The 258,005-nt window shown below is 43.1% G+C and overlaps 12 protein-coding genes, 2 long non-coding RNA genes and 1 other non-coding gene across 25 annotated transcripts; 4 read left to right on the top strand and 11 right to left on the bottom strand.

Annotated features, from left to right (window-relative positions):
- Positions 1 to 5,476: 5,476 nt before the first annotated feature.
- Positions 5,477 to 6,980, bottom strand: pou4f1 (POU class 4 homeobox 1). Its single transcript, XM_034528153.1, has 2 exons — positions 6,858 to 6,980; positions 5,477 to 6,451 (listed from the first exon to the last, which is right to left on the bottom strand). The coding sequence occupies exons 1-2, from the start codon at positions 6,978 to 6,980 to the stop codon at positions 5,477 to 5,479; spliced, it is 1,098 nt and encodes a 365-aa protein (XP_034384044.1).
- Positions 6,981 to 8,348: 1,368 nt separating this feature from the next.
- Positions 8,349 to 14,088, bottom strand: obi1 (ORC ubiquitin ligase 1). Of its 2 annotated transcripts, none has more exons than XM_034529336.1 (6): positions 13,890 to 14,088; positions 13,500 to 13,635; positions 12,403 to 12,494; positions 11,901 to 12,122; positions 10,892 to 10,980; positions 8,349 to 10,330 (listed from the first exon to the last, which is right to left on the bottom strand). In XM_034529336.1, exons 1-6 carry the CDS (start codon positions 13,959 to 13,961, stop codon positions 8,971 to 8,973), a joined length of 1,971 nt encoding a protein of 656 aa, XP_034385227.1. In that variant the 5' UTR covers positions 13,962 to 14,088; the 3' UTR covers positions 8,349 to 8,970. The 2 variants fall into 2 exon arrangements, with proteins under 2 accessions (XP_034385227.1, XP_034385228.1); XM_034529337.1 differs by having other exon boundaries at positions 11,904 to 12,122; positions 13,890 to 14,061.
- Positions 14,089 to 57,664: 43,576 nt separating this feature from the next.
- rbm26 (RNA binding motif protein 26) lies at positions 57,665 to 68,785 on the bottom strand. 4 transcript variants are annotated; one of them, XM_034560791.1, is made up of 22 exons: positions 68,283 to 68,785; positions 67,933 to 68,051; positions 67,689 to 67,807; positions 67,457 to 67,548; positions 67,107 to 67,378; positions 66,307 to 66,585; positions 65,820 to 66,056; positions 64,705 to 64,845; positions 64,456 to 64,596; positions 64,139 to 64,247; positions 63,862 to 64,018; positions 63,086 to 63,271; positions 62,572 to 62,673; positions 62,392 to 62,463; positions 62,188 to 62,286; positions 61,991 to 62,065; positions 60,731 to 60,898; positions 60,367 to 60,471; positions 60,018 to 60,221; positions 59,177 to 59,263; positions 58,809 to 58,922; positions 57,665 to 58,351 (listed from the first exon to the last, which is right to left on the bottom strand). In XM_034560791.1, exons 1-22 carry the CDS (start codon positions 68,339 to 68,341, stop codon positions 58,262 to 58,264), a joined length of 3,027 nt encoding a protein of 1,008 aa, XP_034416682.1. In that variant the 5' UTR covers positions 68,342 to 68,785; the 3' UTR covers positions 57,665 to 58,261. The 4 variants fall into 4 exon arrangements, with proteins under 4 accessions (XP_034416682.1, XP_034416686.1, XP_034416685.1 ...); XM_034560795.1 differs by having other exon boundaries at positions 62,392 to 62,460; positions 68,283 to 68,779; XM_034560794.1 differs by having other exon boundaries at positions 62,572 to 62,670; positions 68,283 to 68,779.
- A 671-nt stretch (positions 68,786 to 69,456) lies between these two features.
- On the bottom strand, positions 69,457 to 71,009 carry LOC117750005. The gene is made up of 3 exons (XR_004611759.1): positions 70,927 to 71,009; positions 69,743 to 69,859; positions 69,457 to 69,613 (listed from the first exon to the last, which is right to left on the bottom strand). It is a non-coding gene; the product is annotated as an uncharacterized LOC117750005 (long non-coding RNA).
- A 12-nt stretch (positions 71,010 to 71,021) lies between these two features.
- LOC117749994 (cytochrome P450 27C1) lies at positions 71,022 to 90,207 on the bottom strand. 4 transcript variants are annotated; one of them, XR_004611755.1, is made up of 18 exons: positions 89,808 to 90,207; positions 88,625 to 88,815; positions 88,079 to 88,278; positions 87,537 to 87,746; positions 86,516 to 86,679; positions 82,517 to 82,683; positions 79,048 to 79,126; positions 78,645 to 78,848; positions 77,547 to 77,828; positions 75,136 to 75,276; positions 73,899 to 73,988; positions 72,887 to 72,998; positions 72,584 to 72,620; positions 72,445 to 72,507; positions 72,139 to 72,320; positions 71,619 to 71,726; positions 71,284 to 71,383; positions 71,022 to 71,121 (listed from the first exon to the last, which is right to left on the bottom strand). XR_004611755.1 is itself a non-coding variant. In XM_034560817.1 (9 exons), exons 1-9 carry the CDS (start codon positions 90,096 to 90,098, stop codon positions 77,709 to 77,711), a joined length of 1,626 nt encoding a protein of 541 aa, XP_034416708.1. In that variant the 5' UTR covers positions 90,099 to 90,207; the 3' UTR covers positions 77,030 to 77,708. The 4 variants fall into 4 exon arrangements, 1 of the variants encoding a protein (XP_034416708.1); XR_004611757.1 differs by lacking the exon at positions 89,808 to 90,207 and adding an exon at positions 89,612 to 89,698; XR_004611756.1 differs by lacking the exons at positions 72,445 to 72,507; positions 72,584 to 72,620.
- A 1,328-nt stretch (positions 90,208 to 91,535) lies between these two features.
- ercc3 (excision repair cross-complementation group 3) lies at positions 91,536 to 99,479 on the bottom strand. The gene is made up of 15 exons (XM_034529502.1): positions 99,300 to 99,479; positions 98,521 to 98,720; positions 98,159 to 98,395; positions 97,969 to 98,018; positions 97,739 to 97,874; positions 97,044 to 97,214; positions 96,666 to 96,870; positions 96,104 to 96,418; positions 95,796 to 95,980; positions 95,306 to 95,508; positions 95,098 to 95,194; positions 94,667 to 94,784; positions 94,447 to 94,565; positions 91,962 to 92,111; positions 91,536 to 91,839 (listed from the first exon to the last, which is right to left on the bottom strand). Exons 1-15 carry the CDS (start codon positions 99,325 to 99,327, stop codon positions 91,711 to 91,713), a joined length of 2,343 nt encoding a protein of 780 aa, XP_034385393.1. The 5' UTR covers positions 99,328 to 99,479; the 3' UTR covers positions 91,536 to 91,710.
- Positions 99,480 to 99,869: 390 nt separating this feature from the next.
- Positions 99,870 to 101,992, top strand: gpalpp1 (GPALPP motifs containing 1). The gene is made up of 7 exons (XM_034563094.1): positions 99,870 to 100,097; positions 100,222 to 100,339; positions 100,420 to 100,515; positions 100,591 to 100,843; positions 100,997 to 101,161; positions 101,258 to 101,359; positions 101,480 to 101,992. Exons 1-7 carry the CDS (start codon positions 100,001 to 100,003, stop codon positions 101,696 to 101,698), a joined length of 1,050 nt encoding a protein of 349 aa, XP_034418985.1. The 5' UTR covers positions 99,870 to 100,000; the 3' UTR covers positions 101,699 to 101,992.
- Positions 101,993 to 102,354: 362 nt separating this feature from the next.
- Positions 102,355 to 108,124, top strand: LOC117728607 (general transcription factor IIF subunit 2-like). 2 transcript variants are annotated; one of them, XM_034529317.1, is made up of 9 exons: positions 102,355 to 102,498; positions 102,801 to 102,874; positions 103,165 to 103,189; positions 103,474 to 103,612; positions 104,875 to 104,934; positions 106,297 to 106,378; positions 106,731 to 106,830; positions 107,020 to 107,163; positions 107,468 to 108,124. In XM_034529317.1, the coding sequence occupies exons 1-9, from the start codon at positions 102,433 to 102,435 to the stop codon at positions 107,588 to 107,590; spliced, it is 813 nt and encodes a 270-aa protein (XP_034385208.1). In that variant the 5' UTR covers positions 102,355 to 102,432; the 3' UTR covers positions 107,591 to 108,124. The 2 variants fall into 2 exon arrangements, with proteins under 2 accessions (XP_034385208.1, XP_034385209.1); XM_034529318.1 differs by lacking the exon at positions 104,875 to 104,934.
- A 454-nt stretch (positions 108,125 to 108,578) lies between these two features.
- On the bottom strand, positions 108,579 to 110,450 carry LOC117725623. The gene is made up of 4 exons (XR_004608945.1): positions 110,324 to 110,450; positions 109,495 to 109,654; positions 109,176 to 109,244; positions 108,579 to 108,715 (listed from the first exon to the last, which is right to left on the bottom strand). It is a non-coding gene; the product is annotated as an uncharacterized LOC117725623 (long non-coding RNA).
- Positions 109,012 to 109,143, bottom strand: LOC117728921. Its single transcript, XR_004609283.1, has one exon. It is a non-coding gene; the product is annotated as a small nucleolar RNA SNORA31 (small nucleolar RNA).
- A 757-nt stretch (positions 110,451 to 111,207) lies between the features above and the next one.
- On the top strand, positions 111,208 to 140,582 carry tanc1a (tetratricopeptide repeat, ankyrin repeat and coiled-coil containing 1a). Its single transcript, XM_034560332.1, has 29 exons — positions 111,208 to 111,350; positions 111,556 to 111,660; positions 112,994 to 113,200; positions 114,867 to 114,959; positions 116,490 to 116,620; positions 118,404 to 118,528; positions 118,628 to 118,689; positions 119,383 to 119,664; positions 124,523 to 124,618; positions 124,797 to 125,087; positions 125,865 to 125,992; positions 128,147 to 128,378; positions 129,188 to 129,354; positions 130,486 to 130,794; positions 131,860 to 132,060; positions 132,258 to 132,361; positions 132,488 to 132,596; positions 132,975 to 133,097; positions 133,189 to 133,425; positions 133,692 to 133,901; positions 134,081 to 134,162; positions 135,490 to 135,623; positions 135,714 to 135,837; positions 135,928 to 136,103; positions 136,662 to 136,794; positions 137,327 to 137,418; positions 137,562 to 137,708; positions 138,665 to 138,765; positions 138,912 to 140,582. The coding sequence occupies exons 2-29, from the start codon at positions 111,585 to 111,587 to the stop codon at positions 140,278 to 140,280; spliced, it is 5,541 nt and encodes a 1,846-aa protein (XP_034416223.1). The 5' UTR covers positions 111,208 to 111,350; positions 111,556 to 111,584; the 3' UTR covers positions 140,281 to 140,582.
- Positions 140,583 to 140,883: 301 nt separating this feature from the next.
- Positions 140,884 to 150,376, bottom strand: wdsub1 (WD repeat, sterile alpha motif and U-box domain containing 1). Of its 3 annotated transcripts, none has more exons than XM_034560306.1 (13): positions 150,315 to 150,376; positions 149,114 to 149,525; positions 148,541 to 148,728; positions 147,775 to 147,861; positions 147,279 to 147,372; positions 146,678 to 146,711; positions 146,540 to 146,580; positions 144,777 to 144,883; positions 144,608 to 144,625; positions 144,467 to 144,493; positions 143,910 to 144,089; positions 142,664 to 142,798; positions 140,884 to 142,568 (listed from the first exon to the last, which is right to left on the bottom strand). In XM_034560306.1, exons 2-13 carry the CDS (start codon positions 149,509 to 149,511, stop codon positions 142,417 to 142,419), a joined length of 1,461 nt encoding a protein of 486 aa, XP_034416197.1. In that variant the 5' UTR covers positions 149,512 to 149,525; positions 150,315 to 150,376; the 3' UTR covers positions 140,884 to 142,416. The 3 variants fall into 3 exon arrangements, with proteins under 3 accessions (XP_034416197.1, XP_034416204.1, XP_034416212.1); XM_034560313.1 differs by lacking the exon at positions 140,884 to 142,568 and adding an exon at positions 143,327 to 143,393 and having other exon boundaries at positions 142,670 to 142,798; XM_034560321.1 differs by lacking the exons at positions 140,884 to 142,568; positions 142,664 to 142,798 and adding an exon at positions 142,822 to 143,393.
- Positions 150,377 to 151,796: 1,420 nt separating this feature from the next.
- Positions 151,797 to 202,875, bottom strand: baz2ba (bromodomain adjacent to zinc finger domain, 2Ba). The gene is made up of 40 exons (XM_034563244.1): positions 202,634 to 202,875; positions 202,393 to 202,435; positions 179,702 to 179,884; positions 175,918 to 176,106; positions 175,593 to 175,754; positions 174,768 to 174,952; positions 174,439 to 174,651; positions 173,721 to 174,287; positions 171,203 to 171,959; positions 170,550 to 170,819; positions 169,615 to 169,675; positions 169,377 to 169,485; positions 168,437 to 168,538; positions 167,642 to 167,864; positions 166,976 to 167,068; positions 166,045 to 166,106; positions 165,717 to 165,782; positions 164,941 to 165,006; positions 164,655 to 164,699; positions 164,311 to 164,337; positions 164,008 to 164,053; positions 163,809 to 163,868; positions 162,358 to 162,419; positions 161,919 to 162,059; positions 161,056 to 161,310; positions 160,518 to 160,741; positions 159,957 to 160,031; positions 159,644 to 159,875; positions 159,487 to 159,549; positions 158,800 to 158,944; positions 157,611 to 158,428; positions 157,211 to 157,463; positions 156,823 to 156,978; positions 156,358 to 156,518; positions 155,938 to 156,257; positions 155,194 to 155,329; positions 154,955 to 155,101; positions 153,967 to 154,268; positions 153,415 to 153,558; positions 151,797 to 153,252 (listed from the first exon to the last, which is right to left on the bottom strand). The coding sequence occupies exons 1-40, from the start codon at positions 202,667 to 202,669 to the stop codon at positions 153,096 to 153,098; spliced, it is 7,356 nt and encodes a 2,451-aa protein (XP_034419135.1). The 5' UTR covers positions 202,670 to 202,875; the 3' UTR covers positions 151,797 to 153,095.
- Positions 202,876 to 227,528: 24,653 nt separating this feature from the next.
- On the top strand, positions 227,529 to 235,256 carry march7 (membrane-associated ring finger (C3HC4) 7). The gene is made up of 12 exons (XM_034561984.1): positions 227,529 to 227,647; positions 229,266 to 229,458; positions 230,544 to 230,690; positions 230,844 to 231,012; positions 231,339 to 231,530; positions 231,618 to 232,340; positions 232,433 to 232,868; positions 233,358 to 233,527; positions 233,634 to 233,737; positions 234,065 to 234,169; positions 234,374 to 234,422; positions 234,587 to 235,256. Exons 2-12 carry the CDS (start codon positions 229,276 to 229,278, stop codon positions 234,676 to 234,678), a joined length of 2,370 nt encoding a protein of 789 aa, XP_034417875.1. The 5' UTR covers positions 227,529 to 227,647; positions 229,266 to 229,275; the 3' UTR covers positions 234,679 to 235,256.
- Positions 235,257 to 236,237: 981 nt separating this feature from the next.
- Positions 236,238 to 255,917, bottom strand: ly75 (lymphocyte antigen 75). The gene is given in 36 exon segments (XM_034558608.1): positions 236,238 to 237,661; positions 238,239 to 238,421; positions 239,102 to 239,218; positions 239,318 to 239,479; positions 239,649 to 239,856; positions 240,379 to 240,602; positions 240,722 to 240,907; positions 241,021 to 241,143; positions 241,242 to 241,406; positions 241,997 to 242,159; positions 242,252 to 242,472; positions 242,660 to 242,789; positions 243,073 to 243,233; positions 243,424 to 243,532; positions 243,978 to 244,114; positions 244,636 to 244,712; positions 244,816 to 244,883; positions 246,015 to 246,184; positions 246,290 to 246,325; positions 246,455 to 246,578; positions 247,020 to 247,091; positions 247,398 to 247,476; positions 247,625 to 247,767; positions 248,062 to 248,261; positions 248,629 to 248,798; positions 248,897 to 248,985; positions 249,270 to 249,377; positions 249,509 to 249,669; positions 249,799 to 250,002; positions 250,630 to 250,770; positions 251,364 to 251,406; positions 251,408 to 251,484; positions 252,652 to 252,813; positions 253,049 to 253,222; positions 254,454 to 254,825; positions 255,815 to 255,917. Coding segments are annotated over 36 exon segments (5,238 nt in total). The 3' UTR covers positions 236,238 to 237,485.
- Positions 255,918 to 258,005: the final 2,088 nt, after the last annotated feature.

Below are 258,005 nucleotides of genomic sequence, written 5' to 3'. Positions count from 1 at the left end.
CAGTTCCCTCCTAAGACATCCTCACTGGTTGAAGCGGTGCTTAATTGTTTAAATAATCCATTAGTTGGCACATGGGTGCTAACTGATGCCCCATAAAGATCACCTATAGGAGGAGTAAGTGTTTAGGTCATGCGCGGGGGTCAAAACAAAGCTGCAGAGTGGCAGCGTGCTGGCTTCCAGTTGTGTGTTCATAAAGTCTCGGTTGTAATTTAGAGTGGACAAAAGAAAAAAGAAAAAAAGATTCCAGTAACCTGAGAAAAAGGGATTTTAAAGTTCTGTGCCACATGCCAATTGCATATAAAAGAAGTTAAAGGGGAATTTCCAACAGAAGTGCAACATGAACGGCTTTATGGGTTTTGATTTCATAACTTTAAGTGGCTCACTACAGTTACTGCATGATTGAGCAGGCCCGACTTGTACTCTTATTAAAGCTGATACCATATAGGCCATCTTGTTTTGTTTGTTTCTAATCTCAAAGTACACGTGACACCTGTCCAAGCTGCTTAGCAATTAGACGTCCACTTCTTCCGTCCTGTGTTAGTTATCAAATCAAAGAAAGGACTTTGATGGTTGTCTCCTTAATTATCTTGATTTTAAAAAATACAACCACAGAATTGGGGCAAAATAATGACACCGATCTGCTCATAAAAATCTGCACACTTTTCTTTTCTTGCTTGCTCGATGCTGTTGATCGAAATGTTGCCTTGAAAAGAGGAACAGAGAAATAATCTATTTGTTTGGAGGATGAAAGGGTGTGCAGACCTATACTATTTGTGTGTATGTTTAGTATTTTTGGCCTATGCCTTCACTATCTCCATAGAATTGTGTTGTAAAAAATAATTCTATATATGTTTATATATTATATTTTAATAGTCACGTTTTGGATATCTGAATCGTTTCATCCTTCATTTCTCCTCTAGACTACACAGACAACTTTTTGGTTTTCCTCCGGCTCAAGCTTTTGGTTAACAAATGCTACAATAAGAGGATGTGTGCTGGCAAGCTTCGATCTGTTTGTTGTGTGTGTGCTCCATACAAATATGAATCTAAATTGGGATTTTGCAGACCTGCATATCGGTGAAGCATACATCCCCATTTTTTATCCGTCGGTAGCTACATGACAAGAGGTCAGCCCCTCAAGATCAAATATTTTTCTTACTAAATGACGGATTTATTAGACAAATAAGTTGTTCGTCTGACTCTGAACCCTCTGTGATTGAAATATACCCCTGTGTCAACAGCAGCGCCTCACAAACCGGGTCCGGGGCGATGGAGGGCTGCCACAGCGGATTACCGAGCAAATATAAGTGGGAAATGAGTGCAGATCTGGGGGATCTACCCATCCACATCCACGGTTTGACATTTCCGTCCAAAGGCCACCCTTCCTGCGCATTGTTAGATCAACGGAGCCTCTCCACGGGAGGTCTTTTTTTTGGGGGGTCTTTTTTTTTTTGTTCTGAGATACTGCAGAAGTAGAAGAACAATGTCAAAAGCAAGGACATGAACCAACGCAGTGCGCTCCCCATTTCCTTTTCCTTTAGCTTGTAGTCTTGTAATTATAATGATCTAATCCATCTTGACCTGGGCGCCTAACAGCTGCGATTAGGGTCGGCCCACTCCCTTCCGCTCAGAGCTATAGTAAAAAGTCGCGCGCTCGTAAATCTAAGCGCCTGCGTAACCATAACGTGCGGTGAAATCATTATTTGGCGACGTGGTGTCAGAGACTCTCTCATCTCGTCTGTCAGGAATCCAATTTCCCTTTATTTACATCCACGGTATAGATTAATTACTCCCGCGACTATAGCCTGGAGGAATTAAGTTATGAGATCCTCTGGTATAGGCTCCATGATGAATCCATCGCGGCCTTTATGCATGAAAGGAGGGAGGGAGGAGAGGAGGGGATTAATGCAGTCGAGGGTCGTAACCATTGTTACATAATAGCCTGGTCATAATAATAATGGTAATAATAATAATAACAATAAGTATACTGATAATAATACAAATAACACTTAATAAAATATGGGGGGGGGGGGTGTATTGCGAAAACGTGTTTTTATTTGATCTATTTGGAATAAAAGGTTGTTTTTAACAGGCGGGGGGGGGGGGTTAGGGGGGCTTTCAGGCCCAGGCAATAATAATACCTACGATCAGGTGATGCTGCGCGGCCCACTATTGATAGAGCTTTAAGGGTTATGATATCGGTGAAGACACCAATGAAATACCCCCCTGATTAATAGAGGACTCTGTCGTAACGGGCTGACATATGGAAGGCGAGGCAGCTGGGGACGGTACCTCAAGCATCCCCTCCGGCCATTAACATATTAGAGGCTATTGTGCAGGCAGACAGTCCGACTTCATCCAGAGCCCTTGTGCAGAGAGACAGCACCCCAGAGCTGTTTGATATAAGCTTTCAATAATGCATTACTCTTCAATCCAGCCAACGGAGCTGTTCGTGGTGCTGAAATTATTGCCATGTGGCGCGTGTGGTGGTGCGCGCGGATGGTGTTCAGTTCCAGCGGTGTTGTGTTCGATAGGAAAACTTTGAACTCACGAGATAAAAAAAAAAGAAGAAAAAAAATAGAAAATAGATGGATATCAAGGCTACACACACACACACACACACACACACACGCACGCACACACACACACACACGCACACACACACATAAACACACGTACTATTCTGATCAGGTGCTCCCTTAGCTGTGGGAATTAGCCCAACACGTCCGAATTGATTTAAAATGTGCGATATTAATAACATAAAAGAAACCAGCGACTACCTCAAGTAAGAGGTTTCTTTTCCAAAATAGTATCTCCCTGATCCGTCTGCATGCGATCAAAAAACGTGAGAAGAAAATCAAATAGAATATCTTTGCAAAATTCTTTTTTTCCCACGTTACTTCTAATAATCTTAAGATTACAATTGTAAACGTTTGACATTATTTCTTAAAACCTTTAAATATTATTTTTTTAAATACTTTTGACAAACTGTATTTTAAATGCTGAAGAAGAAATCCGACTAAAATATATTTTTGTACTCACGTTAATGAACCGCTCACTCCATGTAGCCAAAAGCTAAAGAAAGGCAATAAGGAGATTTCTCTGCTTTTAAAGCGGCTTCCTTCGTCTGCCTGCCTCCCCTCATAAACCCAGATAGCTGCCTGAAATATTGCATTTTATATCAGCGAATCGCGATTAATATTGCATTACCTTTTTTTTTTTTTTTAAATGCAGCGGAAAGTGAAGCCCATACTGGAAGGATAGAGTGAATATAAATATGTGTAGGGGGGTAGAGGTCACTTTGTGTTCCTCTTCAGATAAATAAATCTACTTTCTTCTTTTTTTAATCTCTCTCTCTCTCTCTCTCTCTCTCTCTCTCTCTCTCTCTCTCTCTCTCTGTCTGTCAAGACGAGCAGCGTTGGTGCTGCATGCTGTTAAGTTATTCTGACTCCGCTGTAAAACTTCATTAAATGTTGATTGTCAGGCCTGTTTCAACACAGCAAAACTTTGTCTTAGTTACGGCTTCCGGACGTACACATCAATGTTTCATTGAACAGCCTATTCTGTAATCCAGCTCGTGTGCAAACATTCAAAAAGATGGGCAACTAAAACAACCACATAATGTCCCATTGTAATCATTGATTATACTTCTAGGATCAAGTACTGTCTCTGTGTGCCATTTAGAAATGTGACATTCCTAAAATTAGCTCAAAGACTTTGACTTTGTGTTGTTATTATTATTATTAGTAGTATTATTATGTATTATAATTATTATTATTATTGTTATTATTGTTAGGTTGGTATTATCATTATTGATATGCATTCTTTTTTTGCATTTTGTTTACATTATCTCCTTTCATTTTAAATATGGCACAACATTTTTTATTAAAGAAGAAAAATCTATTTCAGTTTTAAGTTGTTCATCTGACTATGCTTCATGTGTATATGGTTTGTCTCCCATGTCATAAACCATCTATAAGACAATATTTAAAGCCACGCAGGCATTCGTTTTGATTAATGGACGCTTCCTCTTGATTGTAAAAATGCGAGAGAATTATATATCTTTTTTACATTAAGTGATTTAAAATCATAACAAAACTGACATGTACGATTATATTAAGTCTCAATTTACAGCGAGTGTGTGGCCACAATAACACGTTTAAGCACTCCACCATTATTTACATTAATACCTAACATAATTATGCTCAGCGTGGGCCCAATCACAACCAGAAAAGCATCGTTTTCTTTCTTCAATTTATTAGAAGATTGCTGGAACACACCTCCCTGTTGAATTTTGGCTTACAGGATGAATAGTACCAATGAAAGTAAGAGGACAACAGAGGAGAGTGGAGGAGTTGTGACAGAGGGAAGGAGACAGTGGGACATTTTCCATGATGCACAGGTCGCCCGCAGTTTTGTAAACATACTTGTGCACAAAGTAAAAATATTACTTACACAACGTTTCCGTAACAATTAACACGACAAACAACGTGGTGAGCTCGACGTGAAAACAAGCATTTAACAGTGACTTACACCACCCACAAAATGAGGTCTACCAGCAGACAGCTCGACTGTTTGCAGTGATTCTTTTTCCAATGCATAGAGTGTTTGCACTGCAAACTGAAACACATGATGGAAAACTTGGTGTTGTTGTTGTTGTTGTTGTTGTTGTTTTGTTCATCCTGGTGAAGGGGACACGAAGTTCGTGCTCTCTCTCTCCCTATTTAATTAATTTCTAAAACCTCTGATAAGTGGCAACGTGTCCGTATGTACAAAACCTTTTCGACACAACCGATCCATAAACCTAAAGGGTCTTTTTGTGCAAATTCCAAATAAATATATCTCTAGATGTGACAGCCTATCGAGGCCAACTTACTGCCCGTGAATTATAGGTTTTCATGCAGGCCTAAACATCATTATTATTTTATTTTTTCTTTCGCCATAAAAGTTTGCAACTAAATTTGAGTTCATAGCAGCCTCCGAATAAGAATAAATGAACACATAAATAAATTAAGAGATTCATGAATTATTCTATAACAACAAACGACAAAAAAAAATCAAACCCAACAAAAACACAGTTCAACAATCAATGAGGTAATTCGTAAATGGCTATACTTCAAATAATAGGCCTATTGAGAGAAAATAACTCGCTATAGTATCAAGCAAATTACCTCTTTCCACGTGTGTTAAAAGGCAATGTCGACGTCGCTTAACTTTCCCCTCGTGACAACGGAGCCACACTTGTGTAATCTGTTATTTGCATACTTCACATTCACCGATAACGTGAAAATAAACAAGATATATGAAGCCTCGTAAAATGGGTATCTAAAGCCCACAGTGCACCAACGTGTAAAATCGCCGGAGACAAAAGACTGAAAATGGTGTCTTAGTGTCCCTTGGTCCCCATATTCAGTCACACAACTTTTTTTTGTACTTTTTTTTTCTGTTTGTTTTTCCTTTTAATTTTCTTTGCCCATCAGTGAGCTGCGGAAAATTTCAACCGCTTCTGCTTCTGTCTTTGGTTGCAAAACCACACTCGCACCACATTTTTTTTCAGGTCCAACTTCTCAGCGATAGCTGCTATTTTCTCGGACGACGGTCGAGGCTGTACGGCGAAGTAAGCCTCCAAAGACCGCTTTTCCGGGGCCGCTATCGAGGTCCTCTTACGTTTCTTTTCCCCTCCATTGAAAATGTCTGGTTTGTTCATTTTCTCCCTCTGGGCCCCCTCGGCCTCCTCCAGCCAGGCCTGCAGGATGGGTTTGAGCGCAATCATGTTGTTGTGGGAGAGAGTTAACGACTCGAATCGACAAATTGTACTTTGGCTCAGTGATCCCACGCCGGGGATTTTGAGATTAGCCAGAGCGCCGCCCACGTCCGCCTGGGTCACCCCCAGCTTGATCCTCCGCTGCTTGAAGCGCTCCGCGAAAGCCTCCAGCTCCCTTGGGTCTGTGTCCGAGTCATTGATGGAGGGGAGTCCGGCGTTAGTGAGTCCTGGGCCGCATTGACCCCCTCCGTGATGGCCCGGTAAGAGCCCGTGGTGGGTGAGAGGCGAGTTCATGCTCATAGCCTGGTGGGAGAGGTGACTCAAGCCGTGCATGTGTGAGTGCGGATGGGCAGAGGAGGCGGAGATGAGCCCTCCGCCGCCACCGCCGCCTCCTCCGCCGGACCCGTCATGCGCACCGGACATAAGGGCTAGGGACGGCGAGGTGATGTGGTCCATGATGTCCTGGTGCTCCTGGTTCTGGTGGTGGTGGTGGTGATGGTGGTGGTGGTGGTGGGCCAGTGGAACAGTGGAGTTCGACGAGCATGGCACCGTGCTCATCGTGTGGTAGGTGGCGTCGGGCTTGAACGGGTGCGTCTTGCCCTGGGACACGGCGATGTCCACGGCCGCCAAAGCCTCCGCGCGAGCCAGCAGGGTCTCATCCAGGCTCGCAAATATGTTGTTTTGGAGCTGCAAGGGGCGGTAATCAAAGGGGAGATGAGGAGGGGGAATGGAGGGTTGCGAAATGGGCAACAAAATGGAAAAGACACGGAGAAAGAGGGAAGACGTCAGATAAGAGAAAAGAACATGAATAAATGTATCTGTACTTTTGGCGACACACCACTGGAGTATTCCTTACGAAGCCACAAGGCATCCAAATTATTATAAAAACAGTAACGACAGGCGAGAACATGCTTTTAAAAAAAGAAGACTCTTCCGAGCAATTGCCGCGGAACACACACACACAAAAAACAAAAACAAAAAAAACTTAAAGTGCGCGTCTTGGCTCAATGTGCCTGGGAGCATCCCTTGTTATTACGCGCTCAGCTACATGCAGCAAAAAGAACAAAGTCGAAGTTTTGCGGGTGTAATTTACCTGTGGAGTTTGTAGACAGGCTCTCCTTATAGCTTCCGAGCTGGAATGCAAAGTGGTGTACTTGTGCTCGGGTAAAGAGGGATGCATGGCGTAGTGCGGCTGTTTGCTGTTCATGGACATCATCTTGGCGAGCTTCTCCAATTAAAGTGCACGGGAAGAATGGGGGGGGGGGAACTGCTACAAGAGCAGGAAAATAGTCATAGATACACAGCGGTCCCTTTGCCTATCCAGTAATGATGCGGTGTAGTTCGCCGTGTAGTGCGCCGAGTGCAGCCTTGAGCCCGGAGATCACAGAGATGCCTGCAGTCTCTCAGACGCACTTATCTGTCTACTGTTTCCCACTGCTGGGGATGAGAGAGGCTCTTACACCTGAGCGCCTCAGATCTCGTCAAAGCCCGTGCTCGGCAGCTCTCGCGAGACATAAACGCTGCCAGAACACAGTGAGCAGGGCTGACGGATAAAAACTGCTCACAGGCCAGGCTGTACACATCTGGAGAATAGACGCGTTTTTTTAAGGGTTCACTCCATCCAGCCACCGTACTGCGCCGGTCCCAACGCCTTTAGCCTATTCTTTACCTGGAAACTTTTATTTTTAGCTGCCATGTACGCTTTAGAGTGGTGTTTATCCAGCTGATTTCAGGACGATTATAATATAATATAGAAGTATAGTTTTGGAAGCACTATATCATTAATATAATCTGAGATTGAGTTTGGAATCTCTACAACAATGCACGACAAGCAATGTTATGAGTCTAAAATACATCTGCATCTATTTCATATACTTTGAGTTGTTCACAACAATGGCACGTGTTTACATGCGCCAGTCTGTCTCTCACATCTTAACCCTTGGAAGTAATGAGACCGCCGTCTCCTCATTAAAGCGCGTCATCGCCAGATGAGCACTAAACAAATTGATTTAATACACCGGCGTAACCTTGTACAGTCTTTACCCAAATTAATTAATCCCAATGAATTAACACTTCATTTATTCGAACCACAACGGCTAGCCAATTAAAATTTCATGCAGCGATTAGAGGTATGTGAAATATACATGATATCGTTAAATGTGCATGATAAATAAGGCGCTTAGCACTATAATGGAATTACTTTGCGTGTGTGGTCTCTAATGTGTGTCGTTACAGGCTACAACATGCTCTTATCCGCGTTAACAGGCGACGCGTTTTCGCCTTTTAAGAGCAGTACATTAATAAACGTTACCGTTTAATGTGACGCAAATCATCAGGAAAAGGAGCGTAGAAAACCCACAAATGACAACCTACTAAATGTTGATCCCGAAATCAATTAGAAATCACAATATGGGGAAACACAAAATACCAGACCAACATATGAAGCCCATGAAAGGTCCCCAAAAAGGGAGTTATTGAGTTATGAGCTCAATCATGTGATCAAGGAGCTGCAAAAATATAAAAACCTAATAATAATAATAATAATGCAGAAAAACACAAAAGAAAAAAGTGGCATACATTGTTTCTCCTTGCATTACTACTTTATTTCCTAACAAACTCTTACACTGCAATGTTTATTTCAAAATACCAGTTTTCCATGTTGGTCTTCAGCATTGCATACAAAGCCATCTTAAAGAGATTATCTTGTGGACCGTGTTCACGTGATAACTTGGAGGGATAAACACATACAAGCGCACTATACAGCGTAACAAAGAACAGCACAGAAGTGTTTGTCAGATTACAGAAAGGCCTCAAGAGCATTGAACTACCAGAGACCTGTGAGTAGACTACGCACAAAAACTGTCATATTTTGTCTCAGTTCATACAATATCTTACACAGGACCATCACGCTCACAAATCTATTCTGGAGAAAGGTGAAGTTATTTTTTCGGCCCGTGTGTGATTTGTGAAGCCGTACCCAAAAACACACACACACACAAACAAACACACACACACACACACACACACACACACACACACACACACACACACACACACACACACACACACACACACACACACACACACACACACACACACACACACACACACACACACACACACACACACACACACACACACACACACACACACACACACACACACACACACACTACAGTGGACGGCAGGTTCTCATTTTAAAACCTTCACATGAGCTTTGAAAGTTTCGTGGGACTGTTTGTGTTAAAGGGACTGTGAGACTTCCTCTTTGTCGGCTGGCTGATGTTCAATGCTAGTCTGTCTCTTGGTGTGTTCACAGGTTTACCAGTGCAGCTGGGGGACGAGGCAGGAGGGGAGGAGTTAACATGATCGTGGTCCTGGCTTGCTGGACTGAGAGAGCCGGAGGGACCGGCCTTATTCTCTTCCAGTGAATCAAACAGCAAATCAAAGGACAGTTCGTCCGTCTGAGGGGGGCCACAGTCGGGGACACGGCTTCCGCTCTCACTACTCGACACCGGCTCACTTTCCTCTGGCGAGCCTTTCGGAGCCTCTTTATAACTAAAGGCGCCGCCCATGTTGTTAGGTGGCGAGTGCTTCTTCTGGTCACAATGTACAGCGGCTTCGTCACCGCGACTCGTCGAGACATCGGGGCATGTTTGTTTTTCTGGGACCAGAGCGCGGTCCAAGACTGCACGCGGGGAGGAAGCCAGGGAGAGCTGTGATCCGCGGCTACTTGAACTCTCTCCATCCAACATCATGGAGTCCAACTCTGAGATTTTGTCCCGGTAAGCTGCATCCATGGATGCCTCGCTGGACATCTGGAAACCACCGGACTCATCGCCTTCAAGGGCTGTGGCTTCAGCTTCTTTTACTGAGCCGTCTTCATTTAGATCCAGACAGGACTCGTCATTAGATGTAGAACTCTGCCAATCAACCCAGAAGACAGCCTTTGAGGGTTCCTCGTCATTATTTGCAGGCAAGCCATTGGGGAACTTGTCAAGGCTGCCGATTTGGTTCTCCGCGGTGGTGGTGATGCTGCTCTCATCAGGGCTAGGACATTCTTCAAAATCAAGCTTCCTCAGATAAGACGCTGGTTTAAATGCAACTTTCTTTTCACGGACGCCAGGGCTTCTCAGAGTCAGCGATCGGAAGGCAGAGGACGGCGTGGTGGGCAAAAGGTCGGACAGGGTGCTTTCCGAGTCCCCGTTTTTCTGGTCTCCAGTCAGATTCTTATTAGACTCTTTGGGATCCGCAGATGGCATGAGCATCAAACTGGGATTTCGACCTTCCACCATTGGATTGCTGAGGATCGACTCCCTCTCATTGTCACTCAGGCTTCTCATCATCATGTTGATTTTGTATTGCTGTGTGAGTGCTTCCGACTCGGCCTTGCCGTCCCTGCATGCTTCCTGCCCGTCAACGCCCCTCTTCTCAGACTTCCTGACCCGAGACTCCAGGTCTTCAATGTACTGGTCGCTGCGCTCCAGAGCCCTCGTCAAGTGGTCCACATCACGCTCATGCTGCTGGATTTTAGCTTCCAGCGCTGCCACTGTGCAACGACCAAACCTGGGGACAGATCATTGTGTCTTTAAGTTGTTCATGACAGAAAAGCCCAACAAAAATGTAGCTTCCACTTTTTTATATTTGTCATGCTCTTGACCGAGCATATGTACCATTTGAAAGATAGCACATTTGGAAAAAGAAATTAAAACTAAGATATAAATAATGTTTTTTGTCTTTTGGAATATCAATTTAGAAAAGGGTTTGTGACAAAGGGCACATGAAATCAGACAGAAATTGCCCATTTTAGCAGCAAGTTACTGCCTCCAACTTGAAACACTGAATTGACCCTTTGCCAAGTCCCACCCCCTCAAATGCAGATTGGGCAATCGTAGTGTAGCATTGGTCATCAACTGTCCGTCTCTCAGACATAATATCTCAAGTGGATTTGGGCCTGGTCACGTTTAAACGTGCAATAGTGAATAATGCCATCTGTAACAGTACATTTTGTCTTTACAGTTACCCGAGATGATGGCTCAGAAGTATGCGTTTCTTTCCAACTGAATGGGAGTATAAAATTATATTGAAATAAAAACAATCATGTCTTAAGAATTTAAAGATACTTACTTCTGAGGAGACCTGCTTGCCACCTCTGCTTTCAATCTCATATTCTCCTGTATAAGGTCGACATTTTGAGATCGTAACATCTTATTTGCCTGAGGATGGTAAAGTAACACATTTGCAGAACGTTACAAATGACGTACGTTACAATAGTAGTACATGATAATGACAGAAGCATCACATGAATTTGACTGCATTTCTATCTTAATTTGTTTTTTCTCTCCATGTTTATAACTGGAGCACATGACATAAGACACAATACACTCATCAACCATGGCCGACCACCCGGCAATCCCTGCCGGACAAACTGCAGCTAAAAGTGGAGTCGAGAGATGGGGAGCCACGTTGGAACCTAAGCTAACCCAGCGAGGACTCAAGGCTGTTCCTTCCACCACCCGGTTGGCTCCTGGTTGATGTCCTGGCTCTGGAAAATTCAAGCGAACCCAGCAACGGGAGGTCGGGGAGCGTTAAGTCCACATCGGCCCCTGGCTCCGTTGTTGCATCCCAGATCAAGCTGCACTTGACGGACTCCGGTGGGACGAGAGGAGGCGGAATCTGTTTACCTCAATGACGCTTTGTGCGCAAACAGTCAAAGTTGAGGAACAATGGTTCTCTGATGTTGATTTTTTTTTTTATGTTTAATACGTTGGCCATATTGCAGAGAGAATTGTTTGGTTTACATTCCTTCAGATGCAAAAAATACACTAGAATGCAATTTAGTTTGTGATGTTTTTCATGTGTAGCAAATGGGCTACAACTGCATTTGGTTGTGCAACCCTGTGTTGCATAATGGCAACAAATTGTCCTTGCATCCTCAAATTCAATAAGCGTATTAAGCTTCATCAGTGCAAGGATGTTAATAAAGTAACTGGGGAAAAAAAGAGCCCTATTCATTCATATAACATGAATCGGCATGACAACCATGTTATGCATTAGTATATTGTATTCTCCTTTGAGGATCAAATACAATAGAGCTAATATCAATAACATTTATTGATTAGCACAGGGTACATACCACCTTTAGCCTATCCGTGTCCTGCTTTACTTTGTCACAAACATCGGTGGCAGCCCGCAGCTTGTTCATCCATTCTTCCACAACACAGGGGTCAACGTGGTTGTCTTCCGTTTGCACTGCTTTCATGCTGCAGGGATCCAGAGCGGTCTTCAGCTGGGACTCCAGACTTTGATTTTTTGTTTTCAGATCCTCATTTTCCATGATGAACCCTTCAATTTCCTCCTGTCAGAGAGAAACAGTGTGAAAACCTAAAACACATTTTTAGGTCCATTCTTTGGCAACTCGAAAGCTGGACGCTGTAATCTAAAACAGTAATTAAATGTTTTCAGAAAACCTGTTGAGACATAAATAGATTGGCAAATCTGGATCAGTGGTTGGTGGCTGCAATCGAAAGTCCCACCAAGTGCCTAAGCCACGTTTTTGTGTTGGTAAACCTTGTGATACGTCTGCTGAAGAGCATCGACCGGCTCGTTATTGTTGTGAAAACAAGGTGAACCCATACCTCATACTCTCGCAAAAGCAGTTCTCCTCTGGTTTTTCTCAGGCATTTCCTTGTGGAAGGACTATCATGGTGATCACTCTCATTTGTGCCCCCTATAACAGAATCACATGAGCACAGCAGCAGTTCAACAGACTCTACAACAAAATACATATGAAAGTTATGTCACTCGGCTTTGAGTCGTTGCTTGTTACCTAGAACTGCTGCCCAAAAACAGAACGATGAAAGGCTGCTTTGAGAACCGGAGGGGTGAAACGATCTCAGAGTGCCAAACCCCCATGCAACTTGTTTGTCAGCGAGACACCAATATTTCAAAACAAGTCACATGGGTTTGCTCAGATTTTAAAGGGGGCAAAGAGAGCAGGACTTTTGGAGGTCACTAGGCCTGATCAGAAAAGTTGGGGGTCACACCGGTGTTGTAAATTGGCTCATATGTTGAAGCGTATACATCATCAACATTTTTTTTAAACCTGCCAAATAACCTCTGCAAGAAATATTCTAGTGAATGACTCCAATCACCCATGACTGAACCCCATTAGCCACGGCTGAGCATGTTTGCATATCAGTGTAGACCTGTATGATTGTGCAGTGTGATACCAAATGATCCAGCCAGCTAAACAAGGGAGAAATGAAACCATGGATTGTGTGATCAAGAATTTCATAATCCATCTAAAAAAAAAAAGTTAATGTGTGCCACAAGCAAACAAGCACTCAGACGTTATTAATATCTAGCTAACCTCCTCCCCAAGTCTCTGCCAATGTGGATGACATATTTCTTCATCTCCCAAAACTTAGATTGTAACTATTTGCAAAAAAGATTCTCTTACGTCAAATGTGCATTTCCAAACAACCTGGCTACCACTCCTCAGTCACAGTGCCTGGTCTCTATGGACTGTTTAGCGGAACCAGCACACCAGTTTCACTGGCCTAACATGAATGAATCTCAAGTGTGCTAAACTGAGACGACAGAGTCCACAACTTTACTATTTAACATGGTGTCACGACGACTCAACTGCGACGCCGCAGGCACACGGAGCCTCGCGTTACCGCTCCTCTCCTGCCTCGCGTCTCCGCGTCCCGGTTTGCACGGAGCTACTCACCGATGATTTCCCTGCAGGGGTTCTCCGCTGTGATGGGGACTCTGCAGGTGGGACACTGGCTCGTTTTTTTCAACCACATTTCCATGCAGGGTGAACAGAACACGTGGTGGTTGGCACAAATGACCGGCTGCCGGACCTGCATTGCGCGGAGAGAAACAAGCGACAGATGACGACTCAACCGGGGCGACGAGGCGCGTTACCGCCGGGGAACACAGTGTGGGTTACGGTAACTTAGCTAACGGCAGCTGCGTGACCGCCTATTGACGTGAAAGCGGGCACGTAACAACAGCACGGTTACTAAGGCAGCGGTCCGCGTCGTTCACAGGCGTCATTTTTGTTTCACTGTTTAAACAACAAACAACAAAAAAAAAAAAAGGGAACGGAAGTTACCTTTCCGAGACATATCTGGCACGAAATCGGCAAAGTCAGAGAAAGGGTGGATGTCTGGAAGTTGAGAGCCATGCTTTTTTTTGAGGAAATACACAGCGCGCGCACACACAACAAACTTCAACCCACCGTGAAAATACAAATTTCCCACCAGTCCCCGCTGCAACGCGCGCCGAGTCTCAAAACTACGGAAAGCCCAAACGGCCTAAAAGGCTGTGGCGGTTTCATTCGCCCACAATTTAAACCCGTAGTTCACAGTAGGCCTCTGCCACCTGTGAAAGACATAATGCACTTTTACGGAGAAGAAACAAATACGACCACTAAACTTGATGCTGAATTATTACCGTGTGAATAAAGATTACCAGGTTTTAGCAAAATATCGCATATTTAAACATTGACATGCAGCAACATTAGCATTCATTTGGGAGGCGTTTGTGTGGCCACCTGATGTAAGGCCACTGTTCACTCTTCCTTTTAGTTCTATTTTGGTCTCCACCAATTACTAGAAAAATATCTTTGCCTGTAAAATAATGTTACTCGGCTGTCTCCAGCTAACGTCAGGTTAAACTGCAACGTACATTTACAGGCCATGTAACCCAAACAATTAACTAAACAACTAAAATGAATTCAAGCTAAAGTTATAAGTAGTCATTTGAAGCCTATATACAAATATTGATAAGTGGAGCTGCTAATATGAAGGGAAATCAATTTGGTCTAGTTATTTTATGTGCTGTGCATTTGTGTTGGTCTGAGAAAGTAAAGACACTGTTAAGAAAACGATGAGACATTATTAAAAACTCACTTAAAGATGCAATGTTTAAGATCTGGACAGAACTTTAAAATATTTTTAAAAAGACCCAATGTGAAGAATAGGTAGAATACAGTGTTGAATTTGTTGCAGAGATATTTACTGAAAGGAGCGTGACAAACAACTAGCCCTGGTCCTTCACTGTAGCATCTAGTCTACCGTAAGTCCAACATAAAAGCGGCCCTAGGGGCTTGTCAGTCACCTTTTGAGGTACCTGATTGTTTACATTTTGATAGTTGGTTTATTTAATTAAATCCGAAGTGGCAGAAACAAGAAAACGACTCATATTTTCTCTGGAAACAGACCTGTAGTCAGCGGCCAGCTGCAGCAACTAACGTCAGCATTCCCAGTAAAAAGAGTCCCAGCCGGCTGCCGCTGGGGGGCAGTCCCCTGGGATCAGTCTCCAAGCGCTGGGGTTTTGGGCTGGCTGCATTGGAGTTGTTACGGCTACGCTGACTGAAGGTCAGACTCCAGGAGCTGCCATACGCTCTCCTCCTTGCAAAGTAGTCAGTTTGCTGGGTGGCCAGGAGGACCATACCAAAAACATGATATGTTTTCTCATTTCTGCCACTTTGGATTTATTATAAGATTTTATTATTATTTTAACCAGCTCTGAGTTCAATAGTTTAATTTAATTTGGTGTTTTCTTGCACTGCTGATATTTAGTTAACTGATGACTCAAAACTGCATAGACCCAGTAGGGGAGGGGCAATGCTTACCTCTATTTGTTCCGACCATGTTGCCAGATCCTACATACCATATTTTAACTGTAAGTCCAAGGTCTATAGACCTTTTTCACTGACAAAGGTTCAGTAGCTGACATGAAGTAATCTTTTCAGTATCAAGGAATAACATAAACGTTTGAAGTTTGGATTTATCTTCCACAACTGATGTTTTAATTATCCGACACTTTCAAATAGCAAATATTAACAAGAATTTACTCCGGGACACAAGAAGCGAAGCTAATGTAACCACGGATATTCTCAAGCACATCAAAGATGCACAATCAACATTTTAACCCGATTTATTTGTTATTATGGAGGTGTGATCTGAAAGTTGTACATCATATTCCATGCATCCAGAGCAAAAGTCAACTCATGGGTTTGATGACAAGACAGCTGTATTCCCCATAAATATCTGAAGCAAAGCGGGGATACTGGAATCGGGGTGTGATTTGCATGCCACAGATTATACTTGGAAAAAAATTAAACTGGGATAGGAAAGATATTCATGAAAGAGTTTAAGAAATAATAAAAATAGCATACTTGCAGATATACAGCAGCATACAGATGCCTTCTATTTTGGCTAAAATTAGCTTGTAAACCAATATATCTTTTATTCGAGTAAAATCCTTTGTATTATTTACAGTGAGGTTCTGGGAAAACTTAAAGCAGACATGGTTTGACTGAGTTGGTCTCACTTTTTAAAAAAACTAGGTTGCAATAGGTCAAAGTGCTCATATTGTAAATTGTGTTGCAGTATCAAATAGCAAAATGTCTTCTCCAGAAAATTGACATTACTGCAAAATGACAATTCATTACTTGGATGAGCTCATTCATTCATTTAAAGCATGCCCGTAATGAAGATTGCAATGTAATATTTAGCAAGCCTTCATCTCAGGTAAACGATCTAATTTCAACAATAAATAATGATACAGAGCGATGTAGTATTAACATAATTTCCACTACAGATATTTCAAATTACATCTCCACCACAGTTTAGCCCTCCAGAGCCATTACTCATATGTAAACTAACATGTCCTGTGCTTTATTGTATCTCAAACAAGAACATCTTCTCAGGATCTAATGTGATTAGAATTGACTGGCTGCAAAACGGCTTGTACACTGATCCCAGTTTAAAAACATCCCCGGTACTTGTTTGGTTGTTTTCAACGGAGTATTAAATGCATCACAGGCCACCACTTGTTCTCACTCGTTTGTCACAGCACCATTTGGTTTATGAGAACGTTATCATAAGTCAATATACATGATTAAAATGATTAGTTTAAGTGAAGAAACATTATTTGATGTTACTTTTTACTATGACTGTATAACGAGAATGTATTATACAGACCTCTAAAACAACTATATAAACAAGGAAATAATACAATATTTTCAGTAACCATTCTGATTGAACTAAAAAAAAAAAACCCTGCATGAATGTGTTTGCAGCACGAGCTTTCACTTAAGCTCATATTCGCCTCAACATCACAAATAACTTCAAAGAGCACCCGACACGCAAGATGCCCTTTCTAGTGTGCCATAGTAAACCTACAAATTATACATTGAAGTGATTCATGCATTTGTTACTGGGAAAACCCGCTCTAGAATTACCAATAACAGACTGAAATTAAACCGAAAAAAAACAATTTTGTCGACATGTTCCGTTGTCCCTCTAAGATTGCATTGCTTTGCAACAGGCCGGTCATTAATTGGTGACAGTCAATTAATCACAGCTGGTACAGACGGCTGCATCTATTGATCTTGTCTGAGCACTTATTTTTCATCCCTAAATGACACCGATTGGCAGATTTGACCAGCATGTGTAATGGACAGTGAAGAACCAATGACCCGAGTGTCAGCCTTACCACCGGCCGGGCTCTGGATCCCCTCCCCCCTCCTCCTGTCAAATAGCATCTTTACCATTTAGCTTGGAAAGGTTTAGACTGCCCTAAGAGCACAGCAGCGAAACAGTGCGCTCTGGTGCTCAGATGACCTTTTCTGTTTAAGGCTTAATCTCTGACAAATGCTTGCTTTAATTAGCCTGATACCCCCTGCCTAGACTGCCACCCCACCCAACTCCTCTCTATCTCTCTCCCTCACCCACTCACTCACTCACACTCTCTCTCCCCCTCTCTCCGTCACCATCTCTCTATCTCTACTTCTCTGTCTTCCCCAGTGTGCTTTTTAGAAATTCGCAAACACACATCAGTGTGATTTATAGGAATGAGATGACAGTCAGGTAGCCAGAGGTAGAACAAAATGGGGGGAAATCAGTTTGAAGCATTGCGTTTAAGGGAATGATAAGAAAAATACGGTGTCAAAAACGTACAATTCATTCAAACACGAGACAAAATCTTGTAACACTTTTTAGTATCGTGCTTAACAAGTTCCCATACTATTATAATTGCAGTGTATTACTCAAAAAGGCAACATCAGTCTAATTTAGAGAAAGTGATATTTTGAAACATGCTGTGTAAAATATTTGGACATAAACTGATATTTTCCATGATAATTAATAGATAATGAATATTCAATAGTATATTTGAAATGTAACAAAAGAGAACAGAACACAAAGAAAAAGGTAATGTTGGGGGGGGGGGGGGGAGTGAGTAAAAAGATTAGTCAGTGCACATTAGGAGGTTTAAGAAAACATGCAACCGCAACCTGCAAGCCTCATCTATTGATTAGCCACTATCAGACAATACATTGTGTGTATGCAAGTGTGTTCGTGTGAGAATGAAAGAATGGGCAGTTTACGCTGCAAACAAGTGCATGAACTGTGAAGTGTATGAATAATTTAGATTTCATCATAAACGTTAATGAAGCGATTCTGTAATATATGAAAATAAATAATAAAATATGTAAATGGAATTTCGATAAGATGCTGCAACAAAAAATGGACTGTCAACTCATGAATTGGGCAGATGTTTCTGATCACTTTCCTCCACCGCTGAAATGAAATCCTCTCAAAGCCTGCAGCTTCATCCAGAGACTGCAGCAGAGCATGCATCCCTCCCACTGCAGTAGCAAACACAAGTAAAATGCATGGCTACAAATCCTTGTTTTATTAGAAAGGGGCCTAATTATTAGGATGTAAGTCAGGCTGTGACTGGAGGGCCGTCTCCTTGATGCAGGCCTGGTTTATATTTATCCCCTTCTCTGCAGCTACAGCAGCATTGCCACCATCACTACCAGCAGTGTGTGGCGCTTTTATTATATTGCCCACAGGCAGGTTCAGCCCTGACACAGACACACACACACACACACACACACACACACACACACACAGCCTGCAGGACCGGCAGCCAGTTGAGTCCCCTCCACAGCAGAGTTACCCCACATCCCCATGCAGCCCCACATGGGCCCTTGGGACGGTGGAGGGAGGGAGCGGGTATTATGGTAATACTATAGCCTGCTGCTCCCGTCCCCTCTCCTGCAGCACAGCTGTGAAGGACCATCATTACAAGTATTGTAGCAATCTGTTTAAGAGGGACACATTGGAGAGCTTGGGTGACAGAGAGAGGATGAGTGCTGCATACATAGATCACATAAAATATGATTAAAATGTGTGTGAGGGGACCAGGAATAAAATGCAAAACTTGTTATGAACACCTTATATCAAGTCTACTGTCAAAATGGCCAGCTGTAAATCTCTATTTTCCCCTCTTTACTTTTTTATTTTATTAAAGGTTTCTTGTGTTGAGCTGGTCATATCTCAAGACATGTGGCCTGTGGCACATAAGGAATAAATAGGACATAAAGTACTTGAATCTCTAATGCCTCGTATAGCTTTACCAATCTATATTATAGTGTAAAATCCATTATAAAGTGGCCAAAATCAAATAGCCTTTCAATAGTGCAGCCACACTACTCATATGGTCAAATTACCCTGATTTCATGCAAAACTTTTCCAACCAATTATTTTTAGACACAAAAGACATCCGGGAGATATATCTATGAAGTCTTTATGGTAATTTATAAAAACTCCCACAACACATGTCTCAATGCTGCTTTAAACACCTGTTTTGCAGTAGATTAATGATTATATAAAGTCTGACGTATAAACAGCCTGCTCCACTATTCTGGTAGCAGATTAGGCCTTTGACAGGGCGGTCACTCACTCACTGTCTGATTAGGCTGCTCAAAGCCCTCCATCTACTTGTCTTGTTTTGGGGCAAAATAGAAGGCTGTGATTCAGAGCCTTCCTCAGACTCCATCATCCTCACAGTATTTTTAGGAAACAGAGATATCCATTACATCCTTTTTTTTTCTCCCCTCCCCGTGTCCCCGTTGTCATTCTATTTGCAGCTAAGTTGTGAACATAAACTTCCAGTGATGAAGCACAGAATCTATGAGCGCATGCACAGAAGGGTTATGAAGGGTTATGGAATATTATAAAGATGAACTATTAAAAATGCATATTATCTCATTATTCCTGATTCCAAATGACTGGAAACTATGTATGCCACGAGACATGGTCCTCGTCTTTTTCTTTTCTTCACCTGACAGAGGGCACGTGAAGAGAAGGGAGGGGGTCAGAGGAGAGTGGTCTTTTAGAAACTGCTTCAGTGCACTAATGTCCCTGCAACATGAGCCCTTATTAGATCTGAAGGGCATTACAAGCCATGGCATCCTCCACACCCTCTGTTTAAAGGTGAGGATTAAAGGTGAGTGTGCATGTATAACAACTGCAGTGTGTTTAACAACATGTCTGTGAAAACACAATGATGCGTATGAGGTTTTTTTTTTGGGGTGTAAAAACAACTACTAAAAGAGGGCTGGTGTGACTATCTATGTTCAACAACGACATTTGTCAGACCCCCTCCCTCCCCTCAACTCCTCAACCTTACCACACACACACACACACACACACACACACACACACACACACACCAGGAGGCCTTATTAATTATTTGTAGCCACTTGACTTCATATTGTGCTGCCAGTGGCTTGGTCAAAGATTATAATTACCACTTCCCTGTTTGTATCATTTTCCATCTCCTGTGCTTTTAGTGCAGTATTACGTCTCTTGTCCCTCTCTCTCTCTCCTCCTCCCTCTCTCCCGTATACACAAGACCAAAAGTGCAGGCACATCATTTATTGATAAGACAAAAAGAATGTAATGAAATTATCAATGTTCTTGAATTAATTATGAACATGATTAAGAAAAGCTAAAATCTCAGGAGCCGGTCTCTCATTACCCATTCACTCGTAGGGATTGCTTTCATTCAGGGAAGGAGAAGCGGAAAAGCCTCCGAGCAGAGCCCACTCCGGCTCAGCCCTTCTCCCCGTGAGCCCGTCCCCTCGTCTCTGCTGCCGGGCCGACTGACCGAGCCCTCCGACAGACCCGCTACCGGCTTGCCCGCACGGCTCCCTTGCACCCTTGCTCCCTTGCACCCTTGCACCCTTCGCTTGTCGCTGTGAGGTAGCCGCGCACCGCTAGCTGCCGCGTGGCCTCTGACGTTTGCGTGGAAAAGAGAGGATGAGCTCAACTTTCCGGTTTCGACACCTGCGTCCACGCTCTGGGTTCCTGACCCTCCCGAAGAGGAAACACTTGAGGTAAGTGACACTTCTCAGACTTCTGATTAGGCTGAAACTACTTGGCTGTGGTTAACTATGTGCCATTTGCAATTAGTCTTGAAAGATTTTCTCCACTTTAAATTGCCGAGATAGAAATGTTATTTTTAGTCATATTGTTATCTCTATGTAACATTTGTATTTATTGGACAAATAATAATCCGTTTAAGTTGTAGTTCTACAAACTGTAGATAATGAGATTCAATTGAATTTCCTCCTTGTGATGACAAACTGTTCTCTAGTTAAATCTTTTATATGTTAACTGACTATTTCTGTTGTAGAATTTATGGCAGATATTGAGTGGATTTATCTCAAAAGTTTCACACAAGTTTGACTGTCTTCTTTCTTTAAGATTAGTTTGACCAATTGTGTGAACAAAAACAATTTCATCATAAATTCAATTCTCTATATATTTTAAATAACATTACTCTGCAATGATCCATATTCCCATATTAAGATGTTTGATGAATGCTGAAACTGTCACCCCTGAACAATATATACAACGCCCATTTTGTTGCATGTAACACCATTGTTATATGAGAGCAGCAGTGCACGTTCAACTAATTTCAGTGACTATTTATCCATTTATATTCAGTGAGAGCCTGAGAAATGCTCTGCAAAAGCTACATGTCTTTGCTTCAGTCTATCTTTCTTCTGCTCAGTCACATGGGACAATATATGGGGCAATGCTCCCTAAAGTATTGGGAGTTTCAAACAAAGTCTCAAACCCACTCCTCCTTATTCCCACCATCTATCTTTATAACAATCTTTCTAGCTTTTTCCACACGTGCACACGCTCCAACACAAGCCAGCGTGCACGCACACATTCTTAATCATACTGTAGATACAGAAATACAAACCTATGCATTGTTTCACCTCCCAAAACAAACAGAACGTACACACGCCTGCACACGAACATACCGAAGTATATTCAAACTAACGTACACAGTTTTCTTTTCATGTTCACCTCGCCAAGCTTCATGTTATTTTGAAGATATTCTGAAGCAATCTAAGTAATTAACAATTCATGGTGAGATTCAAGACACCACAAATTCTGACCTATTACCGTTATTGAAAGTTTGAGAAATTCAAAGCGCTGTGGTGCTCTGCCCTCCTGTTGCAGAGTAATATACAGCAATGTTTCCTTCTGGAAAAGGATTTCATGATTTCTGCTGCAATATCAAAAGCAGGAGGGATTCACTAGAAGACAGAGAAAACAAGAGAGAGAGAGAGAGAGAGAGAGAGAGAGAGAGAGAGAGAGAGAGAGAGAGAGAGAGAGAGAGAGAGGGGGAGATCTCAGGGGTTAATGGCAATCCTCCTGTCCTAGGGATTGATCCAAGTATTGGATCGCACATAAAGCTGCAGTTACTGGATATTACCCTGCCGCTATCGGCCTGCAGTGATGGCCTGGATAAGAAGTGCTTACCAAAGAGGATGCTCCTTCAGGGCAGATACGGTTTCCCAGCCCTCTGGGAACAACAACCACATGCATGCTGCTTGGTCAGGAACTTTCTACCTCATCGAGTAAATCCAGGGGCCTTATCAAGTTACTGGTCTACTGAACTGCTTAAAAAAAAAATGTTTAAACAACCTCAGATTTTGAGCTACGTCAGGGCAGGGCAGTAATTAAATAGCACCTGCTTTTCAAAGATAAGAGTGTTGATTATTTGGCTTGTTTGGCTCGTGTTTTATGTCGCATGGAGTGGGGTTATCGCTGATTCAATTCTGAGCAGAATGTAATTTCATAGATTTTTGCTGAGTTTCAAGTCGCTGAGTTGTTCTTAACAGAGTCGTAAAGTTCAGTTTAAGGTTTTTGCTTCAGGCAGACCTCAGTGTACTGGTCTTGACTAATTATTGTAATTGCTTCAAGACACCGTCCTCAAACCAGTCCTGCCTTCCTTCCCTCTTGTGGTTTTACTTCAGATTCGTATACGGTTTAGCTGATTCCAGATCTGTGCCAAGGTGGGCAGCTCTACCCATGAGCATCTGCTGAATGTCTCTCTGTGGTATTACCCATGAAGCACCTGGCTCGTGCCACACGCCAGCAACCAGAGCCCAGATGGCAGCTAAACAGGCTAATTATTTCAACACAAAACTCTGATGTCCCGCACCAGCACTGGGGGGCCACTTTGGCATTCTCCATTCCTCTCTCTAGCTCTGCCGATGAGGATGTCTGCCATGCTGCTATAAAGATGTCAAGTGGGTAATCATGGTCACAGACAGGCCCCGGTACAGTGCTTGGTGTCCAGATGTAAAGCTACTCATATGTGGTCTCCTTTAGAGGAACAGAGGCATTTGGCAGAGTAGGATGGTGCATTGTCTTTGCCCTTGGTGCTCATTGATGCAGATGCATGCTCATTATATTCCAAAGTTGCCAATAACATAAGTTTCTCAGTGCATTGTTTTGGATCCTCAAATGAACATAACCACCACAAAAGTGCTGATTCAGAGTGAGGGCCAGATTTCATAGCAAGCAACTGTAACTGTTGTTTTCCCACACCCCTAGAACAAAATATGAAAAGCACCAAGTATATCTTTGATGAACAGGCAGGCGTTCACCTTCTCGTCAGTGTCATTAGACTCTGATTGACTGTTGGCTTAAGGTATTTGACTGCATGCTTTTGTGAAATGGTCAGCCTGGCTGTCCCCTGGTGGCCATGCACCGGTAGTGTGACGTCTCCAGGACCATTGGCTTGCCTCCTCTACAGCACCGCTGTAGGATTCATCCAAGGACACATACGGCCGAGCTCGTACAGTAAATCTCGCCTGTGCACGTCAGACAGGCTAAGCATTGTTGAATGAGTCTCTAAGAATGTCAGCTGACAGTTGCAAGCTCTTAACTACTCCACCAACGGTCCACTGCAGGCTTTAACCAAATTGTTCCTGGTGGTCCAGTAACCGAACAGCATCAACATCTTTATCTGACATCAGAGGCTGTAGTTTCTCTGTACATCTTCTCTGAGGTTGATGTAGTGTTGCCATTAGGGCCCATCTACTGCGTCCACAGCCACATCAGAGACAGAATTGGTTGTGCGTGATAAAGCTGGCACTTAGAACAAGGTGCAGGTCCCACAGCGATAACCTACTGACTCCAGCATTAAAGACTCCACCAATGGGAGGGCGGCCTACATCTTGATCTATTGCTTCTTGTCAGAGAAAAGTATTGCTGGCTCTAGCCTGTATGTTTTGTATTTGTGCAGCTCCATATATACCTCTGTGGATTGACATGGAAAGTGAAGATTTTCCCCTTAAATCTACTCAATATTGTGCAGTACGCTTTCTTTAACGTAATAGTTTTGAATGAATGTTCACTTTTAAATAATTTTACAACTCAACAACAATGAGCAATTCATTAATTGCCAACAACGTATTTATGAAAACTTATACAAATCCATCAACAGAACAAGTCAAACATAAGCACTGGTATAGATAATAACACAGCCGTTTGCACGCAGAGTAAGCTGAAACCTATTGTTGTGTGTTTGTAGACCAAACTCCAAGACAAATTAGCTGAAGAAAAGCAATAAAGACTCTAATTTGTCCCAGTGCAGTTCTACCCCATCCTCTCGCCCTCCTCCTCTTCTTCCCCTCTCCCTAAAGTGTATCCCATCTGCTTTGGGGACCTCTCCCCAGCATGCAGGAGCAGGATAAGCACACCATTTCCCTGTCAATACTTTGCTATTAGCCTCTGCAGATCTATATATCACTGAGCTGTAGGCCATGAGCTGCGTGTTCTTCTTATCTGAATGGCCGGGGCTGAGGTTCTCCTCTCTGCCCTGCACTTTGATTTATCCAACCAGTAGGTTAATGAGCGATGGAGCCTGCCCCTTTACTCTTAGCCCGAGGGGGTAAACATGCGTGCATGTAAAGGAGTGGAGGGAAGCGAGAAAGAGGCTACAGGATTAGCCCCAAAATGCCACTAAAAGGACTCCAGTTTTGGAGAGTTAACTATTTATTTTTGTTATTGCAGATGCTTAAAAGGTTGTTTAAGTATAGGCTTGAGGTTCATTAACTAGAGGAATACTTTGACATTTTATAAAATACACATATTCAGTTTCTTTCTAGATCAATTCCCCATATTTTTTCAGATTAATTTGAAGCTAAAGCCAGGAGACGGTTCATTTATCTTAGCAGCGCCTCTAAAGATCACTAATTTGTGTTATAATGTTATATTTGGTTTGTTTATTACGTAAAAATGGAATAGTAAAAAATGTGGGTGTATAGTGCCGGACTATATGCTGGGAGCAGTGCTAAGCTAAAAGGCCTCATGGTGGCTGTAGCTACATAATTAAAGGGGAAATTCGGCACCATTTATGTGGATGTACGAGCAGTGTTGATGGTAAATCCGGTCAATTGAAGTAATAAATTCCTCAGAAATATATTGACCCAGAAATCAGATTTCCCAGAGCCAATGGCGGTGCCTACATGTAACAGGAGGCATTGCACGCAAGCTTCTGTCCATCAGCGCCTCGATGCATCCTCAGTCATTACTCCACTCGGCGGCCGGTAAACAACACACAGGAAACTTCTGTGGGTCTTGAGGAGCTTCCGCATTTGTTTCTGCACAAACTGACAAATCTAATGTTCATTCACAAATGTCAAACTGTTCCTGTAAAACATTGCAGCTTCACTACAGTTTAAGTAAAGTAGAAATGTACACCACGGCATAGAAAGAGCATCAAACGTTTGTGTCATGGAACAAACACAATTGCCTTTTTTTTGCCGGTGGGAAGCCGGTGAGGGATCATGGCCTTGTAGCTCCATAGTACAGGGGCGTTGGAGATTTCAAGTCAAGGAAAAAACAGAGACCCAAACAGATGAAGGTAGTCTGTGATGGCAATGCCTTCACTGTGGCAGCCTACGCCTTTACTGGTATGCTGTGTTTCTTCGTATTCAGCCACAACATGTGACATGCGAAGAGTAAATGATGATACACGGCAGTCCTAAAACGAGATGTGTCGCCTTTGAACACTTCCCAAGATCAGTGAGTTTACGTTGCCCGTTACGTCAGTGAGTTTATGACCTGAAGATATTTGGCCTCAATCCAAAAAGAAACCGTCTAATGAGCATGCTGTGTCAGTGTCACCAGCAGCTCCCTCTCAGCAGTCTGCCTGTACAGTTTGCTCTGTGTGTGTGTTTGTGTGTGTGTGTGTGTGTGTGTGTGTGTGTGTGTGTGTGTGTGTGTGTGTGTGTGTGTGTGTGTGTGTGTGTGTGTGTTTGAAAGCAACAGAACTACTCTATGTTGAAGGCATTTAGCTGTGGGATAGATAGGAAGCTCTGCAACTCACACACCAGCACAACAGGGGAAGACAAACCACTGCCAGATAAATGTCCTACTTAGCTATTACACTGTAGTACATCTCTACAATAAGTCAGACCCCTCCCCCTGCTTGCTTTTTGCACACATACACAGGCAGACGCGCACACCTTCCTTGAAAATATCTAGCATATGGTTATATGCTTCTAGCTTGTGTCCCAAGGCCAGTTTCCCCAGCTGGTTCCCTGGGAGATAAGAGAGAAGGGGGAGAGAAACTGAGGAGCAGAAAGGATACGGGGAGAGAGAAAATAAAAGGAGAGAGGAGAGAGGGAAGAGAGAGAGAGAGAGAGAGAGATGGAGGTAAAGAAAAAAGAGAAAAAGAAGAGGAGATGAAGGAGGTGGCCATGTGCCTGCATGCCTCCTCCGCCTATGGCAGATAGGTCCGGACTGTTAAGAACCTGATAATTAGTTTGCCTGTGAGGCATCAGTCATTATGGTTCTGTAGTGACTAACAAGGCCCTATTGGGGACAACAGCTTCACTCTGTGATTTTCACGGGGTCTTTTAATGACAGAGCTACACCCACCCAGATATTTATTTATTTGATAGCCCTTTTTCCCTCTTTTTGAGTGATCCATGTTGTTGAGCTTTATCAGAATTGACCTTAGAAATAGTAGTTTAACCATAACATGTGGGTCATGAAGTGGGGCTGAGAGCACAGGAACATTTCCAGTCAGCGGGCCTTGGGCTAGTTTTTTTTTTTTTGCAAACCTCCACCATATATGTTTTGAAAACCTTTCTAGTCAACAGCTTGAATTGTTCTGTCTTTTAATTGATTAGTCCAGGCACTCATGGATCTCTCTCAAGGACATCTTCAGTCACAGCTTGTACAGACACTGTTAAGGACTGGCCTTGAGTCTGTCTATTGAGTGCCATCACACACACATACTGATTGGGGAAACATTTTATATCAAGTATTATTGTAATATTTTGTCTGCATCAAGGTGTTTTTTAATTTTTTTTATCTGTTCAACATCAAACAACTGAGACGATTGAAGTGGATAATACCATTATAATAAGAGAAAATAAGGGTCTTTAGATCCATTCAAGTTAATTATATACCCTCATCTCACCACTGACACTGTTGATGTGGACAAGGTCTGTTTTTTTGCAGGAAGCAGTAGATTGCATTTGTTTAGGAGATGTGTTGCAAAAGAACAACCTAATAATAAAGGAGATTTTATATTTATTGTTTTTTCATGAATCAATGGGCAGATGAGATTATACCCAAAGTACTGGAGAATATTTAAAAGGGTCATAAAGACAAAAAATACTAAGAATACGTCAGTTTTTCTAAGAAAAAAGATTTATAAAAAAGATTGCTTATTGAATACCACAGTGGGACATACAACACACAAAATCCTCAAGACAAGCATAATAATGTTCTTTTCAACCTCTGAGAATTAGTTTGGATTTTAATTTGACACAACTGGGAGCTGAAAGAAGCCATTTTACATGCAAATAACCCAATCGCCCTGCAGAGCCCTTCGTTATGGTGATTGCTGCTCTGCCTGTCTTTTAACAGTCAATAACTTGCAAAGCAACCCTGCGTTCTGTCTTGAAAGGGTTAACATGACTGTTCCATCGCCTCAGCATCCATCATGTTTCTCTGTAACCAGATCACAGCTTCAATCACAGGGAAGATTAGATAGTAGTCTATTAATCTCCCATATTAAGCAGATCCATTTGTGAATGCAAACGGCCCAGAGAGGCCACCCTTTCACTTGTTGTCCCTAAATCTGATTAGCAAGCATAATGACATGTTGCTGGGGGTCACAGGAGATATAGATTGGTCCTGCCTGCATCTCCACTCTCGGGGGCTGGGGTGTTGCAAGAATGAACAATGTTATGTTCAAGGACTCATGGGAATTTTCTGTTGTAGTCACCTAGTTTATTGAGCGGGCAAGATAATAGGAAGGTGGGTTCATTTGGATTTAATTTAATTTTTTTAAATGTGCAAAAAACTGCATTTCATTTTTTTTGGGTCAAATTTTAGCAGAGCCCCTTCACTCTGAACATTTTATGTAGGGGGGAAAAAAACAATAAATGTCATAACTCTTGTGCAAATACAGTTGGCATCTGCTCAGGTCTCAACACATGTTATTTTTGAGTAGAGTAAAGACATGTTTCATTAATAAACAAACAGGACACATTTGCACCATTGTTTGTGCAGCCTGGCTGGGCAGACTGGCGCTCCAGATGGAGGTCTAAATAAAATAGAAGAAGTCCGGTCTGCTGTGATGACGAATATGTCCGTACTTTCATAAATACCTGCTCCAGTGTGAGCTGTGGAGCGGTGGTGGAACGAGTATTTAGATCCTCTACTGAAGAAAAAGTGACAATACCACAGAGTAACAATACTGTAAAATATTAGCGGTAAGAGTCCTTCCATAGAAAGTAAGCTGAAGTAAAGTACAGAATAATAAATTAATAATAATTAATTTAAGTATCACTTATTGTGCTAATTTATTATGTGTAGAATTAGATAGTTTTTATTGATGTATTAACATGTGAGATCTTTTTAACTAGGGGATCATATTATCTAATTTGATCCAGTGTTCCGCAAAGTAACTACAGCTGATAAATGTAGTAGAAATCCACTGACGTACAGTACTTGAACTTGACTTGAGCCTAAAGTGCATATGTGTTGTGTATTATTGTGAAAAAGATATGCAAATATAATCTACTCACAATCCAAAAATGATCACCTGTTTCAGTAAAATGGCTTCGCAGCGGTTTTGATGAGTGGAAATGTTCAAAAACATAGAAAGTGGCTGTAGATTAACACGTTAACTTACGGTGATTTCCATGCGTAACTATTTAAATGCTCATCCGTGTCAACAACAATGTGTTAAAACATTTCAAAATCCAGTGAATTCAGTGTAAAATGAAAGGTCGTCACACACTACAAGCCAAACGGGCTTCTTCGTTTCGAAAAGTTGACAGGTTATGAATATTGTTTTCATAGTAGTGCGACAGTGGGTCATGTTGTGAGGAGACAGACGAGGTTTTTTTTACACGGAATCGCCGTCTGTCTGATCCGTGATCCATTCAGAGGTCATGATGTCAGTGACGAGGAGGAGGAGGATGAAGAACATGCAGATGATGTCATTGGTCTTTATTTAGCCTTCTTACCTCAACACACTGGAAGAGAGTTGGCAGCAACGTTCGGTCAGGTATCTGGTTCCTCTCTCTGACTTGGCTGGGACAAAGGAGGAGGAGGAGGAGGAGGAGGAGGAGGAGGAGTATCCCGTTACAGCAGGGAGCAGCGAGCATGGGGACGGATCTGTTTACTTGGGGAAGTTAATTGATTGGGAGGAAAGGTGGTGAGGGGAGAAAGGAAGAACAGTGGTGGAAGGGGCAAGGCGAGGAGGGTCGAGAGGGCATCGATCATGTGACTGCTCCTGCCATAACCATCGACGTGCTTCTGTGCTTTTATTGCACCGTAATGCCGAAAAAAGATTTGTTTATTGTAACAACAGCAGAGAAAAACAACATGTGCTCACCGAGAGGGCAAGTGGAGGCAAGGAATCGTTATGATCTGGCTCACTCATTAAGATCAATTTCTACCTTTTTCATTAACACCTTGGCCTCGACAAAGATTATGTCACTGAATATATTACTCTGTACTAAGTGGGCCTGTCAATGATAATTCAACAATACTTTTGATCCACAAAAGGTATTTATTGGAACAAATGCTTTTAGATGCAACATTGAAAAGAGATGTCAGATTATTGGGATGTTTTCCTCTAAGCTTTAATCAATCAACCTTGTGGAGATTGTCTATGCTCTTCTGCATGTGACAGTTGTCATTTATGTTGTCGGTATTTATTGTTGTAACAATGATTTAATTCTGTCGTCTTGGCCACGTCTCTCTTGAAATAGATATTTTTATATAGGAATCTTATATTTTAATCTGCAAAAAGAAGCACGACAGTGTGAGTGCATGTGAGCGTCTCGCCTCCGCTTTGGATGGTTGTATTATTATTATTAGCAGTAGTATTACGTCACCATGAACATGTCGTAAAGGCCGATTATTACAAACAAACACAAATAAGCCCAGTCATGCGCATTGTGTCTATCGGGGGAGATAGAGAATGAGATGGAGAGCAGGGGAGTGCCGTCTGCATGCCCTCCACTTTGTATTGGATAGACCGCATTAATTATTTACCGTCAGGGCTGCTAGCTATTATTACAGAAAAACAGTGGACTGCATCTGGACGCTTTCCCCATGTTTGTGTGTCAACACACACCTTGCCCTCGTGGGCTCACTGCACCTCCTGTGGAGCACGCATCTTAAAAACAGGGCCGCGGCGAACACGAGGCACGGCGCCCAACTCCTTCTGTGTGTCCAAGCGTCCAGTTAGCTGGCGACTCGGATGAGATGCAGTTTGTATTAATGAGAGAAAAAGGACACAAAGCACTCCATGGCCCGCCTGCACGGTTTGTCCCACCATTGTAAGTGTGTGCGTTGCGCTGGACGTGATGTTTATGTGTGTAAGAGAGAGAGAGAGAGAGACATAGCTGCACACAGATATAGCACAAAAGCAAAAAGCCTACTAGAAAGAACATGGAGGCTGGAGGTGAGGGGGAAGTGGTTGCTCAGATTTGTTTGCCGTGTCATTCTAAGTTCTCCTCTCCTCGGTGTCGCTCCTTCCTGCCTGGACGGACATTTCTCTGTAATTCACTCCGAGGTTATGGTTTTAGATTGAGGGCAAAGCCCGGAGCCTGCCGTTTGTTTTGAAGGAATCCACCGTCAATACAGACGCATGCAGTGCTCGGATTGTTTGCAGAGTTAATAGTAGTTTGATGATGTCATTCTCAGTGACCTGAAGAGAAATTGACCCCTGTTGTGTGAGTATTTCTAAAATGCCACCTGCACAATTATGTTTGGAGTGTCCCTGGGCTGTTGTATGAAGGGTTTGTTTTATCTGATGCAGTCGCGCTCGCACGCACACACACACACACGCGTGAACACACACGCACGCACGCACACACACACACACACACACACAACGTGTACTGCCACAGTTTAATTTGCTGACCCATACCTCCACGTCTTCTGAAAACATGTTCGTTGAATGTCAGTAGAAATTAGGTTCCCCACAGTGATGGTGACATAATTTATTCATCATGACTGACTTGGAGCATTTTACCAGGAACCTTTTACAGCTGTATATTAGTTATTTTATGCCACAGCAAAGAGAGAGCAATGCTCTAAAATATGACATTTTCAACAATGTCTTTTTTTACCTGAATGACCAAAAAAAAACTAGTTTTGCTTCCATTCACACATGCAGACACAGAAAAAAAAGATACTGTCGTTTTTCGGGCATGGAGGTATCCATGACAGCGTACAACTGCATTCATCAAACATCCGCTGTTACTCCTGCTCATATGTCTTTGATGCAGATCATTTCAAACCTTTTCGGCTGACTTTTATTTATTTTTTATGTATTAGTTGAACAATAAAATGATGATGCTGAAGAGGAAATAGAAAAATAGAAAAATAAAAAAAGATGGTAAGAGGCGGAAAGCAAAAAGAGCAAATCCTCAAGAGAGATGTATAATTCATGCGACATTCCAGGCTCTCTCTCTCTCCCTGTGTGTGTCTCAGAATAGTGCTTTATTCTGTAGGATAATCACTGTGTACTATTTGCTGAATCCCTGTCTCCATGTTTTTAGAGTTCAAGTAGCCAACAGATTGGATTTAGCCCGGCCGAGACCCGAGTCCGTCATGGTGGGATTCTTTCTTTCTTTCACAGGTGTGCAGTGATTTTGATCTCAGAGTCCACATATGTTCTTCTCCAGTGTGTGTTTCAGAACATGAATAATATAGAAACAAGAGAAGTGAAATATGTCACCCGGGGCCAGATTCACAAAATAAGACTCAATATTTTCATTAGATGCTTGTTTTTAATTATTGAAATTGTTAAAATTGTGCTGTCTAGTTTTCCTCAAGGTTTTTTATTTCCTTTTTGACTGGACTCTTACTTAAGTACAATTATTGGGTTACTTGATGAAGGTGTTATGTCAAAAAAAAATACTTCCTACTTCATCTTTTTTTGGCAGCATCTAATCAGTGTGCAGTTACATTCGTTGTTGAGATTTCTTGAACAACCCTCGACATTTGGTAATTTATACAGACGTTTTCCAATTCTAAATAATTATATTTTTACTATCACTACATACATTTAGATTTAGATATAGATATATAGATAGATATAATATGCATATACCACTATTATATATATAGTGCTATATATTGCTATCTATATATAAACATATATTATATTTTGCGATACTAGATTATTTTGTATATCAATACTGATATGATGCCAGATATTCCTATTTTTACAAAAATACACAATTTAAACATTTATGTCAAAGACATCTTCAATTTGGTTCATAACAATGTGTATGAAGCCAAACCTTTTAGTGTTGTAAAAAAAAAAACGGCAAGTCTGCTCCAAAACTATTCTCTTGTGCTCCTCGTACATTTCTGGAGTGTAGACATATACACCAACACCAATATCCTGCATTTACAATGAGCTAATAAGCACATTGTCTGTTATGCTTTAATTTTGTCCCAAGTCTTATGAAAAGAAGTCAGTAAAGTAAGCATTTACACTTAATAGTCGTTCAGCCTCCAGGTAGTGACCAACTTCATGGCCTTCTCCTACAGTGAGGTGCTTGTTGAAGTAAACACAAATAAAGTCCTGTTTTATGGCCAGAGCTGCATCGGGCTGCAGCTGGGGAAGGATAGGACTAATGTCAGGGAAGGTTAGATAATTGCACTTTGGAGCATCTGTAGTAACTTCTTCTTAGCGTTTCACAAATAACCTTTCAAGATCTTTCTCCACGCTACTTTGTGAGAATAGCGTCTGGTCCAAGGAGAACTTGAGTCTGTCCTATTGGTTGTCTAAAAAAAGTTTCATATTACAGTTCTGTTCCCCTTCAGCAAGAAATTGTGCCACTGTTGGGGGGAAATAAGTTAGAATTAACTTTTTTCAACTTTCCAAGACATTCATTTCTCTATTTCGGCATATGATGTTACATATAAGCTGACAGGACCCCGGCCTGAAGGAAGGAGACAAAGAACCTCAGACTATAGGTCAGTTTTACTAGTTTGTCGCTACAAATTCGTACAAATATAAAGTTTTAATCATTACAATCGACAAGTACAACACACACTTTCATTTTAACACTGTTAAGAATATGCTATGTTTACTGAGCTGAATGTTTTTTTTGAAAGCGTGTATGTACCAGCTGTATAACGTTGAGAGCAAACTGCAGGCCACGGGTTTCAGTCGTCACTGCATCATGAATTATAAAAAGAGAGGATTCCCGTGCGTGTGAAATGGCATTGTTCACAGTTTGTGTCACATCAGTGCATGTTTAACTAGGCAAAACAAAAGCTTTTCAATATTTTAGTGCTCAGGGACTGTCAGAGTCAGGAGACGCGGCTGCGCTGCCGTTCCGCCTCCTCCTGTCTTGTCCTCTCCGATCTGGTGTCCTGTCCTCTCCCGTCCACCGAAGTGCTCTCCTCTCCTCTTAGATTACATCGCCTCAAAAAACCCATTCTCCAACTCGGCATCTCCATGTTGGACCAATTTTTGCACCATGAAGCCAACAAGAATTGACTCGCAACCATCCCTCTTCCCCATTTATCACTTCTCCATCTGTCCTGTACACCAGGCTTCAGCGCACAACCCTTTTAAGCTCTCTCCACTGGTTTGAATGGGGTGTGCTAAAATGCAGTGTTAATCAAACTCCAAACAGGTACACCAGGGTCTGGGTCTCAGAGGTCCAGTAAAAAGGCAACACTGCAGAAATGATTAACAGGGGGGCTATTGAACAGATGTGGAATCAGAGACACAAGAGGAACACTCCAATTTAGAGAGAGGAGATTGTTTGAAGAGTAAGACGAAGTTTGGTCCTTCATATTATTACTTTTAAGTCTCATTTGTAGTTAAATATGCTCACATGCCATCGGGCCATCAGTTCATATTGTTCAGGGTTCATGCACTTGGTGATGTGACCGCAGCAGCACAGATGGGGTCTTCATCTGCTTTTAAGTCTTTGTCTTCCTCTGCTGAGTCAACCACGGGGAAGGTCTTAACCGCTCCCCACAATCCACTTTGTGCCCTCGCGCCGGGGACTTGTCTGATTAGGCGTTGGCTAATTAGGTCTGACTAGCCAGGCTTTTAAGTCACCCGCCGTCACGCATGAGGCCTTGTTAGGAGTCGATGGACGGGTGAGACATTAACTGTCGAGAAGCAGAAACACTGATGATATGAGTAGACGCCGTCTAGGGCAGCGGTTCCAAACCGTGGTGGGGTTGCACAATAAATAGGAGCAGCCCTGAGAGGATTAATGGGGTAACAGAGGCAAAAACGTACAATGATGTTTTTTTTCTTTTTTTTTAGATGCTTCTACAATCACTGCTATTTGAAAAAAAAAGTCTGTGATACTTGCATACCACAATACAGGAGAGAAAAGTAGATAGTGCTTTGTATTACGGGGAAACAAGTCAAAACACACATTTTTATGGTGAAACTAAATTAATGTTGAGGTCTTGATTACAGTGGTGTCCCCTTATTGCAGCCATATATATATGTGTTAGTGGTTATATAAACTAATACAAATCTGCTGTATTTAAATCAATCTGCTATGCTTTTATATACAATTGACAACGTGATGCCCAAATGAGGCACAACTGTGTTTACATCTGGACAGAAACATGTCATCAAAGCTCATATATTGTACAAAGCACCATAAAGCACACTCATCAAACCATCAGAGAGGGATTCTTCAGTTCTTCTGAATCATTTGGGGTCAAGTGACCGTTTAAAAAAAAAAACCTAATTCATTCCCCTTCACGCAACATAAAGAATATGAACATTTAGGAGAAACATTAAGAGACATTAATATAGTGTTACTCTATCAGTGGTACTCTCAGCACTACTAAGGATGTATTCAACAGAAGTCACCAGCGGGATAAGCAGCCAAAGCAGAAACACGGAATAGTGACAAAAAAAGCAGAGTTGTCAGATATTAATCGAGACATTTTAACTTTGTCATGAGAACATTTGCCAGCTGCAAGGCGCTCTGCTGATGTTTAGCCTGAGGCTGTGAAAGACAGGAGGGGATGTTATGCCATCACAGCGTTTGATCACGGGGCGTCACGGGAACACAGGTATCAGAGAGAGACTCGTATCTCTTGCATCTGTTCAAACTCTATCGTGGGGCTTGTTTAGATATTGGTGTGAATGGGATGAGGAATATTTAACTCTGAAGATGTCAGCCAAGCTCTCTTTCCTTCAAGCCCCCTTTCAAAAGCCACGTGCGGTTCATTCAGAGCCGTCCTTTGAAACGTGATAGGCGCTCCAGTCAAATAAACATGTACGAGTCAACAAGCAAAACATCACTCTCCAAAGCTGTGTAATTGTGTGTTAATAGGCATCGCAGTACAATTACTTGGCCGACCCATAATGGAAGTCTAATCAATGTATGGATCCTGCCCTCTACTGTCAATGATGAAAATGACATCTATAATCAATTAGTGGGTGTTCAGCGTTGAGGGGCTGCAGGATGACGACCATCAACAAAGAAATGCTTCTCTCATTTGCGTCCTGTTTTGGGGGGAGAGTTCGCCGTCCCGGCACCAAATAGCCGGGAGTTATGGCTCCGATATTACAACATATTTTGTTCCACGTGGGTTTTATTTGGACATGTTCAGTGTCTGTATATTCTGTTTAAGGAGTATAATGAGTGAGTCTACTTTCAATGGATCTTCAATTTTAGTTACAGTATTTAGTAATCAGTATTTTAATTGTTCATTTTCACTCTCTCTCTCTCTCTCTCTCTCTCTCTCTCTCTCTCTCTCTCCATCCTCCTTGTTGTATGCAGGGAACACAGCAACCTCTTCTGGACAAACGTGAAAGTAGCAGACAAGTCTCAATGAAGCCAACATAACAGAAGTGAGTAACACCTATCGGCACTGTGAGTCTCACAAAGCTCGGTTTTCATAAAACGCTCCAGGAAATTAAATGGCATTTTATTGCCATCACTGTATACCTGCTAAACAGTTATAGAGTTTGAAATCGAGCCATTGACTGACATCTCATAGGAAATGTTAACATCCCAAATGTCTAGCATCACTTCTGAACAGATAACTAACGAGTAATTTGACACGGGGGAAAACAAATCGTATTATTGCCTGGGGAAGCGTTAAAAAAGTATTTCATGATCAATGCATCTGATTAGTTTGCCTTGACGGTACACTGGTGAGCTAATCAGGCCAAAGGGATCAATGGAGCGGTTGTCACGCTGCCGTGCATTCCTTCCATCTTCGGATAACTACAATGTAAATGACTGGGTACTAAAGGAAACCCTACTGGGACGCATACTAAACTCTGCCTGTGCTGCATCGTGCACATGGGAACCTCCACAGACACTTAGCCAGTTCTTAATCAGTAGCGTGCGAAAAATAGGTCCCTATTACACAGCCCTCTCTGAGTCTCTTATCATCATATTTGTCAGAGCGGCTTTATTCATTTCCAGATCAGTTTCTTCCGACTGTAAACTTTACAGCCCCTTGTAGCAAATCCTTGTGGTGCGATCCTTATTGTTGCTGAATGGCTTTTCTTGCTCTGCCTCTCTTTCCCTCTCCCTCTCCCTCTCTCTCTCTCTCTCTCTCTCTCTCTCTCACTCTATCTCTCTGTCTCTCACTCAGTAAGAGCTACGAGGCCACCAGATGCTCTGCCAGCCTATTTGTCTTGTCCCTTTCACAGAAAAACTAATTGCTAAACAAAAGGTGCTGGCGTGTCCTGTCGAGTACCCTTGTAAATGCTTTACAGCCACAGTTCCATTCTGCTGGATAGTTAAGTGGCTAATTATAAAAGCATCACAAAAAGAGTCTGATTAGGGATGAAGGGGAGGAGGAGGAGGTCGTGGTCCTATAGCCTTTTCTGCACAGGGCAGCTCAACATAAATGAAGTGCCACTGATGAAACTTCCCATAGACATAAAGAGCACTCTAACTCTTTGTTATTGTTGACATAGCTGTGATGCTACCTGTTAAGTGTGGTGCTTGTATGAATTGAGTTGGAATGAGTGGACACACTTAGATAAAGCAGAGGAGGTCGGACCTCATTGAGATCCTTTTCCACCACATTAATGGAGACTATAGGGTTACAACTAATGATTAAACCCCTTTGTGATTAGTCTGCTGTTAATTTTCTTGATTAATTGAGTGGTCTATACAAAGTCAGAGAATAATGAAAAATGCCTATCACACTTTCCCAGAGCCCAAAGTGGTATCCTCAAAGTCAAATATATTTAATTTACTTTCACAGTGAAAGAACTTGTAATGCAGAAAAAGGACCCTGTGAATGTTGTACTGTGATTATTTTTATTACAAATACATTATTGTGTAAATAGTAACAGTTTTATGGTTTAATATTTACTACTTACATTTTTTTTTTATATATATATATATATATATATATATATATATATATATATATATATATATATATACAATATATTTTTATAAACGGGTGATTTCTTCTTTTTTTTTAGATGTAAAATCTTAATCTGAAGCCAAAAAAAAGCTATAGAATAAACTTGCCTCTAAACGGTTGTAGTAATATGAATAAGTATTTAGTAGCATACCTCAAAGTACCTCAATGTTGTACTCAAGTACATGCAGTTTGGTACGTTCCACCCCTGTAGAAGACAAAGAAAAGCATAAATTACACAAATTTGAGACACTACAACGAATTAATTTGATTTATTTTTGCAGTTAAAACAAACAAGTCAATTGATTATTAAAATAGTTTCCGATTTATTTCCTGTCCATCAAATAATCTATTTATTGACGACATGTGTCAGCCCCACCGAAGACACAATCAGGGGGAAGCGGGGAGGGTTGGAATATGTGCAATTTAATGCAATCCAATACTCCACCACAAACTATCACCTCCAGAATTAACAGAGTCGCATCAATGCTTCTTTGACAGCTTTTACAAAAACTGAACATGATGAGCTTCGCAAAGGTACCGTACGGTGTTGCTGTTGTTGCATGGCAACCCTTTACTTTTTGGAAACAACCGAGGCAGAGAAGGAAAGGTAGAAAAAGCTTCTTTTGAGTGTGTTTGTGTGTGTGTGTGTGTGTGCGTGCGTGTGCACGTGTGCACGTGTGTGTGTGTGCGCGTGTGTGTGTGTGTCTATGCCGACACCTGCCACTGCATCTGTGAAAATGTGTCCCATCACCTGCTGATGTGTGTGTGTGTGTGTGTGTGTGTGTGTGTGTGTGTGTGTGTGTGTGTGTGTGTGTGTGTGTGTGTGTGTACTTGTGAGCTTGTCTACGGGCCGAGAAAACAGAGACCCCTTGACTCCCTATCTTGACAAAGTTGGGTAATTAACGACAGAGCCTATTAAAGGGAGAATATTCAGCCAGTGATGAATGGCTTTAATAACATGGCCGTGTTCTCTCTAACAGAGACAGATCCTCCCGCCATCGTCTCCCTGCCCACCAGATAAAACTACCCAGACTCCCATCTCACCACCCTCTTCATCTTGCCTTTTCCCATCGGCAGTCTCGCTCCTTCTCTGTTTTCTGTCTTTGTGTTTTCATTTTCACTCTCTTCTAAAAATCCCGTGCTTTTCCCTCAAAGATTGTGTTGTGTTTGTAGATTCAAGATTCAAGATTTAGTCACATCGGACAGGCTCCAATTTTATTTTTGCGTAAAACAAAAAGCAGATACTGTGGAGTAACCCCAAGAACACAAACATGTATAATAAGTTCCATCTACCTGCATGCATATTTGTGGTTTTGTGGACATGTCTGTGCATGTTTGTCTTGTAAAACATCGTTAGCCTTTTTGTGCAGGGGCCATGCAAATTGGACAGTTAAGAAGCGCCAGGACCGATTTATGTTTGCATGCAGCACTTTAACAGGGGCTGTGCTCCTGCTTTATGTGTCCTGGTGGGGTTGGGGGCCAGGGCTTACCACAGGGGTCACATTCATCACAGCCCCGTATTGTGAGATTGGTCCAGATGTCTGTCCTCATTAAAACAGTCCGCTCTGAAAGTGAAAAACATTCAAATGGATGAGAGTTAAGCAGCCATTCACCCACGGAGGTGTCCTTGTGGCTGAGTGTTTAACACACATATACCAACAACACCGGCAGTTCATTTGTTACTCACAGCTCTCGATCTCTTCTGGTTTCCTGTCAGTCTCTGCTGAAGGGCAAGAGTATTCAACAGCAATATGAACGGAAACGTGTTCCCATTGGCTGGTGACACACCTCACTGTGGACATTTGGGTCAATCGCCCCTTTTAGCCCAATGTTCTGTCAGAGGTCCTGGAGACCCCAGACACTCGTTAACAGCCCAAAAGCATGCTTCATATTATTGTATCACCTTGATCTTCATGACCCGTTTAAACCTGTATAAAACATAAGAAAAACTAATTATGTTTCAGAAGTCTGCTACAGAAAAGTAGAATATGGTTAATGTATTCTTATAGTGGGATTGCCCCCTTCCCAAATCCCAAATAAGTGTATTAGGATTTCTGTTTTAGGAGTTTTGAAGAAACTATTTTATAGAGGCTGACAGAGAGTTCGACCTCTCTGATGTGAAACACGACACCGGCCATAAGAAACTAACAATATTTAGAATGGTACACTGTACATTTATACATATATACTGTATATGTGAAGGACTTCTTGGTAAAGAAAATAACAATACTGTACCATGAAGTATTTAGTCGTTTATTGTAATTGCTCACTTTCATTGAATTTGAAAGCCCAGTTTGTGGAAAGAGAAAGGATTCCCACTTAAATCATTTTGTTTTAAAGAAGTTCAGATTAACAGAAAAACAAGGAAAAAAAATGTATGTTGATTGAAAATAAAAGACATACATGTAAAGGAGACTGTGTAAAGGTACTTTTTTGTGTATAATTTACCGACTTTACAGGAAAGCCCAGGACCCCAAGAATGGACAAAGCCAGAAAAATGACCGAAAACATTGTTCTGCTTCAGTTTGGCTTCAGGTTGGTGCCCTGTTTAGCACACACACACACACACACACACACACACAGCCACGCATACACTCACACACACACAGACACACACACGTTACACATGTTATACACGCCAAGTTCCTCTCCGAAGTGACTCCCATGTGTGGAGGGACCTTCGTACAGAGGTTGGAGCATCAGGCGCTCTCTCACAGGACCAAAGGCAGCGAGTCCATTAAATACACATGAGAATCTAATTAGGGCCCCCCTCGTGCAGCGGGCTCGGAGGTAGAAGTCATTGGGGAACGACACTGCCGGGACCCTGACACTCGGAGAACACACTCTGCAAATTAATCGAGAATGACCAAGAAGTACCTCTGTGAGTGACGGAGACCTCTGCTTCCTTCGAGGCAAAAATGTTCAGTGCTGATTGGTCTCATTACATTTCTTATAGTGATATAATTATGAAAATATGTCTGGAAAATGGGTAGACTCTTGGTGTGTGGTTAGTTTGCATACAATGGTAAATTTGATATGAATGTTTAATATTTATATGGTTCATGTGACCTTTAAATGAGACCTGAGAGAACGTATTGTTGGCTATGTGTTTTAGTTTGTGGCCTCATTTTACCAAGTTCCTCTACTAATTCAGCACCGTTAAACATGTCTGTTGTGGTCTTTCAATGAATGATAGTCAACCTTCCTGAACTAAATTAGCATAACTGATCATTTTGCTAATTTGTTCTGAATTCAAGCAGGAAAAGAGACTTGGCTATATTTCCCATTATAATTAGGTTGATAATAACGTTGGGTGAATTATTGCATTTTTGTTATTCAGTTTTTCCTCTGCTGCGTGTCACTTGAGATATTAGTGCAGACATAATTCTTATTCTGGCAGCAGCACCGTGACTGATATGATTTAAATTACACCTCCTTGGGCAAAGTATTCGGAAATACTTTGCAGATGGGAATTCATCACAAAATGGTATTGAGGAAATGAGGGGCATCAGAGTTCGATTACGCTAGCAAAAATGTCTTTTCTTTTGCAGAGGGTAATGACTAATGTTAACAACAGTCTGAGGTGTACATTACTTTGAAACTTGGCCACATCATAGCTTTATATTCTGTATTTAGCACTTATGGTCATTTTATGTGATGTGAGATAGATAGATAGATAGATAGATATGATTGACAAATGAAAAATGACTGTATTAAGTAGCAGCGATTACAGCCTTAAATCTGTGTGAATAGGTCCCTTAACCTGCAGCTCCCATCAGCTTTACGGCACTTTATAGTCTTTGCTCATTGTTTAGCTCTCCGGCCCACAACTTTTCAGCCAAAAAGCTGAATAACAACTAGTGTACCTGCACAGCAGACTCTATTAGTGTCTAGTTGGTAGCCGTTTCTGGATGTTTGTGATGGTGTGCAGTGTCACATGGAATTTAGTCCGATGTCTCAAAAGATGCATGTTGGTCTCATCAGGCTATAGAACCTTCTTCCAGCCGGCTTCAGAGTTTCCCACAAGCCCTGTGGCTGAACCTGGTCTCACCCAGAAAGACGCAACTGGTGAAATGACCAGGAAACGGTTGTCGTATGCACATTTTCTCCAACCTCAACCATACCTGCGCAAACATGAATTCAGTATTTTAGGTTTGGATCACTTTGTCGAGATCTGTTTTCACTATGACATTAAAAAGCCACATTATTCCACTTGGATGCAGTATTAAAAAAACAAAGAGAGAGAGAGAGACCATTGTAACATGGCACCTCTATCAGTGATGTTGTGTAACTGAACTCCAGCAGCCTCCGACTCCTCTCTCCACCTCAGCGCTCCATTTTGCTTTCTCCTCTTTCCCCACTCCTCTTTCTCCTCTCCTCTTCCTCTCCTCTTTCTCCTCTCCTCTTTCTCCTCTTTCTCTACTCCTCTTTCTCCTCTCCTCTTTCTCCACTCCTCTTTCTCCTCTTTCTCTACTCCTCTTTCTCCTCTCCTCTTTCTTCACTCCTCTTTCTCCTCTCCTCTTCCTTCACTCCTCTTTCTCCTCTCTTCTTTCTCCTCTCCTCTTCCTCTCCTCTTTCTCCTCTCCTCTTCCTCTCCTCTTTCCCCACTCCTCTTTCTCCTGTCCTCTTCCTCTCCTCTTTCTCCTCTCCTCTTTCTCCTCTTTCTCCACTCCTCTTTCTCCACTCCTCTTTCTCCTCTTTCTCCACTCCTCTTTCTCCTCTCCTCTTTCTTTACTCCTCTTTCTCCTCTCCTCTTCCTTCACTCCTCTTTCTCCTCTCCTCTTTCTCCTCTCCTCTTCCTCTCCTCTTTCCCCACTCCTCTTTCTCCTATCCTCTTCCTCTCCTCTTTCTCCTCTCCTCTTTCTCCTCTTTCTCCACTCCTCTTTCTCCACTCCTCTTTCTCCTCTTTCTCCACTCCTCTTTCTCCTCTCCTCTTCCTTCCACTCCTCTTTCTCCTCTCCTCTTCCTCTCCTTTTTCTCCTCTCCTCTTCCTCTCCTCTTTCTCCTCTCCTCTTTCTCCTCTTTCTCCACTCTTTTTTCTCCACTCCTCTTTCTCCTCTTTCTCTACTCCTCTTTCTCCTCTCCTCTTTCTTCACTCCTCTTTCTCCACTCCTCTTTCTCATCTCCTCTTTCTCCTCTCCTCTTCCTCTCCTCTTTCCCCACTCCTCTTTCTCCTCTCCTCTTTCTCCACTCCTCTTTCTCCTCTTTCTCTACTCCTCTTTCTTCACTCCTCTTTCTCCACTCCTCTTTCTCCTCTCCTCTTCCTTCACTCCTCTTTCTCCTCTCCTCTTTCTCCTCTCCTCTTCCTCTCCTCTTTCTCCTCTCCTCTTTCTCCTCTTTCTCCTCTCCTCTTTCTCCACTCCTCTTTCTCCTCTCCTCTTTCTCCACTCCTCTGTCTCCTCTTTCTCTACTCCTCTTTCTTCACTCCTCTTTCTCCACTCCTCTTTCTCCTCTCCTCTTCCTTCACTCCTCTTTCTCCTCTCCTCTTTCTCCTCTCCTCTTCCTCTCCTCTTTCTCCTCTCCTCTTTCTCCACTCCTCTTTCTCCTCTCCTCTTTCTCCACTCCTCTTTCTCCACTCCTCTTTCTCTTCTCCTCTATCTCCTCTCCTCTGCTGTGACAGCGGTGGCCTTTACGCTCGGCACTGTTATCACCCGGGCCTCACATTTTAACAAGAGCGTCATTAATGTCATCATGCAGAGCGTTCTGTCGCAGTGACTGACAGCTGTTTGGACACACTCTACCTCGCAGTCTACACACATGCAGTGGTAGGGCTGACTTACAATATTGCGATACTAAAAATGTCAGCAGATCCATTTAACTATAGCGGTTTTAAAGGGATTTTTTATGGCCCGCTTTCTTAAATATGTTACAGTGAGATAGTGCTGTCTAAATTGTATTGTACGCCATGAACTTCTGTGAGTATCAGTGTCAGCAGCTACACAGGAAACGTGAAGCACGCTCATCAATGTCAATTCTTGTGCACATAATATACTTCTCCTCATTTGTGGACCACTGTATGCTCCCACAGATGGGCACCCACCATGTTGGCCAAATGGCCTTCTGTCTCAGACCCTTTCTGCCTTCCTTTGAAAATGGCAATATATCTGACAAGTGCCTCCTCTCAGCGGAGAGGCACTGCACATTAACTGAACTTTAACCCCACATTTCTGGCCAGCGGGCCAAACCATTCCACACCTTTTGGTTTCTAATACTGTTCTATTACTTTGTATTACTACACCATATGTGACATTACAATGTAATGTGGTGTGTTTAGTTTTTTAACATAAAGCTGCCATTCTCAGATGATTATAGCCACTTCTGAGGAAGGTTTATGTGTCTCGGTTGCCCGGCAGCTTTTGTAATAACTGTTTTCAATCTGCTCTCTCTGTTCGTTTATGCACTGTATGAGAGTCTGTAAGTCTATCTGATAATGCCCGCCAATGTATCAGCTGTCTTTCTACAGTATCTCATTAGTTTTGAACCAAAAGATATCAACCTAACGGTAACATAAGATTGACATTCCATAATTCCCCAAAACAGTCACAAATGCCACAAAGGCTTCATCCCATTTTCCAAGATAGTTAACATTTTACTGTGAAGAGAACTCAAATTCCCAAAGTACCCAAAACAAATTACATTGTGGATTATCATGTAATTATGGATCTTTCCAAAGTCTGATAGAGCAGGAAAATTGAGTTCTGAATATTTCATAATGTGCAGCACCATCTTTGTTGAGGAAATTATTTAGGGATAGCATGCTCATTTGCAGAATGGATAACGGTTCATTGCGAGGCACCAGAGTGCAGTAATTGGAAATTTCTAGCAATTCGAAGATGAGCATGTCTCCTCGATGCATTCAGTACACCATTAATCTTCCTCAGACACCAGGAAACTATCAACTGGCATCCAAACCTATCAAGATGTTGCTGTTTAGTTTATTTGTGTCACATGTAAATCAATTTAATACAAAAAATCCGACAAATGTTTTTTCCCTCTGCACTCCAGCCTCAGACACAGCCGAGAAATGGTAACTCACGCACACACTTATCTGGGATTTGGATTTTAAACGGAAAATTGCAGCATTTATTAAAACAAGCAAAGAATCGTTAGGACATGTGAGTAAAGATAACGTTCAGACAAGTACGAGTATCATACACTGATATCAGACAATGACAACAATGTTAGTGCATCCTGAAATACAATCGATATAACAAAGGAAAACAAAACAACGAAACAACTTAGGGTTGGACAAATTACACACTTATACGAACACTCTGACTGGGATGTAAAAGAATAATTTTGTCGCCTTTAGAAAACATATGAAGAAATGCCAGTTTTGAAAAATGTCATCTTTAAAAGGCAAATCTAAATGTCAGAGAGACAGATACTTTACACATAGAGAGCGCTGCCTTCTGGGCGTAACACGGAAAGGCGTGAGAATAATATTTTTTCCCAGTTGAAATGAACTGCAATTACCCGGCATCAAGCATACAAAGCAGTAGTACACTCACATCGCCTGGAGAGGAGTGTAGTCACTGTTCACAATATTACTGAGGAATTTAGAGAGTCGAAGCATAATGAAAGCAAAGGATGTTTTTTAATGTAACCGAGAATGATAGAGACTTTACGTTGTTACAATCTGCAATGGGCATTTAATTAAATGTAATGAAGCAAGTCTCAGATACAGTTAATCAACAGAAAATGTATCAAACACTATTTTCATTATTGATAGTTCCACATGACGGTCTACCTATTTAAAAGGAAAAAAAACTAAGTGCTGTGACCTTTGTGCAACTGTGATCAGTCGTATAAAAGAAAACAAGGTAACACTTTACTTTAAATCACTTGAATTCACAACTTAACATTCAACAGTTTTCTTGAATTAATTTGTGCATTAAAGCGTGTGTGTGTGAGAGTGAGTGTGCGCGCAATTTTCATTTTAGTATGCATGATATTTGTGTGTATGTCAGTTTGTGTGTGTGTGCGTGTGTGAGAGTTTGGCAAAGCTATCGGCATGGGGTCACAACTCTTGCCCAGAATAGACAGATAAAGCAAGAGGAGTAGCAATCACTGTTTAGCTCTACATGTTGCATGCTGGTCAATGTCAATCTCATGAATAAGCAAAGCAAGAATAAGGCCTTCCTTCCTTCCTTAGTATAGTTTGTGTGGCAAACCTCTAAGTGGGGATTATGAGCAGAGGCCTGAGTGGGTAGTTCAATTCCATGTCAATCATCTGTGGGGCTTCTGCAGGTAAGAGTACAAGTGGAGAACACCGAGGCGCGAGCTGAGATGAAGACAGGAAGAGAAGAGGTGACGACAGAGACAGCCGAGATTGAGTGTGCAGGGAAAGCGAGGTTAACGAGGCAAAGACTCGGACCCGTCTGCTCGCTGTTCCTGCTGTCCCAGGTCAGGCGTTTTTTGGAGGTCATGTTTCAGGTCAGGGATAGATGATCTGAACTACGTGGCTGGAGGGCACCTAAAACCTGCAGGGCATTTAGGTATCTCTTCAACCTAACTGAGAACCACCGGGCTCTTCTCTTAGCATGCAAATGAGACAGGAACAAATGTCCCGTCACTTCTGGGGCTCCATGTCCCAAAGTGCTTAACACTCTTCCTGTCAACGCCCCTCTCCAGCTGCTTCAAAAACCCCTCCTGCACCTCCCTCACTCTTATTTCCTCCCTCTTATGTTCTTTAAATGAGCTTTCCAACTCCACTTCTTTCTCGCAATTCAATTTTACAGGGCCATTATCCCGGGTGTAATGTGGAGGTTAAATATATCCGGGCAGACGTTATGTGAAAATAATTAGTGCTAATGAATAATGCACTCATTCAGCTGATGAAGGATGGTTGTCAGGGTAATGGGGTGCAAGGGAGGGGCCCCTCTGACAAATGAAATTAAAATATTTAAACACTGTTTTTTACGATATTACCAGGCCCTCACACCTTTCCTGTTACCTTCTCGCATGCAGCCGTCCGGCCTCTATGTGACATGAAAGCTGTGCCATTACTCATGCACAAGATTTGTCTCACTAAAGACAGCGCCCAGATACGAGGAGGAAATATCCTCCACATCACACTTTTACAGTACCTTACACCACAGCTAATCGTCCCTGCCACTGATAATCACTTTGAGGACATCAGCGACACCAATCCATATCGACAGCCCGTCTTTCTGCCAGGTTATATTTTGTTCCCTTTTATTTATTGCCACTACACTCATTCGTCCTACGATCTCATTCGGCGCCCATCATGTGATAATGAAGGATGTAGGTTTTAAATTGCCCAGTTTACAGCCCCCTTCCAGCCAATTGGCCCCCTGGAATCAATAATGGTGGAGCAAGTGCTCTGTGACTGATGAACGGTAAAGCATCAACACCATTTCATTAGACATGATGGTGAGAGGAGTAGAGGACAGTGACGGCATGGGACAGAAGGCTCATGAGCTAATAATTGCTCAGTAACTTATTCTCAAAACTTTCTATGCGGTTAAATGACACTTCGGATGCATCGGTTCAACCGGTTTCCTAAAAAACATCGACTTCCACTGACTTTAGCCATTCTAGTACTTTTGGTTTTGTTTTCCCAGGTTTTGAGATATATTTAAGATGTTTGCCACCAGTCCAATACAACAGAGCTAAAGATTACATTTAAACAAGACTAAAAGTCTACAGCTACGCTGGCAGCTCTGTGTGGGCGTACATTGAATTACATTAAATGCTAATGTCAGCATGCTCACAATGACACTGCTGACATGCCGATGCTAAAGCAAGGTTTACCGGATTCCCTGTCTTAGCTTGTGTTAGCATGCTAACATTTGCAATGAATACAATCTGATGCTGATGGCTCATGTTATTAGATGGATGTGAGGAACCAATATCATGGCAATCCAACCAAAGGTTGCTAAGTATGGACCAAAGAGGTGGGCCAACATACAGGCCAACATTGATATCCACATAGCAATGCAGCTAGCATGGATACAAGCTGTTGACGGCAAGGAGTATCTGGGACTTTGTTTCTGTTCATTTTATTTGTTATGTTTCAGTGTAGATGACATTTTTCCATCATTCTAGCCGATTGGAAACAGGAATCTAGACGGCTCAAACCCAGTCATGGAGATGCCTCTTAACTCTCTCCCCTAACTCATCCGAGACTGCACCGACCTTTCCATTTTCAAACCACAAATTTTAACCCACCTGTTCAGAACTGCTTTTAATGTGTGATTGTGTGCTCTACATTCTTATTGTTTCTATGTATTGTTTGTTATTGTAATTTTAGTTATTTTTATTGTATAGCTTCTAGGATGTTTGAGTACCTTGAAGCGCTATATAAATTAAATGCATTATTATTATTATTATTATTATTATTAAGGTAACATTATTTTTTTAGGGGGTTTTGTTGGCAATTTTTGTTTACCGACCTTTCAAAAAAGGCAAGAAAAAGGGCAAAAGCATGGTGGATGTGTCCTGTTGAACTAAAAAGGGAGAAATTAACTATTCTTTGTCAAAAAACTTCTAATTGCATCTCAGATTGTTACAAATCATGCAGGTCTTTAAGTCAAGGCTATATTCAGTTTTCACAGGACAATGGGTAGCTGTTATAAAAAAGGGCTGTAAGCAGTGAAGTGTGCTGCTCTTTCCCTGGGGCTTAGCCAGCACACTCATAGCAAGCCACATCTGACAACTTTCTTTTATTAATCCCATATTTTGCACATTGGCCCCATACACATTTGACTTGTAAAACAGACCTAATTACAAAGCCTGTAGCATGCAAGCCTCACATCAAACAGTAAGTTACAGTAAAAGCCTATGATCTCAGTCGCCTTCTCTCTCTTTTTTCTCCCCTCCCTTGCCTCCTTCGCACAGCAGAAACACTGATTATAACAAGAACATTAAAAGGGAATTACAGCGAAACAATTTACACTTAATGTAGCAGTCATATGAACAGGGAAGAAGGATGGACAAAGATATAGCATTATTAATAATACATGATTTAATTTAGCAGCTAGGCATGAATAGAGCAGGATTAAGGCACAGGGAAAGACAGACAATGAAAGAAGAGTGGTAGAGAAGGAGGAAGCAGTGAGAAAATGACCGCTGAAGGAGAAGAAGTGAGATGAGAGCTCCAATAAAATATAAAGTCTGTATAACAGAGTAGAGGGTAAAAAGTGGAGGAGGGAGGAGGATCAGAATATGGTGCTATGGGTTTTCTGCGCACTGTGATTAATTGGCAGTAAATATGCAAAGCCTGATGGCCATAAGGCAATCAGAGGAGCGACACTCATCTACATGTTGCACAGTGGGCTATAATCCATCTGAGGGGCAAGGAATAATGATACCAGCAAGCAAGAATAAGAGCAGGATCTGTTTATTACCTCAGACAGATCCATAATGCATACAAATGTGAGGGATGTAGGCAGCAGCCTCTGGCCACCAAACCCTATTGAAAGGTACTGATGGTAATATTGTTTTTAGTGTAATGAAAGACAATCTGATTTAAGCACCTATTAAGGCGTGTAAGTCTGCTGTCATATAAAGCTTTAAAACAAGTTCGAGAGCCGTAATGATCACTGACGGAGTGCGGAGAAAAGCTCAGATGGACACAAAGTAAGAGTTATCCTCAAAGGCAACAGTAAGGTCAACAATAAAGTGTATGCATATTGCAACAGGGATGTATAGTGTACAGTGAAACATAACTGTGGTCCAAATATACACATGAAAGACCGTGACTATCATTACCTGTATAGATAATGGCAATAAAACTGTAATTTCAATTCTTGGTGGCATGTGTTTTTCTTATTTGCAAAGACACACGTAAACATATGAACGCCTTCAAACACAAATACCTCACTTTTCTGTCTCCTCACTGAGGACATTACCACCAGGATCCTTTTAGTGCTAGAGTAAGTATAAATTGTGTTGAACATTGATAAACTAATGCAATTACCTGCAGGGCAAGCAAGTCAGCTAATTTAAAGATACCAGGTTTGTTCATGTGGTGGGAGGCTCCGAATAGGCCCCAAGGGTGGAAGATGGCACCTTTATTACATCTGAGAGGTCAGCCTGGTAGCACTGTATTAGGATTGATCTTTTGATCCCTGAATGGAACCCCCCATACTGTACCGACCCCATCTGGCTGAGAAAAAAACTGCTTATCTGGCGCAAAGGGTTAACTCCGCTAGCCAGGCAGCCTAATTGAGCACCACACATCTCAGCTACACAGCAGAAACAGGAACCTAGAGGGTCGTAACAAGCCAAGCATGACTTATTCACATAATAAACCAAGCAGATATCTAAATGAGCCATTGAGCTAGCCAGAGGGAGGGAGGCCATTAGACCTCGTGGACTACGGGTACATATTTGTATATCTACAATTGCCCTGTCATTTGCATATGTGGCTCGCTATAGAAATGTTAGTCTGTGTTCGTACCCAGGGGCCTAATGACCCAACAGAGCAACGTTGTACTCATTCACGGTACCATAAACAAGTCAGAGCCACATTCCCTTATTCAAAAAAAGAAAAGTGATGGCGTGAAGAATATTTAGGTTATAATGAAAACAAAGCGGCTGGAGGTCTGCTACATACCCACCGTTTATTCACTTGGGGGGGGGGAAACATTTGAGATATGATCAGTAAATGAAAGCGGAATAGTTTAACATTTTAGGAAATATGATTGTTTGCTTTCTTGCCGAGAATTAGATGGAAAGATTGATATATGCATCTGCCCGTGCCACCGCCGGCAGCCGGTTGGGTTAGTTTAGCATAAACACTGGAATCTGAGAAACGGCTGTGGCTCAGTCTGAAGGTTACAACATCCACCTACGAGCACCTCATTGAATGAGCTCTAAAATCGTCTATAAAAGTACTTTTAACACAGTGAAATGAGAGAAGTTCCATTTGTTTCTCTCTTTCTTTGTTGAATAAAGAACTTGTCACATGGTCAGAAGCCTTGCCGTCACTTTCTAACTTGCGGGGTAGCCCAGCGCAGCAAACATCATGGTTGGGCGTAAAATAAGTTTGTAAACTTCGTACAAACTTATATAAGGTAACGAACGTGACTTCAAAATAACTCAAAGTGTGGTTGATAGTGTTGTGTTTGACCAATCCACCAAACGTCCCCTGTGGTTTTTTTAGGGTCCTTATACTATGTCATCACACTCCCAGAGCATGTATAAATAAATACATATAAATACACAAAATGAATGGTGCAAATTGCCAAATATTATTGTTAATAAAAAATGTTTTTATATTAACACACATATTTACTAATAATGTACATAATTGTAAAGGTGAAATGTAAAAAGCAATGAACTGTGCAGAAACTGGAAATCAACCAACAAAAGCTTGGTATTATAGGATGCTTGGGATCCTTGGAATTTCATTTCAGAGACCCCAGAAAACAGCTGATCCTCCTATTGTGCACTCGTATTTGTCTGTTATGTTGTTCATTTGAAACAATAACACAAGGTTGCCACTAATCAGATGAGTCTTGTGGCAAATGGTAAAGGTCAGCCTTTAATGTGACCTCTGACACATAATTAAATTGCCATCTTTAACCTCTGTTACAACCTGTCACGGAGCATTGGATTACATGCTGCAAATCACTCCACCAATCAATGACAGGAGTGAGGGCAGAGGGGAGGGCCTGCTGGGTCCAGCGGTGTCTGCAGATTATCTTTAATGAAGTTGAACTGTACAATGATCATGTTAGGGTAATTCCAAATTAGATTTACACTGAGTAAAGGAGACTGCAGATAAGAGCCACATGCCTTCTTCCACTTTAGCTATTAGTCATGCAAATGCGGGGTTGATGTTGCATGGATATATTTGATGACGATGGCCATAACAAACATATTTTATGCAGTAAAATACAGCAAAAACTGATCAAAAGTGTCATCATATTGACTCATCCCATCGGCAAGTGCAAAATAAAGCAAAGAAATTAACAATGGAGCCAAAACAGATCAATTTACTTTACAGAAGCCAAATAAAATGTGTAAAACGGAATAACTATATCCACGGATTGCTCAGTACGCCCTGGGTATTGCCTTACAATACTATCTAAGCATAATCTATACATTATTTATCACACTCAAGATATTCTACTTATTATATTGGGTGCTGCCAAAACAGCACATATCTACTTGAGATGGGGTGGATGCCACGTTAATCAATGATCAGCATATGCTCAGTCAGCAACACAGCCTCTGATTTGTTCGCACTCAACTCGACCCAATGCATCATGGGATACATCTTGCCCACAGTGGGGTTCAGAAGACAATTATCGATGGATTTGTTAGTTTTATAAAACACGTCATTGGAAAGCCACAACGTTGACGGAGCGGAGGTTATTTAAATCGAGTTTCTAGACCACAGCGTTAGTAATGAGAGTACTTTGATGCCATATACGACATCTCTGACCTCGACAGATATGAATTTGTCACCCATATGTACCACGTCCTCTTGAACATTATTGCTTCATTCATACTTTCTAACATTACATGCAGTCCCTGCTCATCAATTGTCATGCCAAAAAGTGATTGTTTGCCAAAAGATTATTAAAAAGTGGGAGCATGCGCAGCTTTTTCTGAATTGCCCAGTTGACGTGCAAATGCACATAACTGTATGTCCGTGGTAATAAAGACACACAAAGGTGTGTGCGTCTTTGTGAAACCTTTCTTGGAACCATATAACCACAAATTATCAGTTTAGTAATGATAATAAAAAGTGAAGAAATGGCATACACAAAGTATATTGTATAGTATGTCAGAAGAAGGGCAAAAAAGTATGTTTACTTTAAAAAAAAAAAAAAGGCTTATTACAGAATAGCAACAAATGCAGGCAAATGGTGAATTTGATGCAAATTCCTGTCTCCTCCTTCTCTTCTCTTCTCCCCAGATGGATGCAGACCACAACTGGCTTTCTTCACGCTCTTCATCCACGTCTTCTTCGACTGTATGTCCATTGACATCAGGAGAGCAGAAACTGAAACTTCATCTGTTCTGACTGGACCGTTTATAAATATAAAACTGTCTCTGTCTCTTACTGTTGCTCAATGTAGCACTTAATCACTTAATCATTGATGATTACTGCAATTGTTAGATTGTATCCAGATTATTGGAAGTAGTTTTGGATAAGAGTGTCAGCTAAATTAATGTAATGTAATGGTAGTAGATTTGTTAAAATGTTGCTTGAGGAGAAACTTTGGAGTAAGACAAGTGCCAAAGAAACCAATATACATAAATGTATTGTCCTCATGATCTCATTTTCTCTCATTCATCAAAAATCATTCATGGGAAAAAAAGTTACAAAAATACAGACATCCAATTGATTTGTATAATAAGACAATGTGGGGCATCACTTCAGTTTCAGTGGAAGTAAAACTTTATAGTCACATGTCAACTTCAGCACCTCTAATTGGCGGTTCTATTTACTTTTTTGTTTTATTTTCAAATAGAACAGCCAATTAGAGGTGTTGAAGTTGACATGTGACAATAAAGCCTGCATATGGCAATACAAATATATACATAACATATAATTGAGAACACATTTCCTTGTGTATGTTAACAACTATAAAAGTATTTACATTTAAATGTACCCCCTGCGCTGTCCCCGCAGGCTTTAACATCATGTCTGTCGGGAAGTTTTCATTACCTGGATTACCATAAAACTTTAAAAGGTGAAATCAATAACTATATTCGCAGAGAGCAATGCATTCAGAGATTTTCAAAGTGAAATTCAAAAGCTGAGCTTTGGAGAGCCTGCTGGAGTAATTCACACATTTGATTCATTTTGGACCTATATTTTTGTGAACTATACTTTTATTCTTTATGACATACTATGTCTTATTGTTTTCATGGCATAACATGCTATGTTATTTGTATGGCATAAAATACAATTACTTTTTATGACATACCAAATATTTCTTCAGGTCACACAGTATATTCTTGAACACAGAGCATATGCTGCCTACATCCTGAACATAGCTAATACTGATGAGAACATTCCTGATACAGGAGAACATTCCTGCTACGGGAGAACATTCCTGCTACGGGAGAACATTCCTGCTACGGGAGAACATTCCTGATACGGGAGAACATTCCTGCTACGGGAGAACATTCCTGATACAGGAGAACATTCCTGATACAGGAGAACATTCCTGCTACGTGAGAACATTCCTGCTACGGGAGAACATTCCTGATACGGGAGAACATTCCTGCTACGGGAGAACATTCCTGCTACGGGAGAACATTCCTGATACGGGAGAACATTCCGGATACAGGAGAACATTCCTGCTACGTGAGAACATTCCTGATACGGGAGAACATTCCTGCTACGGGAGAACATTCCTGATACAGGAGAACATTCCTGATACAGGAGAACATTCCTGCTACGTGAGAACATTCCTGCTACGGGAGAACATTCCTGATACGGGAGAACATTCCTGCTACGGGAGAACATTCCTGCTACGGGAGAACATTCCTGATACGGGAGAACATTCCGGATACAGGAGAACATTCCTGCTACGTGAGAACATTCCTGATACGGGAGAACATTCCTGATACGGGAGAACATTCCTGATACAGGAGAACATTCCTGCCAACTGCTATACGACTATAAATCACCTCTGGCCAGATCCTCCTCAAATTGAACATCAATAAAACTTGCACCGCTGTCACTTTATACTTTAGATACACTGTATACACTTTCATTTTTATTTAATTATTTTTACATTTTTATTTCCTTTATTATTTTCATTTCCTTCAAATTCTTAAATGTAATATTCTCTGCTATTTTATTGTATTGTATATTTGTAAACATGTTATGCTGCTGCTTCACGGAATTTCCCCCTAGGGATGAATAAAGTAATATCTAATCTAATCTAAGTACAGTATATTAAAGAGGGACTAAAACCCCAAAGTACAATTTTAGGATATATTGGCTCCAAGCGTAGCCGTATCTTTAGTTTCAGTTTTAGTAAGCTGGAACTCTCTGGAGGAATTTGTTTGATCAGCAGGTTCAGGGCAGCCATGTTTTGATTCCTTGATGGCATTCCCCTGCTAGCAGACTGACCTGGGGTCTGTGGTCAGCAGACAAGATTAAAGGGCTTTGTTAAGGGCTCACGCAGCAGTATTTACAGACACACTGAGGATGACGGAGAAGCCATTGCTGCTGAGTAATAGCAAAAGATTTATTTTATAAAACACAAAATGTGTTTTAGTGGTGAGGTTTTACAACTGAGGCTGATTCCCAAACTGTCCCCAAACTCAAATGAACCTGAATGACTTTGCCGATTATGATTTAGGGGCTGCTAGTTTTATCTCAAACTGTGCCTTGCTTTGTGGCCGGGGGCCTTGTGTTGTTTAAAGGGTTGTCGGGGTATAAATACTAAATTAATCATGCTTTGGCTCAACTTGCTGGGGACTGAAATTTGCTTATGGAGGGCCATGATCACATAAAATATTAATGGCTTTACAGAGAACTGGCAATGTAGCAATGGGGGCAAGGCGTGTGAAAGCGTGGAGCAGTGTGTTGGGAGGGGTCACAGTTTATTTGAGATCAGAAGCACCTTCCTCATATCTTCACTTTAAATGGATAAACACACGGCAAGTGACCAAAACATTGTGTTCGCACATAATCCATCCATTAGGATGAATTTTGTACGTATTATTCTACAAAATTGTCAAAGTGGTAATTGGTATTAATTGACATGCAGCAATGTTTTCGTGTTGTGAAAATGCAAGGATGATATTCAAATGAATATGAATAAATACATTATAAGTGTGTAATGTTATGCATGTTCATCGTTGTTGCATTTGACCGACTTCTTGAGTCCCCGAGGGCTTCTAAAAGAAACTACAATCGTTTCCCCTGACAGACAGCAAGTCTCCAAGCAAACAAAAGTGATCCTTTCTTTCACAGTAAAACAAACTTTCCATTGCATCTTCCTACTCCACACACACACACACACGCGAGAAGAAGAAAAGAATCAACATCATCACAGCTCGTTCTAAAATGTCATGCCATTTGTCTCCTCGACACAAATCAGAACGCAAAGATTTAGATAATGGATGACACGGATGCTGTAAACTTGTTAGCCCATATTTTCAGAGGCTCACACAGAGCACATAAACATCGTATACCCGCTGAGACACAGACGGAGGCTGGGGGAGCTCTCAGACATCACCACTGAAGTGACACGAGACGACATGGGGCTAAGTCCTAAATCTTCTTTAACACAGTTATTGATGTAGCTGTTCCGCAAAGTGCTACTAAACAATTGAAAAGGGAATCTGGGTATGTGTGTACAGCTAACCAGTTTACATGACACATAAAAGCTACAGGTCTGTGACACAACTACAGAAATGTGCAGCTGCAACAGCTTGTTTGATCGCAAATGATGCTTTGGTGGCACCACAGTAGGTAAATGAGGCGGCAGAAGGGGGCATTTAATACTCCCCTACCGAGAGACAGAGGGAAAGTTGTCTGCTGGTGGCGTTGGGGGGAGAAAACGACTTAAATGATAAACAGCAGATATTCTAAGAGAACAAATCTGATTTTTCACAATTATCTCTGCAAGCCTGACAGGCACCAGGGGTGGCCATGGAACACCAAACTGGTGGAGACTGATTGGGTTATTTGTCCTCTCTTGTTCAAGGCTGAATGATTGTGGGAGCTGTCCTGTAGAGAGCCTCTCTGCAGGTGTATACCAACTCCTTACAAGAAGCACAATCCCTTTAACCTTAACACCCATATTCACGTGAGGTTTGAGGAAAGCTAAAGTTGCCACAGAGGGCATTTTGACATGTCACGGTAGGAAAAGCAACGGAGCAAAAAATGAAATGAATGGTGGCCGACTTCCATTTAGCCGCATCGGTTTCAGGGTTCTGGAAGTATGCACTACATAGAAGCAGAACATATCCAGTCCACTCGGCTTCTCTTTCCAACTGCACTCTTCAAAGTTTCCAAACACTGAGCTGAATGAGGCTTTCGTCCCATCAAGGATTATTGTCCCAAACAGCAGAAAAGCCTTGCAAGCTCCAAAGTAAACTGCCTGAAGAGTCACCATGAGCACATTGGCCAGACCCAGCATGCACCTGTTGGTGACATGACATCATGGGTGTGTTTGACTAAGCCGTCGGCCAGGAACAAGAATGCCAGCCATACTTCTTCATATGATGGTGTTACTTGCAATGGCAAAAGTACTATACTTGTGATAGAAAGTACTTTTTTCTATCACAAGTATAGTTTTCGAGGATGTTTTCAAACTTTGTCTTAATTGAGAAAATAATGTTCAATATCATAAAATATGTTTTACCCATGGAAACAAGATGGCAGCAAGGAAATTAGGCAAATAAAACTATACGGAAAAAACATTTATAAATATTTCTGAAATAAAAATAATTTCGATACATCAGGAAGACGAATAGTGTTACAGTAAATACTAAATGACATTCAAGACGCTGTGGCCTCTTGAAGAGTTGGAGCTGGATACTGCACACACACCTCCTGTAACAAAAAGAACACAAATGGTCTTAGTTCTTGTTGTATTTACATCTATTTTAGCCAAGTTATGCAAATTGTTTAGGCTACGCACCAAGAAATCTTCGCAAAAATATACATTTAGCAAATATATACTATCATGTTATACCATGTTCTTACCGTAGCACGGACAGTTTGAGATTACCTTACCGATCCAAAGCAAGAAAAAAGAAAAAAAGAAAAAAAAAGTGATAGAAGTAGGAATTTGAGGAAGTTTGCTCTTTAGGTGAAGAGGAAGTTTTTTTTGTTTTTTGAAATGGTCTTTGTTCAGCTCTTTTAGGAGTGTTGTTTTTTTTCACTGCCATATAATTTCTTCTTCTTTTTTTTGTGTTTTCATTTTTTTTGTGGCAGGATGTTTTCAGACCATTTCAATTCTTTATTTTTTGTACAATCCAAAGTTAAGCCAAGAACTGAGAAGCCAAGCTTTCATACAAATCATTTGAACCCAGACATAAAATATTTACACATGAGCATTTAAACCAGTCAACCTACCTAACCTTTCTGCAAAAGCTACAGTCATTCAATTACAACACAGGTTTTTTTTTTTTTCTTAAACTAAGAGTTCAACAACAGGTGTGATCAGCTGTCACATGTCCAGACTAATTCTACGTTTTGTGAAACGAAATAACAAAAACAAAAAATAATGTCTACATTAAGAGCATTAAAAAATTCACCATTGTGGCATCTGGTATACGCATTAAAAATAATCAAACTCGTACATGGTTCTTCTGCAAGTTACACATTTGAATGGAAAAAAAAAAAAAGTCTAGCCAAAGTAAAATGTGCCTTGTTTGTTTATGAACAGGCATTGAAATCTTTTTAATTTGCTGGAATGCTGCTCTTCTTCCAAACCAATGTATCCAGGGAAGAGCGTCCAACTGATCTTCATCTGCGCCAAGAGCGAGGCTCGTTGTCGTCTTCTTCCTCGTCATCATCCTGCAGCAATGCATCGTCACTCAGCGACCCCTCTGGGTACTGATGAGATGAAAGAAAGAATAAAAAAAAACACTTGAGTGACGTAAACTTATTTTGAGCATCAGCACTCACCTAGCACCATGTATTAAAAACGTCTTGGCAGGGACTAAATCCTCAGCATGAGCGCATCTCGTTGCAGACGCACCAAATGCTTAATGAAAGTATGAGTGGCAAGGAAAAAGCCACATAAACACAATCCTTGCTGAAATGTGTAATGGCTCCCTCTTGTGTTCTCAGAAAGTAACACAACAAGAAAGAGGTATTTATTAAGGTTTCCCCATATGTCCAAGCAGAGAACATCCAAAGATCTCCTTGAAAGTAAATATTTCTGTTCTAGAATCAATGGTAGCACGTGAAGTAGGAACACCGATCCTGCCTGATCCCTATATACTATAAAGAGAAACATAAATAGCATCTAGAAACATTAATATATGCAGAATGAGAAATGTCCTAAAACCTCATCTTCCTCTGGTTCAGCGTCATCAGCATCCGCAGCACTGAGAGTCTTGACCACTTTATGCCAGGCCAGACGCAAAGTCTGGTTGTTGAACCTCACTCCATGAAGCGCCGCCTACAGGTGGTCGAAACACAGGAGCGTGTGGTTAGAAGTTGTATATGATGTGAAAAATGGTACAACAACAACAACTGTGGTCAACAACCTGATCAAAACGGCAAGAAGACGGTGGCGCTCCATCGGGAGCAAAGTGCTCGATAATAAAAGTCAAAATACTGGAAAGTAGCTTTTACTGTTGGAATTCCAAGGGGCTCAATTAAAAAATAAATGAAAGAATATTCTAGCGCATGCATGCCAGACAGTCGACTCACCTGTTCTGCCTCTGCTCTGGTCTTGAAAGTGATGACTGCAGACAGGTTGTTTCCATCAATCTGGCAATCTTCAATCTCTCCAAATTGCTTCAAAATTAGGAAAACGCAACATTTTGGTCACTTTATAAACTAACTCATTCCTGTGTAAATGATTAAAAACTGATATGATGCATGTTCTTTTTACCAAAGCAATGTTGTGTTAAATTAAGTGGTTTTTCTACAAGTAGCTTTTAATATTGCTTTACCTCATTCCCACTCTACTCAAAACATACTGGGGGGCTGAGATGAATCAGTACACATTAGGAAACACATTAGCTTTCTTGCTGCATATCTGGATCACGTTGAGTCATATATATTAGTTTTTGCTTATTGAATATTCTTCTGGTGGTTGAGGAGTTAATAACTTGACCGTGTGAAATTGAGTTAGTATTTACTGGATGTACCCAACACCATTTTATTTGTATTTAGACAGACTGGACTGTCACTATGTTGCTGCTCCATAGGTGGTCAGTTGCACTGTGCAGGTGTAACCACCAGAGGACACTGTTGATTCTTTTGCCACACTGAGCAAAAGTAATAATAGTAATAGTCCCATTTCATTAATCGTAGAAAATATGTCATTTTTTGCCTTTGTTGATATTTAGACCATTTCTTTTTAACACACTACACACAGCCTTAATCCAAAGTAAGGATGTGAGAACAGTTGAACGCTACATTTGTCAGGCACTGAATGTCCACCGCCCTCAACAGTGCCCTTTAACACAGTCCTCAAACGCTCTGATTGGTTAACTGCAGATATTACATTTCCTTTTCTCAGTAATGTAGTTATCGGCTGACTTACAGCAAAGTGTGGCAGCAGGTCCACATGGTCTGCCTCAGTGAATCCAAAAATCTCCACCGCTCTCGGCCGATGGTCCACGACTGCATGCAGCGACACACCTCTTCCCCGTCCTCTGGAGCCCCGTCCCCGGGCCCTGAGAGCACCACGGCCCCGAGCGTGGACCCCCCGGCCTCTTCCGGGAGACAGGATCCCCCTTCTAGCCGCCTGGGTAAAAATGAAAAAAGGGGGATGGAAAGAACTCAAATAGAGCACAAATATCTGTCCAATATCATGAAAACACACAAGTTGAGTTGTCGAGAGGACACTCTAAAGTTTGAGGCAGAGTTTAGTCTTAAGATTAAGTCAATACCTCAATTTGCAGCTGCGTGTACTTTATTTTCAACAAAGCAATGTCCTCTCCGGCCTGGGTCTTCTTGTACAGGTCCAGCTCCGCGTCCAGCAGTTCCTTCTGTGCCTGAACACATTGCAATCAGGAAAGACAACTCTGCAAATCAGAAGTAATAAGTCAAAAGGCAACGGGATAAACTGAAAACCCCAGTTGATCTAATCCTTGAGAGCAAGGAAGCATATGCTGTGCTGTTATATTATTATATTCATACAGCAAGAGAGGTAAAATAAGTAGAAATGCAAACCCAATAACAAGAATAGCACAATCTAGTTTTAAGCCATCGTTTTCGTGTTGCATGGATGCACTAGTTGGGTGAAAGCCCTACCTGTGCCCTGGTCTTGGATGTGCGTAGCTGGTTGTTGCTGCCTGAGATTCCCTTTATCTCCTCTTGAAGTTTGGTGATGCTCTTGGTTAGCATGCCTAAAGTTTCCATGATCTTGGCTTTATCCTCTGCCTTCATTGTTTTGTTCTTCTCAAGTTTAGATATCAGGAGCTGCAGAGAACGTGGGCAGAAAAGCTGAATTCTTGCGGCGATTCTTGCGGCGATTCCAACAGAGTATTTGAATAATTACAAAACACAGAAAGCCACAAGTCACACAGGAGGGGAGAAAGGGTACGATTTTATATCGTTATGAAAATATGGATCATTTACTCTAAACATGTGGAACACCAGACCCACTGTTGCAAACGAATAGCCTATAAAGTATTTAAATTAATGCAAACACATTTATTATGGCTGTATACCTAAAGACATTTACAGCCCCATCCGTGCTACAAGACAGTTAAGACAAATGCACAATAATATTTTCCATAGACTAGGCACCCCTAGATAGTCATTAAATGTATGAATGTTTGACGCCATCACGCGACATGTCCAATGCAATGACAACGAATGTGAACAAAGTTGGTTTGAATCCAGAACAAACAAAAAAAAAAGCCACCAGCCAACCTTGATTATTGTAACCAATTATGAGATTATTTGGGCTATATATATATATATATATATATATATATATATATATATATATACATACATACACACACTTAATTCAGACCAAGATGTGTACGTATGAATCATTATGGGCCTTAATGTCTACTACATTACATTTGCTGTACCCTTTAAATAAACCGTCCAGGCCTGTTTAGATAAGATATGGCCTAGGACTACATTAATATATTTCTTCTCTTTAATTTCACTTTGAACTGCTCGGTTCATTTTGCAGTAAAGTTCACAACATGAAAAAAGTATTTAATTCACAAATGAATTAACAAAATAGGCTTTACATGTGGCTTACTTATATAGACCATATCATTATATAATTAGCAGAAAAGATACTATATTGTGATATATATTGCCGTCTGTCCTAAATCGGGACAGAAGCGTTAGGCCGAGCGCTACCAGACACATTGTTATCCATTTTCAAATATAAAACTCTAAGCCCTGATCTTCAACCCTTCATCCCACACTACGCTCCCAAACACTGCTTTGGTTTGTTTGTGTAGATTTCCCAACGCAGTCGCTGACTTGGGGACGCTGTGACACTTAATGTACAAGCCATTGATCGAGACTCAAGAGTCATCTTACCTTCTGTGTCTCAATGTGCTTCTCCAATATTTCCTGCTTCTTTTTTCTTACATCCTGCTGTAGTCTTAGAGCTTCCTGTTAAAGAAATGATGGGAATGATTAGGCGCTGCCTTCTGCATTAGTATGAGAATCCAAGGTGTTTGTGGCCTTGATTCTAAATCTCTCCACTCCCCATTTCCCACCATTCCTCTTCTCACCTGTTTATTTTTCAGGGCTTCCTCTGAGTTTTTCTGGGCTGCCTTCAGGGCATCAGGATTGTATACAGTCTTTGTGAGGCCCATCGATGTAGAAAACACCTTAAAAAAGAAAAGAAAAGGGGGGCGGGGGACATAATATTTAGACAATTTTAGAGGAGAAATTCCAAAACAGAATGAGTAATGATGAACAGTGTGAACGCTCACTTTTTCAATAGGAGCTGCTGGTTTGGCAGAGAACCCCAAACGGTCCTTCACCGACACCTTTGAGGGATTCTGCTGCAAATCGGGGAAAACATCGATAACATTTATAAACACAATCTGAAGACTTTTGCAGAGAATATGTGACAAAAACTCAACCAACCACACACACACACACACACACACCTGAGAGGCGACACTGGAATCTTGTGATGGCTCAGAGTTTGCATTGAGCAGGGGTCCAAGGCGATCTTTGACAGACTGCTTAAGAAACACGTCTGAGGCCTGCTGAATGACAACAGAGTTGTTAGTCACATTATGTCTGGATCCATGCGTTAGTGCATTTTAATATAGCCACCAGTGTCAGATAACAATTCAGAATTTTCCTATCGTGCTGAACTTGAGGGGCCTCTGTAAAATCTACTTTATTTACCACCAGCTTCATTGCAAATACTCATTAAAACTGCAGGACTTATGCATAAAGAACTAATTTAGTCTCTTAAAATTATATTTTTCTTGTAACAACTCAAAAACAATCTCAAATACAAATTAACGTATTTTAGGAATAACATGGAATTGACTTGGTCATTCACAAGTGCACCATATTTTAAAAAGACATGTACTCTTTGTGGTGCCGTTAAGACAGAACATTTTACAACAACCACATGTTATGAGCGACAGATGTAAAATGAACTTATACCATGTCCGTCTGTTGCTGAGGGTGCTGCTGTGAGATAGACTGGCCATCAGTCCCATCATCACGAAACCAGTGCACCCTGATGAAGCGGTTGTTGAGAACAGCCTCTGTGCTTTGCATAGCCTGCTTGGCCTCGTGTGGGGAGGCAAACTGGATCAGTGCCCCTTCTGGGTCATTCTGGAAGGCCACCTGTCCAAAAAGACATTTGAAATGGAACTGTGAGGCTGTGGAGCCGGAAGGTGACTGAACTTAACCTCAACATTGAAAGGTTATGAACCGAAGAGCAACGGAGTGGTGCGATTTTCACCAGACCAAACCAACGGTGTATATTACTCGTTTGTGTCTGCCGTGCTTAACTGCAATACAAAAGTGCATGAAAGATGTGATGTTCATTTCAAATAAGGCTTTTAGTAACTCAGACGTTTTTTTTAAAGACGTTCAGTTTGTTCTGTAATCTTTGCTGGTTACGCCACAACTGTTGAAAATAATGCAACTGGCTACTTGTTTACCAGATGGGTTGAAAAAGCATAATATGAAACATACAAGCTATGTTTAAAAAACAAACAAACATCAATACAGTTTTTATTTTATGGTTTAACCTTTGATAACAGATTTACTCAAAGACATTGTTCACATATTAGTTACCTATTGTACTACACGGTAATTACATATTGTTTGAAATTATATTATTGTTACAAATAATCAAATTATTATTTACCCATCATTTATTGGCTACTAACAATCAAAGCTGTGATCTATTGCACCACATAACGACTGACCTGTAGGTTGACAATGGTGCCAAACTTGCTGAAATGGTCATTGAGTTTGCTGATGTTGTTGAGCTCGGGAGGAATTTGACGAACCAGCAGCTTGGTGTTTGGGGAGAATGGGACTCTTGTGTGGTAGCCCTGGTGGTTGGGTTTGTTAAAGTTGGGCCTGTGCAGAAGAGAATAGTTGAACAATTCAATGAGGGCGGTATTAAACAAACCTGTCAACGGTGATCAACCACAGGGTTTAGAGGCAGCACAATTTTAATATGACAAATTAATGTCTTACTTGTCAAACCAAGGTTTTTTCAAGGGAAGGCCTCCATCATGAGAGACGGGTGGTCTCTTCCTCAAATCCGATTCCATAACGATCCTCATGCTGTTGTTCGGGACCTTGTCTGGTGGGAAACAAACCCTGGGAGGTCAGTTTTCAGACTACAGAGCACATCACTAAAAAAAGAGGGCAAGACGTTTAAACACAAATACAGGAGTATGTACCGAATGCTGGTCAAAGTGCTGAGCATGCTAATGGTGGGAGGGAAAGTGCATGCATGATTAAAGACAATCTATTCAAAACTCAAATGGTCCAGTTCATGTGAACAATACCTCTTGGTGGCTGGTCCACTTCTCCCATTGTGAGGCCAATCAGGTTAGGTCTCTGGGCACTGACCCGATGGCGGTAGATTGGCCTGGAGGTATTGGTGATGCTGGGAGCCTCAGGATTATACACATCTGTCTCATAGTGGTCTAGTCAGCAGAGAGAGGATACGTTTAATTCGGAAAACAGCAAGTTAAGGCAGAAGTCATTTATAAATATAAAATGAAATGTGTAACTTCAAAAAACACAATCATTACCAGAGGTGAAGCGGGGCACTGGGGCCTGGGGAAGTGAGGAGCGCATCCCAGAGGTGACAATGGTGGGAACAGAGCTGGTCATGGAATTGGGAGGAGCATCCATCCCTGACGGTTGCAGAGGAGGAAGTGGAGGAGGAGGACCTGCGTTAGATGGAATGAAACAAAATTAAATAATAATCTGACCTGAACTGTTCCTCAGGCAGGTTACTCTATTTCTTGCTACCTGTTTTTAAGACAGTCTTCAGTTATATAGACAATTAAATAGTTTAAAACATAAGCATTATATGTGGGTTTATTTCCTTTTCCCTAATGGCAATAGCTGAAAAGATAGGCTTGGACCCAAGTTGTTGCACAACAACGCACATTTGAAGAGTCTATAGATGCAGCTGTCGATCCCTGAAAACTAGGTGCTTGGGAACACTTGTGCACCGCAATAACGCTGCTTTCGCTTTTGAGCGCACAAATCGGTGCAACTTCATTGACAACAACGGCTTTAGGGTGCAAAAATGTATTTATTGACTAAGAGGGGGCAGCCCTACTTTCTACCATCTCAACAGCCTGATCATTGATAACTAAGGGCTGAATCGTTTTTGCAAAACACAGATGTTTTCTGATAATGGACACCTACTTATTTATCTGAATTCGACAGGTAATTAATTCATTCATTCATTCATTAATTAGCTGGCTACATCAAATTAAATCAATTCAAATTATATGTACCGTTTGCCAACCGTACCCAGTGTTATTGACTTTGACTCTTGGTAGCATAATGTTAGCTTTCTGGCTTGTAGCTGAGCCAAAGAGTCCTATAAAATATCTCCCTTTGCCAAGTCAAACCGCCGGTTAGTCCAATTTACTGGAGATGGGGAAATTGTTTCAATTGCAAACGAACCTTGTGGGATGGTAATGAATGTTTCAGAGATTAGCAAACCCTCTGGATTACCAGGGAAAATAAATTATGTCACATTTTGGTTGCAAAATCCCGTATTTTGCAATACCTCGTCGGACATTTACTCACAAATTGTGAAAAACATGTAGACGCTTGACATTCCATGCTAACAAATATCTCAAAAGTGTTGCTGTTAGGAACTTCACAATTCAGTCAGAATTCCTACCTGCAACAGGTGGAAGGCTGGGTGGGAGGGAACCTGGTGGGAGTCCAGGGGGCCGCAGGTTCACGGGTGGGGGGTTCATAAGAGGTGGTGGGGGGCCTGGGGGCGGTGGTGCGTCGCCACCTGGGATTGGTGGAGGTTGGAAGGGCAGCATGTTGGGCAAATTGACATCCTCCACGACAACTGGGTCACTTCCATGGTCGAAAGGACACATGTCCCCTCTCATGCAGAAGCCCTTTTCTGGAACAGATGGCAAACACACGTAGAACATCAATCTCACAGAAGCAGACAGCCGCGGTAGTGCTGCTTTTTTTCACAATCAAAATCTTAATTGTCATGTTAAAATATCTTTTTTCTTTTTATTCTCTCACTATATATTAAAATGGTGAATAACCAATGTCAGCTTTAACAGGTAATATAAACACTATATCGTCAACACAATATTGAACAATGTTTTCGAACTTTAGATTTTCTTCAAATCATAGTTTACCATCATAGTCACGGCATCGCTTCCTCTGTTGAGGGGGGGGTCCTCTATTAAAAAGGCCACGATCCACAGGTTGCCCAGGGCGGAAGTCTGACCAACTCTCAGGGGTATTGTTGCTATGATGATGTGTGGGGGCAATGACTGTAATGGTGCTGCTCAGTGTTGGCACAGGGAAATGTGAAGTGGTTGCAGTGGGGACTAGAGCTGCTGGGGTAAAGCAATCAGCATTCTCTGGCCTGTCCACTCGATCGTGATCAAACTTCAACTTTCCAGAATCTCGTTCTGCAAACAGACAAAAAAAGCAATGTTTCTCCATATCCAGTCATTGTTGCTCTATGTTGTCTACATATGATCAGTTGTCTGAGCTGGTAGCACTACTGGTATGTGTCAAAAGGCATAGGTCAGTGATTTGTCATAGTTTACAGTAACAATATCCTAAAATGAAATTAATTCTGAAAAGAAAACAAAAAAAAACAAAAAAAAACACGAATATTAAATTTGACAAGTCTTTTGAAAACCACGAGATAATCTTTGTTTTTAGAAGCTTCTTAGGCAGCTGTACTCTGACTGGGAACACTTTGCAAGGTCACGGACACACAGACAGACAGACAGACAGACAGACAGACAGACAGACAGACAGACAGACAGACAGATAGAGAGAGAGAGAGAGAAAGAGAAAGAGAGAAGAATGGCGTTTCACAATCCAGTCATTGCTCCCTCCACAGGAAGACAATGGTTTCAACTGGCACAATGTGAAACCCTATTGATTATGTGTCTTTTAGATCCATCGATCAGGTTCTTACCTCTACTCCTGCTTCCAGACCGAGTTCTGCTGTGTGACCGGCTCCTGCTGCGATCTCGATCCCTGTCCCGGTCCCTGTCCCTGTCTCTATCCCTATCCCTTTCTCGGTCGCGTTCTCGGATGTGATCTTTGCTCCAACTGCGGCTGCGGCTACGACTGTAACTGCGGCCTCTCCTGCGGTTGAAGCGATCGCGGTACGAGTCCCTCCGTGGTGGAATGCGGTCATATTCCCTCTTTCTAGAGCGGTCGTCTCTCTTACGATCATCTCCTCTCCTAAAAGTTGGGAACAACAAAATCATGGCAATTAGTTCAAAGTAAATACTAAGTAATAATACAAGCAGGTGCACTCACCTGATATCTCTGCTGTAACGAGAACTTGATTGGGGTGGACTGTGATTCACCCTCCGAGGAAACTTCTTCTCCCGTTCGTCTTCGCGGTTTGTCTGGACAAAGAAAATAAGTAACTTAAATGTGTTCCATCTTAGATGGCAACTGACATGAATGGGGCTCCATATTGTTTGCTACCGTAAAGTACACATCCGATGGAACAAAACTACTCTCTAAATTGCTCCCCCTTCATTACCTCATCTTTTTTCGGCTCATCCTTCTCAACTTTGATCAGAGAGGATGGTTGATCTGGCGGCGGGAGGTAGTTTTTGTTGTTAATGGCTTCAAACAGCTTATCCACAAATGGCTGGGTCTCTGAAATAAGACAATAGTGCAAATAAAGAGTATGTATGAATCCACAAATAAATAGTAACACACCTGTCAAATGAAAAAAAAAGGCTTGCCAAGTACAACTCTCATGAAGCAGGGGGATTAAATACCTTTCTGGAGAAATACATCCAACTGGTCTATACATAGGGCTTTAAGTTCCTTCTCAGTTTTGTCTTTCTTCACCAGAGCAACAACATACTTAGCCAGGGCAGAGGGGTCTGCATCACAGCTGGAAATGTTCAGAGAGAAAACGTGCATAAGAAAAACAAACATCACCAACAAAATACTATATGCATGACAAATAGCCAATAAATTAGTAACGTTATCGGTCACTTATGACACCTTCACGTTAGCGTGCACCGTGTGTTTCTCACATGAGGTGGTGTAACTCAGACTGAACTAGAAGGGCTGAAGCTGAGTGGAGGAAACAGCTGAGTTGCTAATAGCTGACGTTACTTACATGGGCTCGAGGGTTTCAGACAGCCATGTTTTCAAGGCATCAAGGTTTTCAATGATCATTTTAGATCCAGCCGAACTTTCCCTCCACCACGGCCAGAGTTAACGCCAGCTGGGGTTGACACTGCTTATCTGTTTGATAGGACAGCCGACATCAGCTGGGGAAACGAACCACTTCAGTGGTCTTCGGCTCGGCTGTGGTGCTACAAAACGCCGTTAGCCGAACAGCCGCGTTAACGGTGGCTAACTGAGCTACGCTAGCATGCGTCTTTCCAGGCCTCGAACGTGCCGAACGGTCACTCGACTCTCGTGTTGTATTTTAATGGAGATGCAGACGTGGTGAGTCTTTTATTTACCAACATCCAACCAACTAAACCTGAAGGTTGTAAATGTTTCTTCTCCGTTAAACTTAATGGAGCACCCACGCTTAACTTGCTACTTTATCCCCTCTCACTAGCTAACACGCCATGGCGACTATTTACTTCCGCTGGTGTTCTCGTTGGCAAGATATCGCGAGAGGACCTCGCAGTACCAGAGACAGTTGTTCTTTAGAGAAGCTCTCGAGCAGTTTCTCTGTAACTGTAACTCCAAGCCACTCCGAGACAGATTGAACGTTTGTAACCAGATGTACCAAAATACAATTGTCTAGTTATTTACAACAAATACAAGACCTACACGTTGCATAATGAACAATGTGAGTTTAGGGCAGTGGTTCCCAACCTTTTTCTGTCAAGCCCCCGTTTGATGATATAGGAACATTGTATAGTAACTGCTTATCTGACTATACTGATTTGGTATACTGTACTATGACTGTTTTCAAAATATTTGTTGACATATAATCTTTTACTTTTTTATTTGCACAATTCAAGCCTCCACCTATTGTACAAAATTACAAACATAAAATGCATAAAATAAATAATATGATTTGTATGATCATAAAAACTTATTTTAGACAAAATACTGAAATAAATCCAGTTCAGTTTAATTACATCAATTCAATAACTACAGTACATCTGTTGCATCAATACAATTCAAATTGAGTTTGTACAATTCAGTTCCGCTCAATTAAATGCTATTAACTAGATCAATAAAATATATTCTACATTTATTTTCAATTTATTCGGTACATCAATTACTACATTTTACACGCGCATTGGGCAATCTCAAGACCAGAGCTTTGGTCTGGTCCTCGTCCTGCCAGCGCTCCTCTCATGACTGTATTAGAATGATTGTTTTTTTGTCGGGCAGTGGAGGGTGTCATCATCAGAGGCCTGGCGGCTGAAATGGACCTCGATCTCATCTTGACTGTGGGCTTAAGCATCACTGCCATGCATCCTAGCCAGGCAAAGCACAACATAATCATCAATGGTGTGATGAGATCGGCCTATTAGACAGCCTAACAGCTGGGTTGAATAAACTGGGTTGAAATAAGAATAATACACATGAGACCATCAAGACTTGTACCTTTCCATTTCCTGTTCCTGCTCCTCGATGTCTTCCAGATCTCCTTTTGACAATTGTTGAATAAGTGCCACGCCTATGCAGTCTCCCATGACATTTATAACTGTGTTGCAGCGGTCTCTGAAAGGCACAGACAACATCAGACAATGAAAGTAGAGGATATATGCAGCTTTAAACTGATTTTTTGTCTTTATTATATTATATAACTTTGCACTTTTAAAATTGCGATTAGCTATTGTGTAGCTGACATGTACATTAGCTTGCACATTTATGATAAATTTAGCATAAATACATAATAACACAGAATAAAAAAAGGAAGAAATACTTATCTGACGTGACCCTCGAAATGCTGTTAATAGGTTTGATTTTAACTGTTTAAATTACATTGAACAACAATTACACAATATACCTCAAATTAAAAAAACGTATGTTCATATTGAATGAAGAAATAACATCAGCTAACATGGGTTAGCATAGTCTATCCCATAATTTCCCACTCACGAATACTACTAACTGTGAAACAGTTACTATATAAAAAGTATTTTTTTTAAACAAAGTGACAACTACATTTATGAAGGATTGGCTAATAAGGCCTCCTACAACTGTTATGTTTGAAAGTGTGATGCTACAGGGACTTCCAGATTACACTGTTCAATGCTTTTGATTGGGCGGGGCTTCACGTTTCCTTGCAACCTTAACTTTCCTTAGCTCAGATGTTTTTTAGGTTTAAATGGAGTAACCCAATTTGGTAAGCCACTAGTTTAGAACTAGATAATAGAGGTCAGGATGGACTTTACACCAAACTTAGTAACACGTGTGAATAGCTGACACAGAAAATGCAGCTGTAGAAATCGATTGATCACATTTTGAACTGCAGCTTAGACCTGCATGAGACACTGTATCACCACTAGAAGGCAGGCTTCATTTGCAGGTAAATCAACCGCAGACAAAACAAAAAAAGTGGTCACTGCTCCTCGAGCTGCGATCCCAGTGGCTCTTATGCTCGTCACTGCTGATGTCAAACTGCAGATCAAACACACATACTGTCCTCAGGAAACTGTAACATGCTTCTTCTTTGTTAAAGTCTCCTCCTCTTAAAGACCTCAAAATAAACACTTTATAGCAATATCAACTTTGTCTATGATGATGATGCTAAGATTTCCTAAAGAACAGGAAGAGCAGCTTACGCGATGATAATCAACTTGTTCAAGTCCAGATCGATGTGGTTGATTTGGGCAACGAAAACTACTGCGACCACTTCATAAAGGACCGTTCCATCCATTTTGATGTTGGTCCAGATGGGCAGAATGAGGCGACTGATTCTTTTGTCGATCTTGAGTCTCTCCTCACAACATTGGAAAGTTAGTGGCAGTGTGGCAGATCTTGGAGAAACACAAGGCATCCTTTGTTTGTGCATTTCTCATATGGAAACATTAGAAATGTGAAGATCTCAAATATGTTACTTGTCTTGCTTAGCTCTGATGATGACTGTACAAATAAGCAGTGATCATGAACTCACAGATCTCTGTGTTACATCATCTTACCTGGAAGAGACAATGAGTGCAGTCTTTAAGGCAGGAAAAACCTCCTTGATGACAGCATAGGGGTTACATCTCGCAAACAGGAAATAGATCAGGGGTAAGGCTGAAACACACAATGAATGCATAATCAATACTGATTGTAAAATGATGGGATAATGCTAATGCAACGACATAGTGCAGCAGTAGCACAAGAGTCAGCACAATGTCCATTATAGGACGATATATACCCAGACTTTGATAACATTAGCTAATTAGGTTCATTAGTTTTATTGATGAATTCAACTTCATTTGTCAGAGTGACGTCATTTCAGTGATAAAAACGTAAAAGGTGAACATACCCAAAAACTACTACTCCCATGAACTTTCCGAGTTTGATGGCTATTTCCCAGTCGTCAGCCTCAATGACAATGCCTATGACCATGAAGACCATTCCAAATGGCAAGAAGCTGGAAAGAAAACCATGAAATGGAAAAAATGAAGGCAAGACTAACTGACTGAGCAAACGCAGATGTTGTCTGAATCGCATTAATATATGAATATATTTTTTTTATATTATATATAGTTTCTTATATACTAAAGAAAGAATCAAAGATGTTCTCATTTCAGTAAGTGAAAGAACTTTAAAACTGACCTGAAACTCTATAATGCAAGTAATATTTAACAGGGGTAGAAGAGTGAAAGATGCTGCTATGTTTTGTCAGAAATAAAATGTCACTATTTCTAATAATACTGTGAACAAAAAAGACACCACATTCAGCGTTTTAACATAAATACTTACAACTGTTGGATATGTACTGTATTTCTATATTTGTTGGAGAAAGTCAATCATATATTTAATGGTATGTTGTATCACCTTACCCCAGAATCCAGTGGACCACACATTGTGCTGCCTCGTCGAACACAGTATATAACTCTAATAGGACATCTTCACGTTCTCCTATCCTGATGATGCCCAGGCCAATCAGATAAGACCAGAACATCAGGCCCAACATGTTGGTGCCTTCAACATAATGTCTCACAATTTGCACATGTGTTGCATTCTGTAACCAGACCAGAAACTCATTATGAATAATAGTCTGAGAGCAACTTTATGTATGAAAGATTATCTCTACAAATGCTATCTCCACAAAATGATCTTCTTAGTGACAAGGGAAAAATATGTACCTGCTCCAAAGTCAAATGTTGCTCATCCGCCTCAATTATAGACTCAAACCTCTCAGTCTTGTACTATAATAGAAATAAATAGTGTTCAAATCATAAATATTAGAAGAAATGAATCATATGCCCCTATTGAAAAGCACACCTGTCGGGATTAATCCAGGTTTTCTGGAAAAATGTTCCTGTAAAAAACATGCAAAAGTCACATTCATTGGTGGGCTTGAAAATGTTGGCAAATCACTCAAGAAATGCGGCTTTACCAACGACATGATTTGCTGGAACACCTGAAATACCAAATTATTTCTGCTTAAGAAAAACATTAATGAATGTGAATTCTATTGTTTGACGTTCCAGCACTTTCTGAAGTGATGTCACTGACCCTAAAACCTGCTGAAGTGGATGTGCAGAGAAACCAGAAATGATGTCAAAATATACACTTTCTTCTCACCAGACTAGATCCACCAAGACGTCGACAATAGAGATCTTCTTATCTTCTGTATCTTCTGTATCTTCTTTTCTCATGGCATCCACTGGCTCGATGGACAGAGCCAGGATCAACCCTACAACACAGAATCCACAGTGTCTGCTGTAGTTCTCTCATATGGAGTCAGAGCACAAGACTACACAGCAGATCGATTTAAATGGGCTGACTAGGGACCACGACTGTAAAACATAAAAGTGTTTTACTTGGTATAAAACAGTGAAAAGCAAGAAAAAAATGATCAACATAATTATATAAAACAAACTGTCATTCACATTTTGATCAAGGGTGTTTAAACACCATACTGTGCATGACTGATATAGTTTCAAGGAAAACGCTTAATGTTCACAACTGTGAACATTAAGCGTTTTCAAAGGGTCTCCACTAGGGGCAGACTCTTTTATTGCAGAACAGCTAATTAATCCATAATACAAGCTCACTATAAAATGACTTCCGTTGCAACTGTATTGATGTGGGAGAAGATACACATTCATCATTCCTATTGGTCCATTAAGTTTGCTGATATCACATAATTTAATTCAGCCTCGCTCTCCTTCTGCCCTCTCCATGAGCAGCAGCCTAATTAGCCACCAAGGGAAAGCTGCACTCTGGATTTCTTTACCCCAAATAAACTCACTACTACTTTGTATATTAATAGCCCTCGCTAACAGCAGTCATTGTGACTATTAATATTAATAACATCTCCATGTTTGACACGTCAAAATGTCTGCGGTGAGAAAGGTTTAATAAAATATAGAACACATTCCGGAAGATCATCATGGAAAAAAAATAGTAAATGTGTCACCTGGTTGAAATAGCTGTATTCCCATGTTGACAGAGGATAGTGAATGAGTTTTAAATAGCACATTTACAAGCTCAAGTCAAAAAAAAAGAAAAAAGGAAGTGTTCAAATGCCATATGTGTTTATCAATAAAATGATATATTTCTGAATAAAAACATTGTACAATATTTCTATTACCCAAAGTCACAGACAGAAGAGTCGTTGAGGCAAAATATGCTGACGCCAGTGCAGTGATTTTTCCTGAAGTTCCAAATAGACGAGCAACACCTAGAAAAGACAACATAAGTTACGGTCTGCAGACTGCAGGTTGGAGAGTGAGTTAGATCATACAGTATACAAGTGTAACATTAAAGGTAATGTAATGGCAAGTGAGGGGAACACAGTTACATCATAAGGGCGACTGTGGGTCACAGTTTACGTAAAAGTCCAACAAGTTAAAAGCATCAACAAACATATCAATACAATAAATACAAATTCAATAGAAACATTATAAAGAATGTCAGCAGTAAAATGACGAGATCACCGAAAAGAGGTGATTTTAAAGTGATCACTGATTTTGGAAGCCTTTTATCTCCTCAGGGAGGTCGATACAAAGCCGAGGGGCCCTGATAGCAAAAGCACGGTCACCTTTAGCTTTGACTTTGGAACAGCCAGAAGGACCCCACCCAAGTATCTAAGGCTGCGAGCTGGCTCACGGACTCAGCGTTCTGCTATATAGCTTGCAGCCAGGCCTAGAGGTGCTTTAAAAGTGGAGCCAGTGGAGAGAAGCCAGGATTGGGGGGGATGTGAAGTTCTTAGTTAAAACTAGTGAAAAGCCTAGCTGCTGAATTATGAACTAGCGACGGGACTCATAATGTTCGGGGGACTGAACAATATGATTTTTTTTATTTTGAGATATCAAGTTGAAGAAAATGTTGTGCCATCCAACAATTGACATCACTAAGACAGTTTAAAACAGCAGCTAGACTTCTTGGGTCATAAGGTCTCACAGCGAGGCATATCTGTGTGTCGCATGAATAGCAATAATTGGAGGATTTGACTCATTTTCAACAGGTGGTTAGACGAGTTGATAGACAGATGGATAATGGACTAAGGACCGATATAAACATTCTGAACCTGGACTCAAACCCCTTTAATTTTAAGATTAGCTGACGGCGGCTGAAGTTAGCTAATGTTAGCAAACTTTAGGTAGGTATTTCTATGTAAGTGGCATGACTGAGTTAGTTTATTGCCTTCATCACTCTTCTATTTGTGTAGCATTTACCATTATCATGTACTTGTGACTGGTGTCCACGGTGGCTGGTGTTCATCTGGTTATTCCCTTGGAGGTGATTTAGTTTTAGCTTCAACTTGCCAAACCACCAGTATGTTCTTTATAAAAGCTGTGTGCACAGCCTGTTGTACTGGGGCTTACCTGTCGTCACACTTGTGATGAGGAAAGGAGTGGTAACCACATGCAAAGTATGCAATATAAACTCTCCTGGTAAACTGATGTAGAATTTGCCTTGTTCGGACGGAGTGACAGAGAACTTGATGATCAAGCCCAGGACAATACCTGTGAGACAATAACAAAGACATGTGCATTGCTGTCACTGCTTCTTTAACACTCAGTTTATAAACCTAATACATCTAATAATTCAATCCAAAAAAAGTTGTATGTTTTGGATGCAATTGTTGGTGTAAAGCTAGGTTAATGAACTACAACTCTTAATCATGCAGTTGCATCCTGGTAAATAGACCTCTTTACCATTTCCTAAAAGTATCTTATAACTTAGTGACTTAGCTGATTCATTTTGTCAAATAGGTTTTACATTTGAATACTTGGTTTTCAATAAGATTGAATTCCAATTGCAGTTTCTTAATATCCCTGACTAAAAAAAAAAAAAAAAAATCTTAAATGATTAAATTAGGTTAACTGTGTGCTAAACAAGCCAGGTCTGAGGATACAGACCAGATCATCATCCAGCTCCTCGTCTGCTGGGCCCACGACATCCACCGGTAGTCTACTTAATCTTAACTTTCTTTGTATGCAAGCCCAGGAAAATCATTCTTTAATTAAAAGTAAAAAACAAAATTCTGTTAATAGGTCACACTCCTGAAGACATGGAGACACCAGTTTGGGTGTGTGGCCGGTGCAGGGAACCTGACCTCCCCAAGAGCTCGGAGAGATTGGTGTTGTGGGTCCATTGTGACGAGGAGCTGGATTTTGAAGATTGAAGAAGATTATTATTTTAAATTCTATTTGTGTCCTGATTTTGTACTTAAATATTTAAATGTTTGCATCATCTTTTCAAGAATTTGCACAAGTCATTTGTCTTTTGCTTTACCAATGTAGCTTTTCAATCATGAATACTTGTGTTTTAGTTTTAATATAACTATTACTCTGCACTGTGTGTTATGATAGTAATTGTTATATAAAACATGTGTGCATACTTGTTCAATTGTTTTGCAAGTGATTGACATGAGAAGAGTTTAACAAAACATCCAGCAGGTGTTAATTAAATGGAAATTAAGGAGATTTTATTGCGTAGTTTAGACTTGTTGACGCGTGATATCTTATTGTGAAGGACAGAACTACGGTCCCGGACGTGTTGACAGCATTGATGTACATTTTGATGACCCTGGAACAAGTTAATGGTCGTTTCTCAATCCAAAGTACGCTGAGTACAGACTTGGGTGCGGTACATATGTTTATTGTGCGGTTGCAATAGATGATGTAATGAACTCAATATGGATTCATTTTGTTTTATACAGGCCAAAAAATGATCCTGCAAAGACATTTTTATTTAGTTTAGTTTATTTGGTGCGAACAGTAAAATAACTTAAAGGATCTTACGTCGGACAGCTTACTGGCATTATTGTCATATCAGAGTCAGCAATAAAGTCAAAGTTCAATGTAAATCAACTCTTTCTACAGTCTGATTAGCCTGAAACATTCACCCAAATAATTTAAGAAGGCTTCAGTTCAATAAATAGTAGTCTTCATGAATTTGAACAAACCTTAGGGACACTGGATTTAGTCACTGGAATCATGAAGCTATTGATTACAGTGCATCAGTGTGAATGCACATCAACTCATGCACATAAAAACATAACAAAAAAACTACAGAGGACAGATTTATTTTCTTTATTCTCCCCAAATTTCCTTCCATTGCTCGGTGTTTGTAGTAAAAAAAAAATGCATCCGGTATCGTTTTGTTAACCTTGAGCTGTGTTGCACATGGTGAAACTGACATAAAACATATTGTGGACTTAAAGGCCTGAACAAAGGACAACACAGTTTACAATAATGTTTATGGTTTCCCAGTTTCACTGGAACTACAGTGTAAAAGGATACAGAAAGATACAAGAGTAGATCATTACAAAAGATGTAAAAGTTCCATTTTCTTCCCTTCAAAACTAATAATAATAATAATAATAATAATAATAATAAGTGTGATCCTTCACAAAAGCACAATCCAACAACTCATCTCTTGCAAAAACTGTTCAGTAACATACATTATCCCTCAATAAAAATGTCTTAAAATAAAGCTCATTATATACATACTGTACCTCTTAAAATAGATGATTTTCAGTACATTCATACTCTTAAACAGTCTCACACTTCGGAAGGAAACAATGCAATTATGGATTTAATTTGTGTGCACACATTACAGACACATATGCACATTATTATAATCAAATTACAGTTTGAGTATAAAGATTATAGTTCCTTTTTCCACTCACTATTTTGAATAGAATACATGGAAGCAGTAACAGGCCAAACTGCAGTTCATTTCACTACATACAAATAATATAATTAAAACAGCTCCTATCTTTACATACCTGGTCCAGTACTGGTTTTGTGTGCTCCTCACTAACCAACAGGTTGTGTCTGAGACTGAGGTTTCTCGAAGGCAATGCGTCACAATGTCATCCAACAACAGGAGGTGTACTAAAAAGCAGAAAGAAATAAATAAAAGCTACAGTAGAACAAGTGGGCTCAGTCTAGTTTTCCCGGTCGATGAACTGCAGGTGGATGGGGGCAGCAGGGCACAGCAGGCCGTGGGTTTTGGCTTTGACATCAGCGGTGAGCGGAGACATGCAAATGCGGAACCTTTGAATGAGCTGCACAGGAGGAGAAGACACAGAAGTCAGTCAGAGTACATGACTCGTTGCCTGAGAGTACATTTACATGCGTTTCTCTTGAAGCCAAACATCTTTAGTAGCACCGCTGGGAACTTAAACACTTCCTCTGGCCATTGAGGTTGACGGTTTCATAAATATGCAAAGATTGTGCGGCGACTATGGGTCAGTGGTTAGCATGCCCGTCTTTCAATTAAGGAGTTGGCAGTTCAATCCCTGCCCTAGTTGATGTGTCCTTGAGCAAGACACTTAACCCTGCATTGCTCCCCGTAGCTGTGTCTACGGTGTATAATGTAAAGTGTCTTTGAGTATCTTGAAAAGCACTATATAAATTAAATGGATTATTATTATTATTATTATTTTCAAAGACTAGTATAGTTAAAATATGTCCATTTTCCATGAAATGACTCAACAAAACGCTGAAGTCTTGTTTCAATTTGGTTTGGTTTAAGCTTGCAAACTTCTCAAAAGCCCGATGTAAAAAAAAGGCAGGATAGACCTTTAATTAGCATTTACACTGATTATTCAGTATTATAAAGTAAATGTTTTCATCAGTGATTTGTGTAGTCGACAATGAAGCCCTGAAGATCTGATCGAGAAACTTGCTTGAGTCGTCTCTGGATCTGGCTTATATATATATATTGGATCTTATCTCTGGATCTGGCTTATATATTTTACGGTGTCTTGCAGAGCTGGGCACTGTTGTATGCATTACGTAATATAAGACCTTCATTCATACAAGTGGCTATTTCTGGAGGTGTTTGAAGACACATTGTGCATGGTCAAGTATTCCCTTACCCTTGTGAGAGCTAGATGCATCTCTAACTCGGCTACTCTCTTGCCAATGCAGCTCCTGATGCCGTAGCCAAAGGGAATTGAGCCGAAGTTGTCGACGCGATCCGTGGAATCTTTCCTTATCCAGCGATCCGGTCGAAAGTCTGAAGCATCGGCAAAGTTCTCTTCGTCGAAAGATGTGGAGTAGTGACAAAGGGCCAACTGAGTCTAACAAAGTGAGAAAAGAAGGCCGTCAGTTGGGTAATGAAACAGCTGGACTATTGTATGTGTACAAGAGGAGAAGGGAGAGACGTATGAGTAATGCAGGCTCATGTTACATCTGGTCCCACTGTAATGTTTCTGGCTTCTTTCACAGTCATGCCTTTTCTACAGCAACATGCACACAAGGACATCTATTATGTCTTACCCCTTTTGGGATGAAGTATCCGCCCACAACCAAGTCATCCTGGGTAATCCGTCCGTTTCCAGGGAGAACTGGAAAAAGCCTGCTCCCAGGGAGAGGGGGTACACAAAGACTGTTATTCAACCGCACTATACATTCATCTTCTCGGAAAGTTTAAGTCCAAGATAATTGGATAAGGCAAGGCAAGTTTATTTATAGAGCACAATTCGTACACAAGGCAATTCAAAGTGCTTTACAGCTACATAAAATCACAAAGACAAATAAAATCATTCCATAAAAACATTAAAATAATCATTAATTATATTAAAAGCGATAGGATTGACCCCTGGGGAACCCCACAGGTCAAAGCCATTTGGTCTGAGACACAGTTACCAATTTCAACAAAATCAACCTGTCCTCAAGATAGGACTTGAACCAGTTTAGAGCAGTACCAGAGATTCCCACCCAGTTTTCTAACCTCTGTAATAAGATCCCATGGTCAACCGTGTCAAAGGCAGCGCTCAGGTCCAGCAGAACTAAGACTGAGACTTTGCCTGCGTCTGTGTTCAGGCGGATATCATTTGTCACCTTGATCAGAGCTGTCTCAGTGCTGTGGTGGGGCCTAAAACCTGATTGGAAAGTATCAAACGCATTGTTAGACAGGAGAAAGTCAGTAAGCTGTTGGTATACAACCTTCTCTAGGACTTTGCCTAAGAATGGCAGGTTTGATATGGGCCGGTAGTTGTTCAGTACTGTGGCATCAAGACTGCTCTTCTTTAAAAGAGGTTCAATGACAGCAGTTTTTAAGGCCTTTGGAAATGTTCCAGTCTGGAGTGAGATGTTGACCAGGTGAGCGAGTTGTGGTAACAAACTGCTCAGCACAGACTTTAGAAATCTAGTGGGTAAGTCATCAAGGCAGCATGTCGATGGACTCAGACTGCAGATGATCTCTTCGACTCTGTTGTCAGTGACAGGTATGAAATGTGTCGGCTCTAGGTGTCTAGCTGGCTGCAGAGTAGATATTTGTGTTGTGGAATTGATGGCATTTTTAATGCCTTGAACTTTGTCATTAAAGAATATTGCAAACTTATTACACTTAGATATATAATTGAGTTCTAAGGGCAGTGAAACAGGAGAGTTTGTTAATCTGTTTACTGTAGCAAACAGGACACGAGAGTTGTTACTGCAGTTTGTGATGATTTCAGAAAAATAACTCTCCCTTGTTCTACGCAAAGTCTGGTTGAACGCACATAACCTTTCTTTGTAAATCTCATAATGAACCTGGAGCGTTGACTTGCGCCATTTCCGTTCGGCTCTCCGGCAATCCCTTTTCTGTGCCCTGACCGAGTCTTCTTTTCTCCATGGTGCCTTTTGCCTACATTTAACCATTCTAACCTTGACAGGAGCAATGGTATCCAAAACATTTAAAACACTTGATGTGTAAGAGTTCAACAGATCAACATTAGAACACGGGGTATTTTCAAATCATTTCCATAAACTGTGTCCCTGTGCCGTCATTTAGTCTTTTTCGAACAACTGCAGACCTAACTGCTGGTTTGGGTGTAACAGACAAGTAAAAAAAAACACAAAATTGGTCAGATAAAGCAACATCAACGACATTCACTCTTGAAATAATGGTAATTATTGGTAATGAGCACATCTAGAGTGTGCCCTCTGTTGTGGGTGGGCTCAGACATATCAAGGACAGCAGTGAGTTCTTTCGCTTGCCTGTCATTGGCTACATCCACATGCACATTCAAGTCCCCTGTAATGACTAAACAGTCAAAATCTGAAAGTAATTCAGTAAAATCATCAATAAAACAATTCTGTGGTGGTTTGTAAATAGTAATATAAAGTATGGAAGATTGTTTGATCTCCATTTTGAATGACAAATACTCAAATTTGTGGGTGAGTATATTGTCCCTCAATATGGCACAAACCCCCCCACCCCTCTGGTTTTGTCGAGTTTCAGACACAAAATTGAAGTGAGGTGGACTAGACTCAATCAGGACTGCATTAGCTGTGTTTTTGTCAAGCCATGTCTCAGTTAAAAACATAAAATCAAGATTTGTAAGAGGAAATAAAACTATTAATTAAAAAAGATTTGTTACTTAAAGATCTGACATTGAGTACTGCGTGTTTGAGATTAGCTAAAGTTGAACCGGACGCTGTGTTCTTGCAGGGGATATGAATTAGATTTCTCTGATCAGACAGTCTGACTGTCCCTCTCTTATTTAATCTATGTGTTTGGACAGTAGTTATTGTTTTAGACACTCTCTCCCTGGACCTCCGGTTGATATGGGGTTTAGCAACGCAGAGGCCCACAGCTGCTATCAACAGCATTGATGCCGTTGATAGCAGCTGTGGGCACCGGTGGTGGGGGCCGAGCTGGGGTGGCCTTGGCTGGTGGAGGATGCTGAGGAGGGAGAGGGGCGTGATTCCTTTTTGGGGAACGAATCCTTGATCTTGCCATGTCTGGAGTGAGGGGAACCATTTTAATCCCAGATTTCACCAAGCTTTCAAGATAATCAGGAAGCTTCATGGGTGACGGTGGAGACGAGAACAAAAGTGAAGCGTCTCTGGAGGGTGTAGATGCAGTAGGTGGGTTCCAGGCCTGTGGTGAGGACTGTGGGGAAGGTGATGGAGGAGCTGCTGCCTCTGAATCCTGTGTTCGGGATGCTGCATGAGCCGCTGTGATCAAATCACTCACTGGGGCCTTGGGTGGCGAGGCAGGAGCCATTCTCTCGCTCCTCTCTGTGGCAGCACAGGATCTGGTCTAGGCCTTTTCTGATGCCTTAGAGCGTGGAGGAGGATATCCGTCAGTCGTCTCACTCCACCTCTGTTCAGGTGTGGGCCTTTTCCTTTAAACAGATCGCCTCTTTGCCAGAAAGATTTGAAGTTGTCAATGAAGTGCAGTCCTCTGGATTCACAGACTTTGAACAGCCATGTGTTCAACTGAAGCAGGCGGCTGAATTTGTTTATCCTGACGTTTGGGAGTGGTCCACTAATGAACGTGGGTATTTCCTGAAGTCCCTTTTCGGTTTCTAAGGTAAAAATCCATCCCTGTAGCGCACACATTTCTTGTTGATATATCCGACAGCTTTCACAGGGAGACTGTTTGTATTACTCCTTTGGGCATGTTGAGAAAATTGAGTAATCTGCTCATAGATTTTCACAAAAAAGAAAGAAATAAAAGCAGAAAGCAGAAGAAAATGCAGAAAAATGCAGGAGCAAGCAGAAAAGCGTCTGGACTGCTCGAGAACCAGGAAGCATATACGGATAAGTAAAAGCCCGACACAGAGAAAGGTAAAGAAGATGTGAACATATTGAACAAAGCGAAGGCCTAACTTTTAAATAGTATATGTAACCATTGCCGAGTTGTCTCGAACACTGCAAGTGAGAGCAAACCAAAAAACTAGAACAAATGTGAGACCTCGACAGCTAGTGAAGAAACAAAAACCATAAAGAGTACAACTATCCATGCAGCCTGCACCTGAGTGTCTCTTTGACCAGCCCTCTGACGAGAGGCAGATGAGGGACATCGTCGGCTGTGGCTACTGCTCCTGGTCCCAGAGTTGTTGTCACTTCCTGAAAGATTTGCTGCTGTACATGCGGGTGCCGTGCCAACAGGTAGCTGGCCCAGGACAGGGTGAAGGATGTCTGGGAGAATAGAAAAGGCCATCTGATTATTATTAGATAATTTCTTCTTTTCTTTTTCAGTGGTAAACATAACTCTTTGAATGTGTAACATATTAGTTTTGTTCATTTGCGCTTAAATTAAATTAAATTGCCTTTTTTGTCTTGATGTTTTGCAATAGGTTTGACTGCAATGTAAGCTGATAGAGTTTCTGTGAAGTTGCATAACGGTGAGTGGCTTCAAGGGAGAGGATGTTTATTCCACATGCTGTGAGGACACTTGATTCCACTCCACCAGCTGCACTTGGAGCTCTTAATCCCCCGGCCTTTCTCATCCAAATGTACCTTGATTACAAAGGCACTCTATTGTTCAACACTGTTCCAACAGCAGCATGACAAGCTGCGCGGTTTAAAGCCGTGACAAGGATAAGTAGTATTGAAAATAATCCTAATTATTTAGCGCATCAAAAGAGAAATGGAATTTTAAACCAGTGCCCATCTCGCTCTGGTTCTACAATTTTGGATATTTTGCCAGAACACACGCGCACGCACGGTTTCCCTTTGTCATGAGACAACCAGATTTTTTTTATTTCCTCCTTTTTCGTGACCGCCCTACCAATTTGTTCCCATCATCCCATCATCTGTTCTCAACTCGTCCTTTTATATGCGACTTATAAGTCACTGATAAGTTCATTTAAATTATGTAGGCAGGGAAGCAAATTATCTTTCCTGTATTCATGTCATATCTTAAATCACTGTACCAAATTCCTTGTTACCCCAACCCACATCTTTTTTTTTTTTCTGGCACCCTGCCTATCTTTTCATCCAGCCTCCTCCATTTTCAGGATGTATCTGAGGTCTAGCCTTGTTTTCTCCTTCAACATCACACTGAATACACCCTTCAGAGGTCAGTTGAAGGTCAGTGTCTCTCACTAACTAATTATCAAAAGAGGCTCTATCCTTTTATAAGCCCCAACATCCTTCTCACGGTTACATCTCCCACCTCCCTCTTCCCTCTGTTCTTCCTCAGATTCTCCCTCCCACTTTGTCATCCCCGTCTCCCCATCTAACCAACCGGGACAGATGCTGGCAACACCTCAGACAAAGCTAGAGAGGAATCATATGACAAACGCTCATCCAAAAACAGCTTTGAAAGGCTGAGGCGTCCCCCGTCTATAAACACATATCGTACACCTAACTCGTCTGTCTCCCCCGCTTATGACGCTAGCCTTCCATTACTTTGATTCACTCTTCCTCAGGCCAACCCTTTTTTCTCCCCCTCATCTCACCTCTGCTCAGTCTGGGATATAACTCTGGCTCTAGCTAATGTGTCTTGACACCTCTTGTGTGTGCGCTGAGTAAAGGGAAATGCACACCCCCTACCAGGCTGTGGCCATTACCACAAGTTCAACCAAAACACTCAGCCTTTTATCCCTTCGGCCCCCAGCTCAGAACAAAACGTTCTACACCCATAATTATCATTAGTCTGACAGTACCCCAAACAAATTAGGCAGTAACTGAGCACACAGTTCAGGTGCAGATAAGCACATACCAGTCAAGTGCAAAGCAGTTGGAACATCGAGCATTATCGGACAAAACAGATTTGAGTTTCAGGAATATTTTGAGTTTCATTTAAAATATCCTTTGTGAACCTTTGACTTTCTGTCCGTTAAATTGTGTTGCGTCTGATGACTCAGGGCTGTCATGAAAGTGGTACTTTCCCATCGATTTTTAAACATGCAATCGTACAACCTCTTTTAAAGAAACCTAAGCTTGATTCTTCTGTTGTTTCCAATTTTAGGCCAATTTCAAAACTTCCATTTTTATCAAAAGTTTTAGAAAAAGTGGTTTCAACACAACTCCTAGCTTTTATGAATCATAATAATATATTTGAGAAATTTCAGTCAGCTTTTAGAGCACTTCATAGCACAGAAACTGCCCTCCTCAAGGTAACTAATGACTTCCTTTTAGCAGCAGACAAGGGGGAGAACGCCGTTTTAATTCTTTTAGACCTTAGTGCAGCTTTTGATACTGTAGATCACGCCATTTTAATCGATCGCCTCAAAACCTGGGTTGGCATCAAGGACACTGCACTTGGCTGGTTTTATTCTTACCTTTTAGAAAGATCGTACTCGGTCACCATAGGTAATCACTCGTCTTCCACGACTCACATTACCTGTGGTGTACCACAAGGTTCAATTTTAGGTCCACTTTTATTTTCTATCTACATGCTTTCGCCAAATCCTCCAGCGACACAACGTATCTTTTCATTGCTATGCAGACGACACACAGATATACCTTCCGCTGAGACCTGGTGACCCAGAGAGCCTGGCTGCTGTCTTAGATTGTCTCTCTGACGTTAACTGCTGGATGGCTCCACATTTTCTTCAGCTCAATAACTCCAAATCAGAAGTCATATTATTCAGTTCCCCAAACAATAACACCAGTCTCATCAAGAGTCAACTTGGTCCCCTGGCTGCTTATTTAAAACTTGTTGCCAGAAATGTGGGTGTAATGTTTGACTCTCAATTAAATTTTGAATCACAGATCAAAAAAAATGTCCAGTCCTGCTTCTTTCAATTAAGAATAATCTCAAAAACCAAACCCATATTGTCACGTTCAGATCTGGAAAAAGTCATTCATGCACTCATTTTCTCTCGACTCGACTACTGCAACTCCCTCCTTTCCGGCATAAATCAAATATCCATCTCCCGCCTCCAACTAGTCCAGAATGCAGCAGCTCGGCCTCTAACAGACGGCATCACATGACTCCAGTCCTGCCTCTCTCCACTGGCTCCCTGTTAGTTTTAGAATTGATTTTAAGATTTTGCTGCTCACTTTTAAAGCGCGCCTGGGTTTGGCCCCCAGCTACATCATTGAAATGTTAGCCCCATATGAGCCAGCTCGCAGCCTTAGATCCTCCGGTGGGGCCCTTCAAGGCCCTTCAAGGCACTTCAAGACCCTTCAAGACCCTTCTGGCCGTTCCAAAGTCAAGGCTCAAATCAAAAGGGTGACCGTGCTTTTGCCATCAGAGCCCCTCGACTTTGGAACGACCTACCTGTGAGGATAAGACTAGCATAATCAGTAGCTTCTTTTAAAATCACTTCTTAAAACCCATTTTTATAGAACTGCTTTTAAGTGATGTTGTCCTTTTATGCAGTTTCCCCTTGTTTCCCCTGTTTTAGTTTGTCTGTTCTGCTTTATTTTGTATTTGTAATTTTCTATTCCTCTATTGTGTTCATTGCCTCATGTATTTTCTGAAATGTTTACTTGTATTGATGTTATGTTTTTACCTTGCTTATATGTAGAGTACTTTGTAAACTCTGTTTTTAAAGGTGCTATATAAATAAATGTATTATGTCTCTGCTCGCCTAAAGTGTTTCCCATTTCACCAATCTGCCAAATAGAAAAAGGTAAAACTTTCCCTCGAAAAAGATACTTCAACGTCATTAAACCAAAAGTCTTAATTATTTACAACCGCTATCAAATTATGTTCCAATGTCCACACACACACACGGAGAAGAGAGAAAAAAGAAGACAAAAGCTCCCCCTGTGTAGCGCTAACAGACAATGACAAATGACAAGAAACCAGATCTGAGTGAGAACAAGTTTGTCAGTGGGATACTGTGTAACCTCCCGATTCACTGCTCTGACCTGACGCTGGCACAGCCACACAGGCATGGACGTGGCGCCAGAAACCCAACCCCTGAAACTCAACACTGAAATAAACACAGACACACGTGCAACTCCAAACCCCTCCAGCTCCTGCTAAAGAACCTTTACACGCCTCATGCCACTCCCTGCACATGGAATTAAAGACAGGCACACACACACACACACACACACACACACACACCGTGTCGACCCCAGCCAGTAGCATCTCCGTTAAATTGGCGTAGATCTCCTCCATGGTCATCTCCTTGGTAATGAGCAAGTGTGTGAGCAGTCCCCCCTTCACGTCCTCTCCCCGCTCCAGCTGTGCCTTGATCTCGCCAAGCCTCTTATCAACATGTAAACGGCCTGGAATCAGACGGAGTAAAACAAGTTGGGATGAATGGAAAGGGGGGAAGAGACGGAGAGGTGAAAGAGGGTAGTGAAGGAAATGGAAAAAAGAAACAAAGACTGTAACGGAGGGGCCCCTTACTCCCACAATCCCATTATAGAGCAGTGGAGATTTATATGCAAATCAAAATTCCTTTCAATTGATGCCAGGCTATTTATTTGAAAAGAAAAGAAAAAAGTTTCCAAATGCTGAACCAGAACCGAGCTGTACGGTTTTGTTTTTAAAAAAGTACCACAGAGAAAGCATTAGCTAACATATTTACACACACACTGACTATTTATAAGCTATTTTCTAATGATGTTCGCAGGAAGCCATTCTGGAAACATGTGGAGTGGTCATACATCTCTCTGCCTCAACTGTGTTTTTGCAGGATGCAAAAATGCCTATTGGTTGCCTTTTAAAAGTCAACAACTTCCTTAAGCCCCTCCAGTCATCCTGAAAAAAAGCACAGGAAATCTTGAAGCATTACACCGATTTACCATGGAGAGTGCGCCTGGGAAAAATGTCTTCTCTGCCTCTGTTGAAGCTTGGTCAAGTCTGAAAAAAACACTCCTGATGATGGCTTTTATGCGTAGGGACTACAAATGAACAACATCAAATGCCTTGCCATCCAGAGTCTTTGCAACTTTACCCGTAGGGGCCACAAATCAGGATATCTCTACCTCCCCTGCTTCAATTTAGTACTAAACTGCTGGAAGGCACTTTTATTATGAAAGTACTCTAGTTACTGCAAGCAGATCATCCACAGGCACATACAAGTATACTAAAAAAGTTTTGGTTTGGTGCCCCTTGAGGTCAATATGACTACACTTACTGAATTTGAAGAGGCCATCCCAGGAGAGACAGAACTCCTCCCATGGTTTGGGGATGACTGGTCGGAGCCACTTGGGGATGGCCCCGGCATACATGGTTGTCTTGAAGGAGCTGAACATGAGGTGCAGCGCGCTGATGTATTCTTGGGTTTCCCGGGGAATCTCATTTTCCAAACAGCCTAATCGGGACTCGTACAAAATGGCTGCTACACCTGTAAAGACGATGGCAAAGAAGAGGGAGACAAGAGTTTGAATCATTTTTTTTTTGTACAGTTGAAAAGCTGCAAGGGTTCCTTCCCGTGTTCCTGAAGTCCAACTGGAATGCAAGGCAGGTGCATCACAATGTGCACAGGGTTTATTTGTCTTTTTCCTGTCTCTTGTCTCTCTGCCATCACCTCTTCCTGCCTACATGTTGTCCTCTCTGAAGGCCTCGGCCACGTCGCCCCTCCTCATCCATACCTAACCTGCACCATCCTTTTCCCAATCCGCCCCCTTCCCAACATCCAATTCATTCACAAACACCCAGCGTAGGCTATTTACAAACCTTCCATGGAATATTTGAAGAAGAGGTCATTCACATTGAGTACAGTTGCTCCGTCAGGCTCCTGGGCGCGCAGAATCTGAACTCTCTTGATGAGGTCATCGACCACTTCGTTCACGTCATCAGAGAAGACTGCGACATCACGGGGACGCATGATGAGCTGCCGGAGGACGCTCCGCATCTTCAGCCAATCTTCTCCCTCACTGGAGAACACGGCACAAGAGGCAAGGTGAATCTGTGGCATCCCTCTGTGTCGTTTTGTAATAATGCGGGACATTCACACACGGATTTGGAGGAAACAGATTTGTTTCCATGAAGAATAATATAGGGGTGAAGCTGTTTTTAACAGCTTCACAACTATTATTGTTTTGAGTATTGATGCCAATAGAGTTCAAAAGCAGAGTATTGAGAAGTAAAAGGGTATGCATACTATGAAATGTAGCCTCGACAGAGTTTTGTGTTCTGTCCCTCTACACATATATAAATCACAAAATTCAGGAGGTCCTTGAACTCCTAACTCAAAGATTAAAAGGTTAAAGGGCAACTCACGCTGAGATAAGGCCAGTGGAACTGCCTATCATGTCTCTGTACTCCTTCCAGGACTCCATGTTTGCTCTCTGAGGGGCCACGCCCTCAGCCCTCAGCACCTCAGCCACCAAGTCGCGGTCGGCCACTGAGACCACCAGCTGGGGCCCAAAACGGGATTTGAAAATTTTGCCATACTTCTTCCTGTGCTCCATCTATAAAAGCAGTAGAGACACACACACACACACCCACACACACAACCAAATTGAGTAGTTTTTTTTGGAGGAAATCCAGAACTGATTTGACTCCTTTAGACCGACAGATTATCTATCAAATATAAATGTAACGCAGGATATATGTACATGCAGTTACAGGCTATTAGGTTAGATCTATGTTTCAGCTCGGAAGTGTTAATGTATTTTTGATTGTGTCTGATTGAAGTGAAGATTGAAGATTAGTATTGTCTGGCAGACATAGTCCAGTAGATCCAGTTACACTAGTAGATCCAGTTACACTGTCCTTACTTGAATTTTTATTTAGTCACCATTAAATACCAACCTTTCTTTGTCTGACTGCTGGGTCAGTAAGAGTCAATACTTCAATGCCCATGGCAAATGTTAATGTTCACAGGCTGCACCGATGATGTGGATGAAATTAAGACAGAAAGAAGGGTTTATCTCGAGTTTACGGTTCTTTTTAGATACATCATTATCAGTGGGTGTCACTATCAGTTTGGACCCGCTTCCTTGAAGATGAGCAACTACTTGTCCCGATACCATCATAAGAAATATGGAACCAAACAGGTACTTATTTTGTATGCTGCTTTTGTTTTTTTCATGCCGATTGACAGCTTTGCTAATTTGATATTCTCTTTTACAGCTTTTGAAACATGTTCTCTACATACTGATAGCAAAATGTTTTTTAACAAGATGATTAGTTGTATATTGTTATGGAGATAACGCCTTCAGTGTATCATGAATCCCCCTTGCACACTGCTGAAAAACTCGTTACCTGGAATGGAAAGTTGAGCAGACTCTTGGTGCACTTTTACGCAACCGTCTGTGCCATTTTACGCATAGGTGGCACATTTGGCTGACGTTGACATGGGCTCGCGGCCATCGGTGGGAGACGCAAACAAATGATTGAATCATCATACAAGATGAGACAAAGCACAAAGAAAGGTCACGTTATGCATGGACAACATTACCTGAATTTCATGAATTCTGCTAAAGCCGTCTCTCCAGATGAACTCGATCAAGTTGCCGATGGTGCTGGGTCCAGGCATCTCCTTCAGGGTCATGATTCTGGTTTTCTCGCCGACATCCCGCGCTGTGATCAGTTTGTCAGGCATGGCCTCTTCTCCAGCTGCGGAGATCCCAGAAGCCTCGCTGGCTGCCGACTTGTGCAAGGCGGCGCGTAAAATGAACAGCTGCTTCTTTAGCCGGTCGCCTTGAAGATTCTTCCAGTATGCGGTCGTAAAACGATTCAGGATGGCCATTGTTTTTGGATACTTGTTCGGCGGTTCTGTGCTCAAAAAACAAAGTCGAAAAGCGGCAGCGTTCACATCTGCAAAGGCATGTCCCTGGCACACGCACACGCACTACTCCCCGAACAGCAGAGCTAATGTTAGGCGGGATTGTGTTATGGAACGCTTTTAAAGAGTCGCTTGTGCGAGCGCAGGAGTGGAAGAGGATTGGATGTCCGCTTTCATAAGAAGGGAGGGATAACTCTGTATTCGGGTGTGGGCGTTTCCCCCAAAAGAGCTGCCGGGTTCATTATTTTATTATTGGGAAAGGAGAGCGCTACAATTAGCTCCAAAGATACTTACATCACAGCGATCAATCAGCCGGTGTGCACGTGCACAACCACACACATTGAATCCATGTGCATGTGATTGACGTTAGATAAGGCCAACTTGCATGTTTAAATAAATCCTTATTTAACAAAAGGACAACCCCTACACAGTCCAGCTGAACGTAATCTCGATCCACATTCAGAGACAGATTGCCAAGAAAAGTCATCTAAATCTGGAGCTCATGGAGCCACGAGATGTGCTTTCCAGCCAATGCAATCACTATGCTGAATCAGCTATGTGTGGCTTTCATTTTGAGATGACAATCACAAGTGACTCCCAAACCATGCTTCGATTATTAAGATGTGAATCAGAACACTTCATATCCTGATGCTTTCTCTTTTTAACCCCCCCCCCCCCCCCCCCCCCTCCCCCCCTCCTCTTACCCTCTCTCATCTCAGCAGACACAAGCATCTTGAGGACACAAAACAGGGATTAAACTGACCGGGCCAAAGAAAGGGTGATTGAGGTTACTGTATCCTGTGGTAGAGAGAAGGGTGGCTGAGCAGACACATTAATTCAAAACGTCATTACTACTTATCACACCTTCAACAAGCCTGAAGCCTCCGGAGTTCACACAACAGGGATTAATTGGGGCAAAGAAAGGGGCAATTCAGTGGTGTATATTCCCACACTCGCCCCTATGGCAGCTTGCATAAGGCACCAGACTGAATGTTGTTTTTGAGATGTCTTCAAATCATCTACAAGCAGAGGAAGTAAACCCCAACCCCTCACCATCGCAGGTGTTTACTCATGCTAAGTTAAAAGTTTTCCCTCTTTCTATTCTTCCAAGGAAAAAAAACATTCTTGCAGCTCCACGCAAATTCAAATAAATTGGTCTGCAGTAATGAGTATCCAGTAGGCGCTACTGTCACTATGATTGCTGGCAGGTACAAATTATTTATTATAGCTTTAACTTTTGATTTTGAATGTTGGCATGCTCCATTTGGCTTGTGTCTGTTAAACGCCACTCTAACTCAATTTAAATACTTAAGAATAATTTCTTGACAGATTGACATTCATTTCAGTCTTCTACATTTACAGATGTATTTACTTGAGACTTGCAAAAACTACACACAAAAATAAAACCAAAAGAGCTTTTATTCTTTTTACATAACAAAATTAGCAACATTGAAAGCTGGAAAATCCAGAACAGAACATAATAATTAGCTAACATCAGGAACAGATTATTGTGATCGGATTACGTGGATTTACAATGTCCTGTTGAAAGTGAGTTTGTCTTGAGGTGTCAGTGCGTCTACTTTCTGAAGCGCTTGAACAGGGGATGGATGCCCTTGCCTAATGCGGCTTTGCTGCCTCGATATTCCATGTAGATGGTGTCATCTGCACCTGACATGGAGCTCATGGTCCCCGTTCGCCTGGAGAACTGATTAGGAAGCAAGGGTGGGGGGGGGGGGGTATGTGAGAATATTGTTGTATACAATAGCACAATGCAAAGGTAATTAAGTGTATGTGGTTGCTGAGTCCAGGTTTAGCCAAAGTCCTCACCTGTGGTCGTCCGCCCACCTCCCCTGCCACCAATTCCTCCTCAGCGTCGAGGTCTGAAGCAGCTAGAACCTTCTGAAGCAGCTGCTGTTGCTCATCTTTCGTGGAGAACATTAGGTCCCCTTCCTCCATACCAGCCAACTTTGTGATCACCTGTGAAAGAAAAAGAACAGGACATCGTAGAGATGGTATTTGTAAATGGTACAAGAATGAGGTGTCACACAAATGAGGACCAGCGATCAAGTGCACACTTTTTCTAATTCATGTTTCCATTTGTCCTGAATAATTTTTTCACAAATGCATTAAAGAAATAGAGTTAGGCATTTTTGTCATTTGATATGATGTCTATTTCTCTAAATTAAATTGTATAGAGTCCCGTCTACAACCGAACGAGTGGAGTCCTCCATCTACGTAAACCATCTCCATCTCTGTGAGCGGAAGATTCTGTGCTTGGACCAATTTTCTTTACCTTATATATGCTTTGTTTGGGCAATATTATCAGGAAACACTGCATAAACTTTCATTGCTATGCAGACGATACTCAATTATATCTATCGATCAAACCAGAGGAGACCAAGCACCTCGCTAAAATTCAAGAATGTCTTAAAGACATAAAAACATGGATGACCTGCAACTTCCTGATGTTAAACTCAGACAAAACTTAAGTTATTTTACTGGGCCCTGAACACCTCAGAGATCAATTATCTGGTGATGTGGTTTCTGTAGATGGCATTTCCCTGGCATCCAACACCACTGTAAAGAATGTAGGCGTTATCTTTGACCGAGACTTGTCCTTTAACTCCCACGTTAAGCAAATCTCAAGGATTGCATTTTTTCATCTACGTAACATTTAAAAAATCAGGCACATCTTGTCTCAAAAAGATGCAGAAAAGCTGGTTCACGCGTTTGTTACTTCCAGACTAGATTACTGCAACTCCTTAATATCAGGCTGCTCTAATAAGTCTTTTAGGTCCCTCCAGTTGATCCAGAATGCTGCAGCTCGTGTACTCACAAAAACTAAGAAAAGAGATCACATTAATCCTGTATTAGCTGCTCTGCACTGGCTCCCTGTAAAATCAAGAATCACATTTAAAATTCTTCTCCTCACCTACAAAGCCTTGATTGGTGATGCACCATCATATCTTAAGGAGCTTGTAGTACCATATTGCCCCACTAGAGAGCTGCGCTCACTAAATGCGGGGCTACTTGTGGTTCCTAGAGTCCTAAAAAGTAGGATGGGAGCCAGAGCCTTCAGTTATCAAGCTCCTCTTTTATGGAACCAGCTTCCACTTTCAGTCCGGGAGGCAGACACAGTCACCTCATTCAAGAATAGACTTAAGACTTTCCTGTTTGATAGTGCTTATAGTTAGGGCTGAATCAGGTTTGCCCTGGTCCAGCCCCTTGATATGCTGCTATAGGCTTTTAGGCTGCTGGGGGATGTTTTAGGATACACTGAGCACCTCTCTCCTCTTCTCTCTCTCCTTATGGATGAATTTACATCTCTCCATTGCACCTTATTAACTCTGCTTCCTCCCCGGAGTCGTTGTGACTTCACGTCTCATAGTGTCCATTGGACCTGGAGGTGTTTGATGCCTGGTGAGCCGGCCTCCCGCGGTGGCCCTGCTGATGCCCCGCCCCCCCTCCTCTCTACCTCCTTCTGTTTCATGGATTGGAGTTCCATTCATACATTGTCATATTCATGTAATGTGTTTATGTAACTTTGTAAATGCTGTTCATTCTGTACACATGACATCTATTGCTTCTGTCCATCCGGGGAGAGGGATCCTCCTCTGTTGCTCTCCTGAAGGTTTCTTCCCTTTTTTCCCTGTCAAAGGTTATTTTTGGGGAGTTTTTCCTGATCCGATGTGAGGTCCTGGGACAGGGATGTTGTATGTGTACAGGTTGTAAAGCCCTCTGAGGCAAATTTGTAATTTGTGATATTGGGCTATACAAAATAAACTGAATTGAAGATTCTTTTTCTGAAACCAGTTTCTATCCTGGTTCATTCTTTGTTTTGTCCCTCTGAAGCAAGCTCCTGCTGGCTGTTGCCCGAATCACTCAGATTTCAGTGTTGGTGAGTCTTGGACTCCTTCACACTATACAAGTCTAGCCAGAATGGATCTGATGAAACCAAACATCATATCAGGCAATAGATAATAGAAACTGAATAAATAACAGAAACTGGACAAAGAAAATGCAATTTGTAATGCAATGTAATTAAAATAAATTAACTAACTAACTAAACACTTAAAACAAGTATTCTACATTTAGGTAGTCCAAAAATAATGAAATAAACCTGTCGCACCTTTTATATTCAGAGTCTTTGGTGTAATTGTTCCAAAGAGTGAGAGCAAACGTATATGGACAGAACTGTACAATCTGGTGTGTCAACAGGATAAAGTGTGCGGTGCAATTCAAGGGGGGTGGGGGGGACATAAATAAGATGACATTGTGTGAACATGACAAGTTGCTGCAGTGATGAACAAACCTTAAAGCTGTAACCTTGGTCCACCAGGAACCTCTGCCTCTTGGTGGAGTAAGCCATCTCCTGGGTGTCCTGGGACACCAGTGAGTAGAAGTATGCGTTGTACTCCTCTGCTACCATTCCTAAACAAGCAGACAGGCAGACAACACAGCTACATCAGCATGTTTCATGCATAGGCAAACAAGAGATGTGTTGTTGGTGTTTTCTTTGCAGACGGACTGACCTTTCTTGGCTCGTAAGACTCTGCCAAGCCTCTGGGCCTCCTGTCTACGGGATCCGCCATGAGAGGAGATCTGGATCAGAACATTGGCTTCTGGCAGGTCAAACGAGGTGTCTCCAACCTGTTCATAGAAGGACATGTTTCTGATTTGATATCATTTGTTTCCGAATGGGGTAAATGTCTGGAAGAGGAAGCCAGCAGGATACTGGAATATTGTTTTATTCGGATTTGATTGTCAGCGTCCATATAAACCCACTGAGGGACAGAAAACTCCCTACACAGTTCAGCAGCAGTGCAGAGACGAGGCAAATGAAACACTCAATCTGTTGTCTAATACAGTGGTATGCCACCTTCTGTCCACAAGGGGGCACATGGCTGAGTGAGTATGGTCCATATGTACATAGAGGAAATCAATAATAGTTTGAGTGGTCTACCTTGGAGATGAAAATGGTATTGATCTTGGGGTTGTGTTTGAAGTTCTGTAGAATCTGCATTCGTTCGCCCTGAGAAGTTGGACCATAGATGTAAGGCCTGGAGAGGAAAATCACAACAGAATTTTTTTTTTTTAACTTAAGAAATCGTGTCTGAACAGGCAAGTTCACCGAAGCGTTCGAAATGCTGCTCTTGTTGTCAATAACTTACTTGTTGAGGCGAATGGCGTACTCCTTCAAGGCAAACACGTTGTCAGCGAAGACCATAATCTTGTCATTGCGACGCTCGTGGAAGCGAATGAGAAACTGGCAGGCGCGGAACTTATTGGGGTTCATTGTATAAAACAGGATGCGCTTCTTCGTCTTGATGGACACGTACTCCCTGTAAAACTCTGGAGACATCGGGCACCACACCTGAAGCACAGACACGGCTACATTGTTCAGACAGCTTCATCAATGTGGAACATGCTCACTTGTACATGTTATGTTGAACCTGGACTCCAGCTACATCGGTCATGTGACATTATGGTTAATTAAGGGCCAACTCTAGTACACGAGAGACACCAACACAAATTATAAAATTTTTTGCACATTGCAAGTTGACCGATTTTAATCACAACATCTACAGAGAAGAGCACTCGATCAATATGAGGTGTATGTCCCTTTATCTTAATTTGTTGTAAGATACTGCAAAGACTTACCTCTGCACACTGGACTTTGGCAATGTAGCCATTGTTCTGCAATTCCATCCAGTTGGCCTCAAATAGTTTAGGCCCAATTAGGAAATTCAGGTCCACAATCTTGTCGTCTTCCCGGACCAGTGTGGCAGTGAGACCCATTTTGCAATGTGCCTGGACAATGGTCAGAACCCGACGAAACATCTTGGCTACAGAGGAAACACAACATTATTGTTAAATTAGGCGCCCATATCCCATAGTATCCCAAATATTAGTTCAAAATACTCGCAATATTCAGTAATTTGGAAAACTGCTGTGCAATAACGGCTCACCAGGGATAGTGTGCACCTCATCCAGGATAATGAGTCCCCACTCCTGGCTCCGCATCCACTCCATGACTCTCTCGGCCTCCCAGGAACGCTTGGTGGTGTGGCCCAGCATGGAGTAGGTGCTGATGGCCACCGAGCAGCCGATGGGCTTGTCTTTGGCGTCTGAGGTGAAGCGGCAGATCTGAGAGTCATCGATGGTCGACCACATCTTGAACTGAGCCTTCCACTGCTCCACTGACACCGAGGAGTTCCCCAGCACCAGGCAGCGTTTACGCACCGTGCAAGCCGCTGTCACGCCCACCAGGGATTTGCCCGCTCCTGGAAAGCAAAGGGGACATAAAACATTCATTAATAGTAAGTAATACTTTGGGCTAACGGGTATGCCTACATTAAGACTACCAAGTTCAGCAGTCTATTCCTCGTTTCTTATGGGTTAAGCAAATATTCTTAATTTCTTATGTCAAATATATATGTATTTTTTTCAAGAATGCATTTTTATTGTGAGGAAATGCTTTTGGGGGTGTCCTTTCTGTTTTGTCACACAATGTTCTGCCAGCTATCTCACCGCAGGGCAGCACAATGACCCCAGAGCGAGCGCGTCCATTCCCAAACATCTTGCGCAAACTCTTTTCCTGGTAGGGCCGCAACACAGCAGTGGGCTTCAGGTCTATGTTGATGTCTGGGTTGACCGTGTCATTGCGAAAGTCGTACTCGGCTAGGAGGGGGTACTCCGTCTGGATACAACGCTTCTGCAGCTCTTCGATCATCTCCTACACCAGATCAGAGAAGAACCATTCAGGGTAGGGCATACAAATATGATTTAAAACATGGTGTTTCATTTGAAATGAAGCCACAAAATATGAACAGAATAAATGCAAGCAGTAATGTAACATTATTTAGTCGTGAACCAGCAAAAGAAAAAGAACAGAAATCTGAAGTCTACCTGGCGGATCTCAAAAGACACAGTCTGAGTCTCTTCCTCCTCCTCTTCTTCTTTATCCATCTGCTCATAGTAGCTGAAGATGTCATCAGGCACCGGCTGGCTTGAAGTTTGCCCATCGCCAGGCTGCTGTGAGGTAGAAGTACTCCCCTTTTCTTCAATAGACTTGGAAATCTTTTAGGAAACACAAAAGGGACATTTGTTAGTGAATGACCAGGACAACAGTTACAACTCCTGTTGGCCTCTACAGTGATATTTCAGAAACACAACATGAATTATTGCTTTCAACTGAGATGGTATCATAATTGAGCTGAATATGACTGTTCAGTTCCAGCATCACAAGACATCCTTCCTCAGGTCATTAATATTATTTTGTTAAAATGTCTGCATAATCCCATTTTACACACAGGTTTAAAACCTTGGTTGTGCTGCCATTGAGCGGTAGCTGCACCATCTACCCCCAACCTGTTGAGTAGAGCACATCGCAATGCAAAATAGTGCAACACTACATTCCTAAATGGTGTTGGGGTCACACCAATAACGCATCAAAGTTTTTTTAATCTTTTGCATCTGCATCTTCACCTATTATTGGGTATTACACATAAAGGTTTATGTTTAAAACATGTTTAGATTCATGGACGATTCCATAAATTACTTGAATGTTTGTGTGTAAATATTTAACGTTTTGGATGGCATACCAATGACTTGCTCTGGATGACTTCAGTAATAAGCTCAGTGTCCGCTCCGTCTGCAGTGCGGAGACGACAATCACGGATCACGTGGTCCTGCAGAAGCCGCTGGATCACATCAGGGAAGGCACTCTCAACAAAATACCTGAAGGACGACAGGCAGCACAGTTAAAGAAGAGCACTGACGGGGTGATTAATTATGGAAAGGGAGAAGGGAAAGGTCGCTGAAGTGGTTTTACCTATTGTGCTTGAGCACCAGCTTGACTTTGCCATAGCTTACTGTGCAGAGCTGAGAGAAGGAAAGGAATAAAGTGCAATGACTAAATACACCAGGCACAAAAAAAATTATATATATATATATATATACATATACACTCATGTGGGAATTATCCTCTTCTCTAAAAACACAAGACACTGTCTCATTCAGACCTTAATGAACTGCACGATTCCATCTGGCACAGACGTCTTGCTGAGTTTCTGCAGGTATTCTACAATATCAGAGGTCTGCAGCCCCACACTGACCGCTGCGTACAGGGAATAGGCTGTCAGCTTGTACTCGTGGATATGGTTAGGCCTGCACACTGGCTCGGCAATGGCCACCATGAAATCCTGGGCGTACTTGTACACTGGTGAGAAGGCTTCCAGGAAGATATGTCCATCTGGAGCCTGGAGGAGAGAAAAATTAAGGAGAAAAAAAAAAAGGGCATGAGAAAAATAACCAAAGAGGAGCGCAAGTTGTGAATTAGTAAACTGTCTCAAGTGAGGAAATGCATCATCCAAACACATCTTACCACCCAAAGAGGGCGTGAAGTGTGATCATTCTTTAACAGCATCTGAACACGGTAGTCTTTGGCACCATACTCATCCAGTCTTGTACTGGACTCCTCCACATGTTTTCCTGCAGCAGCAGGTATGGCCTGCTGAGACTCGCTGCCCACGACCTCTTCTTCCTCTTCTTCCTCCTCATAGAAACGCTTTTTGGACTTCTTGTCTGTGAGACCACATCATTAGAAATCATGTTCAGCAATAGAAGTGGTCAAATAACAGACAACAGAAATATATCGATATATCTTGTTTGAGGGTTTTATCAATATAATGGTATATAATTCCTCATTTTAAAACCCAGTTATTTTAATATTTATTTTGCTATACAAGACATAGGAACATCTTTCCTTTACTAACATTACAGCTGGTTCTGTTCTCTAACTATTTGACACTGTTGCTAGTATGTAGGGCGTTTTAACATGAGAACACACAGGTATAGAGGTCACTGTATGTGAGCGTAAAAAAGGAAGCTGTGTGCTTTATTACACACGCGTTTCAGTCATGTCACCATTCCTGCGTTTTAAAATATAAAATGTGTGTTTTATACTCTTTTGCTACCACTTAACAAGGCATAGTCAAAGGAGGCGGTCAGGGAGTCCAAATGCAAAACTACAGTGTGGTCAGCAATACACATCAGGGACATGTGAGGAGGGTTCACTACACAAGATCTTCCACTCTTCCACAGTGAGCTAACAGTGAGCTAACCGTGAGCTAGGTGAAGCCGTAGTTAGCATTACAAACTCACCCCGATCTCCTTTATCTTTTTTACCCATTTTACAAACTCTTAAATAGGTGATTTCTCTAAAAACATGACCGGCATATCTTCATAATATGGCTGGTGTCCTCCTGAAAGTCCACAAAGCTGGACTGCATTGTGTGACGACTGTTGCTACGACACGATACCAGAGTCTAGTCGAATTAAATAATGGAGATACCTTACTTCCGTTCTCTGCCTTCAAAATAAACTTTTAAAATCTTGAAACAAAAGGCATTACCGATATAGAGAAATATTCTGAAATAATAACTATAGAGGTATTATTCAGTTTTATTAAATACACATTAATCAAACATACTAACATGTTCAATTACATAATTTAACTTTATTCATTAATAATACCGTCTCAATTGTACTGCACCAATGTGCAGTTCATTACTAACTATCCCAATTAATTGGTGTAATTAATGCACATCAAAACTGTAGATGACTGCATGTCTAAAAATAGAAAGCAACACTCTCAGGATAAAGTAGTGTCTTGTGCTTTTATTCTTGCAGCCCAATAGCAGCTTTTTTTTTTTTGCAAACTTGACTGTTTACTTCCTGAGTCAAAGGTCAAATTTGTCCTTCGAGGTTTCTCTCGTCTGTGGGGCAGCCTTTTCTTTTTCTTTTTTCTACAACTTTAATAGAAATTGCTGAAACTACGTGACTGAGTAAGTAACAAGTCCTCCATGTCCAATATGTCGTCTGATAAACCAATGGGACCTGCTGTACCCCGGATGTTCAGAAAGGAAGAGAGCGGCGAAGACTCTGATTCCGACGATGGATGTAAGTATTGTTCGAGGATGAAATGCCACCCTTGCTTTTGATTACATGCACTATAAACATGTACGGTTCGCGTCACGTCGCGCTTCCCTGGCTACTTGAGGTTATGTTGTTTGTTTTGCCTTAGTCTCTGGACCCGCTTTGCCTCCCGGCTACAAACGGGGAGAACCGTCGAGCTCCTCGGATGACAGTGAACGGGAGGTGTCGACCAAAAGAGCGAAAACACAACACACAGCTGCAGAAAAGTAGGTTCATTAATGGACTCGATGTTATTGACACATATGCCTCAATAAACAAAACGGTAACTTGTGTTTCTTTTCATCAGGGTGGAAAGCACAAAGGTACAACAAACGGATGATGATGGGTTTTTTGGACCAGCCTTACCACCAGGATTCAAGAAACAACAGTGTTCACCAGAAAGGTGGGAAAATGAATTATTTGTGTTGTGGATAAATAGTAAAATATGGAAGCTGTAATTGTAATTATGTTACCTCAGGCCACCTGTGCTGGGACCAGCTTTGCCTCCTGGTTTTCGCAGAGCAGCATATGAAAACGACGATGAGGATAAAGATGGAGAGGATTTCCCAGGGCCTGCCCTACCCCCTGGCTACCAGGCGGAGTCCTCCAGCAGCGGGGCAGAGGACGAGGACGTGATTGGACCCATGCCGCCCACAGAGCCTATTGAAGACTCAGTGGCGTTGGACTTTGAGCGCAGAGCTCGCAGGATGAAAGACAAGCTAACGGGAGATGTGAGTCCTTATCTGCAGAGTCTACACTGTACAAACTCTTCAGTTACACGCATGCAGATTGATGCACGGGTGTCCGGTTCCTTTCCTATGTCTTTTAAATTTTTCCTCCTCTGTGTTCTGAATTTGTACCTGTGTGTATTTCTGGGTAAACAGAACACTCCTGAGGTGCAGGCCAGAGAAACATGGATGACGGAGCTCCCACCAGAACTGCAGCACATTGGCTTGGGGGCCAGGACCTTCAAGAAGAAGTCTGGTCCAGAGAACAAGGATCGCTCTATGTGGACGGATACACCAGTAGACAGGGAGCGCAAGATTGCGGTATTTAACGCAAAATAACTGGTCCTTATATATTGAACATGTTGTAGCTTATATATTACCCGACCTGCATTTCATTGATTTATTCTTCACCAATAGGAACGACTTGAGAAAAAGAAGAAGGGTGAGGTGGAGGAAGTCGATGTCCGTCAAGTCTCCCAGAAAGACCTGGAAATGGCAGAGAAAGTGTCTAAGCATAACGTAAGTGGTATTACCTCACCATTCTTTTATCCTAGGTGTCCCCATATTAAATTACTGTCAGATGTAATTGTTCACATTATACTCGGGACTAACGTTTCTCTATCCACCCCCTGTTATCAGGAGTCCAAACGTGCTGAGTCTCTGGTGAGTTTGCACACAAAGAAGATGAAGGAAAAAGCAAAGGAGAAGGTAGACGCACCAGTGGAAAGGAGAGCATTCGATCGGGATGAAGACCTGCAGGTGAATCGCTTTGATGACGCGCAGAAGGAGCGGCTGCTGAAGAAATCTCAGGAACTGAACACACGATTCTCCCACAGCAGGGACCGAATGTTCCTGTGACAAATTGTCAAAATGTATTTTTAAAAGAACATGTTTGAACAGCTGACTGCCATTTACAGACAGGCTGTTGAATTTTTCATACAGGTTTTGTAAAATATGGACTATGTTGTTCAGATTCTCATGTGTTATGGAATCAAATTGAGCTAAATTGGACTAAACAGTCTATTCAAGACATGGCGGACTTGGTCATTGTGACTGACTGGGCGCAAAGCTAATGTTTCAAAAAGAGTCAAGCTTTTATGAAGCATCAGCCAGTGGAGCTTGCATTATTTCTGCAGTAGACACCGCATTAGTCTCCTTGGGGGAAAAAATGGATGGAAATGCTGAAATAAATTACATATTTTACCTACATTGATATACAGTGATTGATATTGTGAAAAACATTTTTGTACTGAAACGATTGCTGTAAAATGGATATACTGAGTTGCATTTTTTTGTTAGGTTCATTAAATTTGTTTCAACCTTTTATATGTTTCATTCCTGCATTATTTATGAACGTTCCTCCTCTATCTATACACACACACATATATATATATATATATATATATATATATATATATATATATTTATATTTTGAGGAATAAACTACGTACTGGTCAAAAAGTGAAGAAGGCACACACTTCTATGAACCTTCAGAGCCGCCATACTTTCGTATGTCTTCTACGCATGCGCGCATTGTGCGTCGTTTACTACAGTCTACAATTGTTAAACTAAAAGAAACACCATTTAAAAACATGTCGGAGAAAGGAGAGGTGGATTTAACTGGTGCCAAGCAGAACACGGGTGTGTGGCTTGTGAAGGTGCGTATATAGCTTGAAGAACAATAGCATCAGGATGTAGGACGTAATAACGCATTAATGTAGCATTAATGCGCTAGGCTAACAGTATTGTAGCTTAGCACTGAAGCCGTGTGCTGAGCTAACGTTGGCTCAGTTAAATACTTGTTAGTTAGCGAACTAACTAGCTACAATTAAACTTAAGTCACATCTACTCATCATAAGACTATCTGTGTGAGCTCTTACGTTGAAGTTAATACCAGAAGGTCCCATTGTTAAGGTATGAAACCAGCCCCCATGAATTATACCCATGTTTCTTCATGCAGGTACCCAAATATCTCTCTCAGCAATGGGCGAAAGCGACGGGCAGAGGGGACGTCGGGAAACTCCGAATATGCAAGTATGTGAAACATCTGAACATCGAGGAAATAGCAAAAGCGAGCCTGTGAAGTTTGAGTTGTTTATGTGTTCTAAATCAAGTGATCATTGAACAACACGAGACAATTCATTTGGAAGGGAAAAGGGAAACAATGAAAGTCTATGTTGATGAAGGGTTAATTAAACGGTAATACATGTTTTTTTGTTGTTCATCTACTACTATACTACTGATGCATTGAAAATTAAATGTGATACTTTGTTATTACTGCCAATAAATGAATTCTAATTGTGCTCATTATCTTGATCTCCAAGGAAAGGAAACCAAGGAAAAGCAGAGGTAAGTGATCATACTCAAGGCCATGATGATGATAGCCATCCTTATGGTGTAGTAGTCACATCATAATTCATAAGGTAGTAATCCACCATAGTCAGTGTTGAGGAAACACAAATTATTTTTTAAAGGCTAAATAGACAACTGTTTTATCAGATTCTCACGATTCTTCTCTGAGGATTTAATGTACTTCACAAATATGTTTGTCCGTGTCGAGAGTAGAACAAATCACCATGCGTGTGCATTGTGAAAAAGGGGCTGAGAATATTAATTCACACTGCTCTTTACAGGTGTCTTTCACTTTGAATGAAGAGCTGACCGTGATCGACGGTATCGAAGACAAGACGGTGTCGGCGCCTCGCGACCACCCGTTCACCATGCAGACGGTGGGGGGTCAGATGCTGGCGGTCTTCACAGAGAACTCGTCAGGTGAGTCTCTGTTTTTCATTCTGAGGATGCCGTGTGTTTGCTGTAAGTGCAGCTGTTTAAGTAAAACTGTCTGGGATGTGAATGATCTGTTTGTGCCAGAGCCCAGAGGTAAGTTCTGTGTGATCAGATGGTGGAGGCGCCCGTCCTGCTTTCTTTCTTTCTTATTTATTTTTACAGCTTGCTGTCTTGTGCACAGTCTTTCCTTTGCCTGCCCTGCTTGTCTCTGTGTGTGGTGAACTCTCAACACATTTTTCCTAGAGTGTGAGGTGGTCCACAGTCCTAACAGAGTACACGTAGGAAGTGTGCATAAGTGAACACTCGATGGAAAACGGAAGAGAGCTGGCCTGATGGAGATTTGTCTTCATCCAGTCTGATCTGTGTTTCCATTTCTATGTGCGATGGAAATGTGGTTATTCAGTGTTTGATCTTAACGTCAGTCGTTTGTTTGTGCTTTGACCGTTTCAATCCACTGCCAATCATCTCCGTAGACTTGATACACGATCAGGCACAATGGCCCCATTCAGAACTAATTTAACATAGAATATAGATCAATATCAACACGCATCATTGCTGAATTGGGAGTTGATTTTAGTTTGTGCATGTTTTCCTTTGGTTTGATTTTTACCAGCCTGTCTGCCCTCTTCATGTGATGTCGGTATGTTGTTGCTATGGGTGCTGGTGAGCTTGTGCTACTGTGCTTTCTTTGAGGCAGCTTCTTATGTGCGGTCTTCGTGTGTGCGTGTGAGTTTGAGGGCTGCACACTCAGAGTGATTTTTGTTTGTTTTGTCCTAAATATGTTGTTTTTTTTTAACAGCAACCTGGCCAGTAAGGCATCTGTTAAAAGAAGCTGTTCATTTTCTCTATATTGACAGAAAAGACAAATAGGAGATGGAGCTAATTACTGCTGCATTTTCCAAATTGCAATTACATGTTCATTACCTGAATTGCTGCTTTGGTAACATACAGGGTTATCATGTGAACATGTATTATGTTTGGTTGTCAGTATTTGTGCAGCCCTGTCATGGATGTGTACTTGTGGTGGTGCAGGGTCTCTGTGCTTTTTTCCTTTTGTGAGGGCATGCTTGCTTTGCTCGTGCACACGCGTGTGCACTCTTCTGAAAATGACACCGAGAAGCTCCTGTGTGATTTAAACTGGCGTGCAACTAAACCCTGGGTGTGGTTCTTGTTGTTCGATCCCCTTCTTCCTCCGTCTTCCATCCCCTGTATTTTCATGTTTACCAACCCTCCCTCCCTTCTTGTAGGCCAGTCAGAAGAAAGATCTGATGGCAGCAGCTCAGTTTCGGGGGCGGGGGCAGGTCCAGGTGAGTCCTACGTTTCGCCAGCGAGCGACAAAGTCGCACCACTGGGAATCAGACACAAAGAGCGTCTGTTATTTTTTAAATTATTATTAATAGGTGGCATATCACAATAGCAACCCATATACATGATTCGGAAGATGCATGTATTGGTACCAAATTCGTAGACCATTGGTCTTCATGTGGAGCACAGTTTTGAACCTTCACACAGGCATCTTCTCATTTTTGAACACAAATGGCAACATTCATACGAAGCTTCTGCACTTTCTTTGCGCCATCTTGATTGGAGGATGGGAAAAGGGAGTCTGGTCGGACACTGCGCTTGAGTAAAGTGCCTCCTGCTCGTGGTGATGGTTGTGACACTAGTCCAGTTGGGACATTGTGTTGAGAAGAGAATTCATATCTTGACTGTCTGTTTCTAAATGTTAGTTTAGATATATTCTATGTACGTTAGCAAGCTTCCTTTAAAAATACAGGTAAATGAGCTCTCTGGGGTGGGATACGGTGGCGTTTTCAATGATGGGTTAATGATTTGGGGTTTTACTTTTTTTAAATTCCTGTTCAAGTGGATTAGATCACCTTTCTATCAGTGAGACTTCTAAAGTCCTGAAAGGCCAAAGCTACGACTGACTTCTGATTAGTTTATTTGCCCACTCATCATAAACTACAATAGTGTATATAAAACAAGGTATTGTCATTAATACTGATTGAATGCTTAATTACAGCATCAAACAGTGTCACACTCATTAAGTAAGCCCTGTGGATGTCCTATAGATGACTTCAGGGACTTGGAAGGGACAGCGTGACCTCCATTCTGAGCCAGTAGACAGCCAGTGGGGCTGGGCTGGAAATAGCCTTGGAAAAAAGTGGGAGACAAAAGAGGTTTATATTATTTTATGTATGAATAATTTACAGACATTGCACAATTGCACGCAAATTGGAGACTTTTTGGTGGAGTAAAGAGAAATGCTTGGACTGAACTGAATTAGAACAAACTGTGTTGAATAATTAGGTGTGTGTGTGTGTGTGTGTGTGTGTGTGTGTGTGTGTGTGTGTGTGTGTGTGTGTGTGTGTGTGTGTGTGTGTATGTGAGTGTCAGGGTTGGGCGATTTGTTGTAGCCACATTATGATGAGTGGAGTTACGGTATCAGTGATTAATGCACAATTGTGGAGTTTCCCATAATAAGGAGTGTATTTATGTTGTTCTTCCTCTCACAACGCATTATCCAGCCCGTCATTCAGTGTCTGCTTTCATCACCTCTCTGTTACGCACATGGAACCGGTCACCCGTCCCTACATATGGAGTAAACATGCACTGAGGAATGCAAACGTTTTGATGTGTTGTTCATGAACCGTCCTCTCTTTCAGATAAAATCGCCTTGGAGGGAGTGGTAGTGCAGAGAGCAGAGTGCAGACCTGCTGTTAGTGAAAGCTACATGAGGCTGAAGAGGCGAGTATTCTCCAATGATTTGCACACACGAGTCAGCTTGTTAAGAGCCTGAACCTGCATGAGCGTAGCTCATTATGTCTACTTCATGATCTTAATGTTTCATCTTCACATCTTCTGTATGAGTACAAACTACAACCAATTACAAAATGGAAGGATTCATGATTAAAATGGGTTTGAATTTTAGATTTAAATAAAGATTTGTAATATGTATTATCACTATCACACAAGTGATTCATATAACATTCATTGCATAGATATTGTGATGCAGTGCATCGCATCATACAGCTGTTTCTTTTCGTTGTTGCCAGGTGACGCGGTGTAACCGTGTGAGTAATTCTCATTGTCCTCACAGGTTGCAGATTGAAGAGTTGGCCAAGCCGGTCCGGCTGTCACAACAGTTGGATAGAGTTGTCACCAGCAACTACAAACCGGTGGCCAACCATACTTACAATGTAAGAAATGAGTCTTATAGATGTTTGTTGATGACTACACGTTAAGCACATTTCTGGATACATTTAGCAGTCGATACTAATTTCAACAGACTTGTAATAGAAGAGGCATGACATGTAAAGGCACTGATGTGGCTCTGTAACGGTGGCGTGTGTTTCCTGACCGCTGGATGTTTGTACTTTTTGCCACAGCTTGAGTATGAGCGGAAAAAGAAGGAGGACGGAAAGAGAGCAAGAGCAGATAAACAGCAGGTGTTGGACATGTTGTTTTCTGCTTTTGAGAAGCATCAGTTCTACAACATCAAAGACCTGGTGGACATCACCAAACAGCCTGTGGTAAGACCGGAGGGCAACATCTAACATTCATACGGATCTTTAACTCACTGAAAAACGATTAAATCACAGTCGTTTAGTCGTAAGGCCGTTTCTCCATAGCAGATACAAACACACTTTTTACCATCATCCATCCTAGAGTTAGAAATTCGACAGGTAAATTCATGAAACGGTCGCCTGCTATATTTCAAATGTATCTTTATTCTTTTGTAGAGCCTTAACTTGTGATAATTGTTGATGAAATTATCTTTTTATAGCTTTGATTCATGGAGAATGAGCATTATATTCTTCCTTTTCATTCTCTCAGATTTACTTGAAGGAAATCCTGCGTGACATTGGCATCTACAATGTGAAGGGGACGCACAAGAACACCTGGGAGCTCAAACCAGAATACCGACATTACCAAGGCGAGGAAAAGACCGACGAATAGTTTTGGACCCTCCCAAGGCCGATACACCGCCTGTTATTTTGATAGGGGCGGTGTCCCTCCCAAATACCCAGAGCAGGCCTTGCTCAGCCTCCGGCTTACCACGTCAGGTCAAAAGCAACACTGGACGATGAGGCCATGTGTTAAGGGAGAGGTTGTGGTATCCTGTTACTTTGTAGGAGACACAAAGAAAGGGCAACAAATGCAAGTGTTGCGCTCATGTGTGCTCTACTGGACGTTGGTTGAAGCTTCTGCAGACGAGGCCTCAGTACGAGTTTAGTTCTAGCCAGCAGGCTCAGGACATGACATTTATGAATGTCTGTCTTGGCATCGAATAATTGACACTAGCTCTCACCGCCAACCAGACATGCGCTGAGGAAGTTTGTTTTTAATAGACCTTTTAAATTTCTGTGTTGACAATTTAGACCGGCAGCATTGCTGCAAATCTTCCTGTATTTGTAGTTGAGTTTTCACATCAGCTCATCTGGACAGTTTTTAAATTGCAATGACTTATGCATTAAATGGTTTTCAACATAATCTTTTTAGTCTGAGTTCATACTAAAACACTTCTACAGAAAGTTAAATTGTGGAACTACAGAAAACAGCTTGTCATCCACTGCAGATCAGCCACCTCCTTTGGTTTTAACAGTTTGAGTCCTAATTCACTTTTCAACCCAACGGCAGCAGTGCTAATAATGTTCCACTGCTTCATGAATAGTCTTTCTAGAGCAGCAGTGTTAATAGTGCCCAAAACGGCTCATTGTAACTTTAAACCACTATCATAAATATTCCTATTTCAAAACATGTTTATTCTTCCAGGAGTAAAACCCATTCAAAATCTTTCAGTGGAGTCCTGCCAAGAATGCAGCCCGAGGTGTTTCACACACTTAATTAAAAAGTTATTTCAAATAATGGCAACAACAAATTAGTGTTCAGTAACATTCAATGGTTTAATAAGACAAGTTTTAACATTAAACATACGGCACACTGATTTATATTGTAGATGCAAAATTTATTCTGCTTGAAAATTAATAGGGCAAACATTTAAGTGCATTGCTGTGCGTTGGGCATCATTGGGAAGAGGAAAGTAGTTCCAGTCCAATTAGGCATCTGCACCTGGTGTTTTACCTGCAAGAAAATGGAAACACAATAAAATGCAACTCTGCACACAATCAAAGACAGTCATCCCAATTCAGTGTGCCTTCAGCTAATAAGACACAGCAAGTAAATGGCAAAATGCTATGCAATGTGGAATTTTATTAACAGTACCTATAAACTAAGTAACAAGTTGTGACCATGTTAGTAGTCTATAAAAGTAGTCCATCTCAAATGCAAGAGCAGGGTGTGGGAGACACTTTCAAGGTGAAATAAAAAACAGTGACGCTAAATACAGACTTGCGAATGTGACCTTTCACAACAAGCTTGCATGTATTCCTCAGTTCATTCGGTGCTGCTATAGAATGTAGCAGTCAGAAATCACGAGGAAAGCTCAGTTTAGCATCTCTATGCAAACCAAGAAGCCAAAGAAGCTGCTTCAGGTCTATCAGTGGATGCAAAGTGAAGTCTGAACATTATTACAAGTGCTCACCTGCAAAGTATCGAGTCAGACAAAGAATGCGTCTGCAACATCGGATGTCATCTCCCGAAGCCTCAAGGACTGGATAAAGGAAAAAACAAAAACGTGACATCAATCTCCATTAAATACACTACATTACAAACAGATGTGATATTTTGGATTTATCCTCCCCGATTCAATCCGAGGCACCATGTAAAAGAGGCGAGCAGAAAGCGCAGGGACATTTAATATAGCATCTAAAGTATTAAAACCCAGGATTTCTCACAGCAGAGAGCCCAGGCTGTCAAAGATGCAGCTTGATCAGCAAAAAGAGAAAACGCATTATACATACATCTCATACACACGGGACTCGATGCAGATGGGAGCTGCCCTCTTTCTGGAGCTCCTCTGGACCCATCGTCACGTCATTATACTGCCTTGGCAACCAAGTACTGACCCGCAGACTCATCCACCGGGCTCACACACGTGGCCACCAGATGGCGTTTGATCCGCTAGGAAAACAAGACAAGTGTTATTTGCCAACACAGACACAGTAATGCAGCGTTTGATTGCCAAAGGCCATCTGGCCACAGTGTGCACTTTAAATGGGCTTCTGCAGAAAAGGCATCATAGTTTCTACCATATCGGCACATAAGTCAAAAATGACGGAATCAAAATGTAAGATGAACCGTTTTACGTATTCATAATTAACTCTTAACACTGCATTAGTATCGTTAACACTACTCGGGTTTAATGACAATCACTCCGCGGGTCGTGTTGGTGAACTATTGAGACAAAGTAGCTCCATTAACGTTACGGTGTGCGCGTTACTCAGGTTATTAGTAGAGTAACCGGAGTAAATTAAGAAAAATACATCCATCAAGTCAGCCACCGAAACCACGTGATTGAGACACTTAATTAGTGCGTAATGAAGGCCTGGTTGCAACAGGCATTTCCGGCTCTTCGCTAAATGTCGCAACTGCTTTCAAAATGTGTTCCTCGCGATATAAGACAGTTAAGTCACGTGGCGTAACGTTACGTTGTCCTTATATGAAGAGGATTCCGTCGGCGACACAAAATGGCAGCAGCCGCCGTTGATTCACACGTGGCCTCATAACTAGTCTACAAGCGACACTCTAAACGACCCACTAAGCTAATATAGATGAAGCTAATATACTTACAACAGACCATGTCGGTGCTGCGGATCAAACCGCGTGGGTTATGTTGCATTCTGACGTTATACAGACGAGCTGACTTCCTCCTGACATGCGCGTGAGGAGCAACGTCGGTGAAAAGACCGAGCGGACAGTCGCTTCCAGTTTAAATAGGTTACCGGTTCGGCTCACGGTCGCCCCCTGGAGGTCAAAGAGGAAACGTTTGTTTACACTGTCGCCCCCTGGTGTTCACAATATGACATATATCATTATTACCGTGATTTACAAGTAAGTGCGCAGGATTAATGTTCACTGCGATTTACTATCGTCATTACATGTCATTTAGCTGACGCTTTTATCCAAAGCGACTTACAATAAGTCATGACCCATTCCGCATGTAAAACAATGTAAATGTGTGATCCGATATGAGGTCCTGGACAGGGATGTCGTATGTGTACTGATTGTAAAGCCCTCTAAAGGCAAATTCGCAATTTGTGATATTGGGCTATACAAAATAAACTGAATTGAATTGAATTGAAAAATAAAAATGACAAGGCTTCGGTGTGAATAACAATATGTTCTGTACATGACTTCTGAATTCGACTTAACAAATGCTTGAGGGGAAAGCTTTTTGACAAATGAATGAGGATGTATCTTATAATGTACACAGACACATTTGTGTGGCCTCTCTCTGGTCTCTTAAATGTTAGTTGGATGCAGGAATGTTAAAAAGCTATTTCAGCCAATGATATAAAGTATAGGAGTCAACATACTTTCATTATTATTATCATTAGTATATTCCTATTATTATTCCTATTGCTATTGTTATTATTATGTGTGGTGTTATAGCAGTGTGATATTAACAACGAAGATCAAATAAATAAAAAAAATATCCCAACGTAAAAGACGATCACGCGCGTGAACTACGCGCGCGCCCGGCTCCTCTTCTAACACACTGAGGAGGTGCAGCACTTCGAAACTGGACTCCGCGAGTTGAACTGGTCTTCCATCCGCTCCGTGTGGATTAACGAGAAGACGTCATAGAAGACTCGCAGTAAGTTGAGTTACTCGTGTATTATGTGTGACCACATGTGTGTGCTAATTATTAACACGTAAATAACTTACTCATTATCATGGTCTCAAAAAACACCAATTAAAACAGCTTTTTCGGCAGTTGAACTGAGACCTAAGAGTGTGTGTGGGGTAATGTTGCCTTAATAACGTGTTCTTAATGAACTAACATGTTGGTGATTCCACAGTCCACGGGCAGAGAGAAGAAACAGCAGATATGTTCAGAGCAGTGTTTGGACTCAAGAGAGAGGCAGGAGGAAAACGAGGAGAACAAACTAAACAGAGGCACCCAGGTAAGAGCCAAATCCCTGAAACTACCTGTGTAACAAAAGCAAACAACGTCACCTTTCTGCTTAATTTTGTATTTGTTATCACATTTTATATCGTAACGAGACTCCATTTCTATCACATACATGGGATTTATCTGATGTTGTACACATTAGATCTTGCATCATTTAATGGCATTCTCTTGGGTGATTTTTATTAGAGCCATTTCAATTAACCTAATTCGTCAGTGTGTTCTGCATGTCCTTCACACAGTGTCCCCGCTGCTTGCAATTAAAGTGTGTCAGGAGAAGTTAGAGTGGGTTAGGCAAACATCCTGACCTACTAAAAACGTACTGCATTTCACAGGAATTCGTGAGTGGGCCACGAGTGAATGAAACGCATCTGCGTACCTGTTATGAACGAGTTGTACTTGCCGTGAACAGACTGAACGATCATACTAATGTACAACTGGACAACTGCAACGTTGAACTGTTTAACAGGAGTTTGTGTTTTCCACAGGGAGAACTTGTCAACTCGCTGCAGTTCGGAGGAGATTTTCAGACTGCACAGTGGAGATAGATGAACACAAGTAGAGCTCAGTATTAGAGCAACCATGCTGTCCATTAATATTTGATAATATGCTGCTGTGGGAGGCAAGAACAGAGAGGAACACAGAGAACTGTGTCAGTCTCATTAAAAATGATATAGTATGTTTACAGACTCTGATCATTTGACGAGAGATGCTACTTTGTGTCAAAAGCATATCATGAAAGGTTTTCAAGGCTGTGATTCTTTCAATCTTTTAGGAATTATGCAACAGCATATCATGTGCATTTTTAATATTAGGTAGTGGACCTCCGAGTCCCTGTTTGGCCCGCGGTAATAACTGCAAAAACAGTCTCACTTAAAGTATGAGAAAGTGAAATAATTATTCCACAGGGGAAACTGCTGCAATCTGGTGCAACCAATAGAAGGGGCAACGCAGCCTTTGTAATAACCTGCGTTGTGAGTTCTCATGCGTAATGGTTATTAAAATACACAGGACGAGGCCCAATGGCCGCAGTACGAGTGGCGATGAAAACAATGTGATAATTGAATTGAAATATAATAAGCGTTGCCTCTATATTGAGTGTGATCTCATTCCCTTAAATAGATATTCTGTCATTGCCAACTTTCCATCACCTCATTCAACAATATGCCTCCAAGACAAGATATGCTCGCCTCATCTGAGACGTACTTTATAAACTGCTCCGTCTGCAACAAGGGAAATCTTCTGTACAGTCACCGTTCTGTTGAGTCAACTCTGCCTTTTCAGCTCTTCGACTGAAACACTCGTCCTTCTCGACGTTGTCTCTACAGGTGGTGAGGCGTACGCTCACGGCACCTTGCAGAGGGGCGGCGGCGGTCGTGCCCCCCACCGCCTCCGGGACCACGACTGCGGCGACACTGAAAGACAAGTGAAGCTGAGGAGACTGACCAAAGGGGCGTCCATTTCTCTGCCCTCCTCCCCTCTTCTCCCCCGCCAGGCCGATATAGTTCCCTCCCAGTCGTGCATCAAGTTCACAGGTGGGTTGAATGGAAATAATAACACAAACAGCTGAGAGTGACAGGAAGCCGTGTATCAGGGAATCGCTGCAGAAATAGCAGAATGCTTTGATTGATTTTCCTTGATTAGCAGAGAGCTTCTGTGCGTTCAGCTGTTCCATACAAATGCAAGAGCATACAGACCGAGCACCCCAGGGCTCGCAAACATGTGCCGGATTGTCAGAGTAAATGTTTAAACGAGATAACTTAAGGCAAGGAACCACAATTTGGTGTGTGGATTTTTTAGATGTAATTATAATTTGGATTTATACTGAATATAATATTCCAGAGTCCCAATCAAAGACTACTCTTTTGACAAAATACAATAAAACTTAATTCAAGGTTTTTTAATATGTATTCATATACGTATATTCTTCACATTTTGACATCATGACACGCTTACCTGCACACAAATTGCTGAGAGCTGACTCTGAGTGGGCAATGTATGCCAACGTTTGATTCCTGCAAAGGAAGCGTTGTCATGTTTCACGTCAACAGTCCACTGTTGAATAAACTGAGAACAAAAGAATTCAACTCTGCACAGTGAAGGTCTGGAGTGGAGGAGTTCTCCAATTTCATTGAATAGCATCTTCTACAGAAAAAAAGACAAAGAAAAAAGAAAAAGGTCAAATATCATATTCTATAATGCACATACCGCCTCATTAATATTTAATTATTTTTATTGAAATAACATATGTTTCAAACATCCATTGGGCACATTACAACCTTGTTCTTAATAAAGGCAAAACATGCAGTTAGAAACACAAAGATGTTATTTACAGTTTTAAACATGTCGTGTAACGAATAAACAAGTACAGTATGTGCACGGCGAAGGAACATATCATAAATAATAAAGATGCTATTTTAAAGTGTAATGACCTAAAATAAGTCATGTGACAACGTATAAGCATGTAAGCTCTCGTAACTGTTGGATGAGAAGAAAACAAAGCGTGTCGGCCTAAAAAGGAGCACAAGGTGGCGGTGTCCGCCACACGGAGGCACCGCTACGTGTCACTGCTGCCTCGTTTTCCTCCAGTACACTCAACGCACATGACGAGGAAAACTACAGCAAGTCAAGGTGTACGCTGTCATGGCCTACGTGTTATCGGTGGCCGATCAAACATCAAACTGTGTGTGAATTCAGCAGCGTTTCCACGTGCGTGATTCAAACACTGAGTAATAAAGGTTCAGTGCATTTCAGGGTTCCCAAACACCTCAATGATCCTAAAGAATCTGCGCTTCCAAGAACCCCTCAGATGTTGATGCATAAATTGAGACACACCCACACACATCAATATGAGTGCATTGCTGTCATCACACGCACACGCACACACTCACACACATTAGCAATGTTAATATATTATAGATAAACGCCCACGGTACAGTGAACATTGTTCTGTTTGCATGCATTGCTTGCTCTCTGTACATACTGCTTTATCCTCCTGGGACACAATTCAAATTCTGCACCACAGATCTCATCTGGGGTGGTTTAATCTCTCTCTCTCTCTCGCTCTCGCTCTCGCTCTCTCTCTCTCTCTCTCTCACTTTCTTTCATATCCCCTCCTTATCTCCACCCTCAATCCCTCCCTCTCTCCCACCCTGCCTGATCTCCCTCCCTCTCCCGTCTCCCTCTCCGGTCTGGCCGAAGGACGGGTAAGGAAGCTGGAGGATGTGGATGGCTCCCCCGACGCGAGAGAACCTCTCGTCTTTGCCTCGTGCCGTGGCAGGACAGACCGCAGAGGTGAGAACAGCAGTGTGTGGGAGTGTGCTTTGCGTCATTTCTGTTCCTCCAGGTATTGATCAGGGAAGCTGAATGACAGTAAACGGCGTGGAGGTGAGTGAATGACGAGAAGCATGAGAAAGCGAGTGTGTGGCTGTGTTTTAACGACATCTAAAAGGCGTTGCATTAAGTTTTCCTTGTCAGATGAATGTAGGGACAGTGACGGTTTGACGTAATCCTCAGTGTTTCATTGAGAGTGGATTTGTTTTCTCACAGTTTCTCCGGAGTCCTTGCCCTGACTTCTCTGCATGCTGCTTGTGCCGTTAGATTAATTAAAAGCAATACTGGTGTAAATACCCACATCTCCGCCAGCTTTCTCTCTGTGTTTGACCGGAGGGTTATCCTTAGGCTAAACAGATTTTATGAGGCATCTTCTATCCCGGTTGCCAGGCACCTCTCAGCTTCCCGTTTCCAATGGCAACTGCTGGGTGGTTTGATGAATAGTACTGGACATTCAGTGTGTCCTCATGTTACTCCAGATTGGATCCCAGTGCACTGCTGACTAAATGCAAAGTTTTCTCTCCTCCCCCTCTCTGAAATACACATCCAGCCCTTCCTACAAGTCTTCAGCAGCTTTTCAAGCTGTGAAGTGAAAAGAGTATATCGACTGGGGCTAGAACTGGGGCGCTTTACGCAACAAAACTGACCAGGCTGCCTCTCAGAACTGACCTTGATCCCCTCAAGTCTGTGGCTGCCGTCGAACACACTTTGAATGTGAGAGCGATGTGATGCAGTGGCGTTTGAAAGGGGGGGGGAGTGAGCCAGCAAGGCAGAGCGAGGAGGAATCAGTGGAGGGAGTGCTAAATGAATGTCTGAACGCAAAAGATGTTTGCGAGGAGGAGTGAGCTGTTCCTGTCATCCTCTTTATATGCCTACTCAATATGCATGTTACTCAGCTGATAACGGCACATAGGTGAGGCGTGAGAACGGAGGGCTGTATTGCTCAGCTGTGAGAAGCACCGAGATGCGCACGCTGCTGAAGCCTTGCTCTGCTCGGCAGAGGTGAGCGTGGACCTGAGAGGAGCCGGGGGTTGGAGGTCAAAGCATCGGGGGAGCCTTAAACAGTGATAAATGAATGCAGCACATGGCCTGTGTCAGCCAATCTCCCCCCGGAGCAACAGGGAAGGCAGAGCCAAGGCACTCCTTCTTTCTGCTCTGCTCTCATTGAAATTCACAAGCCGTCTCTTAAACCGAGAGCACCTGGCAGGCGTGTGCACGGGCAAACTCACAACCTCACACAACCCCTCACTGCTGCCTCAGCCGGGGTGACTGGAAAGGCACGGTCTTTGCATTCATAATCAGGGCAGCTGGGGCTGTGCTGACCTGTGGATGCAGACGTCTCTCGCAGCCCACGGGTGATGCCGACTTGGGTGGGAACCTATACGAGCAAGCTGACCTGAAACGAGAGCGTCGGCTGAGCGTCGGCGTCGGCGTCATCTGGCCTTCATTCTGCTTGTTAATCTGTGTGTCCTGAATGTGTACTTCTTCCAGACCTCCACGTGGAGCCTCAGCTGGGCTCCTCCCTTTCTACCCAGGAACTGATGACCAGACTATGCTTCTTATTGGGAGAAGCAACGCCGGGCACTGCTAGCTCTCCAATGGAGGACAGGAGGGAAAAGAAGGTAGGGCAGCTTATCGATTGACTGGCTCCTTGCTGTCATAAGAAAAGGGTGATGGATGGGTTTTTTTTAGCCCTCACATTGTCATCAGGATCTTAGTTTCTTTTTAAACATTACAAATAGAGCTGAGTGCGAAGAAAAAATTGAGTTGAATACTATGTGGGATTTGACCGTTGTATTAATATGTATTTTGGAGCGTTATTATTTGCGTTGCTATGCTTCCACGGGCGCTCCATTTATGGACTCAGAGCCCTATCACTTTAACCCCGCTGTGTGTGTGTGTGTGTGTTATTGCATGTGCTTTCATCTCTGTGCCTTAGCATTGCTCAGCCGTGGCCCATTTTCTCAGCCTCATTCCACCACCTGAGCTCCAGATTCATTCAGTTTCACAGAGATAGCGAGGCTCATATGAGGAATGTGGGTTGTCCTGGCTCAGATAGATGAGGCTGTGGCATAAAGGGAATAACAGTGAGCCGCTTCAACTCTGTTGCCTTGTCTCCCTACGGTCTCTGTGTTGCAGAAATGTTGCATCAGTAATGAGGAGACCTGTAATGCATGTGGCCAAACTACAATGAGAAGGATTATTTAAAAGCAAAACCAACACAAAGAACACTACCTTTTTCTTAGAAAAAACATTTGTTAACAAAAATGTCGAAAAGAGGCTGCGAGAAGATTCTTAAGCTCTTCTGAACATTTTCCATGGGTCATTTCCTGCTGGGAAAAGGTCACATGCATTAATCAACGTCAGCTGGTTTTACAATTATTCTTAAAAGGCCTCTTTAAGAGACAATGGTAAATATTATACATTAAAACATATGGAACGCGTATGTGCAAAAGATGTGTTTTCCTCCTCTGAGAACAACACAATGAAAAAACAAATACACAATGTAACATAACATGATATATAGCAGGGTAGGTTACAATATGTTGTGAAGATGAACATGTTATTACATATGTTTAATGTATTTATCCTCTTAACTCATGAAAAGTGGAGAAGGCTCTCTGTATTTATAATAATGTAGAGATGGAGCCGTGATACGCCTTGAAAAACAATCTCTCACTGTCTCTTCTATTTGTTGTCACAATGATGTCAGTGTGTTGCTTCATTGTAAAAGCTAACCACGCAGTTGCTCCAGGTATTGATAAAAAAAAACATGCACAAACTCAAAAGAACAATTGAAGCACGTCCTTTTAAAAACACAGTAACAAACACGGTAATGCTCCCATCATCCAATGTCATTTCCTATTTCCTAAAACTTGCATACAGTGTGATAATTTTACGTCGAACCCTCATCCAGGCAGTCTGATGCTGTGCTCATTGGATTCTTCCCGACTTAAAATACATCCTGTCACCTGTGAAAAATGTTCACATTTCCCTTCGTCTTTGTGAAATCAGCCCCGTGTGGAGCAGCAGAATTGTGTGTACAATGACTTAGACAGTAAATTATAAATGTCTACAGCGAGTGAGTTAGTTTTGAACGCAGCCGGCAGTCATCATGAAAAACTGGGGAAATGACAGCCAGGATGGAAATAACTGGATTTATCCTTTCATTTCCCATCTGTGTACACTCACAAACATACTCAGTCCCACAAAACAGTGCACAAAGGCAAACACTGTCATGCCGAGTGGAGTGCTGTTAGAAAAGAGTGCCAAGTGACAACTGATTTACTACACTTTCATAACAGAAGAATATCCCTACGTTTTTTTCTCTTTCCCTGGGATTCTCTCCTCATCCTCACTTTATGTCCTTGTATCAGTATATTTCTGCTCTTTGTTTCTCTCCAGTGTGATACCTCTGCCCAGGGGGGGAGTCCCAGCTCCACCCTCACCTGCAGCACTGCCTCCCCCTGTTCAGACAGCCCCTGCTCCACCCTGAGCACCAGTGTCGGAGGCAAGCCTTCGCCCCAGCCGTTGCTGCCCTTAACTTCACCACACAGCCCCAGCCCCAGTGGGACCCTCTCCGACACTGTACCCAGCTCTGCCCCTTGCCCTGCTCCGGGACCCATTAGCCCTGGGCCTCCATCTGAAAGCTCCACCTCCACCCTGGGGAGCAAGGACAGTGGAATCATAGGTGAGGGGTTTTGCTGCTGTGTATCCGTTGGAAAATCCTGTCCAGGTTTTAAACCGGCGTCTATCCACAATGTGCGAGTTCAGTTTTGGATGCGAGGTGGAGCGTGTTCAATACCGAAGCCCAGCCGTGCATAGATGTTAAAAAGAAAGAAAGAAGAGTGTGCTTAAAACGACCACTTACCTTATCCAAAATGCAGCACTTTCCTAAATGGTGATAGACCTGTTAGACGCAACCAAACTTACGTTTAAGTCCTCGTTAAATGTGTACCCCCTACCCCACAGCTAGCTTCTCTGTGTTGCCTGTGCCACTTCAGCCTCAAGGTTTCAGCTCCCTCCTGTCAAATCTGGGACACTGCTGTCTTTGTTGCTTATGGGTCTGATTCTCTTAAAATAGGACACTTCGTTCTCCCTAAATAGAGTTTGTATTTATAGTTTTAAAAAAAGTGCATGAGGTGCATCAAGTTTAATACAACTCGTTGATTGATGAATATTGAGTGTACAGCTGATACAACAGTTAGATGTATTTTACTGTTTGAGTGAATGTGTTTTGTTGAAGTGGAAGGAAATGCTTAATTTTGGGAAAAAGAAAAAGCAAGTGAGCATGCCATATGTTCTTCTTTAGAAGTGTGTTTTCTTTTTTTTTTACTGCTGCCATACTTACTTACAACCTAACCTATATTTTCTTGCGGCTCAGCAACCATCACTAGTTCTTCTGAGAATGAGGAGCGCAGCGCCTCCAGTGAGGTTCTGACGAAGGATGAAGGCCCGGGAGGCGGTGCTGGTGTCATGGGCTATGCATGCGAGGACCGCCACCCCGGGCTGACCAGGGACACTCTGACCCCCCAACCAGATGAGGCCTTACCTAGATCGGACTTCATGGAGCCCAGGACTCCACCAGCGCCAAAAAGACCACTCCCACAGCACCACATACACAGCACGTCCTTCCTTGTGATGTCCCGTCCGAATTCAGTGGCAGGTACGTTTACCTTTTCTTATGTGGTCATCTGTTATTCTGCGATTAAATTATTTTTCTTTTGCCTGTTCGCTTAGCTTAACATAACGACTGAAGGGAAACAGCTTGCCTGGCTCTGTCCAAAGGGGGAACAAACTCTTCTATAGCTCACTAATTAACACATTATATTTCCTCTAGATATGCCGTCACCTCAAGGTTGCCAGTCAACCAGCGGAGAGCTCCAGGAAGTCACTGTTCCGAGCCGAGAAATAGTCCCACACAAAAGCCCCTGTTAAACTACACCGTACCCTTTTTACACTTCTATTTTTGTAGAGTGAGTGAGTCTCAATTGTTTTGTAGATGAAGTAGGTTAATGAATGAGTATGAATGTGACAGCTGTGACCCGGGTGATTAATTAATAGACTGATAAATATTGACTGAATGGCAGATTGATTGAATTGATGTTTGAGAGCAAAAGCCTAATTTGCAAGATCTCTGTGAGGCAGAGCTAAACTTCATTGCACCGTGAGTCGGTGCTCTACATACCACTGAGGCTGGATGCACACAGTGAGCAGGACCAGTTAAATGTCCTGGGAGGCCTCCAGTTGTCATAAAAATATCCCCCTCCCTTTCCAGTCACGATCTTTACTAGTGCACAAGGCTCTTTTTCTTCTCTTAGATGTCAGTTCATTTGTGGTGGGAGCAAAAGAAGAGATTCCCTAAGGAGTGGATTCACAGTAACGCCTGCCAGTTTTTTCTGTCAGCTGGTGCTTTCATTTAGGCACCCTTGATGAAATTCAGAATAAAGATGAAGCACTGTAGCTGCTCTGTGGCGATACGATTTTACTCCACATTCATGCAAGATTTGAAAGAGGAACGGTATATAAACTATGAAATCTATTAAGAGCAACATTTGTATTATTCCCAGATGAAAAATGTATTTGTTATCGCAGCAATATTGTCCTGCTACAACAAAGATAATCAGGCGACAGATAATTAATGATTGGAGGTGTTATCAACATATTATCCAGTGCTACATTTTATGGCGATCTTAAAAGATGTGTGACGTATTTTGTATAATGAAATTGTAGCAACATTAACATCAATGTTAGCAGAACATCAATATATATATATATATATATATATATACAAAAATAAAAAATATATTTTTTCTTTTTCTTTTTTTTACTGCAGATGATCAGGTTTAACTTTCCAATTATTCAATGCAAAATTTAAAGTCTTGAATAAATGGTGGGTCCATCACCTCTAGTTCCTCATAATCAGAATTAATGGCACGGGTGGCAGTAGCTCATGTTCTCAAAGTTTCCTGAGATAAATGAGGATTGTTGCAAGCACAGGAATACGAAAAGTTTGCAGAGTCAATAGAAGTTACCTGCTCCATCAGCACCCCAGTGGGCAGAGACTGGGTCCTTTTTTGGCAAGAAGCGTCGTGCTGTATGATGGCTGCCGGCAGCTAGAGTGGTAAAAGCACTTACAAATAAAGCAAAAAAAATATATATATATGTTTCGTTGTGAACCAGTCAGAGGCTGAAGATGCATCAACTGTAGATTCGCTGTGTAGTGTAGTCCATGCTGTCAGTGTGTTTTCCTGGTATTCTAATTAGCGATCCTCCTTAAGGTGGTTTTGAAGTGTTGGGTCAGGGCTACTGGCCTATAAGAGCACTGGCGCATCCTGTTTCTGATAATGGAACAATGCAGCAGACCTATCTGCAAATTCAAGTTAGAAGAATACTTTGGGAAATACAGTATATTTATACTTATTTGCCCAAAAACAGGGGGGGGGGGAAAAGCTAGTTTGACTCCACTGTACGGTAAGTTGTTTGCTAGTCCCGGCCAATAAATGTTGTGGCATATAACCACTTGGAAAATGGTGAATTGTTGTTTTTGCACTTTGGTTTATGTATATATTAAAAAAACAATATATGACATGCCGGTAGGTGGATTTTTTTACCTTTGGACAGAGCCCGGCTAGCTAGTTCCCCGTTTCCAGCCTTTGAGCTAATCTAAGTTTAGCTTACCCGGTGCTAGCTGAAGCCTTATAACGGACCGACAGAGAAGTAAAATTCATCTTCATCGTCAAACTCGCATTTCCCAAAATGTCGCACAATTCCATCAAGTTTGAAAAGGTTGCGTAGAGTCAGTGCGTGTTGGGTTGCTCATGAGGGACTGGTGCTACCAGGCATGCTGGGAGTGTTGGCAAGGGCTGCGGAGTTGACCTTTAAAGTGTTGAATGATCACCAGGGGTTGGAGGGTAATCAAACACTCATCAGGCAGCGAGTGTGGTGGACAGGGTCCCATCAGGCTGGACTGTCAAGGATGAGCCTTGGTCCGCTCAGCCATTTGGCCTGGCTGTCTTTAGCCGGCGAGCTCTCTCTCTCATCCCACTCCACACCTCCTTCACACTGTTTTGCTGCAGACTGCTCTTCATCCTCTCACTGTGGATGTTCTTTCGATTCATCACTATATCTCTTGCTTGACAATAACGGGTAATTTATTCCGCGTCCCCTGTACTAAAAGCCCTCTTCTACCTGTTGAAAGGGATTTCATGTTTTCAGTGTGTCAGGGTTTATTACTTGCTTGGCCCCGATCTTTTTTTTCTATCATCATAATTGTGGCGTTTACGCCGTGATTGATTCGTCTTGCATCAGGGAGCCCCTCATTGTCCACTAATACTCCACACAGAAGGTTGCATGTGCTCTTAAAAGCCCTGTAAATTATAATATGAACTCAGTAGCTTAACACCACTCTCTCACTCTGCTGCTGCTGAACGATGGACTCACACAGGGATGCTACATGCATGAGAATATGATCTGATCTGCCAAAGTGTTGAACGGGTGGTGGGACTGTGTGTACCGCAGTGTCTTTCTCTCTGTTCGAAGCAAACGAGAAAGGGAAACTGTCCAGTGTTACACCACATGAAGCACAAGCAGAGTTCATGTTGTGTAGCTCACGCCTGAGTGTGTGGTGATTTGTCATGATGAAGGATGCTTAAGGACGTTCCTGGCCAGCCTCTTCAGGCCGAGACCATAATTGCTGTTTTAAAGCTTTAAGCTTATAACAGCTCAGCGATGTGTTGCAGCTCCCTCAGATGCTCTGAGATTATCTATGACTGCATTTAACATGTGATTAAAGTGATTATAGTAAATGTGAGGTCATCATCTGTTCAGGGACTTCTCCTGCTTCATTGGTCTATCTACAGAGTTTCATAGATGAGGGCAACGCAGACTTTTTTTTTTATCCCACTCTCACGGGATTAGAGGTTTTTTTATATTATAATAATGAACCATTGAAATAGACCGGATTGTGACTGGCCATTGAAAACTCTTGAAATAACAATAGGTTTTTAGTCAGACTAATTTTTCAATGCAGCGTGAGTCTTCTTTGGTAGCAATTACACATACTTTATTATTAATGCCATTTGCTATTCCATCATCTAAGTATGATTTAGAGAAAACGTAAATATTCATAAAACCAGTATCATTATAACCCAAGAGGTCCCACTAAGAATAGACATTCACAGTTATCAAGTTATCTTTTTCTCCACCGCGCATAAACAACTTGGATCAACAGAGGAACTAGGACTAGTCCAGGCCGAGACTAGAACAGCTTCTTTACCTTTTGTCTGCTGCGAAGAGAGAGCTGACCAAGACTGAAATGTTACTGTCGGAGCCTCAATCTGACGCTTAATCCACATTCAGGAAAAGTTAAATATTATATTCACATTCTCATGTTAGTTAGTCTCTTGAGTTTGAATCATACCCATGTTTGTTGCGTTCTATTTCCTTGTGTGTGCTGTCTGTCTCCCAGGTAAATCCTGGCAACAAGTAAATAAAGGCAAAACCTGCCAAAACAACAATAACAAAGTAAACATGTAACAACACAACATGCAATTAAATAGCTCCTGAAAAAAAGTCAGACTTGCTTTAAATCTCATGTGTTGTTTTTTCGTCTCGTTAATCGTAGTTGTACTGAACTCCAATATGTAGAAGTATGTTTGCAATATTTTGTCAATAACATATTTTTTCAAAAGATACAAAAACATAAGAAACAATTTAGTGTAATCAAATACAAAACCACCAGAAACTACAGGTTCAAGAATGAACACCTCACCTTACCATCAGCATTACACATCTGTTTTTACTGCAGTGTTGTTTTAATGTACAGGGCTTCCTACAGTTTGTCACACTGTGTTCTGTTGCACAATTATATGCTGTGAAAAGAGAAAAAGATCATAATAATTTCTGTCAGGTCACACAATTCAATAACCATCTTATAACGCAAAGCCTATTTCTTTATTCTTCACAACCGCCTGGACTGAAACCTCCGCTAAATGTCTTGAGAACTGCAGAAAGTAAGCCTGGCTGACCTGTAAACTGTAGCGTGAGTAGGCGGATGGATAGGGGGACGTGGGAGAGAATTGCGTTGGCTTCTTGCCCTTCTGTACGACGTTTTCTTCATTTTGTTGGTGTTTCTTATCGTTTATTATTCAGAAGAATGCGTGTAGTCCCGATGCATTGCATTTGCATTGCAGCTGGCGATGTGTTTCCAGCGATCACCACCGATTCTGTGTCCTGACGTGTGAGACAAAAGAAACATTTGGACATTTCAGACTCATGTAAGCTTGAGATTACAGAACGGGAGATGATTCGTTTTCTCTTCTTTGCCTCTTTTTTCTCCTCTCAAGGTCACTGAGCAGGGAGCGCAACAACTGTTTGTGTCTCACGTCTCCATGGATACAATAATTGATTTGTGCGATGAATTTGACACTTGTGTGGTATGCATGTGTATCTTTGCACATTTCCTGCATCTCTCTCACACTCTCAATCCATTCCCCGCCCGCTCTCTTTTTTTTTTTTTGCAGCAACCAGCTCCACTCGATTGGAGGATCTGAGTTATCTGGACAACCAAAGGGCCTCTGGACACAGGAGCTCGGTCCGCAAACACAACACAGCTGGACGCACAAGTGATGACTCCAAAGGTATTTGGAAGCTTAGCCTCAGGGTGAAATCAGTGTGTAAATATAGCTTGCTGCGGACACATCGGCAGATCTATGTGGAGCATGCACTTCCCCAATGTCACTGCCTAAATGACCCATTATTATATGGCTCTGACTCTTTCCTCTCCCCCCCGTCCAGGGAGATTGGTGCCATTCAAGCAAGCCGACATCATGCTTAAACCGCTGCTGTTTGAAGTCCCCGGCATCACCGCAGAGACACCTTTTGTCGGCCGGGATTGGCTCTTCACGCGTCTGGAGGAGGTCCTTAGTCAAACAAGCAGCTGCGAGGGCCGCGGTGCTGTCATCGTGGGTAACGCAGGATCCGGCAAGACTGCTATCGTCTGGCGGCTGGTGACACTCAGCTGTCAGGGCATGCGCACGCCACAGGGAGGTCCCAGCATCCCTCACAGCCCCGGTTCCTCCCCTAAATGTAAGACTCCTATCTTTATTCGGAGCAGCGTAACTTGTTTTTGGGCGAGTCTCAAAGCATTCGCGTAAGAACACATTAAGAACTCTGTAAGTTGAATTCATACATTTTCCAGTGTGCTCCAGATTCCTGTAAGATTTTAGGGGAAATATCACTTTTCGAGAGGGAGTTGGTAACTGGGTCACGCACTCTTCTTTCAAGTTCTCCCCTGAGGTTTCTCTGCTGATTGCAGTTGTGTAAGGAGACTGAGATGTTTTTTCCCCTTCTTTTCTTATCATGAGGGGCATGATACAATAACGTTTGACTTGACTTGAGCCAGGTTTTGAACATTGCACAATAGATGCGTGTTGTATGCCGAGACACACAGAAAGTACGGCCACGAATAGGAAACATATCCTTTTTCCGATATCATCTTCTTTTGGCCTTCTCCTCTACTGCAATAACAAGTATTTCTTTTTTAGATTACAGACTGAGGGCAAACCAGTACTGAAGAGGGAAAACTAAAATAGTGTTTGAAAAGAATACGGGGCCATTCCTTTTCCATCTTCACTGATATCTGTACTTGATGTTGTCGTTTTGAATCGCATTTAACAAAGGGGAAATAGCATGAGGTGCGCAGCCATAGTTGCTAGTCTTGCTTACAGATGCATTAATTAATTGCAGCAGTTTAATTGTTTCTCAACTTCACTCCTGGCGTTCCTATGCTTCCACAAGAGACTTCATCTAACGAGTATAAATGGCAGCTTTGCGTTTGTTGTTGTTGCCCTGCGCTCTGTTCAGGTGGGGAAAAGCAGGGGAAAGCAGCTTCCAAGCAGCCTGCTGACTCCCAACCCAACCAGAGTGCTGCTGCAGGAACAAGCGAAAGCACAGCACAGAGAAAGGAGACTGTCAGATGCCTCGCTGCCAAGGTAATTCAAAACACACACACACACGCGTTTGTTTTTCTACACAAGTGGGGACCCTCATTTTACAGCTCTAACCTTTAAAGCGTTTCTTTGGTTTCTTGCAGAGAGTAAAATGAGAGGATCTCTCATGTCCTTATGCCAAATAGACATCTGAAGCTTAGCTTGACTTTAAGACTGGTAACAGGGGGGAAACATCTGTCTCTCTCTACATCTTTACACCAGCACCTCTGTAGTTCACTGGCAATATCTTGTTTATTTAATCCGTAGACAGTAACCAAGGTCTAAAAACTACATTTCATTATTTTACGGTAGGTTATGTGCCGGACTATTTCTTTGCCAGGAGCAGTTGCTAGGCAACTAGCGAAGTCTCAAGGAAGTTATTGCTCACAGGAAGAATTTACATTTTTGTATAAATGAAACAAAAGATCATGTTCGTGAGCCATTAGTGAGCTTTAGAGGAGGTGGTAGATTGTTACCCTCGGACAGAGCCAGGCTAGCTGTCTCCCCGGTTCTGTTTTTTATGCTAAGCTAACCCGTTGCTAGCGGTAGCTTCTCATTAAATGAACAGATACGTGAGTGGTATCGATCTTCTCATCTCACTATCCACAAGAAGGCCGACGTATAAATGGCAAACTATTCTTTTAATCATCAGAACTACATGCCTCACCCCATCCCAGACTCTTGACTTGACTTAAACACAATTTTATTGTTAAGCCCAAAACCAAAGAAGTAGCTTAAGTGATGACTAAAAGGCCCTGTCTTTCAAAAAATAAAATCTCCAAATTGGTCATCACAAAGATACACTCACAATTTTACACACAAGGCACTTCTTCAACGTTCTTGTAATTTATGAGCAAATTGTTGATACACCTGCAGTGAAACATACAAAAGGTAACATTATGTTGACATTGTCGGTATGCCCTATAGATGCAACTTATCCTCAGCTGCCTGGATCTGGATTTGAAAGCACAGTAATATAATACAGCATCATAAACAGTACTGTACTGTAGGGAGCTATGATCGTTACAAGCCTTCACAAAACACTGAACAGGGATCAATTCAAAGAGATACACACAGCATGGCTACTGTTTTAAAGAGCTATGGGGCTGCACATTTGTGACACAACCTTTGAATGTCATAGAATTGTCTCTTTTGGGGCAAATGTCGAACATGTTGCTGATTGCATCACATAGATGACATGGAAGCTGCTAAATTGACTAACTTGGCCTCAATAAGAGTTTCCATGGGAACTAGTCAGGCTACTTGTGATGGTGAGGATGTTTGCTCATGGTCAAGGCTTGGACCTATCTAAGCCCTACGAGTGAATACTATTGATTTTGTTTTGAATACTATTGTTTTTCTGCAAAAATGTACTCACTGTTTACAGATGATTTCCCAGCCAGACAGTTTGTGTTTTATGCTTTTGTTCAGTTTGGCTCCTTTATTGCAAAAATCACCTTTCATGTCTGAGACTCTTGTGTGTGGCTCAAATAAGCCAACTCTTTGCTGAAAGAGTTTAATAGATGCAGTAATATTAAATGAAGCTCCCATAGTTGAGTTTCACGAGATATGTTATGACTCCGCTACCTCTATGATTTTGGCAAATATGATTTCTATACTTAAATAACACCAAGATAAATCAGATTAAGACGTAATTCAGGTGTCAATATTATGCAGTAACTGCTCTAGCCAAAGCAGCAAGACTTCAGATGATTCAGATTTGCCAAAACAAATAACGCTGCCAGTAAACAAATATGCTGCAGACTAAAAGCACAGAGGTGTAAATGTTTTTTACTTTGATATGCAGACATGCCAGATGGTACAATCGAAAGCTTGTCAAGTCCATTTTATTTATGTATCCCAGTATTACCTGATCACACATTTTCCTTCAAGGGGAAGTGCATGAAAAAAACTGACATAAGTCTGAAGTTTAAGAGTTTCCCCATTTGATTCCAGAGACAACTTCATATTCATGTGGAGCTCCTCCCATTAGATACACCAACATCATGCGATATGGCCCAATGTTAAAACCTGCTGATCTATTTCCAACCAGGCCATTAACGGCTACACAGCTTTAGAGCCAAATACAGATATGTGTGTGATATACACTGATTTTTTTGCGTTTTACGTGTTTTACCTGCCTCGTTTCTTTGTCAGGTGGTAGCCTACCATTTCTGTCAGGCTGACAATACCTACACCTGCCTGGTGCCAGAGTTTGTGCATAGTGTCGCAGCCCTGTTGGCCAGAGCGCCGCAGCTCGCCCCGTACAGGGAGCTGCTGGTACAAGAGCCTCAGCTACAAAACACACTCAGCCTGCGATCCTGCGTTCAAGACCCCATCGCTGCCTTCCGTAAGGGTATCTTAGAGCCCATAGCCAGCCTGCGCAAGGGTAAGGAACACACACACACACACAAACACACACACACACACATACACACACACACACACCTATACACACATTAACACAAATGTGATATTTAAAATGTTTAAGGTGGGAAACTGTCTGCTCCCTTCACCATGCAATTAGGGAGCCTACTGCCATCTCCTGTGTGAAATTGCCTATTAATGACTCCATGATTGGCCCATGGATTATGTTCCCTCGTTAAGGTCAACGATTTGAAACAGTGTTGAGTGTGAAACAGATGTTAGGTCATTTATATGGAGAAATGATGAGTGATATTTTTGCCCCGGTGAATCATGATCATCCCGCGGGATTTCAAGGTCACAAAATACTCGGAAAGGCAGCTATTGTTACGGCAATATTAGTCACCTCAGATTCTCATGATGTAGTCAAAACTAGATTGATGTGTTATTACGGGCCCTCCGCAGTCTGGGCAGAGGAGTGTTTTGTCTACTCCATCACTATTAAGTAGGTTAGGAAAAAAATGGAGAGCCCTTGTGCCTGAGTGTATTAGTCGTCGCAGGCTCACAGGGATGCCTTGACAGTTTATATTATGTGAAACATGATGGGTATGTCCTGTGTCAAGCTAATAAAAAACAATGGCTTCTGGCCCCTTTTAGCTGAATATAATCAATATCAGCAGTTGTTGCTTTTCGCAACATATCCTGTGCTTTAAAACATTTTTAGTCATGAAAGGATTTGGATCATCTGTCATAATGTGCTTCTTGTCTGTGAAGTTAATATATCTGGTCTTTTAATATGCTTCAACCTCTCTTTTTCTTCTTTGTTTTATTCAGAGCGCAGGCTACCTGAAGAAGACTACATCATATTGGTTGACAGTCTTAATGAGGCAGAATTCCATAAACCAGACTATGGGGACACCATCGCCACTTTCATTACCAAAATAGTCTCCAAATTTCCTCTCTGGCTGAAGTTGGTGGTCACAGTCAGGACGGGCCTGGTGGTGAGTGAAATTATAATTCTCAATGCCCTTTTCTTTGGTCTGAGCTCACTGTGTAAATGATTGTCCTTTTATTGCGGCTTTTGGCATCGTCAATCTCTTTAGTTTGATGTATTTTCTCAATCCGGTTGGTAATCCCACCAAACAGCGGACGCATCTGTCCAATGCCAAAGCCAGGCCTCCAAATGCCGCATGGATTACGCCCTGAATGGTGGTAATACTATAGTAGTCTGCTGGGAGTCTGGAGCGTGACAGCCAGCCAGCCGGTTATATCATTTGATTAGTGTTGGGGAATACACAAAACACATTTGGGGTCATTTTCTTTATGATACATTTGAAGTCAGCAAGCATTAAATACCGAAATTTAAAGATGAAGATCCCAACCTTCACAACATTGCCTGAGCTAAATATTTGATGACTGTAGTGTTTACAGTGGTCACACATTTAAAAGAGTTGTAAAGCTAGTTCTTCAAAAGCAATATAGCACACTATAGTCAACTTTAATCAAATCAAATGTAATTACCCAACACATTTTACACATTTTACAAAATTGTGGTGAGTAAAATGCTGAGTGGCAACTAAAGGTCAACCTCAGCTCCCAGTATCCCCGATTCCTGATTGCATCATATTTCTGTCTTCCTCTTTTTTTTACCAGCCATTTCACAGGAGCTCTTGCATAATACCAACCTGGATATTTCACAAGCGGGGATGAAAGGCTCAAGTGGAGCGATGTCCACGACAACTGGTCAATTACTTGTCGTCAAACCAAAATGTCATTCTTCGTTAATGAGGAACTGAGCTGCAATAATATGGATTTTCATAGCTGATTATGCCTGGTGTAGAGCAGTTGAGGGTGGCAAGAGAGGAGATGAAATGTGACTCTGAGAGATGCCTGTGAGCAATGTTGGAGCTTGAGTCATTGTCACACTATTTACTGTACTGTACCCAATTGCTCTGCGTGAGTCAGAGGCAACAGCATCTGAGGATTGGCACCCTGTTTTAGTGCTTTTTAATTTATCCTTAGCTAATGCTCCAAAGACATGAAGCTATACTATTCCTTAAATATTGAGGTGGTTGTGCCGGTGTGTGGTAACCAACAAGTACTCATAATTAATCTGTTTCCTTCTCCTGCAGGAAATCACGACTCTCCTTCCCTTCTCTGGCATCTCTCTGGACATCTTGCCAGACAGCAGCGATCTTGGAGCTGACCTAAGTGACTACATCCATCACCGGGTCAGCAGCAGTACCCAGGTTGCCTCCAACGTCACCACGCCGACAGGCTCGGCCCCGGATCAGCTGCTTCTCAGCAAGTTCAGCAGCCACCTGTCAACACGGAGCCACGGCACCATCCTCTACCTTCAGCTGACCCTGGATCTGTTCCACAAGGGGCACCTGGCTCTGAAAGGAGGAAACTACCTGGTGGTGCCCGTGTCCCTGTCAGAGGTCAGATATGTAAAGCATTGATTCCCAACATGCAGGGTGTATTTGTATTAATTATTGTTGACTAAAAGTACTGATAAGTTGTTGAACCACAGATGGAGTAATGTGTGTTTCACTGAGTATTTACTTAACTTACTATGTAAACTACAGGGTTGAATCCTAGAGTTAAAACAACACATTTAACCTGAAGTGTATTTTTGGCCCAGCCCCCTTCTCCTCCCCTTCCTCTTCCTCACTTGGTCAAGTTCACAGTCTAACACTTAACACTTGTCAGTCATCCCGGTGAGCTGTCTGCCGTGAAACGACATCTCGCCTGAGGCTGAAGCAATCAATGCCCATAAAATCCCCACACAAGGTACACAGGTGACAGCCATTGTTCAGACATGTCTTCCTCAAAAAACGAGAACATGTTTAGTCACGCGCTATTCAGATCAATAAAAGATAGAAAATGACAGGATCAGAGGCTTAATAAAAGCGCCATAAATAGTCCACCATGACTATATTGACAGGCGCATTTTAAAATGACATAATCATCAGCGTAAAATAGGACAACAGATGAGCAAGTGTTATTATTCATATAATACACAAGTGGTATTATACAGACAAAGCACAGAAATGCGATGATTTTATGATTGATGATGTAAAAATATGCATAATGGTGTGCTGAAGATGTGTAGGCCCAGGCAGTGGGCAGTTACAGTTAAATACGACAGCTTGATAGAATAATAATATTGAAATAATTTGTAGAATTAACTATTTAACTAGCAAAGATTAACTATCCCAATTCACCAGACGTACAGGAATGCTTACACCAATGCTTTTCAACAGGATCTGTATACTGCACATTCAGCTCTTGAACTTGTTTTCTTTTTCACCCTGTTGCTTTAATTTACATGTTTACCTTCAGGATGTTGAACAATGTTGTTAATACCCTAAAAGATCCAAGTTCCACGATACCTGAGTCTACGAGATCAACTCAGATAGGAAGCACATATCCCGGTTAGCTTGTGGATAGTTTAATTATCAGATTATACCCGGCACATCATTGACCTTATGACTCTCTTTTAGGTGTACTTGCTGATGTGTCGCGTGAGCTTTCCGGATAAAGAGGCCTTTGAACGGGTGCTTCCGGTGCTTAATGTGGCACTGGCGTCGCTGCACCCACTGACTGATGAACAAATGTTCAGGGCGCTGAATGCAGGCAGTGTGAGGGGGGAGCTGGAGTGGAAGGACTTCCAGCTGAGATTAGACAGCCTGGCTGGATTCATGGTGAGACTCTTGATATGACGGAAGATTTAGTTTCAAAGGTTGGAATGTTCTGTTTCGCTATGAAGTACAGCGTTGTCCTCTTATTGCTCGGGATTTAGAGATAGTTTAGGAGGACTAACAGTATATATATGTTAATCATGTCAATTGATTGTGCTTTTTACATTTAAAGATATTTTCTGTATCATTTGTGTTCGTAGGTGAGACGCAGGGATGGCACACGGATGCTGTGCCATCCCTCCTTCAGAGAGTGGCTGGTTTGGAGAGCAGATGGCGAAAGCAGTGACTTTCTCTGTGATCCAAGGTGAGACAAAGGGTCAAAGGTCATCAGAAGATTCTTAAGATGAATTTACTTTAAGTCAGTTGTGAAGACACCGCGTAAAAAGTGTGTACATTCTCGTCAAGAAACATAAATCCTATCTGTCTACAGGAGTGGCCACGCTCTCCTGGCCTTCATGTTCTCCAGACAGGAGGGCAAGTTGAACCGGCAGCAGACGATGGAACTGGGACACCACATCCTCAAGGCTCACATATTCAAGGTAACAGGAACTGTGATGCTGTGCACATAACTAGTGATGTAGTTCGTGACAGGAACGGATTGTACCTCAACCCGTCTGAATCCCATTGATTCCCAAAGGATTCACGTAAACAAGATCCTGCACTTTACTGTGTGTTATTGCATAGAGACAGGCAAATAAGAGTGAACCCTTGTTCCTACCACCACCCACACACATTAGCACTGCTCAGATTCATAAAACCCTCACGGCACAGCGAATATTGCTCTGTTTGCATGCATGGCTTGCACTCTTTGCACACTGCTTTACTCCGGGGACACAATTCAAATTCTGCACCACAGATCTCATGTGAGCAAGCTTAATCACTCTCTCTCTATCTGTGTCTCCGTCACACACTCGCAGGGCCTGAGTAAGAAGACAGGTGTGTCCTCCAGCGTTCTTCAGGCAATGTGGGTGAACTGCAGCACAGACAGTCTGTCCGCTGCACTGGCCTCCCTGAGGAACCTATACACGCCTAACATCAAGGTGACATACGTGTGCTCTAGAGGACTCTTACACCCAAATATATCTAATGTACGCAGATGCACTATTCATTTTTCTTCTCTCCATCCTCCAGGTAAGTCGTCTGTTGATGCTGGGTGGAGCTAGCGTGACCTGGTGTACAGAGGTGGTAGGACATGCCCCCATTCTGGCCATCCACGCACACCTGGGGCATGTGGAGATGGTAGCCCTGCTGCTAGAAATGGGTGCTCCCGTAGATGGTACCACTGACAGTGGCATGACGCCCCTCTGTCTGGCCACCACCGCGGGGCACGTCGACATCGTCAGCCTGCTCAGCAAGAAAGGGGCCAAGGTCAGTGTCACAGGCAAAGAGGAGGAGACACAAATGTGGGTTTGGAGGGCGTGACCGACACGCTGACCACGGATAAAGCCGATTTCAATCTGTGACAGAATACTCTCAGTTCCTTTACACCAGTGGTATCCTGAACCACTGTCCTGGTTTTAAAGCCAGTCTCAGGATCTATTCTGGGAGGCAGATGACACAAACAGGCCTGATCTAGGCCAGCGTACCGGCCAGGACCAGTGTTGTAAGTCCTTCTGTGTTCCCCTTTATGCCAGGTGGGCCATGCTGATAAGAGTAGCCAGTGTGCGCTGGTCCATGCTGCGCTGAAGGGCCACGCTGAAATCATCAACATCTTACTGGGCCAAGATTGGGGAGCAGAGATCCCCAGCGACCCACAGCAGCACCACAGCAATGAGACAGTGACTGGGAAAGCACAGGCAGCACAGCAGGCGCTTACAGCCGCAGCCAGTGTGGGACACACACAGGTAGGTGTCAGATCACAATCCTCACGACAAAACACTCGGAGAGCATGGTGCCTGTCCTCGTTTGGCGTCGTAGAGGGTTTATTAGATGCACTTTGCTGTGGTCTGTCAGCGCTTTGGTTTTCTTTTCCGTGCAGCAAGCCAGCAATACGGAGGACATGTTAAATTGTGTTTTTCTGCAGGTGGTGAAGAGCTTGCTGGACTTGAAAGATGAACAGCTGGCAGTGCAGATGGACGCTCACGACTCTCTCTGGGGAGAAACGGGTGAATTTCTCCTATCAGTCAGATAAATGTAGCTTTCTCGCCTCTTTCTGTCCATCAGTGAGGACCTGGAGTCATGCTCAAGGGTGCTTTAGGGTTGCACTTTAGGCACAGTCTAGCATTCTGTGCAATGAATAAATATGAAACAGCTAACCTGCCTTGATATGGATGCACAGTGAGCACTTTGAATGGAGCTGCAGGATCTCAGCTTACTTTTTTCAGTATCGTGATATTAGTATTCTCTGGTTGATATAAAAAAATATGATTCAATTGTAAAGACTTTTTTGGGGGGGGTTATTGGCTAAAATGGAACATCAAATTTATCACACATAATATCTAGTCCAGACACATTTTTAGCATCTAAAAAGCAGCTTTTATTCAATTATAATACTTTTACCTCTATCACAGATGCGATAGTGCAGCCTGCAGAATTCTGTTCGGTTCATTTCCTGAAAGCTTGTCAGATGAAGCCTGCATCTCTGACTACAGCACCATTAGAGTATAATTCTATTACACAGTCCCCTCCAATGCTGCGATAGAGAAAGTGAGAGCATGAAATGCCCTCTGAAACATTCACGTTTGCATGTGCTAGGGCGTTGTTTCAGGTTTCTCTTTAGTGTGAGCATCCTCTGATTACAGTCCATATGCACAGACAGGGATACAAGTCTGATTACTTAACCACGGATTCATACTTCTTCAGGGGTTACAATCACACAAGCATACAGTGTATCTTTTGAATGTTTTCTTTAATAAGGATTACACGATTTGCTGGTGCAGTTTACACATTTAAAGCAGCGGCTTCGCTAACCCTGTTACTTGTTGTTTTCTTTGTCTCACCTATGACAATAACTTATCTTTAAAGGCGGTAATAAACAATCGATTTGTTCACTGAAGCATGTCGTCACGTGAAACACGGTGTCATTTATCCAGGGCACTTGTAGGTTAGAGGATAGCATCAATACCGTGCTTCTATCAACAGCTGCTCAATGAGCTGAAGGAGTCGCATACAAACACGTACCCACCGTTTGTCAAAGTGGCACCGGCTGCTTAAGAAGGGCAACGGTATCCAGTGTGTGGAGTTATGGTTGGAGACATTGTTTCCTTTTGTTGTTGAAGAGGAGGAACAAGAAAGAGTGTGCAGTTTTGATCTCTCGTACTTGTTACTGTAGATTTGTATTAAAACAGAACGTACAACAGCTGTGTTAGAATCAAACACATTATGGAAATAGCCTCTCTCTCTCTCTCTCTTTCCTCCCTGCTTCTACCTCTCTGCGAAATGTGTCAATTACATATTCATCCCCGCCTCGTTTCTATGCCGACCCTCTGTCAGTGCTGAGCGCGGCAGCGGGACGAGGGAGGACGGAGGTGTGCGCGTTCCTCCTGGAGCGGGGGGCGGGGCTGCAGATACCCAACCGCAGGGGGATGGCCCCGCTGCTGAGCGCCAGCAAACACGGGCACACACAGGTGAGGAGGCGTCTTGGTCATCGCCAGTGAACCAGTTCAGCCTCTTCCCCCCCCCCCCTCCCGTAACACCTTCCCTCCATCGTGCTCCAGGTTGTGGAGTTGCTGCTGAAGCAAGATGCAGACATCAACGTCAATGAGAAGCAGGGTCGCACTGCACTGATGCTGGCGGCCTCCGAGGGCCACGTGAGCACTGCTGAACTCCTGCTGACAAAGGGTGAGCGTCCCCTAATTATAAACTACATTAATATATGTGACTGACTGTATATGAACTGAATAACAATATTGTCTTTGTCTGTGGCCCCAGGTGCCTCTCTGTCCTCTGCTGATCAGGAGGGGCTGACTGCACTTAGCTGGGCTTGTCTGAAGGGCCAGAAAGGTGTGATGCAGCTTCTGGCCGAGGCAGGCGCAGACCTGAACCATCCAGACAGACAGGGAAGGACTCCTCTTGACCTCGCTGCCCTCAACGGGGATGCAGACGCAGTGGGTTTCATGTTTTAGATGACATTATGTTGATAATTTTTCATTTGAAATATTTGTATTTGCATTTGAATTATTTCTCAACCAAAAGATGCCATTTTCAGACTCTGGTGAAGAAGTTTGTACCTGACAATACGTTGCCAAGCATAAAAAGGTGTTAAAAGATGATTAGCAATACATAATGGCCACACACTCGCAAAAATATAGCTATTTGGGACAAATTAAATCAATCATAATTAGTTAAATTAAGATTATAATAATTTCCCCTGCAACACAGGACCTCAATTTGCAATCACAGTTCATGTGGAGTTAAAAAAAAAAAAAAAAACTAATTTCCATCTGAGCATTTTGTCTCTCATTCATGTAATCTATCGATCAGCAGGAGAGTAATCAAAACTATCTGATGATCAAAAGTCTTTTTCAAAATCATCCGGGTATGGAGTTACATAATGAGCGTAATCAACCAAATTATTGAAATGCCAAACAGTCTTTTCACTGCGAGAATCTCACATTTAAATAGACTGTTTAAATGAATGCTGTTATTATTCGTTGCACGGCCAGGTGCATTGCCTGGTGGAAAACGGAGCGGTGCTGGAGAGAGGCGACAACAACGGTACCAGAGGTTCAGACCGGACGACCGGCTGCCAGAACCCGGCTCTGGTGGCCTCGCTGCTTAAGAAAGGGTCCAAGATGGGTATGAACACCATACTTACAATAACCGCCCGACAGTAAATCACACCTCCAGGAATGTTATAGTCAAAACCAAATGTTCCAGAAAAGATTTATTTTACCACACAATTCAGCGGGTCCTTTAACTGCACTACGTCCTCTAAAATGTCACAACGCCGAATCAACACTTCTCTGGCCAAACTCAATGTATTTATAATCGTATCTGACTTCAACCAATCAATGAAGACCCCGATAGAATTGTATGATGTGCTATATTTGAGCTCCTGCACGCTCTGCATTTATGTCGCGTTATATTTGCCTATTTAACTCCCATGCAGTATTTTGTTCCTCTGTATTCAGCTGTTTTACATTAACTTCTCTCGCCCCCTTTTCCCCCCCTCTCTTTGGTCCGTCCCTGGTCGCTCTCCTTCATCAACCCAAAGGCTACAGAACGGCTCCCCACGATCGATCAGGTACTTGATTCATGCAAGGCGCAAAGTAAAAGTGACCAGGCGAGACCGATAATAAAAAGATACATATTTGTACCCCTCCACCAGGTCACGCGACGTGGGCGATGGCTTCCTCCAAACCCGACATTCTCCTCATTCTGCTGCAGAAGCTGATGGAGGAGGGGAACATGCTTTACAAGGTACATTACGGGGGAATGTTGTCGACAGCGTGTTGCTGAGGACGACACAAACCCTGCAGCCTCTTAGTTGAATAGACTTCAAACGAGGTGCTTTGTGGATTGGTTGTCAGAAATGGTCTTCCCTCTTCCTGTGTGTTTCTCAGAAGGGACGAATGAAGGAGGCAGGCCAGCGTTATCAGTATGCCCTGAGGAAGCTGCCCCGTGACGGCCAAGGAGAGGAGCTGAAAGGGCTCAAAGACCTGCGGGTCTCCCTCTATCTAAACCTTTCCCGCTGCCGCAGGAAAACCAGCGTAAGGCCCACAGCTGTAACAAACTGCTCATGCACTATTTAACAGGTTTATTAGAAGCTGAGCGGATGGCAGGAGGGCTGGCAAGCTAGACGGGTCCTTAAGATATACCATTTATTTGTATCAACATTAGAAGATGATGTCAGCACCGGTATAGCTCGCTGTAAAAATATCTTTGCTTTTCAGCTCTAATTGCAAGTCTCCCTGGTAAACAGAACGTGCGCGTAGGACCTGGAAGCAGGTGGTGACATAATGAATAACTGCGTGCTGTTGGTATGGAGATAGATGTGCATGGCCTGCAGCCAGGTTGGGAACCCACCCTGGTGATGACAGACGTCCTAACAGACTGTGTAAAAATGCCATCCTTAGGGTCACTGTGGCCGATGAATAATGGGGCAGATAATGTGATGTGATAAGGTCACTCTACCTGGCAGGCCAGCTCGCGCACTCTTTTTCTCCGTTATTTACAGTGGATGTGCGAGTGGGCTGGCTAAAGCCTCATATTATGTCAGAATGCAGGTGGTGAGGGGCCAGCGAAGAGACTACATGATACCATCATTAAACATTCAGCAGCAATGTTTGCACATTCGAGGCTGCCATCTTGACCTCCCTCCCAAGGACAGAATTACAATGTGTCATTAAATATTCACCTGCGAGTGATGATGAGAGCAGTAACGAGCCGGGTGAAAAACAAGCAGCTCTCTGTCTGGTCAATACAAATGATTGCAGCCAGACTTCTGTTTCATTAAAACGAGCTTCGATTTTCAGAACCGTATTATGAAGATGCAAACACAAACACTATTTCTATTGGTATGACCTCGGAGTACAGAAACACATTCCAGTGTGGCCACTTAAAAAACACAGCGGATCAGACTGTGGTCTCCGTTTGACACCGGGCTGCATCGAATACTTGAGTTCAAATTAAAATACACCTTTTTAAATGCACCTTTTCCACACAGGATTTTGGGATAGCTGAGGAGTTTGCGACAAAAGCCCTGGAACTCAAACCCAGGTCTTATGAAGCGTATTACGCCAGAGCCCGCGCCAAGAGAAGTAGCAGGTACAACCACATTGAATATGATATCATTTTGCTCAACGGAAAGTAACACTTGCGAGAATCAGCAATTCCCCGGGACGCTACGTCTCTGTAAATTAACTGATTTTTTAAAAAAAAGTTCCTTTGTTCATTTTCTCTGTCCTCCCCAGGCAGTTTGCCGCAGCGCTGGCAGACCTCCACGAAGCAGCACGACTCTCCCCGTCCAACCGGGAGATCCGACGCCTGCTGGTTCGGGTAGAAGAGGAATGCAAACATCATCAGAAGGGATCCAGCAACGACATGGCACAGGGTTACAACAGGGAGCCGCACACCCACCACCATCAGGCCCCAGAGGAGGAGGCAGACGTCTATTCGCAGGGAAGTCTCGAGAGGCGAGTCCCCGCGGAGCAGACTGATGCGGAGAAGGAGGAGGAGGGAGAGGAAGGTGAGGAGGCGAGCCTGCAGTGTGGCAAAAGCGCAGAATTTTGGCCCATGAATCCGTACGCTCCAAACAGGACCCTCCCTGGAGGTGCGGCCTTTGGTTTAGCGGACCAGTCGCCATGTTTCCCTCAAGAGGAATATGTGCAGAACCAACTTTTTGTGGACTTGCCCGAGCCTGTTCCTGCGATCAACAGGCAGACCCAGAACCAGGGCCTCAGCAGGACTCATCACCACTGCCACTCCCTCCAGTCGGGGAGCAGAGTGGGGGGCAGGCCTCTCTCTCTGTGCGGCCCCTCCAGCCCTCTGCCAGGCAGACATAGCTCCACCTCCCTGAGGCCTGCGCCGGTGCTCGGTATTGACATCGGCCATGGATTAGCCAACGAACACTCTGGACACAGTCCCACTGAGCTCTATCACCCCATGTCCCCCATCAGCTCCTCCCCACCTGGGCCTCTCCAGATGTACCAGCCACGCTCTTCCAGCTTCTCCAGGGGCTCCGACAGACTCTCCACCCACTCTGTGGCTCTGGATGGCCTGGCACTTGCTCTGGGCTCTGGTATGGAGGTCAGAAGGGAGGGTGGTGGCGGAGGAGGGGGGACAGCAGGCTCAAGGGGATCCAGCTCCAGTCAGGCCTCCAGTGGGAACCTGTCGGACGGCGGCAGGCAGCAGGTGCTGGACGCCCCGTGCCCCATCAAGAGCAGCGGTAGCTTCAAGACAAAGCCGGACCTAAAGCCCCGGCCTTTCATGGGAGTAATGGACAAATCGGTGCGAGTCCAGGGCCAGCAGACCTCTGGCCTGGGCCGGCAGGGAGGGGGGCTGGAGAGTTTCAGTATGTCAGTAATGGAGTTCCAGGGTTTGAACAATGAGTTCAAACGCGCTTCATTCCAGGAGCAGCTCTCTGGAAGTCAGGCAAACAGCCAGCAGCAAGGTCGGGAGTTTGGAGAGCGGCTCCACCAGCGAGAGGCCAGAGGCACGGCGCACTCCCAGCTACGCTTCCCCGACGGGAGGCACAGACAGACGAGCTTAACGAGAGACAACCCCGCTCTGCATATGGCTCCCATCAAACCCAAGCGCTCATTTATAGAGTCCAACGTCTGATTATCAAAGTACAGATACAGGCTGTTTTCAACAAACTATGTCCCAAATAAGGTAGCAAGGGAGCCTGCTTTGAGAACAGCTCCCTTCCCTGAGCCTGTTTTGTAGAGTTAAGCTGCTGCACTGCATTTACAATCTAGAACCAGTGTTCAACTCAGGCTACTATGCTTTTGCTTACATGTCTACAGCTACACTAGTGTATTCAAGAAAACCAGACATACCTTAAGTAGGGATACAAAAATAAAAAAAAAGTAGTTTATTATCTCAACTTTTAATTTATTATAACAAATATAAAAGTCAGAGAAAGCTTTGTGCACGAATATATAAAAATATTTAAAAAATCATGCTTGCAGGATAGTTAGTTGGCAGGATATGACTATTTCTATCGTTAAGTGTCTTTTAAAAAACATTTATATTTGTACGGTCTACACTATATTTGCAGATTATATATTTCCCTGTAAGTGGTTAACTGTCAGCATTACAGGCTTCAAAAGAAATGACTTTGTGTGCTTGAGATTCTTTTTCTTGGTACATTTGATAAAAAAAGGGAGCTGTACAGTTGGAAAGTTCTTGTCATAATCGAATATTGAATTGATTGCTTCAAGATTCACAGTACGTTATTTATTTTTGCATAGCAGAGAGCATATTCATATGAAGTGTTTATTGGTTTATTTGGATACAGAGAGAGCATTTACACAAGCAACAGTCAAGGATAGAACATCTTAAGAGACTTTGTACACAGCTGAATGTCCTTAGTTGTCGTATATGGATTACAAAATGTTACCACATTATTATTGTGGTAAAATAAAATATCAATGGAGGACTACATTTCTACATCTCCTTCTTTCACAGTATAATCCATCAAATGTTGCCTCTGCTTCAGTGTGTGGATGGGTAAAAGGTTTATGGAACAACCTAACTTATCTAATCTGACAATCACGCCATCAAAATAAAATGCTTGTATAAAAATGTGGACGTTGCAAATTCTAGGAACTATCTTCATTAATGTCATTCATTTCATTAAGTGCTGAATGTTAGCTGTTCAAACAAGGTTTGCAACAAGCAAGGTCCTGCAATGACACTCTAAGGAGCACAAATATGTCCTGCAGTTAGTGCAAAAAGTAAGGGAACCAACATTAATCATTTTTAATTGGTGTTCCTGATTCAAATGCAAATTAACGCCCCAGTATGTAGCTCCCAGAAACTCAGTTTATTGTTTTCTGGTTGTTCAATCAAAGAAAGGTAACAATGATTATAAAATATATACACGTAAGGCCTCCCAATCAATGTTTTAATTTTAATGCTACATGTTTAGCTTTGTTTATTGATACATATATTTATAAATGCGACTCATTTTGAAATAAACTAATTTGCCTGTTAGTTAGAGCCTAGTCAAAATGTTAGTCATTACACTTAAAAATAAAAAAAAATCAGGAGCCTGCAGTGTACATTTTGTTTACTTGTTTCTATTGTTATGTGGTCTCTATACAGAACTCGTGTTTTTGTATATTGATTAACAAACCAGAAAACTGTCCATGATCAGACAAGACAACCCCCTTTCCCAGCTGATTGACACATCATCACTTTATTAAGTGCATTCAAACGTGCTTATTAACACGTCCAGCAGAGCATGCAGCCACCTGAAGAATCCAATGTTCACTCTCTGTTAGCCCGGTGTTTGGTCTCCACCATCTCCTGAGGGATATATCTGGCTCTTAAACTGCCAAATGCTCCTCAGTTTCATCGAAGAGAGAGTGAACCAAAACAGTACATTTGCAGAAAGCAAAAATCACGTCAAAACCGTCTGTAGAGCTTTGTTGTTATGATCATTTTGATTGTAGCCGCTTTTAAAGTTGTGTTCTTCAGGTGGCCAAAAGGAGCCGTCTCCTGGGATGCTCATATCGCTCTGTAGCTACTTAATTAAATGTTATGGCCATTCAAACTTCATAAACTACAAGTACATTTAGAGTTGTTGCTACAATTCTGCTCCCCAGTGGTTTAAAAAATGTCAGCTTTAAAAATGAATGCAAACAAAGACGCTGCCCCAAGTGTGCAGGTGCCTCATTTGGAACCGAACCATTTGCACCCATACGTGAAATGGCTGTGGCTTCTGTCACTTTAGGGAGAACAGTTGGGATGCTAGTGGTTGGTCTTCCAGCGGCCAATAGCCATCTTCAGGGTGTGGTTAGGGGTGAGCAGCGTCGTCAGTAAAGGGAGGTTGGTCATGGGGCTGGAGCGGTTCTTAGTGCCGATCCAGCCATTGATGGCCTCTCTCTCATACGAGTATCCATCTGGTGGCAACATGTCAATTTATTCTAAATCACTCAAGCAAAACGTTTGGACTCTCATGAGTTGGTGTCATTATATGTAAAAGATCCTCGCTTACCGGCAGCAATGACGGGTTCCCTCATCAGCTCTCTGGTGATTGGACACAAGAACTCGTCAGGAATGCCTGAACACACCGAATCGCTCTTCAGATCCTGCACCTTCCTTAGGAGTTTACTGCGCAGGCCTACTGACTCTATATACACACACACACACACACACACACACACACACACACACACACACACACACACACACACACACAGAGTGTGTGTGCTCTCATTAAAGTAGAACCCACTGGAGCCTCAGGAGGAACAAGCCCAACTGACCCAAACACCAACGTAAACAATAACATCAACATCACGGTTTCGAGCATTCGTTGTTCTTGCGCTTCACACTTTTCACTCTCGGGTGGCCAACGTGAGCGTGGGTGAGAGAGAGAATCACGTCTGCCGACTGTCTGTCCACTTCAGAGTTAAACACGAAGCAGCCACTCAAGCGCATTTGAGCTTGAACGTTGTCGTGTCGGCAACACTGTGTTGCAGAACCCGACGGCCGGAGAACACAGAAACATTTGATTAAGATGTAGAAAAGAACAATCTCGTGAAGTAAAAAGTGGACAAAGCCCTCCGCAGCCTGCCTGATAATCTTACTGGTACGCTTTGTTTCATTTAGTTGCACCGCCTCTTGAGAAGAAAAGCACACTTATTGATTTCACTCCCACCTTTGAACAATAGGCCGGTTCCATCTGTCTTGCATTGCAGTCGATAAAAATGTTCTCCGAGTAAGTTCTGCTAAGGAGAATTAATGCAACGTTACTAAAAACAGAACAATGTGAACGCAAGCTGTCACAGCAGCGGAGCTGTGTAAACTGAGGAGTGATTGACAGTCACTGTGGGATGGAAAACGACGGCATGGAAATACAACAAACATTTGCTGACAACTACAAGACGAATACTGGCCTAGCCGGTAGTCTGGCATCAACAGCATAGCACTCCTGCTTTAGGCTTGGGGGTTACGTATTTTAAAAAGTGTGATATAGTCCAGATGAAGTCAGATAAGCTAAAATGTCCTCTTTTAAAAACCAAGAAGCCCTAATGCTATTGGGAGTAAATCCACTTCATACCTTATGAGAACTACAGTTTTGGGGATTGGGTTATGTAACTAATGAAGTGCTCCAGATTAAAGTCAATACCCACGAGACCGGGTTTATATTCTTACATCGGGGGCAAAAGCGAGCATCAGGACTACGACGGAGCGAGAGGCTTCGCGCCCGCTGAGCCGCGTGCGATGCTCGTCTTCCTCACCTATGTGCAGCTCTGACGTCAGTGTTTCCTTGGTGAGACCGAGCAGCTCCGTCCCGTCGATGTTGTTGGCCCTGAATTTGTCCACCAATCCCTGGAGGCCTTCCTCCTCCAGCCACGCAGCCACGTCCCCCTCCGACCAATCGCTGACCAGCAGCTTGGATCGACTCGCTGAGCTTCTCCCTGAGAGGGCGAGTCAGAGCCATACGCTCAGTCTTGGCCAAATAGTCCCCACGCAACCCTCTCCTGGAATCCTAGAATCCTAATTATTGATTAGGGGGGCCCGTGCCGAGCGTGATATAAATAAATAAATGTCTGGAGGGTTCAATAATATCTTCATTGACACGAGATGAAACCAAAAAGCTGAAAAGGAGCTTGTTTATTGCTGACAAAATTGCGAGAGCAAACATGGACTTTGTACCCACTGCTATACACACGACCATCCCATAATTATGACAACATTATTGTATTGTTTTGTGCACACACAGTATTGCATAAGGGTGTAGGTTCCCCAATGTAGGAAAGGGATATACAGAAAGGAATATTGTAGTGCTCCCTACCTTCACTTGATGTCCGATCAGACCCTTCTAGAATACACACAAAGGAATAAGTGACTGTAAACATGAGCAATGCATCGCAATCTTTCAGCAGACTTGAGACTGAAGAGGGATTAAGGAAAAGAACGTGTAAATAAAACTAACCAGGCAATGACTTCCCGCCTTTCCATTGGACACGAGTTTCATCATTAAAGGAGACAGACACAGACAAAAGATTACACAACACATGTAATCAATCATCAACATATATAGATGTTACTCTATTGGAGTGAGTGTGTGTTTGTGTGTGTGTGTGTGTGTGTGTGTGTCCCACCACGTTCACTGCACCCATCCTCCAGCCTCCAGATGTTGACAGTCTTATCCATGGATCCTGTAGCGATGAGTGGTGAAGTTGGAGAGCAGCAACATGCCGTCACGTATCTGCAACAGTGGACAGGAATCACCTGAGTGTTGGTTGTGTCAACAATGAAGTGGAACTTTCTCTGTCAAATAACTGAAACGAATACCAAAAAGGACGACAAGTGTTTCCATCGATGTTGATCAATCAAATGAAGATACCTCAAATGGAAGGACTCCGTCTGTACGTCTTTCTTTGCACTCGTATCGGGTACAAAGACAAACGGCTTGGGGAGGAACTGAAAGTGGGAAATGTCAAACTTGGAGATATACTTATGAAATAACGTGAACCTGGAGAAGTCAGTTGCTAGAAGCAACTTTTAAGATATTAGTGATTCTGTGAGCAACCGATCCTCAAAGCCCCAAATCTTAGTCCTGAGCCTCGCAGCAGCCGTAAGCCCCCCTGTCTGAGGATCTGAGGCTGCAGTTGGGCTTTTACAGGGTTAAAAGGTGGGTTCAATACCAGACCTGAATATGTGCAATATATTCAAATGCTCTCCATCAGTGATGGCTTACCACGTCACAGGCTGCACTGAAGATCTGAATAAGGATTCAAATTAAATTTTCAGGAGATTCAAAGAAAGTCAAAGCGGCGTTAATGAGGACGCTCTCTCTGAGGCCTGAGCAGGATCGCCCAGAAAATGTTGATCCACAAAAGCCAGTTGACTTCAATCAACGTCTTTATAAAGAATACAAATAAGAAATACCCCAACGCTGTTATCACTTGTGAAGTCAAATGAGTTTCCTTGAGGCATTTTGTCAAGAGCTGTGATTTACTTGGTGTTTGCCATTCATCCACTTTCTCTCAACTTGCCTCATCTACTTCCCCTTCAGATGGAGGTTTTCCAAAGTGACTTTTATTTGCCCCACTGAATTGAAGTGAGCTTTTTGCCTTTCATTCACAGGTGGCTGGATGGACTTAAATAGATTGGAAGTGTGATCATTCAGCTGTGGCTTATGTGTACGTGTCGGGGGAAGAGACGCAGAGAGAGCAGACCTACCTTTTCTTTCTAAAAATGATAAACGCATGCTTCGTGACCACTCTGGGACCTAAAAGGTGCCGCTCTCCCTACAAGTGAGATATTGTTGTAAACGAGCGGTCAAATGTCGAAAATCTGACTTTTACTTCTGATGTTTTATATAATTGATCAATTTGTGGCATCAATGCCTAATAAAAAAACTGTTTGGAAAAATCTCAGTGTGACGTCTCATCACATTTGTCTCAAAAACTAAATAATTCCACAAATACATTGCAAAGCATCTTGCAGTGGATTTCCCCCAGAAATATGTTTATCAAAAACAGATGTAGCTTGCGTATGTTTGTTACCACCAGTTGCCAGAGAACCCGTGTGTGTGGTGAAGTATACATATTTAATTTAGTGTTTTACCAAAGAAAACACAAATATAATTTTGATAAAAACAGTATTAAAAACCATGTTTTTTTCAAATGTAACGTATTATTCTTTAAAAAAAAAAACAATATCTCAATATAACATTTGGTCAAGATAAAAATAACTGAAAGATTATATAAGAAAATATAATACAAAACTACAGACAAGATATTATACCGTCTGGCAAGATGAGAGAAATTAATGTATTTATCTTGGGACTTGATGCTCGTATTCAATGAGAAAATCTAATCAACCAAACGTAACCACGTAAACATAAGTTAGTATTTACCTCTCGTGCTGGTTCAATGTGTAAAGCAAAACTGCATTCTTCTGCAAACAGAAAACAATACATAAACATTGTGTTGTGAATGCATCCTAATATAACATAACCTGTAACGACCAAGTAAATTAATAGAAATGAACTTACGGCGTCATAGACTGTCACAGTTTTGTCCACTGAGCTGAAGGAAAAAAAAGATAAAGCTGTAACTATGTGAGCAATATTTTAAAAAGGAATAATGACTATGGTACATCATGTTCAGGTCCACCTTCACTCATTGAGGAATAAAGCAATCGCTGTCGCCCTCTGGTGGTTGCACTGTAGTATTGCACTCTTATAGTGGTGTCAGTGCCTAGTTGTGCCTGCTTGTAAATCAAGGAATATTATCTATATTTTACATCAATGTCTTGATCCTAAATAGATCCATACATGAATGCTGATCTAGTCAAGCTCAAGATGTTGAAATGTGTTTGTTAAAAAAGTCCATCAAATACGTTTTGTATATAATTTACTCAACTGCTGACCGTTACCAACATATTGTAGATGTTTCATTATACTCCAGGTAATAATTGGTTGAACATTCATTTGATTTTGCACAGAGCCAGACAGGAAAAATTGTCTCAAATCAATTTAAAAAACAGCTTTGGAAAATGGTTGTCAGAAATGTATTAAGTATACATAATCTGCATTAAGAGGTTAAAACGTCCAAAATCACCAATATGCTCGCTAAGCCTCTTAAAGATCCTACCCAGACACGAGCAGCTGCCCGTCTGAGGAGAAGGCACAGGAGAGGACCGGGGCCGACTGGCCCCTCAACGTGTGGAGGAGCCGCATCTTAGATCCTACCAGGAGCCACACACACACGGACACACACACACACACACAGGTGATTTGTTTTGATATACTGAAGCTGATATATATATATATATATATATATATATATATATATATATATATATATATATGCTGAACAAAAATATAAACGCATGAACAAAAATATAAACGGTGTGTTTTTCTTCAACAAACTCAAATAAAAGATCTAAGACTTTTGTCTACGCACACAAATGGCAGGTTTTGCAGAAAAATGTGTTGACAAATTAAATTTAAATATGTGCTAGTGGCACTCTTTTGCAAAGACGTGTGCCCTCAAGGTGCTGATTCAACAGCTCACTAGCAAAAAGCAACAAAAGCAATTGGGTTGCCATATTTCTGTATTTCTGTTCAGCGTTTGACAAACCAGTTACCTCCTGAGGTGAACTTGGTAATGGCCCAGATCTTCAGGAGACTGTCTTGCCCACAGGACGCCAGACAAAACTGCACGACTTGACCACCTAAAAAGGACAAAAAACAAACAAACAAATATTGTTGTGTGTTACCAAACAAAATCAGACTATATTCATGTTGTTGTCCCTCACGGGGATGAAGGACAAACAGCTGTGCTCACGACTGGCTTGATTTTGAGGAAACTTGTTGGTGGATGTCAATATAACAGTAATGTCCCCTCCTCTACTACCACCTTCATCTTCTAGAAAGAGATTTGGTATAATAATGTGACAGTATGTGCTGTAACTAGGAGACATGCATTTTTATTAATGTGAAAGCCGACTGATATTATCAGCCAGAAATGGCGTACCAGAGATATCAGTATATTTTGACAGTTATGAAAAAGGAAATTGCAGCATTTTATAGGTCACTTTCTTAATAATAGTTTAATATTAAGATATGTAATTATTTATAGTCCAAAATATTACTTTAAATATGAATGTGTCTCATATGTACTGTTGCTCTCACATTTCAACTGTAAAATATCTTGCTTCTGTACATATATCTCTAGCAAACCTTTTGATAACCAGATTTGAGGGATTCTTGGCATAATATTGGACTTCAGAAGTTTATAAGAAAAAATACTAAATTGTATTTTATGATTTCTTTACTCCCAAATGCCACCAGAAACACCTGACTAAGCCGTGTGTCAGAGAGCAGAAGACAAACACAGCAACGGTTTGTCACCGCTGAGGATGCTGGGAGCGAAGGTGCAGCAGGTGACCCCCAGGTCGTGAGCGTTCTTCTCCACGTGGAGCTGGTTCATGTCCAGGTCCCACAGGCGCAGGTCCCCGTAGGTGGAGCCGGTCATGAACACCTGACTGCAGGGGCTGAAGGAGCAGGCCACCATGGTTGTGTCGTTCACCGCTCCGGTCCTTTACAAACACAACCGACGAGCAGCTGCATCAGCAGGCACATCTTTTATTGCCATCGCTCAAGTACAGGAACACACTGTTTTATAACGTAATGCAACTGCAAACGGTGGCGTTAGGAGAGCTGTTTGCACTTTGCACTGAGGTTTCAGCTCCCTTTGTCAAGATATGAGAGAGACGTGTAACTATGTTGTATATCTGTATGAATAGGCCTGCAGTTAACAATGTATCATTGTTTCATCTGCTGAATGCTTTTTCCTATGAATCTATGAATCACCAAGTCCATAAAATATCAAAACGTAGTGAATTAAAAAACCCGAAACCAAACCCGTGTAAATGTATTTGCTTGTTTCAGCTCTATAACAACGGAAGCTAGATTCAAATGTACCTGCGCAGCTGTTTGGAGGGGAAATCCCACAGAGCCAAAGAGCCGTCCGATGCTCCAGAAACCAGGTGGGCAGAGTCCGGAGAGAACGCACAGATCCTCACTGGACTACGACCGGGATGCTCCAGGACGAACTCGATCTCGCCGGTGACGGTGGACCAAACCATCGTGGTTGCGTCCGTGGAGCACGAGGCCAGGAACTGTCCGCAGGGGCTGAAGCAGCAGCAGTGGACGCCGTATCCGTGTCCGGACAGCGGCGAGAAGGGCAGCTCGGAGAAGTCGCGGGAGTTGTACACCCTGAGGGTTTTGTCCCCGGAGCACGTGGCAAACAGTTCGCCGGAGAAGGCGCACCAGTTGACATCATCCCGATGGTCTTGTAAGGTGCAGATCAGAGATGTCATTTGTCGAGCCGGTCCTGAAGTTCACACAGAGAAGTACAAAATGAGCAGAAGGGCCCATTTCAATTGTAATTAATGACGCACTAATGTGCACATGGCTTCAATGTTGCATTAGCATCACACATACTTGGTAGGCCTACATTATGACGTGCGTCTCATTTCAGAAGCATGTACATATTAAAATATCCCTGATATAATTATTATGTAAATAATGTGTACATTGCTTTAATAATGTAGCTGATGAAGGGCTAGTTTTAACTGCAATAAACACTATTTATGGCTTGTGAATTTTGTTTTAAGCTAAACATAATACATCATCATTTATTTATTACATAACAAACATAACGAGCAGCTAATGCTGCCAGATAAAAGCAGTGGCGTAACGTCCCCTTTTTAAATGTAGTGGAGTATAAGTATAAAGTAGCTGCAAAGAGAAATACCCCAGTGAAGTACAAGTATCTCATTAAATGCAGTACTCGAGTACACGTCACTTCGTTACTTTACTGAACTGTAGACGCCTTTTGAGGAGCCGGGCTCGTTCACATTGAACGCAGCAGAAAACAAGAACAATACGAATGGTGCCGTCTGTTTGTTAAGGAGACAACGAACACGAGCTCCGTGACAGCATGAGCTCCATGAGCTCGGCTGTCCACACCGACCGAGAGCAACCGGAGAGGAGCCCCGCGGGGGAGCCGGTGGCTAACGTTACAGCCGAGAGCCAACTGCCTCCTTCGTGTGAGAACATCTGATTATTAGGTATTATTCAGAGGCACGCGTTTATAAAATCTAACGGAACCGCACGTTACCTTTCTCCGTCGTGTTGCCCCGGTTCAGTTCGACGTTGTTTACTTCCTCATCGATCAGCTGACTGTGATGCACCGCGGGTGACGTCACCCTGAAGGCAGGACTGAGTGCATTCACTGGAGTAGCCTACATGTAGTACAAGTACATGTAGTACAAGTACTACATGTACTTGTAGTACAAGTACATGTAGTACAAGTACATGTAGTACAAGTACATGTAGTACAAGTACATGTACAGTTCTGAGGTACTTAACTTGAGTATTTACATGTTATGCTAATTCCACTATTTGTGTAACTAGTTAGCAGATTAGTAATACAAATGTAATCAACAAATCAAATGTGACGTATTATTATAGTTTAAAATAAGGGAAGGTAAGGGGGGGAAGTCCACAAGATACTGTGGTAGTAGTAGTGCATGAAGTCCTTTAGAGCGGCAACATTAAAGCAATGTACACATTAATGCATGAATAATCCAGTTATATAACATACATTATTCTAAAATATGCCATTCCGCATATTATGTAAAAGTATGCCATAAATTATATAATGTGTACTTTTACTTTTGGTAGCTCATGCATATTTTGAGGAACATACTTTTGTACATTTGTGAATGTAGGACTGTTACTAGTTACAGAGTCTCACTGTGATATTGATCCGTAAGATCTGAGTATTTATGAGGACTTTAAGTGGGTCACGATGGCCATTTGGAGTACTTTGGATACTATTATGTTTATTTAGTAAGGACAGTTGTTGTAAAACCTGATGCGTTTTTTGCACAGTGGTTACTCACAATTCATCAAAATGCATGTTCAGTATTCATTTGCATAATTCATTCAACACAGTGCGTGAACCCCATCACTGCTGAGGAGTCCAATTAGAATGTTATTTTACTTCAGTTTAAAGAAAAAAAACTTTTTATTTAATTTTTATATAATAGATTTTACAGCCTGGTTACTTGTTACATTTCAGGTTAAGACATATAAACAGTCATAGACAAAACATATAAGTATGTAGGTATATAAAGTAGTTAAGACAACATTAAAATGCTGCACATGTTCGGGCCTCCAATATGACAGAGAGCGGCCATTCTGAGTGAAAAGCAGATCTTCTTTCCATCCGTTCCTCTCTACTTTCAACCCAATTAAAATAGAACTACACATACAGGCCTTTTACCTTCAATAGAGAATTACCCCGTGTGGTATTGCTAGTTTAAATGATCAAAATACTTCTTCAACAACTCCCTTTATGCATTTTTGTTATTGTCTGCAAAATCTCGAGCACATGATCTTGAAATGTTTTTTATGTTTGTGTTTTTGATAGCACTGCAGGACTGAGGTATTTGATAGTAAGGTATTAGATGAACTTTCTACAAACTGTTAAGCTTGTATAAAGAATAAAAGGGATTCATCCACACATCTGCCACCATGACTTTTTGCCAAAAAAACATCCTGTAGGATAGAATTGAAATAAAACAAGTTGAAGTCATTACGTTGAAAACATCCTTTTAATAGGTCCGTGCCACACACTAGTGAAAAATAAAGCTCCTACAAAAGAATGATACTTTTATTCCACAATATCTTAAATAAAGTAACTTCAAGTACTCTTGACTTGGGTACAAAAAAATCTAGCTGCCTCCATCAGGCCACAACACACAGCAAGGTTCAACACAGTGGTTACAAATGGCCTTAGGTCCTCTGTATTGTGGCAGATTACGAGGAAATGCATCATGGAAGCATAACTGAATGCTTGTTGTTCCTTTTTTTCTGCTATGGTGAGGAATGATTTCTGTATCACTGTCCAACTTTGGAGGCCTTGTTGGATTGAAATCATATAAAAAAAAACGGATGTTGTCATAAGAATGAAAACTAAAAACAATAACATCCCCTACATGCCCCTGTTGGAAGGGTAGGCACTACCAAGATTAAGGATACCACAGTGTTTGCAGAGGATATGTATATACTGTACAAACAATATTTATGATAATGTTTTCATCACGTTCACTAAAATAGAATGCTACAATCATTCTAAGGCATAAACAATATCTTAATATTCTTAAACAATTTTTACACATCGTTCCAAACAAGACATAATATTGACATTAATAAACAGTATATACACATGAATCACCATTGTCTAACTGTCCGTCTGCTGTTCCTGTAAATAAATGCAGTTTTACAGTTTGAACATATGAATACAGTCCTCTGATGCCCCAAAGCACTGAACAGTGTAAACAGTTTTCTTTTTTTCTTGGCTTTGTTTAATATTTGGGAGAAAAAATTATAACACAAAGACACATTCCTTTTTAATTCAAAGCAGTTCAGCTGATTCTTCCTTTTCATAGAAAATGAAGTGGACCTTGATTCATAAATAATTATTACAAAATTAAATACATTCACTATAATACGATTAAATAACAAAAGAATATTTACAAGTAGTGGAAAGTCTTCTAGCGCAGACACATCAGTGACAGTTGAGGATTAATTCAGTGCAGTGTTCTGAGACAGGGAATGGTATTGCACTACAACACCCCATTTCTACGGGACTCTTTGGGGCTTTTATCCCTGTTGTAATAAAATCCAGCGCACCTCATGTAATGACTTTTTTTTTCCTTCTCCCCCAAGGTGACATCTCATCTTATGCACACCCAGGATTTCTTATTACGGATTTTACTTCTTCCATCCTGCAAAGCCACATTCTCCATCAGAAAATCAAAACAAATGTAAAACCTGGTGCTCCGGTATGAAAAGTTGAATGGGTTTTCTGGAGAGAATCTGAAACAGACCTTTAGATTGTTTGTTTCAGAAGCTCGGTCCAGCGCTTCTCAAAGAACTTCCTCATGTTATGTCCAGCTCGACCAATGTCTGAATTGTCTTCATTGAATTTTTCACAGTTATCAAAGACCAAGTTGACGTCAATGATGAAGGTCTCAAGGTTTTGATACCTGAAATTTAAAAAAAGAAAGTCTTAAGTTGAGACCACATTCTGTGGTGGAACTAACACTCGTTTTTTCTGCCAAAACACCAGTCTGACTTTTTAAAATCCTGTCGAAATGTCCTGAAAGCCTTCAGTGAAAACAGAACAAACAGAGGCGATGGGAACTTACTGGCTGTTCACAAGCTTCTCACGGATGGTGGAGAAGTCCATCGATTTCTTGATGACCTTTCTGTAGCCGGGGACCGATTTCAGGTTGACGGGTGTGAGAAAAGGCCATGCATCCTGATGCCGCTCCAACTCAGCAAGCAGCACCCTGTTGGACACACAAACACACACAAATGTACAGAAACAGCTGTGGAGCTTTCTTCCACTGGGACGTTTATAATGTCCTCTTCCTTTAAAGGAGCAGTGTGTAAGATTCAGTGATAATCCAATATAATTATAATTATAATTATAATCCATCACTCGCCCAAACTGAACTCATAGTTGACTTTGTGCTGAAAAAATACGACTTGTAATCTTAATAGAAAAGGCTGAATTGGATTTGTTACAAGCAGACCTTACATTTAAACCACAGAAGAATCTTATTCACTGATTAAGAGAAATCAACCTCTTGATACTGTCCTACGGCGACTGTAAAAGCGTTTAAGAGGGGCAGATATCTATAGATAAGTGAAGGATTCAATAGAAAGACGAGTATGAACTCGCCAGGGGCACATACCTGCATAATCCCAGGTCCCTGTTGTTGTCTCGAGCCGTCTTGGCTCTCTTCACACACACAGGGTTCTCCTGATTGGCTGCTGGCGGAGCAGGCAAGCTTTCCTCGGCTTTCCTCTTCCTGTTGGTGTCTTTTGCTCCTTTCTTGGGCGTGCTGCTGGTGCTGGCCGGGTCGTCCTCCGCTACCTCTCCGTTACCTGCCTGCTTCCCGTTCTTCTTCCCCTCTCCACCTTTTTTAGCACCTCCTCCGCTTGATGTTGCTGGTTTGCTTGGAGGTTTTTTGTTTTTGGGAGATGGTCCACTTGCCTGCAGAGAGTAAACAATGCATTCTTTGAAGTCTGGTGCAATGAACTAAAAAAAACTAAAGGGTCCACTGACCGATTTGTCATACTAATGTTGGCCTTTTCAGAACAATTAGTTCATTTTGTCATATATCATTTAGACCACCAATATTATTAGTTTCTTCCATGACCCCATCTAAATAAAAAACATCACAATAAGCTTGAAATAAAAGGTCATTTCTCTGAATTTTATGAATTGGAGAGTTTTCTTGTCACTCAATAGGATTCATGCAAACGCAATTGTGCAGAAAATACAATTTCAAGGTAAACGTAAGAAAACAGAAAATGTATATTCCTTGGAGTTGTTTTCTCTGTTGCACGTGGTTTTCTCTCTCTCTCTCCCACTATTTACTCTCACCTTTCTATTGCCCACTTTCAAATAAATGCATAAAATCCCCCAAATTGCTTTGAGCACAATGATGTGAGTACTGAGGAAAAATATCATCCATCGACAGGTTTAAATACAAAAATATCTGTTTTGGCTGTCAAATACCACCATTTGCAAATGCTGCATGTGTTAATTAATTCAAAAATAATTTCCTAAAATTCTAAGTTGTAGAAGAAGGTGTGAATCAAAGAAAAACTTGTAGAAAATCTCAGATTTGCTGTACAAATAATCAACCGTGGAGAGATGATGAATGGGCTTGATACCTTGGATATGCAGGCAGGGCAGTACCAGTCTCCCTCTGGGATAGTGGTGATCTTGGGTTTGTGACAGTAAGTGTGGCAGCCTTTGTCACAGCCGTCACACAGCAGGAGGAGGTCCTCGTTATCTCCTTTCCTGCACATCTGACAGTACTAAAAAAACAAGTGCATCCATTAAAAAAAACAGCATACTCCTTCTGAATAGAGCTGTTTTTTAATTAACGCGGTGGAAATACGCTGCTCACCACTTTCATGATGGACCTCTCCCAGGCGATAGACTTCTGCAGTTGCTGGATACACATGGCTAACTGGGCAGCGCTACGCACTTCAGTCAGAGCCTTCCTCCACACCTTCATGCCGTGGGCCACCTCCTCCTCGCTGCTGAGAGAAGATAATGAGAAATGATGAGACACAGAAAGGCTCACATATATGTGAATATGTGGGCGTATTTACACACACACACACACACATACACACAATAGGCAGTAAACTGTATCAGTTGAGCCAGCCGCCAACAAGACAGCAGAACAGAAAGAGCTCCAGCTGTGCAGAGACAGGCATGAGGATTTGGAGGGGAGGGGGGGTGTAGGGCGCCAAGGAGAGGTACACACCGATTTTGTTATGTTAAGTGGAACTTCATGCAGAAAGAGTGAAAACCTGTGAAAGTGTACACTGTACAGTGGGAGACATGAGTATGCCCATAACCAAGGTTACTGATGCACAACACCATGCAGATGACTGCAGAAAGAAACAAGCCAGTAAACAAAACCTATACAGGAAATGAAACTGAGTGGAGACCCCCACCCCGCCCAAGAAACCGCACAAGACCAAACAAACAAACAAAAATGCAACAAGCCACCACAGAAATCTGCTGTGAAAGCAGCAAAGACCCTCCCTGTTTGAGTAGTATGGGAAACATAAAGCACACACAGAGAGAAGAAAGGGTCTTAGTGGGAGAGTGGGGAGCTTTGGTTGGAGAAATGACCTACCCTTCCCTGTCAGCACTAGTGGATGGGGCAGGAGCAGGGACAGTGACCGTACCCACATTATCCAGCCTGATCTGAATGGTGGTACCTAAGGGGCTCCTCAGGTACCTTCTCTCGATGTTGCGCTCCAGATCAGCCAGACGTGTCACTGCTATGTCCAGCGGGTTGTCCATGTGACGCATCACCCCGCCCTTCTCTGCCCGCTCCTCCGGGTGCTCCTTGTCTCCCGCGTTGGCAGACCTTGGCGTTGGTTTGGTGGGGGGCTTGTGCTCATAATACACCAGGTCCTCTCGCTCGGATTGAGGGTCCGGAAATGTCCAGCCCTGGGAGAGGACATCAGGCCTCTGATCACACCACTCCGCATGTTAAAACATGTTTCTTACACCACTGGCAAAATGCGTAGGGTTATGTAAGTGTTGTTACCTTGACCTGCAGGCTGGCGGCGGTGACCTTCCTCTCCAGCTCCTCTACCTGCTGCAGCACAGCAATGTCCATCTCCATCGCCTGCTCCTCAACACACCAGCCCCGCACAGACTCCACACTGACCTGGCTCTCCTCCAGCTCACGCAGCTCGATCATGGCCACTAGATGGACGACATGAGAGACATCAGTCAGCCATGGATGCACATACAAACACCCTCGCCGATGTAGGTAAACACATGAGCAGTGAAGCCAAACATCCACGGATATTCATGTGGCTTGGTCATAAATAATACAGTGTTTGCAGTGTATTCAGTAATCATCAAGGGCATGCATCAATGTTTGAACATCAGCACAACAAAACTGTATGTGTTGCTGTACAAAATAATCTAACTCCTACATACATACATACAGTATATGCTATATAAACTGTGATGATGTGCTCAAAGGGAGTGTTGAAGCACTTACCGTCTCTGTGTTTGGTGCAAACCTGGGGGATGATCTCTGTGTATTTCTGCATTTGCCTCTGGAGGCCTTTCTCTCTTATGCCCCGGCTGTGGAGAGCGCTGACTAAAGCCCTCAGCTGCTCGATGTTAGACACCCGCCACCACCCTGTCAGATTCTCTGTGACAAGGAGCACAAACAGGCACGTAGACTACAAGTCAAAGAACATACATCACAGTAAAACGGTGCTTCGTTCAGCTACGCTATATGTAATGCAAATGTAATTGCGTACAGTGGAGCAGAACATTCCCAAACCCAATTATCTTGGGATTTTTCAGGGGAAATCTGTGAATTCTTCTCAAATAAGAAAACAGGCAGTGATTACGGCCTCGACTTTAATATCGTCACTTACCCTCTGGAATAGGCCGAGGTGTGGTGTGGTCTTGGGATTTGGGCATCTCCAGGGCAGGAGAGGACATGGATGAGGTTTTCTCAATGCAAGGTAAAGGTGATTCACTCTTGCTGGAGACACTTGCTGCTGTGTTGCCCTCCAGAGAGTGACCCAGCATGGGATTGGGGCTGCTGCACAGAGGCAGACTGGGACTTATCATGCCACAGGGCCAGCCTCCGAAGGAAACTCCGAGCAATGAAGCACCAGACTTCACCTGGGGAGAACAGAGGGAAAAACAAAAGGGTGAGGGAAGTGGAGGAAAACGTGACTGAGGGTCACGGCTTATGTGATCTTGTACATGGCAGTAACACAACTGTGCAGAACACAGCTATCTCTATTTGTGTCAGGCCAGCAGCCTCACCTGCAGGGCAGATAGTGGGTAGTTGAGGAGGCCAGCCGGATGGTGCGGGCTGACAGAGGCTGAGGCAGCAGAAGGGGTGAGAGGCAGGGCGGGGGACTGAGGTGGGGATCTGGGCCTGGCTGGGGTGGAGGATGCCTGGGGGGACACACGGGGCACTCCTGGAGGAGGCGTGGTGATGGAAGTGAGGTCACAGGGGTTGCGAGGGAGCAGACTGAACCAGTGTCCGCTCCTCTCTGTCAGGACTCTGAGCAGCTGGTCGTTGGCTTGGAATGAGAGGTACGGAGATGGAGCTGGGGAGGAGGTTGGAGGAGTGTTCCCTGAGCTTTCACGTGGGGCTGGCAGGCAAGGGACTGATAAAGAGGTTGAGGCTGGGGGAGGGATGCTTGTAGTGTCATTAGTGGTCACCATGGAGTGGGTTGTTGCTACTGCTGGCTGAGAGGTATTGTGAGGGGGGGAGGATGATGTTCCTGTGGTTGTGGCAACAGGAGTGCCCAAGGGGCTCGTGCCGTTTTGTCTCACATGGGGACTCTCCTTGTCCTCTGCCATCCCCGTTTCTTTGCCGACGTCCTTGTTGGCGTCCTGGAATGTGCACAGTTTGGAAACACAGCCTGGCTGCTGGTAGAAGAGGGCGTTTTTCTTCCTCTCGTGCTTTTTTTCCTCCTCTGTCTCGTGGTCCAGGCCTCGCGTTTGAATGCTCTGCCCATCGAGGTTGGTGGGTTTCTCCTTCTGCAACTCGATCTCCTGAGGTTCCTCCTTGACCTTGACCTCCTCTGCCGCTCTCCTCCTCCTCTGTCGCTCCTCCTCCTGTTCCTCTGGAGCTGCGGGGATAGAGTGCTGTTAATCCAGCTGAAAACTACCGTGGTTGAGAGCTAATTCTTATGTAACATTATTCAACTATTGCTTTTGGGAGAAAAGTAGAGATGCCTTAGATTAATATAGTTTTAGTCGTTGAGGATTAAGACAAAGTAAAACATCATCAGCATGTTTTACATTGCAAAAAACTGCTGATCGTGCATCTAAACAGATGTTTTCATAACATTTCTTCCCTCCCCTTCCTGCAACATGAACTCTGATGATTTTTATTTTCCAGACTGAGTGTGCATAAAATGTGCTCTGCAATCAGACGAGCAAATTGAAGCATCTTAACATGGGAATTCATCACACTTGGCATGCAGTGTGCTGTAACTACCTTCTCCGCTCTCCATGGCTTCAATGAAGACCCCTCCACAGTGGGGAAGTACCCAGTACCGGCGGCGGTAACGGTCCTGGCCATACATCATGGAGCGCAGAGAATGGGAGATTTCAAACAGCTTCCTCCTGGTCTGATGGTGTTGCTGCAAATGTACAAAACATACTCTGTGATTTCTGTACATTGTTTTGATCTATGCATGGAAAAACAAAAAAGACACGCATGCTACCACCTGTCCTTTTGTAATCACGGTGATATATTGAGCATTACTTGTTATGCTAATGAGGTAATTTATTATGCTAATTAATGCCTTCATCACTCAGCGTACATGAACATAATATGAACAAAACACATAGTTGCTTTATATTAAAGCATGTAGAGGTTGTAGCATTTTTATTCTTTCCCCTAACCTGATCTATTATTTGAGTGTAGGATGTTTGAGGTGTATTCAATTGTATTTAAACACATCTTCACGGCAACATACAGTGAAGTCCTTCACGACCATGAACGATGATTATGTGAAAGCAAAAAACAGCAATAATGTTCAACATTTTTGTCGTTGATCTTTCCTTAGTTGCTTCTCTAAGAGAATGTTGTTCTTATTTCACCGCGTGTGTCGTTTTTCACCAAACATTATCAGTGTCAACCAAGCGTGCATTTCCTTTCTGATTTCTTCTGAGAACATACCTTGGCTAATTTCTCTATCTGCTTCTCCAGCTCCTCCAGACTGGTGGCATGGTCAACTTCCTCCTGACAGGACAAAGCAAACACAGTCAATGTCTGTGAGCAACCCTCAAAGGTCAGTTTTGATGATGGATTGATGGATGGATCTATCTTTTTTTACCTCCTCATATGTCTCCACTTTTTTAACCTTCTTTATTTCTTCTTCCTCCTCCTCATCTTCATCCTCTGCCGGGTCATCACTGTCGTCATCCTCTTCTTCCTCGTCGTCGCTGTCTCCGCCCAGTTTCCTCTTGCGCTTGATGGCAGAGGACGGAGTGCCGATGGACTGGTTCTCTTCAACCCCCATACTGGCCTCTCTTCTCCCGGTGCGTTTGCCATGAATGGTCCTCAACCTTTAGAAACACAGTCAGGTTCAGCGTGATGGTGTCCAGAGAATCAAGGCATTATTATTTTTAGGATTAAAGAAAACGTACTTCTTCAGTTTCCCCTCCATAATGATTTTGTCCTTCCTCATGTTTGCCATCTGGTCCAGGCTCTTGTCAACCTCACTGGAAGAGGAAACAGAATCCCGTCAAGTTACAGTTGTGCCTGAGTACGTCCATGTTTTCAGTATTCTCAGAAAGTAGTAGAACATATATTGAGAGAGATATAAAGGCTCAATAAGCTGGTATCCCGGAGCACATATTGATACTTGCATAATTCCCTTACAATCAAAAAGACTCCACTGCAAATTACTGCTCCCTACTGCAGCTGTATTAATCCCTTTTCCACTGCATCAATAAAACACACCACTATTGGCTAATTAATAACTTGAGTGTTATGCAAAATAAGAGCATGGTAGATGAATATATTATTTCAGTGAGCGTTTGGTGAGTGTTGAGTTTCTAGTTTTTTTATTTTGTATTATGTGAATCCAGAGGTAGAGGAAGTATTGTAGACCATTTTATAACCATTCTACAATGTGACACTAATGCAGAGTGTGTTAAGAAAACCAGTACAGGGCTCAATGATTGACTTTCAGCTGCCTCTTCTACCTGATAACAGCTCTGCTGCAGGCCAGCTCATTAGCCAGGAAGCCCAGAATTGATGCCTTCTGGGAAGGCTTGTGGGCCTGGAAGGCCTTGGTCTTGAGACTGAGGGCCAGAGGGGCCAGCTCTGTATTGGCACAATGGGCTCCCATGTACATCTGCAGCACCTCAGACACATTATCCCTGTTGATGCCAACGTTGGTCAGGTGGTCCCCCAGCATGGTTTTGGTCTGATAGACAAGGAGAGAACGCCAAAGAGGTCAAGTTAATGAACACTTCCTTGATTCAATTCATATGCATTTATTCATCATGCATGACAAAGTACTTCTACCTTAAATCTAAACATGAAAACTAAAGTAAAAAAAACTGAAAAATATTACAATATTACAATGGGAGAAAAGAAAACTATATACAGTAACCGAGAACAGTTTGTTGGTGCATTAGTGGAGTATATCCATACAATAAATACTGATTCAACACCTGTAATGTTACATGCCATACGTTTGGCATGCAAAACCACTTAATGAACTTTGTGCTAGCTCACCTTTTGTCCAGGTGGCAAACCAGGATCACACACTGCCAAAGAAAGCAGTTTGACCAGAAGGTCCTGGACGTGGCCCATGCTGTCCCCGACGTTGAGCAAGCCCTCCTGCAGCATGCCCAGCGTGGGCACATCCGCATTCAAATCGAGGCCTAAAACCTTGCCGAAGCCTCGCAGGAACTGCATCAGCATCAGGCAGTCAGACACGGCGCGTCCTGGGAGGATGAGTCCAGGAATCCGGGAGAACTCAGGGAGAGGCTGCACAAAGGAAAGTAGGTACAGGATTGCTGCTGTATGTGTCACTGGGAGAGGCATTCAATCCAATTTGGACGACAGAAAATTGTGATTTAAACAGCTGTGGGAAAATGGGAGTAAAGCTGTCATTACATCTCACACCTGTTGACTGTTATCAAGATGGTGCTTTGCAATTTGCAGTGATGACGGCTTATTTTCTACATTGTGTAGTACTCTCATTTTACCACTTGGGGGCACACACCTCCACAACATAGAAATGTTCATGACCATGTGGTCTTATTGTAAGTACTGACCCTCAAGAAAATACTACACTGACTATTTAATACTAATAATACTACTACTACTAGTACTACTGCTAATGCTAATAATAATAATAATAATAATAATAATAATAATAATACAAATATAATAAATAATAATAATGATATTAATATTATAGCTGACAGAAACGTTGTGACTACGCCCCCCTCCTGCTATAATTCAATGTATTGAACAGCACCTTAATGAGAAAACCTGACAATATCCAGGACATCAAAGTGTGTATGCGCTATACGTTTTTCTTTGAGCTTTACACCCACAGCGCTGAGCAGATGAGCTTTTTTCTTGACTACCTTGTGATCAGGCAGACACATGTCTTCATTTGGCTTCTTCAGCTCCCTCGCTATCTCCATTTCTAGCCTCCGTTGCTCCAGTTTACGCTCTTTGTTCAGGCGCTTCTCATCCCTTTTCTCCTGCCGCAAGCGCTCACGCTCCTGGAGAGTCCAAAATTCAAGAGAGCATTAAGGAAGCAATGTGTGGGTGTGCATTAGTGTGTGTGTGTGTGTGTGTGTGTGTGTGAAAACAGACAGGAAGGTTTACTTGACTTTGCTGAGCAGTATTAGAATTCAGCCTAATGCTGCTGTGCATTCAAAAGAAAAGTGCTTGAGGGCCAGAATCTTTTGACTTGGAAAAAAAAAATGAATAGAGGGGAAAGAGCGCATGAAAAGGAGAGAAAGTGGGAATCCATCCGGGATTTTTATGGAGTGGACTGTTTGTGTGCAAGTGGGCTACCTCTGCTTTCTTGCGAGCCTCAACCGCCTTCATCAGCATTACATGTTGCCCTCCTCCTCTCCCTCATCCTAGAGTGTCAGAAACACGAGCACATTAACAAGCACACATTGCACATACAGCACTCAAGGTCGACTAAATTTAGTATGCATTAATGCAAAATTCAATAGAGGAACCATACTTGAACATACACAAAACAATGCTTCACATGGATACACTTTCACATGTATGGTGGAAGCATAAGTGAAGAGTACAGTATTACGATGACAACCAAAAAGCAACACAGAGATGCGGTACAAAGTAGATGTGATGACAGGCTCAAAAAAGAGAAGCAGCTGGAATCGGTGGCGGCGCCTCTAAACTAAAGCTGACACAACAAAAGCAACAAAATGCTGGTTGCCAGAAGTCTTCACACATGCCACATTGGCATGATCAAAATATTAAATTATATTACATGAGGCAATGTTCATGTTTTTTTTTGTTGGTTATTTTTACACATCGTTCTCATAATATTTGGCGAGGGGAACGACAAATAGGAATAGATGGTAAAGACTAGCTACAAACAGAGCAGTTCCACCTCAGTGGTTTTGGCAGCGTAAGTATTAGCACAGTATGTGACTGCCGAGGATGAGACATCTATGTTGTTCTTTGGTGCATGATACACAGTCTACTGCGAAAGGGCACAGGAATCACTGGTGACTGACTATCATTTTATTTGATCTCTTTAGGTTTCCCGCTCCACCGTATCAGGCTGTCATTCCTTCTGTGATCCACCAGAAACACACAATTGTCACTATTAAGTCTTGCCAAGGACATTTCCAGCACATAGTGGATGAAATGGGCTAGTTTGTAAGGATTGTTTTGTCATTGTGATAAACAAAACAGGCCAGGTGACAAGCACTCTGCTACCATATTTCTATGTCCTTATTGGTTTGATTTAGCTACAGATGGAGAAACTTCAAAAAGGACATAGAGACTGTGGCATTCAGCTTTTTCGAGCTTTCCACTTCATCAAACACAATGAATATGTTGAGGGGTATTATGATAACAAGCTACAGCGAATCAAAAGCAATGCAATTGCATGTGACAACGGTAAATACCAGGATTATATCATGTATCTCAGTTTGCTCTGAGGGAAGGCACAAGGGGTTAATGCCACAATCGGCTCAGAGTCCACTATGAAACGGATAGGCAGACCTTTAGATTCAGCTGTGACTGTGTATGAGTGAGGACAAGCAGGACAGCCAGGACAAAATAAAATACTACACAGAATCATCATTGTCCCTGTGGTGGAATTAACTATAGTGTTGTTTTACAATTGATCAGGTTTTATTTGCAAGCAAAGGTTGTGCCGCACCCCCACCAAACTCGGGCGGGGGAACCAGCCTGGAAGTATCTCCACCATAAAGACAAAATGATTCTCGGTAGCTGTTTTCATTATTTGTGCGGAGTACAGGAACAGTGAATGACAGAGAGGCTGGGATGGGGCAGGTTAAAGTCCAGCACTCTGTGGACTGCAGAACAGATGCACGGAAGAACACATACAAGCTCAATGTCTGGGCCGAAATCGCCGAGCACTCACGGGGTAACACAGGCTACTCCAATACAACGGTTAGACAATGTATGTGATGGATGGAAACTCCTCGAGTGCACTTTGAGACAGTGAGTGGGGATTGGCTAGCAGCCTTTGCAATGCATTCTGAGTAGGAGGGGGAGGATGGGGGAGGGGGACAGAAGCTGCCTGGCCACCGTGACAGGGTCAGTTGTCCCTCAGGACGAGCAGATGGAGGCAGCATACTGACTCTTTTTCTCTTTTGTTGGTTTTGCTGGAAAGCCATGCAGAAGAATGTAGTATGACAGCAGCCAGTGCTACACTTAATGCATTGCTATGACAACCATAACACAACAAGTTACACGATGCAGGTGTTAGATGTACAAAAATAAACATACCCATACCATATCTAGTCTATGCCTCTCCAACTCCTGGCAGAGAGAGTTGGCAAAATATTATGGAACAGAAATAATATCGAATACCACAAAGCATGGCGTTTAATAAAGAGAAATACTGAAGGCTTTCATTAAATAGATGTTTGGTAATTAAGCACATTTACATTTACTCACACATGCCTTGTATTTAAATGCACATAGATGCACAAATACACTCAGACACACATACACTCGCACGCACAAACACACACACACCTGTCAAATTTCTATTCAAGTGAAGTTTGAGGTAAATGGTTTTATTCAGCAGTAACTATTACGTTCAAGAGGCAGAGCAAGTTGGAGAGAATGCCTACCTGGTGCTTGAGGATCTCTGCCTGCTGTCTCCTCAACTCTTTCTCCTTGAAGGCAAGAAAGAGAAGATGAGGGGAAAATCAATATGCTTCCATTGTGCCAATATCATGAAAATCACTTCAGACTGATGGAATTTCAGCCCTTTTCAAAGGGCCGCTCTAATTATATTGCCAGCTACTTCGAAAGTGGATAAGAGCCCACATCATGGTGCATATGAAATAATCTAATTAATGTGATTTTTTTAAACGGCATCTGTTTCAAGGAATTTAATAAAAAATTAAAACATACCTTTATCCGTTTTTCAGCCTCCAATATTTTGGCATTGTTGACTTCTTCTTTTTTTTTCCGTTTGGCCTATGAATAAAGATTAAGGTCAAGAATCACAGAGACAGACACATATCAATCAGTCTTGGGTGAGGGCGTTGCTGCACTTTAACTGATTGTTTGCAGTTTTCTGGTTTGAGCAAAGATTTTAAGCTCCTGAATTTGTAAAACACAGAAAATGAATAATGTATCTCTTTAACACCTAATTGTAAAAATGTTGAAGCCTCCCGTTAAGAGTGGCTTGTCAACCGTGTCAACTCAAAATTGATTTAGTCCTGCTAAAACACTTTGAAGCTCCTACGGTATAATTGTGTGCGCCTGCATATGTGTGTGTGTGTCTGTGTTGTGTGTGTGTGTGTGTGTGTGTGTGTGTGCGTGCGTGGATGTGCATGCATCTTTGCATGTGTGTTTGTGTGTGTGGAAAACAGCACCTTTTTTTCTTCTCGACCCACTTATGCTAAACTGTTACTGTTGTCTGAAGAAAAAAAAGTATTTTCTGTCCAATTTAAATAAGGTCTGAAGACGCAGCAACAGCCATTTTAATATTCAACAGCCGTCAACCAAGACCAATTTAGCATTAGTTCCATGTGGAATTATGCCTAAGAAGACGCAACTCCCTCCAATGCATGCTGCTGTTCAGTAATGAGCTTTAGGAAGATTAAAACACTATAGACTGAGGGGCTGTAGCTATCCAGGAATGTTCTGCTTAATCAGAGGTGCTGTTGGATCAGATTCTGTACCTCCACAATGTGCTGTGCCCTCAGTTCCTTCTCCATCCGAATCTGATGAATGCGCTTGATCTTTTCCTGTGAAACAAAACAACAAAAAACATAACTCTTAATATTTTAGACATTAGAAAACATCCTCTGATAAAGTCACTTCCACGACCACTCCAAAGACACAGCATTAAGAGAAGTAATGATGGTAATTTAAAAGCGAGTTTTAAAGCGTCACAAAATAACCATTCGGCACTTATTGCGGTGCACACAGGGACTACGTGTGTCAGGACACTTAGATAAGGAGAAAGGGAGGAAAAGTATTTGTCAGCAACATGTAAAGCACACCCACCTGCTGCTTGAGAATCTTGATCTGCTCTTTCTGCTTCCGTCTCTCCTCCGCCGCCATGATAGCTTCAAAAGTCAAAGTCAGTGTTATGTTAGTGGCTACAAAAATGACCCTGAAAGCTGGGCAACCAGCTGTATTCATATCTGAGAGAATTACAGTTGTTAAGATATATTTATTCAGGCGGTCTCACTGGGATGAAGTTGCATTTTAAACAAGAGTCCAAGCGTTTCTGAGAACTAGATGAGTGAGTCACACAAAAAAAATAAAAAACACGCAGACACACTACAAATGAGTAGCATGTACGATTTTTAAGTCCCTTCAAGGTATGAGAGACTGACTTCCAAGTATCAAGGTGCCTAATAGAAATCAGAAAGATGAGTTTAAACAGCCGTAAGCACACAGTGGCTCTCACATACTAGTGCCAGGTACTAATGCTGCAGGGTTATGCTAGATTTGTTTTGAATGTTAATTAGAAAGAAAGTCATGCATGTCTCCTTCAATAAATATACTGTATATAAATAAATACAAAAAAATATTATTTTAAATACAATCGTTATCTGCCGTAAAATTTCAACTACCTCATGTGTTTCAAAGAGTTGACATTATTAAAAACAGAACAGCTGGCATGCAGTAATAATGAGAACACACAGAAAGCAACCGCTTGATGAGAATCTTTGACTCCGTCATCGTGTGTGTAGGAATTTGCTTAAAAGCACAATGTTTCCAGCACAGCAGCAATAAAGATGAGAGCCGAAAACAAGGATGAAAGCGTGTGCTTTAAAGTGACACAAATAAACATGAGCATACAAGTACAGTTGTATCTGTGTCCCCCGGAGGCTTAAATGGTTTGCAGTGACCAACTGACCAACCGAAAAAAAACCACCACCATCATCCTTAAAGCACTGAGCTCAACACAAATAAAACCCGGGTTTACCTTGATGTTTCCGAGCTTCTTTGGCTGCCCGCGCCAGTGCCTGCTTTTCCAGTTTTCTCATCAGTTTCATCTGGGTGGCCTGTCGGGCTATTTCTGCACAGAGGGCAAAGAAAGACATTGTCCGTGAGAAGTTTCAGGAGGATACATAAATGCTACTGCAGCCTGACCTTGTACATTTGACTGAGATAATTCGTTGGCTTCAGTGAAATCTTTGACAAAATTAGGGACACATACTCAAAACCAATTTCCTCTGTAAGGATTAACATATATTTATACAAATGTGTCTATTCAAATTTAAACAGACACAACGATGAACATGTTTTTACAAGGGTGGGGCTGACTACAAGACAGTTGTGGTGCCATAGTAACAAAGGTTTTACTTTGTAATAACAGCATATGCAGTTATGTTATTATCAAAGCCAAACAAAAGCCTAGTGACATCTAAATAGACATGATAACAATGTTGATTCATCTTGAGAAGTATGTGGTTTACTGCATATGAAGTAGGCGGATCTAACAAACAAGTATGACTTCAAAAAAATGCCTTTAAAAAATATTTAAAACATTAACCCCTTCCTGAACGTCCTCTAACTGCATAATGGCTGGTTGATTAATGACACACACACTTGTGACAAACACATTTCAGGGCTCATTTCCTGCGCTAACCTTGAGCCTCTAGTTTGCGCAGGAGTTTGACCTCACTGGGACTGGGGCCCTCGGGCACCTGCGGATCGCCCACATTAGGGGGCCGTCCCTTCCTCCGTCGGGAGCCTTTGCCACCTTCGCCCGCTAACTGGCGGTCTGAAGTCAAGGGGCGACTCCTGCGACCTTCCATCGCCAAAATACGTGGAATGACCTCTTCTTCCTTCAACAGGCTCCACTGTAAACCCTAGAGAGAGAGAGAGAGAGAGAGAGAGAGAGAGAGAGAAAGAGAGAGAGAAAACGAAGCAATGGTGAGATTGTGGGGGGTGCGGAGAGATGAACTATATGTTGACATTCATGATTTAATGTGACTAAGGAACAATTTCAGTGTTAGCGTGTGAGATAAATTAGTTAAATCAAATAGCATTCAAATGTCTATAATACACAGTAAAAATTGGCTAAACAATGCATTAACTAAGAAGTACACATTTACTGATCTGTATAGTTTCTTTCTGGCCCCTCAGCACTGTATGCATTTTCTCTATTCTGCTTGTAATAATACACACATCCATTTTCAGATGTTATATCTTTGTAAAACACAACATGGCGTGTATCATTGGTCACCTGTGGAAGTAATGTCAGCTGATTATTACATTTATCCATGCACAGTGAGAGGTCTATGAACTAGGACTACTGAGGCTTTTGGTTGATTCCTATTCATGCCCTGACAGCGACTGCTGCATAGTGCTTTGCCTGGCGCTAGATGAAAAGATGAACAGGGATCACGAAGAGAGAGAAAGAGAGATGAAAGGCAGTCACCTGGGGTCCTTCTCTGGCTTCATAGAAGTCACCAACCCTTATCTTTGCACTGAAGCTAAAATTATCGCGCGTGATGCCACTTATTCCATTTCTCGATAGATACTACAGAAGAAAAAATAATAATGACGTTGGTTTAGGCAGAAAGAAAAATTGTGAAATTAGCAACATTGAAAAGCATCTGGGAAGCACTAGATTGGAAGGAGTCTACGGTTGCAGTGTAGATCTGTGCAGTGCTACTAATCATTATAAAAGCCAGGGGACAAAAAAAAAAGCGCAAAAGCTCTCAGGAGAGAAAAACGGTTCTGACCTTGGGGTGCACAATTCAGGCCCTTTATTATTTATCTGTGGCCATGCTCGGCTTTTTACTGCCGACTGACTGACTAGCAGTGAGTGAATGGTACTGAGTACACATTTTTCTATGCACTACTCCATTCAAAGGCAGTTCTAACGATTAGCATAGTTGAGCTTTTGATGAAGCAAACAAAGAAGATTATAGACTATAATGTACCGTACAAATGGGGCCAAAGCTGTGCATCCCAACACTAACCATTAATCATGTCTTTGAGTGGGGGGTGGGGTTGGGGGATTGGGGGATTGGGGGAGGAGAGGTGAAAAAGTGTCAGAAGAAGTGAATCTAAGCATATCATCTCACACTATTGGGGTCACGGGAAGCGGGGTGGGGGTGGGAGTGGGGGTGGGGGTGGAGTGCAGCTGGAGCGATAGCAGAGACAACAAATCCTGATACAGAAGCATTTGGTTAAGCAATGTGGATGAGCAGTGTCGCAAGTAGTAGCAAAAATATCCCTCCGTAATAGATCATAAACCATGCCGCCCACATGTCCTCCCACTTCAGTCCCGAACTGCTCATCTGTATGCCTCGTAACCTCTGCCTCTGTATCACGGGGGTAGACTACACTGCGGCGCTGTGGGGCCGTGGTACCTTCATCACATCTGGGTACTGTCTTAGTTTCTTGCCACACGGGGCGTAGTAGGCCACCTCGCCCTGTGACCGCCCGGCCACTGATTTGATTCTTGTTTCTCTCCGCCACCTGTTTTAAAAGAAGGAAGCAATAACACGGCTGTTCAGGAAAAAAATTTGGGGCCAAGCACGGATGTGAGCACTCTGAAGTGAGTCACTTCCACGATAGGTGTCTTTTCTCTCAGCCTCTTGTACATACCCCAACTCCAGAGGTATCATCAACTCCTTCTCATCCATCACCCTCTTCCTCTTCCCTAAGCCTGTGGAGAGACAAGAGATCAACCATCAATTTGTCAGCGCAACCGACGGCCGGAGACCTCACACACATGCGGGAACAGCAGACAAAGCGCCTGAACTCACCAGTAATCACACCTGGCAGGTAACCAAGAACATACACGTGTATGCACACTGGCCTTTTTCAAACCGCGTTTACCAGCCTAATGTGACCACAGAGGTTAAACACACGCTCAATTCTCCAGACTGCCATTTTCAAATCATAAAACTAAAATGCCAAGCCCATTATGCATGAACACAGTAGTGAATTTACATTGTGTGGTAATGTCTGTTGAACAGTGGCCATTAAAGAAAGGCAGACGAGGAAAGACTGGAAAATCTACTTTGAATATTTCCGGCACGCTACACATCGTCTTATTTTCTCTGATCTGGGTAACCTCTCTGCATTGAAAGAAGGCAGACGTTAATCCTGTTGCTGTGCCAAACAAGTTGTCAGGGCTCTAAGGCATGCCCCTACGGGACCTGTGAGCTCCGGTTAGTCCATGGCAACCAAACGCCTTCTTCCTGCTGCCCTAAAAGTAACGATCCCTCTTCATCTGAGGATGATGGGTTATTATGTCATTCAAGAGCAGAGACCTTGTTAACAAAGCACGGCATCTGCTGGTTGCTATAGTTTTTTTTGTGGCGCTGTATGTGCCTGGGAGATTCAATTAAATATCTGCTTTTCACAATAAGACAGCAAACAGACAGGAATAGCAACAGAAGTCCCCAAATCAACTTCTCTCCTGCAACACATCACAACCAAAGCTTTATTTTCAAAACTTGTTTTCTCATATGAGACCCTAATAAAACCATCTTTCATCTCTCACACTTTCTGCGTACAGATTTAAATCCCATTACCTAATGGAGAGGCTAGGCTGTAGGAGGAAGAGCCTGGAGAGCTGTGGTAGGCCAAGGCACTGGAGCCGGTGACAATGGTGGGAGTCTTGATGACCTGTAGGTTGAGAGGGGAGCAGCTGGTGGCGGTGTGATTTGTCGAGGTGTTCAGTAGTTCTGGGCCTTTGGTTAGCCTGCGAGGAGTCATCTCCTTTTTAGATGACCCAGACGGCAGCAGCTTTAACTCCTTCACTTTCTTACCAGAGACGTCGCTGTCGGAGTTGCTGTCAGACTCTGAAATGGGAGTCCAGAGCAAAGTGGGTAAGGATCCATTAAGTTGTTTTTCAGGAAACATCACAGAACAGTGTGTAGCTCCAACCCCTCAGTTTGGACGATTTGTGGCTTTTCTTTGTCTCATAGTAAACTGAACCTTTTAGGGTTTTGGACTGTTGGTTGGAGAAATCCAACAACTCAATGACATCGCCTGGGAAATTGTGATGTCCTTTTGACATTGTATAGACCTGATAATTAATTGACTAATTGAGAAAATAATCAGAAGAGTATTTGATAAATAAAATGATTTCTTAGTTGTGGCATTGACGTGAACATATCTGAATGATTAGCTCATTGTTAAACTATGAAAGTTATGTTGACTCCTGTTTCTAGAAGTTACATACCTGACAGACTATCATCTGAGTCCTCTTCATCCTCTTCTTCCTCCTCCTCAAGGTCGTCATCCTCATCATCATCGTCATCTCCCGAGTCGTCGGATTCCTTGTTAGCCGGGAGTCCGGCTGTGGGGTTACACATCCCAGGGATCCCCATTCCGGGAATTCCAACTCCAGGGATACTAACTCCAGGAATCCCAGTCCCGGGCTCTCCTCCACGAAACAAATCTACTAGAGACTGTACCAGATGGTTCTGAGAGAAGCCCTTCCAGGCAGCTAAAGGGTCTGCCTGTCCCTGTCCTTGTCCCAGCCCTGGTGTCTGTGCCTTACCCTTGGCGGTCTTGTTCTTTCTGGATCCATGGCCTGTGGCATGGGGTGAGGTAGTGGAGGGCTGTGACGGAGGTCCAGTCTGGGCTGTTGCTTGGGTCCTGCTCGCCCCTGTGCTCAGATTGACAGGCATCGACCCGGCATCAGAGTCGCACTGAGGAGACTTGCCTTGAGAGGCGGAGTCTTTGCGAGGTTTGGTGATGAGGGCCAAAGGTGCGTCCTGAGTGATGCTTTGGATGACTCCATTGGGGTGATGGGGTTCAGGGAGCCCCAGCAGGGCACTCGAGAGGAAGAGGTTGGAGTGATTGTTCTGGGGTGGAGGAGGCGGAGCGGGTGGCAATGGCGATGGAGACAGAGATGTCCTCTTGGGAGACTTGTTTGGACCTTGCTGCTGCTTCTTTAGCTCAGCTGGGAATGTCTGCCCTTGGGACATGAGAGTCTGGGAAAAGAGAAGGAGAGCGGGAGAGAACAAGGAGAGGCAGGGATTCATCGGGAGGGAGGGAGGGAGAGGGAAAGGCCGAATGGGAGGGACAAAGAAAGGTTAGGAAAAAAATGAGAAAAGAAACGGGACAAAGTGGAGTTGCTCAAGCTGTCAGTTCGCATCACTGTTGATTGTTTGAGCAGGTGACAAAACTACAATGCTGAACACTGGTACAGTTAACTGTGTCTAAGCCCTTTTCTGGGAAACAAAAAGAACATAAATGCAATAACCAAAAGGCATTATACTCGTCCAAGTTCACAAAAAGAGACCCTGAGTATCTCTCTGAAATTGGAATTACATTGTCTGCAAATTCAAAAAACTCCATCATCATCATGCAGCTGGGCATGTTTGCCGTTTTTTACACTGATGACGAGTTTGGTTCAATCTGTGTTTAAGCAAAGGCAGGTTAGACTGTAATGTTGCACTTTCAACTGGATGTGATATGAAGTGAAACAAATCAATTTCACAGACCATGAAATACAGTAACAGTGCTGAAACCACAGGGGGAATTTAGCTCGTTGTAAACTTCTCTATACTGGTAAAACAGGAAAGGGGAAATGATTTTCACAGTATAAGCCGATCTTAAAAGGTTTAGCTTATTGATTATTGTGCTGCCAGTCATATTTCATCTAAAGAAAGGGAATTTGTGCCGTAAAGGCAAAGAAAAATGTCAATTTTTAAACCATTTCATCTGAACCGATGAAAAACATTAATAATACAATAGCATGTGTGCAGACACAAAGTGTGCTCCAGAATGGTAACGAAACTAAAATCGTTAACCATTTCATCAACAGGCTAAACTTTGCAGCAGTAGAGCGATCACTGTGTAACCACTGCTAATCAGTTAAAAGCTGTTAAAACGCTTAGAAAACCAATACCAAGATCACAGAGCTTAATAAGATAAATATGACAGGAAGTTAGATCGTGATACAAGATATAAGATGTCAGAAGGTGCCAACCAAATTAATTAAGCAGTACAGTACATGAGACAATCTGAAGTAAAAACTTAATTCAGTTGTGAAGATACCACATTACCTTGTGTTGTATCATTCCTTGTGTCTATTACACATTAGTAATTATTACATGTGTACACAAATGGTCATTCAGTAGACAATGACACAACACATAGGGCTGTCCGTCATGTACATGTATAAAGAGACAAATATCTCAGTTTTTCTATGACCAATCGTTTACTCAAACAAGCGTTGCCTCCGAAATCAACTGTACAAAACAAAGATTCTCTCTGATGTCCAACTATAGTTGTTGCTCGGGGCCACGTTACAATTTTAAAGAGGCCCTTTGGAACGTGATACAAAAGCCCAGCCTAATGTGAATGGGAAATAGCAACAGCCAATGATTATATTTCTTTAATTGAGTGTGCAGCCTCACCGGCAGCAGTTGTGTGGCTGTCTACGGGTTGCTTGGATGCTGTGTTAAATACATGTGGTAAATGGCCACCAGATTAAAAGAGGTGCTGGTAATTGAGTGGTATTCATGAAGAAAAACAGAGAAATCTAACCGCACACTCTGCTGCAGTGGATAAATTCATGACTGTCTAGTTGATAGGAATAACTTTGCTCACTAAAGCTGACTGTGCAGTTACATGTATCTCGTCTTTGTCTCACAGCACATCGTGCCTACGCAAAATCATGTGTGTCATTTGAGTGGGTATGTTAAAGGAAATGGCAGTATTCAACTGCTATTATCAGGGTGGCTTACCTGTTTTAGCCTGAACTCACTGATCTGCGCAAGTGAAGCTTCCAGCTGTTTCCTTTTGTTGGATTTGGCAGAGCCAGGAGGAGCGCGCCGAGGAGGCTTCAGCAAGGACTTCTGGGAACGAGGTGGGGAGGGCACGGAGAGAGGCTTAGGGGAGGAGCAGAGGGAGAGGGGCAGGTGCTGGGGGGAAGAGGGGGGCAACAGTTTGGGAGGTTTGTGGGAAGCAGTGCTGGAGAGGGCCTTTGGAGATGTGGTGAGGGCTATGGGGGATGAAGACGGTGAGAACTCCCTGCGGGGCTGAGAGAGGAGTGCCAGGGGCTTTGAGTTGGCAGCCAGGCCAGTGGACTGGATCACACTGAAGTGTTGCTGTGGCCCCTCTGTCCGGGACCTGGAGCTGTGCAGGGCCAGCGGCGAGGTTTGGGACAAGGCGGGAGGGGAGGCAGAGCAGGTGAAGGGCACGAGATTTGGGGGGTTGGAGGAGACCTTCTGGGCCTTGGCGTCTTTATTGTCGTGGGGTTCCCCAGAAAGTGGTCTGTTAGTCTTTGTAGTTCCAGTGCTTGGTATCAAAACCTGGGGAGGAAAGGAAAGAAAGATGTTACAACATAGCTTCAAGGTATTTAGTTGAATTGTGGGCACTATTTAGCTGGCTTCCTGCTTTGCCATCGCAAAAAAGATTCCTTCGTCTCTGTATTTCAAGTTTTCAAAAGCTGATCTACTTTACCTTTGTTTTCTTCTTTGACCGCTTCTCAGAGTCTGATAATTCACTCTGCTTGTCCTCATCTTCGTCATCCTCGTCGTCATCATCGTCGTCTTCGTCATCCTCTGCTAGGTCTTCCAGATCACTGCTGAGGGACCCGTCACTTGAGCTGTCTGAGGAAGTGCCTGACTCACTGTTGCTGGCCACACAAGCGTCTGCTGCCTTCTTCCGTGGCTTCTGAGTTCAGAGAAGGGGGGGACGCAGGAATCAGCCACACTGTAGAATGCATCACTTGTGCATTTTATGTGTCACGTCTCTTAAAACTGAGGGATGAACTAAGTCTCAGTACTGACCTTCTCTTTAGGTCTGTGGATCGGCTTGTCTTCCAACTCTGCTGGATTGCTTCGGTGACTGTTAGAAGGATCTGCATTTTTGGTTGGCTTGGCCGATGCCTGAACAGGAGCCGGACTCGCAGAAAAGCTCCCTGATTGTGTGGTGGGAGGAAAGACCCCGCTGCCGTTTACTGCCCCGTTTACCCCTAGAAACACAAACCAGATCTGCCGTATTAATAATCAGCTCCATCTTTTCTGAGAACTTTGCCACGCGGGATAATGAAATATCTGGAACTAACTGCAGATTGGAACACGGCTAATAAAAATATTGATTTATACGTGTATCTCATCAAACATGCTGGCTGCGCAAGGCACAAGTCCAACATGACTGGTTTACATAATAAAAGATAAATTAAAAGATACTGTGAAATTAAAAGAGTGCAAGAAACAGAGATTACGAGAGGGAACACGGGGGAGGGGGAGGGGGGGGGGGAGGTTGACAGAATCACTAAGTGAGGGCTGAAAGTCATTAAATCTGTCTTGAAAAGGAGAAATCTCATCATCGGACAAAGTGGATTTAAGTTGTGGAAGAAGAAGACACACAGAGATGGTGGGAGACACAAAAAATGTCTCGTCGAAAAGTAATAGATTAATTCACATACTTCAACAGTCACTTAACACTTGATGATATTACAATATGGATGTGTTGATGTTTCATTTGAAACACATGGAAATGTTCCTTTGTCACCTGCTTCTCTCCTGCTATATCTATTGTAAGAGCCAATGTTCTGCGCATGCAATGTAACTGTGAGGATCAATGAATGGGTCTTCAGAGAAGGGCTGTACCTTTAGGTGGGGCATGGCTATTTTTGCCGGGCATCCTGATCTGAACAGGACTGGCGCTGTGGTTGGGCTGAATGTGAGGGCTGAAGAAGGGAGGGAAGCTGATGAAAGAGGGGAGAAAGGCAGCAGCCCCCCGTCCATGGGCTTCAGCAGCTCGCCACCACTCTGTTGTGTGGAGAGGAGAGGACAGGAGGAGAGGAGAGGAGAGGAGGAGAGGACAGGAGAGGACAGGAGGAGAGGACAGGAGAGGAGGAGAGGAGAGGAGAGGATTAATGATGCGTTTCCATTTAGTCAATTGAACCCCAAAATTAAAAAGTCTCGGTCTTACCAGAGAGAGCTCCTAGCTGGGGATGGGCAGCCAGAGCAGCTGACATGCCCAGGGAACCCAGGCCTCCGAACTCGGGCCTGCCTGCTCCGGCAGAGTAGAGGGCTCCGAAGGCTGGGTGGTTGACCAGAGGGAAGGCACTTGACAACGTGGAGCCAATGAAGGGCTGCTCTCCTGCCCCAAACAGACGGCCTGCGATTGATCCAAACCAAGCTAATTAAATGCAATCCATAACAAATAGTTGTGTACAACAACACACTGGTCATTTTCATGTTGGTAGTGGTTAGTATTTAATAGTGTGTTGTTGTTTCAAGCTACTGGTTCATTTTAGCAACTGATATAGTGCTCCTATATCACAGGATTAAATGATACAGGAAGTGAACTTTAGTTTCTAAAAATACTTACTTCTGACTTAATTTTACTATTCATTAAAAAGAACGTATTCCATTAAGTGCAATTTTGACATTTTCCTACAGCTGAAATGACAGTTGTGTATTGCACCTTTAGCACAACTCATTGCCCCACTGTTAGTTTTGTACATGTTTATTTGTGTAGACCGAGAACGCTGTTCACAAATTACCTCGTTGAGCTCTTTTCATGTGAGGCCCATCAGAGTGTAAACACTAGATGTAAACAGCTGCTAAAAGTGTCGTTTTCCTATCCACCTGACTATAGAAGAATTAAATACAGAACGACGTTTTCTATTTGTGTTGACTTCAAATTTAGCTTTCACTGAATGCAAAATACACCTAATTTCAAAGGGCAGCCGCACTGTTTCTGAGCATGACAGACTATTGCTTCCGCTCGCTGCTGTTGTCTTTACAGTAAAACTAATTAAATCACAGGACATCATCACATTTCAGCACACATGTTTGCGTATTGATATTTCTTCTGCTTACGACAGTGTCAGAAGACGCTGCATAGTGTCAGTGAGAGAAAGGAGTGTGTGCATAAGGGCTAAAAAGAGAACCTCTTTCTATCCTTGTGGCATTCAATTTCCGCACAGAAGAATACTTCATCAACATCATCATCGTCTAGCGTTTTCCTGAGCACAATCATTTCTGGCAGGGGCACTGCCACGTATTACCTCCTCCCAGAGTCAGATGCAATTTGGTTTGAGCATATTTCATGCAAATTCAATTTCTATTCCAGAAAAGGGGAGCAAGCCTGCTTGATGCCTCTGCATAAGCCAGGTAATACACATGCAAAAGGAAACAAGAGAAAAGAAAAAAGTGATGACTGAAGAAAAGGGAAGCGCTGTGTATGGTGTGATGAAATTGTCAAACGACGATACACTTGCAACACACCACATCAATGTAAAACAGAGTGACACCGGAGCTCAGTGTTTTCTGAACTAATGCAGTCTGGAATCTAATTATCCAGAGGGGGACTTTACAGAGTGGGGCCAGTTATGCATGCTCCACTGAAACACGGGGGGAAGACGGTTAATGAACACGTTTCAGCAGATGCGTCTCGGAGACTATATATTTAAGTGAGAATCAAACTGCTTGTGGTAACGCGGCGACGAATGTGTGACGTGTGAGAGTATACAACCCTTTGTGTTGGCTTCAAGGCCCCTCTACGCCACAAGACAGCAAAATCTGCCTTTTGAATGTCATTAGAATATGCTGAATATGTAGAGGCCGCCTTGCCGGCGTCAGCTAGCGGATACGAAGATAAACGACTGCAATGCAACCCCCAGAAAGGCCAGCCACAGCATTCACTTATGCCTGGGGTGCCCACCTCTACCCCGCACACACCCCTCTCCTTTCTAGGCATCTGCAAATGCCTTTTCAATATTAATGCAGGCTTCCAGAAGGCGAATAATTAAATCTAAAAATTTGAAGCGAGAAAGAAGCACGGGAAAGACATACCTAAGATTACCTGCTCTCTCCTACGCACTCTGTCTCTCTCTCTCTCTCTCTCTCTCTCTCTCGCCCTCTTTCTCATTCTGTTTCAATCCTTCCTCCACTCTGACAAACTGCACCGCCTGCTTTTTTCATGTTTGGATGCTGCCGAAGGGGGATTAATTTGTTGTTTGTTGCAGTCAATCAAATTTCCACAGACAGATTTAAGTTAATTGCATCCGTGAGTTGATCCCAGAAGAAGAGAGTGCTACAAGCGCCGATCAGCTTTTATTCTCCAACTATCCTCATCAATGACACACACGTGCACAAACACGCACACACACACACACACACACACCACACACACACGCACACACACACACACACACACACACACACACACACACACACACACACTGAGTCCGTGCTCATTTATATGTTCTTCAGATTTTTCCTCAAGTGTTATTGGCACGTTGGCAAAGGACCTTGAATCAATGCCTTCACAGTCTGTGATTAAACTGTATCGCTGCAATACGTAACCACTGATGTTACCTGCATGCATAATTCACTTGACATATTCTTGTTGATCCGGTTGAGAATGTGTTTTTTTTTTAATTATCATACTTGGCTCTGGGAAAGCGAAGGAATACTTCAGCTTTTCGGGCCTCGTTGTGAATGTATTTGTGTATATGTACAGTGTTGTACATTGTACAGTATTCGCATTACAGTCCACTTGATGAACAAGGTGCGACACAGAAAGAGGCTGGATTGCTTATATATGCACAAATAGCGCAGCAGAAGTTCAGAGCTAACAGCCTGCCTCTCAGCATTTCATTTGATGCTCAGTCCAAAATCGCTTATCTAGAAAATCTGAGCACACGTAATGGCACAGAGGGATAAAAGGGATGTATAATGCATAAGGAGGAGATGCTCCTAATGGCTTCTTCTTTGGGGCAACACTGAGGAGAAGGAGGACAAAACAAGGGGCCTTATTTTGCTCTCTCCTTCTTCATCTTCTCATAACAGAAAGAAAACACAACAATCAAGGAGAATATGCTATTCCCTGCTCAGCGCAATCTTGTTTTCTGTGCGTGGATGTCTGTATGTGTGTGTGTGTGTACAGCGGGCTCATGAAAAAACAGCAAGACATTAAGAAATGAGGCGAAGGAGAGCATGAGCAAATGATTCACTCGGTCTCACTAGGGCTTTCTAAAAAACACACAGAGATACAAACACATACACACAAATAAACACACTCCTCTTTGCCTAATGGCTTTGACCAATACATAGAAAAGAGTCTGGAAGCTGGACGGGGCTGACTAGACACTGAGTGGCTGACAAATGTTAAATCATGCAGGCAGAAGGTCTCTCACTCTTTCTCTCTCTCTCTCTCTCTCTCTCACTCTTTCTCTCTCTCTCTCTCTCTCTCTCTCTCTCTCTCTCTCTCTCACACACACAGAGACACACACAGATACACACGTATGCATGCACAAGTGTCGTGCTGAGCCTGACTCTGAGGCAGCTGGAGCCAGAGAGCTGAAGGTTGTCAGGAGACATGGCGAAGCATGTGTGTGTTTCTCACACAAAAGAGCCCCCTAATTGTTTGGGATTCATTAATGCAGCAGCTTTTCAATTGCAACCCAAGCTGTCAGGAAAAAAAAAAAAATCCTTGTAGCTGGGAGAGAGGTGTATTCACACAGGCAAAATAACTGTATAATTAATATTGGAGGAAACTCATTTTTCATGGTAAGGAAATGAAGAGGATTCTGAATGCTATCGAGACATGAAGGTGACCATATTTGGCATGTTTTTATGGTTGTATTGAAAATGTTTGCAATGTGGTTTTTTGTTGTTGTTGCTCTCTCTCTCTCTCTCTCTTCTGCACGTGTGGTTTTTGAAGAGACAGAAGATCGACAAGGGGAGGAAAAAGTGTTTCTTACCAGAGGTGCTGAGGTTGGATCCCAGTGCTGAGGGGCTCGGGGCCAGGCTGCTCTTAGAGTGGGGAGCAGGGGATGATGCAGAGGACGAAGAGGAGGAGGAGGAGGAAGAGGCCGCAGGGGAGGAGGTGCGAGCAGCAGACAGGGTGGGCGCAGGGGAGGCCAGCCGCTCTCCAGACTCCATATCTGTCAAACACAATCCAATCAGCGGGGTTACAATAGCAAAGCACACCCGCACGAACACTCACAAACACGCACGCTTAAACACATACACACAAATGCATATTGTCACACCTACACAGCATGTTCACGCAAGCGCGCACGCACGCGCACACACAGACACACACTCACACACTCCTGACACTTTTCCTTTCACATCTCACTTCCCCTGAACAATATTTCTATTTAGCCATGCTCACTGGCTCCCAGCCTCCATTGATTCTATATGGGGTAAGAAGGAGGATGACGTCTTTAAGGACTCTGATCCTGGACAACAAAGCGCATTTTGAAAATGCCAGTGCTGAGAAGGAGTTCTGCATCGAGACTTCACTTGAGGTGGAAGTGGGATGTTTGGGAAGCAAAAGGTTTCACTATTCTCTCAAACAAACTCACACACATGCGCGCACAAACAAACACACAGACGCGCACACACACGGCTGTGTTTATCAACCACGATCCCTTTACAACTCCTTGATGAAAAAGAATTACATCTAAATTTTAAGAGCTCTTTGAGGCCTTTAAAGACAACATTTCTCCCTGAGTCCTTTCAGTTTCAACAAGAACTAAATGGAGAGGCTTTTAGATGATGGGTGCATTACACAACACTAAGCTTTCCATTATCAGTCTCGCAGAGTCACAATGCCAGCCATTATCAATTAACCAACAACATAAAACCTCACAAGATCCATTTGGCCATTCAGCATCCAAAGATTGTACTTACACTATTTAACTTGAATCCACTTTTTCTTACAACTGAGAACACAACGCGGCTGTGCCCACACAGCCGCTAACTTGTGCAGCCAAATAAATACCAAACAGTTTCAGAACACATAAATTCACACGCACGCAAACACACGCGCGTGCAGACTTACACATTTCAGCCCCCGCTGCACACAGACACACACAAAATCACCTCCCCTGTCTATCACATCAACCTGACTTTTTTTTTCTCTCCCCCTCGCCTCCTTTTCCATATCCCTCTGCCTGACACTAATCCAGGACTGAAAATCCCCTTCAAAAGCACAGTTTGCAGATTGTGTTTTACAGGCAGGCTTTGTTATTGTGTCATTACACATAAACAGTCTCTGCCTCCATCTCTCTTTCCTTTCCTCTCTCCTGCCACCCCTCCGCCACCCTCCCTTCCTCCCTTCCTCCCTCTCTCCTCTGCAGTGGGAGCAGAGCCACTGATTAAATCTCTGAGACAAAAGCTGCTATCCTCTGAATATCAAGTATCAGCCTTTCGCCAGGAGCAACACTGACAAGAGAGAGGGAGAGTGGGAGAGGGAGAGCGAGAGGCGCCGATGACAAGAAAACCTGCTGCAGTCCACGGGGAGGAGGCTGGTGTGCCACCGGACTTGGGCAGCCATGACTGCCATTGCTGCAGTGAAAAGATTGGTGGTTGTGTAATTATGAGCAAGGTCAAAGGTCCTTCCAGTGGCCTCTCATGCGGGGTGACAGGATGTGGGTTAAAGAGCCAAATTATCATCCTGAATGGTAAATGAATGAACACTACACATTAGTTACAAGAATACAAGTCTGGCTAAGTGAAGATGAGGCGCTTTATTGTAATAATAACCAAAAACAGCTCCCTCTCTGCCACATTTTGTTGCACGAATGGCTGTCACACTGTTTGCTCTTTCACTCCGGTTGTCACCCTTTAAATGTCAGGTTAGGGTGGGAAAAAAAAGAAGGAGAAAAAAACCGTGAAACGGAGGGGGAAAATAAAGTAGGATTTTTTTTTTCCTTTGGCTGATTCTGACAAAGAAATGTAAGTATCATTAGAAGTGTGATGAAAACGGAGAGGAGCTGTGGCCCTTCATAATTATCATAATGCACACGAAAACAAAAGGCTCGTGTCTCAGAGGACAAGCAAGCTTATGTGGTGTCAGCTGGTAAGTGAAGCGGATCATTCCCTACCTTTGCACAGGGAAGGGGAAAAAAAAAAAAAACGAGGAAGAGGGAGAGCAAGAGATAGCGAGATTGAGGTGGAAAAGGGATAAGCAAGACAATACACTCTGATTTGGTTGTGGGGGAGAAGAAAAAAAAGACAGAAGAAAGGAAAAGAGTGGAGAAGATGAAGGACAGGCTGTAAACCATTCCTGTCGTTTCTCAATATCTGCACTTAATGTCTCGCCTTGTCAAAACGTGATGATGTGAACAGAATTGATTTCCCCCCTAACAAACAACAAAAAAGCAATCCCTCCTTTGCAGAGGTGTAAAGCAGAGCTACCCTCCCCCTCATCTCCTCTCATCTCTCACAATCTCTCAAAGGGCCTCTTTCTGGGATGAGAGATGGCGAGAGGAAGGACAGCAGGGGGAAAGAAACGATTGCGCCGCAAGTCCATCTTCCTACAAACTGATCACTTAGCGCAATTAAATCTAATAAACAATAATAAGATTGAGCCTTGCAATGCACCACCAAATGCACAGCCACAACAATGATTGCAACAATAATGGAGCGCCAAGGTATTTAAGGATCCAATCCTGACTTAATTATGAGAAATTAAAATGGATTTAGCATCAGAATTAGCTTGATTTTATAGGTAATTAACGGCACGCCACTGTGGCGATATAAGGCAAGCGTTATAATCTCCGTGAGCGGCTAAATCAATTTGACTTGAACAACAGCAACCAATCAACGCGGAGCGGTGCAAACAGAAACAGCAGGTCCCGCAGATGCAAGGAGAGGGAGAATTTATGCTAATGGCTGAACTATGATTTATAAGATGTGTTCCAAGCGCTGGATTCGGAGTCACGTACACAAAAATATACGCCACAGCACCCAGCTGTCAGCGCATGCGGCTAATAGTGACTGGATGCAACGGCCCTTCAGGAGATAGTGTAGCTATAAACAGCTCTGCGGTTTTATGATTGCATGTGGCCTTCACACAGGAGCCTTCACATGTCAGCATCGTCTGGAAGGAGGGCAGGGCTGTATAATGGAGGGATGGAGTGCGTGCATTGGGTGGTGGCGTAATGGCCTGTGCCGCTTGGTATGTGGCCTTACATCATGCATATGTTTTGTGGAGTTTGTGTGTGTGTGTGTGTGTGTGTGTGTGTGTGTGTGTGTGTGTGTGTGTGTGTGTGCGCGCTGCGCGTGCATGCGATGGTGCTCGGTTACGCGTGCAGCAGTTTTACAGAAGGCTGCCAATACATGTGCCTATAGAAGTACGAGAGTGTGTTTGTGCTTGTGCATGTGTGTGTGTGTGTGTGTGTGTGCGTCACAGCCTCAAACTATTCAACCCCCCTGTGTGTCTCACTCCTGCCCCTTTACTCCCCTTCAACACACATGAGAAACACACGCACACACACACACACACACACACATAGTAACAGATGGCTGATACTAACTGAGATAATCCGCCAACAGAGTCATCAGCATGGATCAGTGGTAATCAGAGTGTGGACACAATGTCTCTTCTCCAGCCGTAATGGAAGGAGCGCCTGGCGCAAGTGAAGGGAAATGTATTATTCCCCGTGATGCCCTGACCCCATTCAAAGACACAGGGTGGCTCCCAGCTCTCTCTCTCTCTTTCTTTTTCCTCCCCTCACTGCGGCCCGACAAAGACTGTACCATCGCATGCTTCCGTAACATTCCCTCTCTCACTGGCCGCCTTTTATTGCGATCTGCAACTGTGTCAAACACAGGAGAAATGTCAACCTAGCAAATGTGTCATGGTGAAGGTTGCCGGTGAAGACGAGGACCGGAATGAGTTATCCGCCATTAGCGCTCCTTGTTTATTCAGTGTACGAGAGTCATTTGCTTTCCTTCTTTTTGTTTTCAGTTTTTTGCACTTTGCTCTGAACAAATGAATGGACTTGTTTTTATATTACCACTTCCAGTAAATAATGAGGATCTTTCTGAGAATTGACGGCATCTTGCATCCAGAAGCTCCAACGGTTACCAGGTGACAAACTGTCAGCTCTCATGAATCACTCATTACTACACACATGCATACACACACACACACACACACACACACAAACACACACACACACACACAGAAAGGTATTTTCAGTCGCAGTTGTGTTTGTGTAACTGCACTGACACTGACTCTGAATCAGCAACAACATTTCTTTCTATTTTTTTTCTGACCTTGCATAGCTGTTGCTCAGGCACACAGTTTGAACCTCTTTTTTTATGCTTGGATATGGCCGCGTGGGTGTGGCTGTTTTCGCGAACACGAGATGCGCATATGGATGTGGATGTTTGTACTTTGCATGCGTGTTGGCAATGAACGCTAACTGAGTAAGATCATCTTGCTTACAGCAGAGTGCACGCACAAGCTTGCTTGACCCCTTTTTCTCCTCCCTTCATCCCTCCCCCTCCCTGCACGCACATACACACACACACACACACACACAAAACACACACACCGTCAGCCAGGAAATGACATAACCAGGCGTCTTGGCAAAAGAATTAAGTGACAACCTTTGTCCAGAGTCAAACATCAATGTGAAGAACATTTAAAGAGACAGTATGGACTCTGTGATATCAGGCAACGCCACTGGTTGCAGAGTCTGAAAGGTCGTAACACACACAGACAGGATTTATTTTAGAGCTGTTGATTGATCATCGGGTCCCTTAAAAGGTCCAGAATTTGAGAAAAATGTCCAATCACAATTTGTCAAAAGGTGGTCATCAAATTGCGTCTTTTGTCAAATTAACAGTCCAAAACGCAAAGTTATTCGGTTTAATATTGCATAAGATGAGGAGAAAAGGCAAATCTTAACATTTGCGAGGCTGGGAACCAGGGAATGTTTGATACTTTTAATTAAAAATGACTTTACTTATTGGCTCGTCGCTCCAGCTCTGTTTTGCTTAACACTTTGTGACACTTTGGAAAAATGCCTTAGTGAAGTAAGATTCTGATTCATGAAATAAAAGATCTATGCTGAATCACGTGATATGAAATAGGATACTAGCGATACTGCGTGCGGGCCTCATAAACTGGCAGTGGATTAAGCCACGGCCTGAAAGGAGCACAAAGAGACAGCATGCCCGAGTGTGGCCTGTCTAGGTGACAACAACTCGAGTGACTCAGACCCCTCCCTCGGCTCGTCTACTGCCCAGTGACAGATGGCAGAGCAGGGCATGTAGGGGATGGGCACCATCTCTCACCCCGCCTCATCTCGCCTTGGCCGTGGTGCTGGCCACAGGTCTTATTACAGCCACACCACTGCCTGCCTGCCTGCCTGCCTTCTTGTAACACTGAAGCTTACCACACCAGAGCTGCTTACTGCCTGCCAGTGCAAAAAGGTAATGATACGGTCCTGTGTGTCGCAAATGGAAGAGCGTAGCGTCAGCATTGAAGAGTCTCCGGCTTGGTACTCGCTTGGCCCTGACGTGAAAACACGCGCGTGTGTATCCGTGTCGCTGTAAGAGGCTTTAGATAAAATATAAAAAGCAAACGGCTACGCCGCACGCATTCTGTATATTTTTTGAAATGACAAGAAATCAGCTCTCGCCAAATGGCTTTATTTGCAATACTGTAGATGCCAAAGGCTGGAATCAACACCCCTACTCACCATCCGTCTCTGCCGGGTTCCTAGTGACAATAATGTGATTTTGGGACATGGTGATGACTCGGTGGAGAGGAATAGGATAGGCTTGTCACTTGTATTTGATGTCAAACCTATGTGTGACAGAATAGTGTTACTCAGCTCAACCAGACATAGCACTACTCCCATTTCCTGGCCATAAATAGAAGAGAATGAGCCGGTGGTGAGTGTGTGTCTGCGTACGTGGGGTTACGTGCATCTGTGTGCACACAAGCACACGCGTGTGCGCGGTTCTAAGTATCATAAAGTAAGCTCAGTAAGAAAAAAATCCCCCATCTCTTATGCTCATTCGCATCTGCATCCAGCCAGAGCTAATTATTCTCCCCATGGTAACCTAGCAGGGTCTTCACATCAAAAAACCAGAAGTGTGCATCAGGCAATCATCCCTGATGAATCTGCCCTTCTCCCTCTGCTAGCCACTCACACTCATCTGCCAGTCTCACTGCTCATTATGTTTTTTCTGCAGACTGAACCAGATCTGCTCGCCACTGGCTGCGTGTGTCTACAAGAGTCCGTAATGACTTTGGAGCTGTTTGGAGGTGCAGAATAACACCGTCTTGATGCCTGAGAGAATATCACATACATTCATGCACACTCACACACTCATCAGATGCATCGGAGGCACGGTGAGCGGTAAGCCAATGCTGTTAAGGTTAATTACCATTTAGATTACAGACTGTATTATTTTACATTTGCACCGGTCCAATTTTCACAACACAGCTTCACTGTATGCAACACAATGCATGAGCCAAACTGATGATTTGCAAAAAATGTACCCTGAGGCCTTAAACATTGATCTTAGATACTAAGCGCTCAACTCACTTCACAAAATACTTCCCACGCAGGAACTCAAATTCCCAAGTATTCATCAAGTCATTTGCAGACGTTTGCAGAATTCTGCGGTACTAAATGAACTAAAAATGCATTTTTTAATCATGTCTTATTAATACCAGTGACATTGCCCAGATTGGTAGCACTACAGTACTGGAATTGCTGTAATACTACCTGTAATAGCTAGTCTTCTTTTTTGCATCTCAACGGACATATATATATATATATATATATATATATATATATTTCATGTATGCCTTGTACAAACTCCCTCAGATTAAATTGCTGGAACTAGATATCCCAAATGTGCAAAGTTATTCAAAGTAATGTTCACGTAATCTAAAAAGGTTCTCCACTACCACTTTTTGCTCAGTGCTTTATGTGATTAAAAAAACCTGTTCTCTGAAATGACTTGACAGCATGTAGTTTATCAGAAAATTCCTGAAATGACAACCATTAAAGACAGAAAATATTCCTTGTTTCATAAATAAATATTGTAAATACTATATAGTGTGTTATTTTGAACTCATATCGGGTGGAATCAAATTCCATAAAAGTGCTGATACAAAGCTTGGTTTACAATTGCTGAGTGTGATTTCCTGTTCAAATCTAAATAAGATACCCCCACTCTGCAAACTGCACATGTTTAAATAAATGCCGGAAATACAAAAATACATAAAACGGAATAACAGGAAATAGCATTGGTTATCAGGGAGTATCATGGAAAGCAAGAGAGAGGGAGAGGGAGAGGGGAGAGGGAGGGAATGAGCGCAGTACTCCAGATATGCATAATGCAAATGACATGCATGTCAAATGGCAATACAAACTGACAGTGACAGAACAATGGAATAGCCAGAGAGCGGCGAGCCTTGCTTGAGCAATTGTTGGAGCCCCCTCTGTCCATTTCCATGGGAAGGAACCATTTAGAGACTGTTCTGTTCGACTGAAACTTCCCTTGCTGGAGACAACTGACATCACTGTGCAAATGTGACAGAATTCTGATAAGTGGTGCGATGGCAGAAATAGCTTATTCATGACCACCCGTTAAAAGAGCCCAGTTTGATACTGTTCCCGACGCACATAATGTGGTGTTTAACGGGACAGCAGAAGGAGCACGTGCACAGTCACAGGCCCTACTTTGTGCTGCCCCCCCCCCCCCTCCCCCTCAGCCACACAAAGCTTCAGTAGCCATGTGGCCAAACACTGGCCAAACAAAGATATCCCCGAAATGTTCACAGATTGAACCTCTGCAATGCAACATATTATAATTATGGCCACCTTAAATAAAACAGTGAAACAAAAACAAAAACTCTCTTGGGGTGAACCAGTTATAAACAACTCCAAACAATGTCAGTTGTGAGGGTTGTTATGCATTTTCCTGGTTTCCTCTCCAAACGACAACAGACAGAAAAAGTAGTGTGAAGATGCCAACTTGGGCTCGCAGGCAGATCAAATGAATAATCAAATAATCATCGATAATGAAAAGCCCCATCATCCACCATAACATTTCAAAAGGCCTCGATTAATTGGCAGTGAATCATTGTGAAAGAAGTCTCCGAACAGGTGATCTTGCTCGTCATGTTTGCATCACCCCGAGCTCTCAGCAAACCGGGAAGAAAAAAATCTGTCACATTTGTTCTTTCCAGCGGTGCTCAACACAATTATAATAAATACTATCTGCTGAGTTTCCTGGTTCCTGCAACTTTCTGTGAAGTCGTCTCTTTTATCCGGCGAAATTGCAAAATGAAAAGGCCGCTCACTTCTCTGGCTTGATGTTGATGTGTTTATTATCTCTCCGGCGAACCCCCTCACCCCCTCACACCTTTCTCCCGTTTAGTCTCCCCTCTCACACTCTGCTTTAAATAAAACTTTTCCCGCTTTTGTGGAAATCAACATTAATAACCACTGCACGTAATGACTTCATTTAAGGACCCCGGCTTTCCTTCCAACACAAACAGGCCAAATTGATAAATGGCAAATGGAGGTAAACATGCACTTAACATGTGGCGGTACACAGAAAACACGTTAGGTGTTTACCGTGGGCGCACAGCGCCGCAGTGTTCCAATGCTCACATCAGATGACGGCCTTAAAAGCTGCGGAGTAGATTCTGAACAACAATCTGGCAACGTAAGCTGATGAGAGGAAAGAAATCCACGAGCATTAAACTCAATATGTCAATCAGTTGTATTCCTCTGTTCAAACGGGTGCTTTACTTAATGTTAAGCATGTGAAAATGACTGGCTGGAGGAGAATAGTGTTGTATTGACAGAGAGGGAGGCAAAGCAGCGGGCAGTCAGCCACTCTGTTCTGCTTCACTGCAACATGGGAGGGAGGCCAGCATGGACATACACACTCACACACACACACACGCACACGCACGCACACACGCACCCACACACACACACACACACACACACACACAGTGCAGCAGGTGAGGTGCCAGCACATCCCAGCGCTGCCATTTTTCAGTGTCTTGCTCAGGGAGAAAACGCTCTGACATTTTATGAAGCACTCTGCAGAAATCAGCAGCTTGTAATGGCGGCTGGACTGTCACTCCTTTCCACTCTTCGCACTCCCCCTATCTCCCGTCCTCACGCTTCTTTTAAGATACTATCTCCCCTCGATTAGCATAATCTAATCAATTTTTACAGAATTGGCTTTTAATTACAGAGGACAATCTCTTATTCTGACTCTGTTTTAAAGGCTTAAAATGTCTTTAGTAGGCGACTAAAGAAAAAAAAGGAGTAAAACGCCATTGAAAGGTTACAAAATGCTCCCCATCACACTCAAGTGAGAGAAATGACAACGATTGATGGCTAAAGGGTTTGAATGGCAGAATAATCTGGAACAAATACAAATAACTGAGGTTTTACTTTAAACTGCAGTTGTTGTTTTATTTCAGTTTTCTAGTCTTTGATTTGTTATGACATTATGAATCAGCAATCTAGTAAGCGATAGTAAAACCGTGCATTTAGACGTCCAAATCTGAAGGTAGTTGTTTGCTCACGTCTTTATCTGACCCTTGGAATCGTGGCTGATGATACGACTGAACGTGCTCACTGGAGAGGCCACATGATTAGAAAAACCCAGCTGTGAAATATGTCATCTGCATAAAGAAAGAAATGAACTGGGATCCATAACCATGATTGACTCTCTGGCATGTTGTTGTGCCTGACACTATGTTGAGCAATGATTAACAGCAAGTGACTCCACAGACCGCCGCTAGCACATTACCACAATGTTTAGATTAGCCAGCCCCTCATTGAAGCCATTACTGCTGCAGCTATAAGCTAACAGTCGTCTGAGGATGCCTGGACAGCCGGCAGCCTGTGGCCCAGACAATTTACAACGATGACAAAGCTTGGCAACTGTGCTCTAAACTTTCCCAAAAGTTTCACTGGGGGGGCCAGTGCGTTTTAGAATATCTCAGAATAGCATGCCCACAGGAAGAAGTGTGATTCAACTCGACATATGTGGGAAGTGTCAAGGCCAAATCTCTCAGTGTAGGCAACGCTATAAACCTTAAACTAAGCCGATTTCATTAACGTGACATTAGCATTTATAATAAGAAAAGGAGGGGAGGCCCTTGGGACATCTTTGTACCGTTACAAAAAGCTACACATACACATGCATTCCCACGCACAAACACACGGGTCCATGCATACATAAGCAGACACAAACACAATATTGGGCACTAATTAATATCCAAATTGCACAAGCGTACAGCAAAGCAAAGCGCGGAGGAGAGAGAAAGGTATTTGCCGAGGTTTCTGTGATGAAACATCCCAGCTAAGACTCGGTAAGCCAACTGTGACAAGTTAGCACATCTGATCAACCTTTGCTGATGAACTGAGCTGATAATTCCAGACATTCAATCCCATTCAGACAGAAAGTAGGGGAGGACGACGGTGTCGAGGGGGTTCTCGTCAACGATCTCATCACTTTATTTCAAAACTTGCCGGTGCACGTCCTGCGGTACACCCCGCACACCTCGCCTCTTCTCCGACAAAAACAACTGGCATAGATTACTTGTTCTCCCTTTTCCGACTCCGCGGAAGTCCCAGCAAGAGTCAACATGTTGATTTACTGGGTGACCGACTGTTGGGATTTCACTGTGTCAATATTGAACTGCACATTTCCAAATTGACTCAAAATAGCTGTAGGGCCTGACCAGCTGCCCTGTGTGATTAGTTTGACTGTTGTTCGTATGAGTCAGTGAAGTCCGGACCAGAAGATTATATTTCAACCAGCAGCGAGATAACACCCGATAGCGGTATTCATGGAAGAATGTGCCACTTGTGTGATTCCGTGTGAGTAACGTTCACCATGTGTTCAGATGATACACACATCCACAATAATGACAGAGTTTATCTTTATTTATTGTTGCGGATATTCCCAAGACCAGAGTTTTAAAAGGAGTATCGACTGACAAACGAAATGGTGCATAACAACCACGTCAGGTGAGGGATGTGAATTAGAGAAGGTTATGAATAAAACATAAACAGTGATATAAAGTATTTTAAACAAGGACCAGCAGCAAGGAATCACTTCATCAGTTTATCAAATATCTATATGTATTAAAACAGTTATTAGCCTTTTAGGTTTGTATCCAAAAGATTTCTCCGCTCTAATTTACTAGCTAAGCACTGAGATGCTCACTGACTTGAGTGACACGAAGCCTTGTAATGATGTTTGCTGCCCTCAATAATGGAAGTGGTCTATAATCACCGGGATAAAAGCTGCCTTGTCTGGATTCACAACACTACAAAACGGACCACTTTTGTGGAGGGGGTGACACGTGCAACGAAGGTCCTCGGGCCAGAATCAAACCGGAGATGTCGCGGATACTCGGACCACAAGGTCAGCCCCAAATGCAACGTGCCTTTTTCTCAATAAGCGTGTGATCGCGTTAATATAAGGTGCTGCTGAGAGATTTGTCTTTTCTGTTTTTCTGACAGTGGAGGAAATTTAGCTGTGTTGCGACTCGCCAAAAAATCCTTACAGCTGGCAAGCGTGTAACTAGAGCAAAGCCACTTTTCACTTGTTTCCAAATGTTTAGGTAATAAATTAAAGCAACGTGCCAATTCTGCACGCATCAGGAATGATAAACAGGCCACTATTACTCAGTTTAACTAGGGGCTTCACTGATCCGTACACTTGTTAAAATGTTTGTTTAAGCAGCTTTCTGTAGGTAGTGTGTTGAATTGGTCCTGTGTATGTGTGTGTGTGTGTGTGTGTGTGTGTGTGTGTGTGTGTGTGTGTGTGTGTGTGTGTGTGTGTGTGTGTATGTGTGTGTGTGCGTGAGTTTGCGTGTGTGAGTGTGTGTGTGTCTGACTGGGCTTCAAGTCAGTAAAATTCACAATTCAGTGAGGTGAGATTAAGACCATAGCTGTACAACGCGGTGGTCACCGCAGTCTGCCTCGAGGCGTGCATACTGTTGCTTTCACGCGGTGTGTTCCTCCTTTCTCTTGTTCTTGCTGCTCTGTCGTCGGGACATCTGGAACGAGCTGCTCCCAAAAGATTCATCGAGGGACGTTCGCAACGTGAAGACGTCACGGTCCGATATCCTTGCGTTCGTGTACCGGTGCCCCTCGTCTACCTTTTTCATCTTTGTGAAATGAGAGGTTCAGGAGGACATTACATCTGCTGGGATTTTTATTTTTCAACCAAATAATTGCCAGAGAAAGTGTTTTTTTATTCGCTGCAGTTCAATCTGTGATACAAATATGATACTTTAATATAGTAAATTAAGTGCTATAAATGGGGAGAGAGAAAAAAATCCTTCCACCAATCTTAGCAAGTATCAGCTTTCTGCTGCTCTATCCAGGGCACTTTTCTCTCCCCCCTTGGGGGCAAATGGAGAAGACCCTTTTAAAAGTCCAGCTGTGCCTTTAAAATAGTTTTGTCACACCAGTGATGGGGTACCTTTGAAATGCTGTGCAGAATATCCACAAAGTAGAGCTCCCTTTTTTTCCCTGTGACATTGCCCCATTTCCTGTGTTGCCACACTTCCTCTGTGTGATTTCGTATGAAAAGTCAAAATATTTGAGCCTCCATTGTTGGCTGTGTCAGGCCCAGCCTTGACATTACTGCACTGCAATCACACTCTCACAGGTGGATACTTGGATACGCACGCACACGCGCGCACACACACACACACACAGATTGTTAGACTGAGTGTCACCGCTGTGTCACAATCTCTTTTCAGGCAAAACTGTATCCACTGGCCCATCCTGCTGGATCCTAACACTTCCCTGTCGTTGAACCAATCACAAACCCCTATTTCTGTTACCTGATATTATTTAAGGTGGAGCTAAGTGGAGAAGGAGAATGGCTTTGGCTCTACGTGAATGTATGCTTGTGCTTGGTGTGTGCATCTGTGTCTGTGTCTGTGTCACGACGAGCAGATTCCTGGTGTGGTGAGGCTGAAACCGAAGCTGCCTGGGCCTGTTGTTGATAGCCGCGTCTCACCCACTCACTGCCCCAGAGGGAGTCGGGACCAGGACCACTGCTCAGGGTCTGTCTGTTCACACACATGAAACACAGGCTTGGATTTCATAGGGCTCAAATATGACTCATCCCAAGGAGGGGGTGGAGGAAGGCCCTCTCTGTTGTTTTGCAAAAATGCACACACACACACACACACATACACACGTGCACACACGCACACACACACACTCACATACACAGACACACACATTGCCTGCAATCATAGCTACATCACAGGCTCTGAGAGAGGACCTTGTGGTTCCGCACACCTGCCAAAGACAGATGTTAAGAATAAATCAGAGAGAAGCTCTGTGTGAAGAGTAGCTCGACACCGCCTTAACTCTACTAACTCACTACACTACTACCCTAACTGGAGAGCAAACAGCTGCAACAACACACGCCAGTGATGAAAGTAACAATAGCACGCATGTACCTGACATGCATACAGAGAGAGAGGGGGAGGCTGCATCGTGGTGGAAGAGCAAGGAGTCTTTTCCAGTTTCCGTCTCACAGGCTCTACTTGTATTTGTGTTCTTGTTTTTGAGCTCTGTTGCCGTGTAACCAGCTCCCATCCTCTGGAGCTGAGGTTTTTTTTAAGTGCAATTGTTCTGGAAGAAGCCGAAATCCTCCAACGACAGACAAACAAGTCACAACAAGGCTGAAAGCAGTGTGGGCGGTTTGGAGAGGAAGCTCTCTTTTTTTCCGCTGCTGACGAGGTGAATTTCACGATTACTACATTTAAATATAGCAGCACTGGGTTATGGACAATCAACACGCTCACAATGCCTGCCTTTTAAGTCGACGTGTTGCGCAATAACATACAAAACAAAGCTATTTAATGGGACTGTGACCTCTAAAAGCATAATTGAAGCACCAGCACAACATCATCCTACATCCTGTCAGTCAGTGTGGCACACTTCCTGGTTCCAGAGACCATGTGTCAAAAAAAAAAAAAGAAAACCCATATGCAGCCACAGAAGAGCGTAGCTTTAGTATATGCTAGCAGCCATGTCTATGGGCATCTTTTGTCACTTGTGAGTTTTTTTAGCCTTTGTCGTCTAACAGGCTGGGAGAGGCAAAGTGATCTGTGTGAGTGGTGTGTGTGTGTGTGTGTGTGTGTGTGTGTGTGTGTGTGTGTGTGTTGTCACAAACAGACATTCTTCACGCTTTGTGTCCCGGAAACAGGATAAAAAAGTGAGTTAACCAGCAGCGCACTGACATTATCTTTTTCTTTGCTGTCCTGGAATGCCAGCCTGCTGTGAAACTCTGAATATGTGACGTTCTGTCACACCACATAATGTTTCTATGTGTGTGTGTATGTGTGTGTGTGTGTGTGTGTGTGTGTGTCAACTCAGGAAAGAAATATCGAGTGTGGGTGTTTTGCTTTGCCTTCTAATACTTGATAAATCTTCAAATACCAGACACCATGATGCTCACGAGGACTATGAAATTATGTTGTTAGAAGAGGCCAAATCCAAAGAAAACGGGGCAACAAAAAAAAAGAAGCAAACAAACAGCTTGGAAATCAAACATGACGAATGTGTTGAGAAAGAAGGACAGTGGATTAAAGGGGAAAGAAACATTCTGATCCGAGAAAGTTTTCTCCTGTCCGTGCTTACAATCGCCGGGCAAAATAAAACCCAACTCTGGCCCTTGTGATGCCGATGAGTCTAACATCCATGACTCAAGAGGTCAGGCAGCCCATCCAAGCTGAGCATTGGGGGTTAAGAGGATGAAACCAAGTGTGAAATGTGAGAAGACAAGCCAACATGGTTTCTCAGGCAACAAATAGAAAGGCGACAAACATATCTCTGTGACTGCGAGGAACGTGAGGTATGTTAGGAATAAATGCTGTCACGTCATCCGTGATTCATATGAGAGCAAGATAGAAAGAGAATTAGAGTGGCTTTCTGAACTGGCTGAGTTTAGACATGTTAATCAGTAATAGCCGGTTGTACTTCAGATGGGAGTGTAAGCGCATTGGTGTGTGTGTGTGTGTGTGTGTGTGTGCGTGTGTGTGTGTGTGTTTCTGGCAAGTCCAACACCACTTGGACTTGTGCTGGTTGAGGCCGGAGAAAGCTCCAGACCAAGAGATAATCCATCTGGACTGTTTCCTTACAAAACATATGGAAAAATGCAGAAGCTTTTTTTTTCTTTTCTTTTTTCGCCCACAATAGCTATTAATATCTTGCACAGAACATTTGCTCATGTCCCACTAAGGACTGGAATTCCTGCTGAAACACAGTCATCTTGGAGGATTAGATAGAGGCGGTCAGGCATTTCCACGCACTCGCCATATGTACCCTGTGTGAGCAAGGATGAGCATATTCACATAAACATGCAGACTAATGGGCATCCACTCAACATATTCTTCTCTCTCTCTCTCTCCCTCTTTCTCTCTGCCTCTCTCTCTCTCTCTCTATCTCTCTCTATCTCTCAGCTTTAGGTGAATTGAAGTGACGTAATCTGAACCCTGAGACACGACATGACTAAGTCAGCTCAAGCCATTTAATAAGAGATAGCCTTTCTTTTCCGCTATGAGAAGAATTCACTCTAATATCAACATGGATCCCTAAATAATCACACCGATTACCTGGCAGGAATTGTTCACAGCGGCGCCAAAAACCTGTGTTAAAATGACAACGCTGTAAATTGTTTTAATTATAGCCGACGCAGATAAGAGCCTTTGGAAACATCAACCTTTTCTTCAAGCCCTCTGCAAGATCCAAACATACAGTATTCCCTGGAAAACACGGTTTGTTGTATGTGTGTATGAGGGTGAGTGTGTGTGTGTGTGTGTGTGCGCGCACGTGTGTGTGAATACAATATTCATTTTGCTGCAGGAGGACAATCTATGCATAACAATGAGAGGCGCTAATGAAATCAGCCATCAACCTGCGATACATACATATTAAAGCAGGACCTCAGAGTGTCATTCGCTTAGTGCATCATTTGTTCCCACTCTTTTTTTTTTTTTTCTCTGCCACCTGACCTTTAGAGTATACCCCCCCCCCCTTACTTCTTCACTCTAAAAATAGGACATGTACCTGCAGTACTGTGGCATTATGCATAACATGTGTGTGTGTGTGTGTGTGTGCGTGTGTCTGTGCAGGATTACGCCGACACAACAACACAAGTCAGAAATTCATACAGGATTGATTTGTGCACTGAGAGCAGAAAAATATGCTTTTTTAAATGTAGACAAATAATGATTGATTGTCCAAAGTTTAGGAGTCTAACAACTTGCTTTTAACAGATGACGTTACGCATTACAAGTGGTAACCACTGTCAGAGCTGTACCTTCACTATAATGTCATATCATCACAGCTGCCGGGGAGAGACGCTCCTCCCTTCCCTCTAAGCATGCTTTCCAGCTCCGGTCTCTGTCTCTCCCGCTCCCTCTCTCTCTATCTATCTATCTCTCTCTCTCTCTCTCTCTCTAACCCCCACCGCCTCCGCTGGCAGGGAAATGGATCCCTCCACCTGACAGTGGCCATTTTGAGCCTTCTCTCCTCTCCTCTCTACTCCAAGCTTCCTGGTAAACAATGGGAGAGGGATAATTGATCAAACAGCCAGGGAACCCTCCGAGCAGGGGAAGGTCACCGCCCGCCAGCCCAGCTCACTAAGGAGAGGAGGAAGGGAGGGGGGATATATGTGTGTCAATAAGTGTATGTGCATTATGTGTGTGTGTCTGTGTGTTTTGTGTGTGTGTGCGTGTGTGTGTACATGCGTGTGTGTTTTACCAACTGTGCAAGAAAAGAAAACAAGATAGATGTAGACAGACAGAAAGTGGTGTGGGTGTGTGTATAAGTGTGTGTTTGTGTGTGTGTCTGTGTGCTAGTGGGGGGAGGGGGGGGGGGGGTGTCTCTCTGACACTCTTGAGCTGCCATTTTTCTTCCCTGACAAAGACTCCATCTGCCACAGAGCCATTTGCTGCCTCCCGAGTCGGCAGAGCATTCCGCACGCCGTGTTCACCTTGATGTCACCTCTACACAGCTCACGCCTTGCTGACGCTGTACACACACACACACGCACAGACGCACTCACGCACGGTACGCACGCACGCAGGCACGCACGCACGCACACACACAGGCACGCGCGCATGCACACACACAACAACAACAACACACCTATTTTCCTCTCGTATATGCACGGATGTATATGCTCTCCCATTCGCAAACAAACACACACGTTCAGTATCTGTCATACATACACCTTCTCTCACATACACACAGACACACATTTTAAGTGTGTATGTGTCTAGGCAGCGGCCCTCCCTCTCCTCTGCATGGCTGATATCACTGTGCAACCATCAGCGCTGTGCATTGTGGGAGTGTCTGTTGGGGCAGAGAGACGCGACAGGGGCTGAGGGATTCACACGCCTCTGAAAGACAGCCAGAGGGAGAGAGCGAAAGAGAGAGAGAGAGAGGGAGGGAGAGGGAGGGAGAGAAGCAGGCGGGAGGGAGGCAGGGAAAGAGCGAGAGATACGGAGGGGGCCGGTAACTGGAAATGAGAGATGGCATTTTAAAGAGGAAGCTGAATTTCACCTGCAATTACCGTAGCTCCGGGGCACATGGCTCGGTTAAGAGACATTTCATTCCAAAGCCACCGCGTATAGCTGCCGCACTGAGCCCTGAGAGGCGCATAAAGAAGGAGGTAGAGGAAAAATAGAGCGGTTGAAAACTCTCCTCTGCCCAAGATGGCCCTCAGCAGATGCAGTGATGAAAGAGAGAAGGCAGCCAGGGATGTAACTGGTAAATGGAACCCAGTCGGAAAAAATAGAGAGGAGAGGAAAGGAAACAAGGACAGCTAAAGAGACAGAGGAAAGGAAAAAAAAGGGTATCTCATTCAGGAGGCCCCATTTCGGCCATCTGCACACCAGACCAGACAGCTGAACTGGGCCTCAGAGAGCACACAAACACACACACGCACACACACACACACACACACACACACACACACACACACACATACTGAACAAAGAGCAACTCAAATCCAATAAACACTCCTACAGTTAAGTACAGGAAAAGCTTGATGTGTTCAATGATTAATATCATTCTTCGTTCCTCTCTCTTTCGATGAAGCCTCACTCTTCCTCTCTCATCCTCTCTCTCTATCTTTCTCTCTCAGAACTCCAAATGGAGCCGTAATGGTTTCCCCGAGGCTCAATGTCCTGGCTAGTTTCACCAGGCACACTGCTGTGTTTCATAGAAGAAGTGTGACTGCACAAATACAGTAATGAGCCCTCACTGGGAGCTGGGGGCCTCCTGGCACTGCTAATGGCTCCTCTGGACTGCAGCTGTATCCAGGTTACAACCCGGCCTGGCCGACAGGCCCTGGGACACATAGGCCCAGTAGGGTCAAACGATTTCCAGCCACAGGCACACACATTGTAGTCAGAAAACCAGGTCCATAGCCGGCGATGTGTTCAGTGTGTGGGTTTTTTAAATAGGGGAGGAGGAAAGAAGATCTGGGGAAGAGGTTATGAGGGAGGGGGACAGGAAGCTGTGGAGGCAGTCAAGAGACAAGGGGCCGCGGTAGAAACAGAGACCATGGAATAAAGACAGTTGAAGAGATGTGGTTTGGCCATAAACACAGCCGATAGACCCAATAAACCTGGAGGCTCATAGGGCAACAGCTGCCGTCGGGTGAGAGTGGCGTGTTTGTCTGCGAGAGAGAGAGAGCGAGAGCGAGAGAGAGAGAGATAGAGAGATATGGTGTGTGGTTCAATTCAATTCCATTTTTTTTCAGTTCAGTTTATTTTGTATAGCTCAATATCACAAATTGGTCTGCTACTAATAGTCATATTAACAGATACAGTTCAACTTTAAGAAGTGTAAGCAACATTGTATATAACATGTGTACATTCAGTAAACACAGTGAACAGTGAATTCTGTGACGACCCACAATTATAAAATGTAAAATGCCAGCGCATACAAGCAGGTTTTAACCTTTAAACCCCATAAACCATGTGACGGATTTTCACTTAATCACGTGGCACAATGAAACCCGTCTACAGTTTTGTAATTGATGAAATCGCCCAGCAGTAGAAAATAATATCGAGTGAGCATGATGTGATCGCTCGGTTGGTAGATGTGTGCGTGGTAGCAAAGGCTTGACCGTGTCTTGTTTTCAAACCTGACAGTCAAATAGGCATTAGGGCTGAGTCCGAGGAGCTCAAATTGCAATCCGGTTTGTGCGGGGCTAAAAGGTTTGTGATGTATGGGGGGGGGGGGGAGGGTTTACAGGCCCACCTCCTTATGTTTCATAAATTACTGGCACGCAATCATGTTGCATTATGACACCCAAAACTCTGCATTGTGTGTCCAACATCTCCCCCCTACTACAACAAACACATTAACGTCACGCACACACACACACAGACACTCAGAGAGACCCACTCCCATTGTTGCCCTCTCTGGGAAAGCTCACAGCTTGGGTTCTTTAGCTCCTGTTTTGTCTGACCCTCCATTCAAAATGGCCCCCTCATGACCGTGCACATTATCGTCGGGGCAGGCAGGCCCCGAGCGGACTGAGGCTCCCTGGGTGCGAGCAGTGATTCATGGCACAAGGGTCTGCAAAAGAGCAGCCTCGCCCCACGCCGAAGCCCTTCACGGTGACAAGGAGGCGAGAGGCTGTTTGGCAACAGGGGTGAATGAAAAGTCTGGCGAGAGGACTGAACCCTGTTGAGACCAGGGAACGATCAGTGTCTTCTGTGTGTGTGTGTGTGTGTGTGTGTGTGTGTGTGTGTGTGTGTGTGTGTGTGTGTGTGTGTGTGTGTGTGTGTGTGTGTGTGTGTCTGTGTGTCTGTGTGAGAGAGACAGAGAGACTTGAATCGGTAAGACTGAACTAATGCTGGGAGTGTGTCTGTTGAATCTACAACGCTCCCTGTCCCGAGGACAAATCTCGCAGCAGCTTTTTAAACAATCTTAGCTCCGAGGCAAGTGCAAAGTACTAAATGTTTAGGCGTTATCTCTAACACTTCCCCAATCTAGCAGAGCAGCAGTTTAAAGGGCACTGGGAAGGGAAAGAGAAAAAGAAGACTGCGAGAAACAAAGAGGGCTCATGAATAAGAGCTGAAAAATGATAGTAGTTGCTGGGATTGATGAAGCCCTATTCAGCTCTTGTGACAGGCAGCGAGACACACAAATTCCATCCCCTCAGGCGAGAAGGTGTAATTTCCTCTTTCCACTGTCACAAGAGCCATGTAAAAGATTATCTGTGGCTCAATGACTGACTGCCGTAATGTACAACATGTATGCACAAATCTATCTATCTATCTATCTATCTATCTATCTATCTATCTATCTATCTATCTATCTATCTATCTATCTATCTATCTATCTATCTATCTATCTATCTATCTATCTATCTATCTATCTATCTGTCTGTCTGTCCTTCTATCCTTGCAGATCAAGACACTCAGAATAGAAACACTGGCATGCTGCGCCGTTGTAACACACGGTGGGATGCGGATGGAAATGCTGGCCCCACAGGACACACACACACACACACACACACACACACATAAAGAACGGACTGCTGTGGGGCTGACGCAAGACTATCTCTGTCTCACGTGTCTCTCCCCTACGGCCGCCCGCTGCTCCTGACCTTCGAGATGTTTTTCTCTCTCCTTCTCCCTCTCCCTTTATTCCTCTCTATTTCACACTCACACAACACGCACCCTCACTCACTCACTCACACGCTCACTCGCACACACGCACGCACACACACACACACACACACGCACGCACTCCTCCCCCCTTTTTTTTCTGCACACCTCCCAGCCACTCAGTACTTTGTCATTAAAAGGCATTGCATTTCAGTCTCGGATCAAGCAGATGGGGGCTGCGTAAGCATTGCTGCTCCTTCACGCAGCACCTTTGGCTTAAGCACCAGACAGTCCACATTCATTACGGCACCTCACTCTCCCCTTGAATGCTTGCGCACAAACACACACATGCGATACTTCCTGGAACCAGAGTATCAGCCCGGCTGCGGATGGCCGCTTCCCGAGGGTGCTGTGTAGCTCGGTTGTGTAACGCATATACGGTGTAGTTGAAAGACGCGCTCTGCCCAACGAGAACGCTAAACAGCAGACGAAAGGTATCGTGTCGAAAGCAGAGGAAGCGCCTCGGCGAGTCAATTCATACCCTGATATATTAATATATAGACCAATGGTGTCATGCCTTCTAGTGGCAAAACACTGACAAATATGCTCACATAAAGTTCAACAGGTTCATGTTACACACACACACACACACACACACACACACACACACACACACAAACACACACACGTGAATGTAACATCATTATATCTCCATGCCATTAGACCTACTCTTTCTTTTCAATTTTCCTCTCAACATTTGCATATTCCTTTGGGTGTTTGAGTTGAGCAGCTCTTTCCTTTTTCCTTCACTTGTCTTCCGAGCAACAAATGTCAGCTAATTACACCAGAGCTGTTTGGATGAGCTCCATCTTTCCCTGTGCTGTGCTCGTTCCTCTATGGGGCTGCAGGAAAAGTCAGGCAGCCAAGACACCAGTTAGGAACAGCCAGCGGTGGGGGATGATGTACAAGGCTACACCCCCACACCCCCCACCCAATCCACCACCCTTAAAATTGATTCCCCAAGAGAGGGCTCATCAATACTTATCACAAATGATACAACCGGCTCGCACCAAACCTGCGGGGGATATAAATATCATTCACGGCCAGAGATGAGGCAGAAACGGTTAGATAGAATCAGGTCTAGTAACGCACAAGGCCAAAAGAGCCACTCACGGGCGAAACGGGCATTTCAGTGAGCTCCTCCGCATTCTGTGAAGGAAACGCTTTATAAAAGATGCCCATTTGATCTGGTGACACACTAGCAGGCACAAGGCCATCAAGGCAGGAGAGAAAAGTGCAAGTCATTGTCTGTGCGTGGGACAACAAACTGCCACCTTGGTGAGTGTGTGTGTGTGTGTGTGTGTTTGTGTGTGTGTGTGTGTGTGTGTGTGTGTGAACTGAAGCCTTGAGGACGCAGCCGCGCCCCTGAGTGCTCACACAGAGACAGAGTGAAAAAGAAAGGACAGAAAAAAAGTGGCGAAACGCGATCCAAGATCCTAACCTGGACCCCTGTAAGTCCCAGTTAACAACCATTTACATTCAGCGCTGGCTCTGTACACATCGCAGAGTCAAAGGATGTTTATTAGGCGCGTACGTTTCAGACAAATATTCTGATTAGAATGGGAGAAATCTAATTAATTGCTTGATTCACTGAATGAACCCCGAATTTGTAATGCAATCATAACAACTCCTTTTCAAGGGGCTCTTGTTAAATTTAATTGGGGGGGAAAAAAAGAAAACATCCTCTTTCACTGAATGAATGAAAATCAAATTAGGCCTGAAAATTGAGGAGTCTGCAAGTTTCTTCTGCCGTGCCATAGAAAAGAAGAAAAAAAAACCTACTGTAAAAGCAGAAGTGTGCAACTATATATTTTAAAAAGTCACGCACCAACTATTTTGTAACACGCAGAGTACATACACCAGGGGCACCGGAGTGAAAGAGAGGTGACATGAATATTGTTAAGTATACTGTGTACTCACTGTTAGAGATGTCTTCAGCTCTTTGACATAACTGCTGTAACACCTGGAGAAAAAGCAAAAAGAGATCACTGTGGTTCAGGATAAAAGATACAGTCTGGCTGAATGAAATGTGTTTCCAGCATGCTTCCATTTCTATGATAATAAAACTGTTATGTGCAGTATATTAGTGCTGGAAGTTTCTCTTTTTCCTTCTGGGAACGGGGAACGAAGCCCTCTAAAACTACCTGGATATCAAACTCACAGTTACACAGCTTAGTATTTGAGGTTTCAGACACATCAAACAAAAAGTATAGTGACGTCTGAAACACAGCTGTGGCGGCACACACACACACACACACACACACACACACACACACACAAAGATAGGCACACACACAAAAAGTCTCTTTCTCCCCGAGCCCTTTCTTGCAAAACCTGTTTGTTAGAAATGGATCTCGACACTGGAGCTTTGAGTGTGAGGATATTTTCCCCAAACACAAGACAGTTCTTGCAGAGAACCAAGCCTTACCAACGTTCTCACGCCCATCTCTCCTGCATTGTCTCTAAAGCCCTCCTGTGCTCTTACAGCCACAGTCTAATCTGAGCAGCTCACCATAACAGACGCCACCCTGCTATGTCCATTAGGCTGCGTGCAGCAAGCAAACACGGCGGTTATTACCGTTTTTATCTATGTGCGCGCATTCTTCAATATCAACAAACGTCCGACTGACGCAAAACTCTCGGAGAAGAGTTTTCTGTGACAATGTCAGTTTGTGTCAGCATGTTTCAATGGCGTCAACAACAACAACAAAAAGGAAAGAGGACGGACAAACGTCTTCTCGTACGCTTGCACACAGACATAGGGAAGCAGGCTCTGATAGACATTTCCAGACACTAAACACACAAACAGTGTTATAGCGTGTGTGGGTAGCTATCTAACAAGGTTCTGTTGACAGTAAACACATCCATCTGGTCACAGGCAACAGAATCAAGTCTGGTGGGGACTTCATCCGCACGGATGTGGTCAACTAGTACCATTTTGTCATTTTGAATTCAGCGACCGAATCTTGCACATAGTTTAAAAGAGATGTCATTTTCACTGCTTTATTATTGTTTCTAATAGTTCCTGTAAATGTTCCTAGAACCTGTTTGAACGGATGCCACGGTAAGTGAGTGGATGCGCTGCGGTTAATTCCGTCTTTCTCGATGCCCTCCAGTCATGTCAAAGTCTGAGGCCCATAATGCAACGCACATCCGTCATTAGAGCTCAATTTATCATTGAGCAGAAATTACACGGACTGGCGGTGTTGATAATAATCACAGTGATCGAACTGCAATGGTTCCCTTCATTATCTACACTCTCAGACAGACGGACAAACCCACACACACACACACACACACACACACATATGCACAGACTACAGACGCACACAAATACTTTGATAACTCATAATGATAACAGAGAGCCAGGTAGGCTGAATTCATCTTCAGCTTTTTCATAAAAGCCTATTAGTGGATGATTAAAGGATCTCTGCTCATAGGGCCCCAGCACAGAAAATGATTTGCCAGCCACGAGGCAGGTGAATTACACTGGATAAGAAAGCCAGTGCTGTCTGCCATCATTTGCCTGACTGAGAGTCAGGCTGTTAGTCTATTAACCTCATTTTACTGTGAGATCTTAGCAGTTTTAGATCAATGGCAGAAATCAAATATCACAAAACACACACTTTTCTTTACTAATGCTCTTCTTCAACTGTACTGTCCTCGCGAATCATGTCAGCGTCATCATTTTTGATTTTGATTTTCAATTATGAAAGATTGTTTTTCAATTAATCATTTGGGTTGTAAAACATCAAAACGTGCCTTTTAAAAACCCGAGTCGAATCGCCTGTTTTGTCCTCACAACTCGTGTCTGCGCAAGCAAAGGGAAGATGTACCGAAGGATTCATTTAATTGGGGAGGATATATGTAATCACGTTACACAAAGCTATTTGTTACTGCCTATAACAAACAAAGTGTTACATCAAATGACGGCCCCAAGCCATGTTAGTGAACTTATTGCTTTCTGAGTAACAATAAAAAATGTAATTTGTTATTATAGCCGTCATTACTTAGTGATTTCCATCTAATTAGCTTGAGAAGCAAAACAAACAAACAAACAGAAAAATAGGAACTCTCTGCAAAGTTAGAATTACCTGCATTTACACTCCAGGCATGCTCACACATGGACAGTATGCCACACAACTGTTGTGACGTCTGTCTAAATTGTCTCGTTTGGTTTCCCTAATCTGAAGTAACGCCCGGTGCCTCAGCCACACACAGCGGCTCTCGGGCCTCTGCGCAGGGTTAAATACAAGGGTCAGACTTTTGTAACAGCCACAGAAGGAGAGAAAGACAAAGAGAAAAGAAGAAAGAGACAAACATAATCGGTCACCGTGTTTCATGTGAGCCTCCTCTACCAAAAACCTTGGTTGCTGTTTGAGCAAGGAAAACAAGTGTACTCTGAAAATACACACATTGAGATTGGCCTAAAATCCCTCGCTTTTTAATATTTGATGCCTTGTTAGAAGAGTGACACCGGTGAGGTGTGTGTCTCTGTTGTCTCTGTTGATCTCTGGCACACTGGGCCCTGTGGGAGTTGAGCTAGTGAGACTTGGCCGCAGACATTTTCCTGAAGCCCCCAGAACAAAACAGGCAAGTCTTGACAGTCTGTCCGCCACCGAGTCATCACACAATCAGTTGCAGGAAACCAATCCCTAAATAGCAGTGATTCATCTCTTCATCACACACAATGCCAGTACACAGTGCACAAAGAAGCTCTCTCTTCCTCCCTCTCTCCGTCTCTCTCTCTCTCTCTGTCTTACCCTATCTTTCTCAACCCCCTTCCCCCCAGTGTGGTCTCTCGTGCTGCTTAAAAATAAGTGCTTCTCCCAGCTTTCTTTGCCCGGTGATTTACTGGCAGTGTTTAACTGCAGGGCAGCATCTTTTATTGTTACACGATCTGGAGCTGAAAGCTGACTGAAAATGGAATCTCTGTGCAACCACCTTTGTATGTGAGTAAGTGTATGTTCAGGGCGAAGTAGGGAGCGGGTGGAGGAATAAAGAACTTGTGTGAGAAACGTTTGTCTAAGTGCAATTCAAATCCTCCAGGCCTCTCTGTGCTTGTGCTGTGTGTGTGTGTGTGCGTGTGTTTGTCATTCCACTAAATGGTTTCTTCCTTGACTTGATAGAGCAAGTCCCATCTCAAGGGAACAGATAACCCACACACACAAAGTAAAGCGCTCTGAGACTGGCGAAAAGCTCAGAACATTAGTGTGATCCATTTGTGAGAGGTAGAATATATAAATATATATATATGAAATAACAGGCACAATTGTGTGCGTCTGTCTTTTTTGTGCCTGTGTATGTACACATGTTTTTGTGTTGCCATGATAACTCTTGTCATAGTGGCAGAGAGCCTGTTGTAGCATTAGCCAATCTACTTCCTTCCTGTGCTTTTCTTCCGAGATAAATCTCATTCAGATGTGCGGTCGACCTGGCCTCGCTGGCGACTGTCCACAGTCGCATTTGGAACAACGACGCCAGTCCGTTATGTGACCGGATCACCAGCGGATAGTCGGGCTAGCACGGGCCCGCTCAACAGGTTCGGTGTATCATTACAGCCTTGATTATCCATCAAGATGACGTGTGAAGGTCGGTGTAGCCCGTGACCAACACAGCTGTCAAGTCTCCTCCTAGCAACCTTTTGGCTAACTGGCCTTCCAAAACACTCAGCACAAAACATGTTTAAGTGGGGAGCACAGGGGTCAAGGCCAACAGAACATGCCTGTGACCGGCGACGCGCTCGCATCGTGATATGATTAACCCTCCACAGAATAACACAAGATGTGGCGAAGAGGCCAATCGGAGCTGAATCGGTGTAATGACAACGAAACGGTTGGCATGCACCGCGATGAAAAAACATTGTGACGTCTATTAGTATTGGTTTTCAAGATTTTATTCAACACCTAACACGGCCGCAATTTAAAACGACTACCAGCTCTGCTGTGTAGAGGAAAGTGCTACAGTGGATCTGTGTGGAGAGCAGATGTGAATCCACTTTGATTTCAATGCCTGTGTGTGTGTGTGTGTGTGTGTGCGCGTGTGCAGTTTCTATTAAATGGATCTGCTGTCTCCTTGATCAAGGGAGTCAATAAAGGGCCAGTACTGTCAAACCCTCAGGGGTAAATGTGTATGCACACACGTGTCTGTGTGTGTGTGTGTGTGTGTGTGTGTGTGTGTGTGCGTGTGTGTGTGTGCGTGTGTGTGTGTGTTATGGTCAGAATTTGAAGTACTCTGACAGGTGAGTGATTGAGTGCTTTCATTTCCCTCCAGCGACAACATGACATGCACACACAAACACACACATAGTATACACACACACACACACACACACACACAGTGGAGGATGGTGAGGGAGAGAAAAAGAGAGAGAGAGAGAGAGCAGGAGAGAGCTGTTGTTTCCTAAAGGATGCTGCTCCTGCCTGCATTCTTAAATTAGCTCTAAATGTTTGGATTACACACGGGAGCTCTCACAGAGGATTTAGCAACCATAGCCTGGAGGATGTGTGGATGTTTCCATCTACATCCAAACGCACACACACACGCGCACACACACACATCCAAACGCACACACACAGTGTGTTCATACAGATCACAAACATATGTCACTCAATTATCACTCACTATATGCTGTGAAGCCTTGACAACATAACATGAATCGCATCTATCTGAGTCAGATAAAAGATGGCGAGATTTAAAAGCAACATGCAGCTCTAAATGGTTGTAAACACACTTTCATTCACCAGGTTTATGCTATGGCTTGGGGGGGGGGGCAGTATTTTCACATTACACTTATTTTAAGAGTGCAGTGTTGGCTTCTGGGTGGGGGGGAGGAGGATAGGATATGCTCGCTGACATAGAGACAAGGGAGAGAAAGGAGGAGAGAAAGAGAAGGGGAATGAGGGAGGTCAGCGCCCCCGGTCTCAGATAAAGGCCCTCTCCCTCCCTTCTGCCTCGGCTTTCGAAGCCCCTGCCAGGATCGAGAGGCGTCTCACGTTACAGCTGTCTCTCAGTGTCATCGTTCAGAAAGAGAGAGAGAGAGAGCACAAGCGCAAGGGAGCGAGAGACAGACAAGAGGGTGAGAGAGACAGACAGACAGAGAGAGGGGGAGAAGAGGGACAATGCCAAAGACCGAGCAGGGCTAGGCTTTTCATAACAGGACAAGAGGAAAAACAACAACAGCAGCAGGTTCGACTGGGTGAGGAGGAAGCCCTCGCGGTTTGGCTGCCTCGTGGTGCTTTTCAATAAGAAAAGTCAGTGCAACATCCATTTCCACTACAATGTGGGGGAGCGTTTTGAAATCGCTGCAATGTGCTTTGACCTTTTCAAGACAAATTATTTTTAAAGTGTAGTGTGTGTACGGGGCTAGTCAGATCATTTCCTCCACACCATCTGGGACTAAAGGGACACTTAGGAGAGAAAAGAAAGGGTGAATAAATGTTTCAATACCTTGTTTTGTGTGCAGTAAGAACACACACAGAGAGAGAGAGAGAGAGAGAGAGAGAGAGAGCAAACACACTACACTCAGAGCGACATGGCGACGGCTGTAAGACTGCGTGCTGCAGGGCTTTTGTGGATTAGACGCCGTTGAGTCGCCTCTCCACACATGAGTATCCATTTTTGTACGTCAAAATGCTAAAAACAGCAGCTAGTCCCAAGTCCAGTAATGACTAATCCCAAGGACTGCTAGCGTTTCAGCCTGCGCTGCTAACAAGGTGAGGCCATGTGGGTCAGCACTAGTTACATTTAGATTGAATGCTTATTTCTTCTATCTTTTCCGTGACTTGTTTCTAAATAAAGGAGGCTCATGAATTCCAGATAAAAACTTTGTGAAGGGGAAGGGTGCTGTCTATGCAATGTATCACTCCAAAAACAGTAGCGCTTACATAGCCGACACAGCGAGTGCTGATTGTACTGGTGTGCTTTACATAAAACATTGTTCTGAGCAAACACACGTATAGCCACTGCACAGCTCAAACCTGCTATCCTATTTGTCCGCCCCCCCCCCCCCCCCCCCCCCCACCACCACCACCACCATCCTCGTCACTTCTCATGGCGCTCCGTAAGAGTTAAATATTTAAAATTCTGGCTTAGCTTGGAGCAGGCTTTGCCAGCGCAGCTAAAATAAAAAAGCCTTTGTGTCAGGAGTGACCAGATTTTAAATGCTGAAGAAGATCAATAAATGGGGGCTGTCGAGGCGCAATCTCATGCATTTGTGGGTGTATGTGTGTGTGTGTCCTGTCCCTATGCGTAAACGTTTTGACAGCAAGTGTTTGTACGTGTGTGTGTGTGTGTGAGTGTAGATGTTTGTGTCTATGTGCGTCTTAACACCCACTAAGGCTCACAGCTCCCCTGCCTACTCCAAGCTATTCTATAGTACCATCAAGAACCCCACTGACCCAGGAGGTTTTCTCTACACCAATAGAGAAAACCAATATCGTTCCCGTCCCCACATCCTAAAAACCTTCTTCCTATTTCTTTTCCATTCCCGGTATCCTTTTTTCCATCCGAGCGCAGCCAGCACTGGAGAACCGTGGAGAAAAGTGTAAATACAGGCCCCCTGCTACAGATTGAGAACGTCAAGGTGGGGTAAACATCAAATAGCAGGTTTCCATAATGAAGTTCTTCCCGAAACAAAGCGATGGACCCTAGACGATATGGACAGGGATGGACAGAGATGACAGGAAACATTTTCTTTGGGTTTTCTTCGGAAAAAAGCATCATGTTTATGCTGTTCCGCTCCAGCCTATTTCAGCTAATGTTAAGAGCCCCTACATTTCTCCATTTCATGAAGCCAAATAACACTCATGTTAGTTCTTTTCAAGAGAAGAAATCCTTTCATAATGTTGCCATACTTTCTTCTTGTTGTTGTTTCATGTCACTCTTGGTTTTATGAAGACCACATTAAATGGATGCTTTCAGCTCACGTGAAGTGATAGACCATCTTCTTTACCACGTGATTGTGTGATGGAGGCAAACAGCAAATTATGCAGACTCGTATGCATGCTGTTCCACGGCTGCACAAGACAAGAAGTACATCTGTATTTTTGCCCTCCACGCTGATGTTGAAAAACAAAAACAACCTTGAAGTGGAAAAATCATCGGGACCTTTTGAGACTTCATTAAAAGAAACTAGCCTGGACTTTCCAAACAAGGCATCCCTTTGGAGGGGAAAATCAACCTTTGCACCTTGCTGGTGGAAAAAAAAAAAAAAAAAAAACAGGCATCCAAACGAGACAGAGCGAGCACAAACAACCTTGACTTTCATCAAGGAAATTCTCACATTGAATGATAAATAGAGGCCCAGGGGACGAGCAGCGAAGAAGCAGCTTATCGCCTTTCCCTCCCAAATTTGGCCGCTCTGTCTCCTGTCTCCTGAAAGTCAACGCGGGGTGACCCACTTGCACTTTACACTGCTTATTGTTTGGTGATTAATCCACCGTATGTAATCCACGCAGAAATGTACAGACAACTAAAACGGGTGTTGATTTGTTTAGGCTTAATTAACAGTTGAGATTGTTCATTTCTTACAACAGGGGGGCTTATGTGTCCTATCTCATTAGCTCTGCTTTTCAAAACGCAGATGCATTTCTCATTATACAGACACGCGGGCAGACAGTTCTGCTCAAATCTAGCCCGAATATTTAAAGAGGCTCGCGTTAAAAAGCGCCCGTCACCGAGCATGCACTTTAGACAATGATTGGTGCACCCTGATGATTATCGGGACATCCAGCAAACCTGTGGCGTTACCGAAATAGCACGGTAACATAAGGTTAGGTAGATGATCTGAGAGCTAACCAACTTTCCTGCTGAGAGGACATTAACCTGCGAGGCCATGAAAACACGTACCAATACGTGAGCTGCCTGCATGGGCCCGTAACAACACACAGCCGCGGCAACAGTGGGGGCAAAACAGACGCACAGCAGCAGCACCGATTTGATCTGTGACAATAAGAGGCATGATCAGTCTAATGCCTGGAAGCTTTTAGGGCTTTCGCTCAAATGTGGCTTCTTCTCGAAGGACCATTACCTCTTATAGGATTAATGTCGACTTGAACAAACATCCGTTTCAAGTCCTCCATTTCTTGGCGCATTATTTCATTTGTCATTGTCGTTTTCTGTGCGTGTATGAACATTTATATGTGAATGGCTGACCGATGGTCAGCAAGGGATGAGGAATTATGATCAGGAGTCTGTCTAACATTAGTTCCTGAATCATTTGGTTAACACGGAGCAGACCTCTACTTCCTCTCTGAACTTCTCAGCTCTGTGTCAGCGCTAGCATGCAGAGATTTGACAGGGTTCCCAGATGGCCATTATTATCAATAGACTGTTTGTAGGTTTAATTAATCTCTGTCTAAAAACTAAATACTTATAAAAATGGCATGGGATATTAAGGATAGGAGTTATACACAGGCTTTATATAGCACTACCATAACAAAAAAAAAGTAAAATAGTTTTTTATGAGTGTTGTAATGACAGAGTTATTATGTTATTTCTTGTCAAATTTTGCTGACACTTTTATCCAAAGTGACTTCATACACCGTAGACACAGCTACGGGGGAGCAAGTCATGGTTAAGTATCGTGCTCAAGGGCACATCGACTAGGGCTGTGAGCGGGGATCAAACCGCCGATCCTCTGATTGAAAGAGGGACCTGCTAACCACTGACCCACAGTCTACCCCGCAAAACCCAGCACTGTGGTTCAGGGTCAAGTCAGTGATTGGCTTAATTAGCAGCAAACTCACACTGTAAGGAATTTACAATATTGAAATATTACTTCAAATATACTTGTTTCCATAACTGAGCGTTCCTATGGTTATGGTTGCCAACGCTGATACCGATATGGACACATACCTGTGAGTTTAAAGTAACCTGTCCTATAAGTGTGATCCTGTACACATGCAAACTCTTCACAAAACGCTGCTTTATTAATTCATGTCCTAATTTAATAACACTAAAAGTTTCTGAAATTAGTCAAGAGGATTGCCACGTTTTTGGTATCGCATTTTGTTATTTACTCCTTTTCATTCTGCAGCAGGTGAACACTTAAGTGGCGACACTGAGTGGAAACAAGTTTTGGTTGACATAATGTAGGGTTGAGCACTACCTAATTGTAACAAAAGTCGATGATGATGAGAAAGTGCTAGTCAACGTGTCATGTAATAGAAATGGCGTGTTATGACATAAATAAAGTGAACACTAATAATGCACGTGTATTTGAGCGACATGTAATTCACACGCATGAAACCTTCATTTTGTGATACCCCTCCCAGTGCAAAGTGACATTGTAACATGCTGATGACTTGATCGATATGCCCACATTGTGCACACCCAAATCTCACTTCACTTAATTTACAACACAAACTATGGGTTTCCTCCACAGAGGAACAAAAAAATAGCCCCATATTCAATAGAAAAGGATTATAGAGAATATAGCCATGTGTGCACATGGGATTGTCTTCTCAAAAGCTGTCCAAGTTCTGTCAGATTGAGCACCCCCAGACACAGAGCTCGTGAACCTAATTTCACCTAATCAGCTTAGTCAATAGCAACCGTTTGCTGTGACTTTGGTAGACATGCAAATAGGGCTTAACTATGTCTATCCTTAATTCCTGAATGTTCAAGTCAAGCGGAAGTCCTCCTTTATCTCTTCAAAAACAACAGTTCCAATTTGAGAGAGAAACAGAGAGAGAGAGAGAGAGAGAGAGAGAGAGGGGGGGGATGAAACTCAAGCCCAGAGTTGATGTTTTGTATTTATTTTTTTGGGGCCTGGCAAGGAGAGACATCTCTGATTTGAGTGTACTTTAGGTAGCACAGTGTGGTTTCATTTCAAACCAACATGGCAAACAAACTGACAGATTTGTTCCCCTTTCTTCACTTTTGCTCTTGCTCACTCTTTTCTCTCACACGTTATGGGGAAACACGTTGCACAAATATATAAGCATGCCTTGTGTTGGTTTGAAACTGCAGCTCACACGCTCTCTCACACACACACACACACACACACACACACACACATGAAGACAACGCATTCTCAAACCAATCTGCACAAAAAATGACAGCAACAACAGATAGATATAATAGTGGTGGAAAACTGCGAGACACTGTTCCGTTTCAATTCACTGATAGCACTAATGGCTTCTTAGCAGCTCCATGAAATCAAGCAGCTGTCATATCGATGCATCAGCAGCGAGAGGAGGGAGAGCCATCCCCATAAGGACAGAGGCACCGCGCCTTCATGTTTGGCTAAACATCTGCTCCTCTGCACTCCAGCTTTGCAGCAATAAACGGGCAAACAAAAGAGGTGGGAGGTGAAATGATCAGATTTTCCATTTCAAAGCATTTGTTCGGCGTGTTTTCTTCCCCCCCCCACACACGTCCTCTTTCCTGCACTGCTTTACAGGACATGGGGGAAGAAAGTGCAACTAACTGTGAGGGACAGAGCAAATGCAGGGGGATAAAATAACACCTTTTTGTGAGACGGGTGACAGAAATTAAACAAGGTCACCGTTTTTTTCGAGAGTCCCCCGTCAGCACGGTTGCCAACCAGTGTTTTGGCTTCAGTCAGGGGTGATTAAAACGGTGTTTGTGCGATGGCGAGAGATGCATGTGCGAGTGTGCATGTCTTAAAACATGTCAGTCAGGGAATCTATGATCCATTCAACACAAGTACACCAATAAAGGTTTCTGTAAAGGGCAATAAATACATTTTTAATCACATTATTATTTCAAACCACTCCGCGATTCAAAGGATGGCTAATCACTTGTTATTTGGCAGTGACATCCAGTTACATTTCATTTGGACTGTTCTTCTCCTAATAGGATTCCTGGTAATTAATTTCCTTCCTTCCTTTCCTCCTCCCTTCTTCCCTTCATTCATTCATTCATGTTCAGTTGCAAAGACAAACATGAGGCAGCACCGAGTAAACTTTCAAATCTCATTTAGCAACATATACGCTCAAAAAGAAATGGCACAAATGCTTTTATTTTGTATTTATTTTTATTGCCGCTGTACCAGCATGTCCACCTGTCTCTCTCCAAACGCACGGTGCTGACATGTCACACTACGTCACTTTAAATCAGCTTTCTTTTTAAAGCAAAACGTCTCGAGCACGAACACAAACTGCCCCCCCTCTTCTCAGATAAAACTGCCTTCCAATCTACGCTGACAATCTATTAACCACCTTCATGGTGGCCCCAAAAACCACAAGCGGGACGCAATCTTACGTCTCTCGGTTTTTTTTTAATATGAAGTCTAAAACTTTAGTATAAACTTGCGACAAAAAAAACAACAACCGTGTATCCATTTCCTTTTAAAGTAGCCCGTGTGTTTGTGTGAGGGAGATAGTTAAGGGGGGGGGGAGGTAGGTAGGGGTGCTTAGGGGACGAATTTAAAATAACCAAGATGGCGAGAGGCTTGTTGTTTTGGAAGGGGCAGAAAAAAATGGAGGATATTGTAATATACACAAAGGGATACATTTCAACAACCCGGCCGAGCGGCTGCTAGCTCGCCTCTCGGTTTGAGGAAGTGACCGCGAGAGCAGCTCCGCGGCGGACTCGGCCGGCAATAGGACGAGCAACGCGGAAAGCTCTCAAACTCTCTGCGGGGAAAAAACGTACGAATAATACAGCTCGCGTCCAGAGTTAGGGGGATATTTATGTGTGGGTCGCTAATTGTTTTTATTCTCGCGTCGAGGGGACTATTAAACCGGACGCCTTTCTTGTAACGGACGAGCAAGCGAGCACCGACGGCGGTCCAGCGCCTCTTCCGCGTGCTCGGTAACGTTCTTCTTCACGGTGACGGCGTTGCATCCAGCACCGGGATATATACACGCGACCAACACCGCCAATCACACGGTTGATAAACAAAAAAAGAGAAGGAGAAAAAAAAAAGGCAGAACAGACACAAACAGCATGAAACGCGTCAAAAGTTTCATTTCTCGACATTTTTTTAAAACAAGTTATCAAATGAGAGCGAGAGAAAGAAGAAGAAGGAAAAAAGGGAGAGAGAGGGACACAAAGACGATTCCCACTATCAGGTCACCACTCAGAAGAGGAGGAAGGAAGAAGAAGAAGAAGAGAGGGGAGAAAAAAAACACTGTTTTCTATATTAAAGAGCACGAAAAACAAGTTTACACGTTCGAGCAAATGAAAACACACGACCGGGAGAATTACGGCGTAACACGAGCAACTATCTACGAACCCGTTTAACACACAAACTGCGAGAGAGAGAGAGAGAAAAAGAAAGAAGCGAAGAAAGTAGAGACGAAGCTCGAGCTCTACGCAGCCCGTCGCTCGCGCTGTGATGAGGGGAAAACAGCGTCAGTGAAATAAAACACTTACCTTTTTTTAGTTTCGACACTTTACTTATTTCCAACGTGGGCTTTTAGTTCAACTGTCACTTCGGGTTCGGTCTTCTTCGCGACTCTTTTTTCCCTTGGTCGGTTTTGGTTATGAAAGAGAGGTCGGGGACGAATGATAAAGAAGGGAATTGGGCAGTAATTGAGTCTCGGTGTGTGAGTGAGTGTGTGAGTGAGTGTGTGTGTTAGTTACTAACAGCAGATTGAAGGAGACTCTTCTCAAGGTTTATTCAGCTCCACTTCAAGCAACCGACCTGACGTCAGCTCACTACTGCCACACAAAGAAAACTTATTATTTGTGCAGCGGCCGCAGTCGTCGAGGGATACAGTTATTGACCGTTATGACTTTAAAATGCGACATTGGCATTAGGGATGTAGCGGTAACTTTATGTATCTTGTCGTTAGGGGCGTCTTAAAGCGCACGGACCTATGGCGATTATCGGCCACTAGTGTAAACAGATAACGTAATAAATAGGGCTGCGTTTACAATATTAATAATATATATATATTTTTTAAATGTTTAAAAAAAAATAAGAATTTCAGTTTTGCTCTTCTAAAAGATACAACTTTAATGTAACTTTGGTCAGTCGGATTAAATATGTTTTGTGTCGATTATGGTTTGAATGAATGCCTTTAAGGGGGGATTTACAGAAACGACATCGCATTATACCTGCATGCAGCGTAGCCTTCAGTCCTCTTTCAGACAACACCGCTTGATTCTGTTTTCTTTATGGATTCATTTTTTTAATAGAGTTACATGAAATTAGGTTGCATTCAGTATTCGTACAACCTGGTACCAGAGAATATTTGCATTTCTGTTTGTTAAATGACTTAATCGATTAAACATCGTGATGGTTTATATTAGGAAACTGATGGCTCTGCCAGGTGAAGTTGGACTCAGGTGGAATCATCAGTGATTAAATCATTTTTTTGAATGGCTGATTGTAATATTATCATTCACGCACTAGCTCCTATATGTACAGTCATTATTTGTTTAATGAGTTCTATCCAGCTATGTATCTTAATTCGAAATGTACAACTTGTATGCACAAATCCATCTATCTACATATCTACCTATCCATCCATCCATCCATATATCTATTCATTTATCCATCTATCTAAATTACAGTCATTTCTCAATACTCAGTCTCTAAAATTCCTTGTGTGTCTCACTATTAACTGACCAAATGATGATCCCTCAGAAGACGATACATGATCAAACAAAAACAAATGAGTTCCACACAGGATCTAATTTAGAAGGCATTTGCCAAACAAAAAGAGAAATGGGACAGATCTTCCTCGGGATAGGATCAATACATTGCCTGGCAAAGAAAGCCATCTGTGCCTATAATTGTATGCTTTACCTCCTCTTCTGAACACACAATAAGCAACAGGCTGAAAGCAGGCCCTCTGACCCAGACTGGGTTTCCAGACGGGGGAAGATTATTTCATTCAACTGGAAAACAACAAGGGGGTGGGGTGGTGGGGAGTTTTTTTTATTTTTTTGCAGATGGAGTGGGCAACTGTTCTTATACGCCCCACCCTGCTGATGACTAGGATGGGTCACAGAGCCAGAGCCAACTGGTGTGTGTCTCTCTACACGTCACCCCTGCTTGTATCCATTTCAACGCATATTATACTGGATTAACAAACAGTTTGCTGTTAGTTTATACACACCTCATAAATCATACGCAAACAATGAACTCATTGCTAGCGGCGTGATGGAGTGTTGGTTTACAGGCACATTCATATGAATGCTTCATAAACATTATGAATGACCATAAATGTATCCTGTCTCTTCCTCTCCGCCGTTATGTCACAGCCTCCCAAAAGTGTCAACCTGACACTTTTGATGTCACTGCAAGAATTGCAAAGATGTTACTCCAAAATCATTTTTATGTATAAAAAAAGGGGGGGGGGGGGGGGGGAGGTGCTGGTGGGGTGTGGAGTCTGATAAAACATTCATGATCACCCGAGTTTGGAGGATGGACACAGAACCCCTTATTCAGCTTGTGGTGTGCAGTTAAAGCCATTTTATAAGCTTGCTCTCCATGTTCTTTGGTCATTGATTTTCTTCTCTGCCCCTTTCCATTACCTGTTGAGATGGGGGGTTTTGCTCTTCTTCAAACACGCACACACACACACACACACACACACACACACACACACGCACACACACACACACACACACACAATCCTCTCAATCTGTCTCTCTAGCCACTGGCACCCTGGTGTATTTCTTCATCTCCTTCGCCTCTCGTAGCAGGAATGACAGGCCATGAGGAATGACAGTGGCTCTGTTTGTCATACAGTAGCAGCAAGAAGCAAGGATTTTTTAATTGCATTGGAGAATCTTCATTAAAGAGAGCACATGGGGGCGGGGATTTGGGGAGAGGGCGGCGTCGGGGGGCACTCTGAGCATCGTCATTAGGAGAAGGCACTAGCAGCATAGAAGGGTGGGCCCTCTTTGCATGCACACTGAGAATGCCTGCCGTACCTCGGTCATTTGTAACATAATAAGTGCCAGCACAATGACTGCAATGCGAGAAAGCACACCACAGGGAAGAGAAGGGGGAAGGGAGACAGCATGTCTGTCTAAAAGAGGGACTTTTTTTTGTCTTGATTAGAAAGTATAATGAGCCACTAAAGAAACAGGAGAAGAAAAAAAAAAAAGATCTCTCCTGAGACTGATGGAAAACAAATTAATGTGGTGATTTGGATTTAATTATTATTTTTCTATTAGTCCGCCATGCAAAGACAGGGACAGCCGTCAGAAGCGAGTAGCTGTGCTTGCATTTATTGATTTTTGCCCAGACACATTCGGGGAATACAAATTCATCTGCTCTCCTCCCCACACAATCCGCTATATGGGATTCCATTAACACGAGAAGCTTCCAGCAACTCTGAGATGTTTAATGTGGAGCTTAAAATAGTGTTCACACGCAAGAAAAAGTGGCCTAAGGATGTCTTTTTTCTATGCAATGAATTAGGCCTCACTTACTGTTGTGTCCTACATAATAACTATTAAATAAACACCCAATAAATTAAATTAAGAAAATGCTCTGCTGTATAGAGTGAGGGAAGCGGTATTGTTCCCCTCTGCGCCAACATTTCACACCGCGATAATAGTTGAGTTTAATTTAATCTTTTGTTTTGGATTCATGTAAGAACCCAGCGCCCGGACTGTGATTATTCTTCCCATCCGTGTCGCGTCTTCTCTCTGCCGCATCCTTTCAATACATCAGTGGTCCTGAACACAAGCCTTGTGAGATGTAATGATTTGCAAAGTCAATGATTTGAACCGCCTGTGTGATTAAAGCACAAGGGACCAATTTGCGCCAGCTACATGTAGAATATTGGTAATAGTGCTCATATTCTCTCGCTGATGCGAAATGCAGCAATTATGCCAGATGAACGCCGTTATCGATCAGTATTCGACCATCCCCTGAAAAGGTTTGCAGTAGATGAAATGGCTTCGACTGTGTGGACCCAATAACAAATATTCGGGAAGAAGAACTACGCCTAATGGCATATAGGAATCCATGTGACAGTGAAATATGCATTAATCAGCAACCTTTAACCCCACAGGCACCGCAGGAAGCAGGTTCAGGGATGTAGTAACAAGTGTTTTTTGGAACACAAATGATTTTTTAGCCACCTTAATGTCGGCATTATGAATTGTAAAAACATTGCAGCTTAGTGGGCAGTAAATGCAAATGGCACAAATTCAATAAAAAGTGATTTGGAGGATCGGCTAATAATGTTTTCTGACTAACAAACCCCTGCACGGTCGAAATGAGTGCACTCAGAGAGTGCTTATTGTGGTGGATGTAACTGAGCAGAACCCTCTGCTGCGTGATGTAATACACAGAAGGGAGAAATCATCATAATAGCAGAGTAGTAGAGTGACTCATTCCTTGATGAGGTACATTCACACTGTCATTCAGGGAGGAGATGCAGTCTGTGTGCACATGTTGTCAGCGTGTGACCGAGGGAGAGAGACAGAGAGGGAGAGAGAGCGAGAGAGAGAGCATTAGCATGTTGCTTTTCTGGGAATGAGGAGTCATTTGTGCCAGGAAAGTGGAGAAACAAGTCCCGGCCCTACAGTGATGCATGCCTCCATGAAGAATTAGATCACAAATAAATGTCACCCCAACCCGAGTCAAGCCAAACGTCCTTGGATCACATAAAAAAAAAAGCACACACACACATCTTTGCCCACGTCAGTGTGTACACACGACACACAAAATGTCAGCAGATTTTCCATTTGCTAAATCTGCGCCTAAGTGCAGGGGTTTAGCGAAGGTAATCAACCTGGTATTTTCCTCCAAGTCCACGTGAATATCAACCAGGAGGAGCCCTGCTGCTAAATACAGTTAACCACAGTGCTCGTGGTTTATCAACAGAATACAGTGGCGTGACATTTCCCCTCATTCATAGAGTTGATACTGATGTAAAAACAAGGACGGAGAAGAAGAACAGGTGCACACACACACACACACACACACACACACACACTGATATAACTTACATTCTGTGACTTTGATTTCAGACACATGAAGCCAAGGAGATTTTTTAAAAGGAAATAACTTTCACAGTTGAATTTCGAGCTTTAGCGCTGTACTTTATCACAGTTTACATATAACTATATATATATATATATATGTATATATATAGTTATATAACTAGCTTTGATTGTATGTTGTATGTCTTTGGCAGTGACCGTTACTGAGGTGATGCTGTTTCCCTTCTCTTTCTTCTGTGACCCACATAGAGAGCATGGCATTAGTTATATGCTGCCGTGCAGTTGTAACACCAGTCAGTTTTTCAGTCTCTTCGAACAAAATGCACACGGTCCAAAAACACACTCACGTTGTTTTTGAATAATGCACGGTCATTACCTTGGAAAATAAGAGACATGATTGTAATTCCATGGAGACCAGACACACTTCTATTAATTCAGCCACTAGACTTTTGTAACGCCAAGGTAAGCTACCTTTTATGGGATTCCACTGAAATGCTAATCCGGAGGCTCTCGGCTCATATTGACAGACATCATTGTTGGCCTAATCAGTCTTCGGAGATTTAAACAGTGTTCAGAATCAACAGCCGTACAGCTCCCTTGTTCTTTTTAAGCGGTTACTTTGACAGGTTTGATTTGGCAGAGAGTTCCTTGAAAATGTGGATCAAAGCACACGGAATACAGTAAAATGCGCCGCAGTGTGTTGAAAGTGTTGCTCGTAACTAATTATAAATTAGCCATGCCTTGTGTTACATGAACAGAATTTTGAGTGTGAGCAGCAACTTTATAGGGACTCGCCAAACTCACATGAGTGAGAATTTGGCCCCTTTTAATGATATGACATTAGCCCTAATAACAACTACAACAAGTGAAGCATTTGCGATGAAAAAAAGACTTCAACCCTGATATAGAATGACAGTTTTGGATGTGTATCGTGCCTTTGCGCTTTAAACTAAAAGACCTGGAAATGCAGAATTTCACGAGCGGTGTTGAAACTGCCAACGGACTTTTCAAAGATTGTGAAATGAATCAGTTCCTTGTCCGTTGTAGAAAGCGACGAGTGTTCATGAGGAAACTTTCTCCCATTGTAGAGGACGTGTTCTATTGAAATCTAAATTGGCAAAGTAGAAAAAGAGCCACAGGAAATAGGAGACGTGTTTTTGTGTGGAAGGATTACTGTTTTGACAACATAAAAAGATTAATTATTCAATTAAATGGTGCATCTGAGAGGTTGAGTTTGGTACAAGGAGAGCAGGAAAACAACTGTGAATGTGTTCCATTCTCTTTGAATGTGTCGACGGTATTCTCAACACCTGTCAAGGTAATGCACTGCTACTATTAGTACTGCTGTCACATACATCCATACTGCGGCTATTCAGCGAAACTGAAATAATTACTACTCGGATTCGTCGTATGTTTCGTGCCTCAATAACTGTAAAAAGCATCCTTAAACACGAGCGGTTTCAGCGCCCGCACTCGAGCACATGTCAAGCAGATCTTCCTGAACACACACACCTGGGCCTGTTTTGTTGTGCATACCAGTGTGTGTGTGTGCAAGGTGAGTTTGGCTTTGGTTTGTCCTCCATGTTGCATTCATGTTTGTCACCTTTTCTCGATAGCAATAAAAAGCAGAATGCCCAAACAAATCCAATGTAAAATTGATGCTAATACATTGTTTCAGGACGCTACTTATGGTCTAATTATAGACCTTAAAGTCTCATTTAAATGCAGGAAAAAAAATGTCCATGCATACCATATGAGCTATTTTCAGATCGAGCGCGTCGAGACCATCAAAAATCCATCTATTGAACAAGCTTTCATATTTATGTGTTTGAGCCTGTTAGAAAGCCTATTATAAAATGTATGAAAAAAAAGACCCCCCTTGCAGAGATAATGTCCACATGCATAATGCTGGCCAGCGTGCAACGGATTTTTAATCAGCAAATGCATAAAATGAGACAAAATGTTGGCAATACTTTAAGGTTGTGTTTGGAGAGACCGGAGCTCCTGCGGCTCAACACGTCTCATTTAGTATTGAGAAAAAAGGTGCGACTTCCCCAACAAAATTGAGTGATTTATATGCAAAGCGTGAGATTAATAAAGCCACGTGAACAACCTCCGCTCCCCCCCCCCCCCATCCGTTCACAACCTTTCACAACATTGGCTGGATCTTGAATAATATCCGCGGTATTTCGAGGTAGAAATGAGAAACAACTAAGCAAAATAGTCCTAAATTCTTATTCAGCAAAGAATAACGAAGACAGGAGTGTTTCCGTTATACTCATTTACAGAAACCTTTTTTTTAACAATCAGACTTTTTTTTATTTTTATTATTCCCACATTTTGAACACATTTAAGACCAGAGTGTTCCGAGCTCTTCAATCCCTTGGAGTAATAACAGCTTGGTTCAGCTGCATCATGAGCTGACGTGTGTCTGCGAGTCTGATTGCTGAGTGTTTTAAAGTGCTCCATCCAAAAGAATAAAAGATAAAACTTTGTGTTGAAAGATAAACCTCCATATGGCGCCCAACAGCACACTCAAATCCCCAACTTTCCTTTAGCTCACTGTTGATATTTTAAAACTGAGAACATCAGCAGTGAGCCGAGAGGAATCTGGTGGATTTATAGGTGTTATTGGTCACAATAACAAAATCAGAGAGTGCGTCTTCACTGGCCGATAAACGGGGCAATCCCTCAGATCCTCGTGGGAGTGAATTCTTTACAGAAGACAGGCGCACTGGAAACTCCAACAATTAAGCCCACTGAATCAAAAGTAAAAGACAAATACACAACGTGGCGCCTACGTGCCGTGAGTGACAACGATGCGGATCGCTGAAGTCAAAAGGTGATCACATCTGTCAGTCAGCCTGTCACACCGGCATGTTGTGAAAGTTTCATTATGAATAATAAATGAAACCCGTAGGATATACGGTGGCGTCAAAGAGAACATCATCCCTTGGATATGAAACACAGGTTTGGTGTAAAATAATGAACTTGTTTACAGCGTTACAGTTCCTTTATATGCCCGTAGATAACTACTAATTTAAACTAACTCCACACTTATTCCCCCGGAGCAAATTACTATTCATTTGAAACATGACTGTAAATATGGGTGTTTCTATTAGTGTCACTGTGTGTGTTTGTATTAATAATTAAATGTCTCCATTCATTTATTTAATTGGCAAAATATATTATTCAACAGACACAGTTCACAGTTCACATCGAACTGGAGTGTTAATACGGATCAGCAGGACTAGTTACTGAATAATAATAATGATGATGATAATAATAATAATAAATAAAGCATTAACATTTGATGTTAAGCAGGAAATGTAGGGATGCAATAGCTATGAGTCCAAGAATGAAATAGTATGTATCACAGTGCTTAATCAATGACACAAAACAATCCGGACAGCGAGGTGAAGAACACATCCTTTGTCAGATCTGTTCGCTGGAGAGCCTCTGAACAGAGACTCGGTGGGCCCGAGGGGCTGGTCTTAAGACGGGTTTAGGGCCCGCGAAAACAGGCCCTGTGTTAATTAATACTGGCAGGCCACTGTTCCTCCTGGCAGCGTGCAGGCAGACATCCTGGCCTGCCCCAGTGACGCCTGGTCAAAAATAGGGCACCACACAGCCCAGTAATGATCACAATGGTGACATCATCTCTGCCTTCAATGTGCTCTCCCCTCAGTGCTCATCTGAACAAAGAGCAGCAGGCAGTGCAGGGAGGGAGGCAGATGTCACTTTGTGTCTGGGGAACATTAAGACCAACAAATGTTCTTCGAAATCCTCGGAAAAGCCTCTTTAGCGGCCGGCGATTTGGGGGGAAACAAAGTCCCTCATAGCATCAGGTGTGTGACTTTGTTTCCATTTGGTCTGGAACACATTTAAAGACAACACCTCCCACTGATAGGACTTATAGTCGCTGATTGCCCGATGAGAGAAGAATGTCCGCAAATAGCTCACAAGCATTTCAACGGTGCCCCTTCAAACATGTGACCCAAAGTGTTAACACATGTGGCCTTGCTTTTCCCCCCATTGTTGCTGCTCTTTTGTCTGCAGTCCTGCGTTTTGAAGCGGGCCCATACACACTTTGAATGCAGCCTGACGGCATATTCAAGTGAGCAAAGGCTCCCCAAAAAAAAAAAACACTGCCCAAACTGCTAAAAGATCATCAGCAACGGAAATAGTGCACCGTAAGCACACACACATACACACACACACACACACACACACACACTGAACTCCACACAACTCTGTGGCCACACTCAGCCTGAGGTTTGTTGTTCTGTAAAACCTTGAAAAAAAAGAAAGATCTCTTGGTGAGGAGGTCTTTCTGAAAGCAACACAAATTCCCCCGGGACAACGACTTACAATATGTGCTTAAGTAAGTTTGTGTTTGATTTTTTACGCTGGATAGAACTCCCGGCCTAAGCCCGGACGCTCCTTCCTAGAGGTCTCTCTCAGAGGGCACAGACTCTTGCTCTTTGTGCTCTCTGGGACACTGAGCTCGTATTGTAACTCGCCTATAAACCAGCCTTTTGTGGCATTCATGTGTCTTCACAAACAGAGAGAGAGAGAGCGGGCGGGAGAGAGAGAGGGAGGAAGGGCAGGGAGGCAGCGAGAGGGAGAGGAAGCAGATTCTGAAGACCTGGACGAGCCGTGGGAAAAGAGGGGTCCTCGCGGAGGAAAAGCAAGAAATGTCTCGGGACATTCCTTTGTGATTACACCGCCCTGGACAAATCCAGACATTCTTGCAGTTATTCGGTGTCTTAAGGCTCCAGTTGAAATCAATTGCACGAGCACAGTGTGAACATCAACGTCTCTCTGAAAACCATTTGATTTGGAAAAGCAGTGCACACTTGAGGTAAAAGTCACCACCATTATTATTAGTATTTTTTTTTCTTATTGTAGCAGGAAACTCTGATTTTTGCGCCAACACGTACAGCTGGAACAAAGAGAGAGGCAGGCAGGTATGCGTCTCATATCCACAGCACATAAACAAGAGGAGTCAGGTAAGAGGAGGGCAAATCTCAGGTTACATGCCCATGATCTTATGGCGGAAAGAGTTAGCTGGGCCCAGTGGGTGGGGAGAAGGGGGGGGGGGGGGGGGGTGGAGTATGCTCTTCCCTTGTCACAGCTAGCATGAATGAGAAGCAGCTTCAAGGAATGCTCCATTATCATCCTATCAGCAGCACTGGGGGAGGAGAGATTGTAGTCTCTCTTAAAGAAGAAGAAGAAGAAGGGGGGGCAATTGGTTTGAGCATCCTCCTCCCCAACTCACCAGAGCTTGCCCATCCTCATTTGTCTAGGCCTTGCGTCCTTTTTGTCAGTAATTAATCTGCCGCGCAGCCCTCCCATATTTATCCTTTTCACTCTCACTTTCTCCTTCACCTCTGGTTCCGCCAGCCTCGGCTCCGTTGACACCGGGCCTGATCACCGCTCACCGGTGTGCACACGCGACTCATGACGGCTCGCCGGGCCTTCGTTTTACCGAGCATGATGAGTGTCTCGTTGACCTTCACATTATTATGCATCTGCTGCGCAACAGTGCTGCCTCTTCGCTGCAACTGACCTTTCTGAGCACCCCCCCCCCCCCCCCCCCCTCCCACACACACACACACACACACATTTAAAACGGTGGGTTACAGTTTCAGATGAGAAATTGATTTTACTCAAAATAACCGACACACGCAAACACAATGAATACAAAAGTATTATGTACATGGTTCCCCCTGATTAGATGAACGACGCTAATCCTGGATTTACCGTGATGACGGCATCCGCGAGGCCTTTCAAAAACAATTATTCAAATCAATCTAATTAAACCTGTTGAAAGTGGCTTTAATTGCCTCCCCGACTAAACAAACAGCAAGTTTCGGCATGCAAATAAAACAAGTGCAGCTCAATCGCCTCTGAGGATGTAGCGAGGGGGGAACGTGAGCTGCAGCGCCCCCTAGTGGTCCACAGCTTTCTCTGGCTTGTGTAATGACGTCAGCCCTGGATTGCACTCTGTATATATCATGCACTCTGAGTGTGCGTGTGCGTGTGCGTGTGTGTGTGTGTGTATTTTTTTGACAAAAAATGACCCAGATTTCCAAGTACAGTGGGATCATTATAACAGCAACAACAAACAGCACAAATGACAATTACTGAGCTGCCTGTGTGTATATATTTCATATGCAATCTGCACATGGCTTTACATAAGAGAGGCCACTTCAAATTATTTTATGACCAATAGCTGTACTGTCCTCCATATGTCACACAATGTAATCTATTAAAAAAACACTGGTGTATAATATGATCATTTCATTTGTTTCGAATGTCAGATCTCCCTCTATCTCCTACAGACATCTAGCGCTGACTATCAGCAATCCAATAAATGCATACATGCCTGAAAATATACACATATTACAAGAACAAATCAATCATTAAAATGCAGAACTTGTAATACAGATTGGACCATGCACAACGTATTGACATTTTGAACAGTGGTGGTTTGTAAACAAGTCAATACGTTGTGCATGTTATATTATAATTTAATTATAATAATGTTATATATGTGAGATTATTGATATGATTCACTGTTCTTACTGCGTATTAAAGCATATGTTTGCACTTATCCTCCTATTAGTGCATAAGAATGCAGACAATTTGGTTTTGTACCCTCCATTTGATCCATCTCTGAAATTGTTGCCTCAACCCCAATGATGAAGCTGCTTTGAAACCCATTTTTCTTTGTCTTCGGGAGGAGATGTTAAATTATTAGACGCGTTTTCTGTGTTCATGCCTCTCATAAGAAAAAAACCCCCCAAAAAAACATTTGTTATGCATTTGGCATTTGCTCAACAGTGCTGGAAAGCATGTAAGTAGCTGTAAGCAAAGTTTTCACTTATTAATTTGGACTTGTATTCACAGCGTCCCCCTTGGGGCAGTCATTTTCAAAATGTCAGAATGCCATGATGCACGTCAGGCGCATCACATGCCCCAGTTTAGTCAAAATCGGGTTAGTGAGATATTATAATGTAAAATAAATATGCATTTCAAGCCAATAACTGCAATTTCAAACTGCTACAATTTAGATGTTTTAATGGATTCATTCAACATATTAACGCATGTACGGGAATAGATCACGGCAGATAAAAGAAGAAAATCTAAGTCTCTCCTCCCATACCACCATATTATATTCCTTTATCACATCATTGTACAATTCACTGCATCTTCTCTATTCTCATTGTACTGTATCCACCGTCATATGCTGGCTTAATGTCGCCACTCATCACATCAGGAAGTTGACAAGTGTGAGGTTTATCAAGGTAGTCTTCTGTAATCGTAATAACCAGATGTCAGACAATGATGGAAATAAGTCATTGCTGTACGTACAAGTAATTATGACTTTCCTTAAGTAAACTTTGAAGTACATCGGCAACACATATTTAATCTTTTTAGGTAAAAAGCTCATAAATGCCCTTTTCAGAATATTGATAATATTTGTATATTATTAATATTCAAGCAGCAAGTAATTACATTTTGTATTTGATATACTGTTGGGTAGTTTAGCATACTTATTATTTCACAAGACTACCATTTGTTTGGTTAGTAAATTTGTATTTTGTCGGTAAATCGTGATTAGCAAAGTAACTGTTACCAGATGCCAAATGAATGTAGTGTGTTGTGAAAAGCACAATATTTTAGTATAAATGCAAACGAAACAAAGTTTTATGGATCACGCAAACATCATACAAGGAACCTGTTTTTTTAATTAGTTGAACCTGTTTTATTTCTAATAGTTTAAAACCATTAGCAACACATATTTGCTTCCTAGTGCACAGGAACTTCAACTCTTTTCAGCCATATATAGAGTGGCAAGACTTTTTTAGGATTGTACACACACAAATCTTCATGAAGCATCTGGTCTGCTGAAGCCTGCTTTGAAAACAAATCAAAATGGTTCTATACATGTTATATTTTGATATATCTCACTGATTTGATCTTCTTCTTCAAGTTGGGTTTAATGGGGTTATTCCAGAGCCCAAAATGCTGTATTTAACAGAGCAAGTGTGCGCGTGCCTGTGTTGGCGTAACACCTAATATTAGCGTTGGAATACATACACAACGAGAATGTGATTTACCTTCATATCTACGCCACGTGGGGGCGCTGTTTGACTTGGGATTCGCATTTATTTGAGGCGTCAAACGCCGTAAGAGGTTTGGTTTTCCGTGTCAACAGCAGTCCGCACAGACGCCATTGCTCCTGTTGTGCTAGAAGCGACCGAAACCAAAAAAAAAGGTGAGGATGTTGGCGTCGAGTCGGGAACGAAGGCCGCGTTAACCGGTCGCCTCGAACGAATAACGATAGCAGTTGACGTCTAAATTAGCGCCACTGATTAGTTACCGTAAAAATGTCAGGACTGACGACAAGCTAACCGGGGGGGCTGCCTCGGAAGAGAGCGTTCACCGAGATGTCAGCTGCTGGAGATAACCGTTCAAACCTAACCGGAGAGGTGGTTAGTTTATGCTTCATTAACCAACGTTATTTAGCTACGTTAGTCTCGTTTGTAGCTGAAACGTGGTGAACAGTCGTTAGCGACACACCGGACACGTTAACGGAGACAACGCGAGGCTACGGTTAATGCTAATTCTCACCATTTAGTTACACGTTACTGGACTCCTGATGTTCTGCTAACGTTAATTGGTTAGCTTACTCGCCAGCTAACGGGTAGCTAGTTAGCCTTGGTCTGCAGTTGGGTTGAGACCGTTGGTAAACCATCAATCACCAGCGCGGCTGACGTTAACATGCTGACTGAAGGAGCCGCAGCAGGCGTGGTGATGTTGGCTCGCGTAACAAACACAACACGTGACCGAGTTCACACTTGAAGCCAACGACTAAACTGTCTCTCAGCTGTTTAATTAACGTCCCCGTTATGACTTCCAGTGGCTACAGCACTAAATGCTCGGGTTGGCTACAGGTCGTGTGATCCAGTGAGTGGTAATTGTGACGTCTTTAAAACCACTGCAACACATCCTTGCCTCCACAAGCAACACAACACACTGCATGACACCTGCGGCTTGTTACGTAGACATGACCAGCAGCAACTAGTAGTTTAACCACACTGACACAAGTTTGATCCATGTCAGGTCTTTGTTGTCTTCTTTAAGATGTACTCCCTCGTCTACTCCCATCAAGTCCATTTTATTCGTTGATAAATGCCTTGTATTCAATGTTGGTAGGTTGACAGCCTTGTGCTGCTGGTCGCTTCAGTCTGACAGGCCGCTGGCTCGCCGAGCTATCTTTGACCACAGGTGCTGTAACTAATGTTCGTGGATCTATATCACTACCACCCTACTGGGAAACTTCCAACTCTTCCTTTCAGGTCCACTGGTGCCTCTGACTTTTAGCGAATGCATCCCATGCACCACATGTTACTTGAATACAAAAAAAGAGAATATTACAATGTTCTTGACTCTGCACTTTGTGCTGGATTTAGTAATGCAGCTTAATAATATATGATCCCAGTGTTTCATAAGTGTTGCAGAGCGCTTCGCTTGCTCAGACGCACTGCTCAGAGTGAGCGCTCGCGCCATGGAAGTGTCATGTTCATGTGACAGAGTTCATAGTCCCAAAGATAGGCGCTGGGGCTTTGATACCAAGTCCAGGAAGCAGCGGCGGTGGCGAGTTCTTCTTGTTTTGTTTACAGACACCCGTCACGTGCACTCCCTGAACTGATCCGACACACACTCGCACAACTCCCCACCAAACCCGTTTCTCACTAGACAGATCGAGAAGTCGCAGGCTCATGTCATTGGGTGGGAAATAAAATATGCTTTTGTGAGCGAGTTTTTAATGGCTTCCTGACAGCTTGTCTCAACTATTGTGCAATAATATAAATTGGATTTCTCATCGTCAGACAATCCGTGATGGACTCCAGGTCTCGCAGACTTCCTTTTTGTCTGCCCAGCTCCAGGCCGTCCTACACATCCAGTCCCCCAGTCTCCTCGTCGTCACTGGGATGCAGCCGGTTGTACAGCAGGGACACTGTGCTGAATAATGACCGCTTCCCGAGGGCTTCGTCTGCTTACAAGGCAGACCTGGACCACCAGGTAGGCTGACTGCGCGGCCTCCAGGCTTATGGCACAGAAATGGCCTGAGGCTAGGATCCATGCATAGCGTTGTCGTTTTACACACACAGTGCACCGTCTAAACATTTACCTGCAGTGTACATGATTAAAATGGACTACACCCCTGCCTTGAATTAATGTACGAGTACTGGTGTCCTAAATACGGTGCTTTTTAGTTTCACATTAAATACAAATTGCATGCTTATTGAGAAGTGTTTTGCTGTCATTGTTGATGAGCACCAGCTTAATTTAATTCAGCTTGGTATGCAAAGGTCATAGGGTGACAATGTCAGCAGTCGACAATTACACGCATGTCCACGTCCACTCAACTGTATCTGTATTTTTATTCCACTTGAGGCTTTACTGCCTTTCGGGTGTATTCCAGAGAGGGGGTTCAAGTAAGCTCTTTTCTCACAGGTTCCCTCCAGTGCACGCTGCAGTAGCTAGCTACACATATCAGCAAGCAACAGCAGACACGTTGGAGGTCTTTTTATAGGGCAGCCTAGATTCCTGAGCACACGTTGTGTGTATTTCAGGCCTGCTGCTCGTCAAAGGCCCGTCTAGAAAGATAGTGTTACCGCTGGCCTGGGCGCTGTCTGGTTCCTGTTCGTTCCAGAAGAGGCCAAGCTACGTCGACAGACCCAACGAACCGCTCACCATGATTTTAATTTATACAAATCTATAAAAGTTTACAAGAGGAGCAAATATGGGCATTTAGTGTTCTGCAGTCACAGGCCATTAAAGGTTTCTTGTCAGCAAACAATTATGTTTACATTCAGTGTTTCTTGCCCAAAACACACCAACTTGGTTGTCTGTCATCCATAAAATATTTTCCAAAAGCAGATCTTCTGAATATTTAAAAACTTTGCTCACATCCCTGCTAACATCGGCTTGCAGTCTTCTGCCTCGGCTCTTTGCTGCGTACAATGGCGAACAATTCATCAGAATGTTGCTCTGTAGCACCACTTGAGATCGTGCGACTGTCCCGCTGCATGTTTGAGTTGCATATCTGCCCGGGCACAAGGACCAACTAATGCTACTGGTTTGACCCTCTCTCCTGTTTGAAGAGTTCTCGCCTCCTGAGCTCGTCCAGAGACTACGGCAGCTCCGCCAGTCGCTCCGCCAGCTGGAAGTTGCCCTCCTCTCTGACATCCTCCAGCAGATCTTATGATCGCCCTCGGGCTGAATCCTCTCTCGGCAGCAGGAGCAAACTGGTACTGAAGCTGAACACAGTGTCACTTGTTCATTGTGGGCCCAAATACAGCCGTGGTCAAATGTACCGCAAACTCTGAACATTTGAGTTTAGATGCGTTTTGATGTCATAGAAATATAAACTTGTCATTAAATGTCTGCCTTTATTTCCCCAGACTGATACTGAGGGGAGATTGGGGATGCGCTCCGGCCTGTTGAACGTCACTGATGATGGCGATACTAAAAGGGCCAAACTGTCGTACAACAGAGGACTGTACTCGAGAACAGCCAGCAGCTCCGTTACAGGATCCACCTACTCCAGTGCTGGGCTTAGCACTGGCAGAGGTACTCGATAGTTGCAAACTAATAAGAAAATAACAGATTTTAACAGTTCTTAAAGAAACCAGGCTCTGAACTCAAGTGATTAGCTACTGGTGGCCATTATCGCCAAGTTGCAGCAACACGTCAACTTGATGTGGAAAGAACTAGCATCCTTTGAAACGGTGACGGCACCTTAATAACTTTTTATTTTGAGTCTTGTTATCAGGGATCAGGCTGCACCAGCTACTTGTAAATCTGTTACTTAGTTTGGGTGTAAAACCCCTTTTTACGATATTAATAAATACAAGCAAACCTTAACAGTGTGTCCACTCATTTGTCTTTTTTCACAGGTGAAAAGCCAAAGGACGCTTGCGATTCATCGTGGAGCTCAAGCCGCTTACTGTCGCGGTCGTCGTCGTTGTCGTCGTCTTCCTCCTCAAATCCGTTGTTGTCCAGGAGAGAGCTAGACACGAAGAACAAGGCCAGTCTGTCAGATTTGGGAGAAAGAAGGGTCCGGACTCCTGGATTGGCTTCCTCATTGTGTAGGCATACTTTGTAATGTGCACAATCTACCCATAATGCTACACATAAGCCAATCTCACACAAACCCGTCTCTTCCATTGTTTCAGATCAGACAGACAGGGTGACCTCCACATACGCACAGGGAGCTCGGCCGAAAGAGACCGCCTACTATCCCTCCTTTTCTTCCTCATCTTCATCCTCCTCTGCTGCCAGAGAAAGCACCCTGAACCGCCACCTCTCATCTTCCACCTCCTACCGCTCTCCCCCTTTGGTGCGCGACTTCAGCACCAGAACCCCGTCCCGCTTCTTGAGCGGCTCGTCCACCCTCCACTCATCTCAGGAACAAACGAGGACCCCTGACTCCTCCTCAAACATCTCCCCCCCTTACACCTCGCACACGTCCAGGTACGCCACTCCACTGCCCCGACCAGAGGCCACGCTCCCCCCGAGGCCGGCCCCCGAAGGTGGCGAGCACGAGGGCCGCAGCTCCACTCGGCGCCTTTTGTCCCGTCTCTTCTCACGCCGCTCCAGCCAAGACTCTTCCAGTGGGTCTTCCAGTGTCCGCTCCCTTGATGATGACAGTCCGTCGACTGGCGGCGAGTCTGTGGACAGCGACGAGGGGGCCAAGGTGTCGAGTGTGGAGTCTGACGCCAGAGGGTCGGCGGCCACCCTGGGTAGCTTAAGGAATCGTAGGGCGGACCTCGCCCCAATCCAGGAGAACAACAATGTCTATCGTAGCGGCCTGGCTCAGACAAGAACGCCGATGTGGAGAGAGCCTGGCGTTGGCAGTAGTAATAGCGGCGGAGGAGGAGGAGGAGGAGGAGGAGGAGGAGAGGAGGAGGAGGAGGAGGAGGAGGAGGAGAGGAGGAGGAGGAGGAGGAGGAGGAGGAGAGGGGAGGAGGAGGAAGCAGCAGCAGTAGCAGCAGCTACTCCTGGCTTTCTTCCTCCCTCCGTGGCCGCTGCCCCCCCCTCCTCTCTCGCCTCAGAAGACATCGGGACGAGAGTGCGCACTCTGCTGCCAGCGCAGAAGAAGGTCACAGCCGTCCGCGGCATTTACTGAGAAGGTGGGATGACCTCGAGCATAAAGCTACGCACGAAGACGACGAGGATGATGAAGAGGACGACAAGGAGGAGAAGGAGGAGGAGGAAGACGACGACGGAGGAGCGGTTGGTCGTCCCTGCCGGCTCAAGGACGAGACGCTACCTGAACTTGAAGAGGCCTCGATTGCGTTTTCGCCGCGCCGCGGAGTCGGAGTATACGACAACATTGCAGGTTCTGTCGGTCCGTTGGGTGAGAGCCAGCTGGAGAAACCCGTCTCCAGCACAGATCAGGAGAAACTGCGCAAGATCAAGGAGAGGTAGGTAACAGACGCCCATCGATGCATTTATTGTTGTCTGCTTAGAAAACTGGTGAATATTTAAGTAATGTGCTGTCTCATCAGAGCTAGATGATATGAATTAACTTATTGTATTATATTGTTTTTTTATCAGGCCTTTCAAAACAAATGTACATTCGTACAATTTTTAAATGCATTAAATTTGCAGGGCTTCTTATGACTTTTCCGCAGCTCGATAAAACACATCTTGGACTGATAAAACGTTAATACTGGATGCCAATTATATATTGTTGTGTTTATTTCTCCGAGACAGAAAACTGATAGTTTTGCAAATGCCCCCAAAAGATGTTTTTATTTTTTATTTTTAAGATTAACATATGAAGTAATTTAGTTGCTCTTTTTTTATATATATATATATATATATATATATATATGAAACAAGAGATTAAAAACGTCAAACAAAGGTACCGTATCAAACGTAGAAGTACTATCCTGGCTTTCCTGCTCCAGACTGCTGCTGGAGGACTCTGACGAGGATGAAGGCGACCTGTGCCGAATCTGCCAGATGGGGCAGGAATCTGCTTCCAACCCCCTGATTCAGCCGTGCCGCTGCACAGGCAGTCTGCTGTACGTCCACCAGGACTGCATCAAGAGGTGGCTCCGCTCCAAGATCGGCTCCGGTAAAGGCCGACCTTCACTTGTCTGCCGCTTCCACCACGACCACGTCTTGTCAACCAAGTCTGCCCTTTTGTCCTTTTCTTTTCTTCTTCTTTCTTCTTCTTTTAGGCACGAACCTCGAGGCCATCACAACATGTGAGCTCTGCAAGGAGAAACTGCGTTTGAACATAGACAACTTTGACATCCAGGAGTTGTACAGGACCCACGTGCAAGTGAGTCACTGTTTTACTTTCTGTATTTACAGCACTCTATACATTCTTAATTAATTAATCAAAAGCCAACAAAATAAACTAATTAATTTATGGTTCATGAAAATGGAAACAGTGATTGATAGTCTATTATTTAGCATATAAGCAGATGAATGAATGAGTGGAAACGCACAAATGCAGATGCTTCCAGTCTTTCTGTCAAGCAGCTTTGAAACCGTTACGGGGGCTCTTGGTGGTCTTTTTATTTTGCCAACCGTTTTCCTGTGCTCCGGACACACACACACACACACACACACACACACGCTGAAGGGCGCTTTTTTTCTGCTTCAGTCGGAATATGACGAGTTCATCAGCAGCGGCCTTTATCTGGTGGTGCTGCTGCATTTCTGTGAGCAGAGGTTCTCCGATGTCCTGGGAGCAGTCGATGCTGCTGGGGTGAGAACACACACACACACACACACACACACACTCTGACTAGATCTAACCCATATTGCTAATTCAGCTGTCAGACTTCATTTGAGTGTACAGGGAGAGAGTTCTCTTTAGTTGGGGTTATGGGGTGGCTCTGCTTTTCAGTGAGGATCCTTTTGAGGTTCTCGTTAATGTGCCGGTTGCTTCCTCCTTCCTCCTCTCACCCAGTTATTCAACCTGGTGAGAATTCTTCACGAACACATGGACAATCTTGAAAGTATGTTGCTCAACCCTTTCTCTTCCATGCTTCTGTATTTGTTGAAAAGGCAGTCCTGCTGTGCTGCAAGCATGCTTCCATCTGTAATTGTCACGTTTAAAGCCGCCGTATTATTGTATGCATCGTACGCCGGTGTGATTGGACCTCATGTGACTGCGTTGCAGTTCCCCACGGCGAAAGTGACGAGGAGATGCGAGACAACAGACCGTCTATTGAGTTCTCTGACCTGGACGACGATCTCGAAGAGGAGTACTAATGTGAAAGTGGTGGATTGAGGGTAAAAAAAAAGAGAAGAAAAGTGGGTCACTCCATGCCATATGGTAGCTCCCCCAGTCTTCACACATGCATCGACATAGTCGTGTTCATCTGAAATGCCAAGTTTGGACATGTCTGGCCCGTGTTGCTCGTGGCTTTTACAGATATGCAACTTCTGAATGAACTAGTGTGTAATACATATTTTGGTTGACGCCACTGTGTTTGTGAGTGCACTTTATTCAATTATACGTAAATAAAAGATGCAAGTCTTTTTCAACCAAAAGTGCTTTAATGTTTAAAAAAAAGGAAAGAATTTAAATGGCATAGAAGGGCAGCAGTGACACGTTTGTACTGATGATGAAATGGATGCTTTTGGTAGAGACTAGTAAACGCGTCCCTTTTTTTTTTTTTTTATCGTTTTCCTCCATCTTTCACCACTGACCAATGTCGGAACGAAAAGACGAGAACTTCACCCAATAAAACAAATGTCCTCATCTCTGTTTCAGTGTTTGAAATGCTTTATCTGTACAAATCTAGTTTTAATGCATTTTGGAAATAAAGATTGAATGCAAACTGCCATTTCTGTCCTGTTTATCATTTATTTTTCCTGTTTTCTACGCACGTTGCAGGCACAATAGTTAAAAATGATGATGGTTGAGAGAAATTGCTGCACACACGTTAAGAACTCTCCACACCTGGAAGGCGCTGCCGACATAACGCCTGTAACAGACGGCGGTTCCACCTGTGAGTGACTCAACCGCTCCGATTTGTCCAGCGGTGAAACCAAATGGCAGCTCAGTCTGATTATCACGCTGCCTCTAAACGTTTAATAGGATACGCCTGAAGATGTCCACCCCGATGCAGGTGAATAATGGGAAAGGCTTGAGAAGCTGATAGTCACTGTGGTGATATGACTGACAGATTATCTGCTGGAAGCCTTAAATAAGTGACATGAGCCTATACACACTGGATCCTCCGCTCGAGTAAACGCTAGTTTCCAGTCTGAATATCTGTCAAATCCTTGCCAAAAAAGTTCTTTTTTTTTTTTTTTTTACTTAAATTGCATCTCAAGATTCCTATTTTCATTCGATGATGGGGAATCGGCCCTTTTTCCAGCAGCCCCTTTGACATGCCAGAGCAGGCTTAACATGTCTAATTGAATAATGAGTGAGCCAGCATGCACAAACCAGGTCCACCAATGAATCGGAGCCATTAATGTAATTAAATTCAGCTGTGTTTACTCTGCAATGACAAGTCAATGAAAAAGGCCCATCAGTCTAACTTTGTTAGGTAATCGGCGTAGAAAGGGGCTTATGCGTAAAAACACCGCAAACAATGCAGCGTTTTTAACTGAAATTTAAAAAAAAGGCATTTAATGGCACATTCGACTTTCCATATTTGAACATCAGCCACCCCAAAATATTATGCAGTTTGAGGCCGAATGCAAAATAAGCCGCGGACAGACGGCGAGATGCACACTCACTCACGCTGGACCGATTGCACGCTCCACCTGGCGTAGATAATACATTTCTAAAAAAAAAAAGATAATTACAGTGAAAACATTTTTGAAGACGAGAAATTTTTATTGGAAGGAAACTGTACCTGATTTGGCTGAAGAGTGGTGGTGAAACAAAACAACCCACAAACATTTGGCTTACACTTTGATATGAGTGGGTTAACAAGCTCGACTGAGGCAGTTGGACAAAGTGAACAGAAAGCTCAGGCTTTTGACAAACAGCTCAGAGCATCTTTGGTTCATTCTCAGTTATAAAACATATTTACAAAGCATTCACAGCAAAAAAACAGTGCAATTTAAACATCTCTAAACACTCTCCAATCCTTAGTGTGCTTAAATATAGAAGGAACTGTAGCCCCACGACATATTAAAGTGCGTTCTTGCTCAGTAGCTAAGTGCATAGGAAAAGTCGGATCAACACAAACAGACAAAAAGAACATTTGGCTAAGACAGTGTCTTACACTTTTAAAACTATGCAGCTGGTCTAAAATATTTTCTTTTGCATTTTTTATGTATTGACAACTAAAACACATTAGTAGGTATTAATAAGTTGAGTGGATCAGCAACTACACGAAAAAAAAATCCAGTGGCTTCAACCTCCTATTTCTTCTGAAGTAATGATGTTAAAAGGCACAGTCAGTGAGATTTTCATCAATCACTATTTGTTCTTATTATTTAAAAAGGGACAGTCCAACTAACAATGCAAATGTGTTTTCTTGACTAGAGTGCTAAATATCTCCAGATAGTTTTAATGTGATTTGCAGAAGTTTGGGGACATCGGTCGCTCAGGCAAATAAAGTGGAGCTCAATGTCTCAGTCCCAAAATACAATGTAAAGAACTCAGCGGCCATGTTTGGTGTGTGTATGTGTGTATGTGTGTGTGTGTGTGTGTGTGTGTGTGTATGTGTGTACAGTTTTGTTTCTGATAGTTTGGAGTCACTTATACATCAGTGCAATTTAACCCGTTTTAAGGCTGAAAGGGAGTGTTGTGTCAGCTCAAATATTTCTGTAAATCAACTGAAATTATAATTTTTTATAATATCCCACTAATAATCAATGATCAACATTTACCATGGAGCATCAGTCCCAGTATTTACATTAGGTATAACACAGGGCTCCTAATAAACTCAATCTAAAATAATCAAAATCTAAGAAACTCTCAAACAGTTTCAACAGTTTGAAACACAATTGTAGAAAGACTGCAGGCTGAGGCGGCATTAAATAAATAATTTAAGAAAGGGAATGCACACGCGGCACATCAATACTCCCTGAGGCCGATTGCTCGAGCGGGCTCAGTCCACTTCCGTTATAATACTGGTGCCGTCCGCGTCATCAAAGGTCCTCTTGTAGCGCACGGTGGAGGAGAAGCGGCCGCCCCTCTTCTTATAGACGGTGAAGCCGATGGCTCCTACGAGGGCGAGGACCACCACGATGAAGAGACCCAACGCCACAGGGGCGCCTCCGGACTCTGGGGACGCAGGAGGGAAGCGACAGAGGCTCGGTTTGTAGACTGGGTCTTAGTCCCGTAGGATGTCGTCATGTTTGAGTTCAGTCACAGCAAAACAAACCAACGAATGTTTGTGTGACGTGTAAAACCTCCGCGGTTGTCCGTGGAGTCACGTCACTTTGGAGAAGCTGGCGCGTCGTTGAAAAAACACTCTTTATATGAGGACGCCACTCTATAAATAAGTAAATATGACGGAGCAGCCAGATAGCTTAGCACAAAGACTAGACGTAGAGGGGCATAGCGAGCCTGTTTTTCCTCTCTAAAGCTCATTAATTAACGCAATATATCTGGTGTGTTTAATCCCTACAAAAACCTAAAGCGTAAACATTTAAATGTTGACGTTTCTGGACTATTTCGCACCCGGGAACAGCCACTTCCTGGAGCCTTTGCCAAATGTTTACCTTCAGCCAGGCGAGCGTTCTCCCCTCTAGTCTCACCAACAATCCGCTCATCTAACTCTGGGCGAGGAAGCGGTCAAGCGCAATTGCCAAATGGTCAAAAATATTGACAAAAACATGAACGCAGTTGTGATACTCACTCGCTCCAGTCTGGCAGACCACGCGGCTGTAGCTGGCCCCGCAGCTGACAAGTTTCCAGACTCCCTCCTCTCCTGCCATCATGACGGCACAGGGGGTGTCAGACGTCTTCCCAGTGACCACAGCGTCAGACTTCCAGTTAGAGTAAGCCAGAGGTGAATCATCATGCCAGGATACGGGTTTACCTGGGAGGAGGAACGCAAGGGCAATCAGAGGGACGACCATCACTGTCGCACGACACACACACACACACACACCACACACACCACACACCACACCCACACACACACACACACACACCACACACACACACACACACACACACACACACCACACACACACACACACACACACACACACACACACACACACACACACACACACACCACACACACACACCACACACACCACACAACACACACACACAACACACACACACCACACACACACACACACACACACACACACACACACACACACACACAATAAATGATGCGTTTCTGTACGATGTGGAGGGTAAACACCTGACTGAGTTACCGCACAGTTGGAAAATCAACTTGGAGCAACAGAACTGAATCACCATTCATTGTTTTTCTATTTCCTTTTTTCCTTCATATGCAAACAGAGGGGTCAACCACCAGAAATCAGCAATAACTCAGAAGTGTACAAAAACAGGCCTATATTGTCGATTATAAACACAAAGAAAAGGAGATAAGTTTTCATCTACAAGTCAAACGCATGAATATATAATATGCATGAATATAATCCTGTTTTTAAATGTGCACAAAGTGCAGATTGTAACTTGTAGTGTTACCTAAACCCTAAACAAAGGGTCCCTGCTTCCCCTTCACATGATGGCGTTTACCTTCAGTATCGAACGCCATGTTGAGCCATACTCGACTGGTGATGAGAGGGTTATCAAACATGTACTTTGACACAAAGTCGTTCTCTTCTTTGGTTCTTAAGGTCAGTAGTTGAGCATCTGTCAGCAGAAAAAAGAAGAAACCATGACCACTGGTGGACTACAGTTGCCTTAGATGAATACCAACGTGAACCCTTCATACGCCAAACACCGACTCACCCATGCTCTGACAGATGTTCCTGGCCTGCTCCATGCCGAACACGTTGAAGTTGTAGAAGCTCATGTCGAAGGCGTAGCAGTGCTCCTGATGCTGCACCCACTTGGACACCCCGTTGCTCTGAGGGCAGTGATTGGCCTTCGGGGCCACCTGGAGTCTGGCTCCTGATCCATAACAACACAGGTACAAGATGGACGAGGGCCAACGCTTACAAGCACACATTAAGTCAACAGTAGACGCATAGCGGCCATTCAAAAACCAAACACGCTCGGTTCCCTTCTCCTACACGATGTGAAGAAGGGCAATGCGTATGAAAACACGTCGATGTCTCACTTTGGGAAGCGGTGGTGATGGTGGTGGTGTAGCAGATGGCTCCGTCTAACAGCGTATTGCAGCTGGTCCTCACCCAGGCGCCAGCAGGAGTCACGTAGACACAGCTGGCCTCCTGTCCGTCTGGGCTGGAGCCCTCCTGTGAGTCAGAGATCGTGGCCTTGTAGGCAAATCTCGTTCCATCGGACCACTCGAAGTCTGATTCACTCGGCTGCATGGGGGGAGGGGGAGAGAAAGAGAGGGAGAGAGAAAAAGAAAGAAAGAAAGAAAGAGAAAGAGAAAAAAAAAAGAAAGAGAGAAAGAGAAAAAAGAAAAAGAGAGAAAGAGAAAGAGAGAGAAAAAAAGAAAGAGAGAGAAAGAGAAAAGAAAGAAAGAGAGAGAAAGAGAAAGAAGAAAGAGAAAGAGAAAAAGAAAGAGAAAAAGAAAGAAGAGAGAGAGAAAGAGAAAGAAGAGAGAAAAGAAAAAGAAAGAGAGAAAAAAGAAAGAGAGAGAGAAAGAGAAAGAAAGAAAGAAAGAGAAGAGAAAGAAAAAAAAGAAGAAAGAAAGAAAAGAAAAAAGAAAGAAAGAAAGAAAGAAAGAAAGAAAGAAAAAGAGAAAAAGAGAAAAAGAAAGAAAGAGAGAGAAAGAGAAAAAGAAAAAAAGAGAGAAAAAGAAAGGGAGACTTATGAGGTGTACTTGGGGTGCACTCGGTGTAAGCTCGTAAAACTTTGTTTCCGCTCATATTCTTTCTTACATCGTGGTTGGAGAGGCCGATCCAGAGCGGGAAGCCGTCCGTCTTGGCAATGAGCTTCACATGTGCACCGTGCTGGACGTCGTGGACACTTGCCAGGTGGCCTCCGCCCTGGCCGCACTCCTCCAGGGCCTGATGCCAGCTCAGTTTTCGGGTCACCACCTCGTACCTTAAGTTGCCGTAATGTTGGAATTCCGAGGACGACAGGTTGTACTCCTGTTTCGGTTCTTTGGAGCAAAGGATTATAAAAGACACGGGGAGGGGGGGGGGGTAATTTGGAGCACGCCACATTCTCAACAGAATGGCGTAGAAACATGAATTGTGGCGTGAAGTGCGAAACCCCTACCGTTGTCCAGTTTGCAGGTCACGATGCTCCTTTGTTTGAACTCTGCAAAATAGTTTGGGTTGGAGATGAGGATCCAGTTCCCGTCGACGGCGAGGCCGGCCATGAACGCTTTGTTGACATCTGGTCTGCCGTTCGCCCAGTTGGAATATTGGACATTTGTGCCATCATACCACTTCATCTGGTTATCTACAGCAGAACGGCCTTGCCATTAACCCCTCGCATAATGACATAAATACGCACGCACAGAACCGGTATAGATATGCACAAGCTTTAAAAATTGGACAGATAAAAGAACGCACCGTTGTCATCTTTGAACAGCCCCAGCCATACAAATTGGACCAGGTTTTTAAACGGGACGAGTTGCTGCTTAATAAACTCGTTCTCCTCTGAATTTCGGATGGTGAGGATGTCTGCATTTGCATCTGAAAAATAAAACCACTTAAGCAACAGCCTCCGGTCAGAAAGATTCATAAGCAAGCCGACGCACGGCAACATGCGCCCAGCGTGGTGAAAGTCTTACGGAGTTTCTTGCAGGTGTCGGGAATCCGTCCTTGGTCCAACTGGTCCCATCTGGAAGAGAACAGCTTGAAGGAGTAGCAGTTGTTCTTGAAGGGGATCCAGTTTGGACCATTAATCTTATGGGGGCACTTGACTGCAACGTCCTCCGGCGTGGTGATGGCCTCTTCTGCAATGCGTAAGGTTACATTTGAGTTAAAATAGTCTCTGACGATCAGCGTTCTGACGCACGCCGACCAAGAGGGAGGAGATTGTAAAAGTAGATGAAACATGAGGTTTTAGAACCATGTGACTAAAAATGAAAATGGAGGAGAATCTAGAGTGCTGTTGTTGAAGTTCGGAAGTCTGCTAGCATTTGAAATGGTTTACATTTTGAAAAAGATTAAACGAAAAGGTGATTTATAAAACATCTGAACCAGTACTCGTATTATTTCAATCAAACATAAAAATGAATAACAATAATAATTCACTGTATTCATAACAGAAAACTATTCCAGAGTTTCAACTTTATAGACTCTTGTTACATTACAACTTGAACACAATGCCCAGATCTGGCTTGTGCATTGTTTCGACAGTGAAGCCATAGCTTCATCTTCCATGTGTCTAATATTCCTCGACAACAAACTCTACTTCCTGTTAGCGAAGATGAATCACCAGCAGTGTGTTTGAGCTAGAACTGGCTCCGCTGTAAACCCTCTGAGCCCTGATGTCTCACACACCGCCGCTAGCAGGAATCTGAGGAGGTGAAACCCTGCATACCATGTGGTTTGTGGCAGATAGCGCCTCCCAGCTCCTCCTCACACTCTGTGGCTTTCCAGTAGCCGTCGGTGTCCAGGTAGACGCACGAGCCACTGGTGGCGTCAGCAGACCAGCGACTGAACACAGTGTGACTGTGGTCGGTCCAGCGGTAGTGGATCCCGTCCTGTGCACAAAACCAAAAAGACAGTATTCCAAGAAGTGTCTCATCAAAAGTAGCGGATTCAGGTGACGTCAGCCCTCCCGTGGCGCACTCACGTCTTCGCTGAAGAGGCCGATCCACATGGGCTTGCGTGCGCGGCTCACGTGCACGGTGAGGGTGGCCTGCAGGAAGGTGTCGGCCACGCTGGCCAGGTCCATGTTGTTGCTTCGGCACTGCTCCAGGGCCTCGAACCAGGTGAGATTTCTGTTAAGCAGCAGGATGGTGTGGTTGTCGACCGGGAAGCTCTCCGTTGGGATGTGGGGCTCCTCGGGTTTATCTGAAAAGAGCAAACCTTGTGTTCTTCAGAACACCGTGTCATGTAAGGAGTATTCATCTATATGCCTTTTACTAGAGAGGTTACAGGGGAGAGAGAGGGCAGGGAATTAGGGGGGAGAGAGCGTGCCAGATTAAGTAAACACACCTGTACAATAAAGTCGTATTCGCTGCAGGAGGTGGTGACTTACCTGCATAATGCTGGCAAATGGCCACATTTTTAAATTGTATGCAGGAAGAATAGTCCCAGGTACCCAGCATGGCAGAATTGGGGTGATTGATCAAAAACATACACAAATCCATACTGTCCGGATCCCATGTCTGTCAAGCAAGAACAAAAAAAAAAGTAGAATTAAAATGTGGTAAAAACCCTTTTCCTTCATTATGAGCTACCGCCAGCTAATGCTAACAGCAATGAAGAAGCTAGAGGTCTGGTAACCTCACTTCTTTGTCTCTCCACGCCCACAGATTGTTGTTCTTGCAGTCTTCAGACCAAAAGACAACACGGGCTTTATACTACTTTTCTTTCCACACAGTATTCCTCTCAAAGACATGTAAACGCGTGTCCCCATTTCAGAAAGCAAAGACGGTAAGGGGAACTTACGTTGACTTTTATATCCCTGTGCATTCCCAGAATCAGAGGGTTAATGTTGACGTAGTGAACTGGGGACTGGTCCACCCACTCAGCGTTGCCGTGTTTGATTTTCAGACCGATCCATATCTTGTCCATGTTTCTCATCCTCGGCAAAAGGGTGGTGATGAAGTCTGAAACACACATTTACAGCACGACAGTGATTTGTGTTCAAAAGACAATGCAGGCACTATACTCATTCCAGTTCACACAGGGACATCATAACAAAATAAGTTCACGATATTTAACAAAGTATTTGACATCATCGGAGTGATATTGGGCATATTCACCAAAACATAGAGCTAGAACTACAGACGCCCTCACCTTGCTCTGCCTGATCTGATATCGTGACCAGGGTTCCTCTCACCGACTGGCACTCTTCATTGGCATACTTGAATGCCACAGGCTTCATGCTCGTCATCATTGTGTAACACTGAAAAAAAGAAGAAAAAGAAGACCCCCGTATTACAATGTGCTGTATGTGAATGTGCTTAAAAATCCACACTACCATTTTGTCTATTTTCCGCTTGTCACAGATATAGCTCAAGAGACTCCCAAGATTAATTAAGGTTCAATATAATTCACAAAGAAAAAACTGTTAATGCTAATCCATCCCGGCAGTGAATATGTATTAAATAAACCACTTGAATTTCTTACTATTGCACTAAACTGCGGGTGTGATGGAAATAGCTCAAATATCTTCTTCGTGAGAAAAGAACATTTTTAGTTAAAGTCCAGAATATTATCATTCAATTGTCGTAGCTCTAACTTTGATTTGGTCATTCTGTCTCGTACGACCACAAGGACAGTCGTGGAGCTGCTTTGTAGATGTCATGCAGCCTCTAAAAATGGAGTTGCCGTTGAGCGATCGATCAGACCTTATTTCTGAAGGACAGAGATTGATTTCCACAGGGCAGTCCTCCCGGCTGAGGCTCCAGAGGGTTCATCTCCACTGACGTGATGTTGTGTCTCTCACACACAAAGGACAACTGCTGGCGGCAGCTGCGCTCGTGCTCTACAAGTTGACATACGACAGCAAATGTGTGGATGAGCCAAAGGGACCACAAGCCTGATAATGAATCAAATCGAGCTTTTCTTGCTCTTTGAAAGGAATAAAGTCAGATTAGTTCTTACCTTACCGTTTCACGCTACTCTGGAGAAATGTTGGAATAACATTTCAATATTTTAAATGAATACCTTATAGCTGTAATGCCCCTGAAAGCTTAGTTTAAAATCTGAAGAATTTCTCTATGATAATATTCACCAGCATTTTGGTGTCACGTTGAAGCGGATTGAGAGAAAAGGTTTTCTGGGCCTTTAGATTTGTCTAAACCAAGTTTGAAAGTTTCATATTGATCGAGAAAACAAAGAAAAAAGAAATTTGACTGTTCTCATATTTAAACTGCATCCTGGATCTGTGCGATATTTCAAACTGTAAAGAAATATATTATTAAACAGAGTTGCACTGAAGTCGTTTTCTATCTACACAATATGGTAAAATAATAAATGGCCATAAACACCGTGACGTGTTCTCACCTGGAAAGGGGTTTTCATAACTGATGGAGGTGCATCTGCTCAGGAAAACTGAAGGGTAATAGTACATCTGGGAGCGCCTGGAACATACAATATTTCCGTCAACATCACACCGTGTGATTGTAAAACATGAACTGTGCATGTGTGGAACTAAGGGAGTAGTACAAGGGAGTAGTAGCTTACATCATGGGGAATATGCGTCCAGACTCTCTCAAATCGATCCACCAGCTTTGCTTGGGAGAACTTGACATCTGTTCAAAACACGCAAAAAATAATCCTATCATCAACTTTATTAGCTGTTGTCATAAACAGAGTTTATAAAATACATTACAAAGAAAAGTAAAGAAAAAGCTTCTCAGGCCAAAAAGCAGTCATTAGGTTTGAGACATGATGTATTCTTAGCTGGTTATTTTTGTAGTTAGTTTGTTCTACTTTATTTTGACTGCTTCCAGCTGTATGCCCGAGACATATTGTCAGCTTCCCATGACCATAGGATAATAGAAGGAATTTCCCGGGCACCAGTCTTTTCAAATCAAGTACGGATGAACATAGGGAGAAGAAAAAGGGATGAACAGGGCAATCCCTTTCATGAGAGAACAGGAAGTAAAGTTGTCACCCTTTTTCCTTTTTAACCGCACGTGGTTATTTATGAATGTTCGAGTTAATTGGACCTTAATGCGCACACAGTTGAATTAATTGACAGTTTGCTAAACCCCGCCTCAAAACATCGATTGTGCAAGAATAGCTTAGTAAATGTAACTCGGCATGGCAGGCCCACAGCAAGGGGGATATCATTGGAAAAGGCCCTTTGGCCTGAGGACTTCTTTTATTTCTTATATTATGCTGAGAGCGGGGAGTCTTGATAGGGAACGTAGGAAGCGGCATGTCCATTTACAAGTGTGTCTTCAGAGGCACCTTAAAGTCTGATCTGACATGGATTGGTAGCCAATGGAGAGAAGCTTGAACTGGTTTAATATAATAATAAATAAGTCCTTTTAGCACTATTGCGGTCTGTAAAATAAATGCAAAAAAATAACAATAATGTCTGAAAGATGTGGAACATTGGACGGTTTAAATGGAGTTTCAAGCTCGAAGTAGAGAAAAGCCTTCAAATTCCTGAGCGCTTGTGTGAGTCTGTGCGTCAAACTGCAATAATTAGCTCATATCAATCAGCTGTGGCTCATCCAGCAGCAATCAAAAGGTTGTCATGGTAACTGCTCAGTCGGCTCGGCAGTTAAAAACTGGAGCGCACGTCGCTGACATTTATTGCTCTGTATTTTTGAATTGTTATTAAAGATGACCTTTCGTCGTTAATCGAAGCCGCATATTTAAAAAATGAAAGAAAAGCATTAAAAAAGGTCCACCCTGCCATGACCACTTACGTCACTTAGGTGCTGGTGGATGTTTCCGGCAGCAGTCGAGCTGAGCGGTGTCGCCAGCCGGCTGCCATTCATACTGCAAAAGAGCGTTGCCTCCTCAAAGGTTAGCTTCGGCTCCTTAACGAACCAAAACTCTGCCCCATCTATGAAGATGGAGCTCTCGTGGTGTCCACCTGGAAAGCAGGAAATCATTCTATGAGCAGGTCATCTGAGAATTAACAAAATGATGAATCAAAGAAAGTCTGTCCGTCCCATTTGAACACAGACTCGGTCATTACCTGGATTGTACCAGTCTGGGTTCTGTGGCGCCTTTCCTGTTGAAGCACACGAGGTGAACAAAGAACGAGTTAGAAGGAAATCTTGTTCTTTCCCTCATGGTGTTCTCTAAAACTACAGAGCCATTACAAATCTCTTTCATTTGGCAGCGTTGCTGAGAGTCTTACCGCGGGGTAGTTGGCAGACCCACTCTAGCCTGGCGTCGCAGTGAAAGGGAGTGGCGTAGAATGGTGTCGGAGGCAAGTCGTGCAGCAGAAACACAAACAGGTGTTTCAAGGTGCTCTTGGATGTCTAACAAGGACACAAAAAATCATCATGAAGGCAACAGACAAGAAAAGCTGTTTTCATATGCGTGACATTGAAGATCTTGTTGCAGAGTCTGATTGGCAAGATATTTCTTTTTTTAAAGTACTTCATTTAAATGGAGGCGATGGCAAAAGAGAATCAGCTCCCTTTCGTGTGAGTCCAATAAACAAAGATAAATCATCATCATAGCCACTTTGATGTTTGGCAAGTGGCGGCGTCCTTGTGATGTAGTAAAACAAACAGGAACCACTGCTCCCACCAGCTGTCTTTTCTGGGATTTTGTTTCAGGACAGCATGGAGGATATGAAATCCCAAATGGCCTTGATTCTGAGATTAAGCTGTACAGTACAGATAACCACATAGACAAGCATGCAGACAGACAGTATACATTTAAAACACATAGGTGGGCGTGGCAGTGGAGCTCACCTTGAATGCAGCGCAGTCCCGCCTGTATGCATCATCCTCATGGAAATCTTGGTGCAAAACATCCATGGAGACCTGTTGTGAATAAATTAAATGGACGGACTTCTTACTAAATAAATGCAATACAGTGCAGTAAGTATATCCAAACCAGATTTATTTTATTGTTTGAGATTAATAAAAAAGGTGCAGTTTCAGGACTTTTATAAAGCATTATAATCCAGCACTGATATCATCTTCTTATTGTTTTCAAAATACTTTTATTTGTTGCAGGAATTTAGAGAATTCCCTGTCTTGTCACTATTATCAACATGTTAATTGATGGATAAGAATATTTGTTGAAAAACGCTGAATGACTTGTTTATTAGTTGGAGTCATACTCACAGGCTGGCCGTTGCTCCACTGCCAGGAGCGATCAGCCGGGTTTCTTCTGTTCAGGCCAACCCAGAAGTGCCGATTATCACTGCAACAATAACACCGGCGCAAGACAACCGTCATTCGTGACACGAAATTAATCTTCTTTCAAAGAAACTAAAAAAGGAGATGTTGCCGCTTTGTTTTCAGATGCGACGGTTAAAGCAACGTGTGTGTGTGTCTGTGTGTGTGTGTACCTGATGCTGTCTCTCAGGATGCTGTGCAGGGCCCTCATCTCATTGTTGCTTGTGAAGCTGGGCAGGTTGGCTCCCAGAGCCAGACAGAACCTCTCAGCTTCCTCCCAGGAGCGCTTCCTGCTCAGCCTTTCCTCATGAAACACCTGACGAGACCAAAAACAACAATTTACCACAGCTACTTAAAACAGTGAGGTAATGCAGTAAAGCCGATTTAGCTGTCAGATAATGTAATGTATAATAACAATCAATAGGAAAGCCATTGTTTGGATTGGTCCAATACAAAAGCAGGTTCAGTAATAGCTACTTAAGAATTACTTTATTTACTATCTAATTCTTCATTTGTTCCCAAACAATGAGGTTTTTAAAATTATGTTAATATTTTTTTCAACACACACACACACACACACACACGCACACGCACACGCACACGCACACACCTTGTAGCAGTGTTGGATGTTTGGTCTGGACACCCATCCATCAGGACAGGTAGCGTTGGGGTTCGGCTCCGGTTCTGGGGGTGGAGGTGGACTGAGGTCTGTTCTACAAATGGTACCGGCCTTAAAAATGGTGCAGTTCTTCACCTCCCACTTGCCGAGGGGTTTATCGGTAGAAATCACTGCACAGCCTCCCTCCCGATCTGAAACACAGAAAAGTTAAGTCTAATGGGCAAAAGAAAATGTACCATGTAAATGACTTGTATTTTAACATATATATCATTTGATTTAAATGTGGGCCTGTTGTCCTGGTAACACTGACGCACACAACCTTTGAGAGCATAAGCAGACATGTATGTACATACTGCTAGTGACCCAGGAAACGGTGAATGGTAAATGTTATTTTTATATTATTTTACTAGTAAATGTGAACCGAAACAACCATAATCTGGAGAGAGGTTCAGAATGAAATGCACGACGCATTGTAACACTAAACTTAACCAGAGTCTGTTGTGACATGGCTACTCCTTCGGTCCTGTGCTTCTACTCCTCCGAGTGGTTTTCACTAACCTGGTTCGAACCAGCCCCAGTTGGTGTATGCAACCACACCCAGGGTCCCATCCTGGCTCAGCCACCGGTACTCCCCTGTGTTCTTAATGTCCTGCAGCCCGATCCAAAAATACTGAGGCTCCACGCTGATCTGCGTTCGGAGCAGACGACTGATGAAGGCCTGCTCAAACCTGGAAAGAACGGCCGAATATGAGAACCGCAGAACGTATTCATGTGGGCAGCATCTGAGGGGTGTCCGAGTGTGCTTTTAACCAAGCGGTTCCCCTACCTGCTTCTTACGGTGATGTTGCAGCGATCTTTGAAGGACACTTGATTGGTGTTCACTTGATAACAGGAGTTGCCGTGTCTCCTCCAACCCTGAGGGATTCACACCAGCGACTCTTAAGTTACATTCAAATCACAAGCAAAGAAAAAGCACAAGAGTTTCATGTGTGGAAGGACGGAGATCACTGCCACGCAAACATGGATGAGAATAAACAAAGAGGAAATAACATTTAGCATCGAGGCCTCTAGTTTGCACGTTTCGTAGTCTTTGAGCCCGGACCTCAACCACATGTCAGCAGGCAATAAAATTGGGAAAATAATGCAAAAACACTGCAAGCTTCACCTTGGGAAATCAGGTCACATCCTCAAATACTCACATCCTCAAAGCGGCATCCGACCTGTGCTGCCGATTCATTGACCTTTCCTTTCTTCTGACACATGAAAGGTAGCCTCTGTGAGCAGTCGCCGACCCGCCAACCAAGACGCTGTGGAGCACAGAAACAGGTTTGATTTCGCAGGCCTTGAATAAACCAACTCGTATAGCAGATTAAAAAAAAAATTCAGTGGGTGTGGTTAGAAGAAACACACACACACACACACACACACACACACACACCTCTCCAGCGTAGAAGACACAGCTGGTATCTAAAGCATGCTGGACCGGCTGGTTTTGGTCCCAGTAGGTGAAGGTGACCGGTGCCTGGTCGATCCACTTGAAGACAGTGGTGTTCATGCCAACACCGACCAGACCGATCCAGACGTCCAACCACTTGCTGCCTGATGGGCCATAACAAACATAAGAACATTACTATATGGTACTGTTAAAAAAAGAACGTCAACTCAAAACCGTTAAAGCTCTGACGGGAGATTTCTATCATTTAAAAAAAAAAAAATGTATGCATTTACCTGCATGGAAGTTAGTGCTGATCATCTCTTTGCTGTCAACGGAGTGGAGGCTGGCCAGAGAGCCTCCTTCTCCTCCCTCTGTGTGGTTACAGTGCATCTGGGCCTCAGTAATGTTTCGAGGCACGTCCGTCACTAACTTGTAGCACCAGCCGCTCCACGGGACCCAGCCGTCGGCGCACACCGTTTCGCTATATACAAAAGAGTCTGTAAAGGAGGACCGAGACAGACAGAGGACGTGAGGGGCAGTCAGGTCAGGGTCATTTCTCTATCCCACAAAAAGAAAAACTACACAAAGAGAGCTACCTGTGGTTAAAACCCTAGTAGAAGAAGTAAAACAACCTAAGAGCCTTATTATAAATTCAAGGGAAGGCCTCAAGGGTCGTGTCATTCGTCCGTCAGACTCTTTGGTTATGCTGTATGTATTGTGAAGCCATGAGCCGATTGAAGCTTTGAGATATGTAGCCTTGTTTCTCACCAACAGCCACACAACCGTTCCTCCAGTGCCCCCATGAGGTTAATATCTGTGGCTTTGGAGGGAAAAAGTCTTCACCTAATGGATTGGATTCATGTCTAACTCAGAAGAACTTTGGGTGACAACCTGACTACAAATGTTGTATATGTCAAATATGCTGTGTTTGTCACAGAGCAGCATATGCTAGCATAGTAACCAAGATGGCGAACAAGGTAAACATTAGAGCTGCTTCACATCAGCACTTTAGCATGCATCTAAGCCCGAAGCAGAGCTGTGCCGTAAGTACAGCCTACAGCACGGCCGTGGACTCTCGAACAGGGTTCAGAGGAAATGAACGTGCACACAGGCAGTTAACCTACCGGTTGGTGCCTCGCGAGAGGCGTTGACACTCTTCTTGCAGATGTATGGCAGCTCCTGGTTGCACGCCTCAGACTCATAGCGCTGATTGGAGTTCAGCACTCCGCAGTCCGACTCAAAAATGATGGGGGTGGATGGCATTCCTGACACGCACGCACGCACACACGCACACACAACCACACACTGCAAGTTATTTTCAAGGTTCCGCTTATCAACCGCGTAGGGAGATGAACAAAAGAACTGTTGCAATGACGGTTGAATGCAAATTACAGCCACCACTAAGAGCTCATATCAGCAGAGGGCCAGATGGCTGCAGTATCCTTGACGTTCACAGTGCAGCTTAAGAACAACATCTTCCCTTTGAGAAGGGAGGGAAAAAAGCACGACATATTACAATAGCTAGAAGGCGATATAAAGCCTTCCATTCAGTAGTATTAATGAGTTATTCAGCGACAGTGGTAGCCCCAACACTGTGTCCGAAACACAGGCACAATGAGCTTCTTTGCAACACTCGCCACATTGTTTCCCCGACTGACACCAAGTCAGTTTATAGAAGGCGGAGCCCGACAGATTAAAGTTGCAAAACCGTTGGATGTTTGAGCAGAACCGTTGCACCTCATGTTTTATTTGAACCAGTCTTAGATCACCATGTCTTTATGTGTCATTTATATAGATACTCTCAGAAATGGGACAAAGATTAGAAATAAGACACTTCTTTTTGTTGAACCACAATCACCTGTTTCCCAGCGCAGCGTTGTTAGAGGGGAACCATCGGACCACTTGCCAGCCATGATTACTGTCTAACTGGTGAAGGCCGATCCACATCCTCTCAGGCATTCTGTCAAGCCCGTCCAATACTGCACAATGCAACACAGGACAAGTCAGGCATACGTGTACAAATCCATCCATCCATTTTCAATACCGCTTATGAAGGTCTAAAATAATATCAAACATCACGATTAAAACACATCACGATCATTTGGAATGAAACGGCACACATGGGGATTATACAACCAGTTCCCTTGATCTTCAACTTCCCCAAACACAAATACTATGAAGCCGTTGCAACATCGCGCTCTCAAGAGTCTAACCACACTAACTGAAGAGCACAGGACACTCTGCATGCAAGACATAACCGGTGTGATGACGATCATGCAAACTCCACAAATGTTGAAAAAGGAAGAATTCTTGAACTGGCTTTCAGCTGATGTATCAGCGGCATGACAGTGGGCCAGGTTTTCATAAAAGAAGAACCAGGAAACAGAAGAACAAATAGAAGAAGCGGTACAGACGCTATACACAGACACTCAGGTGACACACATCAAGGCGTTCTGTCCTTTCTTTTACTTTCATATAAAATACAATAAGTAGGAACAACCTAATAACAAAATGAAACACAACAACATGACGCCAGGTCATTTAGAAGTTGCACCGTCCATAAATCGAATGAGACCGAGACGAAAGAATAACTTAATAACTGATCTTTGCTTATTAAAAACACATTGTTTGAGTCCAAATGGGAAAGCCTACGTGATACGACATTGACTTTTGAGAACAATCAATATATCAAAAGATCATTTTATGATATTATTCACATCAATCAAACGTGGCATTGAGGCACAAGGGGGAAAAGACGGAGATGCATTTTAGTTTTCTTTGTTTCATTTCTTTAAATAGTTTGTTACCTTTCAAAAGATCTCAAACAGTATAATTATAGTTTTGGGCTTTGAAAGACGCAGACCAGCTGATATATTTAGAAAAGGGTGTATTTTTAGTTGGTTTGGTTTTAAAGTCAACAAAACCGTTTAATAATTTGTTTTATCTTTTTTTATATTTATACCTGTTGTCAATGTGTGTGTTGGGGAGCAACCTATCAGATCAGAGCGTTTGTAACAAGAAGTCCATTTTGATATTATAGGTGGAGTAGAAACAAGAACGGGAGAAGAAGAGCAGGAACAAAAGAAGAAGAAAAAGAAGAAGAACAGAAAGAAAAAGAAAAAGAAGAAGAAGAAGAAGAGTCTCACAGGTCTTGGAGTGGAGGTCGGCGGGCTCAGACACACTCAGCAGGTCGGCTCCTTGACTACGACATGAGTCCAGCGCTTCCTTCCAGGTCACCGCGGCACTGGAAACGAACTCATAGCAGGACTCCCCTTCCGGGCCGGCAAACAGAGTCTGGCAACCCTCCTCTGCAAGGTCAGAGAGACGGGATCAGCGTGAGCGTGAGAATCAAAGTGTGCCACTTATGTTGATGCCAGATGTAATCCAACCGGATCCATTACAGAGACACATTTTTTTATTGTGACCCAGCTTTGAGCAAACATGTTCATTAGAAAACTCCCTTTAAGGGCTGCCGCATGTCTCCATTAGGAGTAAAAGGGCCACAAATCGTGAAAAATCGTGATGATGTATTGAAGAACATGCCAGGTGTCAGACAGTATCCCATTTTCCTGTCGAGGTCGTAGTCCCATGTGGTGGCGCACCAGGACAGTCCAGGTAAATCCGCATCTGGGAGGCACCCGTGATGCCAGCTGCCGTTGTGCTTGAAGGGGAACTCGCAGGGAGAGCCGGCAGAGTTCCCACCGTTGGTGTGGACAACTGCACGGAGAGGAGCAAAGAGCAAAGACTCATTTCAACCTCGGGTGTTTGTGCCGTTTCGAAGATAACCCAAACAAATGCGGCGTCGCGTTCCGCAGCCACCCAACCCCAGGTGTCCTTTTTCTCAAGAACACACGGTGCAGATAATGTCAGCAAAGTGAACCCGGCTGAGAGGAGAGTCTTCCTTTGGAAACACCGTTGGACCACATCGGAGGACAGAAATGGGTTTGTTTGTGGTCAACGGCAACGTTTGCCAATGTAAAAAGGAAGCAACGCTGCCAATAGGTTTCTACATGCGCACCCCCACCCCGAAACTCACATCAGGGCCTGTGTTTTGGGAAGTAAAAGGAATGACGGTGAGCGAGGAGAAATAAGATGTTATTTAAGAAAAGGGAAATTGTCTTTTCAACGCATCTTCATGCCAGTCTAGATCCTCTCCGTTTGTTTTTATATTCATGTTTTATTATGAAGAAAGCATGTACCACTCCCACGTGTGTTCTGGGTTCTATGGATATATGTACATCTAAAGTCTAAAGTGATACCTTTACCATTATTACTGTCATTAGTCATAGATACAGACATCAGCTTTCATACTTGATCCAAAATTGCAATTGAAAAAAAACTAACTACTTACTCTGGAGTAGAGATTATATTATTTGAAGAAAATCCCTGTCACTTAATGCTAGTGTAATTCGTACAAATGATAATCAACAAGAAATCAACACCATTATGAGTTATTTGTACACTCCTACTATAGTTAGTGAACATTGTGCAGTTTAAGGACCTAAAAGGATTAACACTCAAAGTTTCCCTGTCTTCTCTCGGGGATCCTTTTCAATGTAATACACAGAAAACATACACGTCTTGTAAATCCTATCAGTTCTGACCTATTTGTTAAGGTGTTGGATCACGTGAGCCCCAAAGGAGCCATGCAGTGAGCGCCTTTTAACCTGGAATGTGACAGAGCACACATGAGTGATGATAGATCAGTCAACCAACCAGTCAGGTTCTGTTTAAAAAGGCACATCCTGTTTGATCATGTCTCAGCGAAGGTAACACCTGACCATAGGGCGTGGCATTATCAGCTTTGTTTTCCACTCAAAACAAAACGGCACTACTTTCATGTGATTTCCTCAAGGGTTAGTCCGCCCTCAGAGCTCCACAGTGGGCAGCAGAGAGCACTTTCTCACAGAATGCATCTCTCAGATAAGACGGTGGAAACCACACTCACCACGGTACAGCCGCCGGCAGATGTTGTCATGGGACGCTCCCCTTACCCACGAGTCATTAGCGTCCCGCTTGGCCGACACTTTGCCGTCGTCTCCCGTCAGGGCCATTTGATAAATGGTGAAAACGGCCCCGTCCTGGCAGCGCCACCACAGCAGGATGTTGGAGCCACAGTCGACCAGGGACAGTGCCTTGGTGGGGACGTCCAACGCCAAGCACAGGGACGTGGCCACGTGGAAGAGCCGGTGACCCGAGCCCCACTTCCAGAGCTGGGAACTGTCGTTCAGGTCGCAGCGGGTGAGACTCAGGTTTGCCGAGGCTGCTGGACCTAGACACATCCCCGTGCTCGAGTGCTGGATGGTGAACGCATCCTCGTCTGTTACGGAACAGATCAAATTCATTAGAATTGACAGTAACCGTGGCTACAATGTAGTTCTTTTGAGATCATTTCCTCTGTGCTTTTTAGGGGAGGGGGAGGATTTAAAAACGCTTTTTAGCAGCAATCATACACATTGGCGAAAAGTCCCAGATAAATGTATAACACCGGATCTCTTTATCTCTTTAAAGAAAGAAAGCCATCAGAAATAAAATTGCTACAGGCAACTCCCCCCACCAAACAACAAAATAAACTGTATGGAGAAGAACACAACCTAACAGTTGAACCAAATACATGAAATTGTGGCAGGATCCATATATATATATATATATATATATATATATATATATATATATTACCTTGATGGGCATTGTTTAGGGCTGATTTTAGACTCATTATATAGACAAAAAGGAGACACATTTAAATGAATGTATTGCTCGAGATATACAAGTAACTGCATAGTCACCAAGAAAAAGCAGCACGTGTGGACACATAATAACCGAGGTAAATAGTTACACAGCTAAATATGAAACAAACACAATGGATGTTTGCATACAAAGGCTTTAAAAAATATATATATATCACGCCACTTGACTGTGTAGCGTTGCAGCCGTTCACAGTTCTTTGCATTGAGCAGCAGCTCAGCCTCCATAATCCGAGGGCTGTTTACAGATGTGCATGATTTATAGCTGGGGGGGGGATGAGTTTGAGCTGTCAGAATATGTCCAGACACCAGCCCCACTGGGGGAAGGGAGCCATGTCAAACTACCAACTGACCCGACTCAACTCGAAGCTGCTCTTCCATATCCACCTCCACTTGCTGTGGTCCAGCGGGTCTGACGCTATTGTCCTCGGATTCACATTCACGCTCGTGAGTTATCACGCTCAGTGGGACCCTGAATGGCAGGAACGGGCGCGTGCACAGTGGGAAAGTGTCGCAGAAACGAAAGCCCAAAGTGTGGGGCGCTCGAGGTTAGGCGCATACTCACCGAAGCCGTCGGCGTCGGCCGACAAACAAGTCCCCAAGAACACAGTTGTCCCCAACGCAGTCCACAAACAAAGGCAAAGTGTCGCTCCGGACGCGGTCAGCATGGTGGCGGTGTTTGGGCTGGATTCATAAAGCAGGACGTCCTCGCGCAGCGCTGGAGCGTGAATATGGGCCGGTCGATGCGTGAACTCCAAACCGAAAGTGCTCCGATAACTAACCCAGTACTCCGCACTGTCAGCTGTGTTATCCAGAGTCCCGCTCTGACGACGCCATCAAGCTAGCGCGAGCCCGAATGAACGGAGGGACTTCCGGTTCCACTCGCAGGGTAAAGTCCACAGGCGGCCCGACGGGAGTTGTGTGGAAGGTTGGTTCAACGTGATGTCAATGTACACTACATAAATAAATAAATAAATAAAAAGTTCACTGGAAGGCAAACCATGAATCACCGAGCACAAAAACAACAAATATGTATAAAAAATATATATATATATATATATATATATATATATATATATATATATATATATATATATATGTATATATGAAAGAGAGAGAGAGAAAACAAAAATATTAAATACATTTTGACTTAATAATAACTAATGAGATTTTTGTTTTAACTTTAATATCACATAACTTGTTGTAACCTGGGCCATCTCATAATGATGACCTACTTAAACGTTTTAAAGTAAATGGCGGTCTGATTTTGAAGGCGAACTGTCTCCACCGGTCTTCCGTCTTTCCCAAGATGTGTCGCTCTTCTCGTTGGTGCCTTCACGTTCCCACAACAACACGAGACGCGCGCACGTTGCGTGTTTTTCTTCCACCGACTGCAGAGGAAGTGCAGCAGCGGCATTAATGATTCATCTCGTGCGTACAGTGGCACTTAATGTTTGTACTTTGTCAACGTAGCAGCTGGTCTGAATTATTAACCACTCTGATGTCAGATACCACCAGAGAAAGAGTCAATAGCTGCACTTTGCCGTCTCGTTTTCTCCACTCAAACCTTTATTTAGACAAGCTAATAGACTGGTTGGAGTTATTTAAGCTTAATTACACATTAGGCGAGTATTGTATTTCTTCTTTCTTTTACACAAAGGTCGACAAACTTAGCAATGTTTGGCAAAACGTGTGATCCATCAGTGATGTACAGTGAGTCATGGAGAGAGTAATTAAGTGTGAAAAGACCAAGGATACTAGGTGCAAAGAAAGCGTTTAAAATCTTTAATTACTTTTAACCTACCTTTTAAATATTGAACATAGAAGACTAAATAAAGAGCAGTCTCGTTTCCAGTCAATCTGGCTGTTCTTGGTCATTTAAATATATGTTCATTGTCACTCATTAGGCTTTTGTATAAATAAAGCAAAGCATTCTCTGCAAGCCTGTAGCCTGTAGTATTTCACCATCACTCTCCATTAAAGATGCAACACATGTATCCAGTGGACCAAATTGTTAAAACGGCAAACAAACCCTCCAGAGCTTACGTGGGTATAGATAACGCACAGGAAGATATTATTCCAGTAGGAATTCTTTGATCTTGTCCTCGGAGGAAATAGCTGTGGAAACGTCCTGCTGACCGTTTAGATGAAAGGAAAGTGAAGTAATTGATCACCTGAAAAGGTGAGACGTTCGGAGGACCTTCTCTTCTTCCCGCAGCAAGACTCAAGTGATGAAACTGGGAATTGTTAGGCCGAACCGCAATTTATTAAAACACAAAGAGAATTGTGCAAAAATACATCTGGTAGTTTGCTTTGCATCAGCAGACAAGAGTGAACAAGGGAATGACTCCAATCAACAGTTATGCCTTATACATTTTAGTTAGTTTTAAACATACAACTCTTTTGTCAATATACAGCATGTGTAGTTAAAAAAATAAAATCAAAAAATACAAAAGTAATACTGATACCAATGCTGCAGCTCCAACAGCTCCTGAAACTCTGAATGAAATGTACAAAATACTCTTTCGTCATCAATCTGCCTCCTACTTATGACAATAAAAGTTACTTTTGACCCCTGAAGTAGATCAAGACCTCCTTGCACCTGTTTTTATCAAGTTGAATACAAATCTTTCATTATCCAAATAACTTTCCTAAATACCGTTTCCAACTATAATTCATTAAATACTCACACTGCGGGAGTGTTTAGTACCTCTTTTAGCACATTTAAAAATCTCTAGCGTCCCTTCTTCAACAAC

The sequence above is a fragment of the Cyclopterus lumpus genome, chromosome 3, assembly GCF_009769545.1.
Source record: "Cyclopterus lumpus isolate fCycLum1 chromosome 3, fCycLum1.pri, whole genome shotgun sequence".
Lineage (NCBI taxonomy): Eukaryota > Metazoa > Chordata > Actinopteri > Perciformes > Cyclopteridae > Cyclopterus > Cyclopterus lumpus.
This window is presented reverse-complemented; position numbering and strand designations above follow the sequence as displayed.

Coding starts and splice junctions, on each gene's coding strand:
- pou4f1 (XM_034528153.1), bottom strand. CDS start 6,980: ATGATGTCCATGAACAGCAAACAGCCGCACTACGCCATGCATCCCTCT. Junction 6,452..6,857: donor CCTGTCTACAAACTCCACAG/GTAAATTACACC, acceptor CGCCCCTTGCAG/CTCCAAAACAACATATTTGC.
- obi1 (XM_034529336.1), bottom strand. CDS start 13,961: ATGGCTCTCAACTTCCAGACATCCACCCTTTCTCTGACTTTGCCGATT. Junction 13,636..13,889: donor GCCAGATATGTCTCGGAAAG/GTAACTTCCGTT, acceptor CGCGCAATGCAG/GTCCGGCAGCCGGTCATTTG. Junction 10,331..10,891: donor GCAAGCAGGTCTCCTCAGAA/GTAAGTATCTTT, acceptor ATCTGTCCCCAG/GTTTGGTCGTTGCACAGTGG.
- rbm26 (XM_034560791.1), bottom strand. CDS start 68,341: ATGATCATTGAAAACCTTGATGCCTTGAAAACATGGCTGTCTGAAACC. Junction 67,379..67,456: donor CGTTACAGCAGAGATATCAG/GTGAGTGCACCT, acceptor CCCAACTTTTAG/GAGAGGAGATGATCGTAAGA. Junction 64,597..64,704: donor AGTGCCCCGCTTCACCTCTG/GTAATGATTGTG, acceptor TCTGCTGACTAG/ACCACTATGAGACAGATGTG.
- LOC117749994 (XM_034560817.1), bottom strand. CDS start 90,098: ATGGCCATCCTGAATCGTTTTACGACCGCATACTGGAAGAATCTTCAA. Junction 88,816..89,807: donor GCAGAATTCATGAAATTCAG/GTAATGTTGTCC, acceptor CTGCTTTTATAG/ATGGAGCACAGGAAGAAGTA. Junction 87,747..88,078: donor CTTCAAATATTCCATGGAAG/GTTTGTAAATAG, acceptor TCGTCTTTACAG/GTGTAGCAGCCATTTTGTAC.
- ercc3 (XM_034529502.1), bottom strand. CDS start 99,327: ATGGGTAAAAAAGATAAAGGAGATCGGG. Junction 95,195..95,305: donor TACGCCATTCGCCTCAACAA/GTAAGTTATTGA, acceptor TTTCCTCTCCAG/GCCTTACATCTATGGTCCAA. Junction 94,785..95,097: donor ATACCATTTTCATCTCCAAG/GTAGACCACTCA, acceptor TTCTATGAACAG/GTTGGAGACACCTCGTTTGA.
- gpalpp1 (XM_034563094.1), top strand. CDS start 100,001: ATGTCCAATATGTCGTCTGATAAACCAATGGGACCTGCTGTACCCCGG. Junction 100,516..100,590: donor CAACAGTGTTCACCAGAAAG/GTGGGAAAATGA, acceptor ATGTTACCTCAG/GCCACCTGTGCTGGGACCAG. Junction 100,844..100,996: donor AAGACAAGCTAACGGGAGAT/GTGAGTCCTTAT, acceptor CTGGGTAAACAG/AACACTCCTGAGGTGCAGGC.
- LOC117728607 (XM_034529317.1), top strand. CDS start 102,433: ATGTCGGAGAAAGGAGAGGTGGATTTAACTGGTGCCAAGCAGAACACG. Junction 103,190..103,473: donor GAAACCAAGGAAAAGCAGAG/GTAAGTGATCAT, acceptor TGCTCTTTACAG/GTGTCTTTCACTTTGAATGA. Junction 106,379..106,730: donor AGCTACATGAGGCTGAAGAG/GCGAGTATTCTC, acceptor TTGTCCTCACAG/GTTGCAGATTGAAGAGTTGG.
- tanc1a (XM_034560332.1), top strand. CDS start 111,585: ATGTTCAGAGCAGTGTTTGGACTCAAGAGAGAGGCAGGAGGAAAACGA. Junction 124,619..124,796: donor CAAACACAACACAGCTGGAC/GCACAAGTGATG, acceptor CCCCCCGTCCAG/GGAGATTGGTGCCATTCAAG. Junction 125,993..128,146: donor TCAGATGCCTCGCTGCCAAG/GTAATTCAAAAC, acceptor TTTCTTTGTCAG/GTGGTAGCCTACCATTTCTG.
- wdsub1 (XM_034560306.1), bottom strand. CDS start 149,511: ATGACATCTCTGATCTGCACCTTACAAGACCATCGGGATGATGTCAAC. Junction 144,884..146,539: donor ACATTGAACCAGCACGAGAG/GTAAATACTAAC, acceptor CCACTGTTGCAG/ATACGTGACGGCATGTTGCT. Junction 142,799..143,909: donor GACGTCAGAGCTGCACATAG/GTGAGGAAGACG, acceptor GTGTGTATATAG/AGTCAGTAGGCCTGCGCAGT.
- baz2ba (XM_034563244.1), bottom strand. CDS start 202,669: ATGTGTCTGAAACCTCAAATACTAAGCTGTGTAACT. Junction 164,054..164,310: donor AGAGGCATAGACTAGATATG/GTATGGGTATGT, acceptor CCTCCTACTCAG/AATGCATTGCAAAGGCTGCT. Junction 156,979..157,210: donor ACCTCGGCCTATTCCAGAGG/GTAAGTGACGAT, acceptor TCCTTGTCACAG/AGAATCTGACAGGGTGGTGG.
- march7 (XM_034561984.1), top strand. CDS start 229,276: ATGGACTCCAGGTCTCGCAGACTTCCTTTTTGTCTGCCCAGCTCCAGG. Junction 234,170..234,373: donor GAGCAGTCGATGCTGCTGGG/GTGAGAACACAC, acceptor CCTCTCACCCAG/TTATTCAACCTGGTGAGAAT. Junction 234,423..234,586: donor ACACATGGACAATCTTGAAA/GTATGTTGCTCA, acceptor ACTGCGTTGCAG/TTCCCCACGGCGAAAGTGAC.